The 252,119-nt window shown below is 46.4% G+C and overlaps 4 protein-coding genes and 1 long non-coding RNA gene across 9 annotated transcripts; 3 read left to right on the forward strand and 2 right to left on the reverse strand.

Moving 5' to 3' along the window:
* Positions 1 to 6,729: 6,729 nt before the first annotated feature.
* On the reverse strand, positions 6,730 to 35,772 carry LOC148778460 (uncharacterized). The gene is made up of 4 exons (XR_016039054.1): positions 35,147 to 35,772; positions 32,732 to 33,508; positions 11,100 to 11,213; positions 6,730 to 7,652 (listed from the first exon to the last, which is right to left on the reverse strand). It is a non-coding gene; the product is annotated as an uncharacterized LOC148778460 (long non-coding RNA).
* Positions 32,800 to 69,652, forward strand: GRHL3 (grainyhead like transcription factor 3). 3 transcript variants are annotated; one of them, XM_088843542.1, is made up of 16 exons: positions 32,800 to 32,907; positions 45,689 to 45,875; positions 48,529 to 48,590; positions 50,700 to 51,045; positions 51,296 to 51,369; positions 51,841 to 51,994; positions 52,219 to 52,330; positions 54,019 to 54,113; positions 56,374 to 56,532; positions 57,054 to 57,132; positions 57,244 to 57,377; positions 59,040 to 59,074; positions 60,224 to 60,312; positions 61,098 to 61,183; positions 64,204 to 64,268; positions 68,715 to 69,652. In XM_088843542.1, exons 1-16 carry the CDS (start codon positions 32,891 to 32,893, stop codon positions 68,827 to 68,829), a joined length of 1,809 nt encoding a protein of 602 aa, XP_088699668.1. In that variant the 5' UTR covers positions 32,800 to 32,890; the 3' UTR covers positions 68,830 to 69,652. The 3 variants fall into 3 exon arrangements, with proteins under 3 accessions (XP_088699668.1, XP_088699673.1, XP_088699670.1); XM_088843544.1 differs by lacking the exon at positions 32,800 to 32,907 and adding an exon at positions 34,564 to 34,621; XM_088843547.1 differs by lacking the exons at positions 59,040 to 59,074; positions 64,204 to 64,268; positions 68,715 to 69,652.
* Positions 69,653 to 72,273: 2,621 nt separating this feature from the next.
* Positions 72,274 to 134,561, reverse strand: STPG1 (sperm tail PG-rich repeat containing 1). Of its 2 annotated transcripts, XM_088843568.1 has the most exons (11): positions 134,499 to 134,561; positions 131,941 to 132,142; positions 128,523 to 128,641; positions 125,913 to 126,050; positions 117,308 to 117,426; positions 107,192 to 107,293; positions 102,194 to 102,364; positions 95,821 to 95,929; positions 88,448 to 88,613; positions 76,728 to 76,918; positions 72,274 to 74,536 (listed from the first exon to the last, which is right to left on the reverse strand). In XM_088843568.1, exons 4-11 carry the CDS (start codon positions 125,983 to 125,985, stop codon positions 74,460 to 74,462), a joined length of 1,008 nt encoding a protein of 335 aa, XP_088699694.1. In that variant the 5' UTR covers positions 125,986 to 126,050; positions 128,523 to 128,641; positions 131,941 to 132,142; positions 134,499 to 134,561; the 3' UTR covers positions 72,274 to 74,459. The 2 variants fall into 2 exon arrangements, with proteins under 2 accessions (XP_088699694.1, XP_088699689.1); XM_088843563.1 differs by lacking the exons at positions 131,941 to 132,142; positions 134,499 to 134,561 and adding an exon at positions 131,365 to 131,451.
* A 2,295-nt stretch (positions 134,562 to 136,856) lies between these two features.
* On the forward strand, positions 136,857 to 186,489 carry NIPAL3 (NIPA like domain containing 3). Of its 2 annotated transcripts, XM_055397501.2 has the most exons (11): positions 136,857 to 137,108; positions 158,619 to 158,687; positions 160,458 to 160,629; positions 163,350 to 163,409; positions 165,494 to 165,639; positions 169,124 to 169,220; positions 172,532 to 172,667; positions 174,888 to 174,976; positions 176,717 to 176,780; positions 178,518 to 178,612; positions 182,482 to 186,489. In XM_055397501.2, the coding sequence occupies exons 1-11, from the start codon at positions 137,016 to 137,018 to the stop codon at positions 182,679 to 182,681; spliced, it is 1,221 nt and encodes a 406-aa protein (XP_055253476.1). In that variant the 5' UTR covers positions 136,857 to 137,015; the 3' UTR covers positions 182,682 to 186,489. The 2 variants fall into 2 exon arrangements, with proteins under 2 accessions (XP_055253476.1, XP_055253478.1); XM_055397503.2 differs by lacking the exon at positions 136,857 to 137,108 and having other exon boundaries at positions 158,623 to 158,752.
* Positions 186,490 to 207,057: 20,568 nt separating this feature from the next.
* On the forward strand, positions 207,058 to 234,758 carry RCAN3 (regulator of calcineurin 3). The gene is made up of 5 exons (XM_055397879.2): positions 207,058 to 207,357; positions 216,922 to 217,176; positions 231,801 to 231,974; positions 233,022 to 233,193; positions 234,437 to 234,758. Exons 2-5 carry the CDS (start codon positions 216,982 to 216,984, stop codon positions 234,619 to 234,621), a joined length of 726 nt encoding a protein of 241 aa, XP_055253854.1. The 5' UTR covers positions 207,058 to 207,357; positions 216,922 to 216,981; the 3' UTR covers positions 234,622 to 234,758.
* The last annotated feature ends 17,361 nt before the right edge of the window (positions 234,759 to 252,119 follow it).

Raw genomic sequence — 252,119 nt, forward strand, 5'->3', positions numbered from 1 at the left:
ACTGATTTGATCTCCTTGCAGTCCAAGGGACTCTCAAGAGTCTTCTACAGCATCTCAGTTCAAAAGCATCAGTTCTTCAGCCCTCAGCCTCCTTTATGGTCCAGCTCTCACATCCATACATGACTACTGGAAAAAGCATAGCTTTGACTAGATGGACCTTGTTGGCAAACTTAACGTCTTTGCTTTTTAATATGCTGCTTAGGTTTGTCTGAGGAGGCCTTACGAATAGCTGAGAAAAGAAGAGAAGTGAAAGGCAAAGAATAAAGGGAAAGATATACCCAGTGGACGCAGAGTTCCAGAGAAGAGCAAGGAGAGATGAGAAAGGGTTCTCAGTGAGCAACACAGAGAAAGAGGGGAAAGCAATAGAGTGGAAAAGACTAGAAAGCTCTTCAAGAGAATTGGAGACAGCAAGGGTGCTGCTCAACAAATGCTTTTTTTTTTTTTTTTTTTAAGAAACCCACCTTTGTTTTTTGTTTAAGATGCACTTGCTTATTTTTGGCTGCACTGGGTCTTTGCTGAGGTGCCCAGGGGCTACTCTCTAGTTATTTCTCATTGCAGTGGCTTCTCTTTCAACAAATACGTTTTAAATGATTTGAAAACCAAACGCCTTCAGGACCCAGAAGAGAGCATTCCTTAGAGTACAATTTCAGACCCCTTGCCTGGAATAGGGGACATAGGAGGGCTTCCTGTCAGCAGTGAGGGATTTGGGGCAGCCCCATCACTCTCCGGCCAGGCAGGGGCCTCACCTCCTGGACCACATTTTTCTCTTTCATAAAATGAGAATAATGGCACCTCACCCCAGCTGGGCTGTGGTTATTGATTATTCCTGGGGTTGGGGCTGTGTGCCCCTCTCTTCTCTCCCAGTCATATCATCCACGTCCACCTGAAGGAAGACCACCTGGGAGGCAGGAGGTAGGCCAGTCTGGGATAACGATTTGAGCTTGGACTTTGGCGCCAGCTCCCAATTCTGACATTGATTGGCTGTGGATCATCTCTGAGCCTGAGTCTGCTCACCCATCAAATGGGGACAAACAGTAGTTCACAGGGTACGGAAGTCTTACAGTGTAGGAGGTACACACGTGGTTAGGCCTGGACTGCCCTGCTTTGAGTCCTGGCTCTCTCATTTTCTAGCCCTGGGGACCTTAAGCAGGTTAGGTTATTTAACATCTTTGAGCCTCAGTTTCTCAATCTGTAAGAACAGGGTAATAATAGAACCTACCTCACACGACTGGATAAATGACGACACATGAAGTGCTTAGGACAGTGTCTGGCATATAGTAACTGCTACGGATATATCAGCAATTGGTACCATCCAATGGGGCTGTGATGAGGATTAAATCAGAGAATACTTAGAATATGCCCTATCCCAGAGCCTGGTATATGCTATGAATTCAATTGACAAAAGCTGTTGTTTAGCATGAATTTAGCTCAAATTCAACACGTTACGTATGAACTCTTGAGGAAAAAACAAACAAAGCTGGACAGGAACTCCAAGGCTTTCGATCTCACTCTGCGATCTCCTGTGAAACGGGCCTGGGTGGGTGCCCCATGGTGCAGTTCTGGGTGTGTCCCACGCCTGCCTCAGAGAAAGGCGCCCCCTCCCACCTGTTCCCACCTGTCTCCGTCAGAACCCTGTGTCTGCCCGTCCATGCAGGGATCAGACTTGACCCTGGAGAGCAGCAGAGATCCTATCACTGCCCCGGGGCTGACAGGAGGGGTTATAATTACGGGTTTCACTGAAATTGTGGATATGATGAACAGTGCTTTCTATGGCTCCTCTAAGGGCTCCGCAGGCCCCTCCCTGGTCCCTCCTGCCTGAGTGCCCCCAGAAGCCGGCACTCCCAGCCCAGTGACTGACTACTAACTGTGTGTGCTAGGCGCTTTATGTGAACTATCTCATTTTGATCCTCACACAGGGCATCATTTCCTCCATTTTTCAGACGAGGAAACTGAAGCTCAAGGAGGCCAAGTGATCCACACTGAAGGTGGTGGCCAAAACAGGCTCCAAGGTCTTTCAAGCCCTAGGGTCTAGGAGCTTAACCTCCACCCCAGCATGCATCCCACACGGGACCAAAAATCTGTTTGTAATCGTCCAGTTAGGAACCTGGGCTTCGGAACCCAAGAGCCCTGGGTTTGATTCTTGGCTCTGACCGGTGTCATCCTGGACTGTCACATCTCCTCTCTGAGCCTGGGTTTCTTCCCACGTGTGTTGCAAGGACTAGCTGAGAAAATGAATCTAAGTGCCTGGGATAGACAGGGTTCAGTAAGAGTCAGATATCGTTCAATCGCTGCTGTTGTTGTTAGGCTGCATTGATGAACACCACGGAAATCACTGTCGTCATAGATACAGACATCAGAGAGTTAGGAAACCTCTTGCTATTAGACCTGCAGCATGTGACATTTTCAGTTCCATCCAGACCCTGAGGCATGAAGAAGTGGTTTGAGTCACAGGGTTTCCATTTTGCTTTTATTAAGCCATCAAGCTGCCAGCTGGGCAGTAAACAACAGGATCTTGGATGGAGAGCAAATGAAATGGATCCCTGGATTTGCTGTGTGAGTGGCATTCAGTCACTGAACCTCTCTGCTTCTGGGTTTCTCTCTAGATGAACGTGTTGATCTTCTGCCAGGAGGCTGGCAGTGACCGCAGGGTAAAGCCTGGAGCTCTCAGGGGGAAAGGGGTTTTAGAAGTCCTGTGTCGTCCTGTCCTTGTTTCCCTTTTCCTGTCTGTTGTTTCCCTGATGACTACCTGGGAGGGGCAGATGCGCAACAGGGAGGAGCAGAGGGCAGGGACAGCCATTTACTGATCTGGGAGCACCCCTCCAAGACACAGCACCAAGGCTGATTGTCTCCTGTGACCCACTTCCTTCTGTGGCCCAGAGCAAGCATCACCCTAGCTGGTGGTGACTATGCTACAATCGTTTTGCTCCAACTTACTCACCTCTCCCGGCAAGCCAGGAAGGAGATACCACGCCTGGCATTGGGCAATGCCACGGCCCAGGCAGGGCTCCATTAACCCCCAAAATGAACCCCGGTTCCCATCTGCTGGGCCCCACCCGCACTATGCCGGGGCTTCTTCGCTAATTTATGAGCTTCTCCACTTTGCCTGTTATTGTGCTCCTCTTATTAATGAGCGGGCTTAGCATATTCAGGACTTCCTTAATTAGCGCTTCCTCCTTCCTGAGCGTTCTGTCTCACGACTTTTATAGGCCTTTACGGCCTTGCACAGTTTGACATTGTGCCAGACAACTCGGTCATTCCACTGGAAAGCAGGAAGTGCGGGACAGGGTGCAGAGATGCCCACCTCCTTCCAGTGGGAACCACGTCAGCTCAGGCCCAGAGGGGTTCTTGCTCCCGAGGGCCACCAGCCCACCAGCTCCTGTCCATGGAGGGCAAACACCACATACGACCAGCGTGGAACTGGGGGGATTCTGTACACACACTTCTTTCAAAATTCAGAGGCCTCGAGTTTGGTCTTTAAAGGTGCATGCGTGCTAAGTCGCTTCAGTCGTGTCTGACTCTGTGCAACCCCATGGACTGCAGCCCGCCAGGCTCCTCTGTCCATGGGAATTCTCCAGGCAAGAATACTGGAGTGGGTTGCCATGCCCGCCTCCAGGGGATCTTCCCAACCCAGGGACTGAAACGATCTCCTGCATTGGCAGGCGGGTTGGTTACCACTAGTTCCACCTGGGTAGCAGAGTTCTATCTGGTTCACAGCTCTTTTGAGCTTCCTGATTTCTGAGGCGGGTCTGTGGGGCAGCTTTTCGCTCTGGAGGCACTTTTCCCTCAATTTCTCTCTGGCCGAGGTGGGTGGGGGAAGGGGCCGAGGCGAGTGGACACAGTCCCAGGGAACAAGAACGCCTTTCTTCTCATTCCGTGGCGTTCCACACCAGCACGCTTAATAAAACAGGTGCAGGCCCGGCGAATCCAGGCGCTGACTCAGCCCCGACACCTCTTCCCTTTCATCTTGGACCTCGACTGTTTTAACCGCCGCGCTTACTGAGAAGCGAAGGAAGAGTTTATCTCCTTAACACGCCGCCCTGAAGCCGCTGTGCATACCGTGTTCCTCTCCCAGGATACTGGGGCCGTCATTTCTGGTTGTATTAATAATTTACGTGATCTGCCCAAGAACTACTGATAGGGTCATCCTGAAAACAGCAACAGCAAAGCCAAACCATCGATACGGTTATTTTTTCTAGGGGAGGGGGGAAGCAAGTTTATAAAACACAGTGGCTGATGTGCAATTTCATATTTTTGGTGGAAAAAAAAATTTCCACTTAAGGACAGAAGTACAGTTCAGTTCAGTTCAGTCGCTCAGTCGTGTCCAACTCTTTGCGACCCCATGAATCACAGCATGCCAGGCCTCCCTGTCCATCACCAACTCCCGGAGTTCACTCAAACTCATGTCCATTGAGTCGGTGATGCCACCCAGCCATCTCATTCTCTGAAAAATTTCTCCAACAGGGAGGGAGATGGGAGGGGGTTCAGGATGCGGGACACATGTACACCCATGGCTCATTCATGTATGGCACAAACCACTACACTATTGTGAAGTAATTAGCCTCCAATTAAAATAAATAAATTTAAAAAATTTCTCCAACAAACATACATTATTTTTTTTAAAGGATATCTCCACAAACCCCAGGATATCCACGGTTAATCAAACCTGGACTTAAACTGTCTCTCGGATGCAGACCAAACATCTATGTGTCAGTAGCTGATTCCCACTTGTATCCCTCCTTCCTCAACTCAGACCCACCCCCCACCCCCGAGCCCAGGGGGTTGAAGCTAATGAGAAACTGCCGCTCTTTATTTGTGTTTGGCTCTGCAGCACGCTCCCCTCCCGCCCCGAGACCTGGCTTCTTCCCATCGTGCGAGCTGTCACAGAAGTACGTGGCGGTGGGAGTGGCTGTCTTTCTACAGCCCTAAAATGTTTGGTTTCCCTAACCTCTGCTTTCTCCTAAAAGCCTGGGGATTAGAACTACCATCTGTTCTCAGAGGGGGTTTGTTTATAAAAGTTTTCTGTTCAAACCTGGGTTGAGACAAGCAGAATCTCAAATGTGGAACCAGGCTTCTCTCTTCCGTCTGTCTGGGGCTGTGTCCTCTGCAAGAACCAGGAGAAGGCCAGGCCTCAGAGAGAAGCTTCTGGTCTAACTAGCTCCAGTTTTCTCGAACATGGCCTGCCTCCTCCTCACCTGAAGTTAAGCCTTGGTGAAGTCTTGGTATCACCCCACTTTAAGGAAGGAGTGAGTGAGTGAGTGAAGTCACTCAGTCGTGTCCGACTCTTTGCGACCCCGTGGACTGTAGCCTACCAGGCTTCTCTGTCCACGGGATTCTCCAGGCAAGAATACCGGAGTGGGAATTACCATTTCCTTCTCCAGGGGATCTTCCCGACCCAGGGATCAAACCCGGGTCTCCCGCATTGGAGGCAGACGCTTTAACCTCTGAGCCACCAGGGAAGCCAGAAGAGCTTATAAAAAAGATCTAGATGATTGGGAAGATGACAACCAGTCATTCGGGAGTAAAACAGCATTTTTGTTTGATGAAGTTTGAAAACTGATTTTCAAACCCCAGATGATAGTTCCCAGGGGATAAGGAGAAATGCCCTCCAAGCAGGACTCAGCTACTGGACCACTGCTTCTCGGAAGTTCTCCTGTGCCTCCCTTCCAGTCAGAGTCGCCGTGGGCTGTGAGGAGGGCCTTCCGAGTGGCCCAGCACTGCCTCAGGCTTACTGTCCTGCTGCTGTTTCAGCCGAGAGGCTGCAAACTTCCGAGGGCGGTGACCTCCCAGGAGACTATATTCACCCCAAGGAAGGCTTGTGTGAAGGGGGCTGAGGGAAATAGAGTGTTTCCCTCATGAACATGAACTCTGGGACTTCCCCGGCGGCCCTGGGGTTAAGACTCCGGGTCCCACTACAGGGGGGCACAGGTTGGATCCCTGGTTGGGGAACTAAGATCCTACATGCTGGCTGGGGCAGCCAAGAAAAAAAAAAAAAAAGAATGTGGACTTTGGAGCTGGTGGGATCTGGGTTCACATCCCAGCACAGGCTCTGAGAGCTGAGTGGCCTTGAGCAAAGGAGAGCCGTGTGCCCACCACACAGGGCTGCTGCGGAAATCAAGTAGGAGAGCTCTCATGCAGTGCAGAAACGGGAGCCTAAGAGTCACAGGGCGGCACGAGGGAACTCAGCGAGTGTCAGCACCGCTCCGTATCTTGACTGCGGTGGAAGACATACAATATCGTACGTTAGTCAAAGCCACAGTTTGTACACCACCAACACCGAACTGTACTTGATGGAAATTTTTTGAGAAATTGGTTATCTCGATGATTCCTTCTGGTTTTGACATTCTTTGGATTTCCTCACCTGTAAGACAAGAGCTGTTGTTGGAAAAGAATGATAAAACTGACATGCTTTCACATCGTGGTGGGGGAAAAAAAAGACACGTATGCTCTTACAGCTTCATTCATTCACCTCAGAGTCCTGGTCCCGTCTGCCCCTGGTCCCTCCAGGCTTTACCCAGGCCAGGGATGGATAAAGATGCCAGTCAGAGTCTCAGGTGGTGACCTGGAGCAGCCACATCTCAAAGCTGCATCATCCAGGATGGTAGCCCTGGTACACCACGTGCCTAGTGCGGCTTGAAATGTGGCAACTGTGACTGAAGAACTGAATCTTAAATTTCATTTTAACTAATTTACATTTAAGCCTGGAAACTGAATCAGTGTAAAATATTTTCCTATTAAAAACAGCTTTATTCAAAGACAAATATCATATGATATCACTTATCAGGTCAGTTTAGTCCCTCAGTCGTGTCCAACTCTGCGACCCCATGGACAGCAGCACACCAGGCCTCCCTGTCTGTCACCAACTCCCGGAGCCCACTCAAACTCATGTCCATTGAGTCAGTGATGCCATCCAGCTATCTCATCCTATGTTGTCCCCTTCTCCCCTTGCCTTCAATCTTTTCCAACATCAGGGTCTTTTTAAATGAGTCAGATCTTCACATCACGAGGCCAAAGTATTAGAATTTCAGCTTCAGCATCAGTCCTTCCAATGAATATTCAGGACTGATCTCCTTTAGGATGGACTGGTTGGATCTCCTTGCAGTCCAAGGGACTCTCAAGAGTCTTCTCCAACACCACAGTTCAAAAGCATCAATGCTTCGGTTCTCAGCTTTCTTTATAGTCCAACTCTCACATCCATACATGACTACTGGAAAAACCATAGCTTTGACTAGACAGACCGGCAAAGTACTTTGTTGGCAAAGTAATGTCTCTGCTTTTTAATATGCTTCTAGGTTGGTCATAACTTTTCTTCCAAAGAGTAAGCGTCTTTTTATTTCATGGCTGCAGTCACCATCTGCAGTGATTTTAGAGCCCCCCAAAATTAAGTCTGCCACTGTTTCCACATCTATTTGCCATGAAGTGATGGGACCGGATGCCATGATCTTTGTTTTCTGAAAGTTGAGCTTTAAGCCAACTTTTTCACTCTCCTCTTTCACTTTCATCAAGAGGTTTTTTAGTTCCTCTTCACTTTCTGCCACAAGGGTGATGTCATCTGCATATCTGAGGTTATTGATATTTCTCCCGGCAATCTTGATTCCAGCCTCTGCTTCATCCAGCCCAGCATTTCTCATGATGTACTCTGCATATAAGTATCACTTATATGTGGAATATAAAAAAAAATTATACAAATGAACTTATTTACAATACAGAAACTGACTCACAGACTTTGAAAACAAATTTATGGTTCAGTTAAGTTCAGTTGCTCAGTCGTGTCTGACTCTTTGCGACCCCATGAATCACAGCACGCCAGGCCTCCCTGTCCATCACCAACTCCCGGAGTTCACTCAAACTCATGTCCATCGAGTCAGTGATGCCATCCAGCCATCTCATTCACTGTCGTCCCCGTCTCCTCCTGCCCCCAATCCCTCCCAGCATCAGAGTCTTTTCCAGTGAGTCAACTTGTCGCATGAGGTGGCCAAAGTATTGGAGTTTCAGCTTTAGCATCAGTCCTTCCAAAGAACACCCAGGATTGATCTCCTTTAGAATGGACTGGTTGGATCTCCTTGCAGTCCAAGGGACTCTCAAGAGTCTTCTCTAGCACCACAGTTCAAAAGCATCGATTCTTCGGCAATCAGCTTTCTTCACAGTCCAACTCTCACATCCATACATGACTACGGGAAAAACCATAGCCTTGACTAGATGGACCTTGGTTGGCAAAGTAATGTCTCTGCTTTTTAATATGCTATCTAGATTGGTCACAACTTTCCTTCCAAGGAGCAAGCGTCTTTTAATTTCATGGCTACAATCAACATCTGCAGTGATTTTGGAGCCCAAAAATATAAAGTCAGCCACTGTTTCCACTGTTTCCCCATCTACTTCCCATGAAGTGATGGGACCAGATGCCATGATCTTTGTTTTCTGAATGTTGAGCTTCAAGCCAACCTTTTCACTCTCCTCTTTCACTTTCATCAAGAGGCTTCTTAGTTTCTGAGCAAAGGTGGCGGGGGATAAATTAGAAGTTTGGGATTAACATACACACACTACTATATATAAAACAGCTAATTAACAAGGACAGATGGTAAAGAATCTGTCTTCAAGGTGGGAGATTGGGTTCAATCCCTGGGTTGGGACGATCCCCTGGAAAAGAGAACAGCTACCCACTCCAGTATTTCTGCCTGGAGAATTCCAGGGACTGTATAGTCCATGGGGTCGCAAGGACACGACTGAGTGACCTTCACTTTCACTTTTTTTTACTGTGTAGCACAGGAAACTCTACTCAGCACTCTGTAATAACCTACATGGGAAAAGAATCTGAAAAAGAATAGCTATATGTATAATATATTCCTGGATCACTTTGCTGTACCTGAAACTAACACAACATTGTAAATCAAATATACTTCAATATAAAAAATAAATTGAAAAAGGACAAAAAGGTACAATTTTACTGTTTTGATATGACTACATTTTATTTTTAATATATCATTTATTTTTAAAATCAAGATAGAATTCCTATATCACTCAATTCACTATTTTAAAGTATACAACTTAATGGCTATCAGTGTATTCACAAGGTTATGCACCCATCACACTTATTCCAGAGCAATTCATCACCCCCTAGAGAAATTCTGTCCCTAGTAGCAGTCACTCCACACCCTCCAACTCCTAGTCCCCTGACAACCACCATCTATTTCCTTTCTCTGTAGATCTGCCTATTCTGGACATTTTACATAAAAGGAATCATTCAACATATATATATGGTCTTTTGAGCCTGGTTTCTTTCCCTTAGCCTCTGTAATTTTTTCAAGCTTTCCTCCTGTTGTACTTTATTCCTTTTTAAGGCTGAATAATGAAAGTAAAAGAGGAGAGTGAAAAAGTTGGCTTAAAATTCAATATTCAGAAAACGAAGATCATGGCATCCAGTCCAATCAGTTCACAGCAAATAGGTGGGGAAACAATGGAAACAGTGACAGACTTTATTTTTCTGGGCTCCAAAATCACTGCAGATGGTGACTGTAGCCATGAAATTAAAAGACGCTTACTCCTCGGAAGAAAAGCTGTGACCAACCTAGACAACATATTAAAAAGCAGAGACATTACTTTGCCAACAAAGGTCCATTGAGTCAAAGCTATGGTTTTTCCAGTAGTCATATATGGATGTGAGAGTTGGACTATAAAGAAAGCTGAGTGCCAAAGAATTGATGTCTTTTGAACTCTGGTGTTGGAGAAGATTCTTTTTTTTTTTATAAAAGCTTTCATTATGATTTATTTGGCTGCACAAGGGATATTTTAATTGCGGCATGTGGGATCTAGTTCCCAGACCAGGGATTGAACCCGGGGCCCCTCTATTGGGAGTGCAGTGTCTTAGCCACTGGGCCACTAGGGAAGTCCCGGAGAAGACTCTTGAGAGTCCCTTGGACTGCAAGGAGATCAAACCAGTCTATTCTAAAGGAAAGCAGTCCTGAATATTCATTGGGAGGTCTGATGCTGAAGCTGAAACTCCAATACTTTGGCCACCTGATGTGAAGAGCTGACTCATTTGAAAAGACCCTGATGCTGGGAAAGATTGAAGGCAGGAGGAGAAGGGGACAATAGAGGATGAGATGGTTGGATGGCATCACCGACTCGATGAACATGAGTTTGAATAAGCTCAGGAAGTTGGTGATGGACAGGGAAGCCTGGCGTGCTGCAGTCCATGGGGTCTCAAAGAGTTGGACACGACTGAGTGACTCAACTGAACAACTGTATGGATATACTACCTCTTGTTAAGTTACCAGTCAGTGGACATGTAGATTTTTCCACTTTTTGGTCCCTGGTGCTGCTGCTGCTGCTGCTGCTAAGTCGCTTCAGTCGTGTCTGACTCTGTGCGACCCCATAGACGGCAGCCCACCAGGCTCCCCCATCCCTGGGATTCTCCAGGCAAGAACTAGCCCTTGAAAATGTAGCATCCAAAATGAGCTGTGTTGTAGTATTAAAATCTATATCAGAGTTTAACAATTTGTACAAAAAAATAAGATCCCCTCATTAAGTGACTTAGCAGCAGCAGCATTAATGCTTTATGTATATTGACAACACACTGAAGTAATAATTTTAATATGTTAGGTTAAATGTATCATTTTTTATAAAGACAGCCTAAGAACAAGGCAGAGAAGAGTGAGCTGTTGAGGAGGGGGCAGGGGCCCATTCCCCCAGGATCTCACATCCCCTGCCCAGTGCTGAGTCTGAACAGGGAGCAGCGTGGGCCTGGCAGCAAGAGCAACCAAGCTCGGAGTCCCCCTGCCTCGGCACCCAGGGGAGCTCCAAAGAGGACAAGTCCAGGCAGGAGCTGGTAGATGACCGTCCCTCTGGGAGGGGACCCGAGACTGGAATGACTGCACAAAAGGAGTAATTGGAGCGGCCAGTGACAACAGCAGCTTCTCTGAGCACCTGGCCTGTGCCTGGCCAGAGAGTCGATCAAGTCCCCACAAGCTTCTGGGCTCCTCTCCTTGCCCAGGAGGGAGGGCAGTGACTGGGCAGAGACAGAGGCTTCTTTCTCTGGGCACTAGGCAGTAGGGTCCCGAGCAGCCATGGGGAGGCTGGAGCCCAGGCCCTGCTTGGTCAAGTACCTTGCGTACGCATCCGTAGGCAAGTCCATTCCATACTCTGGGCCTCATCAAGACTGGATGAGATGACGTGGAAGGTGTTTTCCAGTTTTCATATTTCAGGTTTCTGCAAAAGTCCTGAGTGAGAGATCGTGAGCTCAGTGCAGGCTTTATCCTTCCTAGCTGTGTGACTTCTCCACTCCTCATTCCCCGTCTTTAAGATGGAAAAGGAATCGCTACCTCACAGTGATACTGCAAGGTTTAAATCAGACAAGTCACTGCTGACACTTAGTGCTCACTATGTACCAAGCACTGTCCTAAGGGATTTGCACAGATGAGTTGATTTAATCTGTTTACCAAACCCTCTAAAGCAGGGGTCCCCAGCCTCCAGGATCTAGTGCCTGATGATCTGAGGTGGAGCTGAGGTAAGAATAATAGAAATAAGGTGCACAATAAATGTAGCACTCTTGAATCATCCGATGCCACCCACCCACCCCACACCACCACCATCCTGCTCCGTGGAGATCTTCCGTGAAACCGGTCCCTGGTACCAAAAAGTTTGGGGACAGGTCTCAGAGGAGTCCCATTGTCCAAATTCACATAGTGAGGATGCTACAAAGCAAGAGTTTTGAACCCAGAACCCCCAACTCCAGGGTCTATTTCTTTACCCACATGCCAACCTGTCTACAGCATGGTGGTATTCCATGATTGTTAAAATACCTCTGGCAGAAACACTACTAAGCCGATAGGGACACCAAGCCCAAAAGGATGAGGTGACGTGTCCTGGGCCACCGCCAAAATGGTGACAGTGCGAAACCTGTCTCCTGGCTCAGAGCTCCCCTATGTATTTGAAACCAGAGTGGATCTCTAGTTATACATGCAAATCTGCTGGCAGATATGTGGCCCTGGCCCAGGCTGATTTCAGGTGATTAAGATCTGAATATTAGGGCAGTGCTTCTGGAAGTGACTTTGCTTCTGTGCACAGTCTCTGAATTTCCTCCAGGTACCATTTTTAGTTGTTCAGTTTTGCATCATTAAGAACTGTCTGTTCAGGGCGCTTAAAGTCACTCTGTCTTTAGAGACTCAGTTTAGCTAGTTTGTGAGTGTTTGTTGTGTGAAGAGCATGTACTAGGCATGGGAGCTACACATGGAAGGAACGGTTAATACCTCCCTGCCCTACCCTCTGGGAGTTCCAGTTGAATCAGACAGATAGAACAAATCCCCTTGCTCAAGAAAATTGCTTATAGATGGACCAAAATGATAAAAACCAGTGTTGGTGATGATACAGGGAAACAGTCACTCTGGTTCCCTCTTGGTGGGAAAAGAACTCAATATAACCTTTCTGGAGGGCAGTCTGGTAACAGGTATCAAAAACCATAAATTTGTACCTACCCTAAAACCCCCCTGAAATTCTACTTCTTGAAAGTGGCTCCAAGGAAATAATGATGACTGGACACAAAGGTTTAGTCATAGTACACGTAGCATTTGTTTATAAAAATAGAAATACTGGGTACGTCCTGAATATCCATCAGTGGGGGACTGATAAATGAGGCCATATCTTCCATACAAAGGTCATAATGGAACATTTGATGTTGGAAAGAGATTCACATTGTTGGCTAGTGGGGGTAAAAAGCAGGTTATAAACAGGATCTATGGTGTGACAGCAACTTTTTTCAAGAATCTGCATTTGCTATAAGAAGAGCTAACATTTGTTGAACTATGGATGGACGTTCATGACATTGTACAGGAGACAGGGAGCAAGACATCCCCAAGAAAAAGAAATGCAAAATAGCAAAATGGCTACCTGAGGAGGCCTTACAAATAGCTGTGAAAAGAAGAGCCGTGAAAAGCGAAGGAGAAAAGGAAAGATATACCCATTTGAATGCAGAGTTCCAAAGAACAGAAAGGAGAGATAAGAAAGACTTCCTAAAAGATGATGCTGTGAAAGTGCTGCACTCAACATGCCATCAAATTTGGAAAACTCAGCAGTGGCCACAGGACTGCAAAAGGTCAGTTTTTATTCCAATCCCAAAGAAAGGCAACACCAAAGAGTGCTCAAACTACCACACAATTGCACTCAATCTCACACACTAGAAAAGTAATGCTTAAAATTGTCCAAGCCAGGCTTCAGCAATACATGAACCGTGAACTTCCAGATGTTCAAGCTGGTTTTAGAAAAGGCAGAGGAACCAGAGATCAAATTGCCAACATTTGCCGGATCATCGAAAAAGCAAGAGAGTTCCAGAAAAACATCTATTTCTGCTTTATCGACTATGCCAAAGCCTTTGACTGTGTGGATCACAAGAAACTGTGGAACATTCTGAAAGAGATGGGAATACCAGATCACCTGACCTGCCTCTTGAGAAACCTGTATGCAGGTAAGGATGCAACAGTTAGAACTGGATATGAACAGCAGACTGGTTCCAAACAGGAAAAGGAGTATGTCAAGGCTGTATATTGTCACCCTGCTTATTTAACTTATATGCAGAGTACATTATGAGAAACGCTGGGCTGGAAGAAGCACAAGCTGGAATCAAGATTGCCGGGAGAAATATCAGTAACCTCAGATATGCAGATGACACCACGCTTATGGCAGAAAGTGAAGAGTAACTAAAGAGCCTCTAGATAAAAGTGAAAGAGAAGGGTGAAAAAGTTGACTTAAAACTCAACATTCAGAAAACTAAGATCATGGCATCTGGTCCCATCACTTCATGGGAAATAGATGGGGAAACAGTGGAAACAGTGTCAGACTTTATTTTTTTGGGCTCCAAAATCACTGCGGATGCTGATTGCAGCCATGAAATTAAAAGAAGCTTACTCCTTGGAAGGAAAGTTATGACCAACCTAGATAGCATATTAAAAAGCAGAGACATTACTTTGTCCACAAAAGTCCGTCTAGTCAAGGCTATGGTTTTTTTCAGTGGTCATGTATGGATGTGAGAGTTGAACTATAAAGAAAGTTGAGCTCCAAAGAATTGATGCTTTTGAACTGTGGTGCTAGAGAAGACTCCTGAGAGTCCCTTGGACTGCAAGGAGATCCAACCAGTCCATTCTAAAGGAGACCAGTCCTGGGTGTTCATTGGAAGGACTAATGTTGAAGCTAAAACTCCAATACTTTGGCCACCTGATGTGAAGGGCTGACTCATTTGAAAAGACCCTGATGCTGGGAAAGATTGAGGACAGGAGGAGAAGGGGACAACAGAGGATGAGTTGGTTGGATGGCATAACTGACTCAATGGACATGAGTTTGGGTACACTCCGTGAGTTGGTGATGGACATGGAGCCCTGGTGTACTGCAGTTCATGGAGTTACAAAGAGTCGGACATGACTGAGCGACTGAACTGAACTGAATTGAACATTTATTGAGTCACTTTTAGGTGTTATTTCAGTCATATAACATAGATGCTCTGTTTTAAAAAAAAATATATATATATATATATATTTTATTTTCATTTTACAATTGAGGAATTGAGGCTCAGAGGGTTCAAGAGACTAGCCCACATGTATACAGCTAGGGTTAGAATCCAGTTGGAGAGGTTGTGCATTTAATTGCAGGGCAGTAGTCTTCCTCTAAACAGGTAAAGTGTAGGGAAGACCAATGGTGGTTCTCTTTGGATAACATTTCTTCATTATGTGCATTGAATTTATTTTTTCCCTTCTCAAAGACCATGGGTTTCTTTTGAAATAAGAAAAAAATCATAAAAAAAATTTTTTTTTAAATAACCTGACCTATTGAATTCTACACATCAGAGACCAAAAGCATGACCTATTGAGTAGATTTTTCCCTGGCACCTCCTCCACCTGCCAGATAGTTGTTTCGGGTTGAGGGCAGAACACCCTAAGGTCTGGTCTTTAAAACTACAAAGGGGGACCCTCATCCTCAGCCAGCCCTCCTCAGGCAGAATCCCAAAGGTCAAGGTTCCAGATGGGGGCTCCAGTCTTCCCATCAGCCCCTGAACGCCAGGGCCTGCACTTCACCCGCAGTTCTAAGGTGGGCACCTGGGTCACAGTGGGCCTGTTCTTCATGTTGTAAGGTTTCGAGCCAATCCATTTCAGAAAGTTAGGCAAGGAGAAGCCCAAAGAAGGAGCCAAAGATTCTTTTATTGACCCAAATCATAAAGATTCCCTGGAGTCAGCCCCACCAGGGAGTTGGCTGGATGTTTTTTGTTTTTTTTTATCCCCTGGGCTGACTGGCTACTCTGATGTGCTTGTGATAGAAGTATCTGCAACAATGGCTTAGACTCGAAAGAATTCTGTGTGTGTGTGTGTGTATGCAGCACGTGGGGAATGGGAGGAGGAGGAGACAGGGAGTTATAATCATAATAGCAAAATGATAACACTGATAAACTCAACATTTACTGAGGATTTACACATGCTGAGAGGTTTGCATGCTTTATCTCACTGAAGGACTCCTCCCTTAAAAGCCATGAGGTAGGCACTGTTATACCAGTCTCGAAGGTGGGAGGACCCATGTTAGGTCGTATCAAACAATTTGCCCATGCAAGTCACGCAACTGATAAACGGTGAAGTTAGAGTTACAAACCCAAGTCCCCCTCTAGTTAAGCACCCACTTCCTGGAGCCATGGGAATCCTCCAAAGACTTTACACTTCCCAGAAATACACACACACACACACACACACACACACACTTTCAATTTCAGGGAAACCACTGTTTTCAAATCTCACATTTCACCTGGATTTAATGGTGCCACTTTGGAGCTAGTCCAGCTTAATGGCTCTGAGATCAGGCAGTCTGGGTTTATATCCTATTTCTAGCACAACACATTCCTCTGATCTTAGGCCTTGGTATTCTCAGTGTAAAGTGGAGACTGTAATAGTAATACATATACACACACACACATAATCACATAAAGCCTGGACGGTTCAATTCAGTCTCTCAGTAGTGTCTCTTTGCGACCCCATGGACTGCAGCATGCCAGGCTTCTGTCCTTCACCAACTCTTGGAGCTTGCTCAAACTCATGTCCATCGAGTCAGTGATGCCATCCAACCATCTCATCCACTGCACATAGATACTATTGTTTAGTTGCAAAGTCATGTCCAACTCTTTGCAATCCCATGGCTGTAGTCCGCCAGGTTCCTCTGTCCATGAGATTTCCCAGGCAAGAATACTGGAGTGGATTACCAGGGGATCTTCCCAACACAGGGATGGAACCTGGGTCTCCTGCATTGCAGGTATTATCTTTACAGTCTGAGACACCCTTCAGTTCAGTTCAGTTCAGTCACTCAGTTGTGTCCGACTCTTTGCAACCCCATGAATCACAGCACGCCAGACCTCCCAGTCTATCACCAACTCCTGGAGTTCACTCAAACTTATGTCCATTGAGTCGGTGATGCCATCCAGCCATCTCATCCTCTGTCGTCCCCTTCTCTTCCTGCCCCCAATTCCTCCCAGCATCAGAGTCTTTTCCAGTGAGTCAACTCTTCGCATGAGGTGGCCAAAGTATTGGACTTTCGGCTTTAGCATCAGTCCTTCCAATGAACACCCAGGACTGATCTCCTTTAGAATGGACTGATTGGATCTCCTTGCAATCCAACGGACTCTCAAGAGTCTTCTCCCAGCTCTGATCTCCTTTAGAATGGACTGGTTAGATCTCCTTGCAGTCCGAAGGACTCTCAAGAGTCTTCTCCAACACCACAGTTCAAAAGCATCAATTCTTCGGCAATCAGCTTTCTTCACAGTCCAACTCTCACATCCATACATGACCACTGGAAAAACCATAGCCTTGACTAGACAGACCTTGTTTGGCAAATTAATGTCTCTGCTTTTTAATATCCTATAATTTGCCTATAATGTAATATAGCTAATGTATATAATGTAATACAGCTAAACCATTCACATTTGTGATGCAGACTTTTCTGTTTTCACACTTAATGACTACCCTGTAATCTCATGGGGATTAAGTGTGTGTATACATATATATATATCAGGCTTCCCTTGTGGCTCAGCTGGTAAAGAATGTGCCTGCAATGTGGGAGACCTGGGTTTGATCCCAGGGTTGGGAAGATCCCCTGGAGAAGGGAAGGGCTACCCACTCCAGGATGATGAGATGGTTGGATGGCATCACCGACTCAACAGACATGGGTTTGGGTGGACTCCTTTAGGATTGACTGGTTGGATCTCCTTGCAGTCCAAGGGACTCTCAAGAGTCTTCTCCAACACCACAGTTCAAAAGCATCAATTCTTTGGGGCTCAGCTTTTTTTATAGTCCAACTCTCACATTCATACATGACTATTGGAAAAACCAAAGTTTTGACTAGACAGATCTTGGTTGGCAAAGTAATGTCTCTGCTTTTTAATATGTTGTCTAGGTTGGTCACAGCTTTTCTTCCAAGAAGCAAGTGTCTTTTAATTTCATGGCTGCAGTCACCAGCTGCAGTGATTTTGGAGCCCCCAAAATAAAATCTCTCACTGTTTCCATTGTTTCTCTATCTGCCATGAAGTGATGGGACAACTAAACACATGTATAAGGAACTTAGCACACAGCTTGGCTCTGATTGTTTTTTCCACAACAGATTAGTTTTTGCCTATTTTTGACTTTTGTCTAAATGGAATCATTCATAATGTTCTCCTTTTGTGTCTTGCTTTCATTTAACATGGGTGGCCGGTTCTGCACTGAGACTCGAAGCATTGCTAGGACTGAATTTGTGACAGTCGGGGCAAGGGAGGAAATCCGAGGCAAAAAGAATAGCTTGGGAAAAGGCAGGAAGGAAGAAAGACTGTATTTGGGGAGGTGGGTGTGACTAGAATGAGTACCCAGTGGGAAGGAGTAGGAAAGAAGGATGAAAAGGTAGGTTGGAGTTTTGCTTTACAGGGTTTTAAATGCCAGGTCAAGGCATATAGACTTTATCCTGAAGGAAGCAGGGAAGAGGATTCCTGGACAATAAAGTGGACTGATGAGATCTGGGTTTTGAGACCATATATATACAGCCAGTAGCATAAAAATGGACTGGGAAGAGCCTGGAGGCCAGGAGACCAATTGTTAGATCATTCATTGCTTCACCCTAAAAGTATTTATCTGATACTGGGCTCTGGACTTTGACTATTTTCCATTGCATTCCATCCCTGGCTTGGTCCTCGAAATAGGAAGTGAATAAAAAAGCTGGTAAACCCTGTCTGCTGGTTGTTTCAAATTCTACTCCTCCTCTTCCCTGCAAAAACCCGATTTTTTCTGGAAGTAGCGTCTTCATCAAATCGTGTTAAGAGACTCTGTCCCCATTGAATATGTCTTTCTTGAAGACCCTACTGATCAGATGTCACCTTAGATTATTTTGCATGTTAGATCAGCCAGGAGAAATAGGAAGGTCAACTTTATACTTTGGTGGCAGGCTGAGGGTAGCATCTAAGTATGCTCCACAGCGGATCACTGGTTCTACAGGTTTTATAGGTATATAGTAGAGATGAGGGGGAGATGATTTCATGGTCAGCTCGGTTTGTTGAAAAAAACAAACGAAACAGGCTTTCTCACTGCAGATCTCTTCGGTGACTTGGCTTGATAGCTGTATATGGTTGATTTCTAGAAGAGTCTGGTATGAAGCTTTTTGGGCCCCAAATGTTTCGATCCCAGAACCTTTTCTGCCTGGAGCATCTTGGGCATTCTTGTGTCTCCCAGGATAAATTCTGGGGATTCCCTGAAATGACTTCAGAGAGTTTGGAAGCAGTTTGGGTTCTGGAGAGTTATGGAGCAAACGGCACAGGCACAGGAAACTGGAGCCAGAGCAGGGCAGAGCCACCTGCCGTGAAGAAAAGGCAGCTACTTCCTCAGGAAGGCACAGGGAGAGGAGAGAAGGAAGTGGGCTTGCCTTGGGGGGAGCAGTTACACAAAGCAGGGAGAGGAAAGACACTTCCCAGCTGGAGAAGGAACAGGCTCAGGGCTGGACTAGACCCTGGGAAGGGCATCCACACTGCAGAATTCTTCCACTCTTTATCTTCACAACTGGCTGTGTCTGGACCTGGCATTTCCTGGGCAGGGGAGAAAAGCCCATGGTAACTGGCCATTGGACATGACAGTGACCAGGAAACAGGGTCCTCCATCTATCCCTGGAAACAGTCTCTTCCACAGAAAGAAGTAAAGTCACTCAGTTGTGTCCAACTCTGTCACACTCCATGGACTATACAGTCCATGGAATTCTCTAGGCCAGAATATTGGAGTGGGTAGCCTTTCCCTTCTCCAGGGGATCTTCCCAACCCAGGGATTGAACCTAGGTCTCCCACATTGCAGGCAGATTCTTTATCAGCTGAGTCACAAGGGAAGCCCAAGAACACTGGAATGGGTAGCCTATCCCTTCCCTTCCTGAAGGGATCTTTCCAACCTAGGGATCCAACTGGGGTCTCCTGCACTGCAGGCGGATTCTTTACCAACTGAGCTATGAGGGAGCCCCAAGAGCCCTGAGCTATCAAAGGACTAAAAAGTGATCAGGTAGGTCTTCTAGAAAACTGAGCCTGAGGTTTCATAAAAGGTAGGCAGATCTCTGCCTGGGCACAGCTTCACCAACAAGGCTTCACTCAAGTCTGCATGAAGTCATGGCTGCAGTGGATGCCCTGCAGTAATACAAGTGCCCTCTCCACCACTGACTCTGAGCAAATCACTTTACATTTTTGGACCTCAGTTTTCTCACCTGAAAAAGTAAAACCATATTCCCCCCCACCCCCCCGCCACAGTGAAGCTAGTAATTTTTTAAGTAAGATAATGGATGTAAGATGTTTGGCACAATGCTGGCTACTCAGGGCTTCATAAAAGGTCCCTCTGTTTGCCAGTTACCACCAACAAATTCCTCTTAGACCCACTGTCTCTGTAAAGGTAAATTTGTTCCGTTAAAATGGTTAAGTGATGTTTTACTGTAGAGGGTAAAAACTGGTAGAACGAGTTGAAACAAACTGCTTTTCATTTTCAGCAAATCCCACCCAGCTCATCCCCCTGAGGCTTCAAACAGAGCATAAGAATAACTCAGTGGGACTCTGCACTCATGGAGACTCTCTGGGGAGGGACTCCCCAGTCCTTAGGGATGCTGACCGCCTCCCCCTTGCCCAGCGTTTGTCTCCTGCAGGGGGTAGCTGAGACAGCCAGGCGGGCCAGGAAGGGGGGCAGTGTCAGAGGTCGCTAGACCAAAAAGAAACTGTTCTATTTCCCTGGCAGGGCCTGTTTTACAACAGATCAGAACATTTTCAGGCTACAGAGGAAACATCCCTTGCCATAAACTAATCCTTTCTGATTAGATTCTTGCCTAAGGCACAGAAGGGTAAAATCCTGGGATATTGGGATGTTGGGGGCTGGCTGGTTCATTGTGATGCGGTTCATCGTGATGCCTGCTTTGCTTTCTTCCCTAAGGCCTGCCTGTGGCTCCAGTAAGCTTCTTGGGCTCTAACAGTTTCTTGGGTTGAGAAGGCTCAGCCTAGAGGCTGCTAGACGGGGTGGCTTTTGAAGATGGTGTCGAGGGTCCTGGGGTTTGTGAAATGGATGAAACATCTGGTACTAACTTTTTTTTTCTTTTCTGGGTTTATATATATATTTATTATAAGGTGTATATACCTTCAAAGTCACAGTTCACAGATATTACATAGGTAAAAAGAACCCAACTGACCTTCAAACCCAAAACTTTCATTTCACAGTTGAAGAAACTCAGAGATGGGGAGTTAACTTGCCTAAGGTCTACACAGCCAATGAGTAGCAGAGCTGGAACTCATACCCCAATCTCTCGACTCTGGGTCCAGCACTTTCTCCTTCATTGCATAACAACAGGACTATGTGCCAGGCACTATATTAAATGTTTCACATGCATTTAATCCTCGTAACCACTCCCTGCTGCTGCTGCTAAGTCGCTTCAGTCGTGCCTGACTCTGTGCGACCCCATAGAAGGCAGCCCACCAGGCTCCTCTGTCCCTGGGATTTTCCAGGCAAGAACACTGGAGTGGGTTGCCATGTCCTTCTCCAATGCATGAAAGTGAAAAGTGAAAGTCGTTCAGTTGTGTCCGATTCTTCGCGACCCCACGGACTGCAGCCTACCAGGCTCCTCCGTCCACGGGATTTTCCAGGAAAGAGTACTGGAGTGGGTTGCCATTGCCTTCTCCAACCACCCTATGAGGTAAATAATACTATTATTCCCATTTTACAGATGAGAAAAGAAACTCCTGAGAAACAAGTTATGAAGCTCAGGGTCCCAGCTAACGAAAGGCTGAGCCAGGTTTTGAACATGGGTCTTTTGAGACCTGGAGCTGGTCACCATTAACAGGAAACTATCTAAGGCACAACAAGTCTTTTAAGTTGACAGCCCTAACTTTCAATACCCCCAAACCACCTCACAGGCTTCAAGGAACCCTCAGGGATTGGAGAATGGAAGAGAGTGAAACAAACATAAGCACCCGAGCTTGTCCCATCCAGATGGTGCTTGTGTCTGAGTTGTCACTTAGTTCAAGGATGGCCAGATGAAATGCTGTGACCCTAAACTGGGTCATCAGTCAATTCAGAGACCACTAGGAATTTGGAAGTACAGTCAAAGCCACTGGCTAGAGAGTCAAGTCTCTATCATCTGCCTATCAAGAGTCTGATCTCCAGGGAGATTTCCCTAGGGTCCATCAGTGGGTAAAACTGTGGGGATCTGCACATGACCTAGGAGGGTACGAAGGCCTGAGTTTCTTGCGAAAGGGGAGTGGGTTGAGGCTGAAGGAAATCTCTCTGTAGGGAGAGCTGCCGAGGCATGACTCAGGTTTCAGAGGCGCCTTGGCAGAGGGGAACATTCATGCTCACGTCCCCTGTGAGGCTGGGGAGCATGGTGACTAACTCCCAGGCACACCTGCCTTGGGCTGAGTGTCCTGGGTGGCAGGAGCAAAGGAAGAGACAAGACAAGAACGCACTGTTTCACTGGGGAGGCCAGATAGGCCCACCCCTAATGATGGCAACAATAGCTGACATCACCAGGACTGAGGGTGCATTAGTGGTGTAAATGCTTTGCATGTGTCACCGCATGTAAAACCTTACAAAGTAGGAGTTTAAAGATGAAGAAACGGAGGATCAAAGAGATCAAAGGACGTGCCCAAGGTCTCGCAGGTAGTAAATGGCAGAGTCAAGATCTGAACTCAAGTGGCTCATCTCCAGAATCGAAGTTCTCACCTAGATGTGCTTTGTCGTGTATGTGTGTGCACGCCGAGGAAGGCACATCTGCAGATTACAGTGAACTCTCATGGAATCCTCCCACACACACGAATCACTGTTATCTGAGAGTAAAACCAATTTCACAAAACTACAGCCATAGACAGAGAAAGGTGGAGAGGGCTTCCCCACCAGATGAATCTGATGAGGGTTCGCCCACCAGGCTTCCGTGCGGGCAGAAAGAGACATTACTCATTTCTCTCCCACCCTGTGTACAGACGCCTGGCCAGAGCTGGCCCTCACTAAGTTCACTGAATGACTGCTTTTTCAGGCAACAGAAAATGGTGGTTCAGGGATTGAATTTATGAGCAAACAGTCTGGGTTCAAATCCCGGCTTGGTCACTCAATCCCTTCACTCCTTTAAGCCTGTTTCCACACCTATAAAGCAGAGGCGGTGACTGTACCTCAATCTTTGGGCAGCTGTAAGGATTAAGTGAAACAGGGCAGGCAACATGCTTAGCCCAGTCTGATATATAGCTACGTGTTCAAAAAATGAGAGCTACTATTATAATTTTTAATGATGAAATTTAAGAAAATATCATTATAATAGTACTTTGGCCACTTGATGTGAAGAACCGACTCATTGGAAAAGACCCTGATGCTGGGAAAGATTGAAAGCGGGAGAAGGGGACAACAGAGGATGAGGTGGTTGGATGGCAATACTGATGTGATGGACATGAGTCTGAGCAAACTCAGGGAGTTGCTGCAGTCCATGGGGTCACAGAGAGTCAGACACGACTGAGCGGCTGAATTGAACGATGAAATGTCTCCATACTCACTGAATGAGCAAATGAATTGACATGTGAACACAGCTGGATTCCAGAGCAATTGGGCCAGGGGTGATGGAGCCAAATGAATGAGCCTGGTCTGGGAGGGAAAGCTGGCCACGCCACCGCAGGACACATGGCCAGGCCGTATGGGCAGCCTGTCTGGAACACAGGCTGAAAGGTGAGCTGGGGCAAGGGAGGCATGGTGAGTGGTTGCTGACCTTCCAAGTTAACTGTCTGCCTGAGGGACCTGATCTTGGTGTAAGATATGGTTCACAGGTCCCTCTAGGCCAGTTTCTGAACTATTCCCCTTTCCTTTCCCCACTGCTTGACCATCTTAACCCCAACTGAGAGACTTAAAATCTGGGCAGGCCAGTGGAGGATTCAGAAAAACCCTCCCCTCAATGAGCAAGGTCAAGCACTTAACCTCTGACCATGTGGCCTCTGCCTTCCCCAGAAGGTGCGCAGCTTAGGGGCCCGAGCAAGTCCCCTCCCCTCGTACTACACCCTCCTCCAGTGAGATGAGATCTAAACAAACATCAGAGGCAGCCTTGGAAGGAAAACCCTTAAGGAAAAGGAAAGGACTTTATGGGTTAATTGTGCCTATCCGAACCTCCCTAAGCCTGGAGCAGGCCACACCTGTCCCAACCACCCCGACCTACCCCAGCTCCCTCTAACCTAGGATGGCAGCCCTGACCCCAGACACTTCTATTCAGCAACTGGGGGTCCAGGATCCTCTCTGTCCAAACCAGGCCTTGGACATTCTTCCTCTGTAGTTCCTCAAGGAGACAGTCTGAATACCTGACAGTCTGAATACCTCCCAGACCAGGCTCAAAGTCCCCAGTGTGACCCCTTCAGATAGATGAAATACATAAGGAAATGCATTTTCAGCCTTGCTTGCCAGGGTGGTGGTAGGGACTAAGGTGCTTCTCATTTACTTTTATTTGAAGCTCTCTTTTATTTGGAAGTGGGCAGTATCTGGTTTAAGGGCCTTTTTCTGAAGTGAGCTGGTGATGGCCCACAGTGGTCGGAGGTGGGAGACTAGGGCCCAAGGCCAGGTCCCTGGAGAGAGTGAGCCTCAGGGGCTGAGCCGACCCGGTTCTGTTCTTCCCAGTGGGTCCTCTCCCTCCAGGACGGCGGCCACATTCTTCCTGGCACTCCTCTCTCTGGCTGCCTCCTGTTCTGGCTGGTTCCTGGCAACAGAGAAGAATCTCCAGATAGCAGGCTGGCTGCTTCTTCCTTCTCAGGTAAGGGATAAGCCTTCTCTGACTTGTTATTCCTTAATAACTATGAAGAGTCTCTCTCTTTTTTTATTTCCTATTAATGGAAGAAATAATGTTGACAGATACACAAAAAGAGTAAACTATAAATCACCCGTGATCCTACTCTCTGGTGTGTTATCTTTCCTATTCTTTCTCCACTCATGGAAATGGGTTTTAAAAATAGGAAAGGACTCATTTACTAAAGGTAAAGAGTAGCTCAAAGACTTAAAAGTAGGGAATTAGACCCAGGTTCATTCGAGACCAGTTCAGAGACACCCCCGGAAATGACCTTGAGTGGAGAAAACAGTGGGAGACAGTGAAGGACAGGGAAGCTTGGTGTGCTGCAGTCCTTGGGGTCACAAAGAGTTGGACTGAGCGACTGAGCCACCCAGACATTTCACTTCTAGGCCTCACTTCTCTTGTTCGTAAAATAAAGATAATAGTACTTACTTCACTTGGTTGTTGTGAGGATTAAATGAGACTAAACAACTGAGCTCAGTGCCTCGAACACAGTAAAGACTCAAAAATGCTAACGATTGTGCTGTAAGCATAGGAAGTAATTTCCATGGTGTTAAGGGGCTTTCTGTAGCATCCTTTTGAACTGTGACTCGATATCCAACTATATTCAAGGGTCTTAATTTACTTCACTGAGCCTCTGCTTAAGGGTATTTATATTAATTCTAAATTTTCAGAATTATAAACAACGCTCTGATGCATATCCTTGCAGATAACTCTCCGCACACAGATTATTTGCTTAGGCTAAATTCGTATGAGTGAAAATGTAAGATCAAAGGATGAGTTGAAATCTAACTCCAAAGTCTGGACTGATTCACACTCCCTCCAGCAAGGAGACAGCTTGCTTTCTCTCACCCTTGCCAACATCATTTTCTTTCATCTTTATCAACATGATAAGTGGGGGAAAAAAAAAACAAAAAACAACTTGCTTCTCTGTTTCCAGATTTTTTTTTTTCTTTTAAAGGAGCTCTCAGGATGACTTTAGACCCCATGATTCCTCATGTCCTTCCACTCCTCTCAGAAGGAATGTAGGTGGTGTTATTGGCAGAACTGTGATAAAAATCTAAAGTACAGAGTGTAAAAGGGCCTGCAGGCTGCCCACTCCTTCTCCTGATTCTTCATGAGCACAACCTCCAGGTCCTTCCAGGCCTTCTAGTTAGGGCTGTCTCTATGTCGGGTGTGTGGCCTGTCCCTCCACTTAAGTCCAGCGATGGGTAGAAAAGAACATCAGGATGAAACAGGGCTTCAGCTACACACCAAGGACAGTATTCTGGGACCCATAGGATCCATAATGGTATCCATGGTGATGCTTTGTCCCAAATCTGAAGTTCCAATCCAACTCCTTTGCCTAAGTAGGGGTGTTTTCTTTAAGCCTCAGTTTATGTATCATATGGGGCAGTGGGCTTCCCTGGTGGCTCAGAGGTTAAAGCGTCTGCCTCCAATGCGGGAGACCCGGGTTCGATCCCTGGGTCGGGAAGATCCCCTGGAGAAGGAAACGGTAACCCACTCCAGTATTCTTGCCTGGAGAATCCCATGGACGGAGAAGCCCGGTAGGCTATAGTCCACAGGGTCGCAAAGAGTCGGACACGACTGAGCGACAGAACGGAACGGAACGGATGGGGCCAGTGATAACATTCTGCCCTACCTCTCTGTGGCTTTATCAGAGAAGATAAACCATAGGAAAACACCATGTAAACTGGAAAGAGCTTTACACAGAGAAGAGGCTTTTGTTTTTTTTCCCCTGACTGTACTGAGCAGCTGGCTGGATCTTATTTCCCAGACCAGGGACTGAATTCTGACCTCAGCAAGGAAAGTGACGAATCCTAACCACTGGACCACCAGGGAATTCCCTGAAGGAACTGTTTTTAAGGAAGGTTGAGTGCTGAGTGCCATAAACTGTGTAGTCAGGCCGGTAATGGGTGGTGGCTGAGGATCTCCTTCTAAGCTGGGTGCTCACCTATACTACCAGCTACCTACCCCTGGCCATTAGCTTTACATGGAGACCTTATTTACTCTGCAGATCAATCCCACTGAGGGATGATGGGGACCCTGAAATTTACAGACTGAGTCACTGGCCCAAAAGTATATGCTAATAACAGGAAGGGCAGGGATTCAAACTTTGGAAGGCTTTTTCCTTGGGGGTGGGGACAGAAAGTAACAGCTGATATGCCAGAATGTCAATGACCTTGTATAAATTAGACACATTTGTTCATTTTTCATTTATTCAACAAGTAGTTCTTCAAAGTGCCAAGGGAGGTTTTTCCTTGTATAGTTTCTGCAGTCCAAACACTAACAAATCCTTCCTTATCTGGTAAGTGCTATCAACCAACCTATCTACTTTCCTTCCCTCCTTCCCTCTTTCCTTCTACCCATCCATGCATGACTTTGTTCCAAAAGGGAACCCAGGAGGTTGAAAGGACTGTTCCCATGGCTTTGGGGTCATGTAGAGCTTGATTTGATCCTCCTTGATTTCTAAGTAGATAGCCAAGTGATCTTTGCTGAGTTACCTCACCTTTCTGAGGCTGCTACTCCTCTGTAAGATGGGGAAAATTATGACAACTATGCCACAGGACTCAAGACAATTACATGATATGTACCTAACACACCTAGAACTGTGCCTGGCCACATACTAAGGACACCGTGTTGCCTCCTTTAATTCTCATAGTGATCATTTATTTCACTGAGGAGGAAATCTGAGTAATGAGGAGGTCAAGTTGCTTGTCCAAGGTCTCAGGCAGATGACTCTGGAGTTACTCCTTTAGTAACTTGCTCAATACTCTAGGAGTTGTCTGTCTGGAATGAATAGCGTGATCCCATTTTGCAGGGAGGAATGACACAAAGCATTTAAAGAAAGCATCACAGAGTAAGTGCTCAATAAATGATAACAATTCTAACTAAGATCTGATCTGACTCCTGAACTCACTGCCGCGAGCCTTCGGGTTGGAGAGCCCTATTCTCCATTCATGCGTCTTATAGGGAAGCTCTGAGCAAGGACTCTGAGCTTTTATTATCTTTATCTCCACTTTTACTCCAGGAAGAATGGGGCATGATGGCCATTTAGTCAAAGGGCATTTATTTTGATTTAATGATGGCAGAAAGTGAAGAAGAACTAAAGAGCCTCTTGACGAAAGTGAAAGGAGAGTGGAAAAGTTGGCTTAGAGCTCAACATTTAGAAAACTAAGATCATGGCATCTGGTCCCATCACTTCATGGCAAATAGATGGGGAAACAGTGTCAGACTTTATTTTGGGGGGCTCCAAAATCACTGCAGATGGTGACTGCAGCCATGAAATTAAAAGACGCTTATTCCTTGGAAGGAAAGTTATGACCAACTTAGCATATTAAAAAGCAGAGACATTACTTTGACAACAAAACTCCATCTAGTCAAGGCTATGGTTTTTCCCGTGGTCATGTATGGATGTGAGAGTTGGACTGTGAAGAAAGCTGAGCACTGAAGATTTGATGCTTTTGAACTGTGGTGTTGGAGAAGACTCTTGAGAGTTCCTTGGACTGCAAGGAGATCCAACCAGGCCATCCTAGAGGAGATCAGTCCTGGGTATTCATTGGAAGGACTGATGTTGAAGCTGAAACTCCAATCCTGTGGCCACCTGATGTGAAGAGCTGACTCATTTGAAAAGACCCTGATGCTGGGAAAGATTGAGGGCAGGAGGAGAAGGGGATGACAGAGGATGAGATGACTGGATGGCATCACCAACTCAATGGACATGAGTTTGGGTAAACTCCGGGAGTTGGTGATGGACAGGGTGGCCTGGCATGCTGCGGCCCATGGGGTTGCAAAGAGTTGGACATGACTGAGCGACTGAACTGAACTGAATGACATTTAAACTGTTATTTTGTTTATAATTCCTAATCACAAAAGCACAATCAATGCAGAAACTTTGGTGCGGGAGGAGAAGGATAGGGAAACAATTAAAATTCTGTCATCCTGGGGAATTCTCTGGTGATTCAGTGGTTAGGACACTGTGTTTTCACTGCTGTGGGCCTGGGTTCAGTCCCTTGTCACGGAACTAAGATCCCTGGATGGGGATGTAAGATAACACAAGCCGCCACATGGCCAAACTAAATAAATAGAGTTCTGTCATTTTGGCACCCACAGAGGAGCACTGTTGACATTTGGGTATTTGTCCTTTCCATGTTTTTATGTAGGTCAACAAATTGTCAATACGTGTGGAACACCATACAGTTTTAATGTGTTAGAAAAGGAAGAGCTGTTAGCAGGGCATTCACGCTCAACACTGCAAGGCCCCTGCTGTAAACAGCGCTGTGACTGCGCAGTGCACACGCTGCAGAGATGTACAAAGCAGCTCTGGCTATAGCAGTCACGTAACTCTAAGCAGTGGTCCTAGCCTTTCAGTTCAGTTCAGTCGCTCAGTCGTGTCCGACTCTCTGCGACCCCATGGACCGCAGCACGCCAGGCCTCCCTGTCCATCACCACCTCCCGGAGTTCACTCAAACTCATGTCCATTGAGTCGGTGATGCCATCCAACCATCTCATCCTCTGGCGTCCCTTTCTCCTCCTGCCCCCAATCCCTCCCAGCATCAGGGTCTTTTCAAATGAGTCAGCTCTTCCCATCAGGTGGCCAAAGTACTGGTGTCTCTGCTTCAGCATCAGTCCTTCCAATGACTATTCAGGACTGATTTTCTTTAGGACAGACCGGTTAGATCTCCTTGCAGTCCAAGGGACTCTCAAGTGTCTTTTCCAACACCACAGTTCAAAAGCATCGATTCTTCAGTGCTCAGCTTTCTTTACGGCCCAACTCTTACATGAGTTAGGAAAGACCATAGCCTTGACTAGATGGACCTTTTTTGGCAAAGTAATGTCTCTGCTTTTTAATATGCTATCTAGGTTGGTCATAACTTTTCTTCCAAGGAGCAAGCGTCTTTTAGTTTCATGGCTGCAGTCACCATCTGCCGTTGATTTTGGAGCAAAAACTTTCCTAACAATCACTGCGTGCTATGTGCCAGACTCAAATTCATGCCCACTGAGTCGGTGAAGCCATTTAACCGTCTCATTTTCTGTCATCCCCTCTCCTTTTTCCATCGATCTCTCACAGCCTTCATGGACATGAATTTAAGCAAATTACTGGGAGACAGTGGAGAAGAGAGGAGCCTGGAGTGCTGCAGTCCACTGAGTGACCAAGAGTTGGACACAACTTATCAACTAAACAACAACAATGTGCCAGGCAGGCTTCCCCGGTGGCTCAGTGGTAAAGAACCTGCCTGCCAATGCAGGAGACACAGGGTTGATCCCTGCATCAGGAAGATTCCCTGGAGGAGGAAATGGCAACCCACTCCAATATTCTTGTCTGGGAAATCCCACGCACAGTGGAGCCTGTACTACATGGACTGTAGTCCATGGGGTTGCAAAGAGTCAGACTCTACTGAATGACTAAACAACAATCAACTTCATATACATTAATCTATTTAATTCTCATAATAACCTTATAAGGGGGATACTATTTTTGTAACCATTTATAGGTGAGGAAACAAGCTCAGAACACTTAAATCATTTGCCCAAAATCACACAGCTAGTAAATGGTTGGGCTGGGATCTGAACCCAGGTCAGCCAGTCTCAGAGCAATACTATCAGATAGCACGGATAACTCTTAGCACTATGCTTGCAATATACAAACATGAAATAAACTGTAGTCATCATTACTTACTGTTGTTATTGTGAATACAATCATTATGTCAAATATGATTGGTGAGTCTCTGTTTTCAATCTCCTCTGCCAAGAAACCGAGAACTGGGCCAATCCAAGAAGGGGAAGAGACGCCAGCCCGGCTGAGTCCTGGGCCGTGCCCATGCCACACAGGAGTAGGAAAGGGGCAGGAGTGGGGGCAAAGCTTGGGTAGCGTCTCTCTAAAAAACTTGGCATCTCTGAATCCTTCAGCAAAGGCCTAGAACAGCCCACACCCTCAGACTGGGAGGCTTAGCTCCTGCTGGAGGGTCCCAGCAACCTTATAAACTGGCTCGTGGTACCCTGTTGACCTACTCTGGACCACAAGTCCCTCCATCTCATCCAGGGTGCCTTCTGGAGCATTCCATGTGTGGAGACGTTAAAAACTCTCTGCCCCATGACCTGCTGATCTCTGTAGATGGGTGAGGGCAATTAAAGAGGCATGATCCAGAGGTGTAGAGAGAGAGGACCCATTTAAAAAGCCCAGCGAGCACAGACACGCTGCCTGGGTTCCCAGTCTCCACCTGAGCCCAGCCAGCATGAGTCACCCCCATGGCCCTTTACCTGGGAGTTGCAACACAGCTGAAAGAAACTTCACAGCCTTCCAGGAGGCGGGCAGACAGGGACACAGACAAGTGTGCCATCCTTTGGGCAGTACTAAGCTCTGCAGTTACAATTGGCACCAAATGGCCCTCCTGCCACCAATAAACCCTGTCAAGGGCTTGGGCATCCAGGCTCTGCTCTCTGACCAGATCCCAACTCTAGGGCTACCACTCCTAGGCCATGCAGCTTGAAGAAGTTATTTAATCAGTTCATATCTCCGTCTCCTCATCTCTAACACAGGGATAACACAAGGGCCTATGGCATACAGCAGTTTCAAGGAGGAGACGAGGTACGCAAAGGCTTAGCACAATGCCTGACGCGTGAGGTACCCTGGGCGCCTACCGTGCGCCAGACACCATGGAAGGCGCTGGAGATTGAACAGTGACCCAGACAAAGTCTCTCCTCTTACAGAGTTTACACTCTAGAAGAAGGGATGAAAGCAATAAACAATTTAGAGAGATGTCCAAAAGTCACAAGGGATTCAGAGAGACAGAATTAAGTGATGTTATACAGTGACTCAATGTCTACTTTAACAAGTGTGGCGGGAGAGGCCTGCTCTGAGGAGGTGGCTTCATTAGCAATTATGATGATCATTTACTGTTATTTGTCAGGACCCCCTCCATTATCCCCAACATAGCTTCCAGGGAGGAACCAACCTCTGACAATTCTCAAACCCAGTATCCTCTCTCCACAGGCCTGACCACACCCCAAGAGGGCTCCTCACCTTGAAAACCTCCATCAGGCTGGCAGGAGTAGCTGAAACTCCGCCTTTCCCTGAGAGAGAAGGAGCGGGCCAAGGTGAGGCTCTCAGGAAGACAGAGCAAAGGGATGATGTGTCAAAAGGAGTGTGTGTGGAGGGTGGAGGTCGGGGGATGGGGAGGAGAAGAGAGAGAGAGAGGAAATCAAAAGATAACAAGACTGGCTTGGACTTCAGTCCAGATTTCTCGTGGTGGAAGCGCTACAAAAAGTTCTAGAATTCTCCTGTTTGTCTGGGGATCTTCTGGGTTTCCCAACCTTGTTCTTCATAGAAGACACCTCATGGCAATCATTCTACAATTACTTAGTCTAACAGGCAACTGATTTCTCCTGCGTTTCTGATGCAGAATGAAGCGCTTACTGGAGTCTGGGAGATGACCGGCTAGCTAAAGGTTTCGAAGGTGACCGACTTCAACGTTTCCATCCCTTGTGTTCTGGCCAGAGGTATGTGGTTTGCTGACATCTCATTCAGATCTGTATCACACCAAATAAAAGGCTGCCTGCATCCTACACCCCCACTCCTGGCCACCAACACACACACACCCCAGATCATAAACTCCAAGAGCAGTGACCCTGTCTTTTTGGCCAGTCTGCCCAGAACCCAGAGTAGGGCCTGGCACACATCAGGTGTTCCACACAGGTCTGCTGAATTGAGGCCAGTGACTTCAGCTCAAAGGGACAGACGTGTGGAGTGAGACGGCTGAAGATTCAGATCTGGGCTCTGACACTCACTGGCTCATGCCCTTGGGCAAGTCACGTTTAGCCTCTGGCTCCCATTTCCTCACCCGTGAAGTGTGTGTTGGGGGAGGAAGAGAGCATGCTAATAGCTACCACAGTGGGTTGCTGTGAGCCGTCAAGAGAAATCATCTGAATAACTGTAAAAGACTATTCAGAAATAAGCTTTCCCTTAAAGGGAGAGATCTAGGAAAAAAGAAAGGGGACTTGCACAGAGGCCCACAAGGGAAGATCTGCTCTCTCCTTTGGGAATTCCCTGGTGGCTGTGAAGTAGTCCATGCTGGGTAGGGGAGGAGGCCAAGGGAATTTGGCAGGGTGGTGGTGATTGCGGAGGAAGGATGTTCCAAGTATCCAGGATACTAGAAACAGGAATCGAGATTTCCTGCAGCCAAGTATCTGTTTGTCCCTGTACTTTTCCTCTGGCTATCTTCTCCCCGGCACTTTTTTTCTCCTCCCTCCTACCTCATCTCCACCCCCACCCCCTCACCAAGGAAGGAATTGGCCAGTTCCACCCAGCCAGCCCCCCCCCCCCGCATGGCTCCACCCCCAACTCGGCAGGCCAAGAGTTAACAGCTGCACCTGTTGAGGTATACCTGCTGTCCCCGGCACCTGTACCTGTAGCCAATCAGCGCCAGCGCGGCTGGGAACCTACCTGTCAGCAGAATCCCCACACTGAAACCTCAACATAAATCAAACAGTTCCCTGGGCAGGGAATGTCTGTGTCAGGCGAGAATTAGAGACGAGCGGTCAGCAGAGCCTCGGTGCCCAGTGCGGATCCATCGATCCATCGTTCCAGCCTGGGAGCAGGAAGATGTCGAATGAACTTGAGTGAGTAAACAACCGTGGATGCCTGGCGCTCTCCGAGCGGGGAGGCTGTATGGGGTTTCTAGAAGGGGAAAGGGCAGGGAGACCGGCGCCAAGATTCACAGAGCAATTTGTAAGGGTAAATGAATGGGCTGACGATCTCACTCTGGCGTGTTGAGGCAAGCCCCGTCTCAAGCGAGAGCTGAGTGTTTCCCTGGGAAAATCTTTTTTTTTTTTCTTTCTCCTTTCTCTCTCTGCTGAGCAGTTTCGAGCCAGGTAGGGAAACACAGGACTGAAACTGTGAAGGCTTTTGGCATCACTTTCTGATAAATTGAAGGGGCCCTGAAAGTCAGAGATAGCGGCCAATCCCATCTAGGCTTTCCATTTTCTTGCCCTTTTTTTGAGGTGGTTCTAAGAACTGTCTTTGGCAGAGAGCTGGGTTTCTCTAAAGGGACTTGCTTGTTGGGTTGGAACAGTCCCAAGGGGGAAAGTTAAGTGTGCTGGTTAAACATATGCACTCTTTAGTCGGCTTGACCTATGTTCGAATCCAGGCTCAGTTCCTCGTGCGCTGTGTGATCTTGATTTGGACAAGTCATTGAACTGATCTGGGCTTCATTTTCCTCATCTAGAAAATGGGTATAAGAATGTTCTGTAGAATTATTGAGAGTTAAGTGTGATAAACTCTGTAAAATGCTTAGCACAGAGCCAAGGTCTGAAGAAGCATTCAATAAAACATGGTTGACTTCATGCAGAGGCTGTTCTAAGGCTGAGGAGGCTGAGCTGTGGTTTTCAGTGAGGTCATCTCTATTGCCTGACAGAACGCAGGTGACTTCTTGCCCACAGCTGGGATTTAGAATCCCTCCTGGCTGATGCTGACTTTCACCATGGACTCCCAGCTTGGGGTCCAGACCTCGGAGAAGGTGGGATGAGGCTGGGATTCTGCGCTGCTGTAACCTGAGTTTAGGGAGCTGGCAGAAACCAGACTCCTAAAACACAGACTATCCTTCTCCTTCCACCCTCACAGGTAATAGGACAGAGTCAAGGATTGAACAATCTTTTTTTTTTTTCTAGCTACTCCTTAATAGATTATTTTAAGAACTTGAAGACCTAACAGCAGAGCATGTGGTGGGGCCTGACTGTAGACAAGGTTCCATGATACCAGTCAGGTCTTGGATTCTCCTGGGTTAGCTATCTATGTTCATGGTGGACTCACTGGCCATCAGATTTCTCTGGAATGGGCTTCCTGGGGTTGATAACGTGTTAACAACTGGAATAAGAGCAGATCAATAGAGCCAACACCGAGGTTCAAGTTCCAGCTCTGCCACTAATCAGCTGTGTGACTTTGGCCAAGCCACTTCACCTAAGGGTCAGTTTCCTCACCTGTAAATTGTGGTCATATTGGTACTCACTTAATGGAGCTGTTGGGGTATCCAATAACTTTAGAAAAGCAATTGGTTTAAATCCTGGTTAAGGAACAATCTGAAATACCTTTGTTACTTTATACAGAAATAACCAATCAACAAGCATTTCTTGCTTTCTGTTACTATTTCTAATATTTTTAATAATTTTAATTTAATATTTCTAATATTTATTCTTTCAATATTCTATTATTTCTTGTTTTCTATTATTCTATACTTTGAAATCAAAAAACATCTACTTTGTCTCCATCCCACTTAGCTCTGCTGGTCAGCACAGCATAGACTGCAGACAGAAATGTATTCATTGGTGTCGCTTAGGGGTAAGTGTCTTGAAGCTGGGCTACTTGAACAAAAAGGTTTCTTGCATTTCTCCTCCTTAATGATATGAGTCTGAAGTCAGAGTTCCTGACAGTCGAGGCTTCTCCGGTTGGGGTGGGGTGAAGGGAACCTGTGCCTGCTGAGTAATTGCAGGCAGAGTCTGAAGTCATCACTAAAGATTACAATGACAGAGTCTCAGTGCCTGGGGGCTCAAGTGCCTTTACTGATAAAGGGGGGTTGGGGGCGGAATCCACTGCTCGGCTTGCAAGTTTTGAGCTGCTTATGCTGCGGGCACTGTCTTGCTGCTGCCGTGCCCCCAGAAGTGCAGTTAAAGAGAATTGGGCCTTGCAACCATCTTGATCCTGAAGGAATGACCACCTCTTGCCAGGCCCTGGTGTAGTGGGAAAAACCCGACTTGCACAAGAGTCTAAATTCTGCCACTCAGCAACTTCAGGATCCTACTGAATCTGCTTCTCTTCCCTGACCCTCAATTTCCTCGTCTCTCCAGTAAGGATACAGGCACCTACCTGGTCGGGAAAACAGTGGGCACCCGTAGGTGGGCCACCCGATCCGGTGGAGGAGCTCCATAAATGTGAGAGCCCAATTACTAGGCCACTTCGAAGGCTGGCCCTTGGCGGGCATGGAGGCCAAACAGTAGAGTTAAAAGCCAGCTCAAGGTAGCTGGCAGGTGGGGCGCACGGGACTTTTCATGTGGTTGGGGCTGGGCGCATCTGCCAGCCTCCAGCCCTCCACAAACCGCTGGTGCCTCCAGCCCGTGGTTCCTACCCAGCGCCTCGGGGGCTGGAGCCAGTCGCAAGGGATCCTGGGGCGGCGGGGGCGCCGGAAGTCGCTGCCAGATGCCCTCTTCTCGCGGGAAACAGCTCCGCGAGAGAGCTGTACGGGTCGCAGTCAGGCTGCCATGTTTGGAGAAGCATCTTTGTTGGCCGGGGAGGGGTGTATTGGGCGCTTGGTTGGCCAGTGCTGTCCCGTCCCGTCCGTTGAGGAACTGAAGGTGTAGAGATTAAGTATTCAGCACGCAGTAGGCCTGTGGAATGAAAGAAAGAGAGGGAAGTGAGGGAGGCACTCCAGGATTCCCCTCGAGCCGCAGTCTGGCCCGCACCCGCCGTCTGAAACCATCTTCCTCCCCAAGCTTGGAGAGCCTCAAGGGAGGGTGGGAGGGGGACCCGACCCATCCCATCCCGGTCTGTGACCTCAGGCCTCGCCGCCACTCCACCCAAGCTCCCGAGCGCTTGGGCTCCAGACTGCCTGCAGCGCTGAAAGAGTTAACCAGGAACGCCTCCCGCTGTGGTTTTTGTGGTCGAAACCATGATTGCCAGGAGCAAATTTTTGTCGTGTTATTAAAAGTCAGAGCTACGCTGCTGGTGAATGAAAAGTTAAAAAGCCTCGTTAAGACCGGGCTGTAAAACAGGCCGACTGGGCCGAGAGGCCCTTGCGACGACCCTAAGGGCATCGGCGCCTGCCACTCCGTCTGCTGCCCTCTCCTAGTAGGAGCCCCCGGTCGGTGCCTGGAGCCCAGAGGGTCTTCAGGGGTCCACACGGAGGACGACGGGAAGGAAGAGTCTCAGGGCTGAAAATGCAAAGAGCGTATCCGAAGCACCCTTCGGTTAAAACAAAAGTAACAGCTAAGACTCAGTGGAAAAGACTGATGCTGGGAAGGATTGGGGGCGGGAGGAGAAGGGGACGACAGAGAATGAGATGGCTGGATGGCATCACCGACTCTATGGACATGAGTTTGAGTGAACTCCGGGAGTTGGTGATGGAAAGGGAGGCCTGGCGTGCTGTGATCGCAAAGATTCGGACACGACTGAGCGACTGAACTGAAGTCTTTACTTGAGCGCTGACTTCACAGGGGACACAGGGTCAGGTATTTGATAAGGACATCATTTCCTGTAACCCTCCCAGCACTTCAGTGAAGGATGGGAGCATAAATACAATTTTGCAAGTGAGGGGATTTCAGCTTGTCTCAGGCTCTCCAAGATCTTGCTGAAGAGCTGGGATCTTATAAGGGGCCAAAAGGATGCTTAGCACCAGTGTGTCACCCTGCTTCTCACCAGCATGGATGTTGAAAACTGATGAGATACTGCCACACTGTTAACTGTGCTTTTCTCTGAGCAGAGGAATGCGGGTGAATTATAGTCTCTGCTTCCAATTTTTCTGTATATTCCATGTTTTTATATATATCGTTTTACAAAGTGACCCTGTGTCACTTTTGAAATGAGGAGAGGGAGGAAAGAGTCATAATTTTTTAAAAGAGAATTATTGATTCACCTTAAAAAACAAAAAAACGGTATTTTCAAAGTGTGGTCCTTCGTCATCAGCATCATCACCTGGGAACTCTGTAGACATGCAGATTCTCAGCCCCACCCTAGAGCTACTGAATCAAAAACTCTGGGGGTGGGGTTCAGCAATATGTGTTTTAACAGGCCGTCCAGGTTATTCTGATGCATGATCAAGTTTAAGAACCATTGGCCTAGAAGACCTGGCAGAGGATGGGAAAGCAGGAGTTTCCCAATTCCATGCTGACCTGCAGTATAGTTGCTGAGTCAGCAGGCTGAGAGCTTGGTTCTGGGGTCATACCTGTGTTTGAGCCCAGCTCTGCAAGGTAGGAGCCCCTGGTGGCTCAGACAGTAAAGAGTCTGCCTGCAGTGTGGGAGACCTGGGTTCAATCCCTGTGTTGGGAAGATCCCCTGGAGAAGGAAATGGCAACCCACTCCAGTATTCTTGCCTGGAGAATCCCATGGATGGAGGAGCCTAGCAAGTTACAGTCCATGGGGTCGCAAAGAGTCAGATACGTCTGAGCGACTTCACTTTCCTTTCACTTTTCCTGCCAGGTACAGAGTGGGTAACTTTTGGATGGACTCTTTAACCTCTGTCAGTGTTTCTGCGTATGTAAAGGGGTGATAACATCCACCTCACAGGGTATGGATGCAAATGAAAAAGCACAAGGCCTGACTATAAAGTAACTTAGTTGCTTTTCTTCCCTTGTCTTCTTTCCCCTGTCTGAAACTCAAATTTTTGCATTTGTGGTGGTGGTGGTTTAGTCGCTAAGTTGTGTCCAATTCTTGAGACCCTGTGGACTGTAGCCTGCCAGGCTCCTCTGTCCATGGGATTCTCCAGGCAAGAGTACTGGAGTGGGTTGCTGTTTTCTTCTCCAGGGGATCTTCCCTACCCAGGAATCAAACCTGGGTCTCCTGCATTGCAGGCAGATTCTTTACCAACTGAGCTACAAGGGAAGCTTTGTTCCATTTATAAAATGGAACAAATAATTCTGGCTGGCTACCCAGGCCTCCCCCCCAACAACCCCATTCCTTTTGCCTCTTTAAAAGGGTCAGAGCAACTGATCTAGTGAAAGTCTTGAAGGGAAAGGCTCTCACCCGTATTTGGTGTTATTTCACTGGGCCTTCCTAGGTTTGCAAGAATGGGGAACTGTTGAGGGCAGGGGCAGCATGGTATTCACCTTTGTGTCCCAGCACCGGGCCTGCTCAGCAGAGTGAGTGAATGAAGGACGGGGTGTGGCGCCTTGGGTCTCTAGGTGGAGTGCACTTCTTTCACGTCTCAACCGGATAACAGAAAAGAATTAGGAAAATTGGATAGGAAATCAAGAGGAGAATATAGCATGAAAAAAAAAAATTCCCATCGAGGGAAGAATTTTCAAAGGGGAGAAAGTGAGTTTCTGGTATAATTAGAAAATGGCACATAATTAATTTACATGCAGCTAAAAGTGTTGGCTCTCGGTTAACTTGCCCACCTGGATCCAGATGATGAAGCTGGCAATGCTTGCGGCTCTTTATCTGAGAATCTCTGAGTCTCTGGTCTCCTTCTGTCAATAGTAGAAGGAGAAAGTGAGGCTGTGAGTTGTCCTGTAGTTTTCTAAGGGCTACCCCACAAAGTATTAGAATAATTCATGTTATTATGTGCTGGCACTATGCTGATTACTTTGCCTTCATTATCCCTTTGCATTTTCCAACAGTAATAGCTTACAAAGGTGTAAAGATTAAACAAAAAAATGACTTGAAATTGTTGGGCCAGCATCTGGCACTTGATAAGCCCTCAATGAATAATAGCTATCACAGTAACTCTGATGTTATTGCTCTCATCTTCTCCCATTTTTTTACTGGTTAGAAAGTTGAGGCACAGAGAGGTCAAGTGTAAAGTCACACAGCTAGTCATAGCAGAGTTGAAACTGGAACCAGCTCTGGCTAGCTCTGAGGCCCACTCTATAACTATTTACAAAGGTAAATACCATGTTGTCCCTGCCCTCAGAAGTTCCCAATTCTTGCTAACCTCGTCATTCAAACTGGGGTCATTATAGAGCCATTCCCTAAGCACTGCCATTTCCCCATTGAGGCCCCCAAGTGAGCCCCCAGCATGTGACAAGGCACATTTCACAACCAGTGCATCCAGAAACCAGATGGGCCACTTGCAAGCATGACAACCCTGGAGCAGTCTGCCATGCCCAGGGAACACCTTCCATGGGGATGACTGAAAAATGATTCCTCCATGAGCAGTTGTGGCAGGGCCTCCCCGTGGGTAATTAGTGAGTGTGATTGATCACAGCTGATGAGCTGTGTGGCTTACAACAGGGTTTGACCAGTCATTGGGTGTATCTGGGTGTTAACACCCAGCTCAGGCAGCCCCTGGAACTCTTCCTCCTCAGGCTGGAGGGAAGTGGGGCCCAGGTGCCTGAATCTGTCCTGTTTCAGGGACCTCCTTTAGTGGGGCTTGAGGCTGCCCCCTTGGTGGTGAGTTTTCTTCCCTCTTCTGTAAAATTAAGTCAGAGGGCTTACTTTTCCATCTCTGAATTATAGAAATGCCTTTGAGATAAGGTAATGATTGAGCTGAGTACTGGACAGGAAGCTAAGAGACTTGAATCCCAGTCCTACTCGGTGCTGTGTGTCCTTGGGCAAGTCACAGTTGCTGCCAGAGATTAGATTTCTAGGGACTTCCCTGGCAGTCCAGTGGTTAGGAGTCTGCGCTTTCACTGCTCAGCAGCTAGGTTCCATCCCTAGTCGGGGAACTAAGATCCCACATACTGGGTGATGTGGCCAAAGCAGACAACAACAGCAGAAACTAAGAGAGACTAGATTTCTGAAGTCTCTTGCACACTAACTGGAACACCCCCAAAACCCCCGCAACTAGTAGCTTTGCATTTACTTAGTCTCATTTGGATTCTTAAGTGGCTTGGCCAGAAAGCTGTGGGTATTCAGAATCTGAAAGGACTTGGGATGAAACCATGCTTCACCACTGTGGGCACTTCACCCCTCTAGGTGTTTGAGGAGACAACCTTGTCAAGGTTCCTGATGCTAGAAGACAGAGACCTCTGTTCTACGCCTGGTGCCCTGAGATACTAGCTAAGTAGCCTTAGGCGAGCCAGTGGCCTTCTCTGTGGCTCACCTTTTCCTGTTATCAAATGGGGATAGTCATACCCTCCCTCCCTACCCCACAGGAGCATTGCAGGATCAGAGATGATGACAAACGTATGAGAAGCATGTTGAAAAATAGAACACTCTATGCAAATATGAGGGATTGTCAAATCTCACACTTGAGTTTCCTCCTCAGTGGACTGGCCTTCCTTGATACAAGGCAATATTGCAAAAACCCTGGCTCACACCTGGCACACAGTAGGCGGACAATCTCTGGGAGCTGTCCCAGGCTTATGCCTTTGATCTTGCCTTTGATCTGGAAGGTCAAAAATCCTCCCACACCCATCTCCACATTTCTTCTTCCCCTCCACCTGTCTTTTCAACCAGCATCTAGTTATTCCCCAAAGTTGAAGCAGGTCAGAAGTCCTCTGGTTTCTTTTCCTTCATAGCTTTCTTCACCTGATAGTAGCTGTCCATTTGTTTTTGTGGTCAAATTAGTCTTGCCTGCCACTAAACTGCAACCTCTGTGACAATAGAGATCTTATTGTCTCGCCCGCCCAGGACAAAGCCTGGCACGTAGTATAATAAATATTGACTAATATTTATTAAAATGAGGCATAGATGGTTAGGTGGATGGATGCCACCCAGCTTTATTGTTTTTTCCCTCTCTTTTGCATCCCTTCTTAGAAACTAGTGGTTGGTGGAAAAGTGACTAGTCATGGAGTTAGATTCCAGGAGGCTGGCTTTGTAACTCACTGGGCCAGTCCCCTGGAACAGGTCACCTAACGTCTCTGTTGTCTGTTTTCTGGTCTATAAAGTAGAGATAATAATACATCATGTATGTTTGGAGGCTCCATGAGATAATGAATGTGAAAGTCAAGGCAAGGGGTTATTACACTGTCTCTTTTGTTTTTGACGTGGAACCTGGTTCACAGACAGGATGCTGGGAGAGGATGTTAATTTAAGAACCTCAGGCAATGTGTCCCCTTTACTCTCATTTGGGGGTTCTAAGAAAATGATGGTCATGATGATGATGATGGTGATGATGGCTGTTATTTACTAAGCGATTATTCTCTAACAGGCTCTAGGCTTAGCACATTTCTCATGTTAATACACTTAATTTTCCTAACAACCCAGAGATTATCCCCACTCTAAAGTAGCCAGCCCTGGTGACTCCATCACATGACTGTGTTCTAATTTTCTTCACAGCGCTTATCACTAACTAAAATTAACTCATTTACCTACTTGTTTATGGTCTGTCTTCCCCAATTAGATTGCAGATTCCATGGGAGCAGAGCCTTATCTGCCATGCTTTTGGCTGATTCCCCAGTGTCTAGAAGAGTCACTGGTTGGCACACACAAGACACTCAATAGACCCATTTAACAGATGAGAAAATAAGCCCAGAGAGGCGAAGTGCCTTACCCAAGGACACACAGTTACTTCGGTCTGTCAGGCTGTGACTCTGATGTTATAATACTTTCTCCCATGGTACTATGGATTCTTCTGTGCCATACCCTAGTGAAGATCTGATGACAAGAAGGCTGCCCAGAGTCATGTCCTCTCCCTCCACTCTCCTCCCGCATCCCCTTTTCACCTCTGTTAAAGAGCTCTGCTTTGGACAGGGACACCAACAGAGAGTTTGCAGAGGCCCGCAGGGAAGGTGACTGGTCTCCCCTCTTTCTTCTGGCTCTTTCTCCCACTAGTAGGGCTCACACCTTCCTGGAACCTTTTCACATCTGTTCCCCACCGGGCCCTCAGCCTTCAATTCTAATCTTTAGGAGAACGGGGAGCCAAACATTTTTAGATTTCAGTATTTGGCACATGAATCAATGCTAATTAACCTTGTCCATAGCCAGGTCTTTCTAGAAGCCAAATGCTTTGTCCTGGAACGTGACATTGATTGGTAGCGTGAACAGGCCTGGGAACCAGAACTCTGGAGCCCCACCCCCACCGCCCCCAGTGCCTGCCAGAAACTTCCAGTCACCTTGCTTCCTCACTTAGGCCCCCTTGCCTCGTGTGGGTGGGAATCCTTTTCTGTCTAGAGTGGAGGATTGGTTCCGTATATCCCAGAGGAGGGGAACTGCCGGAATAAGAAAGGCACTTGAAAGGAGACTAGCATGGGGTTAAGAGCTGCATCTTGGAGTCCAACAAGTCCAGGTTCAAGTTGTGCCTCTGCCGCTTACTAGCTGAGTGACCTGGAGGTAATATCACTTGAGTCTCAACTTCCCCAAAACCTATTGTGCAGAGTAGATAAGACAATGCAGAAAAATAGCTGTTGGAGTGGTATGCTGCTGCCGCTGCCGCTAAGTCGCTTCAGTCGTGTCCGACTCTGTGCGACCCCATAGACGCCAGCCCACCAGGCTCCCCTGTCCCTGGGATTCTCCAGGCAAGAACACTGGAGTGGTATAAACGCTAGTAAATGCTTGAGGTAGGGTAGCTGCTGTGTATCATGGAATCAGACTTTGGGGTTTCCACAGGATGGATTAGAGACCCTCACAAGCCAGAAAAGCCTCCCGGATAAACAGCAAACATTGTCTTTTCATTTCTGATGCAACTTTATCATTGTCTTCTAAAATTTAAATTTTGAATAGGATAAGACAACTGATAGCTTGTTAAAACTGATAAGGGTCATTCTACCAGAGTCAGCAAATTGGCCCTAGGAACAGCTACCCACTTCAGTATTTTGGCCTGGAGAATCCCATGGACAGAGGAGCCTGGCAGCTACAGTCCATGGGGTCACAAAGAGTCAGACACAGCTGAGCGACTTTCCCTTCACTTCCACATCTGCCAGCGACGTACAGGGTGACCATGTCTTGGACCACTTTGCAAGCGCTCGATGTCCAGCTCCAAGCTGGACTGAGAGCATGATTAATTTTTTGCACATTGCTCCTTTATTAGAAAGTATAAATGAGAAATTATTTCAACACCTGAAGACCAAACTACAGCCTAAGTTTCCATAGACTCAAGATTTTTGACATTCTGGAATGAGCTTTCTGTAACATATACCCTTTCTGTGGCATGCAAGCATCATTCTTTTTATATTAAACACTTGTTATGTTCCAGTGGTGAGCATTCTTCCTGGGATGGGGTCACTCAGTCCTCATTGTCCTACATGGCAGGTGCTTTTATTTGACTCATTTTGTAAACAAGGAATGGTGCTAAGTGCTGGGGTTCCCAGTTGACCCAGAGAGTGGGGTCCACCAGGCCTTTCCCTGTTCCTTCTGTGCCCCCTTGGTTTGGGAGTTCCATTTTGGCTGTGACTGGGAGGGGTTGGGGGCAGCCACCTGGGCTTGCTCTGTAAGTTCCTGTAACCCCAGGCCCAGGAGGCAGCTGGGAGGGGCCTTTTCTCACCTCTCCATCTTAAGGCCCATGATTTATCGTAGCAGAAACTTGGGGTGTGCCTCCCTCTCCATGCCCCTGGAGCAGGAAGGTTTCTGTCATTTCTCTTTCCTGTGTGACAGCTCCCTCTCCCTCCCTTTCAGAGCCTAATACCCCACACCCTGGGGCTCAGGGGGATGGGAGATACTGCCCTGGAAGAAGCCCCTGGGAGAGAGCCACCCCCCGGCCTGTCTGCGTGTGGGCCTGGCTGCTGTTCCCACTCTGTGTCTGAGAATGCGGGCTTGAGCTGTGGGGCAGCATGAGGGCACTTCCTGCAGTGTGATTTGTGAAGGCTCTCGCCCACCTGCCAGTCTGCCGCAGTGCCTGCAGTTCCATAACTAGAGCATTTTCCTGTTGTGGCAAGGATTGCCTTCTTGCACTGTGGGAAAGCAGTGTGGCTTAGTGGAAAGTGTGTGGCTTGGGTACTCGACAATCCCGGTTGTGTCATGGGCTAGTTGGGTGATTTGAAGGGCATTCTCTCCAAGTCTCAGGTTTCTCCATCTGTAAAGTGAAGCAAATGATCCTTACTTCTAATGTTCCTGTAAGGAGCCAAGCTGATGAGTGGAAAACATATATTAATAGCACAGTGAACGGTAGCTGACGTTACTCCTGTGTCCCTTAACACGGGAGAATCTGTGAGACTCACCTAGAAAGGGGGCATCAGGGCACCAGCAGACCAATCTGTGCCCACTTCATCTCCGGGGCTCTCTTTTCCTATCCTGGTTGTCTGCTGTTTCTCACCTACCACTCTCCCCCTGACATTCTTTGCTCTAAAAGCCAGAACTTCCTCACCTCTGTGCCCTTGCTCATGATTAAGAGCATGTTCTACATGAATGATTCACAACATGTGGTCCCCAGACTACCAGCATCAGCATTACCAGGGAACCTAGGGGTGGGGCCTGGAAATCTGTGTTTTAACAAGCCTTCTGTGCCATTCTGATGCAGCGAAAGTTTGAGAACACTATTCTGTATTACAGCAACATCCTGCTCAAGCTTGAATCCCCTCTGGGCCACTCACTAACCCACTAACTGGGACCTTGGGCAACTCCCTTAATTTCTCTGAGCTTCAATTTTCTCATATATAATATAGGAATGATAATAGTACCTGCCTCACAGGGTTGTTGTGAGAATTAAATGAGATAATCCTTAAAAAATGCTTATCTCAGTGCCTAAAACGTGGTCAATGTTTAGTGAAGATTAGACATTCTTTTTATCATCATCACCATTATTCTATATTATGTGAATATATATATAATATATATGTGAATATATATTTAGAATATACATGTATGTAAGTAAATATATAGAATATGTATATATTCTATATTCCTGGGACCCTCCCCCTGCATATTACATAAGTGGTATAATTCCCCATGTTGAAGGTCCTCCAAAGAGTCTTTCTTGATCACTTGCCTTTGAGCCCGTGTGGCTTGCATTTGTCCCTGTTTTCGGTGCAATGCCCAGGTTCTGCCTGCCTAGGAGTGCCCTGCAGCATTCCATTGCAGTTCCTGGCATCTGAGCAGCTGCTTGGGCACTGTACGATAAATGCTGGTCTGAAATGCCATTTGCCAAGACCGGGTCTGCCTACGGGCTTCCTCACTCTGGCTCCTGTGGCACTTGCCACATTCTCCCTCTGAGTTGAAATGATCTCCCGCCTTCTGTGTCTTTCACGGTCTTGAGGAGAATGACATCAGAACCCACGCTGAGTTATCTTTGCACCTTGCCATTGTTATTTCCTATCCTTGCTACACCAATTCCCCTTGAATAAGTATCTACCATGGAAGCATTTTCTTGAATCTTCTCTCAAGCCTTGCAAGGTTGGGATTGCAGTCTTCCTGTTGTAGCTGACGGAATTTAGGCCCCAAGCCTACGGCGTCTACATGGCAACACTTGGTGGTGATCCAGAGCAGTTGGCTCCAGAGTTTAGGTACTTTCTACTGCCCCATCTGTCCAGTGATGACAGAATAAGCACTTAAGTTTTGAAGGCTGGTAGCTCTCTGAATTCCTGAATGTTGGTCTGAGGCTGACCATTCACAGACCTTCTGCTGTGCACGCATGCTCAGTCATATCCGACTCTGCAACCCCATGGACCGTAGCCCGCTAGACTCCTCTGTCCATGGGATTCCCCAGGCAAGAATACTGGAGTGGGCTGCCATTTTCTTCTTCAGGGGATCTTCCTCACTCAGGGGTCAATCCTGCGTCTCTTGCATTGGCAGGTGGATCCTTTACCACTGAGCCACCTGGGAAGCATACGCATGCCTTCTGCCGGGACAGCCTAAACTTGACCTTCCTTACCTGCCTTTCAGTTTCAGATCTGTTCGGCTGCTAAAGAACGACCCAGTTAACTTCCAGAAGTTCCCCTACACTAACGAGGATGAGGCCTGGAAGACCTACCTTGAAAACCCGCTGACGGCGGCCACGAAGGCCATGATGCGAGTCAACGGAGACGACGACAGCGTTGCGGCCCTGAGCTTCCTCTATGATTACTACATGGTGTGTCCGCCCCCTCTGACTGAACATGCGTCTTCGCTTTCAGGCTTCATGGCTCTCCAGCCCCTCTGACCACCCCTAACCCTCACCGTTCACACCTCTGGGCCTTTGCACATGCTGGTCCCTCTGCCTGGCACACTCCCCTCTCCCCTGGCGAAACCCTACTCTCAGCTCTAAGTTACCTCATTCGTTCCCTGAAGGTGGGGAAGGCGTTCTGGGCTTTCCCGTTCTGTGCCTCCTCTGGGCACCCTCAGCAAGTACCATCATTTTCCGTGACGCCGTCTTCAGAAGCTTGCTGTCTGCTCATTGACTCCTCCATCTCACCTATGACACTGAGCTCCTGGGGGGCAGGAGCCATGTCATAATGACGACTGAGTCTCCAGCACCCCACACTGCCTGCCACTCAATACTCAGTCTGTACTGATTGAGTGGACCAGTTCCTTGCCACACGCACCACAGCGATTACCTCTAACCCACCATCTTCTTTCTGTCCCTTAGGTCATCCCTACCTGCCTATTCCAGCCCCACCTCCTAGAACATGCCTTCTGCTCTTGAGTGCATTCATTCCCTTCAGGGCCCTTCCCAAGGCCCAGCTTCTCTCGGGAGCCCTCCCCTCGTATCGCGTCTCCCTCTCCCGAGTGTCTCACTGTCGTTCATACCCTTGCTGCCATCGTGTGCGTTGTACCACCTCCTGATATGCCATCTTTTATTGTTCTCTAATTGTTTCTGGGGCCTTGACTTTGAGACTGTCAGTTCCTGAGAACAGAAATTAGGCCTCTCACATATGAGCAGTGTGCTTAAACCTATTAGGAGCCACAAGTACGTAACACACATGACATCACCCCCTTCCAGTGCCTTTGCCAGACACTGCTAATGGATTTCAACCGGTATTCTCACTGAAGATACATGAGACCACAGAATCTTTTCCAGCCTAGTAACTCCAGGCAACCCCTACCCATCTGTCTGAACTGTCATATGACAGCAAACTTTCTTGCTATCCCTGTGCTGGCTTATTGCTTCTAGAGACTTTCCCAAATTGGAGGCTAGGGACATGAATAGCTGATTGTTGTGATAACTGAGTCTGAAGTTGAAGATTTAAAGCCACCTTGTAAATAAACCTTCAAATTCACTGGCCCAAGAAGTAGTGTATTCTACACAAAGGAAGGCAAACTTTGCAAATTCAGAGACCAAGTTGGGGGGAGTGGTCTCAGATACAAAAGAAACCCCAAATTATCTCTCTGGCTTTGGGTTCTCACCTAGGAGTGGTATGGCTACCCTCCCTTCCCTTCTTCCAGAAGACTGATGTTGGAAAAGAAATTTGAATTGAATGTCTCAGCCTGGGGACCTGATAGGAGCCAGAATTCTAGGTCTGAGCTTAAACTCCAAACTGGGATATATTGCTTGAGACTGGTCTATAAAATAAAATCTAGCACTATCTCCCCTGAGCAAGAGTCCATTCCCAGGGCCAGAATGGTGGGGCCAGGCTCTGAAGGTGACACTTGCAATGGTTTATTGCAGTGAAGCATCCCGGGGATACACCTGCTCTCCACCCCCTTCCCAGAGCACATCAGGTCAGAGGAGCGCTGCGGATAGTAAGAGCACGGTCTGACAGTGTGGAAAGAGCGCCAGGTTGGGAGCTGGAGACCCGTTCCTACCACAAGCTGACCATGTGACTTTGGGCAGTATAGTCCAATAGGTGACCACTTACTATTTCTTACTGAATGCTGGACACTGTGTCAGGCACCTTTCCTCATGCTCTCCCATCAGTGTGATTAAAAACCCAGGTACTGACATCACTAGACTTGGTTGGAGCCCTTGTTCTGGCTTTGTTAGCTTTAGGGAGAAAAGACCCGAATTCTCTAAGATACAAGAATATTATAATTATAATCATGAGAGGTAACATTTACACAGTGCTCTCCATGTGCAAGGCGCTAGTCTAAGCACTCACAAAAATCCCAAGGGCTGGTATTCTATTATTCCTTTCATAAAGATGATGACAATAAGGTGCAGAAAGGCTGAGGGACTTGCCCAAGGTCACACAGCCAATATGTGGCAGATCTAAGAACTGCACCCAGGAAATCTGGATTCAGTCTGTGCTCCTAATCACTGAGATGATGAAGCCTCTCTGGACTTCAGTTTTCCTCGTGCATGTAATGGGACAGCATTAGTAGACATCACAGAGAGGTTGTAGAGATTAGATTAGAGCACACAGAGAAGCCACTTAGCACAGGGCCCAGTGCTTAGGAAGCACTCCATTAAAAAACAGTGAGCATTGTCTTTATTAATAAATCTTCACAGCCCACTTGAGGGAGGGATTGTCATTCCCCACTTGACATGAAGAAACTGAATCTCAGAAAAGCACAATCATTTATTCAGAGTCACACAGCACTTTTAAGTGGTAAAGCTAGAACTTAAGCTCAGCCTGCCTGCCTCCAAATCCCATGATTCCTAAGTGCTAATCTCAGGGTACTTCTTCCCACTCTGTAACTTGGGGCTCAGACTAAATGGTCTGCTAACTCAAAGGACTGGCAGGTTTTCTCCCAATAACCAAGGTAGCTCCCCTGCATGGCCAAGTCCCCCTGGAGGGGGTTGAGGCTCGTGACAGTCAGATCTTACCCAAGAGCCACACATAAATCCTTTCTTCCTTTCTTCTCAGGGCCCCAAGGAGAAGCGGCTACTGTCCTCCAGCACTGGGGGCCGGAACGACCAAGGCAAGAGGTGAGGCTCACCCTCGCCACCATCCCTGCCCCTCTGCCCTTTCCTGCCCCCTCCCCCACCTTGGGCCCCTTATCCGCTGGGCACAGGGGGCACAATGCCAGTACTAGGGTCCATGGTACCCTTGTGCTTAGTCGCTCAGTTGTGTCCAGCTGTACAACACCATTGTCCATGGGGGATTCTCCAGGCAAGAAATACTGGAGTGGGTTGCCATGCCCTCCTCCAGGGGATCTTCCCAACCCAGAGATTGAACCCAGGTCTCCCACATTGCAGGTGGATCCTTTACCGTCTGAGCCACCAGGGAAGTCCACCATACCCTTAGGGGCCCACAAAAGTATTTTATCTGTTTTAAAATCAGAAGAAAAGGATACAATCCATCCTGGATTGTATTTGTATTTATACTGAGGATTGTAAAAGGTTTTTTAAACTATTTTTAATGGAGGAAGGGACCTATGATCGCAAAAGAGACTGGGGCCCACATTGTCACAGTGAGACCCTGCTTGAGTGCACGTGTGCACACACACACAAGTGCCTGCGGGCCACGTGGCTAAAGTTTACTAAAAACAAACTTCAAAGCCACAGTGGTGGAAAAACCCTGCTGGAAGCTTTTCTGTCCTAGCTTCCAAACCCTCCCTGGAGCCTCAAGGGGAGGGGACACCTATGTTCCCATATTTCTTTCCGTAGGCTGTCCTGGGCCTCTGCCTGGCACTGGTGCCTCGGGGCATGGATGTTCCTTTTCTTATAGAGCAGCTCAGGCCATACTCATGGCCAGATGGGCACTGGAAGGATACCGCCCCCCTTTCTCTACTTTTCCTTACTCCCAGTAGGCAGTGCTTCTGCTGGGAAACCTTCTGGGCCTCTCCCTTCTGGAAAGCCCAAACTGCTAAGGCAGGCGTTGAGGTGCTTGCGGCTGGCTCAGGGCCTTCCACTGCTACAAACAGTGGGTTTTTGTGCATGACGTTTCCCTCAAAACTAATTTTTTAAAAACGTTGTCAGCTTTTCTGATTGTAAAATAATACCTTCTGGTTATAAAGTATTCAAATTCTATAGAAATGTATAAAGTTAGAAAGGAAGGAAGGAGGAATGAATTGGTAGGTTATGTAATGTATTTGTTCATTTGAAGAAAATTATTTATAGGTATATGACAATTTTAGGGAAATTATGAATAAATAAATAGAAAAGTCTAAAATGAGAAAGCTCAAGTTAATATCATAACTCCAGTAGCAACAGAGGTTGTTCTAAGAAAACTTATCATAGTAAAATATTTGACCACCCATCAAACAATATTTGTGTAGTTATAACAACTAATTGTTGAAATGATTTTAAAGTTTAGTTTGCTTTTTAAAAGCAAATTTGAAGTAGTAATAAAGTAAATACCCATCCTGAGGCTGGCCCTTGAGAGTCATCCTGAGAAGGATGGTGGTGGAAAGGGAAGACTGCACAGCTACAGGAGGGCGCCCGTCGACAGCAGAATCATCTCCTAATGAGGTCTGTGTGTTCCCTCCATGTCTCTGATTCTGTCACTCTCTGGGTCTCGGGTGTGAAAATAGTTTATCTGACTCTTTGACAAAGTGAGGAGTGTGTGCAAAAATTCTTTGGATTCTGTACAATGAAATGCATTAAAGACACTGTTATTTTTGCTTAAAAAGTAAAAAAGTAAAAGTTTCTTGCAGTTCTACTGTCTTGTTTCCCTTCATAGTTCAGGGTATATCCTTCCAGACCTTTTTCTCAATGTACACTATCTGAACTCACAAATGCCCACTCTTACCTTCGCCAGGAATGACCCAGTACAGTTATTTTAATGTGGGGACATTAGACTCTGGGTAAGGAATGAATAAACTCTCAGTTTTTTAAATTACCAAGTACTGAAATGGATAAAGCAGGCATTTGCCCCCGAACCTTGATCCTGTACCTGGTTCCTCCCTGCTTCTCCCTGTGACACGTTGGGCCCGCTGCAGTATCTCATTCCAGGCATGTTGGGAAGACCTAACATTACCTCGGATTAAAGAAGTCAATATGCCAGTGTGATGGTCAGCCTGCAGTCCAGTCAAGGACCCCCTCCAGGCTCCTAGAAAAGAGGTGTGCCCACTTATCCCACCTCTCTCTCCTCAGGTACTACCATGGCATGGAATACGAGATGGACCTCACCCCCCTTGAAAGTCCCACGCACCTCATGAAATTCCTGACAGAGAATGTGTCTGGAACCCCGGAGTACCCAGATGTGCTCAAGAAGAATAACCTGATGAGCGTGGAGGGGGCTGCACCCACGCCGGGCAAGGCAGCTCTTCTCCCCGCAGGCCCCAGCAAGCTGGAGACCGGCTCTGTGGACAGCTACCTGCTGCCCGCCAGCGACGTGTATGATAACGGCTCCCTCGGCTCCTTGTTTGAGAGCGTTCACGGGGTGCCTCCCACACAGCGCTGGCAGCCTGACAGCACCTTCAAAGATGACCCACAGGAGGTGAGGGCCCACGCCCACACCCCTGCAGCATCCTGGGTGCATGCGGGTATGGGAGGAGAGCAGACAGGGAGGTGGTCAGAGCTTTGGAATCACCGGGAGGAAGAGCCCTCGGGCTGAGGCAGGGCTGCCGTGTGCGTTTGTCCAGGCTGTGCCCTGTGCGGCCTTCACAGCTGTATGGAGTGGCCCTGGGTGAGGTCCCAGTGGAACTGAATGTGAGCATATATTTTCCCTGGATTGTGTTTCTCTGCAGTCTCTACTCTTCCCAGATATCCTGAAAACCTCCCCAGAACCCCCGGGTCCAGAGGACTATCCCAACCCCAAGAGGTAAGTGAGCCTCTCTGGACCCTTGAGCACTGGACAGTGGGCAGGGGACTGCAGACAGCTGTACACCGTCCCCAGAGCAAACGTCATCACCGAACGAAAAGAGAGACGTGGAGGCATGTAAAAGAAAAGAGTGATTTCCACATCCCTTTCCCAGGTTGCGCCCAGCAGCTCAGAACTGAGCTCTGTGTCAGAAAACCAAGGTTCCATTGTGTCCTGGTCTGCCTGTGACTTGGTCACCCCTCAGGGCTCTCTCATTTCCATTATTCGTTATTCAGGAGCGTTGTGTCTCAACAAAGCCATTAAACAGAAGCCCTAAAAATGAGGAAATGGAGGCCCCAGGAAGTAGAGTGATTTAGTGAGGTCACGTGGTAAATCCATAGCAGAGCCGCAGGTTTCCTGCCCCACTGCCCGCTGGGATACGCCATCCAGCCTGGGAGCCCAGCCTCAGGGTCCTCTCCCGCCTCCCTGCAGCGACTTTGAGTACACCCTGGGCTCCCCCAAAGCCATCCACATCAAGTCGGGCGAGTCACCCATGGCTTACCTCAACAAGGGCCAGTTCTACCCTGTCACCCTGCGGACGCCAGTGGGTGGCAAAGGCCTTGCCTTGTCCTCCAACAAGGTCAAGGTACGGTGGCTGCCCTGGGAGTGCTTGGGAAGCGGGTGGGGTGGTCAGGTCAACCCTGCCTGCCGGGGTCTCCAGGGAGAGGGTGCTGTTAGAGGACTGCCCGTTGCCAGGGAGAGGGGCAGCCCAGCCGAAGGGCAGGGCCGCCTGACCCCGGCTCCGGGAAAGGATAAGGCTGCCCGGGCCTCTCCTGAGGCAGGGGGTCACGGTGACCGATGTGCTTGCAGAGTGTGGTGATGGTGGTCTTCGACAATGAGAAGGGCCCGGTCGAGCAGCTGCGCTTCTGGAAGCACTGGCATTCGCGGCAGCCCACCGCCAAGCAGCGGGTCATCGATGTGGGTGAGAGCCTGCTCACTCCCTCCACCCCAGCGTCTCGCTCTCTGACTCTCCGTCTCACACCTCTCTCACACGCACACGCGCACAGACACGCCAGTCAGGCCTTTCCTGCTGTCCCCCTTTTCCCCACCCCCTTCTGACCTCTGCAGGGCTTATTTCTGACTCCAGCCGCCTGCCTGGCCCCTGTCTCCAGGTCCTAAGCTGTGGGGTTTTCGGGGATTTGCATGTTGACTGGAAGCAGTGACCTCTTTTCTTTGTTGCTTTGGGATAAACAAGGCTCTGGGGGCCCCAGGAGTACCATATAAACAGACCCCTGGGGTGCTGGCTGGCCTGTCCCCATCAGGGGTCTTGGCCAATTGGGATACAAATGCATGAGATAACTGAGAAGGCAGCTGTTGAGTTGGGAGCTGGAAGCACAGAGCCAGCTCTGCTTTGGAAGCTGGACACTTCATGCTTCGTCGTTGGGAAGAGAGCTAGGGAAGGCCTGTGTGTGCCACCAGTTCCAGCGCTAAGACAGGTGGGAGGCGCAGCCCATCCTTGGGTCTCCAGGCCCTGGCCCTGTCACTCTTTTCCTGGCTGTGTGACCTGTATCACCTCCCCTTCCTGAGCCTCGGTTTCTTCAACTGTCACCTGGGAAAATACCAGCTCTGCCCCATCTGCCTGCCGTGCAGTTTCTGCCTTGGAGCCACGTGTGCTAGAGAACATGACACAAATAGGGACGATTCAGTGACTTCTCTGAGAGGCCAGATGGCAGTGGTTAGGAGCCTGGGCTCAGGAGCCAGAGAGAACTGACCTCCAGACCTTGCTCTACCTCTTATTAGCTGTGACCAGACCTCTCTGAGCTTTGTTCTCCTCATGTGTAAGCTGAATATTCATAGCATTGTTGTGAGGATTAACTGAGGGCTTGCCGTATTATAAGTGTATAGCTCAGTTCAGTTCAGTTGCTCAGTCGTGTCCGACTCTTTGTGACCCCACGGACTGCAGCACGCCAGGCCTCCCTGTCCGTCACCAACTCCCGGAGTTTACTCAAACTCATGTCCATTGAGTTGGTGATGCTATTGAACCATCTCATCCTCTGTCGTCCCCTTCTCCTCCTGCCCTCAGTCTTTCCCAGCATTAGGGTCTTTTCAAATGAGTCAACTCGTCACATGAGGTGGCCAAAGTACTGGAGTTTCAGCTTCAGCATCAGTCCTTCCAGTGAACACTCAGGACTGATTTCCTTTAGGATGGACTGGTTGGACCTCCTTGCAGGCCAGGGACCCTCAAGAGTCAAGTGTACAGGAGTACTGTCATATATTTAATGTGACAAATTCAGTACTGGTCGTGCTGATTTTACTATGGTTATGACTGCCACTATGACTGCGATTACCATTTTACCTGGGAGATCTCCTAAATCACAGTCCCACTGAAAAGAATAAGCTCCACCCCAAAATCATGAGGGCCCTGGCCTAGTTGGCAAAGTTAAGGAGTCCCTCTGGGATTTGGGCAGATCTCCTTCCCAGGCTGGACCCAGTTTTTCCATCCGTAGCCCAGGGCACAATGAAAAACTTCCTCCCTAGTTTGAAGCATGGTTCCTGGGGGAGAGGATCCAAGTCCCTGCCAAGAACAGGGTCCGGCCCCTAATGACCCCTCCCCGTGGTACCCCCAAATCCCTTGTCTCCTGACTCTCCTCTGGTCTCCTGTGGTTTCAGCCGACTGCAAAGAAAATTTCAACACTGTCCAGCATATTGAGGAGGTGGCATATAATGCGCTGTCCTTCGTGTGGAATGTCCATGAGGAGGCCAAGGTCAGTGCTGGGGGCATGGCTGGGATGGAACTGGTCTGCCAGCAAGTCCCAGGAAAGGACTGTCCCTAGGATTGTGGTAGCTGCTCCAGTGAGGGCACCAGGGAGGAGGCAGGATATGCGAGTGAAGGAGAAGCACAGGCTCTAAGCTAGAGTGGCCGGGCCCTTATCCCACCTCCGTGACCTCGGACAAGTGCCTTAGCTGAATATTGGGAGTATCAGCTTAGCGTGAGCGGATAGGTTGGCATGAGGCTCAGGTGAGATGAGAGGAAGGGAGAGCCCAGCCTGGCGCAGAAGTGGTGGCCATTGTTATTAGTCCAATCCACCTATTTGCCAGATGGGAAAACTGCATCTTGTGCAAGCCACACAGCAAGCCGCTGCTGCTTGGATTTCCTGACATGTGGGCCAGTGCAGAGTGTTGCAGGAGAAGTGCTGTGGAGTCTGGTAGATGGAGGCTGAAATCCGTTACCTCACTCATGGAGCCTATGGGAAGGGAAGTGCAATCTGCCTCCTAGAGCTGTGGTGAAGATCCGAGGAGATCATGCAGGACGGAGCAACGGGCACTTTGTATGCCAAGCCCATTGGAGAGGCCTGAGAAATGGAGCCTCTGGCAATATCTTTTTCATACCTGTGATGAAGCCATGTAGTGCTTGAGACCAGCCTCACACTCACCGGTGCTGCGGGTCCCTCTGTGTCTCGGGCTTCTGTTTGGACAGGTGGTATTGTGGAAAGGGCACTAGTCAGAGGGTCAGGGACTGGGTGACCTTGGGCCTGTCCCTTCACCTTTCTGGGCCAGGCTTACCCCATCAGACCAAGTTTGGGTCAGGCTCATGGCAAAGGCCCTTCTGGCCTGGGAAAGCCGGGGAGCTTATCCTGCCTCCCCACCTCCCCGCCTCCTCTCACGGGGCGATCCAGGCTGCCCGGAGAAAACCAAGGTGAAGGGGCTCTGAAAACAGCTAGGAGAGGCACAAAGGCAGGGATTATTATTATTCAAACAGACACCCGGGACTGGGGAGGAGCTGGGGCCTCCAGTTCAGGGAGTGGGGGAAGAGTTTCGTGGGAAGGGAGAGGTGGGTTTCGGTGGGGATTTTCTCACAGCCTCTTAAGCCCCCAGGCTTGGGTCTTTGTCAGGTGTGAGTTGGGTGGGGGCGGCATCAGGGCTGAGCTGGCTGAGGGGGAGGTATGTCTGGCATGCATCTGGGGGCCTGGCCCCTCGCAGCCAGGGAAGGAAGGGGGTCTGCTCCAGCACCACCCCACCCCCACTTGTTCAAGTCAGGATAACTTCCAAGAGAGGCGTCCCAAGGAATAGGGGCCAGTATGGAGTGGGGTCTGGCCTGGTGTTCCACAGAGAATCCAGCAGTAGGCAGTGAGTAGGTGAGCTAGCTAAGAGACGTCCAGCTAAGACTGACCCCAGGCTGCCAACAGCTGGACACAGGCTTCTGGTTGAGACTCCATCTGTCCCACTCACAACAACAGTTACAAAATATCCAAGCCACCTAGGTATTCTGCCACCCTCACAGCCACAGGAGGTAGGTTTAATTGTTCCCATTTTGCAGATAGAGAAACTGAGGCTCCATGAGGTTCAAGGACTTATCCAAAGCCGCATGGCTTGAGGGGCTGAGTGGTCCCATGTCCAGGCTCATTCCTCTCTGCCAGCCTGCCCAACTCCCTGTGGAAGCGTTAGCAAGTCACACGCATGCTCAGAGCCTCCATCTCCTCAGCTGTAGAACAGGGGTGACTGGTTCAGCCATGGCTAGAGCTGGTCGTTCAGGTGCTAGGGGCATGGACCACCCTCTGTGGCCCTGGGCAGGGCCAGCAGGAAAGTATCTTCTGAGGCTGGCGGGGAGGGGATTTGGGCCCTTCTCTACCTTCTTGCTCTGAGTTACAAAAAAAAATGATAATAAAATAAAAATGAGGCTCTGGATTTTAAATTCCTAAAGGACCCTTAATCTCTCTCCCAGGCCCTTGACTCTTTGGGCTCCCCTTGGCATTCTAGCAGGAGCTGCACTGTCCACTGGTGACACTCTGAGCTCAAACTCTGGTTCCCTTGTATGCTCCCTGTGTTGCCCTCGGACAGCAGCCCCCTCGGAGCATGGGTTTTCCCTGGAAAAGAGAGGTGGAGAGGTTTGCCTTCCAGGGGCGCTGTGAAGCTGAGGGTGCCCACTCGGCGCCCAGCAGGCTCCATGGTATGCAGGGAGGTTATGGGGCCGCAGGTCCTGTGACCCAGGCCGGCTGTTTAGCGAGCTCCCTCCGCTGTCCCCAGGTGTTTGTTGGCGTCAACTGCCTCAGCACAGACTTCTCCTCACAGAAGGGGGTGAAGGGAGTCCCCTTGAACCTGCAGATCGACACCTATGACTGTGGCTCCGGCACCGAGCGCCTGGTACACCGTGCTGTCTGCCAGATCAAGATCTTTTGTGACAAGGTGGCTGCGCGGACCCTCTGCGGGGCCCTGGGCGGGCGGGCCAGCCCGACCTGCGCGTGCTCGGCCGCTCTGGGCGCAGCAGTGTCTGCTTCTCGCTCTCTGAGTGCCTCTATCTGTCGTTTGTCTGGCTGGCTCTCTGCACGTGTGTTTTCCTCTGCTCAGCCCTTCCTCTTTCTGCGCGTCTCCGTCGGTCTCTGTGCAAAGCCCTCCAGGTGTCTTTTTCACGTCTTTCTTCTGGTCTCTTCTGAGCGCCTTCTCTTTCCTGTTTCTTTCTCTGTTCCTCTCTCCCCACACCTCTCTGTCTCCCTGTTTTTCTTTCTCTGCCTCTCGGTTTCTCTCTCCCAAGGCTTTGCTGACCTCGGACAGGGCTGGGCCGCGCTGGGTCATGCCGAGTGCTGGTACCTTCCCGTTTCCTGATCCCACCCTGGGAAGAAAGCAACCCCAGAAGTCCCAGAGTTGAGAGGAAAAGCAGCCAGCCCTCCCGAGACCAGTGGTGACCCCCAGCCCCCTCTCTCCTACAGGGAGCCGAAAGGAAAATGCGGGATGATGAGCGGAAGCAGTTCCGGAGGAAGGTCAAGTGCCCCGACTCCAGCAACAGTGGTCAGTGGGCCTGGGCTGGGCTGGGTTGGCGTGAAGGAGAGAGGAGATGGGCAGAGGGCAGAGGCATGAACAGAGGGACCTCAAGGCACAATGCCTTCCTTTTTCCATCAGGCATCAAGGGCTCCCTGCTAGCTGGCTTCAGGGGCAACGAGACCACCTACCTGCGGCCTGAGGCGGACCTGGAGACCCCACCAGTGCTGTTCATCCCCAACGTGCACTTCTCCAGCCTGCAGCGTCCTGGAGGGGTGAGGGTCTTGGGCTAAGAGAGGGTCTGGGCCTCTGGGTGGGGCCATCTTAGCAGAGACCGGCTGGGAGCAACCTGCCACTTAGCAGGACAGGCCAAGTTAGAGGTTGATAGGTCCTGGCATCACCAAAATGGAAATATCTTTGCTGAATCCCGGGGACTCAAAAAATGTATATATGGTCATATAAGTTCAGGGACCTTTTCTACTGAAGAGAGTTCGTGAAAAATGAACTTGATACCCATTGAAATGTTCACTCTTGAAGCATACACAGGAGGTTTCTAACGTCTGAGCCCCAGGTTAGACCGCAGCTGTGTCAGAGCTGGGTGGATAATGATCATCCCAGCAATGCTTGTGAGGCTCACTTTACACTAGGCGCTGCTCTTAGAGCTTTCCACGAGTCCTCTCCTGAACCCTCACTTCCTCCTTATTAAGTAGGTAATGTCGTTCTCCCTGGATTCACCAGGTGGAAACTGAGACGTTGAGACCAAAATTACACAGGCCATCGCAGAGCCAGGACTGGAGCCCAGACAACCTGGGTTCAGAGACAGTGCCCGTCACCACGGGTCACACCACCTCTCAAGATAGGGAGCTGCTCACCAAGCACCTTGACCAGCCAGCCCTTTGCTGCGTCATCTTGTTTCTCCATCACAGGCAGCCGTTGAGGTAGAGGCTGTTATCCCCATTTTCCCCAACAAGGTCACACAACAAATCAGCAGCAGAATCAAGATCCCAGAGCCTGCCTGTTAGTTTGCTTCCATATTACACAGTTTGACCATTTCCACCCATTGAGCTCCCCCCCATTTAGGTGGGAATGTTTACAGAAATGACCACCTGTTCACAAAGGTGTTCAGTGCATTGACTCCAAACAGTAACACAGCTTATGGAGCAGCCAGTCCTGATGTCGGCCTTGGCACACATTTAAAGCCTCCCTATGTCCACCACACCCCCTTCTCTGCCCTGAAGTAGTTCTGTGGTCCCGATAGCACAGGAGGCTGCATTAACCCACTCTCTCCCCCTAACCCCAACCAGAGGCCTCAAGTAGGGAGACGCCCACTTGAGGGGTGGAAGCCCCCGTGGCCAGGCTGACAGCTCTCCTGTGGGAGGAGGAAGTAGGAGACCAGTCCTTGTGCCTGTGAGCCTGAGAGAGGGGACCCGCCGAGCGGAAAGTCCCAGTTCTGCCTCCTGGGGGCTGCCCTGGAGACGGCCCTCTCGGGGCCTGGGTGTCTTACCCCGCAGGACCAGTGATGGCTGCACCAGACGGACAGTACCAGGTGCACAGGAGGGCTCAACAAGACTGCCTGTGCCCCTTCCACTCGTTTTGCCTCAGCTCCAGCTGCCTAGTTGACAGCTGCAGGCCAGCCTGCCTTCCTAGCCCTCCCGGGTGAGCGGGGACTCGCTGACTCTGCCGCCATTCCTTTAGCACTGCGTGTGTTCACCGAGTCCCGACTCACCCAGGTTGGACTTGGTTCTTCCTTTCAACTCAAGGTCTTAGCTCACTTGAGGGGACTTATCTGAGGAGAACGAGCTGGAAAGGCATTAGAACTGCCTCCTCCCGCAGCCCCCCACAAAGATTGTCCCAGAAAGCCTCCAGCAGCTGAGGGCTCGCCTCGTCTTCGTGTGTGTGTGTGTGTGTGATGGAAAACATCCCTCTCTCCCTTGCAGGCAGTGCTCTCAGCAGGACACGGCAGCTCCAACAGGTATGGAGAGAAGCAGCCAAGGGCCTCGCCTCCCTGCTGCCGCCCCTCGTTTGCTCCCAGCCTGCCCTTCCCTTTGCTGTCCCCCAAGCCAGAGGCTGGCCCAGAGGATGTACCTGGGAGAATCTGCCCCCAGCCCCCAAGCTAGACTCATGCTCCTTTCTCACTGAAACTGCCCGAGTTTTTATGGGTTTGTTTTATTTGAAAAGTTGGCGAATCTTTGGCGGGACACCTGCTTGTAAAACGGGAAAGAAAAAGCCTGTGAGATGGTGCAGATTTGGAGCATGAGGAGGGCAGCAGCTGTGTGGGAGGACTCAGGGGAAACCACCCCGCGCCCCGCCCCAGCAGACACAAGAGGCCTGGGGAGGAGCCAGGCCCTCAACCTTCAGCCCAGGACGGGCCTCCGTGTCCTTCCCTCTGTCAGCTACACTCACCGCTTTCACCGCTTTCAGCTTCGCCTAGAAATCTGTCAGAGGAGGAAAATGGGCTCATGAGGATGAGGCAGATATGCGAGACAGCATGGAATAGAGCCTCTGTAAACAGGAAAGCACTTTATGAAGATCACGTATTGTTGGTATCAGTCTCTTCCGTATAGAAGGAAGTACTTTCACACCAAATTATGTCACTTATCACCTCACAACAGCCCCAGTGAGTCAAGCAAGCAGGGGTTATTGCTTCACTTTATAGACAAGGAAACTGAGGCTCAGAGAAGTGAAGTGACTTGCCAAAGGTCCCACAGCTATAAGTTGGCAGAGGCAGGCTGAGACCTACATCTGACCTACTCCAAAACCCACAAGCTTCCCTCCTTCCACTGACTCACATCCAACTTGATTATTTCAAAAAAGAATAATGTTGATGATGAAACAGTAGTCCGTATTTATCGGGGCCCTACTGCAGGTCGCACAGTGTTCTAAAAGCCACACAACTTTAGGAAGCGCCCCATTATAGACAAGGACCCTGAGAAGCTGTCACCCAGCTATGGAGGGGCAGGGCTGGGATGTGAACCCATGCAGGCCAGCTCCAGAATCTGCTGCTAGACCTCTGTCCCACTGCTTTGCGCCCACCTTCTTAGGGTCTTCTTTATCTCTGGGGCCCGTCAGCCTCTGGGATCCCCCTGGGTTCCTCACAGGCCTCTCCCTGCCTTCCCCACAGGCTGTCTCTGAAGCGCACCTGCTCGCCCTTCACCGAGGAGTTTGAGCCTCTGCCCTCCAAACAGGCCAAAGAAGATGATCTGCAGAGAGGTAGCTTCCCGCCCGCCCCATTCGTCCTCTGAGTCCACCCCCGCCCCAGCTCCCTACAAGGCCTCCCCAAAGCCTCTACCTGATCCTGGTCCAGGAAGCCAGGGTCATACCTGCCCCAGAAGGGAGGGCCTCAGGGGTTCTTTACTCTCTGGGACTGGGGCTGGGCCAGGATTTGAGAGAGGGGTGGACAGCCACGGAGCTGGAGGGCTTCTGCCTGCTCTGACCTTGTTGGACGTGGGTGTCCTGGGGCAGCCGTAAGGCAATGGCTTGTGCTGTTGGGCAGTCTCCCCACTTTCTCTAATAGGGGGAGGAGTGGGTGGGCTTTCCATACCTGACATTCTGGCTTTGACACAGTAAATCTGTGACTTCTTGGGAGAGAGGGACTGGAGCTAACCATCAAGAAGAAACCAACCAACTACGATCAAAAGCTTCTTGCTCCCTTGAACTAAGCCTTGCACCCTACTTGGTGTCATATCAATACTTCCCACAACGACTCTGAAATAGCGGGTGGAGCTGCCTCTAGGTTCCATCTGGATAAGATGGGGCTTAGTGATGTTAAAAGAACTTCTTCAAGGTCACAGAGCTGGCAGGTAGCAGGGCAGGGATTCAAACCCACCAGAATCAGCAGAGTCTGAGGAAGTGCAGGGATCTACAGAGCCAGGTGGGGTGTTTCCCAGCTGGGAACACACCCTCATCAAGGATTTGCTCTTTTTGCAGAAATTAGTCTTGGGTTAGCCCCCTAGATGTTCCCTTGTACCTCTAAAAGCCACCCCTTTGCTTCTCAGTTCTGCTGTACGTGCGGAGGGAGACTGAAGAGGTATTTGATGCCCTCATGTTGAAGACCCCAGACCTGAAGGGGCTGAGGAGTGCGGTAAGAGGCCTAGCGGACCCCGCCCTGCCCTGGCTGCACCCCACTCTGCACTCCCATCTCCCCACCATTCTTCACCAATCCAGTTCTGATTTCCCACAGGAAGACTCCAGGAAGGAATATTCTGGAACGTTGACTTTCTGCTGGCCCACCCATCCCGCCCCATCTGAGGGCGCCTGTGGGGCCTGGCTGTGGGGTGGGGGTGTGGGGAGGTGTGCCTCTGAGATGTTATCTCCCAACCAGACCCTTGACTCCACCCGGGGAGCCACACACACCATAAATCCTGCTTAATCTGATGCCTGCTGTCTGACAGGCCAGAGCTTTTTGTTGGCTTTGCAAACCTGTTTCTGTTTTAATGGGAATGAAACCCCAAAAGGCCAGGCCCCAAAGATACTCTTCTTTTTTTTTTCTTTCTCAGAGGGCCTCATTTCTCCAGTTTGTGGTTGGCCAGGGAGGCACTGGCTGGGGCAGCTAAAGGTGGTGTCTGGGCAAAGAGACCTTCCCCAACCCCCTAAAGTGCCAGAGAGTGGGTGAAATAGCCCTAAAGAAAACCCACAGCAGCTCTGTGGTTCAGCTAAAAAACTGAGCAAACACAGCGCCCCCTCCCCGGCCCCGCCCCGGGCCAGCTGTGCTGACGGGTTGAACCACACAGGAAAGCCAGGTGGTTCTAAGATGTCAGGATGGGGAAGGAAAATGAATGAAAAGCACAGCTACCTTTGACTGATGACCCACTGTGTGGCAGGCATCCTGTCAGGCTCGCTGCGTTTGCGAGCTTACTGCATTGATTTAACAACCCTGAAAAGTGGGTGCTGGTAATGATCTCCTCATTTCCCATAAGGAAATAGTCTCCCAGAGGTCAGGTGACTTGCCGAGGTTGCTAGAAGTGACCGAGCTGAGGCTCCAAACTTGAGCTCTCTCCACTCTGCTGTGTTACCCTAGTCTCTTCACACTGCGTCAGCCCGGCTTGGCACCAGGCCCAGGAAGTTGGGCTCACAAGAGATCTTTAACGTCATTAGGATAGAGATCTGGGTCTTTAGGTTGAAAGTCAAAGTGAAAGTGAAGTAGCTCAGTAGTGTCCGACTCTTTGCGACACCATGGACTGTAGCCAACAAGGCTCCTCCCTCCATGGGATTGTCCAGGCAAGAATACTGGAGTGGGTTGCCATTTCCTTCTCCAGGATATCTTCCTGACCCAGGGATCGAACCTGGGTCTCCCGCATTGCAGGCAGACGCTTTAACCTCTGAGCGTTGGATAGACCTTAAGGGGTCAGCTCCCCTTCTGGAGCCCAAACTCTCTCCTCAGTAACTCTTGCAAGTAGATGCCCACTCCTGACTGTCTGCATCAAGGGTGAGGGGCTCATTGCCTGTGGGGCAGCCAGACAGAGCGGTTGTCTGTACAGTATATAGTTGGAAAGTTCCTGAATTCTTGCTTAGACTGACTCGAGACCTTCCTGAGAGCGTCTGGCCACATTGCCATTACAATATGTAGTGTGAGAACTTTTCTTGCCCGGAGCAATCTCTGTCAGGGCAGAGACCAGCTAAGGAGCCAAATTGGCTCCTCTTCTTTAGGAGAGAGAGGAAAGGCCCAGAGAGGAGGACTTGAGCCTCGAGCCTGTGGCCTGCACTTCCCGGCGGCTCCACAGCAGCCAGCAGTCCTAACCAGCACCATCTGACCCCACTCACCCCAGGGACTGTGCTGGGCTGGGACCTGGACCTAACTGTCTCAGTTCCTGTACAGAAGCACCCATGTGTACATTCCCATCATGACCCATTTTACAACGGAGGAAACTGAGGCTCAGCAAAGTAAGGGGACTTGTTCAGAGTTCTGCAACCCCAGGTGGTGGAGCTGGGACCAGACCAGTTCTGTCTGTCCCACAGGAAGCGTCAGAGGCCTGGCGACACATGGGCCGATTGGCTGGGTGAGCTCAGCCAGGCTGCTGAGGCCTCTGAGCTGCAGTGTCCTCTCTGGTGGACTAAGCTCCAGCATGCCAGGAAGTGATGGGGGCAGGAAAGCTGGGCTCCAGGCTAGGCCTTGGGCACACACCTTATCTTCTCCAAGCTCAGAGTCTTCACCCATCAAATGGGGTAAATAATTCCTGCTAGGAAGGGTAGCGGAGAAGGCAATGGCAAGCCACTCCAGTACTCTTATCTAGAAAATCCCATGGATGGAGGAGCCTGGTAGGCTGCAGTCCATGGGGTCGCTAAGGGTCAGATACGACTGAGTGACTTCACTTTCACTTTCATGCCTTGGAGAAGGAAATGGCAACCCACTCCAGTGTTCTTGCCTGGAGAATCCCAGGGAAGGGGGAGCCTGGTGGGCTTCCGTCTATGGGGTCACACAGAGTCGAACACGACTGAAGTGACTTAGCAGCAGCAGCAGCAGGAAGGGTAGGTGGGTCATCTCCTCACCCCTCACAACAAGACCAGAGCATCCTCATCGCTCCACTTCTGAAATAATAATGACCATTTATCAAGTACTGACATCTATTTAGTACACAGAGGAGCTGTCCTAAGTGTTATACACAGACCGGTTCATGGAATTCTTTCAGTGACACTATGAGCTAGGCCTATTTCCACCTCCAGGATTGGTTTGCACAACGGGTCAACCCGCTGGTGAGTAGTTCCAGCCCTCAGCACTGGAACACTCTGGATGTCTGACCATGGCAAGGATTGAGGGGAAATGGTGGACGCCCTTTGGGATAGTTTACAAGCACTAAACATGCTATTTGTCACATTTGCTGTGATGTGGGAAAACTTATACTAAACAATGACAAGTAAAACTGTCTATGTGGGATATAAAAATACCTGTACGCATGGCCAAAAGGCAGGAAGGAATACACTCAGATGCTACTAGCGTTTATCTCTGGGACACAGGATTATGGATGATTATCATTTTCTTCATTGTATTTTTCTACAATCTGGGGATATATTTTATGATCAGGAAATTAAAAGCCATCATGTAAAAGACTGCTGTAAATTTAGTTTCTGGCAGCAGACGTTGAATGTCCTGCTTTTCTCTTCCAGATCTCTGAGAAGTATGGGTTCCCTGAAGAGAATATTTACAAAGTCTACAAGAAATGCAAGCGAGGGTAAGTGCCCAGCACAGCTCTCGCTTCCTCCCCCGCAACCCCCCGACCCTGCACCTTTCCCTCTAAAGTGCTGGCTCCGGAACTCCCAGCAGGTCCACTCTGCCTGGCAGAGGCCTGTGGCTTAGGGCTGAGCTTTGCTTGTACTTGGTTTTGTGGAGAGGTGGAGGCGAGGTGCTGGGGTGGAAAATCTTGGCAGTCAGGCCAAGGCCGCCTGCAGAGACCAGACACTGGTCACTGTTGGGAAGGAGAGGAGTGGGAGACAAGGGGGAGGGTCTTCTTGGGTGGAGAGGGAAGCTCAGGGCCACGTGTCAGAAGTAACCCAGGTAACCCAGGCATTTGACCATAATGGTGTTGATGCTCGTGACTGTCATTTACCTGACCACCTACCTGCCATGTGCCAGATACTGGGTTAAGTTTCTCCCATTTCACCCTTGCGGCCACACCATGAGGTAGATACTATTCCATACATTTCACAGAGAATTGAGGCTTGGAGGTGCCAAGCAGCGTAGAGAGGGCAGGAGCAGCGGATAAAGGCACACTGTTGCTCCCAAGAAGGAAATGCAGGCGATAAATCGGGGACAGTTGTGATTGGACTTCTTGTTGAGGGCACCCAGCCAAGGAGGCTCCACAGGCTTCTTCCACCTTCAAGTCTGGATGAAGCTGTACCTTTCAGGGGGCAGGCAATGCCTGCCATGTCCCATGGGCTCCAGGGCATGAGGGCTAGGGACCACGGTAGCCTTGCTCTCTGCCCAGGAGATCCCTCCTCAGCAGGGGTGGTTTAGGGGGGTGGAGTTGGAGGTCCACGTGGTGACCAACTTCCCAGGCTTCCACCCAGCTTCAGAGCCAGTGAACCCGGCCTCTGCAGCCCTTGCTGCCTTGGTCACTTCGCCAGGCCAGCAAGGGAAGCCCTGTGTGGTGAGGAGCGGTGACTGCCACTCCCTGCTGAGAGGACCCCAGCCCCCCATCCCCACCCACAGCTCCGGACACCCTAAGGCTCACTTCTGCTACGCGCCCTGGCTGTAGGGAGCACCTGGAAGGTGCTCAGGCTTTGCCCCATGGCGGTTGTCCGTGGCTCTCCTTTTGGAGGACTGCAAACTGAGGCTGGTTTTGTACTCAAGCTGAGGCCCTAATCCAGTCAGGCCCGGGGGCCACCTCCTTCCTTCCCTCATTCCGCTCCCCCCGCCACTACCCCCTCCCCTTTGGTGCCCACCCAGCCTCCCTCCCGAGAAGGGCTGGGGCGCGGGGAGGCGGGCAGCCCTGCAGCCCCTGGGAAAGGATCCTTTGGTTTTGGTTGTATGTGTGTCTAGGGTTCTTTGTGTGTATGTTTTTCCTTCCGAGTTTCGGTTTCAAACTGGGAGCTGGAGCTCACACGCTCTCCGGAGCAGAATCTGCCTCATTGCGGAGGGCAGGCTCTGCTGTGCCCAGACAGGCCCAGCCCCACTTCCCCTTTGGTGCCAGTGCCCACGCCCCCTGGCTGCCACCCGCCCCCTGCCGCCACTGGCCTCTCTCACAAATCCCACTTTGGGCTGGGCGGACGGGCTGGGAAACGCCTTTGTGTAAGGTTCAGGCTGGGGGTGTGTGCACACAGAGATGCCCCACAGCCCCAGTGGCTGAGTTGCATAGGCTTTCCCTTAAGCCCCAACCAGACATTTCACCATAATTACAATAACTTCCACTTGTAGAGCACTTCCTACTTGCCAGACGCCGGGTTAAGGAACCCCCAAGCCCTGTCTCATTGACCCTTAGGATTTGCTGTTTCTACAGATGAGGAAACGGGTTCAGGGTAGTCCCTGGGTGATAGAGTGAGAGCCTGGCAGGAAGCCTGGCCCGTCTAAAACCCATGCACTCACCCACTATTTTATCTTGCCTCTTGCTTGTTCCTCTAACCGCTAAGCAATGTGCAAATAAAGCTTGTGGCCAGGCCAGCGGATTTATTTTCCCAGCCCCATAGCCCCGGGCATCACCCAGCGGCCCTTCAAAAGCACCCACACCCAATACACGCCCCAGCCATGAAAACCCCAGGCCTAGGATCGTCTGAGATGCCTAAATGAGAAGACTCCCCCAAAAAGTCTGTTGGGAGAGCAGAGGCCAGGCTCATTAGCTGCCTCCCTCATCTTTGGAGCAGGCTATTGTCATCGCTGGCCTCGTTTATTTTCACAGAACCTTCCAGAAAGTCCTTTGGACAAAGGTAGATACAATCAGCTTTGCAAGCACCACTGAGTGCTTGAAAGATTAACAAATACATTGTTTTTGCTGGCAGCTGGCCAGGGGTTCTCTGTGAACTAGGACGGAAGACAGCCTGAAGCTGGCAAGTGACAGGAGGCCCACATTCCGGGACAAGCCCCTGCCTCTAGGGCCCAGTTGTCATTGACCCCTGAGGGGAAGAGGTCTGGGGGCCTGTCTGGGACCCCTTGTGTGCAGGCGTGCGCTCTGGGCCTGCTGGGAGGCCCTGCCTGAGAGGTCGGTGCACACAGGGCCCTTAGACAGTGCCCGGCACCTAGAAGCACTCAGTAAATGCCACTGTTGGAAACTAACAACAAGCCCCAACACTGACAAAGCGCTCACCCCTCCAGTCCCAGCCCTGCTCTGTCTGCAGCCCGCATCCTCCAGACTAAGATCCCTCTGTGAAATCCCCGGGACCCAAGGAAGCCAGATCTTAGAATGAGATGCTGGCAGTGAGCACCCAGGCCTCGGAGCCTGAGCTCAGACCTCATTCCAGAGAGCAGCAGCTGCTCAAGGCTGCTGCAGAGATGACTGGACACAGCCTACAGGCTTCAGCCTCCCTGTCTCCATTGCGTCTCCTGATCCAGGGGTTGCAAAGGGGATAAGGTCACGCCTCTCCTGGGATCCCTGGGAAGCAGATGGCTGACTACCGCCAGGAGGAGTAGTCTGGGCGTCTCAGCCCCACTCCTGCCCAACTCAGATCATCTTGCCTGATCTTGAACTCTCCCCCAGCCCTGGATTTTACCTTTCTTTATATGCCCCTTGTTAGCTTGTATTTATAGGGTTTTGTTGTTATTTTTGTTAAAAATATGATGCAGTGGAGTGAGACAAAAGTCCAGATTCCAGTTCTGCCATTTCTTAGCTGTGCGACCCCAGGCAAACAAGTGCTCAACTTCCCCATCTGTGAACTGGAGTAATACGGTTATCAGGATTCATTCTCCCAGGCCCTGCTAGATTTGTAACTCCTAGAGGGAGGGACCTGGGATCTCTCTGTGTGGGCCCCTAATTTGTTTGGAACAAGGCCTTGCACTTGACAAGACCTCAGCAGACGCTGGTGAGGCGAATGAGGGGAAACACCCACCCCCGTCACAAAGGGGAAGCTGCCTTGAACAGGTCAGGTCACCGCCCGGTGGGTCCTTCACGGGGGAGGTGTCTCCTAGAGGGATGGCTTTGACCCCTGCAGGGGGCCACAGCCCCAGAGGCTCTGTCCCTCTCAGGTTGGCCCAGGTCCTTGTCTGAAGAATGTGAGGGGGAGAGGGCCATGCCCCTCAAATCCACGATGGCATCCCTGAGACATCAGCGTCCTGGGGTGGAACTGAGGGGCCCCTTGTGGCAGTGGCTTGAGGATCAGGCAGGCACCCTGGGGCGACCTGTCACCGCCTCCTGTTGAACCCACCCCCCACCAGCCCACCACCACTCTGCCTGCACTTGAGCTCACATTCTGTGTCCAAGCGAGCAGCCTGGCCTGGTAACTGGGGAGCACTGAGTCTTCCCCACGCCTGTGTGCTATTTGCTCACAAGTGTCCATACTCACTGTGTGTTCAGTTCAGTTCAGTTCAGTCGCTCAGTCGTGTCCGACTCTCTGCGACCCCATGAATCACAGCACACCAGGCCTCCCTGTCCATCACCAACTCCCGGAATTCACTCAAACTCATGTCCATCGAGTCGGTGATGCCATCCAGCCATCTCATTCTCTGTCGTCCCCTTCTCCTCCCGCCCCCAAACTTTCCCAGCATCAGAGTCTTTTCCAGTGAGTCAACTCGTCACATGAGGTGGCCAAAGTATTGCAGTTTTAGCTTCAGCATCAGTCCTTCCAATGCACACCCAGGATTGATCTCCTTTAGAATGGACTGGCAAGGAGATCCAACCAGTCCATTCTAAAGGAGATCAATGCTAGGTGTTCGTTGGAAGGACTGATGCTGAAGCTGAAACTGCAGTAGTGTGTGAAGAGAGGCAATCGGGTGCAGTAGGCACGGGGTGGCCGCCAGCAAGTCTCAGTTTGAGCTGGGCTTGTCCCCTGGGGAACTGTGTCCCCCCGGTAAAGAGGGGCAGTGAATGCCCCCCCGTGCAGGCTGTTTTGAGAATCGGAGAGCAAGTCCAAGAGGCGCTGGAAGTGCTGGGGGCCCCCACAGATGGTCACCATGTCTGTCACCCTTCACTCAGAGGCCCTGTCAGGGAAGAGGCCTTTCACCCTCTAAGCACACCTCTTCTCTCCTCTCCCAGAATCCTGGTCAACATGGACAACAACATCATCCGGCACTATAGCAACCATGTTGCCTTCCTGCTGGACATGGGGGAGCTCGACGGCAAGATTCAGATCATCCTTAAGGAGCTGTGAGGCCTGAGCGTCCACACCCACGGGCCTCTTGACGTGGGCTCCGGAGGGGGAGCCAGCTGGGCGGTGGCCCCCAGCCACACACGACCTCTCCTCAGGCCCCAGAGCCGCTACTTGAACGTCTTCCCTGAGTGAAGAGGCCCTTGACCCACAGACCCACAGACATCAAGGCCCGAAGGGGCCCCGGGAGGTATCCTGATCTGAAGCCCCACCTCGTGCTTGAATCTACTCTCTGAGCTTCCGGCCAGCGCCTGCCTGGCCAGATGACGCCGTGTCCGTTAACCAGCTCAGCGGCCTGTTTGCTCCTCCTCAGACCTTCTTCCCGGCCCATCTCCCTCAGGCTGCCCATTCGGGCTGGGGACGCCAGCCCTGTGTCCCCAAGCCGACTTGACCCTTGGACCCATTCTTGACTCTTCGGTCAACTTCAGACCAATGAGTTCTCACCCTTTGGTCACTAACTGTCAAACACTTGGTTTTCCAGTGCAAATGACTTTTTGAAAGACAGTGTAGTGGACACACTCTCCCCATAGACTTAACTTCCTCAACACAGGTTGGAAATCAGAGCTGATCAACTGGGACCAAGCTGCCCCTGTGTGGAGCAACCTCCAGCCCCACTCACTGTTGCATACATTTCTTATTTACAGTTTTCATTTATGTTATATATATATAAGTATATATTGTATATATAAGCAACATTTTATATTTTTCATGGATACATTTTTATCATTTCAAAAAATGTGTATTTCACATTTCTTGGATTATTTTTTTAGCTGTTATTCAGTTATGCATTTTGTATACTCATGTGCTATTTAGTAATAAAATTCTCCGTATGTATTACTTCAAATGTCACACTAGTTCCTCTTGTGAGAGTCTTCCAGAAGGAAGGGGTGAAAGTAAACAAGGACTCTCTCCTCCTCTATCCTGTGAGCAGTTTCCTGGGACTTGAAGGATGGTGGTCAAAGCAGGGTCCCGGGGAACCAGAGGTGCCACCCTGCAAGGCCGAGGGCCCTGATTCCCATCGTGGGCCCTGTGAGGCCTGTCCTGTCTGGCCCCACAGGCAGACGTCACCACCTCAGGGTCACTGACTCTGGAGATGGAAGAGGCCTAGGATGCCCTCGCTGAGGATGTCACAGCGGGGCAGTGGACAGAGCTCAGGGCAGAGAGTCGTGGACCCAAGCTCTCCTGCCAACTGTGCCCCATGCTCTTTACCCACTCGCTTTTCCTGGAGCCGGCTCCCACCTGCTCACAGACTCGATTGTACCCTCTCCCCCCAGCTCTGCGGCCAGTGACGTCAGTATGCTGGAGAGAGTGTTTATACCCCGGGAATTGACAAGTGCTACAAAACAGGACAAATCAGAGCATCCTTCCTTCCTTCCTTCCGGCTTACCCACACACTCCTCCTCTAGTCCTCAACTTCTTTGGCTGTAAAACGACAGGCATGTTCTACCTGCATCATCAAGTAGCTGTCATCTTTAGAGCCCTGGGGCTCACTGGTGGGTCTCAAACCCCCCACAATGTGGGGCACGGGACAGCAGGCAGTCCTTGGGTGTCTTCCCCAGACTTCAGTCATAGCTGCTCTGCTTTTCTTCATTTACATGATAGATTTCTCATATTAACTTTTGTCTGAATTAAATTTTAAAAATTTGAAAACCGTGGATGTCTCCAAGGGCCTTCCAGCTCTGACAGCCAAACTAGAGACCTAATTCCCGACTCAGGTCAGGCCAGGGAGGCCCAGCCCTAGCCAGAGAGCTCAGTAATCAAGCTAAATCACTGTCCAGTGCAATGCTTTTTGAAATTAAGGCCAAAAAAAAAAAAATAAAATATCAAAACTTTGAAGGGAGTATCAGTAGCACGGTTGATTTCCTTTGGTCTCAGACCCCAGAACCGCTTCCCTGGCACTGGAAGGGACCCTGTGAAGCACCCAGACTGCTCAGCCCACTCCAGGCCTCGCTGCTGCCATGACATCACCGTGACGGTGAAAGTGCAGTGTGTGTGTGGAGTGTCAGCACGCTGGCAGGCAGGCCAGAGGTTCTCCGCATCTGTTCCTTTCCTTCCGGAACCCCCGGAAGCTGGAAGGTGGTCTTCTCAACCTTGACTGCACCTTGGAATTCATCACCCCCGCAGCTTTTATCCCTGCTGCCCAGATCGCACCCTCCAGCAGCTGTATCAGAATGTCCACGGTTGGGGGCCAGACCTCAGTACCTTCAAAACAGCCCTGCTCTCCACCCCCAGAAACTACAATGTGCACTCAACGTCGAGAACCACTGCTTTAAAGAGGCTTAGAGCAGTGGTCACACCGGCCTTGAGCGCACACTGAAGGGTCAGTGCTTATCCAGACCTCGCCACCCCTGAAACCCGCCAGGGTCTGGAAGGGACTCAGGCACACAGGGGACGGTGGGGACCAGGGCACAGCCCGCTGCCGAGCTCAGGAGTGGGCCCCGGGGCTCCCCATATAAGCCCTCCACTCCCAGCCTCCAGCAAAGCCTCTGAGGCCCACTGCTTGCCCCTCCACATGGAGAGACAAGGAGGCCGTGAGTGCCTTTGGAAGGCCATTGGGACCTCAAACAAACAGAGCCCTGGAAGGCCTGAGGAAATTCTGCCCTGCCCTCAGAGAACATCAGGGAGCAAAGGGCAGCTCCTGAGCCCGACAGCGGCCATTCGGGGTTTGCCTTTCCTCCAAAGAGTGGAGAAGGCAAGAGGATGAAGCTAAGTCCTCTCCAAAGAGGGGTTACTTTATAAAGCCAGCTGGTGGCTGGTAGAGACGCCATCCTCTGCTTGCAGGAAGCTTCGCGTGGTAGATAATGAGTGAGCAGGGGGAGAAAGGGATGGATGAGGACCTCAGGAGAGAGGGGATGACGGAGTAGTGAGGAGACAAGGAGAAGGAGGGGAGGAGGGAGGGGAGGACAAGGAAGTTGACAGGCAGATGGATGAACGCATGGCGGGCCAGATGAAGAGTTCAACAACTGAGTGTGTTCACTGCACCTCTGGGCTTCCCTGGGGCCTCGGTCAGTAAAGAACCCGTCTGCAATGCGGGAGGCCTGGGTTTGATCCCTGGGTGGGGAAGACCCCCTGGAGGAGGGGATGGCAACCCACTCCAGTATTCCTGCCTGGGGAATCCCATGGACAGAGGATCCTGGTGGGCTACAGTCCATGGGGTCGCAAAGAGTCAGACACGACTGAGCAACTCAGCACAGCACTAGACCTTTGCTACTTTTAAGTGTGGTCCATGGACCAGCAGCATCGGCATCACCTGGGAGCTTGTTCAAAACACACCTAAAACTAGTACAATGTTTTATGTCAATTATATATCAATTTTAAAAAAGATATGTAGCCTCTCGAGACCTACCCAAGTCTATAGAATCTTGGAATAAGATCTCCGAGTGATTTGCATGCACAATAAAATTTGGAAAATACTTTATTAAAATATCAGTGTATCCTAACCCTAACTAGACTCTCTGTAATCGCACCAAGAACTTTCACAAGGATACCACAGCCCAAACCCTACCTCAAGTCAGTTAAATCAGAACTGTGAGGCTCGGGCCTGGGTGGTATGACTCTCAAATGGCTCCCGAAGTGATCTGACCATACAGCGGGGGCCTGAGGACCCCGAGGCTGGATGGAGCCGTAAGCAGCCTACGACATCTTCAGAGAGGCTGGGTACCACCCAGAAACATCCTCAGAGTTCAGGGTCTCAGCTCCAGCCCTGTCTTCTATGGAACACAGATTCTGTCTGGCCGAGAGCAGCCCTGATGTTGGCCCTGCCATTCTCCTCCCAGAGTGTCCACTTTCCTGATCCCACTGGGAGGAGTTTCTATGGAGACAGTCCTCCCCTGCACCCGGTGCACAGCCCAGGTGTCCCCGAGAGGAGGCCTGTCTTCCCTTCTATGCAGTCCCACCAGCCTCGGCCTGCAGGGGCCCCAGGGCTGGTTGCTTCCAGCCCAGGGACCAGCTAAGGTCCCCTGGGGTCAGAGGGACCTAAAAGTCAAGGCCTTCAGGTCTGGCCATATTGTCAAGAGTCAAAGAAAGGTGTGGCTTCAAGTGTCTGCCTTGAAGGGGTCTTCCAGAATTCCTAGTGCCCATGAGGACAACTGATGACTTCAGAAGTTTCCTTTGGCCCGAATAAAAAATGTTTAATGGTTCACATCTCTAATCGATAAGTTTCAGGTTTTAAAATTTCTCAGGTTCTCCTGAAGAATCTGCAGCTCTGGCGATAGGTAGCAGGCCTCTAGAGGGACACCGGCCTCAGCTCCCGGACCCCCTCTCGCCTCACCTGTTTCGCTCCCTGCCTTGCCCACCCAGCCCTGGAAGTGCTTGACCTTGAGCCTCCAAATTCTGCTCCAACCTGACCCCTAGGAGAAGCTAGGACCTGAGCGGACGCAGCACAAGGTGTCTGCCTTTAGGTCCAGACCCTGGATGCTCCTGGGGCCACACTCCAGACTGCTTCCTGCTCATCCAGAGCAGTGGGGCACTTGCCAGGAACCTGAGGTTTACAGCAAGGCCAGCTTTTGTGAGAAATGAGAACTCGGTTTAATTGGACATGCTGTTGCATCCTGCCCTCTTCCTCAGCAGCCCTTCCCTGAAAGGAGAGTCCGTCGGTGGCCAGCTCTGAGCTAAAAGTCATGGAGCAAAGCCTAAGGAGAGTGTCGAGGGCAAGCGGGGGCACAGGGAGGTGTAGGAGAGGGCGCAGGAAGCTTCCACTTACAAAAGTCAAAGCCATGGGGGTGGCTAGGGAAGGAGGGCTGTGTGGTTAACCCTAGCTCCTCAGCGTTCCTTGAGAATCTCTTCTTCTTGCCGAGGGGGACTGACTTGGCAGACCCGAAAAGGTTCAGTAAAGGTCATATTCAACTTGAGCAGGTGAGGGATCAGAGACCAGGCCAGGGAAGGGGAAAGCCGGGCAAAAGAACCTACAGGTGCCCCTCAGAACCGCTGTGTGCCCGGGACTTCAGCCCCAGAGCGTCCTGCCTGCACCTGGCCCTTGGGCACAGAGCCGCTGAACAGACAGGCTGGCCTCCCCTGAGGGCGGGTGATGAGCTCACGCGACCATGGCGATGCTGCTATGCTTGTCCTGAGGTGAGGCGCGAAGCCTGAGCTGGGGGCAAGGGCCAGGCCACCCCTCCAGGCCCCTGTCCCTGGGCCTCTGCGCCTTCCTGGCTCCTAGAATTCCAGGAGGGATGTGGAGGTCAAAGGCCAAAGCATGGGAGGGTGCCGGGGCCACTGCCGCTGGGCCCTGGCTCAGTGTCAGGCTTCGGGATGGGGCATCGGCCGTCGGTGGCCTCCTCTTGGAGGCTGAGCTTCGTGGGCTGCTGGAGACTGAGCAGGGAGGTGTGCAGAGCCGGCCTGGACGGGCGCAAGGGGTGGAGTGACCGAGGAGGGCAGCTCTGTCCACCCCTCGCTTCTGCTCAGGAATCCACTGGGCTCGGGGCAGGGGGCGGGGGTCTCCACGCTCCAGGGGCGGCTCAGGACAAGGACAAGCATGGCAGCCCAGTTGCAATGGCAGGCCAGGGATGAGGGGAAGGGGGCGAGGCCGCCCCGTGCCATCGGCTGTCACACACACATGAGATGGGCACTCCCTGATGACCCTCTGGGGTGCCTGGGTGGGTGGCTGGGGGTCTCTTTGAGCTCTAATGCGGCGTCTACAAAACTGGGATCCATTTGTTGTCCTCATTGTAGAGAAAGGACTGCTTGCCAGGGAATTCCGGCTTGTACGTGGCTGTGGGGAGAGAGAGAGAGAAAGAGGGCGCGTTGAAAAAGAAAAGGCCAGTCCTCAAGGCCCTGACACTTGGCGTCAGAGAGGGCGGGGCCCCCTGATCAGGCCCCCTGCGTCTGGCATCGTGGGGAGCCAGGGAGGTAGGGACTGGCCCAAGGTCGTTGGGCTCTGAAACTGGCCCAGGTGGGACTCAAACTCTGGCTTCCCACCTTCTTCAACTCACTAACTTCTTTAACAGAAGAAAATTTGCAAAAGAGTTTTGAACAAAATTTGAGGGGGGGCTGGGGAATGAGGAAAGCAATAGTCTTAAAGAAGTTGCTACTACTGCTGCTAAGTCACTTCAGTCGTGTCCGACTCTGTGCAACCCCATAGATGGCAGCCCACCAGGCTCCGCCATCCCTGGGATTCTCCAGGCAAGAACACTGGAGTGGGTCGCCATTTCCTTTGGGTCAGCTTAACGGAGTTTTGCTTCGATTTAGTTCAGAAAGTTCCAAAAAAAAAACCCCCTGAAAGCCATGACAACAGCAGCCAGGATCACGCAGGGCTTGGGAACCACAGCGGGGGCGCCTGGAAACTCTTACATTGATGCAGATGCTGGTTCATGAGGGAGCTGCTGAGGGGAAGCTTCCGTGGCTGTCCAGGAAGGTCTGCATACACCAGAAGCCAAGAAGGCAGATGTTTGCAGGTGCTTATGCTGGGGGGGGGGGCCCTCAGGGAAGCCCACCTTGGCCTAGGGGAACACAGCAGCAGGAACTAGCCTGTACCTGCGCTCTAGGCCCCGGCATGGAGAAGATGCTCAGAGAAAGCTCCTAGAGGACAGGGCCAAACAGGGGCAGACCAGGACCCTGCTGTCCCCGGCGTCCTCGTGCTCACCACTCACACGGCACCTCAGTACACTTGCTGGACCAAGCCGAGTTCTGCCTGGACTGGCCAGATGAGTCCAAGGTTGAACCTCTGCTGTCTTACTGGCTTGATTATCACTATGTTTCCAGGGACAGAGCCTTGGGAATGACATTCTCCCTGTCTGGTCTACCTTACATTTTACTCACCTGTGTGTGTGGAGGGATGGGGACGCCTTTGGGGGCTGGCACTGGACTTGAGTCATCTTTGCCTCCTTAGGGTGGGAGCGTCAGAGATACTCATTGAAAGACTGACTTTCACGGGCCTGGCAGTCCCTGAAGTCCTGCTGTCCCCCTCCCGTGTCACCTGCCCACCAGCACAGTCCCCAATGCCATCAACTCTGCCATCATGGGGGCTGTAACTGGCTAAAGAGCCCCACTGAGAACTACAAGTAGGGGGGCGGAGTGCAGACCACCCGCTGGAGCAAGTCCCCTGGCTGTCAGCTCTCAGGCAGATCTTGCCGGGGGACGGTAACAGGGTCCCACCACTCAAGCTCACCTGTAAAAGGGAGCCGAACTCGATGGCTTGAAAGAGCTGCTTAGGTGGAGCCCTGGTTTATTTCAAGACAGATAAGGCATCGCGGGAAGAGAGTTTGGGTCTCGGCCTTGCCACTCCTCCTCCTTGGGCTGTGACATCTCGCCCTCTGGGTCCTCCCCATCTGGGAAGTGACCCGTCAGATTAGAACCACGGCTTAAACATTTTTAAGAATGTGAACTTTTTAGACAAAAGCTGTGGCTCTTTCCCCCAGAAAATAATGTCTGCGTGCTCCAAATCTGCAGACAACTCCGAGGTCACAGACCCACTGCAGCCCACCTTTCTGCCTCTTGAACGTTCCTGCTGTCACTGTCGTTCAGTCACTAAGTCATGTCCAACTCTTGCGACCCATGAATTGTAGCCCACCAGATGCTCTGTCCATGGGATTTCCCAGGCAAGAATACTGGAGTGGGTTGCCACTTCCTTCTCCAAGGGATCTTCTCAACCCAGGGATCGAACCCATATCTCCCGCATTGGCAGACAGATTCTTTACCATTGAGCCACCAGGGAAGCCCCTGAACATTCACAGTTCTCAGTTACAAATCCTTGGCCTGGATCATCTCTAACAGCCCTTTCACCTTAAAAAAAAACACAAAAAACCTTTCATGCTCTGAAAGTGTAAGCTGAAAAGTCTTCTTACCCACTCTAACCCCTGTAAATGGTTTGGCAAACAGCCCATAAATCAATGGCATTTGATGGCCCAGGAATGACAAACAATTCCAGATTTAGTTTTTACAATCACTGAAAGCAGTCCTCTGACCTGGGCCGGGCAGGCCTGGCTGGGACGGCCCCGCTGTCCACCGGCTGGTGTTGGACACGAAAGACGCGCTGGAGATGAAGTGCTTGCGGGGCCCCGTGTAGTCCACGATGTCATACTGCCCGGGGCCTGGCAGAGGCGGCTTCGGGGGCAGAGGCAAAGGCTGGGCGGAGAAGTTCAGGATGGGGTTTCTCCTTTAGAAAAGACAAATCGGGACGATGTCACTAAGTCAGTCTATGCGGGAAGTGGCAGGTTTTAGCTGTAGCGCTGAGCCATCTGCAAGGGGACTGGATGCTGCGTCAGAGACCGGTTTCTGCTTCCGGCTCCAGCACCAGTGGTCAGGGGGCCCTGGACCTCAGTCTCCTCGCCTACACGAGGGCGATCGTAACAGGACCTATCCCATAGGCTTGTTGTCGGGGTTAAACGAGATGACGTCCTTAACACATCGTGGTCAGGACAGGGCCCAGCACAGAGCAAGAGCTCGGTACACAACGTTGTTGAGGATGACCGATGTCATCAAGCTGATCAGGAAAGGCAGACAGCATCAAGGCCATGGGCCAGCTCTGATTCCGTGGTCGTGCCTGGCTGGAGCTCAGTGTAAGGAACTGAGAAAACTTCCACTAATTTAAACAGCTAGCTGAGGAAGGGATTAAATCACATGCCCTACCCCTTGCTTTAGCCCTTCTCTTTGTGGCAAAACTGAAATGTGGAAAAAGTACAGGGTGGACGCACAGTGCACATTCAAGGAACATACTGTTTAAATGAGAGAGAGCTTTCTGGAAACCGCTTTTAAATTGCTCCAACTTCACGCTTCCTCCCCTCATCCATTCCCACAGTAAGAAACAAGAAGTGCCAGAGAGCACGTATATTTTAAGACTAAGAGCTTTATCGGTCTTTCAATTTACCATCGAATTTTTAAAGGGACTTTTACCCTTGTGCTAAAAATTCTAAAACACACTTGATCAGAACAAAATGCAGATTGACTGGAGATATAAACTGATACGGACAAGCCCTGCTGGGGCTGGTTTCACTTATCCTTCTAAAATAAATTTAAATGTCTCTAATTGGGATTAAAAATAACTGACATAATTTGCTGGGCACAGCAAAGACATGAAATAAACTAATATTTTAACAGGAAAAAAAAGAACTAAGGCCTCACTTGGGCTCAATGGGAAGAATATTAGTGAGCCACTTGTGATGCCTACATGGCCAGGAAATGGGATAGGCATCTGGAATTCCAAGGGTTTGCCATCCCAAGATTAGAGGTTGCCCTAGCATTGATGTTTCACAAACATATTCAATATTTTTCTGGCAAGGTAGGAGGTAGGAGTGGAAAAATACTGGGTTGGAAATCAAGAGACCTCTGGATGACAATCACCAACAACTGAGATTTCAATGGTTTTTAGTTCTATCTTTCGCCCCCTCCTTCAGGAAAGGGAGTCTTGTAAGCCTGTGATTGAGAGAATAAATTAGAGAGATGGAACCTGTACCCAAATCCTCACTCTAATTCACTCTGAGACTGAGTCTCACTATCTGTAAAATGAGGGGGTTGGACGTGATAACCTCTAAGCTGTGACCTCCCATTGGGCCTTGATTCAGAAAGTCCCACTGGGGCAGGGGGTGTGGGTCTGATCCCTCCCTGGGGAACTAAGATCCCACAGGAATCTGATTCAGATCCCACATGCCACCGGGCAGCTAAGCCCAGGCATTCTGAAGCCCACGCACCACAACTAGAGTCCACGCACCCCAAGGAAAGATCCTGCGTGATGCAACGAAGACCCGACACGGTCAAATAAATGAAAAGAGAAAAGCACTCAGGTAATGAGCACAGGTGAAAAAAACAAGATAAAAAACCCAAAGAGGTCCACTGGGTTGCCCAGGAATCCTGATTACAATGAGGATCCCTCTACTCCCCCAGCCACGCCATAGAAGGGCTGCTCACTCCCACCTCACATTTGAAGCTTCTCCTTAGGTCTTCCACCAAAAGGTAGGAGAGGTTTCTCAGAGCCCTGAATGGCCCCAGGAGATGCACCCCAGCTTGACGTCAACCCATCCAAACAGAAGAGGGACTGGGATCCCCAACGCTGGAATTTGCCAAAGGGCAACATCTTCTGAAGAGAGGTGTTCTTAGACTCGGAGAACTATAGGCGACCTAGAGATGTCTCATCCAGCTTCCTTATTTTGCTAAAGAAGTTGGGACCCAGAGAGAGGAAGTGAGTCACCCGATATCACAGAGCTGGTGAGGAGTCGTGCCGGCTCTGGAACTCAAGCCTTGGAGCCTAGCCACGTGGAGAGGGCCTTGTGGCAGAGGGGTGTTTTTGACTTTCGGAGTCACCTAGACCTGAGTTGGAATGCCAGTCAGCCAAGTCCTTGGACCTCTCTGTTCCATCCTTATAAGGGGACGGAAGACTGGAGAAAAGCTAGGTCAGGCCCCTAGCAGAGCGCCAGCACGCAGAACATGCTCAGTAAAAGGAGTCATGGTTATTACCACAATCCCCTGCAGTACCACTGCCCGCTGCCTGATCCCACGTGGGCATCAGAGCTCTGAAAGTGAGGTTAGGGGACCCCTCGCCAGAGTTACCTTGAGGCAGTGTGGACACTCCCATTGCCAGTGGGTGGACGGGGTGCTGTGGGCAGCCTACTTGAGGCTCACATCTTGGGATGGAGGAACAGCTGGCTTGGATGCTTGTATTTAGATAAAGGAGTCCATGGGGAAAGGATGAAAAATACATTGCCTCCTGGAGTTTGGGGAGAATGGATGCATGTATATATATATGACTGAGTCCCTTTGTTATTCATCTGAAACTGTCACAGCATTGTTTGTGAATCGGCTAGACCCCAATACAAAATTAAAAGTTAAAAAAAAATTAACTGAAAACAACCATAGCAAGAAGCTAAATTAGTCCATGAAGTTTGAAAATGAAGATAAAAGTCTTAACAAAGTTTGAACTTCCCCTAGATCACACCTCCCACAGGGCCAGGTGACCTCCCAGCCTTGCTCACTAATGTCAACACCACCCGGGGCTCACTTTGAGGGAAAAGCTTAGCCCAACCACTTCTACCAGGTCTAACCTGAGGCTGGATGATGCCACTAGCCATTTTAGGGACGTATATACATCTTTACATACTAGGAGTTGCCTGTATAGCATATACATTTATGCAAAACAAAAATCACAGATGTACCTGAAAAAAAAAATACATTGCCTCCTTTCTTTCCCTCCAGTTTGCATGGAAGAACTGATTATTTATAGTGTGATCCACCACTCTTGCCTTATAAATAAAAGCTGGAGTCTAGTTATTCTGGCTGTGTCACCCCTTCAGAGCACCTTCAGGAGTTTGATGAGTGTGTGACTGGCATCATGATTCCTGGAAGTTAGAGCTGGAATGGGCCAACCACCACATGAGGTCACCCCATGGGTCTGGGTCACCCCGAGCCCAGTTCCTTGAGGAGACTGAAGTGTGTACTCTCCTGACCAGCAATGGCCTACAGGGGGCCGGGCAGGTGGGATCAATCTCTCACCAGATTCTTGCTGAGAGTGAGTGAGAGCCGTCCCTCACCCTCCCCTCCATCCACGTGTCCAGGAGAGGCTTGGCCCCACCAACTCAACTTTTGGATCTTTGGAGAGTATCAGCCCCATATATGGCTCTGGGCCAACACTCTGGGGAGTCCAGACTGTAGTGGGCTAAGACACAGACCCTGAATGCTCCCTAGGGTTGACAGTCCACTGCTAGTGACAATCACGACTGGTGATGACTCAAGGCAGCACAGGCTTGCACTCAGACAGGCTTGAGTCTGAATCTCCACCTCCCCATCCACTAGCTGTGCATCTTTAGAAAAGTCTCTTAACCTCCCAAGCTTGAGTTTCTTTATCTGTAAAGCAGTAGATTATAATGCCTGCTACCCAAGGCTGTTGTGAAGATGAATGAGTGCTGTTCAGTTCAGCTCAGTCGCTCAGTCGTGTCCGACTCTTTGCGACCCCATGGACAGCGGCACGCCAGGCCTCCCTGTCCATCACCAACTCTCGGAGCTTACTCAAACTCATGTCCATCGAGTAGGTGATGCCATCCAATCATCTCATCCTTTGTCGTCCCCTTCTCCTCCCGCCTTCAATCTTTCCCAGCATCAGGGTCTTTTCCAGTGAGTCAGTTCTTCACATCAGGTGGCCGAAGTATCGGAACTTCAGCTTCAGCATCAGTCCTTCCAATGAATATTCAGAACATTTCCTTTAGGATGGACTGGTTGGGTCTTCTTGCAGTCCAAGGGACTCTGAAGAGTCTTCAACACCACAGTTCAAATGCATCAATTCTTCGGTGCTCAGTTTTCTTTATAATTCAACTCTCACATCCATACATGACTACTACAAAAACTGTATCATTTTTCTAAAATATGAAATGTTAGAATAGATTCCAACTGGGTGAATCCAGAAATCTCCCCTAGAAGAGGTAACATTTGCCCTGAAAGGTAAGCAGGAATTCTTTGGGTAGAAAGTGTGGACAGAAAGTCATGCTCAGTGTGTGCATGCTCAGCTGTGTCTGGCTGTTGGTGACTCCATGGCCTGTAGCCCCTCCAGGCTCCTCTGTCCATGGGATTTCCCAGACAAGAATACTGGAGTGGGTTGCCATTTCCTACTCCAGGAGATCTTCCCAATCAAGGGATCGAACCCGCGTCTCTGGTGTCTCCTGAGAAGGGGGCATTTCCTACAAAGGAAAGAGCAAATGCAAAAGCCTGCAAGTGGGACAAGCCAGGACTGGGCACAAGGAGCCAGAGGCTGGGGCCCTGGACCGGCTTCAAGCCTCCATCCGCCCATCGATTCTGGGTTGTTCGCTGGGGTTTCTGACCATCCCCCTTACAGACCCTGATGGGGAGTGACAGGAAAACTACCCATGGCCTCTCCATGCCACCTAACTCCCAGGTCACCTCTCAGAAACGCTGAGATAGCACAGCGCTATCCAGCAACTCCGCGGCTTGCTGTGCTGGTCCTTTCTCCGGGAGCACCTCCTTCCCCTGGGAACTCACCTCCTCCAGGGAAACTCTCCCAGCCACTTTCCTCCCCGTTTCCTGCCTTCCTTCCCCGGCTCCGCAGAGGAGCATGGGTTCTGGAGTCAGACAGGCCTGGATTCTCTGCTCCACCACCTGAGTGAGTCTGCATCCTCCGTGAACTCTAAACCATCCTGACCAGTGAGGGAGCTGGAGAACAGCAGACAATTTCTGTGAAAGCTCTGAGTAACCTGTGGCTGGCCCCTCAGTACATGACAGCCATTCTTCTCTGCACGAAACACACTAACTTTTCTATGCTTTTGACTTTCCTAGCTATCAGAGGGGATGGTGCCTTATAAAATCCTCTGGAGGAGGGCATGACAAACCACTCCAGTATTCTTGCCTGGAGAATCCCATGGACAGAGGAGCCTGGCGGGTTACAGTCCAGAGGGTCTCAAAGAGTTGGACACGACTGAAGCGACTTAGCACACATGCCTGGTGTCTTATCCATCTCTGAGGCCCTGGTCCCTATTCCTGAGAACATTTGCCTGACTGCAGAGAAAAGCAGAGGGAAGCAAGCAGGGGAGCCTAGGCATCTAAACCCCACCTGACAGTTTTATCATCATATAGGGCTGGTCCTTCCATGTCACTGAGGGGCTGGGCAAATCACTGGGGTCAGATTGGATCAAGCCCAGGGCAGCCATAGTGCATTGTGACCAGGGCTTTTATGAGCCTCATCACCCAGTTATAAAAGCCAATCTGGTTCTGCCTGGTGGAAAGAAAACATCTATCAAAGACTCTGAGTTGGCCACAACTGGATTAAGTTGTGTTTGCAGTTTCCAAGGTAAGCTATTTGCAAATCACCCCAAGAATAATGAATGTCTCCGAACGACTCAGCAGGTCACTGGGGGAAGGCTTTGGAGACCCTCGGGACACTCCCAGGCACAGATTCACTCTGCCTCAGGGATTCCCAGGGTCGGGAGGAATAAAGGGGCAATTTTTTCTCATCATTAAAGGGCAGCCGATTGCCTCTAGGGTGGAATGTGGTATCTGTTTAACAGGGTAGCGGGTGACAGATTACAGCTGCTTGGGAAGAAGCATCCCATATCTAATTGAAAATCCCAGGGGAACTTGAGGTGGGTCCAACGTAATTACCCAAATTGGAGCAGGGCCAACGGGGCTTGATTCTTCGGCTCTGGCTGTGACAGGACAGCGTGTCTGAGCAAAACCAGTGGCTTAAAAACTCCAGGAAGCAGATCAAGGGTTAGAAAGATGTCAGTGGGTGTTTCACCTCCTCGCTGGTGTGAGTTGGAAGGCAGCACCTAGGAGGAACTATTTTGATCTCCAAAAATCCCTCACCCTGACTCACCCTGAGCCCTTGAGTCATCACTGTGACAGATGCTGAAGACTGAAGAAATGAAGCCCTGGCTGATGCCCCTCCTCCAGAGACCCCCTGGGAGCTGCGAAATACTCTTAGCTTTTGAGTCAGCAATGTGGCCATAGCAAAGAGATGCTTGGTGATGTGTTCTGCAGCTGAGGAGCCCAGAAATGACCGTACCAACACCCCTCTAGCCCCGGCGTAGCATCTGCCCTGCAGGGCCACTTGAGAAACATCAGGTGAGTGTAGAGGACTCACTCACTCACACATTTCAATAAAAACACAAGCCACACACATAGAAAGCTTATAGTGGGCCAGAACTGGTGAATTGCGTGGATGGACAAGGGAGCCTGGTGGGCTCCAGTCCAGAGGATCTCAAAGAGTCAGACACGACTGAAGTGACGTAGCGTGCCTGCACAAGCCCATTATAAACTGTCAGTTCAGTTCAGTTCAGTTCAGCCGCTCAGTCGTGTCCGACTCTTTGCGACCCCATGGACCGTGTCTGACTCTTTGCGACCCCATGGACCGCAGCACGCCAGGCCTCCCTGTCCATCACCAACTCCCGGAGTTTACTCAAACTCATGTCCATTGAGTCGGTGATGCCATCCAACCATTTCATCCTCTGTCGTCCCCGTCTCCTCCTGCCCTCAATCTTTCCCAGCATCAGGGTCTTTTCAAATAATAAAGTGTTCTTGCCCCAATTCCCAGGGGTGAATTTGAATTCCCAGGGAGTTACGTGTCCCCCAACCCTGCCCCCAGCCTCCCAGGGACTGGTAAGCGGGGAAGACAGGAGTCTCAGGGGCCTGAGCCCCTGCCTGGGCTTATGCCCACAATGCCCCAGTCTCTTCAGCCCATCCCCAGCTCAGGAGGCCAGCAGGAGTCGGTGACATGGGCTCAGCCATTCCCACGGGAATGACCATCTCCCCTGTCCTTTCTGCGTCCTGAAGAAAGCAGAGCCCAAAATACCATTTTTGCAAACTGGAACCCCACCCAAGAACCGGGAACCATGCACGTGGCAGCAAGAGAAATAAGGACCGGCCCGCCACGTCCTGTCACATGCACACGACGCCCGGCTTCCAAAACAGACCATGGTGACGATGCTCAGATTCTCCACTGCTGCCCCACACAGCCCCGGAGAGCCGAGTGTGAGGAGGCTAGATGTGGCAAAGTCTCAGAATGCTGATGGCGAGGGAACCACGCAGACCCCAGGACAGGACAGGTGCTCCTCCCTCTCCCTTCTCCCCAGGGTCGCAGGAAAGGAAACAGAATCTAAACGTGAGAGACTGGCGTTTGGATGCTCCTGAAATACTGCCATATCCAGCTGTATCTTTTCTTTATATTACATCCCTTTCTCCATCATCTGCCATCAACAGATGGATGCTATTTTGGAATAACCAACAACACACTTTAGTTTTATCTCTTTGCTTAAAAAAAATGAAGTTAGATTTCTCGATGTCAACTCAAAAGGATATCCTGGACTTCCTCTGTGGGTCCAGGCTGGCTCCACGTTCTGCCCCCAACTGCTCTCCAGAGGGGCAGACACAGTGAGCAAAGCTGGGGTCGGAAATGGAAGGATCTCCCCTCTTTTCACACATGGAGTAACAGGCCCAGGGAGGCACCGAGCGCAGCCCCCGACCCCAGAGCCTGCCGTAGAAACTGGGGTGCCACCCAGTCACCAGGGTGAACCCACGCCTAAGAGACACTGGGTTTGACGTGTCCCTTTACTGAGGCACCTGTCAGGGCCTTGAACAACTTAACAGACCTTCTCAGAGCCCTTAACAAGTTCATGTGCACTGTGATGCCACCAGGGGCGGAAGGATGGTATGAGCGATTCCGAGGTTTATTAAGCAAGGATCATCCATTCAGGAGGCATCACAGAGAGCCAGTGGGCCCCAGAGCCATCCCCAGACATGCCAGCAATACTGCACTGACCCGGCTGGAAAGGTAGCCCTTGAGGACGTGTGTGGCCATGCAAACTCGGGGCCCACACCACCCAGCGCTTTGGGGCACATTCCTCTGCCCTGCTCTGGAGTTGTTCCTGGAGAGCCTGGCTGAAGCAATGGAGGGTGTTCTGTTCACCTGAGCTCCCCCACAGCCTCCAGCTCAGCACCAGAAATGGCTAGGGCCTGCTGACCAACAGAGGCAAACACCAGAAAACGAGACTGCTTCAAACCACCCGTCCAAACTCGAACGAAAGTCAAATGACACAGCTCTGAAGAAGACAGTTGAACATGCAGTCTTCTCCCTTCTCCTCTCATCGTCTCCCTGAAGAAGCTTCCAGCGTTGGGAAGGGGGCTTGAACTGCTGTGCCACAAAACAGCCGCCTCCTCTACCCTCACAAATCCTCCTTAGGATGTAGAATAGCTGCTGTAATAAGAAGAGGGAACTGTTTTCAAGCCCTTTCTTATCTAATCCACACAGGATCTTGTGCTTAGTCACTCCGTTGTGTCCGACTCTTTGCGACCCCATGGACTGCAGCCTGCCGGGCTCCTCTTGGAGAATGGGGATTCTCCAAGCTAGAATATTGGAGTGAGTTGCCATGCCCTCCTCCAGGGGATCTTCCCAACCCAGGGACTGAACCCACGTCCTGCATTGCAGGCGGATTCCTTACCGTGGGTAGCTTATCCCACTCTTTGCGACCCCATGGACTGCAGCCCGCCAGGCTCCTCTGTCCACGGGGATTCTACAGGTGAGAATTTTGGAGTGGGTTGCCATGCCCATCCCACTGGGGATCTTCCCAATCCAGGGATTGAACTGGGGTCTCCTGCATTGCAGGCAGATTCTTTACCAGCTGGGCTACCAGGGAAGCCCTGGTTCTTATCTGAAAGCACTTAATAACATAGGTTCTTATCTTAATTACATGGAAACATGGAGGCTCAGGGAGGAGGCGTTTCTGCCAGAGATGGAGCCGTGATTCCCACTCAGGTCTGCTAACCCTGAAACCCGTCCTCTCTCCCACTCCATTGAGGGGCAGTGTTGTCATGCCCAAGCCAACCTAGAGGCAGGGAGCCCCTGACATTTGGAAAGAGCCTGTTCCTGGAGACTTTCTTTTCCCGGTCCCAAGCCCTGTAGCCTGTGAAGAGTGTCAACATACAGAACCTCAGATCCTTAGGGCATCAGGGACTTAGCTGGTGGACTCGATCTGAGGTCTAAGTCCCGGCTCCAGGTCCTGGGCTGGACACAGCAGGCTCACATCTTGCTCCTCTCCCTGATCCCTGACCCCTGACCTCTTTGTCCTGGTTGAGGGTCTGATCAGATCCAGTGTTGCCAGTGTTCCTGGGCTGCTCACCCTCTCTGACGCCCTGTGGCTATGGGCTCCACCAGCTGCCTGACCTCTCTGGAGGGTCCCGGGTGGCTGCACCCTTAGTCCCAGCCCCACTGGTCAGCCCTCCCTACAGCCACTGCTGCCTGGAGAGAATTATGCAGGGATGAAGACTCAGAAATGACAGGATAACTGACCTTGATGGTTTTAGTTCTAGAAGTTCTAGACCTGTTTTGAGGAATATTAAGCCCTGTGACTATGCCAAAGCCTTTGGCTGTGTGGATCACAATAAACTGGAAAATTCTGAAAGAGATGGGAATACCAGACCACCTGACCTGCCTCTTGAGAAACCTGTATGCAGGTCAGGAAGCAACAGTTAGAACTGGACATGGCAACAGACTGGCTCCAAATAGGAAAAGGAGTCAGTCAAGGTTGTATATTGTCACCCTGCTTATTTAACTTATATGCAGAGTCCATCATGAGGAACGCTGGGCTGGAAGAAGCACAAGCTGGAATCAAGATTGCCGGGAGAAATTTCAATAACCTCAGATATGCAGATGACACCACCCTTATGGCAGAAAGGGAAGAGGAACTCAAAAAGACTCTTGATGAAAGTGAAAGAGGAGAGTGAAGAAGTTGGCTTGAAGCTCAACATTCAGAAAACAAAGATCATGGCATCTGGTCCCATCACTTCATGGGAAATAGATGGAGATACAGTGTCAGACTTTATTTTTTGTTGCTCCAAAATCACTGCGGATGCTGATTGCAGCCATGAAATTAAAAGACGCTTACTCCTTGGAAGGAAAGTTATGACCAACCTAGATAGAATATTAAAAAGCAGAGACATTACTTTGCCAACAAAGGTCCGTCTAGTCAAGGCTATGGCTTTTCCAGTAGTTCTGTATGGATGTGAGATTTGGACTGTGAAGAAAGCTGATCGCCGAAGAATTAATGCTTTTGAACTGTGGTGCTGGAGAAGACTCTTGAGAGTCCCTTGGACTGCAAGGAGATCCAACCAGTCCATTCTAAAGGAGATCAATCCTGGGTGTTCATTGGAAGGACTGATGCTAAAGCTGAAACTGCAATACTTTGGCCACCTCATGCGACGAGTTGACTCACTGGAAAAGACTCTGATGCTGGGAGGGATTGGGGGCGGGAGGAGACGGGGACAACAGAGAATGAGATGGCTGGATGGCATCACCGACTCTGTGGACATGAGTTTGAGTGAACTCCGGGAGTTGGTGATGGACAGGGAGGCCTGGCGTGCTGTGATTCATGGGGTCGCAAAGAGTCGGACACGACTGAGCGATTGAACTGAACTGAAGCCCTGTGAAATTTTGAGTCTCTGAGGGGAAAGTAACATTAAATGTATGGGAGATTAAAAACAGTAACACAAATCCCTGTCATCACTTCCAAAATTTGTTTTGAGTCACCATTTGTACATACTGTCAGTACTTGTTTTCAGTCTGAAAGCAATGTTCAGACGAATTATCCCCACCTTACAGTGGAGGGCATGGAGCTCAGAGGGGTTAGGGCAGGGCTGATGGCCACACAGCACAGAAATAGCAGAGCCAAGGTTCAAATGCAGCAGGTCTGACCAGCTCTAAAGTCTAGGCATTTAACCTCATAGTCAGTAGAAGACTATGAAAGCATCGTTGCTCTCATATACCTGCCACCCCAGTGGAGATTTTCTAAAACACAGAATAGTATAAGCACCAGGGGAGTACAGCATTGTGGGGAAAGTTGGACGATCCAAACAGTCCTGAGCCTGAGTCCCAGAGGCGCCTCCTTTCAGCTGCGTGGACTTAGGCAAGCCTCTCCGCCCCTCGGAAGCCTGACTGCCTTCTCTGTGACGCAGAAACAATCATTCCTACAGTAGAGTTGGCATGATCTTTGAAGATGTTAAGTTCCTGGCACACAATAGTTGCTCAATAAGTACGATGCACTCAGCAAGTAGTTCTTGAGCACCTGCTGTGTCAGCAAGGGCTCTGTGAGAGCTGCCCAGCCTGTGTCTGCCAGACTGGGACACTCCTCCCTTTCCCCCATGTTGGGGTCCTTCCCCAGAAACACCTTTCAGAAGAAAGACCAGAATAATCAGGACTCACGGGATCAGAGTCTTTTTCTGAACTTCGGGATGACCATTTGGGTTGTAATAACCAGGTCCTGGGCCTGTTGACGTCAGCTTTAATCCACGGTTGGTTTTTGATTTAAAACAAGACATCAATATCTTTGGCGACTGCTTCACAAGGGATTCGTTGACATCATAATGCCCTGAGAGGAGAGGAATTTTAAGACAGAATAAAGAACCCTTCTCAAACAAATAAAAAGCAGTGCCTTACACCTAAGAGTACATTTAATAACTATAAGGCAGTATCGCTCTAGGATGGTCAAGTAACAGGGTCCTCCTGGAATAATTGAAAATAACATTCACCATTTAGAGAATGTGTGTCCATGCATCACAGGCTTAACTCATTTAATCCTCACGGCCACCCTGCAAGGTGTTAGCACATCCATTCTGAACAGGAGGAAACAGACTCAGAGACATTCAGTACCTTGCCAAGAGACGCTCATCTAACCAGAGGCTAAGCCTAGCGTCTTCCTGCATAAACTAAGGACAATAATTCTTCCAGCAACTGGGAGGCTACGGTAGTGGAAGAACCTTTCAGGTTCCTGGCACGTGGTAGTTGTTCAGTGGCTATTATGCAGTTTGCTGTTGCTGTTACTTAGTTGCTAAGTCACATCTGACTCTTTTGGAACCCCGTGAAGTATAGCCCGCCAGGCTCTTCTGTCCACGGAATTTTCCAGGCGAGAATACTCGAGTGGGTTGCCACTTCCTTCTCCAGGGGTTCTTCCCAACCGAGGGATTAAATTTGTGTCTCCGGCACTGCAGTCAGATTCTTTCCTATAGAGCCGCCTAGGAAGCCCAATAATTCTTAATTATGTAATTCACAAATATTTACTGAGCACTTACTACATGGACCCAGAACCATCTGCCTTCCATGTCCATTCATTCCTATCATACCCTGTCTCAAGACACTGTGTCAGAATAAAAGTACGCTGTGCACAAAGCTATAGGGAAGAAGAGAATGACCTGCGCTGAGGTAGAGGGGGCAGTCTCACCCCTAAAGAGCTGGTGGGTTAGTTACTTAGTTGTGTCCGACTCTTTGCGGCCCCATGGATTATAGCCTACCAGGGTCCTCTGTCCAGTGGATTCTCTAGGCAAGAATCCTGGAGTGGGTTGCCTTTCCCTTCCCAAGGAGATCTTCCCCTCCCAGGGATCAAACCTGTGTCTCCTGCATTGTAGGCAGACGCTTTACTGTCTGAGCCACCAGGGAAGCCATCAATATGTATATATACTTATTTGTGTCAGGTCTTAGTTGCATCACATGGGATCTCAAGTTGCGCCACGTGGACTTTCCAGTTGTGCTGGGCAGGTTCGGTAGTTGAGGGCTCAGGCGTACTTGCCTCGCAGCACATGGGATCTTAGTTCCCCAATCAGGGATCGAACTTGTGTCCCCTGCATTACAAGCCAGATTCTTAACCTCTGGACCACCAGGGAAGCCCTCGAAGATGCTTCACACTTTGACCCTGGTTTCCCATTACTTGGAAATTAAATTATTCAACATGACGGAAAAGCTCTAAGCCTAAAGATACACACCACAGCAGTAGCTACAGTGTGAGAAATGGTGATGAGCCTAAAGGTCCAAGCACAGTTACGGGAAAACAACCCACTCCGGTGGAATATCAGCCCTGCGGGTGGTAAATGCAACGACTGTGAGGCCCATGGCAGTGTTCTTGAAAATCAAGGTGAGAAAAAAGTAAAATAAAGCCTAACAGTCTATACTGTGTGTACTGTATCAATGTACAATTGGATACACATGAATTAAAAATAGGTGGGAACCCAGAAAAGTGGGGGAAACTACACAATAGTGGCATTGTGCATGGAAAAAATATTTGAAACTTTCTAAACATCCTAAAGCTAATTTTGTTTTAAATGAAATCAACTTTTCCTTTGCAAGATCACTGAAAACAGCAATGTGGGATCTATTAGCAAGATTTTACTTAAATGGGAATAGTGATGGCAAAAGTGAAGGGAAGAAGAGTCTTCATGGAAGCAGGTGGATAGATTATCTCTGTGCTGAAGGGCAATTTGGTCACAAATATCAAAAACCTTAAATATTTTACATACCTTTCGACTTAGGAGTTTCACGTTAGGCAATTTATCTAAGGAAATAATCTCAATTGTACACAGGTGTGAGCTATAAGGATGTTTGCTCCCACTCTATTTATATGAGTAATCAGTTTAAAACAATCTAAATCTCCAACAAGGGAGCATTTTTTCCCCTTAAGTTATTGTACCACTGGATAATGGAATACTACGCAACCATTTGGGCTTCCCAGGTGGCACTAGTGGTAAAGAACTCGCCTGCTAATGCAGTAGACTAAGAGACACGGGTTCCATCCTTGGGTTGGGAAGATCCCTTGCAGGAGGGCATGGAAATCCACTCCAGTGTTCTAGCCTGGACAATCCCACGGACAGAGGAGCCAGGTGGGCTATGGTCCATAGGGTCAAAAAGAGTCAGACACAACTGAAGTGACTTAGCACACGTGCATTAATTAACAAGAGATGTTCTAGGAGAATTTTAATTTTTTTAAATTAGAGGATAATTGCTTTACAGGATTTGTGTTGCTTTCTGCCATACATCAACATGAATCAGGCAAAGGAGGGTTTTTAATAACATGAAAAGATAGTCCCAATATACCCTTAAATAAAAAAAAAAAACAACAGATGTCGAGTTAGCAGCGCTTATAATACTGGTGTATGAGCTGGTTAGATAGCATCACAGACACAATGGCCAGAAATCTGAGCAGACTCTGAGAGATGGTAGAGGACAGAGGAGCCTGGCATGCTCTAGTCCCTGGGGTCTCAGAGAGTCAGACATGACATAGCAACTGAACAATAAAACAATATATCTCTCAAATTATCTTCCTGTTTCATTTACACATATATTTATTTTTTAATTTTTATTCCCCTTACCAAAAAAAAAAAAAATTTAAAGCAATGCTTGACTATAAAGTGTTAAAAAGCAGAAGCAAGCAGGAAAAGCATTAATGCTCTCACAGCCCAGAAAAAATCAGGTGAATCCTCTGCTGTAGTTACTCCTGGTCCTTCGCGCGTGCGCCAGATGCTGTCTCGTGGAGCGGGGCCCTCAGTTCAGATTAGATTGTGTCACCCACCCTTTTTTTTTTTTTGGTAAGCTACTCTTTATGTTACATGGACAATATCTTATTGCTGCTTTGATTTGTACTCCTTTGACTTTTATTCATTTTGTATAGTTTGTTTATTTATTAATTATTTTGGTTGCACTAGCTCTTCATTGCCGCTCTCGGGCTTTCTCTGGTTGCAGCGAGCAGACCTACTCTTTGCTGCAGTGCGTGGGCATCCCATTTCGGTGGCTTCCTTGTTGCAGAGCACAAGCTCTAGATTTGTGGGCTTCAGTAGTTTCACCACATGGGCTTTAGTTGCTCTATCACATGTGGAATCTCCCCAGGCCAGGGATTGAACTTGTGTCTCTAGTTCCCTGCATTGGCAAGTAGATTCTTATCCACTGCGCCACCAGGGAAGTGACAGTTTTTTCAAGTGACACTTTAAGATAGAAGTATTTCCCCATGTTCTTATAACTTTTTTAAAAAAAGAGGAATAGAGAGAAGATCTGGAAAAGATCAGTTTACATTTCGGTCCCAAAGAAGGGCGTTACCAGAGTATGTTCAAACTACTATACAACTCTTCTTTCATATGCTAGTAAGGTCATTCTCAAAATCCTTCAAGCTGCTGCTGCTGCTGCTGCTAAGTCACTTCAGTCGTGTTCGACTCTGTGTGACCCCATAGACAGCAGCCCTCCAGGCTCCCTCGTCCCTGGGATTCTCCAGGCAAGAACACTGGAGTGCGTTGCCATTTCCTTCTTCAATGTGTGAAAGTGAAAAGTGAAAGTGAAGTCGCTCAGTCGTGTCCAACCCTTAGCGACTCCACGGACTGCAGCCCACCAGGCTCCTCAATCCATGGGATTTTCTAGGCAAGAGTACTGGAGTGGCTTGCCATTGCCTTCTCCGATCCTTCAAGCTAGGCTTCAGCAATTGGTGAACTGAGAACTTCCAGATGTAGGTTTAGAAAAGACAGAGAAACCAGAGATCAAATCGCAACATTTGATGGATCATAAAGAAAGCAAGAGAATTCCAGAAAAACATCTACTTTTTCATTGACTACACTAAAGCCTTTGACAGTGTGGATCACAACAAACTGTGGAAAATTCTTAGAGATGCGGGAATACCAGACCACTTTACCTGTCTCCTGAGAAACCTATATGTGAGTCAAGAAACATTAGAAGCAACCGGACATGGAACAACTGACTGGTTCAAAATTGGGAAAGGAGCATGGCAAGGCTGTATATTGTGACCCTGCTTATTTAACTTCAATGCAGAGTACCTCATGCGAAACGCGGGCCTGGATGAATCAGAAGCTGGAATCAAGATTGCTGGGAGAAACATCAATAACCTCAGATACGCAGGTGACACCACCCTTATGGCAGAAAGTGAAGAGGAACTAAAGAGCCTCTTGGTGAGGGTGAAAGAGGAGAGTGAAAATGCTGGCTTGAAGCTCAACATTCAGAAAACTAAGATCATGGCATCCGGTCCCATGACTTCATGGCAAACAGAAGGGGGAAAAGTGGAAGCAGTAGCAGATTTTATTTCCTTGGGCTCCAAAATCACTGTGGATGGTGACTGCAACCATTAAATTAAAAGAAGCTTGCTCATTGGAAGGAAAGCTATGACAAACCTTGACCGCATATTAAAAGGCAGAGACATCGCTTTGCTGGCAAAGGTTCATCTAGTCAAAGCTATGGTTTTCCCAGTGGTCATGTATGGATGTGAGAGTTGGACCATAGAGGAGACTGATGCCGAATAACCGACGCTTTCCAGTTCTGGTTTTGGAGAAGACTCTTGAGAGTCCCTTGGAGAGCAAGGAGATTAAACCAGTCCATTCTAAAGGAAATCAACTCTGAATGTTCATTGGAAGGACTGATGCTGCAACTGAAGCTCCAGTACTTTGGTCACCTGATGCAAAGAGCTGACTCACTGGAAAAGACCCTGAAGCTGGGAAAGATTGAAGGCAAAAGGAGAAGGCGGCTGCAGAACATGAGATAGTATAGTTAGATAGCATCACTGACTCAATGGACATGAATTTGAGCAAACTCCGGAAGATAGTGTAGGACAGGGGAGGCTGTTGTGCTGCAGGGTTGCAAAGAGTCAGACATGACTTAGCGACTGAACAACATCAACGAGAGAGGAGGATGTTGGGGAAGTGCCTGGCCTTGTGCTTGGAGCCTCCGGACTTTAGAAAATCCCATCAGCCAATGTGTAGAGGTGGGCAGTCTATTCAGAACGGAAGGCAGACCAGACGGGGCCCTCAGCCCCTGGGGGGCCAGGCACTCAGAGCAGCTGCAACGCAGTGGGAATTCCAGTCACAGGTCCACATCTGGTTTCTTCCCGCACCAGGAGAAGCCGAAACCACAGCATTTTCCCAAGAGGTCTAAGCAGATTGCTTCTCTCAGAGGAGCAGATTCCCCAGGCTCTGGCCCCTGGCAAACTGGGGGACACCAGGGGAGTCTTTAAGGAAGCAGGCCTCAGAGCTGAATAAGGGGCCTGGATTCAAACCCAGGTGTGGAACCCTGTGCTACTCACCTGCTCATATATAATTTTTGCATGTTAAGTAGGGCTGCTATAATAATAATGCACGCTAAGTCACTTCAGTCATGTCCGACTCTGTGACCCTATAGACTGTAGCCTGCCAGGCTCCTCTGTCCATGGGATTCTCCAGGCAGGAATACTGGAGTGGGTTGCCATTCCCTTCTCCAGGGGATCTTCCCAACCCAGGGATTGAACCTGCATCTCTTACGTATCCCGCATTGGCAGGCAGGTTCTTTGACTACTAGCGCCACCTGGAAAGATCAATATGATAATAATAATGACCCACATTCTTTGAGCACACAGGTGCAATGATCCCTGAGGCTTTGAAAGCTTGTGGCACACAGTAGGAGCTTAACAGATGCTAGTGCCCACCTCTCCTCTGCCTGCTGTGTTTCGAGGGGCCCCTGAGGACCTTCCCAAAGGGAGGGGCTGCCCACATTCCTAGGCTCACTGGTGGGACCTCTGGCCCAAACCCAGAGGTTTGTTCTCCTGTCTAAACAAACAAGGTGGAGTTTTGCCTGTGGTGATGCAAGGCAGGGAGCTTTCGCTGGGGCTGAACCTCCTAATTAGGGATGGTTTTGTTATTCAGCCTCAGACTGATCTTCTCAACTTTAATCTGGATTTGCTGAAATCTGACATGTGCTGCAATTTTATCCACACCCTGCTCTGACTGAAGAGGCACTCCTTCCCGGCTCCTCCTCTGGTTTCTGGGGCCCGGAGCTCCCTCGGGGGTCTCTGGGACCTATTTGGGAAGGTCAAGTCTAACCAGTGTTCCTGGAGTGAGGACTGTTGTGTCACCAGATCTCTCTGGAAACTTTTCACTAAGGCTGGTGCGGGGCACAGGACAGGGGCAATGCCTGTCCCCACCCAGCAGGGAAAACGTTTGCCAGCAAGCTCTGTGCGTTCCCGAATCCCAGAGTCAGAAATTGCTTTGGGAGGACGGGGTAAGAGGCTCCTCTGGGCTGAGGCCTGCCATTTCTTACCTGTGTGGCACTGAGCCAGTTGTTTCGCCTCTCTGGGCCTCCTTTGCTTCATCTGAAACACAGGACTAAGAGTATGACTCTTGGAGGACAGATGTGTGAGGACCGCGTGCAAAAAGCACAGCATAGGTGCTCTGTGAACAGAGCAATTTCCCAGTGATTTCGTGTTAAATGATGAAGCTGCTGGCCAGCTTGGGAGGAAAGGAATCTTGCAGCCCAGCGCTCAGAGATCGCCCCACCACCCCGCCCAGGGTCTGCGATGGCACCTGGGGTGTGCGCACGGGCACTCTTCAGGCGCGAGAAGACACCTCCCCGTCTCCTGCCCGAAGAAGGTACGCCAGGTCTGAAAGGGGGGCAGACCCCGGGGGCTGGCTGTTCTTGCGCTGAGCGGGGAGCCGGTCCCCTCCTCCTCCTACAACACCTATCTGCACCCCCACAACCCCCAAAGCCTGAAGTGAAAGTGTTAGTCCCTCTGTCGTGTCTGACTCTCTGTGACCCCACGGATGGTAGCCCACCGGGCTCCTCTGTCCAGGGATTTCTCCAGGCCAGAATACTGGAGCAGGTAGCCATTCCCTTCTCCAGGGGGGTCTTCCCGACCCCAGGGATCGAACCCAGGTCTCCTCCATTGCAGGCAGTTTCTTTACCGTCTGAACCACCAGGGAAAGAGACTCCCTGTGGAGGAACAGGTGCCCTGCTGATCAGAGCTGAAACAGGAAGCCTCAGGTCAAGGCCAGTGCAAAGCAGCTGCTTACCTGGGGCAGGGCCTGTTTTAGAAACAGTGAAAAGTCCTCTCTGGGTTTTGGACACGAAGCCAGCTCGAGCACAGACGTTGTTTGCCTGCTTGCAGCAAGAGTCAGAGGCCTGGGGGGGAAAAACAAGCGCAGTGCACTCAGTGCCTTCCCTTTGTATGTCCCTCTCGTCATGTCAGGGTGACTGGCACTCTGGGGTTAAAAATTTTTTTAAAAACCCGTTCTCAGAAAATGAGCGGATGTGAATGGAAAGGGTCATACTGGCTGTGCCTTCACCTTCGCCCCAGCTGCAGGGGGCGATGACTTTTCATCACCAGCCAGGGTCTGGGGACCCAACACAACATGGAGGACGGTGCCCTGTGCCAGCCTGCAGGCCCGGCTTCCCTGATCACCTCCCTCACTCGGGGAGGGGAATCCTGCTCAAGCTGTTTAATTTCTCTGGAATTTTTTTCTCATCTGTAAGATGGATCAGATCATTTTTGCTCGACTTGAGGCAGAGAGTTGTTGGTGGGGGGGGTGGGGGGACGCCCAGTCAATATAAATCACCTGCCGGAAAGTGGGCTTTTTTTAAATGTATGATGTTACATAGAACTAGAATATGAAGAAAATCACTAAAATTTTTACTGAAAGACATAAAAGAAAACATAATAAATTAAAAGATAGATTGCGTCTCCAGATTACCCAAAGCTATAAAGATTTCCACCCAATTTATCTGTAAACTCAATGCCATTGCATTTAAAACCCACTAGGACATTTGTAAGTTGACAAAAGAATCATAAACCTAGCAGGTAAACATGTAGGAAAACTTAGAATGCGTTTAGCGATATGGAATTCACAGTAAATTCACCCAAAGCAACACTTGGCGCTTTGAAACGTTTGTGCAGCTAAAAAGTTACTGACGTGGGCAGACGGTCATGGAACAGTATATTGGAAAAAACTGCAATGTGTTCAGTTCAAGCCCAGTTGGGTAAACTGAATACACAAATAGAAAAATAAAACTTAAACAATAAATAAAATAATAAATAAATAAAAAGTGTGTAAAGCTACCTAGGCAAATTATTTTCTTTACTTTTTCTCTATGATTTTCATTCTTTTTGAACACTGAGTCCTACATACCCCCACCCTCATTCCTCACTGCTCAAATAATCCTTCTATACGTGCAGGATACAGGACGTACAAAGAAGTCGTTTAACTTAAGATTGTGATAAGATTTACAAAGCGCTGTGTCGTCTTGACTTTTCTGGACTGACCAGAAGATAAGGATTTTGGTCGACTCAGGCAGTACACAGTTGAGAGTGCTCAGTGTGTTCAGAACTCCAAAAATAATTTTGGAAAAAAAAAATGAACCCTGAGATCATTCTTATGATGAGTCATAAATATGTTAAATGCCAGTTGGCAGTCAGTCTCCTGTATTCGTTAGATAAAAGATGCAATAAAAGTTGTACCTGCCATGGCTGGGACTATTTACTGAATGAGTGAAACTGTTTGCTGGGGCCAAGACGGCTTGATTTTCTGTGATACTCCTTTGTCAAAAAAAAAAAAAGTTTCAGAAGAAATGCAGATGGCATTTTGATTTTGTGTTGACAAAGGTAGAGGAATTCAGTTTTTCCCAGGGTACCAAATGGCCAGACTGCCTGCAGAGAGGGCAAACAAAAAGATCAGATGGGCCAGGCTAATTACTGGACACAGGGAGAGGAGCCAGGATGCCGGAGAGGAAGTAATAACAGGTACCGAGGGAACGGCTTCGAACAGAGAATCGGGGGGATCACAGTTAAGCAAAGCCAGAGAGGCCTTGACGGCCTCAAAGCACAGTGTGGCTAATAGGATTACTGCATTTCTGCTGCTCGCCCGTTGACTTAACCATTGTTCTCCGGGTCTGAAAAAAGCCTCCTGTAGACAAAACACTGCTTCAGCTTTATTCTTCGCCCAGACAGAAAAGCAACAGAAAAGGGGGACATTTTTGTTTCACCATTAGACTAACAAAAGAGTCAGCTCCACTGGCAGATTAAAAAAGAATGAAACAGATTTATTGTATTGCCATAAGAGAAAAAAAACTCAGATATTATTAAGTAGAAATGTATGTATACGATGGACAGTATAATCCCAAAACTGAGGGAGGGGAGAGGAAGAGAGTATGAACAAAACTGCCCCTGGTTTGGTTTGGTTTTGTAATGTATTTATTTATTTAAATTGGAGGATAATTACAATATTGTGATGGTTTTTGTCATACATCAGTATGAATCAGCCACAGGCATACACGTGTTGCCTCTGGTTTTTGATGGCTGTTTGAGGAGCAGAATGATAAGGGACTTCTACGTTCTGGTTTGCGGGTTTCTGTGTTCTTGCCTGGAGAATCCCAGGGACAGCGGAGCCTGGCCGGCTGCTGTCCATGGGGTCGCACAGAGTCGGACACGACTGCAGTGACTTAGCAGCAGCAGCAGCAGCAGTGATGCTTAGATGTATCTTATGATGACTGTGTCTTACTTTCAGAGCCACATTAAAACAATAATGAACAAAAAACTTGCGAACTAAAATTGATCTGTTGCCAGGAGGACAGAGTTCTGACTTGGGGAATGGTCATTCCTTGATTAACAAAGGAAGTTATGCCTTTCAGCCATAAGCATTTATTGCATGCTTACTGCATACCAGGACTGGAGCTGAGCCTTCAGGGAACAGTGGACTGGGGACATGAAGGCATGAAGCGCTAACTAGAGCGCCCTTCAGCTCCCCCCAGTAGGTCGCAGAGAGGGGGCGCTCACCTTCTCTGACCACTCAATCTAAAACATACGCCTACCTCCATACCGCATACATATTCTCTTTCTCAGGCGCCAACTGTTTGTCTTCCTCAAAGGTGGCCACAGTTTGCAATTATTTTGCTTCGAGGTCTACTAGTTCTTGTCTTGAGTTCCCCACTGGATTCTAAATTATGTCACTGGCACAGAGAATCACACGACTTAGGAAAGGAAGCCCTGCAGGGCTGGAACATGGAAACTTTGATCACTGCCCAGTTTTAAACCTCAGCGCCTAGCTGTTCTCACTGGTGTGCAAATGGTCTCTTCAAGCTGGGTGACTTTGGGCAAGTCCCTTCCCTCTCTGAACCTCAACTTCCTCTTCTGTAAATTGAGAATAAGAGAATCCACTTCCAATTTCTTGTGAGTATGAAATCAGTGAATACACAACTCTTAGAACAGAACACAGGCCATGAATAGTGCTTCATCATCTCATTGTCATTATTATTTTCAGGCTCTGATTTCCCTAGGAGAAGAGTGTCCCAAGTATAGGAGCTATACTATCCCAAACAGAAGCTACCGGCCACATATAGCTGCTGAGTGCTGGACACATGGCTGGTCCACATGCAGATGGGCTGCGAGTATAAAATACACGCTGAATTTTAAAGTTTTAATATGAGGGAAAGAATGTAAAACATTTAGTTAGTAATTTTTATATTGATTAGATATTGAAATATCTTGAACATACTGGATTAAATAGAATTTATTATTAAAACAAATTTCACCTGTTCCTTTTTACTTTTAAATGTAACTACTAGGAAAACAGCAGAGACATCACTCTGCTGACAGAGGTCCATATAGCCAAAGTTATGGTTTTTCCAATAGTCACGTACGGATGTAAGAATTGGACCATGAACAAGGATGAGTGCTAAAGAATTGATGCTTTCCAACTGTGGTGCTGGAGATGATTCTTGGGTGTCCCTTGGACTGCAAGGAGATCAAACCAACCAATCTTAAAGGAAATCAACCCTGAATATTCATTGGAAGGACTGATGCTGAAGCTGAAGCTCCAAACTCTGGTCACTTGATGCGAAGAGCCGACTCATTGGAAAAAACCCAGATGCTAGGAAAGATTGAAGGCAAAGGGAGGACGGCAGCAGAGGACACGATGTTTAGATAGCATCACTGACTCAACAGACATGAATTTGAGCAAACTCTGGGAAATAATGGAGGACAGAAGAGCCTGGAGTGCTGCAGCCCATAGGATTGCAAAAAGTCAGACACGACTCAGCGACTGAGCGGCCGCAACAACTAGGAAAACAAATGACTTCTGTGGCTCCTGTTCTATTTCTTTTGGACAGTGCCAGCCTAACAGGCACTTATGTTGCTTTGAGCACATTATAATTGATTCGATCAATTATCAATCCAATTATCAATTATCAATTGCAGCTTGAGGCAGTTGTAAAATAATGTAGCTTTTTGCAACTGTGTATTCTATAGTATTTTTTTCATTTGGTGATATTTTAACTGTTTTAAAAATTAAATAAAAAAAATAAAATAATTGATTGGATCCACTGAAGAAGGTGGGCAGGATCTTTGTAGTTGGAAAAATAACTATTATCTATAAGTATAAAAAAAGAAAAAGGAAATTTAAACTGAAGCATTCTAAGACCAAAATATTTGGAAATTATAGCATAATAGTATTACTGCCTTATGTGCAATTCATGTCTTAGGTATTTCAGAGTGCTTCCACATTGTGTTCTCATCTCCTTCTTATAATAACCCTATTGGGCAAGTATAATTAATTCCATTTTACAGCTGAAACCTGAGAGGTATCTTGACTTCCCCAAAGACAGTTCTACTGATTTCCATGTATTGTGGAATCCTCAGGCACCAGGGACTGTGCTAAGTAAGCACTAGGCCTAGACTACCTCATTGAATGTTTGCATTAGCATCAGGGAGTGGACATAAAACCCCACTTTGCTGCGTTTGAACTAAGTTACTTCAATTGTGTTTGACTCATTTCAACCATATGGACTGTAGCCCACCAGGCTCCACTGTCCAAGGGATTCTTCAGGTAAGAATACTGGAGTAGGATGCCATGCCCTCCTCCAGGGGATCTTCCTGATCCAGGGATCAAACCCATGTCTCTTACATCTCCTGCATTGGCAAGCGGGTTCTTTACCACTAGTGACACATGGGAGGGCATAGCCCCATAACCCCACTTTACAGATCAATAAACTGAGTCCTGAAAGGTTAATGGACTTGCCCAAAGCCATACACATGTAGAAAATGGCAGAGTCAAGATGTGAACCCAAGCCCATCTCTTACCCACTCACCACACTGTTCTGGCTAAGCGACTATAAAGTGATGGGAACTGGAGAAGCACTGAAAGGGAAAGTCACTGAGTCGTGTCCAGCTCTTTGCGACCCCCTGGACTATACAGTCCATGGAGCTCTCCAGGCCAGAGTACTCGAGAGATACCCATTCCCTTCTCCAGGGGATCTTCCCAAACCAGAGATCTATCCCAGGTCTCCTGCATTGCAGGTGGATTCTTTACCAGCTGAGCCACAAGGGAAGCCCAAGAATCATGGAGTGGGTAGCCTATCCCTTCTCCAGCAGATCTTCCCAACCTAGGAATGGAACTGGGGTCTCCTGTATCGCAGGCCGATTCTTTACCAACTGAGCTATCAGAGAAGCCCTGGAGAAGTACTACTGTTAAAGAAACCAGTTTTCTGATATGGAAAGATAGAAGTTTATTTCCCTGTAACAATCTAAAAAGTAAGTGAATAATACAACCATTGTTATAGACGAGAAAACCGTCCCAGAAAGTTATGTGATAGGTTGTTGTTGTTTAGTTGCTAAGTCGTGTCCGACCCCAGGCTTCCCTGTCCTTCACTATCTCTTGGAGTTTGCTCAGATTCAGGTCCACTGAATCAGTGATGCTATCTAATCATCTCACGTTCTGCAGTCCCGTTCTCCTTTTGCCTTCAATCTTTCCCAGCATCAGTCTTTTCTAATGAGTCAGCTCTTTGTATCAGGTGGCCAAAGTGTTGGAGCTTCAGCTTCAGCAACAGTCCTTCCAATGAATATTCAGGGTTGATTTTCTTTAGGATTGACTGTTTGACCTCCTTGCTGTCCAAGAGACTCTCAAGAGTCTTTTCCAGCACCACACTTGGAAAGTATCAATTCTTTGGCGCTCAGCTTTCCTTATGGTCCAACTCTCACATGCGTACACGACTACTGGAAAAACCACAGCTTTGACTATATGGACCTTTGTCAATAAAGTGAAATCTCTGCTTTTTAATACACTGTCTAGGTTTGTCATATTAGCTTACCTTCCAAGGAGCAAGCATCTTTTAATTTCATGTCTGTGATAGGAGCGACTGCAATAAGAGATTTCCCAGGGCAGAGGTTTTTCCACTGCTCCATACTGACCTCTGTGTTGCCGACACCTTTCTCTGGGTTCAGAAAATTCCCTATGAGAGCCTTGCACAGCCTCGTGTAGCCATTGCATAGTCAACAAATGCTAACTAATTCACCAGTTGGGTTAAATGCTATTTTCCAAAGCTCCCCACATCTCTTCTTTTATTTTTAGAAAACCATTCACTCAATATGTATCTAAGAAGCATAAAAAGTGTTCTTACATTGTACTGATTTGGTGCAGGGGTTTCAAATTTGAGCACTTTCTCATAGCTTGGCAACTGGAACATGCTGGAACAGGAATTGCTGAAGTCTTTCTTTGAAACAAGATGAGATGGGATAGTGTACGCATTAGCTGCCGGGTATTTAGAAACGATGGTGTCCAGTCGGGCACACTGTGAGGAGAAAGTCAAAGGCATCCACATCATCATGTATCTTACGGCTTCCAAGTTCAGGTATCAGAAAGATGGTGCTCAGCACCAGCTCTAAAAAGATTTCATAAAAGGTGAAACCCTGGCAGGTAACACAGATAAAATGACCTTGGGCTTTGAGGATTTGTTCTTGGAAAATGCAAGTTCAGACCTGTGTTAACTTCTGTAAACTAACTCAAATTATTCAACTTATGTTTGGACTTGGCAAAAGTAATTTTGCCATAAAAGCATTTCCACCCAATCCCGTTTCAGGCCACTTACACTTGACTCATCAGCTGGTGGGTGATTTATATGATGGGAAGCTTTCTGCTTTCTTCTTCCAACCGTGGTTTTTTCCTTTGAGTGAAACTCTCACTTCTTGTTTCTAAGGTTAAATAATCTGAATTTCCTAAATAAGAATTTTGCTTCTTGTGCCTTAAAGGTCCCAGGGCTTGCCTCCCACCCACGCCTCCCATCCCCCACCAACCCACTGATTTCATAAAACATTACAATTTTTTTTTTTTGCTGTTTCAACAGAAACCAATTCTACTCCTTCCAGGAAGCCATGATTAACTATTTTCAGTGAAAAAAAACACAAACAGAATCAATGTTTGCCAAATGAAAAGGGACAAAAGCCATAAAAACTTGGTGATAACATCACCTTACCCTGGGATAGTATGGTAAGTATTGAAGTCTGATTTTAAAAAAAGCAAAACTTTTTTTTATTATTATTTAATGGTTAAAAGCTTGAGAAAATTGCCCTTGACCAGGGTCAATAACCACACAAGCACAGAAAGTGGAGGAGGCCGTGGGAAGGCCTGAGCAGCCCACCCGACTACTCTCTGCACAGGCCGGCCGTGCTTCTCTCTGTCTGGGTCATGGACCACCACCTGCTAGCAGAAGCAGGGGCGTTCTGTCCAGAGTCTCGCCTGGGCTCCAGTCCCAGCTCTGCCTCCTCCTAACTGCAAGGATCCATCGATGTTCCCAGAAGTAAGGCCACCCCAGCCTTGGACTCACTTTACCTGTGCATTTGGGGCAATAGTTAACTGAGTACTTTGCAGGGGATGTTCCATCAAATCCGTATGACAAGCCTGGATCAAGGAGATTATGATTATCCCCGCTTTACAGAGGAGGACCCCAAACTTCCTCAGCTAGCGAAGTGGTGGAACCAACATTCTCACCTCCACGAGATGATACGGATCAGACACCCGTTCCGAGGAAGAATGGGCTGAGCCACGTCGCAGCCACGTGTTCTCATCTACAAGATGAGCAGCTGATAAATGCCTGTGGGAGGTTTTAGTTCAGGAAGAATCACTACCTGAAACCGCCTGTGCTCATCGGTACAGACACACCTCTGCTCTCCTTCTAACTTCCAGAGAAGAAGGGTGGCAAGGTCAGACCAGCCTCAGCGCTGCTGTTTGCAGCGTATCTCTCCTGAGTCGCCCAAAAGACTGGGCATAGCATGTTTTGCTCAAGCTCTATTTCGCTGAAGTTAAAGCGATACATTGTAGTCCGAATTTGAATGGAAGAGCCTGACACCGTTGTTTCCCATTTGGGTGTTGAGGTTTACATTCTTTTATTGAGCCTACATCTTCATAAGCTTTTTGGCAGCTTATGGATTGAACACTTCAGTTTCATGGTCAAGAGAGGATCAGAGGCCATGGATATTGACAACTGATTTGTCTGTTTTCTTTTGTTTTTTTTTTCCATGACTGTATCTATTGCCTCATCTTGATTTACAAGCAAAATTCAGCAAACCTACAAAAATAAGTGTTTTGTGGTTTATCTAGGAATAATACAGAACATACTGCTGCTGTTTTGGGTGAAGAAAATCAATTTCGTATAGTTTACTTCAACTTAAATAAAATGTGAGTTTTGTTTAAAGTTCAGGTATATTTTTTTGGTGGGGACAAAGCAGGTTCTTGTGGTACATTATCTTTTCAAAAATATCACCTTCACAATTGAAGATAAGTTTTGTTTTTTTTCTCTGGTAGGTGGTTTACTACTGGGGAAATTTAAAAATCCATTTTAATTGTGAAATTATTAAATGTAAGATTTATCTAACTTTTAAAATATTATATGTTGTAGGACCCTTGGAAAAAAACAAAGAACTATTTTTCCAAAGTGTGTTCCTTGGCCTTCCGGTTCTATGAGATAAGGCTGCGTTGGTGGTAGCAGCAGCAGGGAGGCGGTTCCAGGGTCGAGTAAACTTGAGAAGCCTCACACCATTCTGAAGATTCGTAACACACATCGGTGTAGTGCAGGCACTGAGCAGGTCTGCAATAAAGAAATCTGTCCGTGTTTCAACAGCCATTCCCAGCCTCCTTCCATCACAGTATCTTTTTGACTTAGAACACCTAACATTTTCTTTAGGAAAAGCTGCTCCAAAAAATTCCCATTCGAGGCAAAGTTTCATCAGTCATCACAATAGAATTGGTCTGAGCCTAGCTGAAATGACACTCACTCATCAGTCTACGCCTTGGCTTTCTTTTAATTGCCAGGCCTCCAACCTGGCCACATGCTGGCATTCATGACCCTCTCTCCAGCACATAACAGCTCTTCCAGAGCCACTGAAGCCCCTGCACATATACAGAAAAGCCATGGAAATAACTCCCCTCCCCCAACACACACACCTGCCTCATTTGACTTCCTACCCAGTCCTGTGAATAATTCTGGAACAAAGCTGCCGAGTATAGTCATGAAGCTCTTCAGATGATTTGAACTTAGAGGGACGACAGGTCCTCTCAAAAGGCTGGGTGCAGTTGCTCCAATAGTCATCCAAAAGTTTCTAAAATGTATGGACCCACAGCATTTTTTGGTCAGCACCACCGGGAGTCATGCCTCTGATGGCCACACCAGCATCAGTAAGGCAGGTCTTTCTCTGATGTGGTGGTGGCTGTTTTCAGTCACTAAGTCGTGTCCAGCCCTTTTGTGACCGCATGGACTATAGCCTGCCAGATTCCTCTGTCCATGGGATTTCCCAGGCAAGGCTACTAGAGTGGGTTGCCATTTCCTCCTTCAGGGGATCTTCCCGATCCAGGGATCAAACCTGCATCACTTGCACTGCAGGTGGATTCTTTGCCGCTGAGCCACCAGGGAAGCCCTCTCTGATGGGGACTACCTTTAATCCCTGTAGGGTCTCGGATCTGGAAACAAGAGCCACTAAATTTGAAAGGCAGCAAAAGAAGGGGTGGAGGAATGAAACTGGCGACCAGTTCTGGAAGGAACTAGGCGAGGTGTGGGAAGCTCCTGATAGATCTCCACTTAAGGCCCCTGCCTGAGGTGACAGGAACTCATGTGTTTGGAAACATAAACATCCCTTACATCCATCACAGCAGGAAGAAGAAGCCTGAACAACTCAGCGTCTTTGGGGTTTGGTCTGAATTTTGTAAAGACCTGATTAGATCCTGTCACACACAGCTCTGCCCTTGGGCCCCTTCTCCTCCAGACGGCCCAGCCTGGTCATTTGGAAAGTTACTGCACGTACAGTCTAGCAGGGAACTGATGGTGTGCTCTGATTCAGCACCTGCTCTGGCACCAGGGAGGAGTGGGCAGTGCCACTATTTGGCAAAGCTCTCAGAGAGAAAACCTAGGTGTTGCAGGAAGTATTGTTTGTGACTCAGGTGGCAACAATCATAACACTGAACATGTTTATAAGGCTCCGCAGTTTCAAAGACTATTTCACTCATTGCAGCGTCAATTTGCCCAGGGCCTCAGGGGAGTCTTCACTCTGTGAGGCAACTGGGACACAAAGGGTGACGTGCTTGAGGTCACATCGAGGTTGAACCCACAGCGGAGTCAGGATTGGGTCTTAAGCTTTGTCTCTAGTGCCAGGCCATTGTGAGATGGCGCTTCTTTGGCCCATTGCTTTGTAGTCTCTTTACTCGCAGGGCTGGGGGCGAAGAGGTAGACGTGTGGCTGTTTTGTGAACTGGCTGCGGGCTTGTGCAGCCTCAACATCTTAGCTAGTGAGGAGTTAACTCCCAAATCGGTTTGCTCCTTGAGTATTCAGCTTGGTCAAGCTCGAATTCCAATGAGTGGCTGCATTCAGTGTGACTTAAATGGTCTCTTTGTGTACGTGTGTGTGTGTGTGTTTTAAATCAATTCCCGTGTCAGGTATCATAATGCATTTTTGCAAGAGATTAGGCATCTTATTGCTGCTGGAGTTTGGATTTGCTTTCTTTTTCACTTTCCTGCCTCAGTGAGTCTTACCCTGCTTTAACTCCCCTTGTATCTATTTTATCTTGTCAACAGATAGATGTTCAAATAAAGACTATCCTTGCCTAGGTCTGGTCAGAGACCCTGGCACTTCATTTAGCTACTTGAGGCTTGGAGCCATCCACAAAGATAAAGACCCACATCTTACAAGAAGAGAAATGGAGAGGAGAGGAATATTCCGAAATTCCCGGCCTGCTGTCTGCTTTCTTTTAGGTCCCGTCAGATTTCTCAATAACTTCAATGATACAGTGAGACTAAGAGGTGTAAAAAGCCCTGATGGGGCAAGGTGTGCAGTAAGACCTTTGTCTTGGTTTGGGAGTCCGCTCCATGCCGACAAAACTGGTTTTGGATGATCAGGTTCTGAACATGCTTCTAGCTTCTTTTCCCACTCTGGGAGTGGGTAGTAGTGAGGAAAAAAATTACTTAAAGATCTAGGCTCCAGTTCACCTGCATGAAACCTGGGCAGACCATTACTCTCCTAATTAGAACCACAGGTCTTTGGAGAGAAGGGCCCGGATGTCCAATATATGATTAAGCCATGAAGGAAGCAAAGTATTGAGCAGTTAGTGCCCTCATTCAGAGAAGGGGTTCTCACCATAGAAGGGAAAGTGCACGTCCCTTTCTTGGACAATGACACGCTGTCGAACACAGGGGACTGGTGAATGACATTGTAGAACCCCGGGCCTGGGATATCATCCTGAAAGGGAAGAGAGCATGGTGTCATCGCAAGACTTTCCATTCCACAGTGCTTTTCTGCGAGTTTTACATCCATTAACCCTAAGCTTCACTGGAACCTTCCAGGCAGGCAAAGATGCCACCTCCCAGGCAACAGCCCAGCTCCACCAATTCCTGACCTGCCCGGTCATCATCACAGTTCTCAAGTGCTAGGTCTGGGATTCCAGCTCAGGTCTAGGACCACCCCCTTGCCTGCCCACCACAGCCCTTGTTCTTTCCACTATTCTGTACTGCATTCTAGGAGGATGCTGTGGTTTCTTCTGGCCAGTAGACGCACGAGCAGAAGAATGGATCCCGAGTGCATCGGCGACTGTGCAGGTCGGCGTGGGATGACTTGGGTCCGCCAAATCCGGGGCGAGGGAAGGGTGACCGATTTCACGTTCACCACACCCCACCTGACTCAGCTTCCTCCCCAGCCTTTCAGAGGAGAAACCAGGGAGTGTTTCTGTTTATAAAGCAAAGTGAAACAAAAACCACCTTCATCCCAAACTAGACCATCTCTAACTCTCAGACAAAAAGAGGTGGGCTCATGGGGCTCAAGTGCTCAGTGATGTGGGTGTGTTAGACGAAATCAAACAAAAGCTTGATTTCGAAGCTCATTTCTGCTGCTGCAGTTAACTGGGTTTGCATCTCATTTCCTGTGCTGGTTACCAGGGGGAGGTAAATGTTGACAGAAGTCGGCCGAGCAAGCGACATGAAATGACAAGGATGCTCCTCTGTCTCCAGGGTTTACTGGGTGCCTCCTTGGTGCCAAGAGCTTTTCAAAGGTTGTCCCATTTAATCCCCCAATGAGGAAGGGATGCCCCATTTTATAGATGGAGACACTGAGGCCCACGGAGATGAACTTGCCCCAGGGTCCCACTGCTGTCAGTGGCAGCACCTGAATTCAGTGTTATGTGATGGTGTACACTACTAGCCTTTTGCGGTAGAAATATTATCAGGTCCATTTTAACGAAAGTGAGGCCCAGAGATGTTGGGGCCACAGCTAATAGAGGGGGAAGCATAAATTTAAACCTGAGCAGTCTGACTCTCCTTGCTACTTCCAAGGTCTGCCACCTGGACTCCTCTTGTCCCCGCCCACCCCTACTACCTTTCCCAGAGCAGAAAGAGAGCTCAAGGCTCTGTGGGGGCCCTCCCCGGCCTCTCCAGTCTGGATCCGGCCGTGTGGGATGATGGGTTAATATAAGGATGTGGTCATCAGGGCTGTTAACAGAGTCTTCTGGGACTTCGCTGGTGGTCCAGTGGTTGAGAATCCACATTCCAGTGCAGGGGATGTGGGTTCAATCCCTTGTTGGGGAACTAAGATTCCACGTGCTTCGGAGCAACTGGGTCCTCCCACCACAACTACTGAGCCAGCGCTGCACTGCAGAAGCCCGGACACCTCAGTGAGAGAAGCCCGCACGCTGCCACGAAGATGCAGAGTGTTCAAAAAGAACAACAACAGAAACCAAAAACAACACACGCACAGCAGGTTCTCCTGTGCTAAGTTTTAAATGCAGTGACGCCTCTGAGTCTTGCTCTGTCAAGGTGGGGGCATGGAGGCTGACTCCTACCGTGCAGGTGATGACGATCCCTAGTGGACAGAGTCGGGACTGACTGCCGGGGGGTGGGTGGGGTGGGGGTGGGGCAGGCTGCGGGGAGATGTAGCCCAACCAGAACCCTGGCCTGTGGGTGCAAAGTGAGGGGCTACAAGAAGAGGAACAAGAAAGAGGCTTTTACTAGGGGGCTGTTTGCAGGACGGACGTGTTTATTGATGGTCACTGCGTGCCGGGCACTGTTCTAGACTCACTCACACATTTAATCCCCACGTTAAAGATGAGAAGGCAGAACCCAAAGGGATGAGGTCCAAAGTCACGAAGCTAGTAATGGTCAGAGCCCGAATCTGAATCCAGGGGAGTCTGCTCTTGACCGTTAAGACAAACTATCTCTCAGATGAGTGTAGGGTAAAATGTGCAGGGTAGAAGGAAAAACAGTCCCACTGAGTTTGGATTCAGGAATTCTAGCATCGGTGCTGCTACTAGCTAAGTGATCTTGAGCTCTCCAGACCTCAGTTTCCTCACATGTAAATTGAAGATGCTGCACTAAATGCCTTTGGGTACCTTGTAGCTTCCGGAGTCCCTCCAGGGAGGGAAGTGGAAGCAGGAAATGTAACTGTGACTTTTCCAGGTTTAAAGAAGAAAGAGTCTTGTAAATCTCCAGCCCCCAGTCTCCTGCCACACTCCCGATACCAGCATCAGCCCACAAGAATTTTCTGCCCACCTCTGTGAGTCTGAGGGGCTAGGGTTGCCAGCTAAAGCACAAGCCTGCAAGGCTGCTCCATCCCACCCTGCCTGGTCAAATTTGAATTTCAGATAAACAACAAAACACTGTTTTAGTATAACTAGGGCCCAATCAATATTTGGGATACACTTATACAAAACAGTTAGCTATTTATCTGAAATTCTAAATTAGTTAGGAATCCTGTATTTTTACTTGCTAAATCTGGCAACCCTACTGGACCTTAATCATGTTTTAATTGCACCATGCTGCAAACTGGTTTGTGTCTAGGACAAACAGGAAGAGAACTGTCATCTCTTACCCTGGAGGGAGAGTGTGCTGTCTGTTTGCACTTAGTGAATATCCTAGAAGGGTCCTCCAGGCAGCAGGTTGGCTGGTGGCGGCTCATAAGGGCAACTGTTAAATATTCGGAAACGTTGCTAGTGGTACCGCTTGAAACTGACCAGGGTGAGGGTGTTTACACCACAGACATTGGCAAACACTATTCATCAGGACTTCTCTTTGTGGAGGGAAGAGGTGGTTTACCAGCACACCACAACCTGCACTCTACACCGAGTTGGTTTCCAAGCTGCCCAGAGGGAAAGGTCCAGCTGCAGAGAATTCAAGGGTTCTCCAACAAATGTTAGAGGTGGCAGACGGGAAATGCCAGTCCAATCTTTCACCTTGGGATAACAGTTCATGTGACTAACATTACGGATGTGGATGAGTTCTGACCTCTCAGCATCTCCCAGGGAGCAAGAACCCAAGTCAAAGCTGGTGTAAACTCAGCCAGCCCTTGGCTTCTTGGCCAAGATGAAAACGAAGGAGGTGAAAATCCAAGAAGCCAATCCAATAAAATGGGTATACGGAGGGAGAAGGGAAGAGAACTATTCACTTGAGCTCTGCTGACTGCTTTTTGAGTGTTTGTTCCAAGGGAAGATCTGGGCAAGGGCTGCACCTGTTGTCCCTGGGTCTGCATCACAGCGTGAGGATTGAATGAGTCAATGGACATCCCACCAGCTTCATCATTACTAGTCCACACAGCCTCAGTGAAACTAGGACCTCCCCTCAGGGGTTAAAAGAGCTTCAGAGTAAGGACGGAGTGAGAGATGGCTGGCCAGTGTTCTCCCACCTCCCGCTCAAGACACACGGGCAACGCTGGGTGGAAATGCACCCTTTTGAAGGCGGGGCTTCCCAGGTGTCAAAGTGGTAAAGAATCCGCCTGCCAATGCAGGAGACAAAAGAGGGGTCAATCCCTGGGTCAGGAAGATCCCCTGGAGCAGGAAATGGCAACCCACTCCAGTATTCTTGCCTGGAAAATTCCATGGACGGAGGAGCCTGGAGGTCTACAGTCCATGTGGTTGCAGAAAGTCAGACACCACCGAGGGACTGCACATGCACACACACACAAAGTCCCATGGTCAGCCTTAGCACTCGCCAAGGGCAGGACACAGATCAACCTTCATTTGACCTTGGGACAGATTTAAAGAGGTGATGAGGAGGAGGGGAAGAGAGGGAGCTGGGCATTGACCTCCTCACCCTAGATGGTATGGGGGGCTATGGAAGAGGCTAGTGACCCACAGCCTGGAGCCAGTTACGTCTGCACACAGCCTGGGTTCTTTAGTTTTGATTTCATAGACTCTGTCCAACCAAGACTTTCAGGTTTGCCAACCCACTTCCAGATTGGAAAATGTGGTCTCTGCTGGATCCCTGGCCGAAGCTCCCACTAGAGCTGCCTTTTGAGCCTTCAGGGATGTCTGCCCTGTTTTGGTCAGCTTAGGGGTGGCTAGCTCGTGTTCTCAGGAGTGCACTAGATGAGCAGAAACTAGGCTTTTGCCAAAGGGCTGGAGGTACACAACAGGAGGAAGGCACGCTGGAGGTGGAAACAGAGCCTGGCCTGTGGCTAACCCACTGGCAAAACTGCACAGAAATGTGGGGTTTCCAAGGGAGCAACCGCCGTTTACAAATGCCTCTGGTCTCAGGGTCTTGGGACAAAGCATCCATCTGCCTATTGACTTCATCGAGGGCTAGAAAGCCTTTTTACAGGTTCACGTGGCCACGGTTGCAAGGCGAGCATGGGCCAGCAGACAGGAGGGATGGCGCCGGACCCCAGGGCACGCCCCCTCACTGGGCCTCAGTCCCCTCCCCTGTGATCCTGTGAAGAGGCAGAGTGGGTGTCCAGATCTTGGGTTTGCACTCTGGGCCCCCACGAGGAGTCTAGGGAAAGGAGGCCTGAGCTGGCAGCGGCTTCAAGCAGCAATTCCCCACCCAGAGAAAGCCATCGTTTGAGAAGGTACATGCACCCCGATGCTCACTGCAGCACTCCTTACAGTAGCCAGGACACGGAAGCCACCCAGGTGCCATTGACAGAGGAATGGGTAAAGAAGGTGTGCAGTGGAATACTACTCAGTCATACAAAGGAACAAATCGGGTCATTTGTGGAGACATGCGTGGACCTAGAGACTGTCATATTAACTGAAGTAAGGCAGCCACAGGAAAACAAGTATTAGGGATTAACACATATATGTGGAATCTGAAAAAACTGGCAAGGAGTATCTTATTTACAAAGCAGAAACAGAGACACAGACAGGGAACAAAAGTACAGATTCCAAGGGGGAAAGGGAGGGGATGGATGACCTGGGAGACTATACACACTGTTGATACTACATACAGAATAGATAACTAATGAGAACCTGCTCCATAGCACAGGGAACTCTGCCCATGCTCTGTGGTGACCTAAGTGGGAAGGAAATCCAAAAAAGGCGGGTATACTTATACATATAGCTGATTCACTTTGCTGCACAGCAGAAACACAACGTTGTAAAGCACCTATACTCCAATAAAAATTATTGTAAAAAAATCATTAAAAAAAGAAAAGCAGCAGCGATTCCTTTTTACCTGCTCCACCAAAGGGCGTCAGCATGGGATCCTGTCACAGATGGGGCCCCTCTGCTGTGCCCGGAGATTCAGGGGTCACTGAAGCCCTTCTGGTCCAAACTGTCTACAGTTCTGAGATGTGCCCCTTGTAAGACACTCTTCTTCTTTTCTGCTTTCTTCCCCTTCCTCCCCACTACCCCCCAACTCCATACACTAATGTCTGCCATCAAAGTTCTTTGCCCATCACTGGCCTGGCTGGGTTGGAAACACAGACAAGAGAAGCCAAACCTGCATTTTCAAAGCATCAGATTACATGGGTCTCATCTCTGAGCACCCACGTCCCTCTTTGGCAGAGCCCTCCTCTTTGTTAGGGCTTCCCAGGTAGCGCAGTGGTAAAAGAGCCTGCCTGCCAGTGCGGGACACACAAGAGAAACAGGTTCGATCCCTGGGTCAGGAAGATCCCCTGGAGAAGAAAATGGCAACCCACATCAGTTCCATGGACAGAGGGGCCTGGTGGGCTACAGTCCGTGGGGTGGCAAAGAGTCGGACACAACTGAGCGACTGAGCATGCACGCCTCCTTGTTAAATCTGGTGTCAGCTCATTAGCAGTCCCTGGAAATCCTGAGTGGAATCTGGGTAAAAACTTAATGCAGCAAGCACACACTCAAGCCTGCTGAGGGTCAGGGCTGGGCTAAGAAGCCAGGGTACAGGCACGACTGGTTGGCAGCCCGTACATAGGCTCTAGAAACAGAACAGGAGACGCGGCAAAACAATGTAAGGTGGATGGCGTGAGTTACCCCGACTCGATGAGAAAGGCCTGGAGTTGAGATGGGGTCACTCATTCGACAACTCCTGAGGAGCTTTGGGATCTGGAAAGGACACTGGTAAGATGTGCATGCCCGTTACTGCCCCACCAAGCTGAAGGTGGGGGGCATTCAGGGGAGGGTGTGCGTTCTCCATGCCTCCCGCTCCCCCTCCCAAGCCGCCCCCCTAAACCCCCGCCAAGATGCCGGGGAACAGTCTGGGAGCTTGGACCTGCTGCTTGGGTGGCCCTCACTCCGCCTGACCCTGGCTATGCAAGTTACTTAACCCTCTTTATGTCTTGGGGTTCATTATCTGAAGGGTGGGGGTAACGGTAGGACTTAGCTTACGGTGATTATGGGGATTAAATGAGGTCAGAAGCGCCACATCTTAGAGGGGAGCCTGGTGTGCTGTCTGTGCCAACCAAGGGTTTGCTCTTCCCACCTGTGTGCCCTGCAGACTCCCAAGGAAGTGCTGGAGGCTGATGTGGAGGAAAGGCTTCCAGAGCAGGAAAGTCAGGCAGAGCCCACTGCAGCTTCAAGCATGCAACGGAGAGGGCCATGCAGGGGGCTTATCTCCCTGAACACGGTGGCCTCTGCAAACTGAACTTCCTTTCATCAAAAAATCTCTGACGTGTGAAATATCCCTGGTCTGGTGCCTTATCAAGGTAATAAGCGAACAGTGCTAATTTTTCAGTTTCATCACAAATTAAACACTGTTCTACTTACCACAAGGAGGGTGGATTTGCCGTCAGGCTCTGTCTGAAAAAAACATATATTTTAAAATCGTGGCTACTGGTAGGACACACACACCCTCCCCAAAGACGGGTGTCTGTACACTATCAGTACGCATTCACCTGTGCCTGGGAGGAACCAATCAAGTTTAGGGTTATGGAGTAGGGGTCCCTGCCAAGGGGGCTTACCTACGATTGATATAACGTCCTTATTTTTGAGATGAGGAAATGGAGATGCAAAGACTTTAAGTGGGTGTCCTCAGTGTTAGCCAGCTTGGGAAACAGTGACCACAGCCCACGGTGACGGGGGACAGAACTGGGGAGGCAGAAGAGGCAAGTGTCCTTCGGGTTGCTGGGCTGGGCTTGGTCCTAGATTAGGCATGTCTCTTCATGCATGCAGAGTCTGTAAATAATTGTAAAATGTTCGGGGAAGCAGACTTCACTCCTAGCAGCCAAAATTGCCAGTCCAGACACCGAGCTCAGGAAGGATTCCTTGTACCCAGCAGTCAGATTCTTACGGGGAATGCGAGCTGGGCTGTGGCGTCCTGAGGTTTCTCTGCAGAAGTCTGATTAAGGTAAGCGCATGTTTCAGAGGGCACTCATTCTCTGCGTTAAAGTTGCGCTAAATGGGTCACAGGACTGATGTGAGGACACAACCAAGTTATGAGATCAGGCCCAGGGTGTGTACAATTAATGTTATAAGAAGGGTGGTGAGACACTGGAGTTTTAAAATCTGCTTTTAATTTGTGTTGCCTCACTAAATTATCGGGCGATGTTAAACAGGATTCTTAGCTTCTCAATGCTCAAGTTTCTTCAGGAAGAATGAGAATTGTGAGTGTGGATTAAAGGTTTTTTTTTTCTTGTTTTTACAGCTTAAAGAACCTAAAAAATTATAATAATCTGAATTGTATATATCAGATGAGGAAATTGAAGCCCACAGAAAGTCAAGGGAGTAGTCTAAAGCCACACAGCTAATAACAGAACTCCGGGGACCTGGTTTATGGATCCCATGCCCTTTTCCTAAAGTTCCATACTTATTTACAAAATGCTTTCAAATGTTTAGATGAACGTTTTCACGTTGTCGAACCGACAAGACCACGTTTAAAAAGTAGGGATCAAATTTCTGAGCTATTTCTCTCTATATCAGATGCTGCCTACAGCTCTGGCTGGCTGACACCTTGATTCCTTCAAGAGAACAATTCCTACAAAGTAGAAAGTAGACATTTCTACTTTCTCAATAGTAGTTGAAAATGCAGACTTTAAAAACCAGACCATTCACATCTCTGGATTTGAGTCTTCAGACCGTGATCAGGTGGAACGGGGCCTGCACATGTGACGCCTTCCCCTGTTTTGAGCTTGGTCTGTCCGGGGGGGCCTTTTCAAAATGCGCTGGCTCACTGTCATAGATGGACTTGATGACTCTGCAGGCCACAGAGGGAGGTGTGTGTTGTGTGTAGACAGAGCGTGAGGTTTTGGAACGAGTTGAGCCTGGGTTTGAGGTCTAATTCTTTCAACACTGATTCAGCAACTATTCACGAGAGGGCTCTTATGAGCCAAATCCTGCATTGTGAGACCTTGGTGGGTCATTTAACTTCCCTAAGCCCCAGTTTTCTCTTCTGTTAAAAGTATAAACCCTTCCTTTTAGCATTGTTCTCAGAATTAGAAATACGGTCTAAAACTGATTTCACTCATAGGAAGCATCAGTAAATGGTGGCTGCTATTCTTTTTTTTTAATAGAAGGATAATTGCTTTACAGAATTGTGTCGTTTTCTGCCAAACGTCAACATGAGTCAGCCATGGGTATACCTATGTCCCCTCCCTCTTGGAGGGCATGCTGCAGATATCGGAGAGATGGACAGTATATGCTCAGTAAATGGACAAACGGAAAACCAGACCAAAAGGGAGAGACAAAGGGACAGTTAAAACATAAGAGAGAAGGGAGAAAACTCTTGAGTAAAGAAATAGCTTATTTATCACCTTTGGAGAAAACCTACAAGTAATTAAAAATATGTGTGTGTATGTATGTACACACGCTATATTATTTGCTCTCTTGGAATCCTAAAATAGCAGAAGTAGAAGGAACTTAAACATTCTCTAGCTGAGCGCTCTTGCTTAAGAAGAAACAGGCCAAAGGGCACGTGGCTTGCGAAGGACTCATCCGAGTTCAGGACCCAGACCTCCCTGTTCCCTCTCGCCACCGTGGCCGCGGGGGTAGGATGAAAAACATTTTTAGAATGCAGCGAAAGGTAACTGACATGACGACTCCTCCAAAAGAATGCTATTCTGAAGGTGCTGCTGAAGGTCCTAGTTAGAATAAAGGCAGGATTTTTAAAGGCTCTGGCGTCTGTGAGTTGCTTCCGCCCCCTGCTGGTGAGGAGAGAGAACGTCAGACCTGGGCCTGCAGAGGGTGAAATTTCAAGTTACCAGGGGACCACCTCCCCCAGGAGCCATGCAGAATCCTCCAGATCAGAGAGGAAAAGACACACAGATATTTGGGGAAGAAGGTGAGACTGGGGGAAATGCAGAAACATTACATAACACCCTGTTGACGCTTAAGAAAAAGAGGGGATGTATCACCACAAAGGTAATTGTGCATTTATTGTGTGTGTGTTAGTGGCTCAGTCGTGTCCGACTCTTTGCGACCCCATGGTCTGTCCATGATATTCTCTAGGCAAGAACACTGGAGTGGGTAGCTGTTCCTTCCTCCAGGGGATCTTCCCTGCCCATGGATCGAACCCGGGGCTCCTGCATTGCAGGTGGATTCTTTGCCTCCTGAGCTACACCTTTTATTATTTGAAGAAAGTCTTGTTAGTTCCTGTCAAGTTTTGAATAAGGCTGGGGAGAGAGGGAAAAAAGGGTTTTTACCTTTTACTTCACATACCAGAGATTTTTGTATTTTTCATTTTCATAATAATTTTAAATACATTTCTTGTTAAATTTTTTTTGGTTTCAGTATGGCCCAAGAAACCAAAAAAATTTTAAGAAGAAATGTATTTTTTAAAATTATTATGAAAATGAAAAATGCAAAAATCTCTGGTAAGAAACCAAAAAAATTTTAAGGAGAAATGTATTTTTTTAATTATTATGAAAATGGAAAATACAAAAATCTGTGGTATATGAAGTAAAATCATGTTATTTCCCACTGGACTTCATATCCTTTAGGCTCACTCTTACAATCTGGTCGGAGCACACGGCATAGAGGGCGCTGCGGCCCCTCGGGTGACACTGCCCTCTGCTGGTCATGGGGACAGACGCACAAGGCAGACTCGCTAAAATCCGGACTAAAAGTAAGACAAGGCCTTTCGTTACCTGTTTGTGGTAAAATCTCTTGGCTTGACTATTAAATCCCTTTTTTTCTGATTCTGGAATTATCAAAGGCTGATATTTATAAGGAATGGAGGATTGTGTTGGATATGCAGCAGTAAAACCTAAACAATAAAAACAGAATAAAAATGAGCTCAAAACAAAGAATGACTGACGCATGCACAAAACACAGAGCTATACGTTAACATTTTAAGTGGAATAAACGAGAAACCTGCCTTTGGACAAGAGATAAACGTGAAGCTGGATTTTCTTAAAGGCCCTCTTGGTAGTGTTTTGGTGTTCCCCCCTCCCCCTCCCCAGCTCTTAAACTAGTGAGACTTCGTCACACAGCCGAAGCATTTTGTCCCAGAGAAGAGGAAGGATCTGACAGGAAAGGCAGTCTCGCCAAGGAGAAACGGGACACAAAACCGTCTGGGGCAGCCTTGAAGAGAAGCCAGGCAGGGGAACAGAGAGCCTTCGCTCTTCCTCAGCCCGGAGTCACGGGTGAGCAATGCACCATAAAGATAAAGCGGGGTTGATGAATCTCAGAATGGGGCTCCTGGTCACTCTTCAGGACACAATGCAAGACAAATATGTTTAGGTTTCTGCTTTGAGCAGACTTGGGATGAAACAGCAGAAGAGGACCATTTATAGAAGACAAGTTTTTATCTGTCTGGATTGTGAGGTGTCAACGATATATAAACTCCGCCTTTTTCTCCCACTCCCCATGAATGGTGCAGAGAAAAGACAGCTGCACAGAGAAGGAATTCTGGAGGCCCGCACCGGGCTCCCCTCAAGCAGTTTCCTGAGTGCCGATCAGCACAGGCACACGAGAAAGCTCCCCAAGGCTGGGAAGACACTCAGCTGAAAAACATCAGGGTGGGATAACAAGGCCTGAACACGGGGAACAGCAGCCACTCTCGTCCCCACAAGTCAGAGTGGAAAACCTCATAATTCGTGCAACAGAAGGAAAATAGGCAGAAGGGTTTTGCCTCAGAGATAGGGCAACATTGTGTGCTGTGTGCTCAGTCACATCAGACTCTTTGTAGCCCGCCAGGCTCCTCTGTTCATGGAATTTTCCAGGCAAGAATACTGGAGTGGGTTGCCATTTCCTTCTCCAGGGGAATCTTCCTGACCCAGGGATCAAACCCTTGTCTCTTGTGTTTCTCCTGCATTGGCAGATGGCTTCTTTACCACCGTACTAGCTGGGAAGCCCAGGGCAAAATTACCCTTAGACTAAGTGTTGCTCTGGTTCCAGCTAATGAAACTTAAAAGCAAGACTTGAAAAGGTCAAACTGTTTCCAAGTTATTCAACTGCATCCCAGAACAAAGCATAACAATTTGTAGGACTACTAAAACATACAGTACTCAACAGGTAAAACTATCTGGCATTTGATTAAAAAAATTGATGGGCATGCAAAGGAAAAAAATACAATTCATAGTGAGGAAAAAATAAACAAGTGATCAAATCCAATTCAGAAATGATATAGATGACAGAATTCAAGAACATTATTACATTATTAATAAAACATTATTACAATAATAATTGTATTAGATATGTTCAAGAAGGTAGAAAAAAGATTGAACACATTAAGAAGGTACACGGGAGACATAAAGTTTGATTTGGATCTCAAAATCAAACTCCTGAGGGTGAAAACTAAAAAATCTGAGATTAAAAATACACTAGATAAGGGGCTTCCCTGGCAGTTCAGTCGTTAAAGAATCCACCTGCCAATGCAAGAGAGCTGGGTTCGATCCCTGGGTCAGGAAGATCCCCTGGGGAAGGAAATGGCAACCCACTCCAGTATTTTTGCCAGGGAAATCCCATGGACAGAGGACCTGGTGGACTACAGTCCATGGAGCCGAAAGAGTTGGACATGACTTAGCAACTAAACCACCACCACAAGATAAGATTAACAGTAGACTAGATACTGCAGAAAAAAAAGATGAGTGAACCTGACGATGTTGAAATAGAAACTATCCAAAACAAAACACAGAGAGAAAAAGGACCAAAAAAAATAAATACAGAGTATCAGTGAACTGTTTGGAAATGTCAAGGAACATACATGCACCTGGGCTCTCCAAAGAAGCAAGGTGGGAGAGCGGAACTAGGAAAAAAAATGTCAAGAAAAAAGCGGCTGAAATTTTCCAAATTTGATATAAATAAACCCACAGACCCAAGAAAGTCAGTGAACCTCAAGCACGTGACATAAGAAATAAACTATTCCAAGGCACATAATAATCAAATTTCTTTTTAAAAGAAGTAGAAAATGTTAAAATCAGGAAGAAGAATAAAAAGACACATTATACACAAAGGAACAAATATATTTACTGTCAGAATTTTGTAAAATACCAGAAGGGAAAAACTGTCACTCTAGAATCCTGTACCCAGTAAAAATATCTCTTAAAGATGAATGCCAAATAAAGATTTTTGATGACACGCAAAAACCGAAAGAATTAATCACCAGCAAACTGGAACTATAAGAAATGAAAAGAGTCCTTCAGGCAAAAGAAAAACGATACCAGTGAGAAATCTGGAACTACATAAAGGAATGAAGAGTGCTGGAAATAGTAAATATGTAGGTAAATGTAAAATTTAGAACCTTGAGTATATATTGATACATTTAGATGTAAATATAATATTTGAATCATTCCTAAACTAACTATTTAAAGCAAAAATAAAACTAATGTGGCATTTATAATGTATGTAGAAGTTTGATAACAACAGCTCAAAGATGCATATTGATGTATATTGAAGATGTGTATTATAAACTCTATAGTACAGATCAGCAAATGTTTTCTGTAAGGGCCAGATAGTAAATATATAAGGCTGTATAGTCTCTGTTGCAGCCATTCAACTCTGCCATTATAGAGTGAAAGAGCCACAGACAGCGCATAAACAAATAGGCGTAACTATGTTCCAATTAAATTTTACTTATAGAAACAGGCAGCGTGTCCGATTAGGCCCCAGTGGCCAAAGTTTGCAATCCTCGCTCCAAAGCAACACTATGAAAACACTGCAGAGTTATTCCTAAAACGCCAACAAAGGAAAGAAATAGAAACAAACAAACAAAAAAATATATATTCAATACAAAAACATCCAGAAAGCGTAAATAAAGAACAGATGGGGCTGAGACTTCCCTGGTGGTCCGGTGGTTAAGCATCAGCCTTCCAAGGCAGGAGATATGGGTATTGCTTTGGGGAACTAAGATTCCCACATGCTCTGGGGCAACTAAGCCTGTGCGCTCCAACTTCTGAACCTGAGTGCTCTAGAGCCTGTGTTCTGCAGCTAGAGAAGCCCCCTTACGACAACCAGAGAAAGCCCGCACGCCGCAACAAAGACCCAGCGCAACCAAAATCTTTCTAAAAAATTTTAAAAAAGAGCAGATGAGACAAATAGAAAGCTAATAGATGGTAGGATTAAGCTCACACACCAATAATCACATTAAATTTAAAGTCTAAACATTCCAGTTAAAAGACAGAGATGGTTGAGATGGATAAAAAAGAAAGACCTAACTACATGGTGTATGCAAGATACAGACTCTAAATATTGATATAAACCCAGGATTAGGTTAAAAGTAAAAGTATGAGGAAAAGATACACTGTCCTATCAAAACAAAGCTAGATATTAATGTCAGACAAAGCAGATTTCAGAGCAAAAAATATTATCTGCAATAGAGAGGGTATAGTAATTTCATAATGATAAAGCATTCAATTCCGAAAAAGAATATAACAATTCTAAACTCTGATATACTCAGTAACAAGAAATTCAAAATATAGGAAATAAAAAATGATAGCACTGCATGAAGAAATAGAAAATCTACAATACTTGTCAGAGATTTCAAAATCCCTCCCTCAATAATTTAAACAAGTAGGTAGAAGATCAATAAAGATACAGAGACTTGACAATACAATTACCTAACTTGACCAAACTGACATTCATAGAACACTTCACCTATCAGTTCTATACAATCTATTCTAGAAAACTGAACAGAAAAGCTCTTTCCCAAATCAGTCTATGAGGCCACTTATTATCCCGATACCAAAACCAGACAGAGTTACTACAGGAGGCGAGGGGGAATCATCATAGATCATTAACTCCCATAAATATACATGCAGAAATTCTTATAAAAATGCTAGCAAATTAAACTCAACAGTACACAAAAAAGATGATATGCCATGATGAAACGAGGTTCATCCCTCACTTGATAGATTAACATTTGAAAATCGATGTAATTCACCATATCGACAAACTAGAAAAGAAAAACTATATGATCATCTCCACAGATGCAGAATGGAATCACATAATACGTACTTTTTTTGGTCTGGATGATTATACATTTTTGGGGGGAGGGGCTTCCTTGTGGCTCAGATGGAGAGTCCGCCTGCAATGCGGGAGACCCTGGTTTGATCCCTGGGTCGGGAAGATCCCCTGGAGAAGGGAATGGCAACCGACTCCAGTGTTCTTGCCAGGGGAATCCCATGGACAGAGAAGCCTGGTAGGCTACAGTCCATGGGGTCGCAAAGAGTCGGGCACGACTGAGCAATCAACACACTTTCATAACTTTAACTTTTTAAGAAACTGCCAAACTCTTTTCTAACTTTGTTGCACTTTTGCACATCTCCACTATGAGTGTATAAGAATTACTGTTCTTTCACATCCTCTGTGACAATGGGCAGTCTTTCAAATTCCAGCCATTCCTTTAGGTGTGTAAAGGCATCTTACTGTGGCCTTAATTTGCATATGCTTATTGGATAATGAAGCAGAGCGTCTCTTCATATGCTAATTGCTACTTGCTTCTCCTTTTTTTGTGGTAAAGTGTCTGTGTAGTAGATGGAAATAGCACTTTATAAAACTCAGTGTTCTGTGATTAAAAGCAAACCCTAGCAAACTAGGAAAAGAAGAAAATTTCCTTAATCTGATAGAGGGTATCGATGACAAAAGCCTGTAGCAAACATAATTCTGAAAGATTTCTCTTAAGATAGAGCATGAAACCGGGCTGACTGCTTCTGCTCAACATTTTCCTGAAGGACTCTGACCAGTGCAGAGGCTGAGAAAAGCAAATAAAAATATATAAGATGAGAAAAGAAGGAAATAAAGCCGTTTTTATTCTTAGATGATAAGGTTGTATATGAAGAAATTTCAAAAGAATCTGTAGGTAATGTATTAAACATAATAACTGAATTTGGCAAGGTCAGTATACAAAAAAATAATTTATTTTATTTTGATACCAGCAGCAAGCAATTACAAAATGAAATGAAAATAGTACCATTTACAATGGTATAAAAATCAAATGCTTAGAACAGATATGTAGAAGATATGCAAGTCCTCTACATAGATAACTATAAAACGTTATTGGGAAAAATTTAAGAAGACTTAAATAAAAGAAAGGATATACATGGACTGGGGGACCCAATGCTGTAAAGATGTAAATTATCCCTAACTTGACTTCAAGAATCAATGCAATCTAAATCAAAACGACAATAGGGATTTTTTTAGGACATTAACGTGCTGATTCTAAAATTTATATGGAGGGACCTGCCACTGCAGCGGACACGGGTTCAGTCCTGGTCTGGGAGCTGAGATCTCACAAGCCAAGGAGCGACTAGGCCCACATGCTGCAAATGCCGAGCCCAAACCAGTGCTCCACAAGAAGCTGCCACAATGAGAAGCCCGCACACCACAAGTAAAGAATAGCCGCCACTCACGAAACCAGAGAAAGCCCACGTAGAGCAACCAAGACCCAGTGCAGCCGTAAATAAATCAATAATGAAACTTATATGGAAATTGAGTGCAGCCAAGAGTAGCCAAGATAAATACAGTACATGGTTGAAGGACTTATGCTACTAGATTAAAAAAAAAGCATGTTATATAGATACAGTAATTAAGGGTGGTATTTGAACAGCCTAAAGAATACAGAAGCAGACCTGCATATACATAGACACGGTTTACAACAAAGATAGCAATACGGAGTGGCCGGAAAAGAATGCTCCTTCAATCAATGGTGCTGGGTAATTAGATATACATATTGAAAACAATAGATTTGGACATTTTCATATCATACACACAAACAACTCCAAGTGAATCAGAGGTCTAGACATGAAAGGTAAAATAATACAGTTATTAGAAAAAATCTATTTTGAGATAGGCAAAGATTTTTTAAATAGGACAGACATATACACTACCTATGGGGCTTCCCTAGTGGCTCAGATGGTAAAGAATCTGCCTGCATTGAGGAAAATCCAGGTTCAGTTCCTGGGTTGGGAAGATTTCCTGAAGAAGGGAATGGCTACCCACTCCAGTATTCTTATCTGGAGAATTTCATGGACAGAGGGGCCTGGCAGGCTACAGTCCATGGGATTGCAAAGAGTTGGACACTGAGCAGCAATTTCACTTTCATACACTAACTAAAAGGCGAAATACTGATATTAGTAAAATGGGCTATAGTAAAATCAAGAGCTCCTCTTTATTAGTGCACCACCAGTCCATCCTGGAGGAGACCAGTCCTGAATAGTCATTGGAAGGACTGCCGCTGAAGCTGAAGCTCCAATATTTTAGCCACCTAAAGTGAAGAACTGACTCATCTGAAAAGACCCTGATGCTGGGAAAGATTGAAGGTGGGAGGAGAAGGGGACGCCAGAGGATGAGATGGCTGGATGGCATCACCGACTCAATGGACATGAGTTTGAGTAAACTCCGGGAGTTGGTGATGGACAGGGAGGCCTGGCGTGCTGCAGTCCATGGGGTCGCAAAGAGTCGGACATGACTGAGCGACTGAACTGAACTGAAGAGAATGTAAAGGAAAGTCACAGACTCAGGGAAGTTATTTACATATAGCCAAAAAGGATGTATTTCTAGTATGTTTTTAAGGACGCCTAAGAAAAGAAAAACCCAATAGAAAAAGCTTGAACAATCACTTCTCCAAAGAGAATATCCTAAAGATAAGCCAACATATGAAAAAGTGCTCAATCTTACTAACCAAAGGACAATACAGATTAAGAGCATGAGCTAAAAATGATGGTGACGATGTGGAGCAATTGGAATTCTCATACACCGCTTGCAAGGAAGTAAAATTGGCACATCCACTTTGGAAAACTGGTAGTATCAAATAAGCTGATCATAAACGCAGGGACCCGGCAATTCTCCTAGGTATAGACCCAAAGAGTATATACACGTATGTCCCAAAAGACAAGAAGAAGAATAGTTATAAAAGCTTTTAGTCATGGCTCAAAACTGGAAACAATCTAAATGTCCTTCAACAGTATAAGAGAGAAAAAATTTATAGTACAGTCAAAGAAAAACTTCACAGCAATGAAAACGAACTAATTACTAATAACATGAAACATGAAGTTACATCTCTCAAACATAACATAAGGGAAAAAAGCCTGAGAGGAAAGAGTTCATACTATATGATTCATACTGACTCATCTGAAAAGACCCTGATGCTGGGAAAGATTGAAGGTGGGAGGAGAAGGGGTCGACAGAGGATGAGGTGGTTGGATGGCATCATGGACTCAATGGACGTGAGTTTGACTAAACTCCAGGAGCTGGCAATGGACAGGGAGTGTATGTATGATTCCAATTTATAGGAAGTTCAAAACAGACTAAAGTAATTAAAGTAACCTGACATTAAAAGTCAGGTGAGCTATGGTGTTGACACTTGCAGAGAAGAGGGACAGTGCCCATGAAGGGGCAAGACAAGGGCTTCTGGGATGCTGTGGAGTGTCTGTTTCTGGGTCTGAGAAGTGACTCTGTAAGTGGTGGTTTCTTTGTGACCATTAGGCTGTACAATTATGATTTATTTTCTGAATATACCGGAAGCTTCAATTTGAAAGTATTCAAGAAAAAGAGACAGCAATATATCAAAAGGTGGAAGGAAGAAAGGTCCAGCTCTGGGCCTGACAGCAGCAGAGACTGTAGAAGCCCACCAGGGAGGTGGTAATAACCACCCCCTCCAAAAGAAACAGTGGTGGAGTAAGTGAGGATGTCAAAATTTGCAGCCTCAGCCATGATTCCCCAGGTCCAGGTGTAGTCCAGGATTGGTGCATACTAACAGAACCATGGCATCACCGACTCTGTGGACATGAGTTTGAGTGAACTCCGGGAGTTGGTGATGGACAGGGAGGCCTGGCGTGCTGTGATTCATGGGGTCGCGGAGAGTCGGACACGACTGAGCGACTGAACTGGACTGAACTGAACAGAGGAGTGCATGGGCTGAGAGAGAGCATCTCCCCCCTGCAGCATGGGTGGCCATGACCGCATCACCTCTCTCCGCTGAGAAAGATCCAAACCTGGAAACAAATCATTTGTGTCAAAGTTTCCAACAACCCAGCATGGTGGGGGCTTGGGTTCAGTTTTAGGAAATAAAGTAAGATCTCTTCCTCCTTCTCTCCCCTCCATCCTTTCTTCTCGTAGTTTCTTTCCAATCATCACCCTCGAAGCAGTGGAGGGATGACTAAAGCAATCTAGTCGATATCCTCAAGGACAGCCTTGTGGGTATAAACCAGCACTTAAAATTCCCCTAAAATTTGCTCTTGCATACTTAAATGAACACACGTCAGGAGCTTGCTCCTCCCCTCCCAAAGACCTCTGTTACAAAGTTCACCAGACCTTTCTGTACTTTGTTAGCCTTCCTGGAATACTTTTTGCCAGAGTGTTGATCTTTTCGTGTGGAGTTGTCCATCTTAGCAAAGTTCTGTGAGTTCCATTTGATTGATGAAAAACTTGACTACATGTTCTTCTAAGCACCTGAAACAGCAAAATACAGCATTTGTAGGAATCATTTCACAATTTTGTTAACTGTGTTCATTGGGTTCTGTTGTATATGCTGGGTAAACAGAAATCTGGTGGGTAGAGGCCGAGATTTACCAATTTCTATGACCCTAAATCCCACACTGCACTGCCTGTGGTAGGAACTCTGTAAGTGTTCTTTGTTGATGTTGTTTACAGAGCTCCTGAAGGCTTGAATTTTACACATTTATCTTATTGATATAACTCACATTCATGGTGATTCATTAATTCAAAGTACACAACTCTAAGTTTTGGTGAGTGTTTACAATTGTGTAAATACCACCCAAATTAAAATATCTTCATCTCCCCAAAAGCTCCCTACGTCTCTTTGCAGTCAACACCCACCCCCCAACTCTGGCATCTGGCAACCCCTGCTCTGCTTTCCGTCACAATAGGTGCCTTTACAGATGTCATATATGTGTAATTATACAGTATAGACCATTTTGTGTCTCTTCACTTAGCACAACGCTTTTGAGATTCTTCCATGTGGTTGGTGTATCAGTAATTTGTTATGATTGCTGTACATCCTCACCAACACATCTGGTAAATCTTATTAATTTTAAATTAAAAGATGCTTGCTCTTTGGAAGACAAGGTATGACAAATGTAAACAACATATTAAAAAGCAGAGACATTACTTTGCCAACAAAGGTCCGTCTAGTCAAAGCTATGGTTTTTCCAGTGATCATATATAGATGTGAGAGTTGGACCATAAAGAAGGCCGAATGACAAAAAATTGATGCTTTTGAACTATGGTGTTGAAGAAGATTCTTGACAGTCCTTGGACTTCAAAGAGATCCAACCAGTCCATCCTAAAGGAAATCAGACTTGAATATTCGTTGGAAGGACTGATGCTGAAGCTGAAACTCCATTACTTTGGCCACCTGATGCGAAGAGCTGACTCATTAGAAAAGATCCTGATGCTGGGAAAGATTGAGGGCAGGAGGAGAAGGGGACGACAGAGGATGAGATGGCTGGATGGCATCACTGACTGAACGGCCATGAGTTTGAGCAAGCTCCAGGAGATGGTGAAGGACAGGGAGGCCTGGCGTGCTGCAGTCCATGGGGTCTCAAAGAGTCAGACACGACTGAGTGACTTTCACTTTCACACATGGTGAATCCAGAGCAGTTTTTATTCTGAGAATAATTTATCTCCATTACTAAGACATGATGTTTCTACGGACTCTACCTAATCAGTCCTCACCTAATATAGTGTCTCTCACTCTGGTTTGTGGGAACATCAAGTAGTTCCAGTTTTGTGTAAGAAAGACCCAGAAATTGTTCAGGTGATGGGATGAACTGGGCGATTGGAGTCGACATTTAATCACTACTATGTAAAACAGGTAACGAAGGAGAACCTACTGCACAGCACAGGGAGCCCTACTCAGTGCTCCGCGGCGACCTGAGCGGAAGGAGACATAGGAGAGTGGGACACGCATGCGTACAGTTCCCGGGCCTCACGCTGCGTTCGGGGACTCTTTCCCCAGTCAGCTTCTTCGCGTGCATGTGTCCGTCGTTTCTCTTCCTGTTTCTGAACTTCTTCTGTGCAGGTCTGTCCATCACCTGTAAATTCCAGCCGCTTTGTTCGCCCTGAATCCTGACTTCTATCTCCCCAGCTCAGATAGCTGGACTTTGGGTGGGTTTCCCTCTCCCTCACCTGTGGCCTAGAAACTCTCTCCAGCATTACCTGGAGCAGTTGTGGGGCTCACCTTGTTTTTCTTTTCTCAGGGATTACAGAACTGGGGTCCCTGTTGTTCAGTGTCTAAAAGCCATGCTTCATGTATTTGTTTTTAGTCATTAACAGCAGGAGCGTAATTAAATTTTCAGAGTTAACCTTTCGTAAACAGACTTGAGTTTTATTTTGTTCATCTTTTTTCCCCCCTAAGTAATTTACAACATTTATAAATGCTAGTGAATGAAGGATGGAATAAGTGATGCTATAGTTTACCAATTCTTTGGTCCTCAGTATTTATTGTTCACTTTATTCTATCACCCTCACAGCAGTAATTCTCAATTCTTTTTGGTTGACAATCTGTACTATTTAATATAATTTTTGGCAAAACAGTCAAAGAAATTTAAAACAACAGAAATAAGTCAGTATTGATCACACAATCACTACTTCAGTATCAGAATCCCTTTTAGGGTCTATAAAAGCAGCCACTACTCACTTATACCTTTCAGTACACTATGGCTGTCTTGGTAAGAGCCATCAGTTTCCCTGGCTGCAGTAAAGCTGTAAGTTTTTTAAGGCATTAGAGTGCCAGAATTGTGGGTGATTAGAAAAAACTAAACCTTCCTATGACCGTGGTGATATGTGCATATTGTCCAGTTTTTGGAAAGATAAGAAGTTTAAAAGACTTAAAAAACAATCCATTCCTACCACCCAAAGACACCATGATTAACAATGCTTTCCAGCCTCCTTACTGCATACCTGTGAAGCCAGGATAAGAGAAGGTGCAGCCCAGGTGTGAATGGAGCACTGCCCAGGTGTGCCTCACTGGTGCACTTGCTTCTATAACTGTTCATGACAGGACGTCACGGGCCTGGAATCTAAGAAAGAGCAATGAAGATATGCCACCTTCCTCATCAACAGCATGTGTTCAAGCAGTTCTCAGGTGAGGGCCAGTGCAATGATCAAGAGTATCCATTCCTGTGTTCAAGGTTAACAGTCCTGGGTTCTGCCACTTAATAGTTCTGATTTTGAATGAGTCACTTGACCTTTTGAATCCACTTTCTTCTCGATAAACTTAGATTGGTAACAGTACCTTCTTCTTAAGATGCTTGTGAGAATTATATATGATGCTCCACAAGAAGTAGTTAATGCTGCCTGGCCTACAGTAGGCTTTTATTAACATTAGGTTTTAATATATGCACACTGATAATATATTAACAGTTTAAAATAATAGCTATCATTTCTTGAGCCCTAACACTCCTAGATGCCTTTATAGAATATTTTATACAATCCTTCAAATAATCCAGTGAGGTATTATCCCCATTTACAGATAAGAAAACTGGTGGTCGGGGGAGGGGGTTATGTGACTTACTCAAGGTCATACCACAAGTCAGAGGCAGAATCAGACTTTGAACCCAGAAGTCTGACTTCTGCTTACTCTGAACCATTCGAATAATCTCTAAAGCAGCACACATTAAATGTTAGCATGCTAAATGTTGACACTGATCACCCCTGAGTGTGTATGATTGGTCTCATAAAAACTAGGATATTGCGTAGGGTTTTCAAAATGTCATTTTCCCAGGATGTTGGGGTTCCCCAGAACTCAGTTTGAAAATTCCTGAGGCAGTTCACTGTTAAGAGTTCTAATTGCTAGAAAAGTTCCTGCCTGAATCAGCTCAGAAGAAGCTTCACTCCTCTTCCACATTGGTGAGTTTTGAAATGTAGGTCACAGCTTAACAGTCTTTTGTGAAGTTATTGCTACGTGAATATATATGTATGCTGGGTCACAATATAAAATCCATTTCTTACCATGGATCACGGTCAGAAAGGTTAAAAGACACTGTTCTATGTGACTATTCTTCAGATATTTGATGGCAGCGGTCATAACCTATCTCCTAAAAACTAGTCATCTTCTCCACAAGGGACCTCTTCGGCTTCTGCAAAACACTTGTAACATGGGGATTCTTCCCTTTGCTATACTGGGCACCATCTCACCCTGTCACCAGATTCATCTGGGTCTGTCCTCAAACTGCCTTTGGGATGACTTCCTTGGCTACGCTCTCTTGGGAAGCACCACCCATGTCTCTCTAGCCCTACCTGACTCTGCTTTATTTTTCTCAAAGCACTTTTCACTACCCACATTATATTTTATATATAATATATAAAATATTCTTTGTTTATGATCTTCATCTATAAAACATTCATCACTGAATCCCCAGACTGTTTCCTGGCACACAGCAATTGATCAATAAATATTGGTGGCTTGAATGAATGGATGAATACTAGAATAGACACATTTTATCTAGAATGAATGGGCTTCCCTTGTGGCTCAGCTGGCAAAGAATCCGCCTCCAATGTGGGAGACCTGGGTTCAATGCCTGAGTTGGAAAGATATCCTGAAGAAGGGAAGGGTTACCCACTCCAGTATTCTGGCCTGGAGAATTCCATGGACCGTATAGCCCATGGGGTCATAAAGAGTCAGACATGACTGAGTGACTTTCACTTCACTTCTTCATCTAGAATGAATACAGATGTACTCATAATATAACTCTTCCCATCAGGAGCTAAATTCTTTAAAGATTTAACTCACATGACTACAACTGTAGGCATGTTTTAATTCTACCATCTCTGTTAAAAAAAAACCAAAACCTTTCCGTCTGAGCCACCAGGGAAGTCCCATTTATCTTATAGTATTACATATTTCATACATTTAAATGTGTATATTACTGTACAAGTATACCAATATATACTAATATATCACATATTCTGTTACCTTTTATGTAATTTTATGGGGTTTACATGAGTAGTTTTGACTATATGAGATTTTTATTGATTCAGTTATAATGCTATAGTGCATCTTGGAAATATTTTACATTTTTCTAAGCACTCTCAGGTAAACAATCCATTTGATATTTTTCTTTAGCTGAGAAAAGTGTTTCTAAGAGCTGGAAGAAACTTTAGGAGCTGGCTAGTGCCCAGGTTCGATTCCTGGGTCGGGAAGATCCCCTGGAGAAGGAAATGGCAACCCACTCCTGTATTCTTGCCTGGAGGATTCAATGGACAGAGGAGCCTGGCAGGCTACAGTCCATGGGGTCACAAGAGTCGAACTCGACCTAGCCACTAAACCACCACCACCACCACCACCACCACCAGTGATCTCTAGATTCCAATCACACCCTTTCGTTTTACAGATGAGTAAACCAAGGCGACCAGCAAGGAGGAGGACCACCCAAGGAGATGGAGCGGACCTGGGATTAGACCTTAGCTATTTGCCGTCCACCTGCTGCCAGATGCCCCCAAATGTTTGTACACTCGCCTGGACTGAGGCGGGTGAATCAGTAGCCTACGCCCCTCACCGGAGCTCCACGGGGAAGGCATGCCCTGGTTATTATCGCCACTTTTCAGGTGGGGACTGTGAGGGCACACTTCCAGGGAGGGGAACTTCCAACAGTGGGTGCTTCAGGCTGTCGCGGTACCACCTAGGTTGGCATCGGAATTACGCACGGGGCAGGCGGGGATCTCAGTCGGCGTCTAATGCTGTGCGCCGGGTCCTCCTCCCCACGACCCCGGCATTCGTCCCCCAAAAGGGACGGCTTCCTACCTGGGCTGAATCTGACCGGCCGGCCTCCTTGTCGCTATGGCAACCACAAGCCTAGCATTCTAGCTGCCACCTTCTGCCCGCTTCCTGATGAACTCGAGCCAATGGTATCCTCCGTTTCTTTAGCGTGAAAAGTTGTTGGCCAATGATCAGAGGCATTTCAAAAACCGTTGGGAAGCGGCCAAAATTTGGGGGTTCAGGTTAACTACGTCAGGATGGGCGTGGAAACTTAATACGGGCTTATCTAGACAACCCCCTAAATCTCGTGATAGACGCAAAGCCTTAGAATTTTGCTCACCCAGGAACCCTGCTTCAAGGAATAAACCTAAGAGAACTAACATTCATTGAAGCCCTCTTTATGATAGTCAAAGAAAAAAGACTTATAACGGGCAACAACATACAAGGACAACCATGGAGTTGCCCAGTTCCACGGGCAATCAGTGATCTTGTCACTCCCCCACTTAGAACCCTCCAAGGGCTCCTTTTTAAACTATGGGTGAAATCCAAACATCTTCATGTCCCCAGCCCGGCCCTCTGATCTCAGCTCCTCCCTCCCACGCCCCCAGAAAAATCTCGCACCTGCCACGCTGTCCTTTGGGCAGCTGCTACGGTTCTGTCAACCTCGTTCAGCTGACTGGTGTTCTCTCTGAGCTCACTCGGCGTCAGGGTCTGCACCACAACCGCCTCTTTCTCACTTTTGAGGTCTCTGTCCAAATATCATGTCTTCATCTGTAACGCAGGCGTGAGCCCAATGCCTCACTCAGCGGGTTGTTGAGAGGATCTGGAATGAAATGTGAAAAAGCGAAGCTCCCTGCACCTGTTAATTATTTTTTAAAATACATTTTATTTTTCAAAAAATTAATTTTTAGTTGAAGGATAGTTGCTGTATGATATGTTACAGGTGTGAAGTATAGTGATTCACGATTTTTAAAGGTTATACCCCATTATAGTTCTTATAAAATATCGGCTAGATTGTTGTTCAATATAGTAAACAATATATCAGTTCAATGACAAGGATATATTGTTCAGTATATCCTTGAAGCAGTTAGAACTACTACAGTGGTATATTACGGAAGCATTCATCAAGTGCTAGGCTTATGGGAGGACTTTTAAGCATTGCTATTGGAAGGACTGATGCTGAAGCTGAAGCTCCAATACTTTGGCCACCTGATGCGAAGAGTTGACTCATTTGAAAAGACCGTGATGCTGGGAAAGATAGAAGGAGGGAGGAGAAGGGGACGACAGAAGATGAGATGGTTGGATGGCATCACCGACTCAACAGACATGAGTTTGAACAGGCTCAGGAGCTGGTGATGGACAGGGAGGCCTTGCGTGCTGCAGTCCAGGGGGTCGCAAAGAGTCGGACACGACTAAGCGACTGAACTGAACTGAGATGCAGATGTTGCCGGAAGGGTGTATGGTGCTGCCAACAGGTGTTCCAGGAGGACAGGCAAGGAGAGATTTTTTTTATGGCCTCGGGGCTTTGGTGGGAAGGGGGAACCGGGCCTTGAAGGATGTGTAGGATTTGAATACCTGGTGAGATCGTAGGGTGGGGGAACAGCGGGAGCAAAGCCCGGGAGAGGGCTCCGGGGGTAAAGGCTGGGGGCAGGACACCCGGGCAGGCTGCCCACCTATAAGGGCAGTTGCAGTGAGCAAGTCACCCGGAGCCTTCCAGACCCAGCCCGACGTCCTCCCTGTGGCCGCTAGAGGGGCCCCTCGCCAGGTGAGCTCGCTGCTCCAGCGGGGCACCGCCTCCCCAGGGCTCGCCCCCTACGCGTCCAGCGAGCTCCGCGGTCCAGCCAATCAATGCCCGAGGGCTGTGCCGCCCGCCTCCTCCTCGAAGCCACTCGCCGGCTCCAGATGCGCGTCAGCTTTTGACTGACAGGCGGTCTGGCAAATCGAATCGCGACTCTGGAAAGCACAACACAGCAGCCGCTCTGCATCTCTCGAGTCGGGGAAGGAATTTAGGAGGGCTGTGCCTCCGGCTTGCTCGAGGAGTCCAAGTCGTGTCTCGGAAATCACTGATCGGTGGGCCTTAGCGGAAACGCCGCCGGTGAGTAGTGATTTAGACTTAAGGCGGGGGTGGGGATGGGGTTGAATTCAGCCTTTGGTTTCAGGAAAAGCCAAGGCGTTTGTGATCCTCTGACGTCCCCCCAGTATACACATCTTCCTTCTTGCTGTCACCAGCCTTGTCAGTTTGGGTCTCGTTGCCTCAGAATGCTGCTTTTTTTTTTTTTTTTTTTTCATTTTCGCATCGAGGAGAGGGCCATGGGTTTGCCTTAATAAAGGCGATGCCAGGCTTGACCAAATCAGGAAGTGAAACGGAGTGACTTCGTCACAATTGTGCCTATACACACCGGCTCGGGCTTCCAAGGGACAGCAGATAGTGGAGTTAGCAGGTGGATGCCGAGGGGTGGGGGTGGGGGACGCATTCTTGGCCCGTGCTGGCCACTGGAAGTCATTTTCAGCGCATTGGGTGGGGACTGAAGAGTGTAACCCTTTCGTGAGCCAAAGCCCAGGAAAGGGAAAGCGCTTACCCTGTAACTGGCGCTCAGCAACCAGAAGCTGAACCGGCAGGTGGTGGGAAAAGACGTGTTTGAATTATTTCTTTAGATAGAGCCAAATTCTAATACAGACCCTCCTCTTACAGCCAAGACCGATAGTTCTCTAATCTAGGAAACCTACTTTGTGGGTTGGTGAAATAATTCTCAGATGAGAACTAGGGGGTGGAGTGAAAGTCATCCCTTAGTGGATTTATCTTTCCCTTTTTGAGTCAGGGACCCCCATGCTCACGGATGGCTCTGTGGGCCTCAAACTTAAGAGGTGGTGAGCAACACAGAGTTGGTTTTCTTGCCTCTGGGGCATATGTTTGACCTGGAAAAGTGTTTTGCAGTCTGGAAAAGAAAGTCATTAGGCAAAGAATGTGTGCCTTATAAGGGAAGACAGCTTGCATAGAATTCCTCCAAGGCTTTCTGTCCAAAATGCTACCTAGCTGAAGGGCGAGTTTTCTATCTTTGTGGGCCCTGATGCCTCAGAGGCCTGGGGTTCCTGAGGCAGAGAGGGAAGCTGCTTTTTAAAAGATAATTAAATGAGAGCAAGCGCAGCCACCACAAAGGAAAGCACATACAGAAACCCACCTGGAGAAACCAGTTGATCCGAAGGAGGTTAGGAGGCCTGGATTCCCATCACCCCCTTGGCACATCCTGTGGCTTCTCTGACGTGCTGTGGGTGGGGCTGGCTCAATGGGTTTTATCTCTGGAGTTGCGGTGGGTGAGGCCTGAGTAAGCCATTCCCTTCTCGATTGTGAAGCAGCCATGGTGTACCAGGTGCTTCACTGGCCTGTCTAGAGCCAGTCAGTAGGTATGTATGGAGGTCCCCATGCCAGGCTCTAGGCTAGATCCTGGGAGACAGCAATCAAACAGGGGATTCAGCAAGCAGCTTCCCAGAATTTTTGCTTCACTGCCCCTTCAACTCCAGGTTGAAAGCCTCTAGGAGTGTCTCAGAGGTTGAAGGAGCCACTCTTCCTTTCTAAGGCATAAAAGTATAGTGAAGAATAATTATGCTTTTCACAAGATTACACACATTCATAGGGCTTTACAGTCAGGGATGTCTGGTTATGGGATTTGAGTTATAAGCTTGTCTGATAAGTATATTTCAGGTATATATATATATATATATATATACACTGATTATATAACCTCGTCTAGAGGCAGCAGCAGTCATTTAACTCTGAGGCTCTTTGACAAAGTGAGCCTGGGTTAAATGGTCTTTTGGGTTAAATGGTCTTTGGGCTGCCCTTGGCTTGAGCCCTGCATCTGATGTCTCCCAGACACTGAGTGCAATGTTAGTCCTGTATCATAGGACTGTGCTGTTCACACCAGGAGCCAGAATCCCTGGGCCTGGGACTAGATAACAGAAGGAACTGGAGGCTACTGGTAGGATGATGGTGGTTTAGTCGCTAAGTCATGCCCGACTCTTTGCAGCCCCATGGACTGTAGCCCAACAGGCTCCTCTGCCCATGGGATGCAAGAACACTGGAGGGATGGCCGTAGGAGGTATCTTTCTGATGCCTTGAAGTAGGTCAGAAACTTTGTTTGGAATGTAGTAAACCCTCAAATATTTGTTGCTTGAGACAAAGAAAGGTGTATTCATAGGTGAATTAAGTAAACTGGTAAGAATAAAATTAATAATAACTGATATTCATTGACCATTTGCTGTGCATGCATTTTGTATGCATTATTTCACCAAATTCTCACAATAACACATGGATGTGGAATATCCATATTTCATAGCAGGGGAAACTTGCTGAAAAGTTAAATGACTTGGCCAAGGTAAAACAGGTAAGCACACAACAGGTCAAAAGTAATGTAAAATATTTTTATATTAATATGACAGGCTTTGCAAGTATAATACTCATTTGTATGCTTATATATATATATTTTTAACATGAACCTCAAAGAAACCCTTAGCACTTGTGGTAGGTGTTTTGGCCATGCTCCCCAAAACACTAGGGGTGTACTTTCTCTTTCTTCTCATTTGGTAGAAAAGCTTGAGATGCCCTAAAAATGTCAGTCCATGAAGTTAATGAGCATTTCCATCATTGCTGGTTTTACTTAAGGCCATATTATTACCCCTGTTCTACAGGTGAGGCAGCTGAGACTCCCAGAGGCAAAATGATCTGGTCCTTTAGGTCTTCTGCCTCCTGGTCCGATGTTATATCACCCTAGGCAGACCCTCAGGAGCAGGCCAGTTTGTCCATCTTCCGTGGAGATAATTTTTCTTCTCATTCCTTTTTCCTAAGTCAGAATGCAGATGGTTTGTTTTTCATGGCAGAGGAAATTTTTTCTTTCATTTTTTTTTTTTTGGAGTCCTAGAGAAGTAGATACAGGCAATGTTCTTATGTCGGGGAACCTATGGAAAGGTAGCATTTAAATTAGGATATGATAGAAGGAGGGCTTCCCTTGTGGCTTAGATGGTGAAGAATCTGCCTGCAATGCAGGAGACTACAGTTTGATCCCTCGGTCAGGAAGATCCTCTGGAGGAGGAAATAAATGGCAACCCACTCCAGTATTCTTGCCTGGAGAATTCCATGGACAGAAGAGCCTGGTGGGCTACAGTCCATGGGGTCACAAAGAGTTGGACACGACTGAGCGACTAACACACACACACATATGATAGAAGGAAGAAAGTGAAGGAAAAGAGGAAAGGGGATTTTAAAGGACTGGAGAAAATGGTTTTGAGGTAGGTGAGCCATATCTTTATTAAGTGGCCAAAGGCACGATGGTAATTTTTTAAATGGCCTCACTTCTCATGGCAGTTTGTGTTTCGTCCTAATAATCATCTCTTCTCAGGTAACAAACCCGGCTCAATGTTTCATTGTACATACATTTTTAATGTTCTTCCCCTCCTGCTAGGGCACCACGAGAATCAGGAAACGCGTCCCCGTCTGTCTGCCTGAGAAGAAACCTAGAAACTGGCACGTCTCTGAGTGAAGATGAGGAAAAGGCTGTAAATTGGCCCGAAGAGCCTTGAAGTATTCTTTCCATGTGAGAAGGCGATGGCTGGTGGAAGGAGGTGAACCTCCCCGGGAAAGATGGCTTAGCAGCACCTCCAGCTACGGATCAAGGCCAGCTGGTCTGTGCCTTTAGCCCACCATGGATGGAGCTCACGGTGCAGCCCTGCAGCTCCAGCAGCTCCTGCCCACAAGCAGTGCCAACCCCCTGAGAGAGGCTTCCTTCTCCTACAAGGCAAGAGCTTTTATTATTTTTTAGGTTGGGGGTTTTATATTTTTCTAATGAGACAGTCACACGGGGCAGTATTGGCTAACAGATACATCCAGGGTGTGCATGCTTATCACTGGCAGAAACAGGCAGCCCCTCCATGTGTACTAGAGAATGTGTAATCAAAAGAAATGGTCACTGAAATACATAAAAAGGAATTCATTCCCAAGAAGGTTTGACTTAAAAAAAAAAAACAAAACACCGGCTCTGTTACTTGGAGACAACCTTTGTTCCTGTTTCTGTAAATTTCCTTCCTGTCTTTTTCCGCTATTACTAATTTGGGGTTGGAGAGTTTTGTATCTTGGTTGTTTTCCTTAACCTTGTTGATGGACTATTTCCCTATGTCACTGAGTGGTGTTTGGGAGTGTGCTTTCTGAATGATTGCCCAATCTGTTGAGCTGCTGTATCAAAATTTGTGGGTCAGAACCTCCTATTGTTGGCTGTTTAGATTGTTTCTAATCTGGGGTGACTGTAGATGCTACCGTGAACATCCCAGAGTGCAGGCCCCTTTGCTATCTCTAAGAATTGTTTAACTGAGAGAGGCAGTTTCTCCCCACGTAGCAAGGTCACAAGTGCCAGAGCATTGAAAATACAGAAAATAAGAACGTAGAGTTCATATAATTGGCCTTGTGGTGAATGTTTGTCTATTTGCCAAATAGACAAACACAGAATCTGAGAAGACGTAGAACACGCTCCCTGATGAGGTGTCTAATAAGTTTTCGTTTTTATCCTCAATTCAGTTATATATTGCAGAAATATCTTCCTGCGAGAACAAAGATAAATAAGTCACAGTGACTCTCCCAAAAAGCTTAAGAATTGAGGTGTCAGACAGGCATGCGAACAAAGGGTGAGGGGAGCAGGGATAAAGGAAAGAAGATCAGTCTTCAAATCCCTGCCTGCTCCCAGCTCAGTACCTTGGACATAAGGCTTAACTAACCCTCAGAACTTCCCTTATGGATAGGATGACGGTAGTAATACCTCCCTCCACCCTTCATTCCTTTAGGGCTGCATAAATCAAGGAAAAAGCACCTAGCCCAGCGCGAGGCATGCGGGAGGGCTTTGACTCACTGCTTGACTCAGAAATATCTCCTGGTTACAAACAGCAACAGGTGAAGATGCACAGAGCCGAGAAGGAGTAGTTAATTCCACCTGGGGGTAGGGGAAGGGGTTTCTAAGGGGAAGCTTGCTCTTTCCTCCTTGATTTTGTTCAGGCTCTTTTGGTTGCAAGAAATAAAAATCCATTTCAGAGAAGTTTAAGCAAAAGGAAAAATTAATATAAGGCTACATGGTAGCTCATAGAACCCAAGGGCAGGAACGGCAGCGAGGCTTGAAAGGTACTAGAACTGTTACACCCACCTTCAAAGGTGGGAGGATCTGATTGGCCCAGCATGGGTCAGGTGTCTACATTGGCCCAATCAGTAGTGGCCGGGGGTGGAGTCCTCCAGCAAACAGGATTTTTGCTTGCTGTGGGCTTGAGTCTGGATGGGCTGCTCTAATGTCGTCTCTTACCTTTGGGGAAACCATGAAGAGGACACAAGTGCACCTTGATCAGCGGGATGACCTCAGAAACAAGCAGTGTGCCCTGAGTTACAGCCCCGACCTCGCCCACCCCAGCAGAGAATAGATTCTGATTGTTGAGGGAGGGTGGTCTGTGAAAGAGACCAGCAGGCTGAACTGCTGATGACTAGCATCCCCGAGGGTCTCTGACTCTGGAAGCTTTACCTCAGACTGCAAGAGCTGGGCCTCAGTTTCTTCTGTTTAGCAAGTAGGAATTTCAGCTGAGCTGTATGCATGGCTATATGCATGCCTGTGCTGGGCGGGACAGGAGCTGTATAGGTCATTGGGATGGCTCTTCCCTAAAGGAGTCTAGGAGGGAGGCGGGAAAACATTTCCATATGTAACTACCGTTCCAGACAGAATTTGGCACAAACAGACAAATCCAGTAGGGTGTTAAGAGCACGGCCTTTGAAATCTGGGAGACCTGGCTTCCAGTCCCAGTTCTGTCACTTTGTGGTATTATGTGTGTGTGCTTAGTTGCTCAGTCATGTCTGACTCTTTGCAACTCCATGGACTGTAGCCTGCTAGGCTCCTCTGTCCATCGGATTCTCCAGGCAAGAATACTGGACTGGGTTGCCATGCCCTCCTCCAGGGGATCTTCCCAACCCAGGGATCAAACCCAGGTCTCCTGCACTGAAGGCGGATTCTTTACCATCTGAGCCACCAGGGAAGCCCTTGTGGTATTATAGCTTGGGGAGTCATTCATGTAATTCCTTTGCACTTCTGTATTAAGTTCATCTTATAGGGTGGTTATGAGAATGACCTGAATTTACAGATTAGGAAACTGGAAACTGCCTGTGGAAATCTTACCCACCCTTCCACCTCCACCTCAAATATCACCTTATCCATGAAGCCTTTGTCAGTTTTCCTGGCAGGAAAATATAGGTCCTTTAATCTATACTTTTTAACTAATTCACAGTTACTATGGTCATCATAATAACAGCAGCTAACATTAGTTGTGTTTGCTATAACAGGGACTGTTCATTCTCTAAAACTCCCAGAAGGTAGGAACTTGTATTTCTGCATTTTACAAATGAGGAAACAGACACACAGAGATTAGTTACCTGGCCCAAGACCACACAGTTACTTGGTTGTAAAACTGGGATTTGAATCAAGTCTGTGTGCTGCCAGAGCCCTTGGTTTTATCCACCACTTCCTGCTGCCTGGGCTTCCCTGGTAGCTCAGCTGGTAAAGAATCCGCCTGCAATGCAGGAGACCCCAGTTTGATTCCTGGGTTGGGAAGATCTGCTGGAGAAGGGATAGGCTGCCCACTCCAGTATTCTTGGGCTTCCCTGGTAGCTCAGCTGGTAAAGAATCCGCCTACAATGCAGGAGACCCCGGTTTGATTCCTGGGTCAGGAAGATCCCCTGGAGAAGGAATAGGCTACCCACTCCAGTATTCTTGCCTGGAGAATTCCATGGACAGAGAGGGGCCTGGCAGACTACAGTCCATGGAGTCGCAAAGAGTCGGAAACGACTGAATGACTTTGATACACACACTTCCTCCTGCCTACGTTGTGCCAGGCACTGCATGAGGCCCCTTCTCTCCCTGCTACTGTTTAGTAAGTGTCGAAATGGCAGTGGAGAAGGTAATGCCTCACTTGCTGGGGAAGGTAAACGTCAGGAGCTGGCTTGAGGCCAGGTCACAGGTGTTGCAGAGACTGTTAGCCAGTCTGCTGCGTCCATTGCATTTGAATGTGAATGGCTCAGACAGTAAAGAATCCACCTGCAATGAGGGAGACCTGGGTTTGACTCCTGGATAAGGAAGATCCTCTGGAGAAGGGAATGGCAGCCCACTCCAGTATACTGGCCTGGAGAATTCCACGGACAAAAGAGCCTGTTCGCTACAGTCCATGGGGTCCAAAGAGTTGGACACAACTGAGAGATTAACACTTTCACACTTTCAACCCTCAGAGCAAGCCAGAATGCAGTTTATACTTAACTGTTAGCATTTTAAGTTCAAGGGACTATGGGAAGTCAGCTTAAATAGCAGGCAATGACAGTCTTGGCGCCATAGCACAGTAAGTCCCCTCTGTACAAACCTTTGAATTGTGGACTTTCAAAGCCCCTGTGTGCCAGCTGTTGTACTGCACTACTGTACTCTTCAAGGTACTATAGTGTAAGGTTAAAGGTGTTTTCTTTATTTTTTATGTTTATTGGTTTTTTATGTACTATCTGTATGAAAAGTTTCATAAACCTATTACAATACAGTACTATATAGCCAATTGTGTTAATTGGGTACCCAGGCTCACTTTGTTGGACTTACAAATGAATTAGACTTTTGAATGCACTTGTAGGTAGGGGACTTACAGAATTTAAATAGAGGCCCTTGTTGGCACGTGTGAAGAAGACATTAAAACAGGAGATCTGAGCTGAGGTTTCACTCCGATACCAATATCTAGGGTATCGTGCGTCTGTGACCTTTGGCTGCTTTTCTGAGAATAGTTTCTTTTTCAGAGTTATAGCTGGTGAAAGATCAATTCTTGGATCAGAGCATATCAGGGCCAGAAGTGTCCTTAGAGGTGTTGATAATAATAATAATGATAAAAAATGAAAATTATAAAAATAATAATAGCAGCAGGTAGAATTGTTTTAATATTGATAACTTGTCGAGTGATGTTTAAGCATGTGCCTTATAACGTGATATTCCTGAGGGTTTACAGTCAGCTCCACTTTTCAGAGCGGATGCTGAGGCTCAGAGAGTTAAGGCGATTCTTTTGAGGTCACACAGCCGTCAGTGACAGAGGCAGCAACCCCAGCCCAGGTCTGCTGGTTTTCAGAGTCTGTATTGGTTAGCTGAAGCAGGGAGGAAAGAGACTTGGGGTTTGCAGGTCCTTCCTCTTCATCTTTGGGTCTGCTGGAGCCATGGCTAGAACCTGCCCCTTGGTGGGAGCACCAAGGTTTCAGTCCACACCTTTGTTTTCATAACGCACAGAATCACTGATCCCAGGGTCAAATCCCTGTTGTGGGTTAGCCATTCACATGTACTTATGAGCACGTAATACTTTGAATAGCTTCAATGAAAACCCTTGGGGTGGTTCTTCAGCCGAAAGCAGAGCCCGATGGGTTGAGAAAGCTCTTAGTGCTGTTCAGAGATGGAGGCCCCCGGCCCTGTCCTCTTCCCTCCCTGCCAGCAGACCTGGATGCCATTTCACAGTTTCCAATGCTGAGGTTTGGAGGAGGAACTAATGTCAACTTCTCTGAGCCTTCCTTTGGTCATTGCTAAGCTTCTTCAAGCTTGTGTGCTGAAACAGGACTCAGAGTAATACCCACTTCACAGGGCTATTTGTGGCTCAGAGGTGATGTGTGGAAAGGGCTCAGTGACATGCCTGACGTATATACATATATAACACGTATAACTGCTCCATAAATAATGTCAGGTACCCTGCTGGTTGTCACCTCCACTCTGGATCACCCTCCACCGGGCACTTGAGGGCAGCTAGCAGATATGTGTTCAAATTGTGTAACCCCTGGGCCGCTGGCAACTTCCTTGCTTGACTTTAATTCCCTTGAAGTTGAGCCAGTCACCACTTCACAAGGCTTTGGGGCGTAATTAGGGTTGACGAAGCCCTTTGAAAGACTCAGATGGTAGGGTGTTAAGTTATATTGCTGTTACTAACCGTGTCTGTCTGTAGCCACTTGTTAGGTGTGGAGATTCATATGCTTGTGGAAATGGCTTTTAAAAGAAACCTCAGCTGCCTGTGTCATCAGTGGGAATGTAGCACTTACAAGGTGGGGACCTTTTTTTTTTTTTGCCACCTTTGAAGTCCTTCAACCTCAGAGAACACAGTGGGAGACAATGTGGAGGAGTGATTCTCATCAAGAGACTGGAAGTCAGGCCTCCAGTCACGCATCCTCCGGTCCTCACCTCGGGCAGCTTATTTCACTTCTCTGAGCCTTCCTCTTTGGTCACCGCTCAACCCACTCCAGTGTTCTTGCCTGGAGAATCCCAGGGACGGCGGCGCCTGGTGGGCTTCCGTCTGTGGGGTCGCACAGAGTCAGACACGACTGAAGCGACTTAGCAGCAGCAGCAGCAGCAGCAGACTCCTTCAAGCTCATGTGCTGAAACAGGACTCAGAGTAGCACCTGCTTCACAGAGCTCTTTGTGGCTCAAAGGTGATGTGTGGAAAGGACTCAGTGCCATGCCTGACGTATATACATGTATAACACGTATAACTGCTCCGTAAATAGCAACATGTATTATTTTAAATTTATTTTATTGAAATATAGTTGAATTGCAATGTTGCATTAATTTCTACTGTACAGCAAAGTGGTTCAGTTATACATATATATATATTTATATGTATAAATATATGTATATACATATATAATTATAGTCAGTATATAGACACATTCTTTTTCATTATTCTTTTCTACTGTGGTATCACAGGATATTGAATATAGTTTTCTGTGCTATACAGTAGTTCCTTGTTTATCCATTCCATATAAAATAGCTCGCCTCTGCTAATTGCAAACTCCAAGTCCAAACTCCCAGCCCATCCCTCTGCCACACCAGCCCTACCCCCTGCTGTTGGCAACCACAGGTCTGTCTTCTATGTCTGTTCCTGTTTTGTGGATAAGGTCATTTGTGTCATATTTTAAATTCCACATATAAGTGATATCACACGGTAATATTTCTTTTTCTTTCTAAGTTACTTCACTTAGTGTGGTAATCTCTAGCTGCATCCACATTGCTGCAGATGGCATCGTTTGGTTCTTTTTTATGGCTGAGCAGTACTCCATATCTTTGATACCATGTCTTTATCCCGTCTTCTGTTGATGGACACTCGGGGTGTTTCCGTGTCTCGGCTATTGGAGATAGTGGTACAGTGAACATTGGGTGCATGTTTCTCTTCAGATTAGAGTTTTATCCAGATACATGCCCACGAATGGGATTGCTTTGGTCATATGATAACTCTGTTTTTAGTTTTTTAAGGAACCTCCATGCTTTTTTCCATAGTGACTACATTTACATTCCCACCAACAATGTAGGAGGGTTTCCTTTTCTCCACATCCTTTCCAGCATTTGTTATTTGTAGACTGTTTAATGATGGCAGTTCTGATTGGTGTGAGGTGATACCTTGTTATAGTTTTGATTTGCATTTATCTGATAATTAGTGACACTGAGCATCTCTTCATGTGCCTGTTGGCCATCATATTGTTACGTCTTCTTTGGAGAAATGTAGGTTTAGATCTTCTTCTCATTTTTTGATTGGGTTGTCTGGGGTTTTTGTTAATTGAGTTATAGGAGATGTTTGTATATTTTGGAAATTAAGCCAGCCTTCATTAGTATAGTAACCTTTTAACCTTGATTTTGATGTTTAGATTGGTTTATCCTTGTTGCTGCTACTAAGTCGCTTCAGTCGTGTCCAACTCTGTGCGACCCCACAGACAGCAGCCCACCAGCCTTCCCCGTCCCTGGGATTCTCCAGGCAAGAACACTGGAGTGGGTTGCCATTTCCTTCTCCAATTATCCTTGTTAGTTTCACAGTGTTCATTTCCAGGTTTCACACCTCCACAGCCTCCTCCCTGAAACAGCACTGACTTGTCTGTTTGGCCACAGCTGCTTATGTCCCCTCTTCATCTCTTTACTGCCCCTTGCAAGTTGTTAACAACACTGTCAACCTAAATAAACCGAGGGAGAAACAGTCAAGCAAAAAGAGTTCATTTGGAATTCAAAAACCGCAGTCCAGGGCACACAAATTCAAGTATCAATTCAAACAGTAAAAGTCAAGGACTTTTAAAGGTGAAGGGAGGCTTGTGTTACAAGGGATTTTCATTGGAGTTGGAGATAGAAGCTCGTTGTGGCTAAGCATGATTGAGCTCTAAGGCCATCACTAGAAGCGGGAGTTGGGGTGAGGGAGTCGTTACTGTGACAAGTTGCATGTGGGCTTGCACGGTCTTGGATCATTTGTGGCTTGGCCTGGTTCAGAAGGTCATGGTTCCATCCCATGAGGATGTATGTAAGGTGCATCTCCTTCATGGGCTCTCAGCCCTGTTTTAAAACCCCTTGACTTAAATGACTCCATTTTGTGTCACATTTCACAGCACATTCTCCAACAGCCATGTAGACTTAGTCTTGTCAGAGGACGGCCTGGTCTCCCTGGTAAAAACAATATAGTGACTACCAGTTACAGGTCAAACCGTATAAACTGTGGAACATTCTGAAAGAGATGGGAATACCAGACCACCTGACCTGCCTCTTGAGAAACCTGTGTGCAGGTCAGGAAGCGACAGTTAGAACTGGACATAGAACAACAGACTGGTTCCAAATAGGAAAAGGAGTACGTCAGGTTGTATATTGTCACCCTGCTTATTTAACTTATGTGCAGAGTACATCATGAGAAACGCTGGGCTGGAGGAAGCACAAGCTGGAATCAAGATTGCTGGGAGAAATATCAATAATCTCAGATATGCTGATGACACCACCCTTATGGCAGAAAGTGAAGAAGAACTAAAGAGTCTCTTGATGACAGTGAAAGAGGAGAGTGAAAACGTTGTCTTAAAGCTCAACATTCAGAAAACTAAGATCGTGGCATCCGGTCCTATCACTTCATGGCAAATAGATGGGGAAACAGTGGAAACAGTGGCTGACTTTATTTTGGGGGGCTCCAAAATCACTGCAGATGCTGATTGCAGCCATGAAATTAAAAGACACTTACTCCTTGGAAGAAAAGCTATGACCAACCTAGACAGCATATTAAAAGGCAGAGACATTACTTTGCCAACAAAGGTCCGTCTAGTCAAGGCTATGGTTTTTCCTGTGGTCATGTATGGTTGTGAGAGTTGGACTGTGAAGAAAGCTGATTGCCGAAGAATTGATGCTTTTGAACTGTGGTGTTGGAAAAGACTCTTGAGAGTCCCTTGGACTGCAAGGAGATCCAACCAGTCCATCCTAAAGGAGATCAGTCCTGGGTGTTCATTGGTAGGGCTGATGTTGAAGCTGAAACTCCAATATTTTGGCCACCTGATGGGAAGAGCTGACTCTTTTGAAAAGATCCTGATGCTGGGAAAGATTGAGGGCAGGAGGAGAAGGGGACAACAGAGGATCAGATGGCTAGATGGCATCACCGACTCAATGGACATGTGTTTGGGTAAACTCCAGGAGTTGGTGATGGACAGGGAGGCCTGGCGTGCTGCGGTTCCTGGGGTCTCAGAGTCGGACACAAATGAGCGATTGAACTGATACTGAACTGATAAAATCTTCCACCTTTGTAGGTCAAAACTGGTTGGATATCAGCCATTTCATATGGTTCACCCTAATTCTAAGTTGCTGTGTTAAGTGTTTCTTCTAAACAATCTCAAGAAGTTTCTGCACCAGCTCTGGCAGAGGGGCACCGTCCTCCCACCCAGCAGAACAGAGAGGAACTGAGGCTCAGTGAAGCAGATCCCACCATCCTGCCTACCCTGAACCTGCAAGTGTGTGGCCCACACCTGCCCTCTGAACAGCGCCACTTAGGTCTCAGTTTCTGCACAATTCCTGGAGCCTGTTTCACGTCTCCTGTTTCCCACTAAGGTTTAGATAAAGCAGCGTTGAGGTGTTATTAGAGCAGGAACCAGCCTCCTACCTGCCCAAGACAGTTCCTGAAAAATTACTGCAAGTTTATAACAATTTGCTCATTAGCATAGGTGAACTGAGTTATTAGGGTACCTGTCTGGCCCCAAGGTCTTTGCCTGTTATGAAGCTGAGGTTCTTGCTTTCAATCCTAAGAGGCAAACACAGGGTGAAGGACTTCCTTTGAGATCCTCAAACTTGACCCTCCAAGGGAACAGTGTATTTTCCCACACTTTCTTTTAGTAGACATCTAAAACTTAAAACTTTTCAGTACAAGTTTAAATATCTGCAAAGCATATAGTTCCTGGTGCATTTAAATTCATTGTTTTTTTTTAAACTCTTATATACGCTTAACTAAAGCCCCCAAAATATAAAGACCACTTGATAACCTACCATCAGTCTTCTGAAAAAACCCTTCTTTAACAGTTGGAAATTTTATCTTTCCTTTTCCTCCCTGAGTTCCATTTCCCCCACAGAATATTATCCCAAAAATGTGTGTTGACTTAAAAATTCACAACGCAAGAGTTGTGAGTCTAAGTTTTATTCAGTGACCTTACTGAGAACTATAGCCCTGGAGACAGCTTCTCAGCAGCTCTGAGAAAGCTGTTCTGAAGAGGTAGGGGGAATAACCAGTTTTCTTGTGATTTTTTACGAGGAAACACATGCAGTAAAATATACATCTGGGTAAAAGATTACTTCTAGTCCCAAAAAAATCTCAATGATTTTAGTACTTTTTTTTTTTTTAATGTGTGGGAAGATTCAAGAATCTGGGTTCATTAATTTTTTTCCTGAGATATGCATTTAACTCTCTAAGGGGCCTGTTTGTCCAAACACAGAGCATCCTGTTGTTTTCTTAATGTTGATCAGCAACTGCAGCAGATTGCAGCCTAATCCTTGTAGAATTGGGTGGTGAGCAAAAATACTCTTTGTTCTTTGTTTACATGTGTCTGTCTTTTAACACTTAAAATTTTTATGGAAATACCTATCATACTTCTCTAAAGTGTAGCGTATGTAACCAAATTTTGTTTAAAAATTTTTCCTTTGACATAAGGTTTATAGGTTTTGATTCAATAAGGAATTCTTTATATAATTGAATAAAAGCAGTTGATTAATGCAGTATAAATTTTATCATCATTTTTGAGCAAAAAATAATATTGTTTAGAAAAATATATCTGAGTGAGAAAAATAGGACTTTATTTTCAATATTTAAGATGCATATTACTAACTGGTAGAATAGGATAGAATTTAGCATCCATTCTGTTGCAAGCTTTGCTTATTATAGCTGGAAGAGCTTCTGTACATGCCCAGAATGGAAGAAGTGTAGTGAATCACTGAATTCTTTCAGCTCCTTCCAAGTTTTGTGCTAAAAATCAGGTAGTGATAAACTATTTTTATTGACCTATCAGCTAACAATGTGTGTAGGGCCTCATTCATATGTGTTCACAACAACATACTAGGCACACTTAATTTAAAAAGGGATTTGTTTTTGCTTTTACAGTTTCCATGAAGTTTACCAAAAAAGCACCATCAATATGCCAGTAACTTTTTTCACTTAGGTCACCTTGCATTAACCTGATCTATTCAGAAAAGATTGGGGAAATTGAAATATTATAAATTTAACTGTACCTTTGCCCTTACTGTATTGTAAAACCTGTATTCACACATGTATTTTAACTATATGGGCTTCTCTAGTGTCTCAGTGGTAAAGAATTCACCTGCTGATGCAGGAGATACAGGTTCAATCCCTGGTCTGGCAAGATTCCCTGGAGAAGGAAATGGCAACCCACTTCGGTATTCTTGCCTGGAGAAACCCATGGACAGAGGAGCCTGGCAGGCAACAGTCCATGGGATCACAAAGAGTTGGACACAACTTAGTGACTGAACAACAATATATGTTTAAACTATAGAATGTAATTCAAATATTTGTTTTAAATATTTGTTCAGTTCAGTTCAGCTCAGTCGCTCAGTCATGTCTGACTCTCTGCAATCCCATGAATCACAGCACGCCAGGCCTCCCTGTCCATCACCAACTCCCGGAGTTCACTCAAACTCATGTCCATCGAGTCGGTGATGCCATCCAGCCATCTTATTCTCTGTTGTCCCCTTCTCCTCCTGCCCCCAATCCCTCCCAGCATCAGCGTCTTGTACAGGTATTTTAATTATAAATACTTTATACTTTGCCTGAATATATTTTTTGGTCAAAACTTAGAACTGTGGGTGTAACCTAATTAATAGAACTAGTCTTTATTGTCCAAACATCAGTTAAATCAGACTCTCTGATTTCAGAATATCCTAACAGGGCCAGAGTATCCTATTCTAATGTCTGTCATACCTTCACAGAAATATATATGAGAGAGGAAGAGAAAACAATTCCAAGAATTGGCATTTATCACTAAAGAAATCTCCCAGGAAACAAAATTTCAGAATTCCCCTGGGTTTCTTAGTGGTTTTACAACTTGGGGCAGTGTACCAGCATAAGATTCTACGTGAGTGAGAGACGGGCCTTTCTTTGATAAACTGGGAAGAAGCTATTGAGAAAAGTGAGAAGGGGAGGCTATAGGAAGCCAGCCAAAAACCTGGATGGAAATGGGGATCTGGTAACTGAATCCCTTACAATGATCAGTATCAGCAAAACCTTTGTAAAAGAAGGCCTCTAGGGCCCCCAGGCTGAAGGGTATGGGCTTCTAAACCTCGCCATCCTGATTTCTCTCTTAGAAGCAGTCGTAATGACCCAGAGTCTCCCTATTATCTCCAAGCCCCAAACCAAACTGTATGAGATAGGAAAGCCCCCTCCCAATCCGGCCAGCCCACCCCTTAAGCCTTATCCCTCTACACTCAATTCTCTTCTGTCTTTGCTAGAAGACAGCCCCAGCTACATAGAAACCCTCACTGGTCCTCAGACTCACACACGCACGTCCCCTTTTACGTCTCGGTGCCTTTGAGCCCATTTCCCCCTGGATCGTATCCCTGCACATCACCTTTCCAGCCCTCAAAGGTGCCTTGATCATTCCCACCATACGGGCTTCCCACAGGATGCAGAATGTCTTTCTTCACCTCACCACCACCAGTCTGCATCTTCAGATCTCCTTGTGAAACTGTTCTTCAGAGGGGCTTCCCTGACTTTGCTTAATCCTGTGTCTCTCACACACTGAATCAGGCCTCTGTGCTTCTCTAGGTAGCTCTAACTGAAGTGTGATTACTAATAATCAGGTGTTTAATGTGTATGACCCGAGGACAGGGACAGTGCACGGCACACTGACAGTCAGTGCCTGGCATACACTAGGCACTGATTAAGTGAATAAGTGTCTGGAGTGCTATTCTTCCCTTCTCTGTAAAGTGTCTGTATTCTGCACTAGATTAGGAGCCTTTGAGTCAAGAACCAATTTTCCAGTCCTTGATAATAGCTGCTAATTACCAAACATCTGTCCTGTGTCAGGCATTGTCCCAGAGCTTTGTGTATTACACAGCTTGACGTGACAGTTAAGAGCATGGGCGCTAAGGTCAGACTTGCCAGGTTCCAGTTCTGCTTCATCAACCTACCAGCTACCTCACACCCTCGTGCTCAGTTTCCTTCAGCTCAGTCGCTCAGTCGTGTCTGGCTGTTTGTGACCCCATGGACTGCAGCACGCCAGGCCTCCCTGTAAGCACCAACTCCTGGAGCTTGCTCAAACTCATATCCATTGAGTTGGTGATGCCGTCCAACCGTCTCATCCTCTGTTGTCCCCTTCGCCTCCTGCCTTCAATCTTTGCCAGCATCAGGGTATTTTCTAATGAGTCAGTTCTTCGCATCAGGTGGCCAAAGTATTGGAATTTCAGCTTCAGCATCAGTCCTTCCAATGAACACTCAGGACTGATCTCCTTTAGGATGGACTGATTGGATCTCCTTGCAGTCCAAGGGACTCTCAAGAGTCTTCTCCAATACCACAGTTTAAAAACATCAATTCTTCACTGCTCAGCTTTCTTTATAGTCTGGCTCTCACATCTATACATGACTACTGGAAAAACCATAGTTTTGACTAGGCTGATCTTTGTTGGCAAAGTAATGTCTCTGCTTTTTAATATGCTGTCTAGGTTGGTCATAACTTTTCTTCCAAGGAGCAAGCGTTTTTTAATTTCATGGCTGCAGTCACCATTTGCAGTGATTTTGGAGCCCCCCCAAAATAAAGTCTGTCACTGTTTCTATTGTCTCCCCATCTATCTGCCATGAAGTGATGGGACCAGATGCCATGATCTTAGTTTTCTGAATGTTGAGTTTTAAGCCAATTTTTTCACTCTCCTCTTTCACTTTCAAGAGGATATTTAGTTCTTCTTCGCTTTCTGCCATAAGGGTGGTGTCACCTGCATATCTGAGGTTATTGATATTTCTCCTGGCAATCTTGATTCCAGCTCATGCTTCATCCAGCCCAGCATTTCTCATGATGTACTCTGCGTATAAATTAAATAAGCAGGGTGGCATTATACAGCCTTGATGTACTCCTTTCCCAATTTGGAACCAGTCTGTTGTTCCCATGTCCAGTTCTAACTGTTGCTTCTTGATTTTCATACAAATGTCTCAGGAGACAGGTCAGATGGTCTGGTATTCCCATCTCTTTAAATTTTCCACAGTTTGTTGTTTACTGTAAAATTAAATAACAGTACCTACCTATGTAGTTATTATGAGGATTAAATGAGTTAAGATGTATAAAGTACTTAAAACAGTATTTGGCATGTAGTAAATGCTCAATAAATGTTGTTTGTCATCATCATTATCATTTCTAATCTAAACAAGTCTGGTCTGTCAGTTTACAAAGACTGAGCTATCTCTAGTAGAAGAGCTGGCCAGCCATTTGAAAAGAACTCAGCCATGTGAAAATCCAAGACCCTGGATTTTGATTATGGACTTCCACTGCATCTGCCTCATGACATTGAGCCAAATACTTCCTTGTGACCAGAATAAGTTCCTCCTTTAAAATTCTACCCCTTCTTTTATGGCATGTATCACATTCTTCCATTATTTCCATTTATTTGTGCTCAGATTAGGCCATTTATTCAGGAAACATAAATTGAGTATCAGCAAAGATAAGTGAGATATGGAGAATCCAATGCAATATCTTTTTAAATGAAAGAAATGCAAAAGATAATGAAGAAATTTGCAACATAAGGGGAGAAGGAAGAGATGCTATATAGGAGCAAGGTTTTGTATACTACTGAAATTAAGATGGTAATTATAATCACTACTATAATCACTTGGAAGACAACTCAGAAATACATAGTAAAAGGGAATGAAAATGGTGCTCTAGAAAATATATCTATTTGACATGAAAGAAGGCAGTAGGGGAGAAATTGAGAAATAAAAAGAGACATAAGACATACAGGGGGAATAATAATGAAATGGCAGAAGTCCTTCTTATCAGTAATTATATTAAACGTAAATGGATTAAACTCTATTGGCAGAAATGATTTTTTTAAAAATATGACCCAAATACATCCTATCTATAAGATGTCGTTTAGATTTAAAGACACAAATAGGTTGATGGTTAAAAAGATGGGAAAAGATATTCCATTCATTGTAACCATTGTAATTCTCAAGAAGAGAGCTTGAGTGGGTATATTAACACTGGACAAAATAGACTTTAAGACAGAAATTGTTATGAGAGACTAAGAAGGACATTATATAATGATGAAAAAGTCAATCCATAGGAAGATATAGCAGTTGTAAAATATATGCACCTAACACTAAAGCTGAAACTCCGATACTTTGGCCACCTCATGTGAAGAGTTGACTCACTGGAAAAGACTCTGATGCTGGGAGGGATTGGGGTCAGGAAGAGAAGGGGACGATGGAGAATGAGATGGCTGGATGGCATCACCGACTTGATGGACATGAGTTTGGGTGAACTCCGGGAGTTGGTGATGGACACGGAGGCCTGACGTGCTGCGGTTCATGGGGTTGCAAAGAGTCGGACACGACTGAGCGACTGAACTAACTAACTAACAGAGTGTTAAAATATATGAAGGAAAAATTGACAGAATTGAAGGAAGAAATAGTTCAACAGTAATAGTTGGACACTTCAATACCACGTTTTTAATAATGGATAGAACAACTGGACAGAAGATCAGCAAGGAAATAGAAAACTTGAACAATACCATAAACCAATTAGAGCAAAGAGGCATCTATAGAACACTCTACTCAACAGTAGTAAAATACACATTCTTCTAAAATGTACATGGAACAGTCTCTGGGATAGAGCATATGTTAAGCTACAAAACGAATGTCAAATAAAAGACTGAAGTCATATAAAGCAAGGGTCCCCAACCTCTTGTCGGTGAACTGGTACCTGTCCATGTCCTGTTAGGAACCAGGCCCCACAGCAGGAGGTGGGCAAGGGCAAGCAAGCAAAGCTTCATCTGCTGCTCCCCATTTCCCCATCATTCCCATCACTTGTATCACCATCTGAACCACTTCTCTCCTCTGCCCCCATCCTTGGAAAAATTCTCTTCTACAGAAGTGGTCCCTAGCTCCAAAAGGGTTAGGGACCACTGATACAAAGCATGTCCTCTGATCACAGTGTAATGAAATAAGAAATCAATAACAGAAGGAAATTCACAGCAGCAAACAGGGAAACTCACAAATATGTGAAAATGAAGAAAGAGGAATTAGAGACCAGCTGATCCTACAACCCTATGGAAATACCAGGGACTCCAACTAGCCAAACAGTCTTGGATAAAGAAGAACAAAGTTGGAAGACTCACACTTCTTGATTTAAAAAATTACAAAGCTACAGCAATCAATGTGTTATTGGCATAAGGATAGATATGCATATCAATGGACTATAATACAGAGACCAGAAATAAACCAGTACATCTGTGGCCAACTGATAGTTGACAAAGGTGCTAAGACTACTCAACAGGAAAATAATGTAGTTTTTTCAAACAGATGATGTAGGGTCAACTGGATATCCACATGTAAGAAGATGAAGTTGGACTCCTTCCTCATATCATGTTAAAAAAATTAATTCAAAATGGACCAAAGACCTAAATATTCTTGGAAAGAGTTTTTGGAAAGAAAGAGTCTTGGAAAGAAACATAGGTATAAATTTTCGTGACCTTGTATTGGACAGTGTTTTTAAAAATTATGCCAAAAACCACATAGCAGCAGAAGAAAAAATTAAACAATCAATATTAAAAACTTGTGTTTGTCAAAGCACACTGTCAAGAAGATAAAGCTTTGGCCCATAGAATAGGAGAAAATATTTGGAAATCATACATCTGACAAAGGTTTAGTATCTTGTAAAGAAAGCTGAGCGCTGAAGAATTGACACTTTTGAACTATGGTGTTGGAAAAGGTTCTTGAGAGTACCTTGGATTGCAAGGAGATCCAACCAGTCCATCCTAAAGGAAATCAGTCCTGAATATTCATTGGAAGGACTGATGCTGAAGCTGAAACTCCAATACTTTGGCCACCTGATGAGAAGAACTGACTCGTTGGAAAAGACCCTGATGCTGGAAATGATTGAAGGCAGGAGGAGAAGGGGACGACAGAGGATGAGCTTGTTGGATAGCACCACCAACTCGATGAACATGAGTTTGACTAAGCTCTGGGAGTTCGTGATGGACAGGGAAGCCTGGTGTGCTGCAGTCCATGGGGTCGCAAAGAATCAGACACTATTGAGCGATTGAACTGAACTGATATAAAGAAATCTTACAACTCAATGGTAAAAAGATAATAAAAATAATAAAAATCTTTTAACAAATATACAAAGAAATCTTACAACTCAATAATAAAAATTTAAAAGTAGGCAAAGGGTTGCACAACATCGAAAATGTACGAAATGCTACTGAATTATGTATTTTAAGATGATTAATAGTCCATTTTATTACATGTAAATTTTTAAAAAATAGGCCAAGATTTGAATAAACAATTCTCCAAAGAAGATAATGGCAATATATAGCTGAAAAGATACTCAACATCATAAGTCATTGCTGCTGCTGCTGCTAAGTCACTTCAGTCGTGTTTGACTCTGTGTGACCCCACAGACGGAAGCCCACCAGACTCCCCCATCCCTGGGATTCTCCAGGCAAGAACACTGGAGTGGGCTGCCATTTCCTTCTCCAATGTGTGAAAGTGAAGTCGCTCAGTCGTGTCCGACCCTTAGCAACCCCACAGACTGCAGCCTACCAGGCTCCTCCATCCATGGGATTTTCTAGGCAAGAGTACTGGAGTGGCTTGCCATGCAAATCAAAACCATTAGATACCAGTCAAAACCAATTAGATACCATTTCATACTCTTTGGTATGGCTATCATAATTTTTTTTTTAGAGGAAAATAGCTAGTGTTGGCAATGATGTAGGGAAATTAGAACCCTTGTTTGGTGGGAATGTAGATTGGTATAACCACTATAGAAAACAACTTGGAAGTTCCTCAAAAGTAAAAGATAGAGTTACTATATGACTGAGCAATCCCACTCCTACTAGAATAATCCCAAGAAAATTGAAAGCGCACACACACACACTTATATATACATATATACACACACACATGTAATGTACACAAATGTTCATAACAACTATCATGATAGACAAAAATTAGAAATAATTCAAATGTAATTGAAGAACAGAAAAACAAAATGTGGTATGTCCATATAGTGGAATATTACTTGATCATAAGCAGGAATGAAGTGCTGATTTTTTTATATGAACCCTAAAAACATTATTCTAGGTGAAAGAAGCCAGTCACGAAAGACCACATATGGTAAGGTTCCATTTATGTCCAAAATAGGCAAATCCATAGAGACAGCTAGTAGACTAGTGGTTTCCAGGAAATGAGGGGAGGGGAAATGGGGAATAAATGCTAATGGGTTTGGGATTTCTTTGTGGGTTGATGGAAATGTTCTGGGTTTAGTTATCAGTATGGCACAGTTTGATGAAAACTGGACATGTTCGAGGTTATGTGGCAACTTTGCCTAGAGGTCCAATGGTTAGGCACTTGGTGCTTTCACTACTGAGTGCCCAGGTTCAATCCCTGGTCAGGGAACTAATATCCCACAGGCTGTGCAGGGTGACCAAACAAAAGATTATGTGACAACTCTGGAAATCAGATCCACCCCACCCCGGCACCCCCTGTTTGTTGTTGCTGTTTGTTGTGATTTGTTATTGTTTGCTTGGTTAGTGATTTTTCTCAACTTTGTTTGGTAAAATCTGTATTTTCTGTTGTGTGTGGCTCACCCAAGTCTGTGTCTGTTAGCTTGGTGGTCAGTTTGGTTTCAGTAGAGTTCCTTGAGCCTAGAGCAAAAACCAAACAAGACAAAACTCTCCCAGGCTTTGCAGACTGGCTCTGCTGGGGCACTGCTCCAAGGTTTACCATTCTGTTTACAACTCTGAATTCTTGCTGCTTCTCCTCTGCCTGAAGGCTACCAGAGGTGAAGGCTTAGCATCTTGTCAAGTGTTTTTGGAGCACACATCCAGCCCTGGGTGTGTGAATGGGCTTCTTGATTCCCCAGGATCCTTGGGAGCTTTTAAAAGCCTCCTGACCCACCTCGTCCCCCTGTGTCTTCCTTCCTGGCCTCTTCCTGCCCAGTCTCTTCCTTCCGTCTGTTGTTCATCCTGGATTATCCCTTACCCCAGGCTGCTGCATCCAGTACTTGTGCCTTTAAGTGCTTTTGGCAATAGCATCCTGGAAGCTTCCCACCAACCCTGGAACGCCTCCAAGTCAGGCACAACAAAGGCAAGCCTTTGTGCCAGACAGGTCAGAATCCACAGCCACAATTTCTAGAAAATAAAGCCCTTATTGCTCCCTCTGTCCTCATGACGACCGTGGGTCTGTAGTTTAAGGGATGGTTGGCACGTGATTTAAAATGCCACAGTGCTCTCTGCCCATGAAGCAAATGTTTCTTTCTTCACCAGGCCTTCCCCTGCTTGTTATAAGTTTTTAACTAGACTCCAGAGTTCTATAACAATTGATTCAGACAGTGTTTACAAGTTCATTCATGGTTTTTCTGGAAGGGAAGTCCCTGGAGTTCTTTTATTACACCGTTTTCAATGACATTACTTGTAACAACATTGTGAATATACTAAAAACAAAACATTTTGAAAAGGTCAAAATGCTGACTTTTATGGTTTTTTAATTTTTTCTCAATAAAAAAGGTAGTGACAAGTTAATTTAAGATATTCCGGGTTCATAGAATGGCTTTAAAAGGCTTTTAGAGCCAGACATTAAGATGGGAAGACATTAAAATACCTTAACTGAGCAAAAAAGTGGAAACCACCAAACAGTAGAGTGATCTATACTCAGATCAATGGAAGATCAAAACCACCCACTTGTAAACATCTGGAATAGAGGCACATCTTGAGTCCCAGCCTAAAACTGTTGGATTGTTAAGCAGCCTTGGTCCACCAAGGAAGCTCATCAGTTAGCTGGTGCTGTATAACAAACAACCTTAGTAGCTAAAAACAACAACCATTTTACTGCTTACAATTCTATGGGTCAAAAATCTGGACGGGATCCAGAAGAACTGAAATCAATACTTCAGAGAGATATTGGTGCGCTGTTGTTGAGTGCAGCGCTGTTGGCCGCAGTCAAGCTGTGGGAGCAACCCAAATGTCTATTGATAAATGAAGAAGGTAAATGTGGCGTATACTGCAACGGAATCTGGAATGTTGTTGTTTAGCTGCTAAGTCGTATCTGACTCTTTGCAACTCCATGGACTGTAGCCCACCAGACTCCTCTGTCCATGGGATTTCTCAGGCAAGAATACTGGAGTGGGTTGCCATTTTGTCCTCCAGGGGATCTTCCTGACCCGGGGATCAAACCCACATTTCCTGCACTGACAGACAGATTCTTTACTGAGTCAGCAGGGGAGCCCACAATAGAATATTGCCCAGCCTTAAAAAAAGAGGGAAATCCTGTAATATGCCACCACATGGGTTAACCTTGAGGACATTATACAAAGTGAAGTAAGTGCTAGACTGAATGTGCCTCTTGTTCTTCCACCATAATTCATTTGTGGAAGTCATAATTCCCATCGTGATGGTATTTGGAGATGGGGACTTTGGGAGGCAATTACGAGAATGGGGTGTCTATAAATGGGATTAGTGCCATTATAAGAGAGACAAGACAGAGTTCTGTTTCTCTACCATGTGAGGACATAGCAAGAAAGTGTCCATCTGCAAGCCAGGAAAAGGGCTTTCACAGGATCACCCAGCACCTTAACCCTGGACCTCTTGGCCTCCAGATCTATGAGGAATAATGGCCACTCAGTCTGTCGTATTTGTTACAGCGGCCAAATTGACTGAGGCAATAAGCCAGTTACAGAAAAGCAGATACTGCATGATTCTACTTATATGGGGTATCTTAAATAGTCAGACTCATAGAATCAGGGGCTTTGCAGGTGCTAGTGGTAAAGAACCCACCTGCTAACACAGGAAACATAAGAGATGGGGGTTCGATCCCTGGAAGATCCCGTGGAGGAGGAAATGGCAACCCTCTCAAGTATTCTTGCTTGGAGAATCCCATGGACAGAGGAGCCTGACAGGTCACAATTCATGGGGTCGCAAAGAGTTGGACACAACTGAAGTGACTTAGCACACACACACATTGGGGAGTGCATTTATAATACCTTAGGTAAAGGACCAGGTTATAAAACAAATTATCATCTTATTTCTATAAGATATATTAACATTTCTATTGACATCTAAATTTATGGACAGAAAATTTTTTTTACAAAAACCAAAACATTTGCAGTAACCATCTATGATTTTTTTTAATCTTCTTGCATTATTGTTCTTTTCATTTATATTTCCTAATTATTCTGTAGTGAATATATATTTAGTTATCACTGTATAAAGTTTTTTTTTTAGTGTCATGCTAACAAATCTGAACCTCATTCTTAAGGTGACATAAATTAAATTTTTATAAATTAAATAATTAAAACTGTCCTCAGCAACTCTGCCAGTTAAAAGAGTTTCATTGAGACCCCTCTGGGAAGAGGAAGATTCCATTGATTAGATGGCAAATGTATCCCTGCCTGTGTTTTTCTTGTAAATTCTGACTTCTGTGCCAGCCTATGCCAAGTCAATATATTAAGGGGACTGGGAGAGCAGACTTGGGCTTTATCAGATCCTTGGGGCCAGTGGGCAAAAGTTGGTGCTTTCTGGTAGTGTCCAGTTCCAGGCCATGTTCTCTAAACTAGCAAGGCAGTCAGATTAAACTCGGCAGAAAATTTTCAGTAGAGGGTCTGGGAAGGTGTGCTTTTGTGATGAAGGTTGTTTTTCTGATTTTGTTTTGGAACAGCAACAGTTGGTTTCTAACTGTTTGAATGGTTTGTGTCCTGGGGCCCCTTGGCTTAGGCCCAGCTCATTCATGTCTGCTTCTGTGGACTTTCCTTACAGGAAAACTTGATCGGCGCTCTCTTGGCAATTTTCGGGCACCTTGTGGTCAGCATTGCGCTGAATCTCCAGGTATGTTCCCATCACCAGCACTGCCTGGTGCAGAGATGTGGCCGGAGCCGGGGTATCCAGTGCAGGTGCGTCTGCCTCCTCCCAGTGGGATGTTGCCTGCCCCATCCCGGGGCTGGGACAATACTTGGTGGGTTGTTCTAGGATACTCTCTTGGTTCTATGCCCCTGTTTCATCCCCCATCACCCCTCAACTATGAAGACAATGCTGTCTGTTTTAGAAGTCTCTGGGTGGGGTGGGGAGTGCCCTGGAGCAACTGCTGTGGACCCCCTGCCCCACATGCCCTCGGCCTAGTCGAGATCCCAGGCAGGTGTGGTTTGGAGTGAGCTCAGAACACCGTGGGAATGACCCCCTTGGCTGCAGGTGCAGTGAGACAGCCAGCTGTGCGTGTTGGGTGCTGGTGGTGGCTGTTAATGCCCCGGGGCAGCCTTCAACCAGTGGAGGTTGGGAGTCGGTGGATAAATACCCCCAGCCCCCCATCCTTGGGTTGGATGGTTCTGAGGAGCATTCACAGGGTCTCTTAAAGGGTCCTCAGTGGAACTGAGCCCCAGTTGCCTTAAGCACTAACTCACCCTCTAGTGTACCCTTCGATGACCTTCTTCCCTAGCCTGTCTCGCTTTCTGCCTCCCTGATTTTGCTTCCTGGAATCACCTCCCAAATCTATGCCCTGCTTCCTAGCCCTTGTTTCAAGGACTGCTTCTGGGAAGCCCAGCCTAAGACTTGACACCTGAGACCTCCCTGGGGGTCCAGTGGCTAAGACACCATGCTCCCAATGCAGGGGGCCCAGGTTCAGTCCCTGGTCGGGGAACTAGACCCCACATGTTACAACTAAAGGTTCCACATGCCACAACTTAAAGAAAAAAAAAAGGCTGGACACCTGCAAGCCAGACAAATACAGCACATTGACTCATTCTTTTTCCTTCACGCTGCCCCCGGCTTCAGCAGGCGAGCTGCTCTGCCTCTCTAGAGCAGGCACATGGACACTCTGCTTCTACATGTGCACACATGTGTGTTTCTGAGGCTGCACGGCCTCTTGGCTCCTCATCTGGCTCCCTGTCTTCCCCCTGCAGACCAGCTCCTCTGCTTCCATATCTGCTTCTATGCAACCCCGCACCATGATCCAACCCACGTGGCAGACTTGACCCTCTGAGTCAGCATGCCTTTTGGGCTTTCCTTAGTCACTGCCTCAGGGTCTGTGTCCCGAGTTCACAGTTCCAGAACCAGGAATACTGTCCCTGCTTGGGCAAAGTGTTCACCCAAGGGAGGGGAAGATCCACTAACATGCGCAGATCTGCCCAGCAGAGCTGTGGGCATTTCTCCAGAAAGGCATGTATCCAGGTGGGCACCCTGAACACGGGGACTCCTGAGCCTTGCAGTTAGAGGGTCAACCCCAAGGGCCAGGCTAAAGTGAGGGTCCATAAGTCATGGCTCTCACCCCAGACTGTGCATTGCCTGTGATGTGCATCAGAAATGCACATTTCCAGTCCTTGCACACACCTCCCCTCTGAGGATGAGGCCCAGACACATGTATTTTTTCAAAGCTTCCCGGAGAAGGTAAAGTCTTGCAGCCAGTTTGAGAGCTTTTGTCTCAGAAGGTCAATCTAAGATTTAAGAGCGCCAGTGTTAACTCTTCTCTGAGGGAGGACTCAGAAAAACCTGACAATCTCCCCCAAGTTATTTTTAAGAGTGGGGGGATGTGGATTTAGGGTTCGTGTGCTGTAGCATCTTTTCCCCAGAGATCTGGACGAATCGTGTTCTTTCTTGGACTTCTAGAAGTACTGCCACATCCGCCTCGCAGGCTCCAAGGACCCTCGGGCCTATTTCAAGACCAAGACATGGTGGCTGGGCCTGTTGCTGATGCTCCTGGGCGAGCTGGGCGTGTTTGCCTCCTACGCCTTTGCTCCCCTCTCTCTGATCGTGCCCCTCAGCGCTGTCTCTGTGATAGGTAAGACCCAGCTCCCGCCCCACCCCTCCCCTGGGACTCAGCCCACCTCTGTGATCAGTGTCACCGCCAGGATCAAAGAGACCTGTTCAACAAGCCAGCTTTTGCTTTGCTAATAAAACCTAATACTTCCAAAGGGCTTCGTACACAGCAGCCCCTACTCTAAGCACTTTACAGATACTGATTCTCCTGGCAGCCTTTCGAGGGAGACACTGTTATTATTCTCACTTTACAGATAAGGAAACTGAGGCACAGAGTGGTGAAGCTACTTTTCTCAAATCGCACAGCTAGTGAGGAGCAGGGCCGGGATGCACACAGGCTGCTTGCCTCCCGAATCTGTTTAAGATTCAGAACGTTTATCAGAGTTGCTTTTTATTTCTACTGCAGAAGAAAGATTAACCTTGACCTGTTCATCCTAACACCGTGATAATAAGCTAAGCTTTCGTAGAATTCAGATATCTCACACCGTCTGAGCCAGCAGAGAAGCCCCTGTAAGAAATGCATATTCAGCTTATTCGCTGATCTTTTTACAGCAACCGGTATCATTTTAAAAACATCATCAGCTTTCTCATCTGCCATTTTTTCTGTAATTTGTGTAATCACTGAACCAGTGTTTCAGAACGTTTAAACTATCTAGAAGACAAAGGAGTTTTGATTGCTCATGAGGTCACAAATAAAATAGAATTAGAAAAAATTCTTTTTTTGTTAAATAAAAGATTTTAGTAGGTTAGTGGACAATAGTTTTTTTGTACATAGGAGCAAGAACAGTGAACTTGCTTTGAAATATTTCCTTTCATTTTGCTGACAAGGATTGCAGTTCTGAGAAGCTCTTCCCTGCTCTTAAAGGAGAAAATCATATTTTGAGTCTTAATCCTCCTGGAATTAAGAGGCCCTTTTAAGAGGGCCAGCAGGGATGGTGTATGCCTGGCAATTATGGCCCCTCCTGTACCCAAGGCAGACATCACTAATCAGTCATAGCCTTCCTTCCTAGTGAGCCTGGGTGGGCCCTCAGAATCCTCAGGGCTTCAGGCAGTCATTACCAATTACCAGGAGTTGGCAAAGGAGTGGAAACTTATTTCCTTTCCCTCATTCTATTTATTGAAAGCCTCTCTTTCTTGACCAGGGTGGGTAAACAGGCAGCCTACAGGATGACCAAGATCTTCAGGCGTGCCATGTTCTTACCTACACAATGTTGTTTCAGAATATCGTTTGAGTGCCTTTTGTTGAGCCAAGTTGTCTACCATAGTCTTGACTTCTCCCTACTGTCTTACATCTGGCCCACGTTGCACACCTGTGTTGTTGCTCAGTCCCAACAGGGTTTTAATAGTTTTGTCCTCTGCGCATTGCTGATCTGTCGAAAGGGCTCTCAGAACCTTTATTCACAAAGAGGAATATGTAACTGAATGACAGGTGCTTTAAATACTAGCCTTTAAAGTTTAATAAGGATCAAATAACCAAATTCTTTAAAATAGACCAAATTATAATGATGGAACTTCAGGGATCAGCCCTTGGAAATTATAGGGCTCTTAGAGCTTCTTAGTCACCCAGCAAAAAATAACATTAAAAATAAATAAATATTAAAATAATAACCACCATTTCTTGGGTACCTATTACATATTAGTCACTGTTCCAGATGCTTTAATAATAATAGCTCAGTTATTGATCACAAACTGTGTGATCAATAATTTGCATGTGTTATTTAATTGACCCTATAACTCTGTGTGCTCAGTCGCTTAATTGTGTCCAACTCTTTTGCAACCCCATGGACTGTAGCTCGCCAGGCTCCTCTGTCCATGGAATTTTCCAGGCAAGAGTACTGGAGTGGGTTGCCATTTCCTTCTCCAGGGAGAAGTAGGTATTTTCAGTGATGTGCTGATAATCTAATTTGAGAGAGAGAAAATGCAAGAAGAAAGAGAGGAGGTGGAAGGAGGTAGGGAAGGGACAGAAAAATGAGAAAGGAAAGGAAGACCTGATTCGCAGTGTTTCTGGTATAAATACTCACACTGTGGCTGATTCCGAGCTACTGATGGTTTTCTGACTATTGACGTTCAGCCCGCTGGTGCAGGCTGGATCCAGTGCATGGTTTCAGTGACTAGGAAATGAATTATCCGGTGAAGTGACCTACCCAGGAAACACAGCCAGAAGAGGCAGACCTGAGACAGTAATCCAGGGCTATTCACAATCAATGCCAGCCTCCTCATTTAGGACAGTCATAAGGAAGTTTGAATGCATCTGCAAGCTTGGAAGTGTCAGGAAGAGAAAAGAACCAGGGGGAAACATCAGAGGTGGACATTTCTGCGAAGGATCAGGAGCCCTGGCCTCCAACAGTCCTAGGTTTGAGCCTTTCCTTGCCAGCTGCATGGTCTTGAGGGATTCCTTTCCCTCTCTCAGCCTCCATGTCCCCATTTTTTACATGGAATCATAATAGCGCCCACCCCAAAGAGTGAACGTGCCAGAAAGAACTTGTGTGAGTTGCTGGTCACACAGCAAATAGTCAACCCCCAGTGCTCCTGGCCTTGTAAGAAATCCTCAGGGAGGCTCAGAGAGGAGCCTTTGTTTTGAAGGTGGACATTACAAGGGACTGAGCTCTTGGGGGCATAAGTGAGAGCTTAGGAAGAACCAAGCTCCAGTGCAAATGAGCCAACCCAGAGGCGTGGGTGAAGGGGCTCGCATTTGACTGACAGCAGCCTCAGTTCTCTTCTTCTGCTATTCTTTCCTTACAGCCAGTGCCATCATAGGAATCATATTCATCAAAGAAAAATGGAAACCTAAAGACTTCCTGAGTAAGTTTGTTGGTTTGAGCCCGTGTTCATAGTTTTATTCTTGTTCTTTTTTTCCACTGTAAAGCCAGCTCCTCCCAGTCTCGAGATCATCTGTCTCCTTCTCCTCCATGTGGTTCTACATCCCACCCTCAGCAGGCTACTGAGGGCTGGGTTTTTTAATCAGTGGTTCCCAAACCTGGCTATCCATCAGAACCATCTGTGAGACTTTTTAAAATGGGCTTTCATTCATTGCATGCTGCTGCTGCTACTGCTGCTAAGTCACTTCAGTCGTGTCCGACTCTGTGTGACCCCATAGACGGAAGCCCACCAGGCTCCCCTGTCCCTGGGATTCTCCAAGCAAGAACGCTGGAGTGGGTTGCCATTTCCTTCTCCATTCATTGCATATAATCAGTATTTATTGAACATCTATTGTTGGGATTTTAGTAGGCCCAATAAAAGGCTCCCTCTTTCCCTAAGTTCTAAAGCAATGGGAACTAAACAAGGAAGTCAAACACAGGAGATCAGAAGTTATGCTTTATTACTAACGAAAGTTAAGATTAGAACATGCAGCCACATGAACTTGTTTACATGTTCCTCCAGTGCACCCCAGCTCCCAGCTAGACCTTGGCCCAGTCTCCCAAGGAAATATTTAGGTTTACAGAGTGGAACACTTATCCAGGATTACTGCCATACATACATATCCTGTGGCAGAGAAGGGAGAAAAAAGAACAAAACCCGAGTGTTTAAGTTCTTTTCATAGATTATCTCCATTTAGTTGAGAAATGTGGACCAATGGGGCAAGAAGCAGAAGTGTAGGTCCATTGGAGGCCCCTCCACATAGAAACCCAAGGGGTGGGGAAGAAGTTACCTACTAAGTTCCACCCTCTGCTGTGGGTGCTGAGGATGTAGCCGTAGGACAGATGGAGGTTATAGCCTAATGTATATATTATATATGTGTGTGTGCGTGCAGACATGCTGAGTCACTTCAGTTGTGTCTGACTCTTGGACCCTGTGGACTGTAGCCCGCCAAGCTCCTCAGTCCATGGGATTCTCCAAGCAAGAATACTGGAGTGGGTTGCCATGCCCTTCTCCAGGGGATCTGCCCAGCCCTGGGATCAAACCTGAGGCTCATGTTGCCATGAAAATTCCTGTGCCTGTCATACGGAAAACATAGGCTCTGACGGTTTGCTTTTGAGGGTTATATATATATATTTTTAAGTCTCACCCATCTAGCTTTAGAATGTTCCTTGTAAAATACACGTTAAACCAGAGCACAATACCAAAACAGCTAAAATGAAGAAGAAAAACTAAAGTTTTACTTATACTCTACTGGTGGCAGTGGAAGTTAGGGTACAGCTACTTTGGAAAACCATATGACAGTAACTACTAAACTGAACATCTGCATGTCCTGTGACCCAGGAATTCCACCTCCTAGTTTTATACCCAACAGAAGTACATGCATTTGTTTTCCAAATGACATGCACAGGAACGTTCGTAGCAACATGATTTGTTATAACCCAAGACTGGAGACTACTTAAATGCCCCTCCACAGTAGAAATGATAAACTGTGTCCTATTCACACGGAGACCACCATACAGCAGTGAGAATGAAGGAACTACCACCACAGGCCAGGATACAGGTGAACCTCACAAGCATAGTCTTGCAAGAGCACAGACACGAGAAAACCTAGTGTATGATTCCATCAATGTAAACTACAAACCCAGGCAAATGGTCAGTGCCAGTAGAAGTCAAAGTGTTACCCTGGGGGTGGAGTCTACTGATGGGAAGGGGACACAAGTGAGGATTTGGGGGTCCTGCTGACGTTCCTTTTCCCCACCTGGGTGCTGGTTACATGGGTGAGTTCGCTTTGTAAAAACTCATCAAGCACTGTTTTGTTATGCGTGCTATACCTCATTTAAATTTTTTTAAATGTTAAATGTTATTTTTTTAAATGACATTCAGGGAGATATTCTTTTCTTTTTTTTTTTAAGTAAAGAAAAATCGAAAATTCAAACAACAGCAGGCCCTCATGTGTTGCCCCAGAGGCACGTGCTGGCCTGGCCAAGGCCTGCAGTGAGTCATGTGACACTTCCTTCTCCCTGCAGGGCGCTACATCTTATCCTTCGTTGGCTGCGGTCTGGCCATCGTGGGCACCTACTTGCTGGTGACATTTGCACCCAACAGTCATGAGAAGATGACAGGTGATAACATCATCAGGCACCTCGTGAGCTGGCCTTTTCTCCTGTACATGGTACGAGAAATTCCGGTCCTTCCGCCTGAGCTGGTGGGCGTGGGGATGGAGTCCTAGAAACCGAAAACCTGAATTCCCAGCAAGACGGGGTTCACGGGAATCACGATCTATCTCACAGCACTGAACACCACGCTCACAGGAGTATGTAGTTCCTGGGGAAGTTTTTTTTTTCCCCAGTGTGTCCTGAGTAATGTCTAAAACTGCATATTTAATATGACAACTTGATTTCTTAGAGGTATTTGTAGGTCTGGACATTATCTGTAAAAGACTGGACAGAAAAACAGAAACTCCATCAGTAGTTGTCTCTGGGAGATGGAATTATGCTTATGTTTTTATTCTGTCTTTGTCTTTACATATCGCTACATTGAGCGTTTGAAACAGTTATGGTAAGAAAAAAAGTTAAAATTGTAAGCAGTTCTTTCTTTTTGCCCGGTATCACACAGCTGATAGAAGCTGATAGAAAAACGAGAGACAATGGGAACTTTATTTCCTAAACCCCCAACCGGAGCTCAGTCTTCTGTTCCAGTTACATTCTGGTTGGGTCTACAAGTTGACTAATCAAGGAAAACATCGAAGGCGTTTGATAAAGCTACTGGTATATTCCTGCTCCATGCATGGCACCATGTTAAATGTTTTTTAATATATTATATGTCACCAAAAATAATCAACAAACCAAGAGTTTTACATGAGCTAGACTATGGACCATGGCCCAGGATACAGCCTCTCAGGTAACTCTGAGCATCTGCTCTGGAGAAGCCTGGTTTTCAGCACAATTTTGTATCTTGTCAGGTCAAAGAACATTAAACAAGTCAAAAATGTGTTCTTTCAAGTTAAAAAAACATATCAGCATGTACATAGCAAGTCAGTTTGTCCTTGGTACCTGGGAAGGGAAACTTATCATCGAAGGGGTAGCAGAAAGGAAGGCATTTAATTTTTTCTAACATAACCATTCTTTACTTCTGGTCAGTGTTCCCTTTTCTTTCATAATTAAGGCAGACATACAATGTGTGTAACAAGCTGTTTTAGTTAGCATAAAATTTGAGTTAAACCATGTATAAACCAAAATGACTTCCCCAGACCTCAAGATATGAAAATTTGTTTCATCACCTCTCAGATTCCCTCAACAGTCCTATAACGCAAGTGTTTTTCTCCCCATTTTATGGACTAGAAAACTGGATCTCAGGGTTAGTGAGGTTGCTCAGAGTCCCCCGAGGGCAGAGCTGGACCCTAAGCCTGCCTGCCTGGCCTCACATGTCACCACAGCCTGCTGACCAAGGCATTCATTGTTTGGTCTTGACTCAGCAGCCTGGGCCTGCTGCAGAGGCCCCAAATGTCCTTTCCCCTCAGATATCCCACAAATCAGAGGATTTAGGTTTCCCCAAGGTTTGGGCTGTGTCATCTCCTGACCGCCACCAGCCCCAGCATCGACCTGGTGGGCCTAGAAAAGTGTCTGCCAGGCAGAGCCAGTGACCCACCTTTTCAGGAAAAGCTTGACCCCAGAACACAGACTTCTCTTTACAGAGTCCATTCCATACTGTGTAGCCATTACCAAGGCCCTTGGCCACGTGTTCTGCCTCCTTCTCTGTAAATTGGCAGATCCCTGGACCCGCAGTGGTTGTCGGGAGAGACACAGACGGGTGGGAACCACCTGGCACGTGCCCGATGCTCCGTGGCCCATTCAGTCTGTCTTCCTCCGTCATGACTGTGAGGCAGCTGGAGGAGTTTGGCCAAATCAAATTCAGTAAATGAGTGTCCGCTCTGTGCCAGACGCTGTGGATGTAAAAGCTAAATGAGACGTACTCACAGAACCCGTGCTCTATCAGGAGGCAGCAGCACATACACAGGCATCCCGCAGTAGGATGCCAAGCGCTCTCCTGGGATGCATTCAAGCATCATGAAAACGGTGGGGAAATTGGCCCCACCCCTACCCCCAGCCAGAATCCACGCTCGTCAGTTGGAAATATTGAGGATTAACTGTGCATCTGCTTGATGGCGTATTCTGCAGCAATGAAAGATAATTATGAAAACTTCATAAAACATGAAAATTGTTTATGTAACTAAAAACGGCCCAGCACAAAATTGGGCTTGGACAATGATGGCAAATAGATAAAATAGGTATTCACTGTGACAAAGATAGGAAGACACAGGAAAACAAAAGCCGCTTTGTTTTGTGGTCTCATAATTATGAGGAATTTAAAGTGTTTTTCTTTTTAAAATGCCCATTAATGTTTCTGTATTGGTTTATTTGGTAAACAAACTTTGCTGGTAGGTCAAGGCAGGCAAATGGAGCTGAGCTGTTGATTCAGTTTTGCTGGGCGCTGGGCTCGCTTCATTCCCTGGAAGAGTATTGCCAATGTCTGGACCTTTTTAAGGAGTAGAAGGGGCAAGTTGTTGCTGCAAGGGCGGGGAACTTCTCAAACTTCAGAGTTCTCTAATTTTCCATTTTCTGGTAGGATTCTTTGCAACCCCATGGACTGTAGCCCACCAGGCTCCTCTGTCCATGGAATTCTCCAGGCAAGAATGCTGGAGTGGGTTGCCATTTCCTTCTCCAGGGAATCTTCCAGACCCAGGGATGGAACCCGGGTCTCCTGCATTGCAGGTATTAGGATTCTACTCATGGGGAGCATCTTCTGAACACAAGCCACAGGTCCCCCATCTGGAGGCAGCATAGCCTAGTGGGAAAGCGCATGTGTCCTGGAGCCAAGCTGTTCAGGTTCAAACCCCAGCTCTGCCATTTGCTAGCTTGGGATTGCAACAGTATCTGCTTCCTAGAATTATGGTGCTGATTTAATGAGTTGAGTGAGTAAAGATAACATGCTTAGAAGAGAGCCAGGCAGGTTCATGAGCTCGTTAAGCATAAGCTGTGATTATGGCCCTGTGAGTTAGGAATTATTGTCATTATCCCCATTTCACAGAGGCGGTAACTGAGGTTCAGAGAACTTAAGTGACCTGCCCAAGGTCACCCGGCTAGTTTAGAAGGAGGTCCAAGCTCAGACTCCCTGACTGCAGATGTCCTCTCCTTTCGACTCTGCCAAGCGGCACACCGCAGTGGCCTGGTTAGTGGGCAGCTGGTATACATAGACTTACGTACTTTACCAAAGAGCCCTTCTCCTGAGCTGTCAAGCGTCTCCCTCTGTGACCGGCTCCCCCGTTTCAGTGGGCGTTAGCATGGAGCAGTGAAGGAGAACACCAGCCCAGCCTGGTGAGCCTTGACCATCCAACAGAAGGTGGGAGTGAGGCTGGCACAGCACCTCAGAGCCCCATGACAATGTGGGCTCCCCCTGCAGGGTGGGTGTTAGAGGGACTTGGCGTTCCCTGCTTCCCTGCAGGGTGTCTAGCAGTGGTCTGGGAAGTGTTCCAATTCTCTTTCCACACGGACGGCCTGCATCTGGTGCTGTCCGCAGCATCAACTCCAGCCCAGCCCACCAGGGTCTCCTGGTCTCACCCGTGGCCCACCGCTTACCTCCCCTCTTGCTGTCCGCAGCTCGTGGAGATCATTCTCTTCTGCCTGCTGCTGTACTTCTACAAGGAGAGGAACGCCAACAACATCGTGGTGATTCTCCTCTTGGTGGCCTTACTCGGTAAGCGAGGGTCCGGGTGGTTGAGTTTTGCCACTTCCCTGCTGGCTCAGACAGTAGAGCATCTGCCTACAATGCGGGAAACCTGGGTTCAACCCCTGGGTCAGGAAGATCCTCTGGAGAAGGAAATGGCAACCCACTCCAGTATTCTTGCCTGGAAAATCCCACGGACGGCAGAGCCTGGTAGGCTACTGTCCATGGGGTCGCAAAGATTCGGACACAACTGAGCCACTTCACTTTCTTTTCTTTAAGTAGCACCAAAAGGAAATGATGGGTTTTGTTTACCGAGCTGCAGGCTGCTGGAGCCAGGAGCTGCTGGAGCCAGCTCAGGCTGGTCCCTCTTCATCAGAGGCTGCAAGTGCTGGGTTCCCGCTAACCGGACACAGACCTTGTTAGTTTCTTTCTTTCTTTTTTTTAATTTACTTTTGATTGGAGGCTAGTTGCTTTACAGTATTGTGTTGGTTTCGCCATGCATCAGCATGTGTCAGCCATAGGTTTACATCTGTCCCCTCCTTCCTGAACCTCCCTCCCACCTCCCACCCCATCCCACCCCTCTGGGTGGTCACAGAGCCCTAGTTGGAGTTCCCTGAGTCATACAGCAAACTCCCACTGGCTGTCTATGGGCCTCATTGGTTTCTTCGTTAGGGTTAGGGTTAGGGTTCAGTGTTCGGTGTTCTTGCTCAAATACCAAGTCTCCAAAGTGCCAAGAGAGATGCTGCAAACTAGCTCGAGCAGTGAGCCAAACAGACACCCCTTCACTCAGGCTGCTGTTATTCTAAAGGGAGGAAAATGACAGTAAATGACTTGACAAATACATAAATAGTGTTAAGTTTGAGCAGTGACAATTCACAGTGACAAAGAAGAAAGCAGAGTAAGTGTGGAGGGGGCGACTGGAAATTAATTCAGAGAAGTCAGGGGTGAGGCGGGCTCCAAGAGCGGAGTCCCTAAGGATGCTTATAAGACCTGTCAAAGGTGAAGACTTAATTCTGGATTTAAAGGCAAGAATTGATTTCTATTTTTCTCTCTCTTTTTTTCCTTTTAGAGGTACAGTGGGTACAGTGGGGGAAATGGCTCCTAAATCAGACTGGGGCAAGGCTCTCAGCCCGCATAGAGTTGCTAAGAAGAGCTGTGAGAAGCACCCCTTCCTCCTGGAGAGGGAGAAGTGGGTGCCACCCCGCCACTGACTACTAGTGACTTTCTGTGTGTCAGCCACACTGTCCCCCAAACATGGGCCTCAGAGAACACCCAGATCTCAGGTCCGGGAAGGGGATTAAACAGCGTGAGCACTGATCCCCAGTGTGTGTTCCCCCGTCCTTCCGAAAGCAAGTCCACTCCAGCAGCAGGCCGTAGACCACGCAGATCCACATCATCGTTCGATAGGGTTCCACTATTTCTTTTTTAACAGCTTTGTGCATGCTGAGTTGCTTCAGTCGTGTCCGACTCTTTGTGATCCCATGGGCTGTGGCCCACCAGGCTCCTCTGTCCATGGAATTCTCCAGGCAAGAATACTGGAGTGGGTTGCAATACCCTCCTCCAGGGGATCTTTCCAACCCAGGGATCGAACCCACATCTCTTCTGTATCCTGCTTTGGCAGACGGCTTCTTTACCACTAGTGATCACCTGGGAGGCCCTCAAACAGCTTTACAGAGGTCTAATTTGCATACCATAAAGTTCACCTGTTTAAAGTGTATAATTCAGTGATTTTCAGTATATTCACAGAGGATGTAACCATCATCATAATCGAATGTTAGTATGTTTTTGTAGCCCCCCCAAAGAAACACCATGCCCACTGGCAGTTACTCCTCATTTTCCCATCCTCCCAGCCCATGGAAGTGAAAGTAGAAAGTGAAGTCACTCAGCCGTGTCCAGCTCTGCAACCCTGTGGACTGTAGCATGCCAGGCTCCTCTCTGTCCATGAAATTCTCCAGGCAAAATTACTGGAGTGGTTTGCCATTTCATTTTCCGGGGATCTTCCCATCCCAGGGATTGAACCTGGGTCTCCTGCACTGCAGGCAGACTCTTTACCATGTGAGCCACCAGGGAAGCCCATGGCCAGTCACTAATGTACTTACTGTCTCTATGGATTTGCCTTTCTGGACATATTACACAAGTGGAATCATATACTGTGTGGCCATTTGTCACCAGCCTCTCACTGAGCATCGTGTTCTAGAGGGTTCGTTCCTGTTGTAGCATGACTCAGGGGCCCATTCCTTGATGATTTTATTTGCAAAGTGGGTTGGAAGATCGTGGTCCCAAATGTTCTCTCCTGGTGAATCAGAAGACCAGAAAGTTCTGAGGCATGTTGGCCAGTTCCCTTCTGTCCCCTCCTCACTAACAAGGGCAGTCTGGAGGAAGCGCTTATCTAACCTGGCTGCTGACATTTGAAAACTGTGGCCTAAGTCGCTGAGGGGCCACCAAAAGCCACTGGGTCTGATGGGCTATTGGCAGGAGAAGGCAAAATGTGCAGAAGCTGAGAAAACAGGAAAGCAGAGCATTGCAGCCAGAACAAGGAACTTTATTTGTACCATACTTGGGAGTTTCTTTTGACTCCTGCTATGGCAGGGGGACCCGATAGTTTAGAGTTAGAGGTCATTTCTGCAGTGCTGGGTAAAGCAGTGGTCTCTACGGTGAGGTGAGCAAGACAGTCCACTGGGCGTATGCGAAGAAAAAAGTATTCAAACCAGTATTCCTTTTAAAAGGTGAAGATATCACCTTTTAAGTATATTTCCTGCATGTTTTATAATATACATATTATAAAAGCCCAGAGTTATGTGACTAATTTTAAATAAACATACATATTTGAAAAGTATGTACATATGCGTAGGGGTGTGCATTCTAAAACCTCTAGTCTAAGGAAATGTTTTTAAAAATACAACTGGGTAAGCATTTTAAAAGACTGAAAAGGGACTTCCCTGGCATTCCATTGGCTAAGACTGCACGCTCCCAGTGCTAGGGACCCAGGTTCAATCTCTGGTCAGGGAACTAGATCATACATGCAGGCACCGAAGACCTGGGCAGCCAAATAAGTACATAAAAATAAAATGTAAAAGAAGACCAAAAAAGCTCTTTACATGCCACATTTTCCCAGTGATTGCCTTGTGATCGTGTTCCAGACACAGTGCTGCCACTCTGGGGTTCCATGTTAACTCACTGCCTTTTCTTGGTTGAGTCCAGAAGGGACATCTGGAAATGCCTGCTGGGGTTTTGCTTGCCTAGCTGCTTCCGCAGGAGAGCACAGAAGGCCTTCTCACTGTGTGAACCGCTGGCTGGGCTCTGCCCTGGGGCTCCCGAATGTCCTTATTAACCTTCTGCAGGCTCCATGACTGTGGTGACGGTGAAGGCTGTGGCCGGGATGCTGCTCTTGTCCATACAGGGGAGCCTGCAGCTCGACTACCCCATCTTCTACGTGATGTTTGTGTGCATGGTGGCGACTGCCATCTATCAAGCCGCGTGAGTTGCAGAGTCTTTTTTCCCCTGGGCCTCCCCACCAAGGTCTCTTCCAGCTTCTGGATCCGATCGCAGTTCTTTTTGAAGCTGTAGGGAAGGGAGAACATTCCCAGGCAGTCTGTCACCAGGGTTTGGCATCCACTGTGGAGGGAGAAGGGTCGCTCCTTTGCTGAGTTATCATATGGAGCGCCTTTTGCGCCTCTTGAAAAGCCTCCAGTGGATGTATTTTTCTCTCTCTGCCTCAAAAATGTGAGAACCGCGCGATCAGAGTCAGCCTCCCTTCCCACCTGGACCAAGACAGGTGCCCGATTCAGGGCTCTCCAGACGGAGCTGCGCCATCCCCATGACACATTTGTTTGTCGTCCAAGAAAGAGCAAGCAGTTGTTACTTCTTGTCCTCAAGAAATCTGTCCAAGTAGAAGAGCAAGATGATGGTTTCTCCCTCAAAAGCAGGAGTTTTGAGGGTAGTAGGCCTGGGCCTCTTTCCCAAGGAGACCAGTGACCAGCAGAGAGCCTGGGTGGGTACGTGACGGATCCGCGTGGGGATGGAGGGTGGACAGTGCGGGCCTCAGTGTGATGTCTGCGGCCGGTCAGGCCCCGGACTCCAGCTACTGGGCTCACCGTCCACCCACAGCCCCTCAGGGGGTCGTAGGGGTGACCACTGCTGCCCAGGTACTCTGCTCTCTCTGCCTTCCCATGAGCTTGAATTCATTTGGCCCCCACAACGATGATGTCATCCTCATTTTGCACGTGAGGAGCTGCAAGCGTCCAGAAAGTGGTGGAGCTGAGAGTGAACCTAGCCATCTGACTCCCTCCCCTTCCCTCGCCCCTCACCCCTCTGCCCTAAGCCCCCTCCTCTAAGCTTCTCTAAGACAGAGAGACCTCGTCTGCAGGTGAGAATAACTACGTGCACGCATGCTCAGTCATTCAGTCTTGACCAACTCTCTGTGACCCCATAGACTGCAGCACGCCAGGCTCCTCTGTCCATGGAATCTTCCAGGCAAGAATATTGGAGTGGGGTGCCATGTCCTACTCCAGGAGATCTTCCCAACCCTGGGATCAAACCCACGTCTCCTGCATCCCTGCATTGCAGGCAGATTCTTTACCACTGCGCCACCTGGGAAGCCAAACCGTAGCTTCTTTTATCATTTTTGTTACTATTATTATGCCAGTTATTAAGATGTTACAGAAAAACCAGAATGAGCTTTTTGATCAAGTCATGACTATGCTTAGTCCTTCTACAGGGATTCTGGTCATCATCCCTGAGCCCCTGCCCAGTGCAAGGCTCTGTGTCCTCCAAGGGTTACAGAGATGACCGGGAGGCTTCTCACTCATGCAGTCAGCACACATTCACCGAGGCCTACTGTGTACTAGGCCTGTGCTGGGCCTTCTGCACAGAGATGTGAGCAGTAGTCAGTGAACTCAAGGCGCTCACAGCCCTGGTGGGGGGACAGCTGGGTAAACAGACGATTACAGTTGGGTAGGAAGTGTGTTTTGGTGTAAGCAGCTCTGCAATAATAACCGCAATGCTATGCAGTACAGTTACAATTCAGTCACTCAGTCGTGTCTGACTCTTTGCAACCCTGTGGACTGCAGCAGGCCAGGCCTCCCTGTCCATCACCAACTCCTGGAGTTCACTCAAACTCATGTCCATTGAGTCGGTGATGCCATCCAACCATGTCATCCTCTGTCGTCCCATGCAGAGAATGGACAAAGAATATACTCCTAAATGATAGAGAGTTTATTGTAGATGGAGAGATGGGGAATGACTCTAATTTCCTCTCTCCTTTTCCCTATATTTATCACAATCACTGTTGAATTAAGAAGAAAATTTGTCTAAAAAAAAATAATAGCAGCACAAGGCAGTTAATGATAAGTGCTCCAAGAGTTTCTTGGCACGTTTAAGGGATCAGGAATGGCTTTTTAGTGGGTTGGGAACGCAGGTCACACAGAGGCGAGGAGAAGGGCATTGCAGTGATGAGAACCAGACGGGCAGAGGCGCTGGAAGGAGAAGGGGATGAACTGCGGGCTGTGTGTCCAGTGGAGGAAGGGGAGTTGAATGTGGACCCAGCCCGGGAGGCACACAAGGCTGGCATGTCTCTAAACCCGCAGGATGCCCCTTCGTGCCTCGTTTCCGTTCACGCCAAGCCTGCAGTCGCTGGCTCTGCCCTCTGCCCTCTGACATCCCCCTCAGCCCACTGACTAGAGCTCTTCTGTGTTGAAGGTTTTTAGGTCAAGCCTCACAGATGTACGACTCCTCCCTGATCGCCAGTGTGGGCTACATTCTGTCCACCACCGTGGCCATCACAGCAGGTGAGGGTGTGGCCAGATTTCTGTCTTCCACCTTGACAGCAGGTTCGTTACCCTGGGGTCGGGGCAGGGAGCACCACCTCCGTCAGAAGGCCAGTTCTGCTGAGCTGTTCTGCCCGTCACAGTTGTAGGTGGTCTCATGGGAAAAGAGAGACGTGGGTTTTCACTACAGCACAGACACAGAGCTGTGTGGCTCTGGGAAAATCACTTCACCTCTCGGAGCCTCAGTTCCACATTCATAAAATGGGAGTAATAATACTTTCCTCCTAGAATTGAAATATGAAAGTGTTAGTTGCTCACTCACATGCAACTCTTTGCGACCCCATGGACTGTAGCCTGACAGGCTCCTCTCTGTCCATGGAATTCTCCAGGCAAGAATACTGGTCTGGGTAGCCATTCTCTTCTCCAGGGGGTCTTCCCGACCCAGGGATCAAACCCAGGGCTCCTGCATTGCAGGCAGATTCTTTACTGTCTGAGCCACCAGGGAAGCCTAGAATTGAAATATGTATAGTCATATTTGGACTAGAATTGAAATATGTATAGTCCAAATGTCCCTTACTTTGTACTGCTTGTGCCAGGTTTTATTAACAATTTTAACATCATCTGTTAATTCCACAGGCTCCACTGGCAGAGTGACCACGTAGTTCTTCTATATAATTTTCAGAGATCATATACACACACACACACACACAATTATATATATACACATATATATATAAAACAAGTGCTCAATAAGTGATTTTCATTATTATGCTCCCCTTTTCTTCTATTTCACCGCCATATTTTTATTTCTTTTTCTTTCTGAGGTGGCTTCAGAGGCTATAGACATATCAGAGTTTGTTGTTTGTAAGAAGCAATGGTGGCTGAAATTTTCAGAGTAAAAAGACCAGTAAGAGCCAGTGTGCCTCCCTTTGAGGAAGGCCCAGCGGTACAGCCATCTGCTCTGCCCTGCAGTATGTTCAAGTAGTGCCCAGACCTTGCTTACAGAGATCAGGATAAGAGGGTATACAGCCCAGCAAGCCTGTGCCATGAGCGGGACCAGGGATTGAGTAGGGCTTGACCCAGAGCAGCTAGAAAGCTAACCTCATGTGGATCGTGTGGCAGTTTCAGTCATGGTCAGTGACTTCAGTCCAGGCAAGGTTGAAAGGAATACGAACACCGAACACCGTGGTCGAGCCGGGAGTCAAGCGGGAGCTCTGGGTGCAGCAGGAGGCGAGTGGGGTGGGGCGGGGGTTGTGGAGTGGTGAGATGAGTCTGGACTGACGCCGGCTGCAGGCAGGGGGCGGCAGGCCTTGGCACTTCCACGCCACAGGGCGTGGCATCTGCCAACTGCGCGGGGTTGGAAAGCCCCGACGGCTTAACCACAAAGCCTTGGTTTTCCACCTCAAGAAAGATGAGGGAGAGGAGTTGCGTAAAAACCGCCAAGTAAGGCTTTTAGCTCGTAGTGTCACGTCACTGGGGGCCTCTGGGGGAAGGGTCTGCGGGAACTCTGTGCTGTTCCTTTACATCTGTTAATAATACTATTTCGAAAGAAAAAGAACAAAAGATGGAGGTAAGAGGGGCGGTAGGGGAGGAAAGGACAATCTGTTCTCCCAAAGGGCTTTTAGTCCACTCTTCAGCACCTCAGCAGGCGCAGTCCTGGTGCATTGGGTCCCTTTGGTTTCCTGCAGGGAGGGGAGCGCCACCAAATCCTAGGCTGATTTGAAAAGAGCTCACTTGTATTTTCCACTGTTCGCTGTTCAGGCGCCGTCTTCTACCTGGACTTCCTCGGGCAGGACGTGCTGCACGTCTGCATGTTTGCACTGGGGTGAGTCCCGTCCTGCACCCCCCCCGCCCCCGTACTGCAGGCAGGTTGCCCCTCTCCCCACACCCCTGCTCCAGCCTCTAAGCCAGTCCCTTCGAACCAGAGGAGCAGCTGGCGGTTGGAGCTGTGTCCCCAGAGGTGAGCATTTCGCCCCCAAAGGGTTTTATTTTTCCTCGCTTCTCTTTTGGGCTTTCATCTCCTTGTCATTTCGAACACATCACATTTTGACCCGTGAAAAGACTCTCAACCTCACCTCCGATCAAAGAAATGCATATTGAAAAAGAATTTTAATAAAAAGAAATACATATTGAAGCTACACTGAAAAGTGAAGTCGCTTAATCGTGTCCCACTCTGCGACCCTGTGGACTGTAGCCTGCCAGGCTCCTCCATCCATGGGATTTTCCAGGCAAGAGTACTTGAGCGGGTTGCCATTTCCTCTCCAGGAATCTTCCTGACCCAGGGATCGAACCCGGGTCTCCCACATTGCAGGCAGATGCTTTACTGTCTGAGCCACCAGGGAAGCCCCAAGATGCCACACAAGATTTTGCCATTTGCAAAATCTAACAGGATGGGTAATGTCCTACGTTGGCGAGAGGAGGAGGCCGGCTCTTTGCCACAGTGTGAGAAGTTCTTTGATGTGGGAGGACAATTTGGCAATATCAGCAACGCATTTATTTTTTTTAATTTTCAGTTGGAGGATAATTGCTTTACAATGTGTGTGAGTTGCTACTGTACAACAGTGTGAATCAGCTATAACTGTACATAGACCCCCTCCCTCTGGAGCCTCCCTTCCACCACCCCATCCCGCCACTCTAGGTCATCACAGAGCACTGAGCTGAGCTCCCTGTGCTAGAAGCGGCTTCCCACCAGCTCTTTATTTTACATGTGGTGGTAGCGCATATATGCCAATGCTGCTCTCTCCACTAGAAAAATGTTTAAGTGAGCGTGCCTCTTGTTGCAGCTTTCCATTTCTAATCGTTTATCTCGGAAAAGTAATTGAAATAGGACATAAAGACACGTGTATAAGGATGTTTGTTCATTTTAAAATCGATGGTATAAGCACATAATTGAAAGCAACCTAAATGCCCATCAGTAAAATACAAGTCAAATAAATCACACTGGGGTGGGGAGGATAGAAATGACTCCTCTGTTGACCGGGGTGGTAATCCCACGAGTGTATGCACAGGTAAGATTCACTGAGCTCCACATTTGGGGATTGTACATTTTGTTGCATGTAAATTATACCTCAGTTTTTAGAAAGTATGTTTGTTTATCTAAACTCTGGAGAAAAGAACAAAACAAAACGAAAAGACTGGAGACCCTGGAAGAATATACACCTATGTTGCAGACTGGGGTTTGTACAGGGACTTTCCAATTTTTACTTTCTCTGTTCCTGTACTGATTGAATTTAGGCTATAAAGAACTTTTAAACAACACACTTTTAAAGGCAGAGGATTGGGATGCAGGGTAAGCGGAGGTGAAGAATTGTGAGGGTTTGGCCCAAGAGAACCTGGTTTGTTCTGATTGAGGCTTGTGTGGGCCACACGGCCTGTTAGTATTCACCTCCCATTCGCTCTCTGCTGATCCCAGGCCTGGCCACTTCTCAGGGCCGTCGAGCAATGAAGCTCCCTCTGCAGCCTGCAACCCGCCTTTTCCCTTTCTCCGTTACCTGCGTTTGAATGCGTCCCTCCGGCCTCACTCTGGCCTTGCTTCTCTTCCTCCCTCATGTGTGTTCACCAGGTGCCTCATCGCGTTCTTGGGCGTCTTCTTAATCACACGGAATAGGAAGAAGGCCATTCCCTTCGAGCCCTATATTTCCATGGATGCCATGCCAGGTAACGTCAAATCCCATGTGTCCGGCTGGCCAGCCCATCCGCTTAGAATGACTGCTCCTTCCTATTTAAAAGAGACAGCCGGCCTCTGGGTTTGGCTAGAGGGGAGATGTGCTGTGCTGTTATGGTGTGACTGTCTCTCTCTCCTTTTTGTTTTTAGTTTTTTTGTTTGATCTCGGTTTGCAAAAGATGAGGCAATGGCTAAGGCACCTCGATTGGTTTTGAGCACGTCTTGTCAGTTGTCATGTCTGTTGGGGGATCTTTTAAAGACCATCCTGATTCACACTGGGTATAATTATGACCCACAGCATGAGGCTTCATGCCTACAAAAGGAAAAATCCATTCATCTCGGTGGAATGGAATGATCAGAGAGGGGAAGCAAAACAGGATGGTTGAAATTCAAATACCGTAACTTCATTCCTCAGATTCACAAGGAAGTGGATTGTTCTGGAAAGCCTAATACCCCAGGGAGCTCAGGGTTCACACCGAGAAGCACACGTTCACGTGGTAGGAGCGTAAATGTGCGCATCAGCCGAGTGCTGCACAAAAGGGAGTGGCGGGGCTTGTGGAAAACTGGGCAGTTCTTTCCAGCCTCGGGGGAGTCAGGTGAGACGTTTATGATGTTGGCCCAGCCGCATCTAGATTTGCCGGTCTAAATTCTCTAGGATGCAAGTGACCCCTCGCTTTCACACTTTAACTCAAATTTAATTTTTATTTTATATATAGAAGATGGAACTCTCTCCAAAACATAATCTCCCACCCTCCACTAAGACAGTCTCATGAACAAAATACAGTTGCAGCGATGGTGTAGAATACTACCTAATAAAGCACTGGAGAGGCAGGCATGTTCTCCGGGCTGACCGAGGGCCCCCATCTAATTGGCCAGGATTTGTGTGTCTTCTTTTTGTGTTGTTTCCTCATCTCTTGCTGCTGAGCTGTCGTCTGTTATCCTTGCTGTTACCAGCCTGCCTGTTACTAGCACCTCTGTGTCAGTCTTCTCATTTGACCCAAGTTCTTCAAATCGTGTATAAAATTAAAATAAATAAGCTCTGAGTTGGGGCCTTAAGGTTTCTCCTAGGAGTTAAATGCATGAGCTTTGGTGCATGGACCTTTGAAACATCTAATCTGGCTGCTCAGATGCCTTTTTTGCTTACTTCCTTGTTTCTCGGCTGTGTTCCGGATAGATGAGGGCGCTGGATAGCTGAATTCCAGATAGGTGAGGTGTCAACTCTGTGTGTGTGTGTGTGTGTGTGTAAGTATGTGTACGTACATGTGTGTTTGTGTGTTTATAAACCGTGTATGTGTACACATCTATATAAGTATTTGCTTATGCGTATATGCCAGACGTGCTTTCTGGTTGAAGACAGAAGGTAACCCAAGGTAATCTTAGATATGCACTTTCCGTGATCTGTTTGTGGATGTGGCTCTCGCTTTATCTTTGTGCCTCATGACCTGTGGGAAGTTGGATGTTGGAGAAAGGAGACCCTGCCCTCCTGCCGTGGCATGTCAGGACTGAGTAGGCCTGGGTTCTGTACTATGAGGTGGAGCATGGGCTTGGAGTTCAGATGACCTGGATTCAAATCCCATCTCCCGTATCTCAGTGGGATAGTACGTTAAAGGTCCCTTGCACATTGTTTGGGATATGGTAGATGCCTGGTTCAATTTCACTTTACTTTTGCTTTAAAAAAAAAACTTTGAAAATTCCAAACCTTTGTTTGACCTGATGCCAGGTAGAACAAGAAGAAAACCCTTAAACAGAGTTACCTTCCCAGCTGCTTGCTTTCCCTGGTCAGCCTCAGGACCTTCCTGACTTTTGGTCTCACCAGATTGACATCTTCACAACCAACCAGTAGCCACCATTCAAGAGGCACTCACCTTCCAGAGATTCAGTCTATGTCAGTTAGGAGAGGCTTTAAATAATTCCAGAACCTGCAAGACTTCTAGAAAATGAGAAGGAGAAAAACAGTCCCTGACAGCAAGGAGCTGGCCTGGCTCTCACGGTTGGGCCTCGGGGCTCCTGGTTGAACACAGACCATTTCACGGAGCATCAGCATCAGACAGGAATCCTCTGTGACCGTGATGGATCAAAACACAAACAGGACCACACCACTGTCACATCCAAACACCAGCAAAACATGAACATTGTCTGAACGATAAAGACCAACCATCCGCCTAACACGAATGACTCCTGCTTCTTTACTAATCACAGTCTCCATCTAGTCTTTTTTCCTTCTACATAACAATCATTAAGATCCCCATTTATAGAATTAGCCCCACTTCCTGACAACATCTAATCCAAAGCAAAGCCCTGCTTCCCAAAACCCTCCTAACATCACCCTTCACAACCCTGATCCTGTAATAGTTCCTTTTGGATACCCACTTACTGAAACAGTTCCCCATGATGTACATCTCCTTCACTGCCATGAGTCAAGAAACCCAAATTTGTTAGACTATAGGTGTATTCCTGGTGGGTTTCAGCTGGAGAGCATTGACAAAGCTAAACTATGCCTGTGAAGCCAACTCCCTTCCCTGAGAAATAGGCATCCGCTCATCTCCTCCCATTTCCTCCCCAAAATCCAAACTACACACTTTTAAACTGTACCCTTCAAATTCCCATCAGCCAGGGCTTATGCAGTGTGAAGGCAAAGGGCCTCCCACAGACCAGGACTTCTTAGGCTGTTTGTAGAATAGGTAAAGAGCAAGGGCTTTGGTGTCAGATCCCAGCTCTCATTAGCTGTGTGTCCTTGGGCAAGTTACTTCACCTCTCTGAATCTCTGTGTTCTTACCCATAAAAGAAGGATAGTAGCATATTTCTGTCCTAGGATTGGGAGGACTAGGGTCTGTAGGGAGCCCAGACAGCATTCTGGTTAAGAGCGTAGGCTTCAGAATTTAAACCACTGAATCTGAACCTTAGAACTGCCACTTACTAGCTTGTGACCTCAGGCAATCTCCTTAACCTCCAACTGCCTCATTTTCCTAAATCAATAGTTGTGAGAATCAAATGAGAGAAAACTTTATAACGTTATAACTTTATGACATCTACCACCAACTAAACGCTCAGCCCCTTTATATAACGCCAGTAACGTTATTGCTCTTACTGTTACTATTTAAAGCACTTAGCCCAGTGCATCAGGCATAGGAAGCAGTCAGATGTCAGCTGTTATTATCATCATAGTTTCATGGGAAGTAATCTGCATTCAGGATTTTTATTACTCAGCCAAGGGCAAGAGAATTTAAAGTGTCTTAATTCCCTCCCAGGAAAAAGAATTGGCCTCAGAGGAGGCCAGGTCCCACTTGACTAGGGGAATTGTAGAATACATTTAAAGGAATTAACAACTAGGATATATGCCCTCAAATACAAGCAGAAATTCAATATCAATGTGCCCAGAAGTAATAAGCAAAATCACAGCTAACCCCGTATGTGGATCAGGGATGATAATGTCAGAATTCTCCCTCTGAGCATCGTGATACCTGTGGATCACGTATCTGTGACACAAAAGTTATCCTCTTAACAGTATAATGACGTTTTTCCGGATCCTAAGCTAACTCAGCAGTGAAGTGTTGGCATCTACCACGTTCAAGGCACAGTGCTTGTTCCCTTCTGACCCAGGCATGCCCACCTCCTCCAAAGCCTTCTTGACAGTGGCTGGCCTGTGTGCATATTTCCTGAAGAGTCATCCCTTGTTGCTTAGCAACTGTAGTATTTCTCGTGTGTAATTATGGGTGTTCTTTTTTTCAATCTAAAGCATTCAGGAAATTGACAATGCACATGATTAGCTCCTGAGCGCCATAGTTAGTCCATGATGGGATAGACCCAGCCTCCTTTGGCTCCCTTATCACATAATGATTTGGGGGGATGGATTTTGTTTCAGGTATGCAGAACATGCATGACAAGGGGATGACCGTCCAGCCTGACCTCAAAGCTTCTTTTTCCTACGGGGCCCTGGAAAACAACGACAACATTTCTGAGATCTACGCTCCCGCCACACTGCCCGTCATGCAAGAAGAACATGGCTCCAGAAATGCCTCTGGGGTCCCCTACCGCGTCCTGGAACACACCAAGAAAGAGTGAGCCCACCTTGAAGGAGACCCCTTTCCTCTGTTCACAGCTGCTCAAGCCGTACTGACAGCAGTTCAATCCTTAATTCTAAAACTTGCCTTTCAAGTCTTTTTTTGTTTTTTTTTTTAATCCACGAACACTGTGGACGAGCATCTCGAAAAGCCTTTGCCTCGGACAAAGGGTAGATTACCTTGGTCCTGGAAATTTCAAATGATGAGGGTGGGAGTGGGGGGATGAAAGCAGTATTCTAGGCAGGCAGTACAGAATTCAGCCTCTGCCTGGGTTAGTCCAGCCAGACTTGGAAAGCCTTCATCATCCTTGCGGATGGTACCTGGGCTTTCCCAGGCAGTGACCAAGGGTGGCCACATTCTTCAGAGCTAAAGCCAGGCAGAGATTCTGCCCCAACTTTCCAAATCCACTGAAAGGCTGGAAACCTCTAGATCTAGTCTTCCCTCACTTCATGTGCAGACCTGATCTCTACCCACCTCCCTCCTGATTCTGTACTTGTGATAACCTTCACATTCTGTCACTCACCTGTAAGGAGCTCACATCTGCTTTCTGAGTGTATGTGCCTCTCCCGTGAAGATGTGCTTGATGTGTTTGTACTGGGTCCACTCTGGAAACTAATTTGATTCTGGTTCTGCTGCTGCTTTTTCCCCCTCAAAGGAACTGAGAAATTAAGAGAAGGGGAAGAATAAGAAAGAGTAGGAGTGATGAGACTTCAGCCCGTAAAGGAAGAAAAATCCCTTTTCATTTGACAAGAGGGGACTGCATCACTTATCACAATACAGGCAGACAATCTGGGTGTTTTGTGTTGTATTTTCCTGCACACCAGTGCCCCCTGGGAAAACTGGGTGGGGGGCTGAGGTGCTTATTTCAGAGACATCCTTGCTCACCTCTCCTCCATCCTCTCCTGTATTGATTGACTAACCAAGCTTGAGTCATTGGCTAACTTCCTTGGGGTCAGTAGACTCTTTGGGTCCCCATACACTTACATCTTCGAGAAGCAGGAATTCTCAGAAATGGGGCTGCTGCCAGCTGGCTGCATACACAGCTGTCTTCCCTTAGGCTGACTGTATACTTCTGAGAATAGCAGGTAAAGGTCTGTAAACTTTACTGAGAGTAAGGATCCCTTAGGGAATTTATTTAAAATGCAGATTCCCACACCCCAACCTCAGATTAAGTGGCACTGGGACCAGGCCCACACATCTGCATTCTTGGGACTTTCCTGGTGGCCCCGGGGAGAAGACTGCACACTTTCAGTATAGGGGGCACAGGTTGGATCCCTGGTCCAGGAACTAAGATCCCACACACCGAGTGGCGCAGCCAAAAAAAAAAAAAAGTCTGCATTCTTAACTGGCAGCACAGGTGATTTTGAGGCTGGTAATCCAAGTATCACACACTTTGAAAGTCTAATAATCGAGAGAGCCAGTCTGCTAAAATCCTGACACCCCCACACCCAACCCACCTCCATTGGAAAGCTGGAATTATCATTCCTTGTTTCCTCTTGGGGGTTCATTTGGCAGGCTCAATAATCCCCATAGGATCCGTGGCATTTCTCCATCCAGTGAGTACCTCTTAGAACTGCACTTCCTGCTTCCCTAGGCAGCCTTGAGCTAACAGGCAAGATAACAGTGTTAACAGACCAGTGTTGATAGATCATTAACCTTTATGGACTGTGCTTAATACTGATTTAGTACCTTGTCTTTGAAGCTGATGTTTGTTGCCTGGGATAACCAGTTCTGTACTGTGTCTTAACTACTTCTGTACTGTGTCTTAACTACTTCTGTACTGTGTTTTACATGACCAAGAAGGCAACAATGACCTTTTTTTCCCCTTTAGGATAGGTATCAACTCAGTTCAACAATATTTGGGAGACACTGACTATGTGTTAAACATTTGGACGGTGAGGGCTACAAATAATAAGACCTGATTTCTGCCCTCCAAGCCAGCAGCAAGAGACACAAATATGTGGTCGACTGTGGCAGGCCGGGCCGAGTGTGATAGCGGACCGCAGAAAATGACAGTTATGGAGGCCCTGCGAAAGGTCAGGCCCTGAGCCCGGAACTGGGTATTCAGAATTGGAGATGATTTGGGCTAGACTCCCTGACGGGTGGCAAAGCTAGCTAAGATTTGAGCAAAACGTAGAAAGTAGAGTAATCACCCCCAGGCAGGGGGGACCAACATTTGCAAAGGCACAGAGATGGGTTGGGGTGGGAGCAAAGGAAGAACCAGGGTAGGTGATGGGAGATTAGCCTGCAAAGATCAGCAGTAAGAGGTGGAATTATGGAGAAACTTGAAAGCCTGGCTGAGGAGTTTAAAGCGTATCCTAGAGAACACAGGAACCATTGATGGTTCATGAGGGCGAGAATGGCAGACTGGAAAGGAGGCTTTATGCAGGGCAGAGGAAGAATTTGAAGGGGTGATAAAAGTCACTGTTCAAGGTCAAGCTGCACTCCTGCAAAAACAAAACACAAAAGGGGAATTAAAATCCGGTTTCGCTGCTACTCATATTTTCCCAATGTTTCCAGTGTAGGTCGTGGGCCAGGAAGGGATGTGAGGGTGGAGTGGATGAAAGAAAGGTAAGCAAGGAGGCCATTTAAAAGTGTCCAACACAGGTGATCAGCTGGCACCTTGTATGCTCCCAGCCTTACACTGTCATCTGCCCTTTGTTTAGTGACGTCTTTTGAAGTCAGGCAAGAGTGACGAATGGATACAAGTGCACTGTAATCTTGGGTCAGCTGACGATCGTGGGTTCAGCGCCACCCAGGAGCTGCTGCTGGGGCCTGGGCAGCACCTGCTTCCAGGTTTAGGGTAACAGCATCATCTTACAAGGCAGAGTACAGGAGGGCTGGGCAGAGCTGCATGTTGGCTGCCGGAGTGGAATCCAGGGGAGGTCACATGGTCCCAGAAAGAACGGCTGATGTGGAGCCACGGCACCCAGAATTCTGACTCTGGTCTTGGGCCGGCATCTCCCAGTCTGTGTGCCCGAGTGTAAATGGACTGTTTGTGGGTGACCAATAAGCAGCACTTGCTGTTAGGATGGGGGACGAGGACATCCATTTTCCATTCTCAGCCCTGATTCTTTGTTTCTCTCTTGGTCCTCACATTCCCAAATCCTCTCGAAGGCTCCAAGCAACGTGACATGTCCCGCCAGCATCCCCTTCCCTGCCGCCAGTACGTAAGGCAAGTTCACCCAACTTGGGTTTCAACTTTCCAGTTGTTCTCCAGCTTCCTCTGCCCGCCCCACTCCGTCCCCCTCTCCTAAAGACTGGGATTCTGGAGTCCCTACTCAGACATTAACATCAGTTCACAGACAGACACCTTCAGCTTTTAAAGAGGGCTTAGCCCCACTCCAGCAGCCCCCACCCCTCCCATGGAGCTGCAGGTCTGAAGATGCCATCACATGAAGCCTCCAGTGGTGGGAGGGTTTTGCAGGATGGAACTGGACGCTGGGTAGGCGAGGGCGGATCGACCTCTCCATCGCTTTCCTGGTAGAAACCAAGCGGCTGGATGGCACAGCGTGGAGACAAGATGTCCAGCAGGGTAGTGTTGGGGAACCTCCAACCTACAGCCTTGCAAATCCCAAATCCAGTCCCACACTGGCTGGTTGGCGAAACAGTTCTACTGATTCTACTGTGTGTTTCTCTGAGAAGCTGTGTAAGTGAAGTCACCTTAGAATATATTCTATGGGGATGCCCAGATTTTGTTAATTTAATGACTAATATATGGCATGTTCTTATTTTTCAAAAATAAATGTGTGTGCTAGGTACAAATAATATTGTGAAGTGGTATTTAATTAAAAACAAAATCCACATGACACCTGTTGGGTTTGAGTCTTTCATCTGATTAATACTTTCTGGAGTTACCTACCTCAGTGCTGTCCAGTAAAACTTTCTGCCATCATGGAGATGTTCTATGTCTGCTGCCCAAACGGCAGCCACTATCCACATGCGGCTAGTAAGCATGTTAGATGTGGGGAGGAAACCCAGGTATTGGGTCTTTCATTTTATGTAAACTCAGCTCCCTGATTATCCCCATGTGTAGCTAGTAGCCACTGTAGGAACGGTGCGGATCTAGAGAGGTGCCCAGGACTGCAGTTAAGGACGAATTAAGCACTTTTTTTCCTTGAAGTGGTGAAGAGTATAGACTCCAAGGTCACACTGCCTGGGTTTGGTTCTTGGCTCCACTGCTTATTAGCTGTGTGGCACTGAACAAGTTGGTTAAATTCTCTGTGCCTCATAGGTAATACCAGGATAGTAACAGTAGCTTTCTAAGGGTTATTATGAGGATTAGGTGAAGTAATAGATGTAAAGTCTTACAACTATGTCCAGCATTCTGGACATAGTACACTATCCATCAGGACACTATATTACACTGACCAATGGTGTTCCTATTTACTTATTTACTTATTCACATTTAGTCACTAAATTGTGTCTGACTCTTTGCAACACCATGGACTGTAGCCCGCCATGGGATTTCCCAGGCAAGAATACTGGAGTGGGTAGCCACTCCCTTCTCTAGGGGATCTTCCTGACCCAGGAATTGAACTCCAGTCTCCTGCTTGGCAGGCAGATTCTTTACCACTGAGCCACCTGGGAAGCCTTATTCACTTTGAAATTGTATAGTGAACACTTGCGACTTTTCTTAAGTAATTCCAAGCACATGTGTCTCTCTTCATTCTAAGTTTCCAATCTACAAAGGTAGGTGTGGAATAGTGCCTAAACATTTATATATACACACACAGAGAATAATGTATACCCATATATTTAATAAGCACTTATATGTCACAAACCATACTAAGACCTCATGTACATCTCAATTATTTTTTATAACAATTCCATGAGGTAAGTTTTAATATTATCCCCATTTTACAGATGAAGAAACTGAGACTCAGGTCATATAACCAGTAAGTAGTAGAACCAGGATTTGAGCCCAGAACTGCCTAACTCCAAAACCTGAGCTCTTTAACCCCTCTGCTGCACTGCCTTTCCTGCTGTGGTTGGACTTCCATGGGGTAAGGTTCACCACATGTTAGGATCTCATATCTGAAAAAAAAGATGTACAGTTTCGATGAAGGATACAGACTTACAGAACAGAAACTTATCAACTGAGTCTCTAAGGATCACATTGGCAATGTCACCCATGTCAGGGACACGGGAATAAAATTCAGTACGGGCCGGTGGGAGGACTTTAGAATTCTCCATGAGTCTCAGACTTTCTGATTTCATAAAACAGTTCAATTTAAACATAGAGATTGGGGAATTCCCTGGAGGTCCAGTGGTTAGGACTGCAGTTTCACTGCCGAAGGCCCGGGTTTGATCCCTAGTTGGGGAACTAGGATCCTAATAGTCATGTGGCGAGGTAAAAAAAATAAATAAATAAAGATTAACGAAGCTTTACTAACTCTTTGTAGCTACTCTTGCTCTCATTAAATTTTTTGTTATTTGTTTTAACTTTCCTTTTTTTAAAGATTTATTCATTCATTTTTGGCTGTGCTGGGTCGTCTTTGCTGCATGCGGGCTTTCTCTAGTTGCAGTGAGCAGGGGGCTACTGTCTAGTTGCGGTGCTCAGGCCTCTCATTGCAGTGGCTTCTCCTGTTGCGGAGCACAGGCCCTAGAGTACACAGGCTTCAGCGGTGGCAGCACACAGGTTCTCAAGTGCTGACTCAGCAGTTGTGGAGCTCGTGCTTAGTTGCCTTGCAGCATGTGGGATCTTCCTGGGGCAGCGATTGAACCGGTGTCTCCTGAATTAGCAGGAAAATTCTGAACCACTGTTGCCAAAATCTTGGCTCCCTGTCCACCAATGCCAAATAGTAGGCTAGGGCCTCAAGAATTGTGCCCCCCTCTCTTGGGAATAAGGAGAGGTTTTATATCCTCATGAGGGTTTGGATTTTTTTTTTCTTTTGCAAAGTTTCAAAACAGTCACAGCTGGCATCAGACAACTCAGCAACCAGGTCTGGTGTCCCTGAAATGAGTAACCCATGACCGTCTTTCTGAGATGCAGAATGTTACGAGAGAGTATAGGAGGAGAAGAATGCCAATGAAGAGTATAACCTATATGGAGTCAGGGTAGTTAATGAAGCTCTGTGAAGAAAAATCTAGCTACAAGTGTTTGCCAGTAGTAATAGCTAAAAACTAAGACTGTTTAACTCTGGCAGGTCTGTTTGACTTCACTGTTGTTCAGTCACTCTGTCCTGTCTAACTCTTTGCGACCCCATGGACTGCATCACACCAGACTTCCCTGTCCTTCATTATCTCCCAGAGTCTGCTCAAACTCATGTCCATTGAGTTGATGATGCCATCCAACCATCTCATCCTCTGTCACCCCCTTCTCCTCCTGCCCTCAATCTTTCCCATCATTAGGGTCTGTTTGGCTGGTATGTGCCAAAGGCTGTTTGCCAATTTCTGTTTTTGCTACATCATCACCAGGGAAGCCTTAATTTATGGTTCCATAGAATCATAAAATCTAAATAGAGATTGGCAAAGAGTCACTAACTCTTTTTGTGGTTAATCTTGTTATCTTTAATATTTTTAATTTTTTATCAGTTTACTACAAAATAAATTCAGCTGTCTTTCAAACAAATAAAAACAGAAAAGAAAAGAGGAAACCAAGGCCCAAGTCCTGTTCAAGAGAAAGACTGTGTTTGGTATAGACGTTCCAGTGTTCTTTCATAGTCTTGTTAAATATAATAATGCAACTAGCATTAAGGTGGTCAATATAAATAAATGCAAACCAAAAAACCAATCTTTTTCATTGTGATGCTATAACTCCTAGAGGTAGTGAATGACAGGGAAGCCTGGAGTGTTGTAGTTCATGGGGTCACAAAGAGCTGGACACGACTGAACAACTGAACAACAACAAAGCTATTCATGCAGGAGCACGATTAGTTCTGTGGAGATCGCCCAGGTGCTACAGACTAAATGTTAGTGCCCCCACCCACTCCCCCAGTTCATATGTTGAAACCTGGTGTTTCATACCCAGTGTGATGCGTTTGGAGGTGGGATTTGGAAGAAGTGATTAGGACATGAGGTTGGAACCCTCATGAATGGGATCGTTGTTCAGTCTCTCAGTTGTGTGTCTGACTCTTTGTGACCCCATGGACTGCAGCACTCTGGGCTTCCCTGTCCTTCACCATCTCCCAGAGCTTGCTCAGACTCATGTCCATGGAGACGGTGATGCCATCCAACTACCTCATCCTCTGTTGTCCCCTTCGCCTCCTGCCTTCAATCTTTCCCAGCATCAGGGTCTTTTTTAATGAGTCAGTTTTTCACATCAAATGGCAAAATTACTGGAGCTTCATCTTCAGCATCAGTCCTTCCAATGAATATTCAGGACTGATTTCCTTTAGGATGGCCTGGTTGGATCTCCTTGCAGTCCAAGGGACTCTCAAGAGTCTTCCCCAGCACCACAGCTAAACAGCATCAATTCTTCGATGATCAGCCTTCTTTACAGTCCAACTCTCACATCCATACGGGACTACTGAAAAAACCATAGCTTTGACTAGATGGACCTTTGTCGGCAAAGCATTGTTTCTGCTCCCGTTAGTGCCCTTATAAAGGACACCCCAGAGAGTTCCCACCCCCTTCCATCCAGTGAGGACAGCAAAAAGACTGTGACTATTATACTATTATTTCATTAAAACAGGACATTAATACCAAAAGAGTAAGGGCAAAATCTCACAACAAAGGGTAGTCCTTGAAACTGAATAATTTGGTATATATACACAATGGACTATTACTCAGCTATTAAAAAGAAAGCATTTGAATCAGTTCTAATGAGGTGGATGAAACTGGAGTCTATTATATAGTGAAGTAAGTCAGAAAGAAAAACACCAATACAGTATATTAACATATATATATGGAATCGAGAAAGATGGTAATGATAACCCTATATGCGAGACAGCAAAAGAGACACAGATGTAAAGAACAGATTTTTGGACTCTGTGGGAGAAGGCGAGGGTGGGATGATTTGAGAGAGTAGCATTGAAACGTGTATATCACCATATGTGAAATAGATCATCAGTCCAGGTTCAATGCATGAGACAGGGCACTCGGGACCGGTGCACTGGGATGACCCTGAGGGATGGGATGGGGAGGGAGGTGGGAGCAGGGTTTGGCATGGGGGACACATGTGCACCCATGGCTGATTCATGTCAATGTATGGCAAAAACCACTACAATATTGTAACGTAACTGGCCTCCAATTAAATAAATTAATTTTTTAAAAATTTAGCCTCATGAAAATTTGCCTCACTTTGTTGCAGGCATATAAGATGAAACCAGCGTTAGGGAACCTAACTCACTTTAATGCACCTCAAACCTGGTGTTTTGGGAAGATCCCCTGGAGAAGGAAATGGCAACCCACTGCAGTATTCTTGCCTGGAGAATCCCATGGACAGAGCAGCCTGGCGGGTTACAGTCCATGAGGTCGCAAAGAGTTGGACACAACTGAGCAACTGTCATTTACTCACTCAAACCTGGTGTGACGCGCGAGGGAAGGAGGACGAGTTAGCCGCAGACACATGACTGGAACCCAAGTCTCAGGATCTCCAGTCCGTCCCCGTTCCACCGCGTCACGCTGAGTCCTGCTGTGCCTACATTCTGCACCCGCTCCCATACACTGAGGTTTAACTCTGTGCCACACCCTGTGCGAGGCATTTTATCACATTTCATTCTCTCAACAGCCTCGCAAGGAAGCTGTTCAATCTCTGTTTTACAAATACAGAAACTGAGGCTCAAAGAAATTCATTCATTTGTGTGTGTAAGTGGCAGAGCTTGGATTCAAACCCAGATATAACTGATTCCAAAGTCTGTATTTTTTTAAAAAGTCCTGTCCTCAATAAGTCAATAGACAATCCTTTTTTACCTTTAAGTGCTTTGTTCATTTTTAAGCAGAAAATGCAACTTTCTCCGAGCCTGGGGGAACACAACAGCATTAACTTTCAGTCTCCACAGTTGCCCAGGGCCAAGCTATCTTTCTTTCTCTGGGTACACTGGGTGTATCATATTTTTTGGCAGCTATTGTATCAGTCAGGGTCCAGTCCAGAGACAGAAAGACAGAAACCACAGCAAGTTTGGGAACAGACAATTTAAAGAATTGGCAACTAGGGATAAAGTTGTTTGCAAGGCAACGGAAAGGGAACAGAGAGGTCACTGAGTGTCATACGGCAGCAGCTGTAGGCAGCAGCTGTGAGCCGGAGCTCCCACCCGCACAGACTAGAGGAAAACAAGGAAGAGACTGGAATGACTACAATTTAGATGCCTGGAGGCGGGGCCATTCGGAGCTAAAACCCAGAGGAGCTGCACCTGAGGCCAATGTCTCTGAGGTTGGAGGAAAGCCCCGGAAAACTAGGACGAGGCCCATGAGCCTCTGGGTAAACTCTAGAGACCACAGATGAAGAAGTCACACTCCCTTAAGTGAGAGAAAAAAATTTTGAATTATTTCAAAAATATTTGTAAGAGTTTTCTGTTCAGCAGGGAGGACACACACTTACCTCCTCTCTGTCCCCGAGCAGTCTGGGGGCTTAAAGTCAGTAGGCATCAAGAATAAGTGTGCTCTGGGCAGAAAGCAGACCGATTAACTGGAAGATTATTTATAGACCTAATGGGCACAGAGCAGCATATGTCCCAGTTGGAGCCCTAAGAATTACTCTAAACAGGGGAAGTGATTTGGCTGTAGAGGTTCCACGGTAAGGAGGGGGGCAAGACAAAACTGAACTGAACCGAACCCCAGATTCAAATGAACTTATTTACAAAAGAGAAGCAGACTCACAGACAGGGAAAACAACCTTATGGTTACCAGGGAGGTTCGGTTCAGTTCAGTCACTCAGTCGTGTCCGACTCTTTGCGACCCCGTGAACCACAGCACGCCAGGCCTCCCTGTCTATCACCAACTCCCGGAGTCCACCCAAACCCATCCATCGAGTCGGTGATGCCATTCAACCATCTCATCCTCTGTCGTCCCCTTCTCCTGCCCTCAATCTTTCCCAGCATCAGGGTCTTTTCCAATGAGTCAGCTCTTCGCATCAGGTGGCCAAAGTATTGGAGTTTCAATTTCAACATCAGCCCTTCCAATGAACACCCAGGACTTGTCTCATTTAGGATGGACTAGTTGGACCTCCTTGCAGTCCAGGGGACTCCCAAGAGTCTTCTCCAACACCACAGTTCAAAAGCATCAATTCTTCGGTGCTCAGCTTTCTTTATAGTCCAACTCTCACATCCGTACATGACCACTGGAAAAACCATAGCCTTGACTAGATGGACCTTTGTTGGCAAAGTAATGTCTCTGCTTTTTAATATGCCGTCTAGGTCATAACTTGGTCATAACTTTCCTTCCAAGGAGTAAGCGTCTTTTAATTTCATGGCTGCAATCACCATCTGCAGTGATTTTTGGAGCCCAGAAGAGTAAAGTCCACCACTGTTTCCACTGTTTCCCCATGTGTTTGCCATGAAGTGATGGGACCAGATGCCATGATCTAAGTTTTCTGAATGTTGAGCTTTAAGCCAACTTTTTCACTCTCCTCTTTCACTTTCATCAAGAGGCTCTTTAGTTCTTCTTCACTTTCTGCCATAAGAGTGGTGTCATCTGCATATCTGAGGTTCCAGCTTGTGCTTCCTCCAGCCCAGCATTTCTCATGATGTACTCTGCATATAAGTTAAATAAGCAGGTGACAATATACAGCCTTGATGTACTCCTTTTCTTATTTAGAACCAGTCTGTTGTTCCATGTCCAGTTCTAACTGTTGCTTCCTGACCTGCATACAGGTTTCTCATGAGGCAGGTCAGGTGGTCTGGTACTCCCATCTCTTTGAGAATTTTCCACAGTTTATTGTGATCCACACAGTCAAAGGCTTTGGCATAGTCAATGAAGCAGAAATAGATGTTTTTCTGGAACTCTCTTGCTTTTTTGATGATCCAATGGATGTTGGCAATTTGATCTCTGGTTCCTCTGCCTTTTCTAAAACCAGCTTGAACATCTGGGAGTCCACAGTTCACAAGGCTGAAGCCTGGCTTGGAGAATTTTAAGCATCACTTTACTAGCATGTGAGATGAGTGCAATTGTGCAGGAGTTTGAGCATTCTTTGGCATTGCCTTTCTTTGGGATTGGAATGAAAACTGACCTTTTCCAGTCCTGTGGCCACTGCTGAGTTTTCCAAATTTGCTGGCATATTGAGTGCAGCACTTTCACAGCATTGTCTTTTAGGATTTGAAATAGTTCAACTGGAATTCTATCACCTCCATTAGCTTTGTTCGTAGTGATGCTTTCTAAAACCCACTTGACTTCACATTCCAAGATGTCTGGCTCTAGGTGAGTGATCACACCATCGTGATTATCTTGGTCGTGAAGATCCTTTTTATACAATTCTTCTGTGTATTCTTGCCCCCTCTTCTTAATATCTTCTGCTTCTGTTAGGTCCACACCATTTCTGTCCTTTATTGAGCCCATCTTTGCATGAAATGTTCCCTTGGGATCTCTAATTTTCTTGAAGAGATCTCTAGTCTTTCCCATTCTATTGTTTTCCTTTATTTCTTTGCATTGATTGCTGAGGAAGGCTTTCTTATCTCTCCTTGCTATTCTTTGGAACTCTGCATTCAAATGGGTGTATCTTTCCTTTTCTCCTTTGCTTTTCACTTCCCTTCTTTTCCCAGCTATTTGTAAGCCCTCCTCAGACAGCCATTTTGCTCTTTTGCATTTCTTTTCTTGGGGATGGTCTTGATTCCTGTCTCCTGTACAATGTCACGAACCTCTGTCCATAGTTCATCAGGCACTCTGTCTATCAGATCTAGTCCCTTAAATCTATTTCTCACTTCCACTGTATAGTCATAAAGGATTTGATTTAGGTCATACCTGAATGGTCTAGTGGTTTTCTCCACTTTCTTCAATTTCATTCTGAATTTGGCAATAAGAGGTTCATGATCTGAGCCACAGGAAGCGCCTGGTCTTGTTTTTGCTGACTGTATAGAGTTTCTCCATCTTTGGCTGCAAAGAATATAATCAATCTGATTTTGGTGTTGACTGTCTGGTGATGTCCATGTGTAGAGTCTTCTCTAGTGTTGTTGGAAGAGGGTGTTTGCTATGACCAGTGCCTTCTCTTGGCAGAACTCTATTAGCCTTTGCCCTGCTTCATTCTGTACTCCAAGGCCAAATTTGCCTGTTACTCCAGGTGTTTCTTGACTTCTGAATTTTGCATTCCAGTCCCCTATGATGAAAAGGACATCTATAATGAAAAGGACATCCCCTATAATGAAAAGGACCAGGGAGGTAGGAGGGATAAATTAGGAATTTGAAAATAGCAGATATAAACAACTGTATACAAAATAAACAAGGTCCCACTATATAGCACAGGAAACTATAGTCAATATCTTATAATGGAAATGAAGTGAAAGTCGCTCAGTCACGTACAACTCTTTGTGACCCCATGGACTGTATAGTCCCTGGAATTCTCCAGGCCAGAATACTAGAGTGGGTAGCCTTTCCCTTCTCCAGGGGATCTTCCCAACCCAGGATCAAAGCCAAGTCTCCCTCATTGCAGGCGGATTCTTTCCCAGCTGAGCCACAAGGGAATCCTGAGAATACTGGATTGGGTAGCCTATCCCTTCTCCAGGGGATCTTCCCAACCCAGGAATCAAACCAGGGTCTCCTGCATTGCAGATGGATTCTTTACCAACTGAGCTACAAGGGAAGCCCCATAATGGAAAAGACTATGAAAAAGAATATATATATGTGTGTGTGTGTGTATATATATATATATATATAACTAAATCACTTTGCTTTACACCAGAAGCTAACAGAAGAAGAAGAGGTCAGAGAACTGACTTGTGCTCTCCCCACCACGTGAGGATATACAAGGAGATGCCTGTAAACCAGGCAGAAGGCACTCACCAGAGCCTGACCACGACCTTGGACTGCTAACCTCCAGAAGTGAGAAACAGTTGATAAGCTATCCAGTTTATGTTGTTGATAAGCTACCCAGTTTATGGTGTTTCGAAACTGCAGCCCAAGCTGATTGAGACAGCACATCCTTATCAAGCTTTTCTCTCCGCTCTAAACCCACCCTCCCAGGAGAGGCTTTGGGGGTGCCGGGGCCGAAACAACCTTTCTGCTTTGCCAGTTGCTGCTCTCCATGAAGGAGACTGTGAGGCTGCAGGAGGAAGGAGGGACTTGCTCCTTCCTGTCTATCTCCTGTTCTGATATAGCCCAGTAACACCTCTGCATTCTAGCACAGCAGCAGCTTCACCTGGTTTTGCAGTTCTTTCCAACTCCTGCACAACCAGCTTCATAGTAACTCTGAGAGACATCAGCACCCTCTCCTTAGAGGTCTGGGGCCCAGGTCCACTGTATCATCCCATTATATATAGCTATTGTAACCGCTTTATTGACATATTCACATACTATACAAGTCACTCGTCTAAAGTGTACAATTCAATGATTCTTAGGATATCCATGGATGTGTGTGACCATCACCACCATTGCAAGTGTTAATAGGCAGCCATCTGTTGCCCTGGCTAAGCCATGAGAAAATCACCATGGGAAATGAGTAAAAGCAAAATATAGCAATGTAGCATAACCCAAATAAAAGTAAATTGTGTTGATTGTTGGGGTCGTCATACCCTGCTAAGCTAAGGAAAAACATAGTGTGGACCTTGGAACGCCAGGTCAGCACAAGTTCAGAACACGTGCACACACTAAGATGTTTTCCCAAGGCATATGCGAGTCTATGACCTCCAGCTAGGTGATAGCCTTGTACAAGAAAATAACAAAGATAGTTTAAAGTAATCAATAAAATGGGGAACGTGACCGGGGACACCAGAGACTGACTTCATCCGGGAAACAGGAGGCTGACTTCATCGTAGCATAGCAGATACTTTCTGCTTGCCAAGACACTAAGTAAAAGTGACGTAGCTCCAAGGAACAGAGCTCTTGATCCAAGAGGTCTTGAGTCCCCCGGTTCCATGTTTCAAACTTTAATTCTGTCTCTAGTTTCTTTTTCCCAAACTGTGCGTCGACCGCTTCCAATCCCTACCTGCTGCACTGGGTGCACCACACCGTTAACTCTAGAACATTTTCACCACCTGAAAGAGAAGCTCTGGAAAAGAAAATAACAGGTGTTGGTAAGGACGTGCAGACACCGGAAACCTGTGCGCTGCTAGTGGGAAGGTAAAATGATGTAGTCACTCTGGAAAACAGTCTGGCGCATTCTCAAAAAATTTTAAATAGAGTAACCATATGATCCAGAAATGCCACTTCTGGGTATATACAAAAAAGAACTGAGGCTTCCCTGATGGCTCAGTGGTAAAGAATCCACCTGGCAATGCAGGAAACACGGGCTCAATCCCTGATTTGAGAAGATCTCACATGTCACGGAGTATCTAAGCCTGTGAACCATTGAATCAGGCTCAATCCCTGATCTGAGAAGATCTCACATGTCACGGAGCATCTAAGCCTGTGAACCATAACTACTGAGCCTGTGTCCTAGAGCCTGGGAGCCACAACTACTGAACGCACACACGGCAACTACTGAAGCCCGCACAGCCTAGAGCCTGTGCTCTGCAGCAAGAGAAGCCACCACAAGGAGAAGCCTGCGCATAGAACTAGAGAGTAGCCCCTGCTCGCCACGACTAGAGGAAAGCCTGTGCAGCCAAAAGTAAATAAAGAAATGAATACTTTCTAAAAGGGAATGGAAAACAGAGACTCAGATATTTGAATATACATGCTTTCAGTAGCATTATTCATAATAGCCAAAAGAAGGAATCAACTCAGTGTCCATTGACAGGCGGGTAAACACAATAAGGTGTACAGATAAAACAGAATGCTATTCAGCCTTATAAGGAAAGAAATTCTGACATATGCTGCAAATGGATGAACCTTGAAAACGTTATACTAAGCGAAATAAGCCAAACACAAGAGGACAAATACGGTATGATTCCACTTACATAAAGCACTTAAAGTAGTCCAATTCATCGGCACGGAAAGCAGGGGATGGGAGTTGCCAGGAGCTGGGGTAGGGGGCAGTTAACTGGGTAGAGAGTTTCAGTTTGGAAGGATGAAAGATGTTCCAGAGATGGATGGTAGTGAGGTTGCACATCAGTGCAAATGTACTTAATGTCCCCAAACTGCATACTTTAAAATAGTTAAAATGGTATATTTTATGTTGTACGCATTTTACCACAATTTAAAAACACCTGTACCCTGTAGCTATCAACCCCCACATTCCCTATGCCCCCTAATCCCACCCTCCCAGCCACTAAACCACTAATCTATCTTATTTGTAGATTTCTCGGTTTGGGACTTTGGCGTGAATGGAATCATATAATATGTGGCCTAGCGTGACTGGCTTCTTTCACTCAGCATAATGTTTTCTCAGTTCATCGAAATCGTACCATGTATCCATGCTTCATCCCTTTTTACGGCTGAATATCTTCTTATCTTCTAAGTGTTCATAATTAAGTCTCTTCTTCTCTTGGTTTCCTTCATCCTAGGAATGGGAAGCTGCTTCCTTCAGTTGCTACCTCTGTGATGCCTTAGAAGTTTTTTGGTTTTTTTTTAAAACCCATTTAGGCTTCCCTGGTGACTCTTTCCTCAGGCAGTAAAGAATCTGCCTGCAATGCAGGAGATGTGGGTTTGATTTCTGGGTCGGGAAGATCCCCTGGAGAAGGAAATGGCAACCCACTCCAATATGCTTGCCTGGGAAATCCCATGGACAGAGGAGTCTGGCAGGCCACCGTCAATGGGGTCCCAAGAGTTGAACATGAATTAGCGACTAAAGAAGTTACTAGTTAATATCTTAATATTTAGGGTAACAATTACTTTATCTTAAATTCTTTCTGTTCAAATCACTGGTGTGATTTCTGTCTCCTGATCAAACCCTGATAGTCAAGCAAAATCAAAATAATTTGAATTCCTGGGCTATTCATGCAGCTGCTGACATGAATAATAATGTTCTGTTTTCTCCCTTTGCTCTGTGTCCCACCTCCTTTTCTGATGAGGGTCATTCAGTTCTTATTATCTTCCACCCATCTGCAGCTCAAATTAATCAGGAAATAATATCTCCTCCTAACAAATTCCAGGAATGCAACATTTAAAGAATGGCTCCTTCCAGCATGGAGTAGTTCTGCTTCTCCTGAACCAATCTGCAGTTAATTTTTCAGTCTTCGAGTCTGCAGGTAAATAGGACTGATTCTTTCTAACTTGAAGAATATAACTGGATGAAATCTTTCAGAGCATTCAGGCTTCAGAAGCCACTAATACACCTCATCTTACAAAAAGATTTCAAAGAAATATAGCAAACTGTTGAATAGTCTCTAGACCATGGGGTTGTAAGTGATTTTCATTTTCTTATTTACCCTTTTGCTTTCAAACTTCCCATAAAAGCAAAGTCTAGCTTTGATAATGAGAAATTTCTAAATATTAAAAATTGACCTCACTCATCCTCTAACCAGTGTTGAATACGGCGCTGGTGGGAAGTTGCCCTCCTCTAGTTGGCTCCTGGGTTGTGTTGTAACTCCTTCTTGGGGGAATGACTGATTTTTCCAGGGGGAGACAAATTAAGGTGTTACCAGGGAAGCAGGCTAATTTAAGGCTCTTCAGGAAAAGGTGCCATGTGCGAGGCAAAACCCATAGGAGATGTAGCGTGTGGCGCATCATGAATTTAAATACCCACTATACCCCGGAACTATGAGCCTGTGAGACAGAGACCAACTGGCAGGCACACTCCTATTTTCAGGCCTCCTGCTTTCTCAGTACTTACTCTCAGAAGCAGCTGTTTCCTCCCTCCCTTTCTCTCCTCCACATTTATTAGCACCTACCATACACAGAGCCCCGGTGGCTCAGACAGTAAAGAATCTGCTTGCAAAGCAGGAGACGTAAGAGACGAGGGTTCAATCCCTAAGTGAGGAAGGCCTCCTGGAGAAGGAAATGGCAACGCATTCCATTTTTCTTGCCTGGAGTATTCCATGGACAGAAGAGCCTGGAAGGGGTCCATGTGGTCCCAAGAGTCAGACACAACTTAGCAACTAATGCTTTCTCTTACTACTTACTCATCATATACTAGAACCAGATATTGTTATAGAAGCTGGGTATCTATCAGTGAACAGACTACTCCCTGCCCCCATAGAACTGATTCTAGTAATGTGTGCTTAGTTGCTCAGTTGTGTCTGACTTCTTGTGACCCTACGGACTATAGACGTCCAGGCTCCTCTGTCCATGGGATTCTCCAGGGAAAAATTCTGGAATGGATGGCCATTTCCTCCTCCAGGGAATCTTCCCAACCCAGGGATCGAAGCTGCATCTCCTGTGTCTCCTGCATTGCAGGCAGATTCTTCACCAACTGAACCATGGGGGAAGCCCCTTTAGTAATGAATTTAGGTCATTAAACCAGTAATGGCATAATTATTTTCTTAAATACAATTGTGACAGATGCCATGAAAAGTAGTATAAGGAACTGTGGGGTCATGCACAAGGTATATCAGCTGGGATTAAGTTCAGCTGCAACAGACAAACAGAGAAAGAATATTTCTCTCCCGGGTAAAGGCAGTCTGGATATAGGTAACCCAGGGCTGGTATGACAGCTCCAGGTCACAAGGGATCCAGGATCCTCATGTTTTGGATCCACCATCCCAGAATGTGGCTTCCATCTTCAAGGTTACTTCCCAGTCCAAAATGACTGCTGGAGCCCCAGCTATCAAATTCATATTGCAGGCTAGAAGAAAGTGCACAGAGTACTTCTCCGACCTAAGTCAGTATCTCACTGGGAAAAATTCATGCTTAGCTGCAAAGGAGGCAACACCAGTCCATCCTACAGGAGATCAGTTCTGGGTATTCACTGGAAGAACGGATGTTGAAGCTGAAACTCTAATACTTTGGCCACCTTATGCGAAGAGCTGACTCATTTGAAAAGACCCTGATGCTGGGAGGGATTGGGGGCAGGAGGAGACGGGGATGACAGAGGATGAGATGGTTGGATGGCATCACCGACCCAATGGACATGGGTTTGGGTGGACTCCGGGAGTTGGTGATGGACAGGGAGGCCTGGCGTGCTGTGGTTCATGGGGTCGCAAAGAGTCAGACACGACTGAGCGACTGAACTGAACTGAATGTTTAGTGAGTGACTGTAATGTGTCTGGCACTTTATAAAACAAGCCTGCGAACTTCCGTGGTGGTCCACTGGTTGGAAGTCCGCCTGCCAATGCAGGGGACACGGGTTTGATCCCTGGTCCGGGAAGATCTCACAGGCCATGAGGCAACTAAGCTGGTCCACCACAGCTGTCGAGCCTGTGGGTCCTAGAGCCCGCGCTCTGTGAGAAGAGCAACCACTGCAGTGAGAAGCCTAGGTACCTCAACCAGCGAGTCCCCTTCTACCCCTCGCCACAACTAGGGAAAGTCCAAGCACAGCAACGAAGACCCAGCACAGCCAAAAAGAAATTGATTTTAAAAAACAACCCTGCGATGCAGATACCATCACTGTCATTCAACAGATCGGAAAAGTGAGGTTCAGTGGGTTTTAAAAAGCTGCTCGAAGGTCATGCCACCAGTGATGGTGGAGCTGACTTCCTGAAGTCCACCAGCTTCAGAAATACAGATCTTTGCACTGTATATTGCTGCCTTCCCACCACAACTGAAAAACGGAGAAGAAAGTTCCTCATACTTGTCACTGGCTGTATTTAAAGAAAGGCTGCCTTTTTTTTTTCTATTTAAAATGCATAGATGCTTTGCAGTCACTGTAAAGAACTGAGGCAGATCTGTATAAAAGCAGGAACTTCATTTGTTTTGTTCACTGCTATCTTCTCAGTGCCTAGAACGGTGCCTGGCAAATAGTAGAAATCCAGTAAATATGAATGTTACCAGAATGTTCTTCTGTATCCCTTCCCGATCAATCACTAGGCTTCAGACCACCAACCATCCTGATGCTGATCACCATAGTTTGGCTTTCTATTTAAGTTCATATAATACATATTGTACATCTATAACTCTTTGATGTCTGCCTTCTTTTGGCCCAGCAATTGTTTTGAGATTTATTTATGTTGTTACATGTATCCGTAGTTTATACTTTTTATGGCTGCATAGTATTCCATTGTTTGAATACACCATAGCTTGTTTATCCATTCTTCTTTTCATGGACATTTAGAATATTTCAAGTTTGGGGGTATTATGAATAAAGATGGTAAGAAAATTGTTATACAAAGCCCCCACTTTGGGGGAACATTTGCTAATATTTTTGTTGAATATATACCCAGAAGTGGAATTTCTGTATCACAGGGTAGGTGTACATTTAGCTTGAAAAACTGGCAAAGTTTCCAAAAATTGGTTGTCTCCTTTTACATTCCACCAGCAACACTAGAGTATGGGATGGGGATCTTTTACCATTTCCATTAATTCAAGAGCACAAACCAATAAGAACTTTTTAAAGTTATGAGTTTTCAGCCTGCTTAAATAAGAATAACCAAATCTGAAATAAAATGATCAATCTGGAAATTCTCCTCCAAGGCAAGAGAAGAGATACTCAGGATCTGACTGGTTCTGTTTGAATTTTTCAGGACAGAAAAATGCTTATCAACCTTGGCCCAGGTTTCAATGGATTGATTCACAAGGGATCGATTTCTCTCTTGTGTTTTTCTCTGCCTGTAACTCAAACCTCACAGTGATGCAGAGGAGAGGGAGTGACTGTTAGAAATGTAAAACCACGTGAAGTTCATTCATAACAAGCACTTATCACACATTGGGAGCACAATGGCAAGAGGAGAGATGGGGAAGATTCCATCCTTGCTCTCAAGTTACCCACAACCTAGCTGATGTCTCCAAGATGGCACCTCTTCCCCTGCTCACCATGCAAAGACTGAGGTTGCTTTGGATTCTGCTCTTTGCCCTTTTCGTGTTTTTTCCCACCTGCTCCTCCTGGGTCATCTCACGTGAGTCAATAATTTCAACTACCCAGCACACCTCCTTCCAAAATCACTGTGCTTCATCTGAGCCCACTCCTAGGCTCCAGACCTGTGTCTTCTAGCTGCTTCCATCTCTATTGCTCATAACTTGCATTAATTCATCAGGAAATTTTGTTAACTTTGCCTTTAAATATCACCAGGAACATACTATTTTTTACCACTTCCTTGTCCAAGCCGCTGTCATTTCTGGTCTGCCTCATTGTAATAAGATTACCAAACCAGTATTGCCATCTTATCACTGTTGCCTGATCTTTACTCATTTCCCTTTCTTTGGGTAATAAAAACTTGAATTGTCTTTGGTGAGTGTAACCGTCAAAGTTCCAGCAGAAGGTTAATCTGAGCTGAGTTTGGTAAAGGGTGTGTACAAATGTGTGGGCAGGGTTAAGGGAAACAGGAAGAAATGATGGGATGAAACCCCAAGACTGCCAGCAGAAGGGAGCTATTAACACCACCACTTCTAGGAAAAGAGAAGGGAGACTCTACCAGAACCAGGAACGGGAGCTGTGTGAAGAGCGGCACACGGCAGAAGACTCCGTAGAGGTACGTAGCCAACCTGCAATGACTCAGAAGGGCAGTGCCCGTGGAATAATACTCTTTACTCCTCAACTCTCTGAGTTCTTCCAATGTCTTTTACAGATAAATCCAACGATAAGCCAGAGTATAAGGGACCCATTGAAGCAGTGTATGCAGGTCACCTCCAGAGACACAAATTAGGAAGGAAAAAAGTAGAGTAGATAAAGGGACCAGAAAAAAAATGTTGGTCACAGAGAAAGTCCCCTTTCCCCAGTTCTCAGAGATTTAAGAGCTGCTGATCACACCTTAAGGGCTTCCCAGAGGCTCAGTGGTAAAGAATCCACCTGCCAATGCAGGAGACATGAGCTCCATCGTGGGTCAGGAAGATTCCCTGGAGGAGGAAATGGTTACCCACTCCAGTATTCTTGCTTGGAGAATCCCATGGACAGAGGAGCCTGGTGGGCTACAGTTCATAGGGTCACAAAGAGTCAGACAGGACTGAGTGACTGAGCACGCACGCATGCACACACGACCACATCTTAACTCTAGAGGTTAGCACATGACCCAGGTCTGGGCCTTCAGAGTAATCGATCCCCCTTCTGAAGAGAGTGGCTTAATGATGCACAAGAAACCCAAGTTAGATCAACAAAATGCAGTTCTGGGACTTTCATTGATAGCATGGAGGAAAGAAACCTCTCTGCCGGTAAGGATATGATTTGAAGTTGTTAGCAGTCATTCTGCCATCTCCTGAGGAAAGAGAGCCTGAGAATGAAGTCAACACAAAGGAAAACAGAGTTAAGAAATGGAGATCAAATTCTGATGTCATACTTTTAAGCCCCTAGACCCAGCCATGCCTGAAGCCCACATTTCTCAGTTACATGAGTTAATGAATTCCATTTATTGTTTAATCCAATTTGAGTGGCTTATTACATGCAAAAAAAACTTTTGAATAATATTTAATACTTATCCCAGAGACCAATGCAAAGATATACCTTAATATCTCTAAATATGCCACTATTTCTAGGGAATGTCCTTTTCCATATTCTCCACCTGGAAAACTCCTCCTCAGATAACTTCTTAATGCAAAGCCTTTCCTCAGTTTTCCAGGCAGAATTGCTCTCGTTTTCCTCTGCATTGTCAGCACTTTGCAAATGTCTCTATTAGTGTATATATAAAACTGTGTTGCGATTAGTTGTTTGCTTATCTGTCTCCCCTACCTGTGAACTCCTGAAGTGTAGATCTGTATAAGCCTAGTACCCAGCACAAGGCCTAATATCTCAGGGAAACCCTGAGTTGAACAAGGCTAAATCAGTCTTTTTGAGCTTTGACTAGACGGACTAACAGGTCCGTCTAGTCAAGGCTATGGTTTTCCCAGTAGTCATGTATAGACCTGACAGTTGGACCATAAAGAAGGCTGAGTGCTGAAGAACTGATGCCTTCAAACTGTGGTGCTCGGGAAGACTCTTGAGAGTACCTTGGACATCAAGGAGATCAAACCAGTCAATCCTAAAGGAAATCAACCCTGAATATTCATTGGAAGGACTGATGCTGAAGCTGAAGTTCCAATACTCTGGCCACCTGATGCGAAGAACTGACTGGAAAAGACCCTGATGCTGGGAAAGATCGAAGGCAGGCAGAGAAGGGGACGACAGAGGATGAGATGGTTGGATGGCATCACCGACTCAATGGACGTGAGTTTGAGCAAGCTCTGGGAGCTGGTGAAGGACATGGAAGCTTGGCTTGCTATAGTCTGTGGGGTCCCAAAGAGTTGGACACGACTTAGTGACTGAACAACAACAAACCAGTCTTTTTACTTTAGGATCTCTCAGAGCCATTTCTGTGTTAAGATGCATTAATGGATCCCCATGCAGGGGTACAGAATGCAGCAGTTTCCAAATTCATTTTAAACTAAAAACCCAATTTTTGCTGAAGTTGCTGTATTCGAGAAATTTAGAGAAGAAAAACTGCAGTTCTTAGGGGGACTGTAACCGATGAAGTGGCTCTCAGTAGATGTTTTTTAAGTGTATGAAAGTGAGAACTTGGTAGGGGGTAGACGGCAGCAGGGCTGGAAGCAGCAGAAACATCAGAAGCAATGAACAGGAAGCCAAAGGGATGATCCCCCGGACATATCTCTGTGAGGATGCCAGGTCAATCGTTAGGAGCGACTGGGACCATCATGCAACCCTGTTTCCTTAGTTTAAATCAAACAGAGATTACATATATTCTACACACATTATTCTTTTTAATTTTTATTTTGTTTTCATTGGAATATGGTTGCCTCACACTGCTGTGTCAGCCTCTGCTGCACGGCAAAGTGAGTCAGCCATAACTGTTCACATGTCCCCTCTTCTTTGGATCTCCTTCCCAGTTTAGGTCACCACAGAGCACCTAGAAGAGTTCCCTGTGCTACGCAGTAGGTTCTCATTCAGTTCAGCTCAGTCGCTCAGTCGTGTCTGACTCTGAGACCCCGTGGACTGCAGCACGCCAGGCCTCCCTGTCCATCACCAACTCCCGGAGTTCACTCAAACTCATGTCCATCGAGTCAGTGATGCCATCCAACCATCTCATCCTCTGTCGTCCCCTTCTCCTCCTGCCTTCAATCTTTCCCAGCTTCAGGGTCTTTCCCAATGAGTCGGCTCTTTCCATCAGATGGTCAGCGTATTAGAGCTTCAGCTTCACAGCCCTTCCAGTGAATATTCAGGGTTGATTTCCTTTAGGATTAACAGGTTTGATCTCCTTGCAGTTCAAGGGCAAGAGTATATATATGTTAATACACGATAGTTCTTTTTCTCTTTTTGATTTAGTTCATTCTGTATGAGTCTCTAGGTCCATGTATTCTACACACCTTAAACCTTCTTCCTGTCCCCTGAACCCAGAGGCTAAGTGCCTAACAGCAGGGCTTCCTTGATTTTGACCCTCAATTTGCTTCACTTTGCCTCAGAGGCGGCTATGTGTGAGAGATCAGAAACTGGTTTTCTTCTAATTTCACATCCTTCAGACAAATTCCCTTCCCGTTCTGTGCCACTGTTTACCTCTCTGTGAACCAACAGAAGGAGACACAGGCTCCCTGCCAGGCTTGGCTCAGATGCCTGGGGGGAAAATTTTTTTTAATAAACTGCCAAAGGAAACCTCAGTCCTAAGACTGTAACTTCGGACAATTTATTGAACAGCTTAGGCCTTTGGTCTTTATATTTGTAAAATAAACATAATTATGCCCCACTGTTTCCGGATAATTCAGGGAGAATCAAGAAAGACTGATGCATGAAGTGTTTTGCAAACAAGAAATAAAATATTAGAAATGTAAATATTATTAGTATTGTACATACGATGGAGAGAAGGGAGGGGAGAGTGGAGAGGAAAGGGGGTGAGAAAGCGCCAGAATTCCACCTTGGCTCAGAGCCCAGAAGAAGGCACAGCACTCTGATGCAACCTATAGCTCAGCCACCCACCTAACTAGCTGCCTCTCCATGGGCAATGAAGCCCCTAGAAGCCTATCTCGTCTATAAAAGGAGTATGACAATGTTCGGTTCGCTGCTTGCGAGGTTACATGAGGTAAATCCTGCAAAGCACGCGGTGCAGTGTACATAGTAACTGGATCGCAGTAAATGTTCGTTAATATTCCTACTAATTATTCTTGCCATCGACATAATGGGGCCAAACAGGAAAAAAAAAGAGATAAGCTATTTTAGGTCACGATGCAAGACGCAAAGATCGCCTAAGGTCCAGCCGTCCGGGGAACCTTAACATCCCCGACCCAGCGTGACGGCGCGAGCCCCCAGGTTCTTCGCGGGAGAGAAAACCCAGGGATGCAAGCCAAGCGCGCGAGGCCGCGCCCCGCCTACAGGCCGCGCCCCGCCCACAGGCCGCGCCCCGCCCACACGGCCGCACGCGAGGGGCGTGGCCGCTTCCTGTGGGCGTCGGGGCCCGGCGCGCCCCTGCCGAGCGGCAGACCTCTAGCGCCTGCGCCGCGCGGGGCCGTGCGCGCGCGCCCGACTCCGACCGCCCAGCTCGCCCAGTCGCGGCTCGCGCCCAGCGCCCAGGGAGTAGCTCGCGCCGGGGGCGAGGGCGTGGCGGCCCGGCAGCGGGCGCCGCACAGACTCTGCCGCGGCCGCCTCCTGCCGTGTCTCCCCAGAGGCCCAGCCCCTTTGCGACCCCCGAGCTCCCGCGTAGCCCGTCTGGCAGCCCCGGCCTCTCCTTCCCGTACCTGCCTGCCTGCTGCGGCGACCACGCGCGCAGGTGAGTCTCCGCTTCGCCGGGGGGGGGCCCGCGCCCGCCTCTCCGAGCAGGCTCTGCACCCGGCTCTGGAGAGGATTGGGGTGCACTGGGTGTGGAAAGTTAAAAAAAAAAGAAAAACAGTCCTCCTGTGCCCTGGAGGGGTGGGCGCTCCTGTGCGCCAGACCCCAGAGATGCTGCGCCTTTGCCTCCCGGGTCCAGCCCTTCTCGAGCTCCGGGCCTTCTCTGACAGCTCTAGGGTGCTGTATTTGCAGAACACAGCCAAGAGAAAGGATCAGTCTCCCAACAGCTGCTTGACTTTTTGAAAAGCTGACAGATCCAACCTGCTCCTGAACGCAGAAGCGGGGCACTTGGTAAAACCGGGCGACCAGAAGGTGGAAGCCCATCTTTGTTGTTATTGCCCTCTTTTCGCAGTGATGCGTGGGTAACCATCGCCTTACCTGTTGGATAACTTCTTGAAACTTGTCTGTCTGCTTCCTTCTGCTGCCTGGGCCAGTAGAGCAGTAGTGGTCTGTTTTCAGCTTGCTTCGTCTCAGCTTCCGTGCAAAATCTGATCATCTCCTTCAGGAGATTAGGAGTCTAGGGCAGGGAGCAGTTCAGATCCGTGTTGCAGATACTAACAGAATTATTTAACGTGATGCTTTACTGTAGTGCTCAAAAGTATTAACTCCCTCTTATTGAAAGTTACCCGTTGTTGTTGTTTAGTCTCTAAATCGTGTCGACTCTTTGCAACCGGATGGACTGTAGCCTGCCAGGCTCCTCTGTCCATGGGATTCTCCAGGCAAGAATACTGGAGTGGGTTGCCATTTCCTTCTCCAGGGGATCTACCCGACCCTGGGATGGAACCCACGTCTCCTGCATTGGCAGGCGAATTCTTTACCGCTGAGCCACCGCGGAAGCCTGGAAGTCTCTGCATTTCATAAAGCCTCACATGTACAATTTGAAAATCGATTGAGGGATTCCTTGGTAAAGAATCTGGCTGCCGGTGCAGGAGACTCGGGAGACGCAGGTTCGATCTTAGAGTCTGGAAGATCCCCTGGAGGAGGAAATGGCAACCCACTCCAGTATTCTTGCCTGGAAAGTCCCATGGTCAGAGGAGCCTGGTGGGTTACAATCCATGGGCTCACAGAGTCAGAACCGATGTAGAACACACGCATGACTCGTTGTAGCTGTGATTCTATAGGATTTAAAATGATTAATTTTAAGACTGTTTGATTAGTTGTGGTTCAAAATACTAAATTATAAAACACAAAATATTGAGACTCAGAATATAGATGTTTGTGTATCACCCGACAGTCTTGCTTTTTGGTGGGGATATTGTATTGGTTTTCTAGAAATGGACTTTTGCTGCAGAAAGACAGTGAAAGGCTTGAAAACTCAGCTCCCCTTCTTTAGCTACGCTGTCAGCTTTATGTTTTACTGGGTTAGCAAAACTTCTTAAGAGTGGGAAGAGATCTCAGTGCTTTTGGAGAAGGCAAGATTTTTTTCCACTGTTGAATTATAACATTTGTAAACCTTTTAAACATGTGCATGTTAATGGTTACAAGTGAGTACAGATTTTGTATGGTGCTGGAGGATATAGTGGTTGAAAGACTTCAGCAAAGCATCATGAGAAATAGTGTGATTTTGAAATCCATTAGACTGAAGTCTGTGAAATAATGGGAGCTCTAAAGTTCAATGGCATATATTATCTAGACCCTGAGAACCACAGGAGGTGGAGGTCAGACAGACAGTGGATCTCCACTTTTCCCCTAGAATCCAGAGTTTATAGTGAGGGGAAATGAATTATATGCTGTGAAAGAAATAGCATCAGTCCTTACATCTCTACTGCAGTTATTCTTTAAAACCAGTTATTTTCATTTGCTCTGTCAGTTGGTTATTGTTCTCTCCCGCTGAAAAGTACTTCACTGCATCTCAGTAATTATAACAAGACCTTTTCTGAATTACATATGAAAAGAGAGCATAGGTTGTTGAAACATACAAAATTCAAAAATCTAATTTTCACCTTTACTGTGGCACCATTTTTTTTTTCTTACCACAACTACTAGAAAGTAGTAAGATTTTGTGCCTGTAAGTAGTGAATGGGGAGGAAGTGAAAGATAACAGACTTGCAAGATAGCTATTTGAAACCCTCACACTGACAATCCAGAGGGTTCTTTTTTTGGAAAAAAAAAAAAGGAATTTAATCTAAACTTATAATATGGAAAATTTAAAAAGGTATTTATTAGTTCAACAACATCTCTGAGTATTTTCCTCATTTTATATTGAGAGGACAAATGTAACTCAAAAAGCCAGATGACTTCTCCCAGGTTATTCAGCAGGGCACTTGTGGAGCTGGAAATGAGGTATTTGTTTGCTTCCAGTTTTGATTGATCACATCAGAAAATAATAAATTGCATCCAAAGAGTCTGATGCTAGGAGGGATTGGGGGTAGGAGGAGACGGGGACGACAGAGAATGAGATGGCTGGATGGTATCACCGACTCAATGGACATGAGTTTGAGTGAACTCCGGGAGTTGGTGATGGACAGGGAGGCCTGGCGTGCTGTGGTTCATGGGGTCGCAAAGAGTCGGACACGACTAAGCGACTGAACTGAACTTAAGGTATGTTAAATATTCACCAAGTTGAGAAGCATACTGTTTTGAAAAATTATTATTATTTTTTAATCCTGGAAGAGGAGTTTACCTTTTCCTGATCAGAATTTAAAATGCAAAGTCAGATTCACGTGCTTGACATTTTCCCTTGATGATTACTTTTGTCACAAGGCTTGTATCCAAGCAGATGGTCATGCTACTTGGAGTTTTCCACTCATTTGATATTTCCATGAGGAAACAATTTGCCAGAAGCCAGCCACAGCTACAGTTGTGCTGCAGATGATGCTAAACCCTGATTACCACAGACTTTTGCTTATAAAAGCTGATGGATATTGGTCCAGCCCTTTCCGATCCGTATTTCCCTGAGTTAGGAAATTGAGGGACACCTTAGTCTTGTAGGAGTTGCAGCGGAGCAGAGTTAACAGACTCCAGTAATATCAACATTGAAGCAGTGTACTTCTGTAAATTTTTTTCTTAATAAAATCAAGCTATTTCTTAAGTACCAGCTGAAATAACTTATGATTTCTTTACAGATGTGCTAAGATTGTTTTTTCCCCTGGTTGATTCTGATCATATCTCTGTTCACATCTAGCTGCATTTGTGATCTCAGAAAATTATGAAATGGTTGACAATGTTGATTTAAGCTATATCCAAAAAAAAAAATCTCACAGCAGGCCTTTAGCAAGAGAACCATCAGGTGAAAGATAATGTCTCTAATACTGCATGCGCTGAATTGCAACATAAAGTTCTTTAAGGTCCTTGAAAAGTGCACCGTGAACTTTTTCAGCTAGCTCTGTTTTTAAATCTTTACATGATTTCATATTGGAACTGGATCACCACACCAGTGGTTGCTCTGGAGCTGGCTTTATTGATAGCTGTGACTGAACAGTTTTCTTGAAATGATTCAAAGTGTTAGTTTTGTTTTTGTAGCTTTATTTTTGTGTCCTTTTTGTTGCCTGGCATTAGATCATTTGGGTGTGTATTTTTCTCATTTTGTAATTTTAATATCAGTTCCCTCAAAGGTTCTGATATTATTGGGATCCTTTCCACCCAAAAATACATTGGGATAGGCTGTGCCTATGTAAAAATAATTGTTGAGCACCAACTATATGCAAAGCATCATTCTGAGCAACAAACATGTGTTCTCTGATTTAGTACTTCTAATATCCTTATTGGATAAGGATTATTATTACCCCCATTTTATAGTTGAGGAAACAGAAAAGGAGGCAAACTAATGTACCTAACATCGAGTACTGGGGACAGGCTTCCCAGGTGAGTGATGGTAAAGATTCCTGCCAATGCAGGATGCAAGAGACGTGAGTTCGATCCCTGGGTCAGAAGTACTCAGGGCAGGAGACAGAGTTTAAATCTAGAAAGTTCTGATTATCGAGCCCGAATCTTCCTGAGATATATATTTAAAGATTGTTCAGACTTTTTTGTAGTTACTATGGGATTTCATTAATCCATCCTTTTAAACTGTATCAAATATACACTAATGTATAAGTGAAGAAAATGCAGCAATACTATAAAGATTATTGAAATAATTTTTGATGAAAGGCAAATAATTTAACAATTATCTAAAAAAACTGAAGGGGAAATACCTATAAAATAACTTACGTAAGTTATAGGGGATAACTGGCAAAACTTGAAAATAGACTGATTTCAATAACAGTGTTATATCATGGTTAAAGCACTTGGTTTTGATAATTGAACTGTGGATTATACAAGAAAATGATCTTGTTCTTATACAATGAAGTATTTGAGAGTGAAAGGAGCAATACTGTCTTAATCTCAGTGGTTTCAGGAAAAACGTGAGGGAATGATTTTTAAAATGGGCCAAAATGTAAGTAATTGGTAACTCCGAGCAAAAGGTATGCAGGAATTTCTCGTACTAGTCTTATAGTTTTTCTGTTTGAAATTATATCAAAAGAAAAAGTTGCCCTGAAATGAAGGTAGAAAACAGGAAATGAAGGTGTAACATTCTAAGAATTTTTTTTTAAGTCAGGTGAAGGATTGTTTCTTGTGCTCTGATTTTCTTTTTCTCTTTCTGGAGGTTGGAAGAAGGTACTTGAGACCAAGAGAAAATCTTACCAAGCATAGCTTGACTGTGTCAAATTTTAAAATCTAGCCATTCAGAGCTCCCTGACTCTCCAACCAGGCCCAGTGTTTTCCTTGCCTCTTTTTAATGGGGCGGGGAATAAAACATTAGTGTCTCTAAGAGATAAGAGATAAAAAGACCGCCCACTTGTAGTCATACTGAAAGTTAAATTTGCCTAAAACCTTCAGTTCAGTTCAGTTCAGTTCAGTCACTCAGTCGTGTCCGACTCTTTGCTGCCCCATGAATCACAGCACGCCAGGCCTCCCTGTCCATCACCAACTCCCGGAGTTCACTCAAACTCATGTCCATCGAGTCGGTGATGCCATCCAGCCATCTCATTCTCTGTCGTCCCCGTCTCCTCTCACCCCCAATCCCTCCCAGCATCAGACTCTTTTCCAGTGAGTCAACTCGTCGCATGAGGTGGCCAGAGTATTGGAGTTTCAGTTTAGCATCAGTCCTTCCAATGAACACCCAGGACTGATCTCCTTTAGAATGGACTGGATCTCCTTGCAGTCCAAGGGACTCTCAACAGTCTTCTCCAGCACCACAGTTCAAAAGCATCAATTCTTCAGCGATCAGCCTTCTTCACAGTCCAGCTCTCACATCCATACCTTCAATACCATGCTGATATTGACTAAGTGTAAATTTTTAGGTATTTTTGTCTGCGCTGGGCTCTCACTGCTGCGCCTGGGCCTTCTCTGGCTGCGGGGTGTGGGCTTGTCACCGTGGTGGCTTCTCTGGCTGGGGCGCTCCGGCTCTAGAGCTCAGCCTCAGTAGTTGTGGTGCTGGGGTGGGTTGCCCTGCGGAATGTGGAGTCTTCACGGACCAGGGATCGAAACGGTGTCCCCTGCAATGGGTTCTTAACCACTGGACCACCAGGGAAGCCCTAAAATTGACTAATTTTTATGTCAGAACTCTGCAACCCTGCTTTCAAGGCAGCCTGGCCCGAACCTACCTTTCTCACTTTGTTTCCTGCCGTCCCCACCAAACATGGTCCACTCCGGCCACATCAGATCTCACGTCTAGTGCCTGCTGACCTTTTTGTCTCCCGCCTTTGTCCACGGACTGTTGGCTTTGCCTGGAATGCATCCCATTCTTTTCTTGCTGGAATTCTCTTCTGAGAAGCTGTCTTTCATCCTCATGCAGAATTAAATTTTCCTTTGTCTGTGCTGCCTGCCGTATCACAACACTATCTGCTTTCATTCAGCAATCCTTATTAAGCATATACTGTGAGCTAGAAACTGGGCCAGGGACTAGGAATTCAAAGGCACTTATGCTCTGGTAGCTAAGAGTGATTTGTAAACAAACAATTGTTAAGTACTATAACAGCGAAATGAACAAAGTGCTGTGAAAGCTACAGACTACCCTACACAACTTGGTCTTGAAGAAAAGTTTACAGTGAAAGTCAAATGAGATACCATGTGCCCCCTATCAGGCCCCTTTCCAGACTGGAGATTTCCAGCACAATAATCTACTGGAAGAAGTTTTAAACAGTTGTGCCAGTGGGCTACCCAGTTAGGCATATCCAGTGGAAAACTAAAAAGACGAGTCTGCAAGTCTAGCTCTCAGGAGAGAGAGGTAGAGTCCAGGTATGAAACTCACACAGATTTTCTGTGTGCAAAGGCAGGAAGGACTTGAGGGCAGATTAGAATCTCTCAGGGTCACGTTGTTTTTCAAACCACCATCCCCTCCAGTGCCCAAGATCCTGCTTCCCCCTTCACTTCGGTGACATCTTTCCTGGCTTAAGAATAATTGTCGGAAGCGAGAGACCGTGTTGATAGACACATGTCATGCGGGTGAACCACAGGGAAGCAGGAAACAAAGTTGAGAAGCACTGGTGGCGGCGTAGTTAAATGCTGGGGCGTGGATGAAAGCACTCAGGAAGAGTACGATGACGAAGAGGCTGGGGTGAAACCTCAAGGAGACAGAGGAGCCACTTTGAGGACAGATGAGGAGGAAGGAGAGCTGGGAGAGACGGGGCCCTGGGAGGCGGGGGCCCGGAGACACCCCACAGGGTTCAGTGGGACCCGGGGCCGCCCGGAGGCAGGTGCCAACCCCGAGGAGGCTGCTGCTGCTGTCCAGTCGGGGCCAGTTCAGCTGGAAGGTGATGGCAGGAGTCCAGCTGCCGGGAATTCAGGAGTGATGGGAGTCGAGGAGAGTCCTCTTTCCAGGACGCCCCTAGAAAAGGGGAAGCAGACACAGAGGGAAGTGGACTGAGGGACAGGCAGACTCCGAATGGAAGGTTTTTCTTTTTTTCAAGACTGGGGCGGGGTTGGGGCAGGAACTCGGGCAGAAGTATGTTTGCTCAGGAGGAAGAAAGACCGGGTGGAGACCGATACAACTACAGGAGGCAGGCGGGACTTCCCTGGCGGTCCAGTGGTTAAGACCATGTGCTTCTAATGCACGAGGCACAGGTTAGATTCCTGGTCGGGGGACTAAGATCCTCCATGCTGTGCAGGGCAGCCAAAGAGGGGCGGGGGGCGGGAATTCTGAGCTCTAAAACAGTGAGAGAATAAGTTTCCGTTTAAAGAAAAGAAAAGTATAGGAGCCAATGGTTAAGAGCCTGCACTCCCAATGCAGGGGACCCGAGTTTGATCCCTGGTCAGGGAACTAGATCCCACATGCCGCAACTAAGTTCACATGCTGCGAAAAGGAACGGATTTGAATCAGTTCTAGTGGAATGGGTCGGAGATGGCAATGGCAAGCCACTCTAGTACTCTTGCCTAGAAAATCGCATGGACAGAGGAGTCTGGTAGGCTGCAGTCCATGGGGTTGCTACTAGTCGGACACGACTGAGCGACTTCACTTTCACTTTTCACTTTCACACATTGGAGAAGGAAATTGCAACCCACTCCAGTGTTCTTGCCTGGAGAATCCCAGGGACGGCGGAGCCTGGTCTGCTGCCGTCTGTGGGGTCGCACAGAGTCGGACGTGACTGAAGTGACTTAGCAGCAGCAGCAGTGGAATGGGTGAACCTAGAGCCTTTGTACAGAGAGGAGTAAGTCAGAAAGAGAAAAATATCATACAATAACGCGTGTATACGGAATCGAGAAAAATGGTACCGATGCACCTATTTGCAGGGCAGGAATAGAGACGCAGGCAGAGAGCAGACTGGTGGACACAGCGGGGGCGGGGGAAGGAGAGAGGGAAGGATGAGAGGTTAGCACTGAAACATGTACACTACCCTATGCAAAATAAATAGCTAGTGGGAAGTTGCTGAATAACTCAGGGAGCTCAACCAGGTGCTCTGTGACAGCCTAGAGGGGTGGGATCCGATAGCGGTGGGATGGAGGTTCAGGAGGAAGGGGACCTATGTGTAGCTACGGCTGATTCATGTTGTATGGCAGAAACCAACACAGCATTGTAAAGGAATTATCCTTCAATTAAAAAAAAAAAAATTCTCATGCTGCAGCTAAGACCCAGTGCAGCCAAATTAAAAAAAAAACAACAAACACCACACACACAGAAAACAAAAAAATGTATAGGTGCCAAGATCCTTTTGAGGTGGTTGATATCATTGAGGAGAAATTCTTACTGGGTGGGAGCTGCTTGAGGGCAGGAACCATGCTTTATTCATCATATAGCTCCCTGTACCTGGCATGCAGTGTATATTTGGAAAATGTTTATAGAAACAAGTGAAGATTTACTTTTTAGAATTAGCCTTTCCTGATTGATATAGTGGAATAACAGGGGGAAATCACTATTTTTTTCCCCATAATTAACATTCTATGTTGTACTCTTTGTAAGCAATCTATTTGCAACTTTATGTTCTTTGAAATAAAAGAGAAAAATCACAAATTAGGTAATATTGAGGTAGTAATAATCATGTTTGATTCTGGGAAGGATTGGGGGCGGGAGGAGAGGGGGACGACAGAGGATGAAATGGCTGGATGGCATCACCGACTCGATGCACATGAGTTTGAGTGAACTCCGGGAGTTGGTGATGGACAGGGAGGCCTGGCGTGCTGCGATTCATGGGGTTGCAAAGAATCGGACACGACTGAGCGACTGAACTGAACTGACTGAATAATCATGCTTATTTAATTTTCCTGTGCCTGATAGGTATGACTTAAATTCCAGCATCTTGAAATGTTCAAGGCACCTGCTGCCTGGTGGGTGTTGCGTGCAGCTCATCAGAAGAGATAAAAATGGGTAAAAACAGGCTTATAAGGCAGTCGCTGTTCATTGTTTAACAGGGGGACACTATCCACTCCATGCTGGTAAAGTGATTTATTTTTAAGCATTCAGAGAAAGGACATTTTTTAAATTGTCTTCTCTGTCGGATTTTGCCTGTAGTTAATATTTCTGATATTAACAAAGACCGACTTTATATAGAGCTTTCGGTTCTGTGTAACTTAGTTCTTCGAGAGTATATTCAAAAGAACAGATTGGTTAAAAAAGGTGAAGTCAGCTCATTTCAGGCCATATTTCAGGGTGCAGATGGTGAGTGAATCCGTGTGGGTTTTCTTCTGCTCTGCCAAGTTTCAGTGTTGTGGACCTAAATCCCAAACAAATATGTGAAGGAGGTTCTGGCTCACATTTTCCTTCCCCCTGCTTGTAAACTGGTGTATATGTTGATAGTATCTCATTTTGTATTATACCCCCCGCCACCTCATTTCACTAGAAAACTTCCAGCCTTTTTTTTTTTTCGTAATAAGTCATTGCCTGCGAAATATCTTATGTAAACTATGCTAAGCAAATCAAATTAGTATATATAGAATTCATTGCTGAGGACCGTGATGAGTTGATTTCAACTTTGATTGATCTTTCCTGAATAAAATTGCCTCCTTTGATGAATTGCTGCCTTGAGAATTGATTGGAACCTTATTGGACCTTCAATATCTTATCTCTGTTGTTTTCTCTTTTTTTAAACAGTTGATGCCTGGTAGATATCTTTGAACTTTAAAAACGGAGAAGACCTACTTTTAGAGGAAAATGCTGAGGGACGCTATGAAGTCTTGGAATGATAGCCAGTCAGATCTTTGCAGCACTGACCACGAAGAAGAAGAAGAGATGGTTTTTGGTGAAAATGAAGATGACTTGGAAGAGATGATGGATTTAAGTGACCTGCCTACCTCACTTTTTGCTTGCAGAGTCCATGAAGCAGTGTTTGAGGTGCCGGAGCAGAAGGTTGGCATACACCCTACCTTTCTCTGCCTTTGGTCGTGTGTTGAATGTGTGTGGATTCGGGGAAACAATTGATAGCTGCCTATTTGCAAAGTGTGTTATTGGTCCATGGCAGGTAGAGAAGTGTACACCAAACTTTAGACATTGCTTTGGCATTTTGGGGCTCACTGGTGGCTCAGATGGTACAGAATCTGCCTGAAATGAGGGAGACACAAGTTTGATCCCTGGGTCAGGAAGATCCCCTGGAGGAAGGCATGGCAACCCACTCCAGTATTCTTGCCTGAAGAATTCCATGGACAGAGGAGCCTGACCAGCTACAGTCCATGGGGTCTCAAAGAGTTGGACACTGCTGAGCGACTTTCAGCCTTCTGGCATTTTTATTATGTTTTATGAGAATATCAGCCTGCAACAGATAAGAAATGCTTAAAATCCAGTCCTACCCCTTGAATATTTTGAGAAGCACTGGTTTATAGTGAATGCTGAATGAAGTCTTAATAAGTTCATCCACTGATACACTCAGTCATTCATTTTTGTAGTTTGTGGTTAAAGAAAAGCTAAGTGACTTTTAGCCTGGCTTCTTATTGCTTGGTAGTAAATTCACAAAAGAAGAACTTATTTTAAGCCTTTTTCTGAGGCTAATAACATAATTAGGACTGTTTATGATTTCATGGAGAAGGCAATGGCAAGCCACTCCAGTACTCTTGCTTGGAAAATCCCATGGATGGAGGAGCCTGGTAGGCTGCAGTCCATGGGGTCGCTAAGGGTCGGACACGGCTGAGCGACTTCACTTTCACTTTTCACTTTCACACATTGGAGAAGGAAATGGCAATCCACTCCAGTGTTCTTTCCTGGAGAATCCCAGGGATGGGGGAGCCTGGTGGGCTTCCATCTATGGGGTCACACAGAGTCGGACACGACTGAAGTGACTTAGCAGCAGCATGATTTCATTTGGGGCTTCCCAGGTGGCTCAGTGGTAAAGGATCCTCCTGCCAGTGCTGGAGATGCAGGAGACATGGGTTCAGTCCCTGGGTAGGGAAGATCCCCTGGAGAAGGAAATGGCAACCCACTCCAGTTTTCTGGTCTAGAAAATCTCATGGACAGAGGAGCCTGATGGGCTACAGTCCACGGGGTTGTAAAAGAATTAGACACGACTTAGCGACTGAGTATGAGCACAGTGATTTCATTTTAACAGAGTTCTCAGTGTTTCTTTTTTTACTTCCTGCAACCTGCCCAGGGCAAAATGATTGAGTTTATTAATTTTTTTTTTGAAGATGTCTACTCTTTAGTTCATTCATTATTTACCTATAAAAAAGAGAATGTGTGTGTGTGTGTTTCATTCCATGGTGGCCTCACAAAAGCCTGTAGATCTTAATTACACAAAAGTAAAATATTTCTGCCTTTGGTATGAATTTTGCATGTTCTAAGACTTTGTTTCAAAATCCCACCATGCTTCCTTTTAATTTGTTATCTATGTCTTCCAAGTATTTTTCTTTCTGGTGACTCTCGTGGAGCAGAACTTGATATGATGAATAGTTTGGCTCAGTACATACTTGAGTGCCTTGAAAAGTATGTACTGAGCCAAACTATTCATTATATCAAGTTCTGCTCCACGAGAGTCACCAGAAAGAAAAATACTGTATAAGGCACTGTACCAGTGGCTTCAGGGGATCGAGTAGAAACTTAAACAGTTCTGCCTTAAGAGCCCTGCAGTGGAGAGGATAAGTAAATTGATGTAAAATAGAATACTCATGCCTTTAGAGATGCTTGAAAGTACTGAGTGTAGGGAAAATTAAATGTTCCCTTTGTAGTTTTCTTCTGTCAGTGTCTTCTTTTACTTTAATTTCTCCTGGGCTAAACTGTTTGTGCGGGTTGTCCACATGTGTGCAAAAGACAAAGCAAAATAAAAAATCCTCTTGGATTACGGGGAGAATAATTCTGATTGCAATTAAATGCCTTATTTTCAAAAGAATTGTAGGTTCTTCCTGATTTGAAAAGGCGTTTGTTTCTTTTTAACTTTGTATTATTGGAATGAGCTTTTACCCTCTTCTGAGTGGTCGATTTGAGTGACACGGGGCCATTGTCAGCTAAAGCTGAATCTTCGTTTTAGACTTCTGGATTTAGGCTCTACATTTTCACCAGTGTTTCTTGAAAATGGTGTGAAGTGGCAGAGGAAAGGTAAAGAACACAGTAAACTGTAAGAAAAATAAGCCAAGGGAAAAGTTTATCTCATAATTTCTGTTTCTGCAACAGCCTGGTTGTTAGCTTTTTTCCACATGCTCAGCTAATCAGCAGCTCAGTCTGGAGCACTGCAGGTTTAGTACCTAATTTTTCTACAACAGATTGGAATTCATTCCACTGTTATTGACTTGTTGTTTTTAACCCTAGTTTTCCCTTTCTTAAAATAGGAAAAATTAAGCAGGCTTCTGATTTGAACATGAAAGATTTTCAAGATTTAATTTTAGGTTTTTATGGTGGGGGAAATTGGAGTGCTTCTCCTTTCTGCTTTAGGTCTGTGTGTGTGAGGGATCTTGGTAAATGTTGATGCAAAGCAGCCCTCCAGCTGTGACCTGCCTTTATAAAGAAATGCATGTCGCTTTTGGATTAGTCTGTTCGCAAAACTTTATACATAAAATTGTTTCTCCTGACCTACTTACCGTACGATTTTGGATTTGTTTTTCTAATGACAAAGGTTGGGATATATTAGTACATCTCTACTTGCTCTCCTGGTCCTGCTTTTTATGCTAGTGACACCTAGCATCTAATATAGTTGCCTAATACAGGGCATGGAGAAGGCAATGGCACCCCACTCCAGTACTCTTGCCTGGAAAATCCTATGGATGGAGGAGCCTGGAAGGCTGCAGTCCATGGGGTCGCTGAGGGTCGGACACGACTGAGTGACTTCACTTTCACTTCTCACTTTCTTGCATTGGAGAAGGAAATGGCAACCCACTCCAGTGTTCTTGCCTGGAGAATCCCAGGGATGGGGTAGCCTGGTGGGCTGCCATCTATGGGGTCGCACAGAGTCGAACACGACTGAAGTGACTTAGCAGCAGCAGCAGCAATACAGGGCAACACCTGTTAGGTTGAATGAATGGATTCTGTAAGATATTTGCTGAGGATTAGTGATACAGAGTTGTGATGGAGAGACAGACGTACTGAGCTGAGTGAGGTTCAGTAGTACGTAGGAGATTTAGCCTGAAACTGTGACTTCAGATACACTGGCCCAAATTTCTCTGTGGTCCGTGTAATCATACACATGATACAGATCTTCCTGTCGAGCATCTGGTTTCTATATCCTCCATTTAAAGATGAATAGAACATATACTTAAGAAAAATAAATGATATTTGGAAGTTAACTGAAATCCTCTGATTCTCCTAATCAGTTGTTGAATGTTCTAATACAACGTTCAATCCAGAAGAAGTAAGTCTTTTGAGGAAACTGATTTGTTTTAAATCTGGAAATTGAGAAGGGAGATTCAAAGGAAGAATGTTTCTATTTAGTGAACTGTATTTTTAACAGTGTCTGGAAGGTTTGAGTAAATACTTAATTGAATCTATAGCTCATTCTGGCCAAGAATTAGTAAAAATTTCATTAACTTCAAGGTTAGATTAAATACTAGAGAATCATAGACGTTTTGAGCTAGAAGAAGTCCTGTTCAAATCTTCTATACAGTCGTTTCAGAGTAACAGAGTAATTAAGCTTGCTTTTAGAACCTATTTTTCACTTATTCACTGAAAACTACAAAATATTGCTGAAAAAAATTAAAGACAATACAAATAAATGAAAATATATTCATATCCGTGGGCTGAAATACTTAATATTGTTAAGATGTCAGTACTACCTGAAGCAATCTACAAATTTGGCACAGTCACTATCGAGATCCCAAAGATATTTCCTGCAGAAACAGGAAAATTCTTCCTAAAATTTATAGACTCAGGAGACCCCCAAATAACCAAAACAGTTTTGAAAAAGAACAAAGTTGGAGGGCTCAAACACTTTCTGATTTCAAAACTTAATACAAAGCTATAGTAATCAAATCAGTGTGGTACTTAATATCAATTGTATCTCAGTTAAAAAAAGGACAGTGTGGTATTGGCATAAAGATGAACAAACAGGGGCTCTGTGTCAACCTAGGGGGGTGGGATGGGGAGGGAGATAGGGTTAGGGAGGGGACATGTGTACACCTATGGCTGATTCATGCTGATGTTTGACAGAAAACCACAAAATTCTGTAAAGCAATTATCCTTCAACTAAAAAGTAAATAAATTTAAAAAAAGGAAGCTGCCCCCCCCACAAGGTAGACATATTGACCAGTTAAATAGAACAGAGTCCAGAAATGAATCCTTGTATATATGGTCAAATGATTTTCAACAAGGATGCCAAGACCATTCAATGGGGAAAGGATAGTCATTTTAACAAATAATGCTGGGAAAACTGGAAATTCACGTGCAACAGGATGAAGTTGGACCCTTACCTTACACGGTATACAAATGTTAATTAAAAAATGGATTCAAGACCTAAATGTAAGAGCTAAAGTTGTAAACTTAGAAGAAAACATAAAGGGAAAGCTTCCTGACATTGGGTTTGGCGTTAATTTCTCCAGGAGGACACCAGAAGCTAAGGCAGCAATAGAAAAAACAGACACATTAGGAGCTCATCAAAATTAAAAATGTGTCATCAATTGACACTATTCATAGAGTGAAAAGGTAACCTACAGAATGGGAGAAAATGTTTTCAAATCATATATCTGATAAGGGATTAATACCCAGAATATAAAGCACTCCTAAAATTCAACAACAAAAACCATTGGGTATATACAACCAATTATTGGGCAAAAGATTTGAATAGACATTTCTCCAAAGAAGATGTATGAATGGCCAATAACCACAGGAAAGATGCTCAATGTCCCAAATAGTTAGGGAGATGCAAATCAACTTCACAGAGAGATACTTCACACCCAATAAAATGGCTTATCACAAAAACAGAAAACAAGCATTGACAAGGATGTGGATAAACTGGAACCTTTGTGCACTGTTGGTGGAACCATAATGTGCTGTGGCTGCTGTGGAAAATGGTATGGCAATTCTTTAAAGAATGAAACATAGAGTTATCATACGACCCCATGATTTTGCTTCTGGGATAATACACAAAGGAAAGCAGAGACTTGAATAGATATGTGTACAGCAGTGTTCACAGCAGCATTATTCATAATAGGCAAAATATGGAAACAACTCAAATGTCCACCAGTGAATAAATTAATAAACAAAATGCAGTGTATGCAGACAATGGAATATTATCCAGCCTTTAAAAACTAATGAAACTCTGATCCCGTGGATAAATCTTGAAAGATACGCTCAGTGAAATAAGCCAGGCACAAGAGGATAAGTAATGTATAATTCTTCTTACATGAGACAGAAAGTAGAATGGTAGTGGCCAGAGGCTATGAGAAGTAGGGAGTTAGTAGTTACAGTTTATGAGTTCACTTCAGTTCAGTCACTCAGTCGTGTCCGACTCTTTGCGACCCCATGTATCACAGCACGCCAGACCTCCCTGTCTATCACCAACTCCCGGAGTTCACTCAAACTCACGTCCATCGAGTCGGTGATGCCATCCAGCCGTCTCATTCTCTGTCGTCCCCTTCTCCTCCTGCCCCCAATCCCTCCCAGCATCAAAGTCTTTTCCAATAAGTCAACTGTTCGCATGAGGTGGCCAAAGTATTGGAATTTAAGCTTCAGCATCAGTCCTTCCAATGAACATCCAGGACTGATCTCCTTTAGGATGGACTGGTTGGATCTCCTTGCAGTCCAAGGGACCCTCAAGAGTCTTCTCCAGCACCACAGTTCAAAAGCATCAATTCTTCGGCGATCAGCTTTCTTTATAGTCCAACTCTCACATCCATACATAACCACTGGAAAGACCATAGCCTTGGCTAGACGGACCTTGGTTGGCAAAGGAATGTCTCTGCTTTTTAATATGCTCTCTAGGTTGGTCATAACTTTCCTTCCAAGGAGTAAGCGTCTTCTAATTTCATGGCTGCAATCAGCATCGGCAGTGATTTTGGAGCCCCCAAAAATAAAGTCTGACACTGTTTCCACTGTTTCCCCATCTGTTTCCCATGAAGTGATGGGACCAGATGCCATAATCTTAGTTTTCTGAATGTTGAGCTTTAAGCCAACTTTTTCACTCTCCTCTTTCACTTTCATCAAGAGGCTTTTGAGTTCCTCTTCACTTTCTGCCATAAGGGTGGTGTCATCTGCATATCTGAGGTTATTGATATTTCTCCCAGAAATCTTGATTCCAACTTGTGCTTCTTCCAACCCAGCATTCCTCATGATGTACTCTGCATATAAGTTAAATAAGCATGGTGACAATATACAACCTTGACGTACTCCTTTTCTTATTTGGAACCAGTCTGTTGTTCCATGTCCAGTTCTAACTGTTGCTTCCTGACCTGCATATAGGTTTCTCAAGAGGCAGGTCAGGTGATCTGGGATTCCCATCTCTTTCAGAATGTTCCACAGTTTATTGTGATCCATTCAATCAAAGGCTTTGGCTTAGTCAATAAAGCAGAAATAGATGTTTTTCTGGAACTCTCTTGCTTTTTCCATGAGCCAACAGATGTTGGCAGTTTGATCTCTGGTTCCTCTGTCTTTTCTAAAATGAGCTTGAACATCTGGAAGTTCATGGTTCACGTATTGCTGAAGCCTGGCTTGGAGAATTTTGAGCATGACTTTACTAGCGTGTGAGATGAGTGCAATTGTGCGGTAGTTTGCGCATTCTTTGGCATTGTCTTTCTTTGGGATTGGGATGAAGACTGACCTTTTTCAGTCCTGTGGCTACTGCTGAGTTTTCCAAATTTGCTGGCACATTGAGTGCACACAGTTTCAATTTGGGATGATGAAACGTTCTAGTTGATAGTGCTTACGTAGAACAGTGCAAATATACTTAATGCCTCTGACTTGTACACTTAAGAATGGTTAAAATGGTAAATTTTATGTCTATCAAAATAAAAAAATGCAGCCCCCATTTTTCTTGAGTTGATTATTCTTTGTAGGATGCTTTTGTGCATATGTATAGAACATGTACACATGCGTGCCCTGTGTGTGTGTATATTTGTGTGTAAGGTGTTGGGGAAGACTCTTGAGAGTCACTTGGACTGAAAGGAGATCTGACCTGTCAATCCTAGAGGAAATCAGTCCTGAATATTCACTGGAAGGACTGATGCTGAAGCTGAAGCTCCCATACTCTGGCCGCCTGATGTGAAGAGCTGACTCATTGGAAAAGACCCTGATGCTGGGAAAGATTGAAGGCAGAAGGAGAAGGGGATGACAGAGGATGAGATGGTTGGATGGCATCACTGACTCGATGGACGTGAGTTTGAGCAAGCTCCGGGAGATGGTGATGGACAGGGAGTCCTAGCGTGCTGCAGTCCATGGTCGCAAAGAGTTGGACACGACTGAGCGCCTGAGCTGAGCTGCGACATGTGTGGGCTCCTCTCATGCCCGACGTTGCACCCCGTTGGCCCACGCTGCACTCCACTTGTTGCCAGAGCACTCAGCTGTGTGCAGGTGTAACCCGACGGCAGCTGTCCTGCGTGGCACATGGATGTCTTGCCTTTGTCTCTGTGTTTCTCTGCTGCCTGTGCACAGTTGCTTGGCTGTGCAGACAGGGCAGTCCTTGACCAGTGGGGGGTTGAAGCCAGTGAGTAAGTCCCTCCTTCTCTGACTCTCCAGCCCCCAGTTCCTTGGCTCCTTCCAGGACTCCTAGCAGGATCAAGCCCCCGTTGCTCACAGAGGTGACCAGCTTGGTAATACAACCTGGACAGGAGGACAGACTTTTCCTGTGGTCCTTCTTCCAGCCTTATCCCATAGGGTTACTTCCCCAAACAAGCTTCCTGTGTGTGCCCTTGCCTTGGATGCCACTTTCCCTAAGAGCCCAGGGAAGACACAGGCTAATGACTTCCAAATTTGGTGATTCTTCCTATGCGGAGGCACTATCTCAGCCTCTCAAAAGGGGGACAGTTTCTAGGTTGTGTGAAAATGTAAAGACTCATGTAAAGAAAAACCATGGGCCCACCCAATTTAGCAAATAAAATGTTATTAATACAGTTGAGCCTCTTGTCTGTTCTCCGAGAGATAACCATTATCCTGAACTCTGTGTTTATCATTTCCCATGCAGTTTTAATCTTTTATTATGTTTCAGTTCAGTTCAGTCGCTCAGATGTGTCCCAACTCTTTGCAACCCAATGGACTGCAGCACGCCAGGCCTCCCTGTCCATCATCAACTCCCAGAGCTCACTCAAACTCATGTCCATCACATCAGTGATGCCATCCAGCCGTCTCATCCTCTGTCGTCCCCTTCTCCTCCTGCCTTCAATCTTTGCCAGCATCAGGGCCTTTTCCAGTGAGTCAGCTCTTCGCATCAAGTGGCCAAAGTATTGGAGTTTCAGCTTCAGCATCAGTCCTTCCAATGAATATGAAATTGGTATATTTGTAGGCCAAAATGGTCTACTTTCCCCCTCTCTCTCGAAGTAGTTTTCCTATGAAATCTTTTATAAGCTGAAATAGTATAAAGCAGAAAAGCAGTTCCTTGGGGCAATCTTGCCAACAGATGCACAGATAAATTAAGGTAAAGCACAGATGCTCACGGACCCGGTTTCAGGCTAATATGCTTGATGCTGAGAAGCTGAGGGTAGTTTCCTAGGAAGGAGCTTGGTGGAGCGGCTCTCACCACTTGGGGGGCATGCTGCCTCCATGACAGCTGCTGCAAAACAGATGTTGAATGTGATTTTCACCTTTTTTATAAAAGGAAGGATCCTCCTTGGACGTCTTTCTGTTACAGAAAATAGGGACTAGTGCAGGTGTTTTGTAAAAGCAAAGTGGCATAAAGCAAACTTTTAGAAACTGGCAGATACCTGTATTGGCATTTCTTCCAGTTCAAACTTAATACTCTGTGTATGTGTATATACAATTTTTAAATTTTGCTCTATTTTCAGTTGACATGACTGTCTATTTAGAAAGAAATCTACATAAAAACCTCTGCTAATAAGTGAGTTTGACCTTTTAGACAGGCATCCTGCAGCCCATGGGGTCACAAAGAGTCGGACATGACTGGCTGACTGAACAACAGATGAGTTTAAGAAGTTTGTAGGATACAGGGTCAGTATATAAAATCAGCCACATGTCTATTTACCAGCAGTCAACATTTGGAAGTTGAAGTTTAAAAACATTACAATAGCACCATGAAATACTTAAATCCAGCAGAGTATATGCAGGATCCATATGCTGAAAACGACACCAGTGAAATACATAAGATTTTACATTGCTTAATTTTATATAAAAAGCATAATTAGATCAGTTTTTTCCTCAATGTTGTATCTGTAAGATTAATCCATATTGAAATATATATTGTTTCCCTTGCTATATATACTGTCCTAGTTTACAAATATACCATTATTTATTTACTCATTCTTGTGTTGGATATTTAGGTTATTTTTGAGATGTTGCTATTGCAACAGTGATGTTGGGAATGTTTTCTATGTGTCCCGTGTACGTCATGGTGGAAGTGGGGGAGTCTCCTCAGGGTCTGTGAACAGGAATGATGTTACTGGCTCATCAGGCTGTGCTTTTTCACAATCTTAGCAGAGACTGTCAAGCAGTCTGTGGCGCTACAGCCATTTGCATTCCTACCAGCCATTGCTCTATAGCGTCACCAGCACTTTATTTGTTCAGAAATAAGCATTTTTGCCAGTCTGGTAGTTAACATTTTTATTCCTTTTAACATGCTTTTGCATAAACTGTGGATGCAAGCTTCTCAAATGTATTGCTTTGTGAAGGCCCAGGTTTTCCCCCAGACTATCACAGATTTATAAAATGCAGTAAGGATATTATAGCAGTGCAAACTTTCTATAATGTTCCTAGACATTTCCTCTCAATTTCTGTACCAAACATTGATGTGGACCAGAAGCAAAGTTCCTGGACTGGTCCTGGGTCCTCTGACACCCCATCTTAGATAGAACATTTAGGAATTTTCAGAGTAAGATTTTGAAATGAAGAAGCTATCTTCGTTTAACTTCTATTATGTTTGTGGCTTCCCTTGTGGATACTTTGTCTCAAAAACAAGAGTTGAAAAGCGTCTTAGATCATTTAGTTAGGAATTCAGTTATCCTAACAATCAGGCATATTAAGAGATGACTGAATAGTCAGGTTAGCTGTCACGTTCTTAGAGACCATGGTTTACAGACTCTTAACAGCTGACCTTGGTTTGTGTATTCAGTGTTTATTGAGCGTTGTACCAGTCACGGTTAAAGGTTCTAGGAAGACAGTGGTGGACCCAATGAAGCTGCAGCTCCAAAGGAACGTTAGAAGAGGAAAATATTTAACATGCAAACAAGGGACTCATAAGTTCAGATAATACAAGTACGATGAAGAAAATAGGCTTCCTCAGTGGACCGGTGTTAAAGGATCTGCTTGCCAGTGCAGAAGATGTGGATTTGATTCCCTGGATTGGAAAGATTCCCTGCAAGAGGAAATGGCAACCCACTCCAGTATTCTTGCCTGGGAAATCCCATGGAGAGAGGAGCCTGGCAGGCTACAGTCCACAGGGGGCAAAGTGTCAGGCACGACTGAGTGACCGAGCACACACATGAAGAAGAAAAAGCAGTGGAGCGGGGCTTCCCTGGAGGCTCAGTGGTAAAGAATCCACCTGCCAGTGCAGGGGACATGGGTTCAGTCCCTGACCGGGAAGATTCCACAAGCCATGGAGCAACTAAGCCCGTGCACCACAACTCCTGAGCCTGTTGTGCCGTCGCGCCCAGGAGCCGCAGCCACTCAGGCCGCGTGCACTCTGGAGCCTGTGGTCCGCAAGGGGAGACGCCGTCAAAATGAGAATTCCGAGCATCACAGCTATCGAGTAGCCCCCACCGGCTGCAACCAGAGCAAAGCCTACCCAGCTGTGAAGACCCAGCACTGCCAAAAATAAACAAACAAAATTACTTAAAAGAAATAAAAACATTCCTTAAATGTTTCTATTAAAAAGGAGAAAACTGAAAAATTATAGATTCAGCATCCATCTGAAGGCAATAGAAAAAGGAAAAACTCAAAGAACAAAGAGGAGAAATTAATGAAATAGCACATATACATAGGTTCAATAATGTCAAACAGGTGATTCCCTGAAGAGAAAGTGGTGTGTGTCTCTACTTATTTGGGTCTTTAATTTCTTTCAACTATGTTGGATAGTTTTCAGTGTACTGAGGGAAGGATAATCATTTTAACCATGGGTGCTGGAACTAAGGGGTGGCCATATGGGGAAAGAAAAAAGTGAACTCTGACTCTTGTCTCACATACAGAAATTAACTTGAAGTGGTTCCTAGGCCTAAATGTAAAAACTAAGCTATAAAACATCTACAAGAAAACATAGGAGAAAATCCTAGTGACCTTGGGTATGGCAGAGATTTCTAAATTTGACACAAAAAGCACAAAGTTTTTTAAAGTCAACACATGGACTTCATTAAAAATTTTTTTTAATTTGGTTTTTAAATAAATACTGTTCATAATGAAAAAGGAAAGCAAGGACAATATTTAAAACACATAGATTTGACAAAGGACTTATATCTAAAATATAGAATAGAATTCTTACCACTTAATAAGGTTCAGTTCAATTCAGTTCAGTTCGCTCGCTCAGTCGTGTCCGACTCTCCGCGACCCCATGAATCACAGCACGCCAGGCCTCCCTGTCCATCACCAACTCCTGGAGTTCACTCAAACTCATGTCCACAGAGTCGGTGATGCCATCCAGCCATCTCATTCTTGGTCGTCCCCTTCTCCTCCCGCCCCCAACCTTTCCCAGCATCAGAGTCTTTTCCAGTGAGTCAACTCGTCGCATGAGGTGGCCAAAGCATTGCAGTTTCAGCTTTAGCATCAGTCCTTCCAATGAACACTCAGAATCTATCTCCCTTAGAATAGCCTAAGTTAAAAATTGGGGAGGATTTGAGTAGATTTGACCTACAAACTTACAGAGATGGCAGATATACTTATGAAAAGATCCTCAGTGTCAGGAAAATTAGGGAAATATGAGTTAAAACTACAGTGAGATAATTCTATACTCCCAGTAGAATGGCTGAAATTAAAAAGACTGACCATACCAAGGGCTGGTGAGAATGCAGAGCTGCTAGAATTCTCATACACTGTTGGTGTGAATATACAACAACTCTGAAAACCAGTTTAGTGGTTTTTGAAAAGTTGATCATAGAACTATCATATGATTCAGGTATTTACCCCAAAGAAATAAAATCATACATCTACCCAAAACCTGTACATGAATGTACATAGCAGCTTTATTTGAAATAGTTCAAAACTAGTTACAACCCAGTTGCCTGTCAGCAGGTACATGCATAAATATCCTTACAGTGGAATTCTACTTGATAATAAAAAGGATAAAAGAGAACCCAATAATATGACTCTCAAAATGATTATGCTCAGGGAAAAAACCCAGGACCCCCCTGCCAAAAGTATATTTAAATGAAATACTAAAAAGAATACGATCTGATCTAGAGTGATAGAAAAAAAGATGGTGGTTATTGGTGGGAGTGGGGTGGGCATCTCATACACTTTAGTTTTATGGAGAGTACAGAGTTGAATATGAAAGGTAAAATCATAAAATTTTAAGAAGACAATCTGGGAGAGCATCATTGTGATCTCAGAGTATACAAGGATTTCTCAAGACACAACACAAAAGGAAGAAATGGATACATTTAGTAAGGTTCAAATTTAAAACTTGTATTTCTCAAAAAAAAATTGGGAAAAAGTATATATGGCACCTATAATTAACAAAGAATTAGTACCCCTATAGAACTCCCATTCCTCAGTTAAAAGAGACAACCCAATAGACAAATGGACAAAAGATATGAGCACGCACATCATGGATTCTGCAGGCAAGAACACTGGAGTGGGTTGCCGTGCCCTCCTCCAGGGCATCTTCCCAACCCGGGAATCTCACTGCTTCTCTCTTGTCTCCTGCATTGGCAGGCAGGTTCTTTACCACTGGCGCCACCTGGGAAGCTATATCATGTTAAGAGGAGCCCCAGAAGACCCATAAACATGAAAAGAGGTTCACGTCTTTATTTTTCAAAGAAATGTAAATTATAACCAAAATTAGAGCCTATTTCGTATTCCTTACTTTGCACTGGTAAAAATGTAAAGGTCTGTATCAAATGTTGGCATAGATATGAAGCAACCAGAACACACTTTTACTCTTAGACAGTAAATTGGTACAAACACTTTGGAAAACTATTTGGCATCATCTACTAAAAGTAAAAGAGATGTCAGTGTTGAGGCCCAGGACGCTTGCTTAAAAGACGCTTGCTCCTTGAAAAGAATGCTATGACAAATCTAGACAGTGTATTAAAGAGTGAAGTCTCAACTTTGCTGACAAAGGTCCATATAGTCTAGCTATGGATTTTCCAGGAGTCATGTATGAATGTGAGAGTTGGACCATAAAGAAGGCTGAGCACGAAAGAATTGATGCTTTCGAATTGTGGTGCTGGAGAAGATTCCTGTGAATCCCTTGGACAGCAGGGAGATCAAACCAGTCAATCCTAAAGGAAATCAATCCTGAATATTCACTGGAAGGACTGATGCTGAAGCTGAAGCTCCAGTACTTTGGCCACCTGATATGAAGAGCTGACTCGCTGGAAAAGACCCTGATGCTGGGAAAGATTGAGGGCAGGAGGAGAAGGGGACAACAGAGGATGAGATGGTTGGATGGCATCACCGACTCGATGGACATGAGTTTGAGCAAGATCTGGGAGACAGTGATGGACAGGGAAGCCTGGTGTGCTGCAGTCCATGAGGTCTCAGAGAGTGGCATATAACTTAGTGACTGAACAACAAAGGCCCAGTAATTCTACTTGTAGTGTGTACGCCAGAGAAACCCACACATACAGGTACCAAGAATGTTCATAACAGCATTGTAGTAGCAAAAACTGAAGGCAGTCCAGATTCCAGCAGCATTAGAGTAATTATGGTATAGCTGTACAACAGAATATTATACAGTCATGAAGAGGGTGACTCACAGTTAGTTACACACAGCAAAAAGGAAGAACCTTAGGAAAAAAGGCAAGTTATAGAAGAATATATGCAACATGATCCAATCTTTAGGGGAACTTATAAATGTAAAACTATAAAGAAAAACAAAGATAAGCATGAAATTCCAGAAAATAGTTACTTTGAAGCTAAAAAGGAATAGGATGGAGGTAAACACTGGCATGCTGAGGACTTCGAAATGATAGTGATGTTCATGTTCTATCATTGGGCATGTTTTTATCATTTTATACCTTACGTTCATTTTATAATACTTTACATTTGATTTTATAATATGAACTCTATATAATATTTATAAAGTTATTTTTAAAATAAGTGCAAACTGTAGAATCTAGCATATGATTAAGAGGACACCTGTTCTTGTGTACCTACAAGAAAAGAATGCTGCTTTGGGGAAAAAAACAAATTATAATGAATTCTACTCCACTACTTATGTTTAATGGTTTAAATTTCCTCTTGATAAAGGTTTTCCTTCCCCACCCCACCCCGCCCTTATTCTCTCTGCTGTTCTGCCCCTCACTTTGTAGGAGAGATTTGAAGCGCTTTTCACCATCTATGATGACCAAGTTACATTCCAGTTGTTCAGAAGCTTTAGAAGAGTCCGAATAAATTTCAGCAAGCCTGAGGCAGCAGCACGGGCTAGGATAGAACTCCACGAGACAGACTTCAATGGGAGGAAGCTGAAGCTATATTTCGCACAGGTACTTACTTCATTGTGCAGAGGGCAGAGTGGACTGAACTTGTTTTCCTCCATCCAACGATACTGTCAATTCTCCGTCTTCTCTATTATCATATCAGAGGTCTTTGAAATGAACAATTCCAATCAGCAAATCATGTGAACATATTTTTCCTTTGTTTTACAGATACATAAATATATACATTTATTAACATATTTGCCCTCCTAACTTTGTTTTGGTTAGCCTAATAGAGGGCTTCGTTTTTTTCTGACAGCTTTTCTCAACTGGGGTTGAGAGGATTAAACCCTAATACCTTAAGGTCACTTTTCTCCTGTCATTTAGAATGGCACTTGTGATGGGACATCCTTGGAAGATGTGAGAAAAGCAGTCTCTGGACTCATTTCCATGGGCTGTGATTCCTAAGAGGCGCCCTATTGAAAATGGCTCCCAGCCCAAGGGGTGAGCAGGGAGCAGACAGCACATACAGAAAGGCTGTCCTAGACTTTGAAATTGCAGAGGATCCTGCAAGTTAATGAGAATTGACTATCCTTATTATTCTAGTCCTTCATTGATAGGACTCTGACAAACCAATTACTTCTTGGAAGAATTAGTGAAATAAAAGCATTAGATCAGCTGTTAAGTGTACTGTTTTATTTTTCACAAAGCATTTTTTTCCTTGGTCTAGCATTCAAAATAAAATTAAGGTGGGGTTTGCTGTCTGACATTACAAATGAAACCTATGTTTGGACACGTCTTGGTGGAGTCGATGGTGAGGGTATAACCTAATCTCTTCTAAAACTGGAATTCAGTGCTTAGTACGATTCATTGTCCATGTGTCCACTCGTCGACTTTTCTTTCTGTTTGGTGAATATTTATTGGGCACTTAATGCTCTGTGCCATGCACTAAGTGTTCAGTGGTGAACCAGACAGACTCTGACCCAGCCAGTGGAAGATATGTAGCCTGTCAAAGAGAAATTTTACATTTTCTCCAAAGAGATGTTATAGTTAATGGGAAGAAGAAAGTGAAAAACATAGCCTGCTCATAAATTGTGAGCATCTCCCTCCCTTCAGGTCCAGATGTCCAGTGAAACACGGGACAAGTCGTATTTACAGCCACCCCAACCTGCCAAGCAGTTCCTCATCTCCCCTCCTGCGTCACCTCCAGTGGGATGGAAGCAGGGGGAAGACGCAACGCCTGTTATAAATTATGACTTACTCTGTGCTGTTTCCAAATTGGGACCAGGTAACAAACTTCTCTCTCTTCTGTTTTTTCCTCCAAGAAACTTGTTTTAAAGCCCCTATTCAGCTATTTGTGTTCTAGCCAATGAGTGGCAACACGATCAGCATGGAAGATAGGGTCACACAAACCTGGGTTCAGATTCTAGCCTTTGTTAACTGTGATCTTGAGCAAGTTATTTAGCTTCAATTTTCTGAGCTTCTGTTTTTTCATCTAAAATAGGGATCATAGGAGCTACCCATCAACATGGTTAGAAGGACTAAGGGCTTTCCCAGGTGGCACAGTGGTAAAGAATCTGCCTGTCGATGCAGGAGACACAGGAGATGCAGGTTCGATCCCTGAATTGGGAAGATCCTCTGGAGAAGGAAATGGCAACCCACTCCAGTATTCTTGCCTGGGAAATCCCATGGACAGAGGGGCCTGGTGGGCTACAGTCCACAGAGTCACAGAGCTGGACACGACTGAGCAAGACTGAGTGCACGCACGCGTGTGTGTGCGCACACACACACACACACACACACAAAGAACTAAGTGATATATACGTAATAGTAAATCTAACTGCAGTTTTTACTGCTCCAAATTCTAGTACATGACAGATCATTAGAGAATATTAGTTGCCATCAAAATAGCAGACAGACAACTTCTACACTGAATAGTTTATCAAGGAATTGGTGGTGATACCATATCATCCCTTCAGATTCTTCTCTTGTATTTCTTTTCCACTCTTCTTTTCCTTCTGTTTAATTTCTCTCTCTCATCCCTCGAAAATAATATAATAAATCAGTGCCATTGTTGGTTCATAGTAGTCATCCACCTAAAATAATGTTGTGTCTTCATTAACATTAGGGGATACAAAAGGCATTGAGGGGAAGTTGTTTTTAGACATGAGAGCTGTATCTTGGATCCCTGAGGTCCTATAAGAGATTGGTGATGCTGCCTGAAACCTTACAGGTGTCTCCCAAGGGGAACCCAGAAACCATTATGAAGTTAAGCAGGAACACTTACGTTGTTCATAGAACAGTAATTCGCACTTGCATCTTAACTTCCAAGACCTGAGTACTCCTCACTACTAATTTCTCAAAATGCCAGAATTTTTTAAGAACCTTAAAAAGCATCAATTCTGTAATGTCTAAACAAGATAAAGTACTCTGACATAGGATTTACAGATTGGAAAGCCAGTAATCAGCAACGAAAACATGCGTGGAACAAGTTTCACACTTTTCCCTTCCTTTGCTGTTTACCTCCGCAGGAGAGAAGTATGAACTTCACGCAGGAACCGAGTCCACACCGAGCGTGGTGGTTCACGTCTGTGAAAGTGAAACTGAAGAGGAAGAAGAAACAAAAAACCCCAAACAGAAAATCACCCAGACCCGGCGCCCAGAACCTCCGGCCGCAGCGCTGCGTGAGCCCCGGGCCTTCGACTGTGCGCTTTGAGGCTTTGGTGGTGTGGCACGGAGCCGCTGCCCACCTGGCCAGGGATGGCAGGGACATGCCCACCCATGACCATGACCACTTCTCAGCCAAGGGGAGGCCAGGGGGCACAGAGCACCCACGCAGGGGACAGTAGAACACGGAGTAGCAGTCTTAACTGATCAGTTAAAGTCACAATTTTTAACTGATGTTCTGAACAGCATATTACTTTAAAGGATTAGCCCCCAAAATGTGGCAACTCTTGACCATTTTTAAACAGCAAATTAGGAGAATGGCTTCCTCCAGAAACACTGATTTCCCTGATTCTGGATAGCACAGGGTACCCCAAAGCGAAAACGGTAGTCACCTGGGGCAGTTCCATTTTTGAGAACTTAAAAATAGTCTTAAGATTTTTTTAAAGTATTACAGTTTTAACAATCTGGTTGAGTATGTTTGTAATGGTCTGTTGGCTTCCAGCAAAGCTGTTGGTCAAAGATTCTGCTGAGTCACTTCAGTCGTGTCCGACTCTGTGCGACCCCACAGACGGCAGCCCACCAGGCTCCCCCGTCCCTGGGATTCTCCAGGCAAGAACACTGGAGTGGGTTGCCGTTTCCTTCTCCAATGCATGAAAGGGAAAAGTGAAAGTGAAGTCGCTCAGTCGTGTCTGACTCTTAGCAACCCCATGGACTGCAGCCTACCAGGCTCCTCCATCCATGGGATTTTCCAGGCAAGAGTACTGGAGTGGGGTGCCATTGCCTTCTCCATTGGTCAAGGATTAATCGCTATTCAATATACATGGAATTTTTTGCCCAGAAAGAGACCTGACATAGAGAATAATTCACAGAAAATCATTTTTTTTTCTCAAGTGGGTTTTTTTTATTTAGCTTTGGGGAAGAAATGCCCAGTTCCCTTCGACTGTCAGAATCAAGGTGTCCAAATCTATGTGCACACTGTTCTCATCACAAAGTGATACATAATAGACCCCAGTTCTGATAACGCCGCCCGGGCAAAGAGCTGCTGCTTTGGAAGCGAGACGCGTCACCTGTGAGCTTGATGACTGTGATCTCAGGCGGCTACCACGTTCTCCCATTTGTGACACGTCCTGGCCTGTAGCTCAGACTGTCTTCAACCACCAGTTGAGTGGTCATTATTCATATTTGTGTGTCAGCATTCATAGGCTTTAAATCAGAAAAAGTACTGATAAGATTTTCTGAAGACTGTTTTTAAATTGTCCATTTAAACATTTTTCTGTTTGCTTTGACATAGAAGTCACACACATTGTTTTTCTGTGAATTAGGGAAAGATGGAACAGATAGGGATAATTCATTGGTCAGAGTTTCTTTTGGGTGAAATTTGTTTGCCGTGGCTTCCAGTTGGCACTTTCCCTTAAAACAGAATTGTTTCCTACTTGTGTTTGAGGGTGTATCATTGAACAGACATCTTCTTAACTCTTTTGTGGTCTGTCTGAATTTCGAAGTCCTTTTTGTAGAAACGTGTCGTAACGAAGAATGCTTTGCTTCAGGTCAGGTGGCCGTACTGGCTTTCTGCTCCCCCAAGGTTTTCTTTGTAAGGTAGGTGTCTGGGGCTCCTTGCTGTGTCTGTGCAAGGACTTGTGAGTTTAGACTAATGAAACAGTAATTCAGATCATGCTATCGATACATTTTTGGTAACGTGTTTCTGTGGTCTAGATGTTCTTATTGTGGTAGAATTTATTTCTAAGGACTTAAACTTTATTGCAAAAAAAAGTTTTCTATATTTTCCTCACCTTCAAATATACTGAGATGATTAGCTCTTCTGTTTGTATGTATCCACCACTGGTAAGCCTCGATGTAAATTCAGTTGAAATTTGTGATTCTGTAAGCTGCTTATTAAACTTATTATTTGGCAGTTTAACTGGCAGCCACTTAATAAATTTACATTGCAGTTCTAAATTCAGCCAGATTTTAATCTTATCTGGGTGCACTAACTTATCATTGCAGAACAAACTCTGTAAGTCAGGAAATGTATGTATTTTCAACGTTTGGAAATTTTTGAATTTTCTTTTAGATAATATTTATTCACTGTAATTTTCTGCGTGATCAAAAGTCATGATGTTTTATTATTTGGCTTGGCTTTCATGCTGTACCTTCCAATTAAAGAATATTCTATCCCTAACTTAAAACTGTTTGTTATAGTCGAACAACGCAAAGTTAAGGGTTAGTTGCTCAGTTTTGTCTGATTCTATGTGACCCCATGGACTATAGCACACCAGGCTCCTCTGACCATGGAATTCTCCAGGCAAGAATACTGGAGTAGGTTGCCATTTCCTTCTCCAGGGGCTCTTCCTAACCCAGGGATTGAACCCAGATCTCTTGCATTGCAGGCAGATTCTTTACCACCTGAGCCACCAGGGAAGCCCCCCAACAATGCAAATTACCTGAATATTTCTTTTTCTCTTTTCTTTCTTTTTTTTCAATGTTGAATAAATTGAAGAAAAACTTAAACCAAAATTAAGTATATATTAAATAATATAGTTTTAATTTAATATATGTAAAACTTTTCTGAGAACTTCCCTGGTGGTCCAGTGGTTAAGACTCCAAGCTTCCACTGCAACTTTTCTGAATGGAAAACATTAATATTTTTGTTCTTTCTAATATAGTGTTTTCACAGCGTGTACTCTAAAAGAAAAACTACTAAACCCGTTAACTTTTTAAAATTTTTGACTGTACCCCACAACTTGAGAGAATCTTATTTCCTTGACCAGGGATTGAAGCCAAGCCCTTGGCAATGAAAGCACCAAGCCCTAACCACTGGACCTCCAGGCAATTCCTACCCATTAACATTTTAATATTGTGAAATCAACCAGAATCTGCCCAGATATTATGATCTCTGATCTTTTTTGACTATTCTGTATCCAAGTCATGTATCCATCTTGTGAGAGACGAGTCTCATTCATCTTTTATTTAAGTACCTTTTAATAAGTTTATCTACGTTTCTTCTTTGAAACAGAGTCATCACTTAGATTTAACTGTAAGTATAATAGCCATGGTTTCTTTAGACACCATAATCTTGAATCAGGTTAGGCAATTGTGAGGAAAGAAGATGATGCTTTTTGTTAGGAAAAACATTTGTAGAAGATAAGAAAATTATAAGACAATAAAAATAGTCGACAGAACTTGCAGTGTGTGGGCTCCTGTGGTCTAGGTTCTTTCAGTTTACCCACCTGACGAAACCAGAAGTGAATCTGTTATATTTAGAAGTGTGCGCCTCCGAGCATCTACTAGTTTAGGTACTAAGAGGCAGAAATGGTAAAAACAGTTCCCTTGCCTTGGAGAGCTGAAAATCAGGTGAAAGCAAACTAGTCTTTTCACATTCTGCTTCTCCAAAATGTTGTACACTAAGACCTATCAGTAATTAAGAGCCAAATAAAAGCTACTGGGAACTTTTAAGTTCAACATAAAGGGAATTTTTTTAATTGAAATATAGCTGATTTTAGTGCTGTGTTACTTTCTGCTGTGTAGCAGAGTTACTCAGTTATACATACAGATACATATTCTTTTTTATGTTCTTCTCCACTGCGGTTTATCACAGGATATTGACTGTGGTCCCTGTGCTATGCAATTGGGCTTTGTTGTTTATAACACAAAAGTTTAAATAAACATTTTGGTTTATGGGATATTCAAATCAAAGAGATGCCAGGAGATAGCATCTGTCTAGCACTTTCATTCTTCTAGAATATGGTTGTTTTTCCCATTCACATTAATCCCATCTTTTTGAAATGTTGTGATATAAAGTAAAAATATTTGATTTCTCAGAATCTCAATTATAGAGCTGAAGGCAACTTTGGAAATTGTATAGTCGAATCCTTGTGTTGCTTAGATGAGAAAGCAGGAGATGTGACTTGCTACGAAGCCCACAGAAGGCAGCCCAGGTTCTTGAATTGGCAGTCCCAATGTCCAGGCTGTGGCTTTTCTCTGCTTTTTCTTGCACTGACTTCTTAAAGACACTCGGAGGCCGTGATAACCAGTCATAAGAAGCAAAAGGGGAAAAATTCTTTTTCCCCAGTGAGGTACAATGAATAAGAAAAATCTCATCTGATGAAGTCGGTGACTTCGTAATTTCAATGAATGAATTTAATGTTCCATGTTTTGTGTTTTTGTTGTCATTGTACCATTGGATTTGGAATCTACTTAATGTTATTTTAGTAGCCAGGAATTGTGGTGACATTTTATGTCGGCTTTCCTAGATTTTCCTAATAATCAGATTAAAATGTAAATAGGCATACTTGAGACATGACTGTAAGGAACAGAGTGGGACCTGATATGATTTGGAAAGAGCTTGCAGTGGAAGGGCACACTCACCCAGTGTCTGTGAGATGGGAATCTGTTCATGATTGAAGGCTGACCTGTGCTTCATGTCTTCATATAGACTTGTTTACAGTCCATGGCTTTATTTTTAGAAGGGAAAATCTAGAACATAATTAAGCATTGGAAACGACAAAATTCTTCGGTGTGTCAGGCTCACTGTCTGGTGGATGTCTCTCTTTTCTCCAGAGTTCTGTACTTCATACCTCTCCTACAGGTGAGATCGGTCAGTCTTTCCTTTCTTGGCTTACTTGCATTTTTATCTTCCTGTAGGAAAGGAAATTAATTTCTTGCAATAAGTATGCTAATACAAAGAAACTAAAGACTTGGAGACGTAGTTGCCTTCTAGCTTAAGAAGTAAGTCCGTGTTGTAGAAAGGTTCAACAAATTTAAAGAATAAGATTTATGAACCTTGTCCAAAATTTGATAAATACATGTTTTTTAAACTTCTACTGGAGTGGGGTCAGTCAGAGCACCTTCATTGGAATGCCATTGTTTTTTAACCATGAATCAGGGGGGAATTGTAATAATTTGTAGAGTGTCATTATTAACAAATATACAAGCAACTAAGCAACTGAAATTTCCAATTCCTAGATTCACTGGTCAAAAAATTATAAAAACGGTCAAATTAGTACTTTCCGCTAGGGTTAAAAAGAGCTAATCTTGGGCTAGGTCAAAATATCCCTGTCGATTTAAACAAAAATTTGAAGGCCTTTTGCTAAATCAATCAGTCATGTGGTCTATCCTGTAAACCTACATTTCCTTTGAAAACAAAACCATGTTCTGCAGGCTCTTGGAACTCCTGCATGGCTTTCACTGACTGTCCGATCTTGTCATAAGGGAAGACTTATATCTGTGCACCTAATCTGTGTTTCGTGCTCTTTTCTATTTGGTCCCTAGTCTTCCTAACTCAGACTGGGGACTGAGGAGAGAGAAAGGTGGTGCCGTACGCCTCCCACCACTTCTCAGCCCAAGTGGGGGCCCCGTGATTTCATTCCTCCCATACTGTGCATAGCCTCCAAGTTCAAGAAATGTTTCTCCACCGTTTCACTTCTGTGTTAACTGAACCCAGGAGTCAGATTTATTATTTTATCTGCAAATGTCTGTTGTCTTGTGTTACATTCTGGGGCACATTACCTTTCTGATACTGTCATCTGCAGTGAATATTACTGTACTTCCAGAAACTGGTTGATAATTCATATGTGTGTATTCCACATTGTAGTATGCTTAAAGTGGCAATTCATAGTGTGTAGTACTTTGTTATTTGTCAACTTTGGCTCTTCTGTATATTGAGGACGTTTAAACATTCCTTGTCTTGTCAAGGTGACAAAAGCAGAATGTAATTTTGGGGGGAATCTTTGTGATTAATGGTAACAGTTTTGTTTTTAAAGCTAATAAAGTTTTTTTTTTTTTAAATCCTGTGAATTGAGTTTTCTTTGTAGTATTTTCAATAAGTATCACTTACGTTTGGGTAATAACACAGAAAAGGCAGAAAATTGAAATATTATGTTTGATTCTTTAACCCGATCCCACTGCACATTAGTGCTGTGTTTGTGCCGCAGTTAAAGGTGGTGGTGACTCGCCACTGACTCTGGAAATAACCACTCTGGTTTCTGTTCTTCACCAAGAAAAGTTTTTACCCTGGTTTGCTTCTCAGTTAGAAATGATTTACCTTTGGGCTTCCCCGGTAGTCCGCTGATTAAGAATCTTCCTTGCAGTGCAGGGGATACCAGTTCCATTGCTGGTCCAGAGAGATCCTACGAGCCGTGGAGCAGCTAGGTCCGGACACTGCATCTGCTGAGCCCATGGTTGCAGCTATCAAAGCCCAAGCACCCTAGAGCCCGTGCTCCTCAACAAGAGAAGCCAGTGCAATGAGAAACCCACATACTGCAACGAAGAGTAGCCCCTGCTCACCTCAACTGGAGAAAGCCCACACACAGCAGCGAAGACCCACCACAGCTAATAAATAAATAAATCTTTTTTAAAAATTATTTATTTTTGCTAAAAACTTATTTTCTGTCTTAGTTAAAAAAAAAAAAGAACTCCAAAATGTTAAAGCTAGAAGAAATGACTGTAGAGATTATTTAGTACAGTGATTTTTTAAAAAAAATTTACATACCACTTTAAAAAAATTATTTATCTGTTTATTTATTTGGCTACATTGGGTCTTAGTTGCCAGGTTTCTCTCCAACTGTGGGGCTTGGGCTGCAGAGCATGAGGGCTCAGCAGTAGTGGTGCCAGAGCTTAGCTGTCCTGTAGGATGTGGGATCTGAGTCCCTGACCAAGGATCAAACCTGTGTCCCCTGCATTAGAAAGTTTGGATTCTTAACCACTGGACTATCAGGGAAGTCCCCATACCAGTTTTTAAGCCATCTGCTCTTTGTTCAAATAAAATCTTATATAAATCCCAGTGTAAAACCAATTACCAAAAAAAAAAAAAATAGCTGCTTCTTTTGAAAGGAGGCAGGGTGGGGAGAGTGGAGACCTATAACTCCCCTCCAGCACCTGTGAGAGCTCACAGAACAGTTCAGAACCACGTGTTTCAACGACCCCCATTCCCCCGCCCCACGCCTCCTACTCACACCTTTGCAAGCAAACGGCCCAAGAGACATCACTAAGTTCAACATCTGGATGGTAGCCCACTTGGGAGGTCTGAGTTTCTTGCCTCTGTCCCCAGGTTCTCTGTAGCACACTCTTCTACTCTGTTAAACTGATACCTTTTGTTTTCAGGAGGAAACATACTAGGATTCAAAGGTTCTTAAAATTAGTAGTGTTTTTCTGTTTTAATACCACTAACTCAGCTGCTGAGGACATTGCCATTGTCCCAGATGTTTTCAAGCTGTGTTCTGGATGGTGGCCTCCAGGTGGAGCTGGGCCTCCAGGTGACCGGGACCTGGCAGTCTGTTGTACATAATGACCTTAATATAAGATTTCACTGGAGCTAAAAATTCTTTCCTGAAACAGCAAGTTGGAAAAACACTGCAAATAACCTAAAAATAAAACACTGTTGTAAATGTAGAATAGAGAATACAGGAATTAAGCTTTAGGTAATTTACCTCATAATAGTAGACTGACTTAAATAAAAGAAAGAAAATGGGGAAAAAAATAGACTGATTTAAAAGTTAAATCCAACAATGTTTGTATTGGAATTGTATTATCACCAAGAAACATGTTAGAACAGATATGAGGAATGAGCAGTAACCCACTCTGCCTTCACTGAACACATCAAAATATAATTCTAATTTAGAAGAAAAAAAGATTTAAATCTAAAGCTTACAGGAAAGATCTAAAATCTTGCCAAACTTCCCCTGGTCTTCTGAGACATAGAAGGTATAAATATAAGTAATTTGTATGTTAGGTATTTAAATAGGGTATATCAAAATGTTTTATTTGGGAAAATCTTATTGTCTGAAATGTTTGGAAAAGTTAAACAGCTTCTATATTGTTGTGCTTCTAGGAACTTACAAATTTGTACATTCTGAGTCTCCAAAACTCTGCTCAACTATGGAGCCCTTTTGCTTAGGAGTGTTTCATTGCATGGGTGCACGAAGAACACTGAAAGAAACTTTCTACTAAAATCCTGACTTTAATCAGTTAAAGGATAGGCTTACAAATTAAAATTTGTTTAATAATTTCTCTAAGTAAAAGTATTCTTAGATTGGGGCATCAGAAGGAAACTTCATGGTTTGATAAATGTAAAAACCAAGTGAAACTATCAGAATCTCTAAGAAGGTACAGTGATGTTGCTGAATAGAATAATTTCTTTGAAAAATCAGTAGCATTTTCTTCCACTATCAATAGCCAAACTGTAAGCAATAAGACACCATTCATAATTGCAACAAAACAGTGGAAATAAACTTTCAAGCTCTAATCGGAACATGGATAATTAAGCATATGCTTTTAAATGTATATGTAATTAAGTATATACTTTTAATTATCTAAGTATACGTTTTTATGCTTTTAAAACCACAATCACAGAAAACTAATCCAACTGATCACATGGACCACAGCCTTATCTTGCTCAATTAAACTATGAGCCATGGCATGTAGGGCCACCCAAGATGGACTGGTCATGGTGGAAAGTTCTGACAAAACGTGGTCCACTGGAAAAGGGAATGGCAAACCACTTCAGTATTTCTGCCTTGAGAACCTCATGAACTGTATGAAAAGGCAAAAAGATAGGACACTGAAAGATGAACTCCCAAAGTCGGCAGGTGCCCGAAAGGCTACTGGAGATAAGTGGATAAATATCTCCAGAAAGAATGAAGCTGCTGCTGCTGCTAAGTCACTTCAGTCATGCCCGACTCTGTGTGACCCCATAGACGGAAGCCCAACAGGCTCCCCCGTCCCTGGGATTCTCCAGGCAAGAACACTGGAGTGGGTTGCCATTTCCTTCTCCAAGAAAGAATGAAGAGACAGATCTAAAGCAAAAACAACACCCAGTTGTGGATGTGACTGGTGATGGAAGTCAAGTCTCATGCTTCAAAGAGCAGTATGGCATAGGAACCTGGAATGTCAGGTCCATGAATCAAGGCAAATTGGAAGTGGCCAAACAGGAGATGGCAAGAGTGAACATCGACATTTTAGGAATCAGAGAACTAAAATGGACGGGAATGGGTACATTTAACTCAGATGACCATTATATCTATGACTGTGGACAAGAATCCCTTAGAAGAAATGGAGTAGCCATCATAGTCAATGAAAGAGTCTGAAATGCAGTACTTGGATGCAATCTCAAAAACAACAGAATGATCTCTGTTAGTTTCCAAGGCAAACCATTCAATATCACGGTAATCCAAGTCTATGCCCTGACCAGTAACGGTGAAGAAGCTGAAGTTGAACGGTTCTATGAAGACCTACAAGACCTGCTTATTTAACTTATATGCAGAGTACATCATGAGAAATGCTGGACTGGATGAAGCTCAAGCTGGAATCAGGATTGTTGGGAGAAATATCAATTACCTCAGATATGCAGATGACACCACTCTTATGTCAGAAAGTGAAGAAGAACTAAAGAGCCTCTTGATGAAAGTGAAAGAGGAGAGTGAAAAAGTTGGCTTAAAGCTCAACATTCAGAAAACTAAGATCATGGCATCCGGTCCCATCACTTCATGTCAAATAGATGGGGAAACAGTGGCTGACTTTCTTTCTTTGGGCTCCAAAATCACTGCACATAGTGACTGCAGCCATGAAATTAAAAGACGCTTGCTCCTTGGAAGAAAAGTTATGACCAACCTAGACAACATATTAAAAAGCAGAGACATTACTTTGCCAAAAAAGGTCCATCTAGTCAAGGCTATGGTTTTTCCAGTGGTCATGTATGGATGTGAGATTTGGACCATAACAAAAGCTGAACACCAAAGAATTGATGCTTTTGAACTGCGGTGTTGGAGAAGACTCTTGAGAGTGCCTTGGACTGCAAGGAAATCCAACCAGTCCATCCTAAAGGAAATCAGTCCTGAATATCCATCAGAAGGATTAATGCTGAAGCTGAAACTCCAGTACTTTGGCCACCTGATGCAAAGAACTGACTCATTTGAAAAGACCCTGATGCTGGGAAAGATTGGAGGTGGAAGGAGAAGGAGATGACAGAGGATGAGTTGGTTGGATGCCATCATCAACTCAATGGACATGAGTTTGAGTAAGCTCCAAGAGTTGATGATGGACAGGGAAGCCTGGCGTGCTGCGGTCCATGGGATTGCAAAGAGTTGGACATGACTGAGTGACTGAGCTGAACTGAACTTAAGTAGAGATATTGGGAAAGGAGTATAGCAAGGGTGTAAATTGTCACCCTGTTTATTTAACTTATATGCAGAGTACATCATACGCAATGCCAGGCTGGATATGTAAAAAGCTGGAATCAAGATTGTTGGGAGAAATATCAACATCCGTAACAGATACAAGTAAAGGTATATGTGACTAGGGGTATGAAAGTTCCCTGGGAACTGACATTTGAGCTGGATCTTGAGACTTGAAGGGCACACAAGCTTCTCAGGCTGCCAGGGATTCAAATAAGCTTTCTCCTTCCAGCACCACAGGGGACTGGATGCCTGTTTATGTGACCAATTACGAGGTGTTATGAGCTTGCTAGGGCTGTCAGATCAAAGCACCACAGACTGGGTGGCTTAAAGAAAAACATAGATTTCCACAGAGTTCTGAAGGCTGGAAATCTAAGATCTGGGTCTGTTTTGTCAGACAGCCTCCCTCCTAGGCTTGTAGATGGCAGGATTCTTCGTGGGTCCTCACCTGCTCTTCCTTCTCTGTCTGGGTCCTAATCTCCTCTTCTTAAAGGGACACCAATCATGTTGGATATTGCCCACCCGTGTCTGCAGTGTGGGAGACCCGGGTTCAATCCCTGAGTTGGGAAGATCCCTGGAGGAGGAAATGGTGACCCACTCCAGTATTCTTGCCTGGAGAATCCCATGGACAGAGGAGCCTGGTGGGCTACAGTCCACTGGGGCGCAAAGAGTTGGACACAACTGAGGAACTAACACTTTCACTTTCATACAACTTCATTTTATTAATATTTTAATTGCCTGTTTAAATGTCATGTCTCCAAATACAATCAGATTCTGAAGAAATTATATTAGAAGTTAGGACTTCCAACAGAAGGATTTTCAGGGAGTGGAAAGGGTAGGAATGCAGGGAGTGGAACACAATTCAGCCCATAACAGAAACTGAACTCAGAGTGATCAACAGCCTGGCCATCGCTGAAAACTCACGCAGTTTCTTAGCCTTCAGGTAAGAGAGCCACTGGGCTTCCCAGGTGGCGCAATGGCAAGGAATCCGCCTGCCAATGCAGGAGACACAAGAGATGCAGGTTCGATTCCTGGGTTGGGAGGATCCCCTGGAGTAGGAAATAGCAACCCGCTCCAGTTTTCTTGCCTGAAGAATCCCATGGACAGAGGAGCCTGGTGGGCTACCATCCACAGGGTTACAAAGAGTTGGACACGACTGAGTCAGCACACATCCAAGAGAAGCACTCCAGCCTTCAGGAAGGTGGGAGGAGGGGCTGAGACGCCACGACAGCCCTGTGGGGGCTCCCGGCAGGGAGGGGAATGACATGCCAAGTGACATGCAGTGACACTGAGCCTGGGAGAGGAAAGACCTCAGGTTTTAAGTCATCACCTCTCTGTGGCCAGATCCTGCTCTCCACCCTGGTCACACATTAGCATTCCCTGGATGGTTGTAAGAAACAACGTGAATGTCTGGCCCTGCCCTCAGAGACTTGGGTTCCAGGGACTCTGCAGGGCGACTTTGATCTCTTTTCAAAGCACATGGATGACTCTGAGGGACTGCCAGATCCCTGGGCTAGAGGATGTCCAAGCTCCCTTCCCGGCCCCAGTCAAGATTCAAGTTGAATTGGGTTCTCCATTCCTGGATCACCACATTCTCCATGCCTTTCGGATCTTTTGAATATGCTTTCATTAAACAAAACATTATGATTATATTATAGTATATAATTATCCTGTATATTTGCATAGCCCATTACTGTTTGAGGAAGTAATTTTACGAACATCAGCTCATTCAGTCCTCAGGGCAACTCTTTGGGTAGGCAGCAGACATACGTCACTAGTCCACCTTCCTTTCATTTTTCCCCAAATCACTTACCACCTTCCAACGCGCCCTATCCCTGGCTTATTTATTTTTAGTGTTTTCCCCTCATCAAGACAGGGGTTATTGTCTCTTGTTCACTGTTGGCACATGGCAAGCACTCAGTGAATATTTGCATGGGTGAATGAACCATATAAGAGGGAACGAAAACCCAGCAAGGTTAGGAGGCCTGCCTGAGCTCACCCAGAAGGAAGCGGAGTAGCTTCTTTGTGTGTGTGTATTCCCTGTGTTCCTGCTCTGGATTTCCTAGGGTGACTGTGATCTTAGAGGGGACCAGGAGGGACCAGGGGAGAGCGAATCCAGCAGCAGAGAGAGATGCAGATAGGCTCACTGCTGCCAGGAAGGGCTCCTGGAATCCTAGATAACAAGGCAGTTTCCTCGCCAAGGTGGGGAGAGGCCGCTTGCACTGGCGGCCAAAGGGCTTCATTTACAGGCTCTCATTTTCACTCTGGGAACAGAAAATTCTTCCCTGGCAACCAGTGAGACTGAACCATAGGGTTCCTAAACATTATCATAAAAATGAGGAAGTTGTCAGGTGTGACATGGGCTGGCTGGTTAAAGGGACAGTCACGAGAGTCAAACTCACTGGAAGAAGCCTCAGCTACAAAACAGCCCAATCTGCCATTTTACAGACGTGAAATCAGAAGCCTCGAGAGACCAGGTGGCTTGCTGGGGCTTCCAGAAGCCTGGCTCAATCTTGGTCACTCTCTCCTTTCTTCAACTTCCACCACCCAGATGCTCCCAGAACTCAAATGGGAATTAACCAAATGCAGGACCACAGCTTGGGGGAATGGGACTTGCCTCCTCTGGATCACATCTCTGGGTGCCGCAGAGTATGCTGTTAAACAGTTTGTTTATTTGTTTCGCTGTGTCGCGTCTTAGTAGTTGTGGTGGGATTTTTGTTGTGTCATGAGGATGTTTCAGTGTGGCACGTGGACTCTCTGATTGGGGCACAGGCTCCAGAAGCTGCAGCCTGAGGGCTCACTAGTTGCAGCTCCTGGGCTCTAGAGCACGGGGCATAGTTGTGGCCCAGGGGCATATGCTCTGTGACCTCAGTTATGCAGATGATACCACCCTGGAGGCAGAAAGTGAGGAGGAAGTGAAAAAACCTCTTGATGAAGGTGAACGAGGCGAGTGAACAAGCTGGCTTAAAGCTCAATATTTAAGACACTAAGATCATGGCATCTTGTCCCATCATGACATGGCAAATAGATGGGGAAAAATAGATGGACAGGTTTTGTTTTCGTGGGCTCCAAAAATCACTGCAGATGGTGACTGCAGCCATGAAATTAAAAGATGCTTGCTCATTGGAAGAAAAGCTTTGACAAACCTAGACAGTGTATTAAAAAGCAGAAACATCACTTTGCCAACAAAGGTCCATCTAGTCCAAGCTATGGTTCTTCCAGTAATCATGTATGGACATGAAAGCTGGACAATAAAGGTTGAGCGCCAAAGAATTGATGCTTTCGAAATGTGGTGCTAGAGAAGACTCTTTTGAGAGTCCCTTGGACTGCAAGGAGATCAAACCAGTCAATCCTAAGGGAAATCAAGCCTGAATATTCATTGTAAGGACTGATGAAGAAGCTGAAGCTCCATCTGCTACAAAGAGCCAACACTTTTGAAAAGACCTTGATGCTTGAAAATTTGAGGGCCGGAGAAGGGGACAACAGAGGATGGGATGGTTGGATGGCATCACTGACTCAATGGACATGAGTTTAAGCAAACTTAGGGAAATAATGAAGGACAAGGATGCCTGGCATGCTATAGTTCATAGGGCGGCAAAGAGTCAGACATGACTTAGCACCTGAACAACAACAAATGTGGGATCTTAGTTCCCAGACCAAGGACTGAACCCATGCCTCCTGCATTGAAAGGCAGATTCTTTACCACTGGGCCACCAGAGAAGTCCACACAGAGTACTATTTATGTGGGCAAAGTCACATGGACAGTCACACAGCCTGCACTGTGGACGGTTGAGAATCACGGCTTCTGAGTCTTGGCCTTCGTGCTGTCTTCGTCCCCTTGGCTGAGAGGCAAGGCGTTGACTTCAGAATCAACTGGCCTGGGTATGTTTGCTTCCTCTTTTTTGTGTGCTGGCTGAATCAGTGTGGACTTGGATGTCTCTGGATTCATGAATCTCTGTGCTTTGTCTCCCCTCGAAATCGCATTCTAATCCTCTGTGACATTTGTCTTGTTTCCCCAGCAACCATCTCAAAAGCCATAAATAGCAGATTAAGGCTTTGAGGGCAGAAGTGAGAGACTGCACAGTTCCAGCCAGGAGATAAAAACCCAGGTGCTCAAAGGCTGGTTTGCAGCAACACCCTCTGCTAACAAGAAAAGGAAGGTTAGCTCCACGCATTTGAGTACCTTCTATGTGGAAAGAGCAGTTTTTCTGTCTTTTTAAATCTCCCAGAGCCTAAGGATCCATATGGTACATCTGAAACAGGGGTGGTTTGTTGGGTAATTTCATGAGCCATTTTCATTCACTTAGAAAACTGTTTAACATAAACACCATCTTCTCTACAGGGAAAAAAAGAACACGGAAAATCCCCACATTTTATTTACTCTGCCAGACTCTTCAAATCTTCATCAGCACATGGACACTCATTTTACATACTTGTCAGAGTCTGCACGTGTTGCTTTTATTTTCTGTTCCTACACTCATGCAAAAACGTACTCGTATCTCCTCTGCTCTCAATATGCAGCTTTACTTCTGACACTTCTGGCCAGCAAATGTGTTTGGGGGAAGGGGGTGGGGGAGGGGTGGGTAGTTTTCCTACACCAAGCAATTGTGTGACACCAGCAAATCCCCTACAATTTAACTCAGTTCTGACATTATCTCCCTGGAGATAGCATCTGATCCCACAGGTTAAGGGCTCAGTCCTACAAGACTGACTCTCACTGCAGATGCTAATTAATGGTCCAGGTTATTACCTGTGCTTCTGATGACCTGGTGTGAACCAGAGGTTCCCAGGACCCTCTCCATGGGTTTGATTGATCTGATACAGTGGCTCACAGAACTCGGGCAAGCTGTTTACTTACTAGGTTACCAGATTATTAGAAAGGATATTAAAAGATACGAATGAATAGCGGTATGTATGGATACACAGGGTGAGGGCCAAAAGGGCCCTGACCACAGAAGCTTCTGTCTCCATGGAGCCTGGGGTGTGCCACCCTCCCGGCACATAAGCATAGTCTTCTTAGCCCACTGGGAAAGCTCTCTGAGCTTCCTTTGGGTTTTTTTTATGGAGGGTTCATTATCTACACACAATTGATTAAATCTCGACTACTGAAGATTGATTCAATCTCCAACCCCTCTCCCCTCCCTGGGTGTGTGTGTGGGAAGGGTGACACTAAAATTTTCAACACTTGGGGACTTCCCTGGTGGTCCAATGGCTAAAATTCCATGCTCGCCATGCAGAGTCCCCGGGTTTGATCCCTGGTCAGGGAACTAGATCCCACATGTTGCAACTAAGAGTTTTACATGCTGTAACTAAAGATCTTGCATGGTGCAATGAAGATCAAAGATCCTGCATGCCACAACAAGACTCAGTGCAGCCAAATAAATAAATACATCAGATAAATATTTTTTTAAAAATTCTAACCCTCTAATCACTCAGAGGGCTTCCCTGGTGGCTCAGAGGTTAAAGCGTCTGCCTTCAATGCGGGAGACCCGGGTTCGATCCCTGGGTCGGGAAGATCCCCTGGAGAAGGAAACGGTAACCCACTCCAGTATTCTTGCCTGGAGAATCCCATGGACGGAGAAGCCTGGTAGGCTACAGTCCATGGGGTCGCAAAGAGTCAGACACGACTGAGCGACCGAACCGAACCGAATCACTCAGATGGTCCAGCAACTAGCTCTCATCCTTAGGCTACTTGGAGCCCTTCCTAAAACCACCTGATCAACATAAACTCAGGTGTGGTTGAAAGGGGTTTGTCGTGAATCACAGATGACATTCATTTCACTCTGAAGCTATTTTAGGAATTGAGGCTAAAAACCAAGTATTACAATGAAAGATGCCACTATCACTCTAATCACTCAAGAGCCAAAAGGTTTGGGGAGCTGTGAGTCAAAAACCACGGACAAATACTAAAATATATATTTCTTATTCTAAATCACAATTTCACCTACACATGTCTCCACAGCTGGAAAGACCTGAGTGTTTTATACACCTGGTGCATCTATTATGAAGCACAATTGACTGTACATTCTCTTACCATTTGGGATTGTGATCATTCTAGTTTTTACATGCAGAGTATCACTTGATAATCCCTTTGCCTGGTGTGGCACCTTGGATGACCTGTTTGTGGTTTGCCCAAGGAATAAATCCAGGCCAGAGGGTCAGGCAGGTTCTGGACTGGGAGCTAGGGGGTCCTCTGCCTTTATCTGGGCATGTATCCCCACCTCTCCAGGCTCTGTGGAGTAAGATCCAGGGATGACCTGAAGTTGCATCCAGCTTGGCAGAAGGAGGGGCAGTGATTCTGGTCATGGCAGCTCCCACTGTTCCGGGCATGAATTGACTTGGCAGCAGACAGAACACTATGGGGCCTTCTTTGAACCTTCCTCTCTGTCAGCAATTCCTGTCTGCCTGTCCTGCAGATTATATCTCAAATCTGACCACTTCTTTCCTCTTCCACTGACAAGCCCTGTTCCCCACCACCCTCCTACCTGCGCTCCCTTGATCCATTCTTCTCAGCCAGCCAGGGTGATCTATGAAAAACATAGGTTGGGGACTTCCCTGATGATCCAGTGGTTAAGAATCTGCCTTCCAATTCGCGGGACATGGCTGTGATCCCTAGCCAGGGAACTCAGATCCCATGGGGCAGTTAAGCCCACGCACCACAATTAGAGAAGCCTGTGCACCACAGTGAAGACCCAACACAGGCAAAAAACAAAAAATAAACAAACCGGTTAGATCAGGCCACTGCCTTTCTTAACTTCCCACCCCATGGTTCGTGGAATGAAATCTGCAATGCGGGAGACCTGGGTTCGATCCTAGGGTTGGGAAGATCTCCTGGAGAAGGGAAAGGCTACCCTCTTCAGTATTCTGGCCTGGAGAAACCGCAGAGAGTCAGACAGGACTGAGCGACTTTCACTTTCAAGACCTTAGAAGATCTGGCCTCTGTCTGCCTCTGATCTCATTCTGTCCACTCTGCCCTCCGCCCCCACTCCAGTCAACCACACTGACCTTGTAGGCTTTCCCTGCCTCCAGAACACTCCCCAGCCGCAGCTCCTCCTACATCTGCTCGCTGGTCCTTTCGATCTCAGCTCAGCTGTCTTCTCCCGGCAGATGGTACTCAGCCTTCCCTCTGTTTCTGAAGGAGTTCCTGCTCTCCCACCGATAATAATCAAAAACAGCATGTTATGTCCTTCAGGGAACTTTTCAGACTGTCCTCTTGTGTTACCATCTTTTGTGCTTGCATGCCAGCTGTCCCCACAGCCCCTCTGGAAGGTGACGTCTACAGGATGGGGCAGGGCCCTCACTGATTGTGCCTGTAGTGAACAGGAGGACTTAATAAATTGAGAGAAGAAGTTTAGCTAGAGCCTTTTTGTGCCTCTGCCTC

The sequence above is a fragment of the Moschus berezovskii genome, chromosome 2, assembly GCF_049115385.1.
Source record: "Moschus berezovskii isolate FMDL1 chromosome 2, NW_MosBer_1.0, whole genome shotgun sequence".
Taxonomy (NCBI): Eukaryota; Metazoa; Chordata; class Mammalia; order Artiodactyla; family Moschidae; genus Moschus; species Moschus berezovskii.

Excerpts from the sequence above, each read along its gene's own strand:
- GRHL3 (XM_088843542.1), top strand. Across the intron at positions 59,075-60,223 it reads GGACACGGCAGCTCCAACAG|GCTGTCTCTGAAGCGCACCT; the intron begins GTATGGAGAGAA and ends CCTTCCCCACAG. Across the intron at positions 61,184-64,203 it reads TGAAGGGGCTGAGGAGTGCG|ATCTCTGAGAAGTATGGGTT; the intron begins GTAAGAGGCCTA and ends TTTCTCTTCCAG.
- RCAN3 (XM_055397879.2), top strand. The coding sequence starts at position 216,982 with ATGCTGAGGGACGCTATGAAGTCTTGGAATGATAGCCAGTCAGATCTT. Across the intron at positions 217,177-231,800 it reads TTGAGGTGCCGGAGCAGAAG|GAGAGATTTGAAGCGCTTTT; the intron begins GTTGGCATACAC and ends CTCACTTTGTAG. Across the intron at positions 233,194-234,436 it reads TGTTTCCAAATTGGGACCAG|GAGAGAAGTATGAACTTCAC; the intron begins GTAACAAACTTC and ends TTACCTCCGCAG.
- STPG1 (XM_088843568.1), bottom strand. The coding sequence starts at position 125,985 with ATGGACAACTCCACACGAAAAGATCAACACTCTGGCAAAAAGTATTCC. Across the intron at positions 117,427-125,912 it reads GGCTAACAAAGTACAGAAAG|GTTTTACTGCTGCATATCCA; the intron begins GTCTGGTGAACT and ends TTTATTGTTTAG. Across the intron at positions 88,614-95,820 it reads TAAAACAGGCCCTGCCCCAG|GGCATTATGATGTCAACGAA; the intron begins GTAAGCAGCTGC and ends CTCTCCTCTCAG.
- NIPAL3 (XM_055397501.2), top strand. The coding sequence starts at position 137,016 with ATGGATGGAGCTCACGGTGCAGCCCTGCAGCTCCAGCAGCTCCTGCCC. Across the intron at positions 137,109-158,618 it reads AGGCTTCCTTCTCCTACAAG|GAAAACTTGATCGGCGCTCT; the intron begins GCAAGAGCTTTT and ends CTTTCCTTACAG. Across the intron at positions 163,410-165,493 it reads GAAACCTAAAGACTTCCTGA|GGCGCTACATCTTATCCTTC; the intron begins GTAAGTTTGTTG and ends TTCTCCCTGCAG.